Consider the following 279353-nt stretch of genomic DNA (forward strand, 5'->3'; position numbering starts at 1 on the left):
GAAGCCGGTCACATCTTTCCTCAGTTAAAGGCTTAACCGAGCAGTCGTTTAGCCCCGATGACCCCGGTGGGTTGATTAAGGCTGTTTGGCATTAAGGCTGGGTGCGCCTGCCAAGCACTGACCGCCCAGGAAGTGTGTTACAATAGCACCTACGTGAGCACTCGTGCTGAAATCGAATGACAATATTTCAAGAAGTTGACCGACAAAAAAATAAACGTCTAGTATTGGGAAATACTGCTAAAAGGGCAACCGCAGATTGTAGTGTGCCAGAGAGCCACGTCGATTCCAGTTATTCCAGATCAATTAGGTGCGTCATTCTGTTCTGCTGGCATTTCCTTCACTGTTCATGGGATTTCCGTGGGGCCAGTAGCATCTTGAGTAATTCCGCACCAATACAGAGTTGACCGGAGAGACTGCTGTATTCAACCACAGTGTCAAATATTCCACAGATGACTCCAGCCGAGGCGCTGCTGCCTTTACTAATGTTTCAGAAACACATTCCATTCCAGGAATCGCAAAACCCGGATAATTCCACATGGATATATTATTCATCCTCCCGGATCTTTTCATTTTTTGATCTCAGCGCGGTATTTTTGGCCACATTGGCCTTGATATTCTTTGCAAATCTGAGAATATTTGACCTGTCAGATGAGAGAAACCAGACAGCTGTGTTTAATAAGAACATCTGTCCACGGCTATCTGCACCTCTACCAAGGTGCCAAGTAGACGGTTCACCATTATTAAGTGGATGAGGAACAATATCTTTTATGGCACCACTTTCTATCACAGCAGTCTCTCTTGATAAACAAAAAATTTAATTGGGAATATTATTGAACTTTAGTCTCAAACACGGGTGTGGGTGTGGTTTTTTTTGGACGACCATACGAGCACACTCGTACAACACTAACACGTTTTGTGGAAAATGTTTGCTCATTATGACCTTGGAAGCACTTTGGAGATCAACAGCTTCAACGCATACGTGGGCATCAGACAGTAAAATCCTGCTTCTCGGTTCCAAAAAGTAACAGGTGGTGTTGACCGATGATTTCAGCTAATTAAATATTTATCCATAGATCCAGTCGTTATGAAAAACTGATGCCTGAACAGAGTGAGGGATGATGATGTCAATAAAATAAAACCCCACACAACACGGCTGCCGAGATGTTCCGTTTGTTTAGTAATCAAGCTATAAAGTAAACCAGAAGGTATCTGCACTAGCATACAAACAAACAAAACTAGAAAAAAAAATCTTAAGCCAAGGTTAACAAAGACGTTAAGCAACATAGGTCATAATATTTTCCAAAATTTCAAAAGCCTTTTAATTTAAGGTAAAATACAGGATATGACTAACAAAATAGCAAACGAATAGGTCACCACTGAGCTCATGCCTGTTTTCACTCATGCTGGCCTCATGGTGACGGTCTGCTCTCTGATTTGGACAGGAAACTGTGTCCACTAATACCACACGTAAGAACTTTGTCAGAGATGCACATGTGCATCTATGGACAACAGTGAAAACACGGGAGCACCGACACCCTCAACACCAACATCTCTGCTGCCTGCTTTTATCTTAACAGATTGTGAAAGACTGACCCAAAGCCTCATGCTTTGACACCATGTCCACACTGACGCTCGTGGTCCCCTCGGGTCCACAACAGTCCACCTGCCCAATATTCACACTTTCCCTTTTCTGCTCATTCTTCATTTAAGTGTTTATAATGAACATAAGACGATATAGCAAGTATCTAGTAGTAGACTTTGTCGAACCACATTCAGAATAAATGTCTGAATGATCCATGCATATAAGAGATGCTGCTCACTTTAAGTAGACATTTTAATACTATTTAACCTGCCTGGGTCAAATCCTGCAGGTGTATAAATGTAGCTCCCACTGGGAGTTTTTCTAAATGCTTAAGAGTGACACTTCAAACACACAAATGTGATTTTTTCTTCATTCATTGATCCAAGCGAATTTAACCGCCTTTGATAACACCATCGTATGTGTGTCAAGAGGTCTTGTGAGGCAGTGTTTGTGAGCGGACGACTCTGCCAAGAGACGACGATGAAACTGCTGGATATACAAACAGAGTTATCTCAAGTGCAACTAAGAGTTCAGAGGAGCTTCTTGATTCCTCTGTTTACATCAGTAAGTCACCATGTCCAGATGCTTTCCAGTAACTCTGGGTGATTAGATCTAAACAATGACAAAAATGGTCTTGAAACTATGGGTATAGTGGACCTGCCATCCGTCCTTCTTCATCACATGTGAGCCTGTGTTGGTTTAATTCAGTTACTTGTACTCTTCAGGCATTAATCCTTCTTCTGTTGCTGCAGTGTGAACTGCTGAGATCATTTTTATGACATGTTATGTGGTGTATCTACCAGACGCTGACCTCTTTTTGTCTGAGAAAAGGACAGCTCAGGACAAAGGAACTAGCCTAAAAGCTCATAAAAAACATTACATGAACACTTTTAAAAAGCGTGTTAGTGACAAATCCCATTCTGGATACTTTGATCAACTCTTGTGCAATGTCTGTCCATTGAGGACTCAATCCAGACCAACAAATGGCGTCACCCTGAATTTTACTTCTTAAGTAATCCATAGATAATATGGTAATCATAATTGGACCCTAACTCTAACTCTAACCCATCTCAGACTTCTAAGCCCAGTTCAGCCAACAAACAATTTTCTGCATGTTTCTGTCCCCTTTTCTCACTTATGCATCTATGGCTTGAGCCCTCTGCCCTGGCTCCTCCCACAACTGCTGCTGGCTGCTCTTTACAGCCTGATTAGAGCCTCATCCAGTGGGACTCATCAGTCAGTAATCGAGAGGGCACGGTCCAAACGATTTCATCACAGTTCATCCACGGGCTACCTCCTGGTAACAAGAGTTCATCCATTGATCCTTGGGTCACCAGCCCCAATCAACTTACAGTTTTCATTTAAATCCATGCCAAGTTGTTTATACATTAGGATAAATTAGGTTTTAAAAAATAAGTCACCCAGAAGCATGTGTCCAAAAACCAGATCCAGATTTGGAGATGATTAGGAATTTGGCACAATTGATTTTTGTCTCCTGATTTGTGCTTGAATTAAATCAAAAGAGAAAGTCACATGACCTTGTTGGGAGTAACGTGAGGTGAGTTACAAAGCGATACTGATGCAGCTTTCTGTAGTTAACTACACAGACCTGCCATATTCAGTAGAATTCGATAGAGTTTGACCAATATCACCCCGTTGATGATGCGATCACGGAGCTAACGTCAAGACCCACGGATTCACTGACTGGGAGTGGTTTGCATGTTGGTTGGTGACCCTGATGTGGGAGGAGATTTTGCCCAGAGGTTTTGTGGGGGCAATTACAGAGCTTTTCTTCAGTAATGACATCTCTTACTAGCATACCAATCGAATCTTCTGTCTGATGCATTCCTGTTGTGTATTGTAATCAGCCTTGAGGCCATCAACCAACTTTTACCTTCTTGCGTATGTATTCAGATTAGTCAGAGGGAACGCCCAGGGATCTCCAGGGTGTTGTAACTTTATATTTTTTTGGTGCACATGGTTTCTAAATATGGCTGTTTAGAAATATGACTTCATAAAAGAAGTGTTTATAATTGAGTAAAACCAATCATGACTGCAAATCCTTATCTTGCTGGTGGCAGCATTCGATGCAACCCTCGAATCCATGAAGCTATTGAGTGTGTATTCAACATGTATACATAGCTCAGCTCTGAATCAATGTACAAACAAAATGGAACGGCTTCATGAGGAGATCTATATTCAAGGGTAATTGGGTGGCACATAAGGTGGCATGTCCTGTAAGGAGATGCTGACAAGGGTACCAATTCCATCCATCAAAAGCAGGCTGAGGAGAACCTGAGTAATGCACACATGGCTTAAAACCTCTCGCGCTTCTAATGGCGCATCTCAGTGTCAACACCCTGGGCCTATTTCATTCCACCATATGGAAACCCTGTGTTGTGTTTGTGCTATAGTAGTGGCAGTACGTTTGCTTGCCCAGGTGGCGCACCTCTTCTAAAGCATTTAAAAAACTCACCCTGACTCATCATGCCCTCTTTACAAACATTTGTTTCTGGACTCCCTTCCCATCCCACACACACACATACACACCCCGCCCCAACTTGACAGCATTGTGTACATTGTTGTTTGCATTGTTGTCAGATAGATAGGGTTGATAAGCATACATGCATGACAGGATGACGACCAGGTGCCAGCTGTTCTGGGGTTCAAGGTTTTCATCTATGTTCAAGGTGGATTTAATATATTGCTGAAACTAACACCCATTACACAGTTTCCCCATTTGTTTAGCGCAGAAAAAAGCAGACAGTCCCAACACAAATTAGATTCAGTACAGAAACTGAATTTGACCAAGGTCAACCTCAATAACATCTCTAATGTACATTATAATCAGAGACTTTCTAGCATATTGTTTTTTTCTGTGGTCTTATAAAATGTTCTTGTTAAACCCTGAGGTTACAACTTTGAATTCTTTGCTGCACAAACATGTGAGAAACGCAGCCCCCCAGTGTCATAAATCTGGCTGCCATAGTGGCTGGGCAATTTTCTATAGAATCAAGGCTTTTTCCAAAGTTGTTGCTATTTTAGTTTTACAGGCTGAGCTAATGTATCATTTAGAACATTTTCCATGTGAATTTGAACTGGTGTCTAATCTGGACAAACTAGATTAACTGTCTTATGCACATCATTATTTGTTTCCTTGTTAAGTGTTAAGGGCACTTGTACTACACGAGGGAATCACTTTGACGACCAGGAAGAACAATGCACAAAATAACTGTGGATAATGGGCCCAAGGCAGGAGGCTGGGCGTGACTGGCCTGTCGAAGAGAGAGTAGCTGGATGGAAAAAGAGATAAAATGACTGGGTAGCTGTGGCAGCACCTCCTTTTCCTGGTCCCAAAATGTGTCAAAAAACAGCCCAAAAACCAGAGATCAAGGCCACAAACGTAAATGTATAGACTTCCCCAACAGCCCAACACCAAAATACCATGTGGATTCAACAATAAACTTCAGAATAACAGGGAGAAGGACCAGACCTTTATGCCTTTTTACCTTTGACTGATTGGTGTGGATGAGGGCCAGGTGAGCTGAACACAGAGGCAGAGCAGGTGGCCAATGACCAGGAAAACGAGGGGAGCCACGCCCACCCAGGGGAGCCCAAATGAAAGAGAGCAGAAGGAGGGAGCAAATAATGCCCATTTCTTTCCTAAAAAGCATTAATCGTTTTCAATTTGAAAATGTAAATGATAACTACATTATCACAAATCAAATGACACCTCGAGTAATTCCTGTAAGTGTCCTTTAGTTGTTTATTTATTTAACTTTATCTGTGAATTTAAAGGGAGGAAAGCGCTTCAAAATGAACAGATGGTTTTTATCTGCAGCAATAGTGCAAAACTGCTGCTAATGTATAAAATACTGAAGACTGTTTTTGACATGAATAAGTGCAGCTGGATAATGACACCAGGGAAAATGTGAGAGAGAGCAGATGACACACAGGATTTGCTTCTAATGCTTGTAGCCCCTTTGATTTCAAATCAATTTCAAGAGTTTCTTGGAAGGAGCGAAGAACAGTTATCTGTCGCCGCTCATATATTATATAATTCCGATTTTCACGAATGGACGGGGTGGTGTAATTAGGTTTTAAAGCGAATATTTGTTTTGCGTGAGAGCTCTTTGCCCAGGGGGGAAGAATTCTGACATGTGCTGGTTTAACGTGTGAGTCACAGACGGTTCACATTTGTGGAGAAAAGTGGAAATATTCTGTTATAGCTATACAACCAGTGTTTAAAGGAGGATATATTCCTGTAAATGTTCATGTGAAAAGATCTGAAGGAGATTTGTCAAAACTGGTGTGAATGGGCCATTGTTCTCTCGCCGCATTTGTAAGAATGGTTGACTTCATAATAAATTTTGATACATGGGTGAGGACACGAGCCAAGCGGTTTCATCTTGTATCTGGTTTTGGTTTTTTATCTCCATTCTCCAACATGAGAAATGTGCTCCACGCTATTCCATACATTCTGCCTTTCTCTCAGATTTATGTGATTTCACAAAAACCCGTGCTCCTTCCCTTTTATCAGGCTGAATGTGTCACATATTGTATGCACTCAAGAAGACTATGTAACTGCAACAATATGTTCGGAGGCCAAGATCTAAGCCTACACATCTAGGAGTTGTGAGCTGCACCCAGACCCTCAGGCCAGGGCTCCATTACAGGACACAATGCCCTCTGTGTGTGAGAAACAGCCTGCTAACAAAAAGAATCACCATAATGCTGACAGATATTTGTAATTTATTTTAACTTCTTTCATTTTTACAGAGACAGAGTCTTAAAATGGCTTCTTGGCCATGAAAATGCTTCTCATGTCTCAGTTTCTGACAAAAAAGTGAATTTTTAAGGAGTTGGCAATAACATGGAGCCCAGTTCAGATGCAGGACCCTAAAGCCTTCTCTCATCCTCTGGCTTTAACCTAAACCCATAAACCCTGTTGGAAAATGAACACAAGATGTTGTCAGATGCTACATTTTGCCAACATCTGTGGGAACTGGTCACAGTAGCAGTGGTCATGGAAACAATGGTGCGAGAGGCTAAAGGTTGATGGTGACTTACAGAGAGCAGAACCACAGCAACATACACGAGCGTGAGTAAACACACACGGGGAGATTGGGTTTAATGACGTGCATGGTTTCCACTGAGAGGAAATTGGAGGGCAAACTGTGGGAAAAACTGGCTAACCATCAGCAAACATATATTTATATATATATTTGGAATTGGGAATCCATCTGGAAATGTTGTACATGTGTACACAAGCATGTGTCTGACTGTTTGCTACACCATGCATTGGGACAATAGTAGGATTCTGCCTGGCCAGGCTGTGGGAGGAAGGGGACAGAAGAGTCAATGAGTGAAGAGGCTTCATGGATGCGTCAGCGCAAGGCCACCATGAGGGTGTAGGAGGACGGCCCCATAAACTCAACAATATGCCGAGGACCGGCCATTCAGCCGCCTCATGGGATGACACATACGCAGCCACATAGTCAACAAAAGCGCAGGTGAAATCAAGCCATTCAGGCACCTTCCTCACCTGTGACATACAGGTGACACTGGCAGGAAGTGTCCATCAGTGGCTGATTGTCTGGCTTAGCAGATAAAAAGTTGTTTTTTGGTTTCAAATTTAAAATCTAACTAATGGGAGCATCATAGAAACAATATTTAATGGTAAGGTAACGCCTCCATAGCTGAGGATTCTCTGTGCACGTGCACAAAGCCATTTCTTTGCTCAGAATTTTCTTTAAAATGCCGATGATAACTTAGCAACTCTTTTATTGTCATCCCCATATCATCTTTGAGTCAACAGCAAGCATCAGAAACGTAAATGCAGGCGCACAAAAACAGTCTAAAGAGGCATGACATCATTCTTGGAATAATTGAGATGAATGGGGAACACGCGCCTTGACACGAGCAGGGCTGTCTGTTTGAGCAGGCTTGTGTGCCAGGAAGGAACCCTTTAAACCACTTCTCTCAGATATAATTCAGATACATATCACATATGGCTCTGAATTGACCTCTTGTTAAATGCCTGGAAGTAAAGCACAGTGCATCCGGGTGGATCCTAAGGTAAACTGCCAAATCAGACGGAAAAATAAGAAAGGAAATAATGAGAACATTGTGTTGTTTCAGTGAATGCAATAAGGCATTTCTAACTGCTAGAGCACAACTTCAGATATTTGCAGACTTTAATTTCAATTTGAATTTAAATGCAGACACACTGACAACGCATAAACCCTCGTCCGGGGTAACAAGCTCATGCAGCAAGCTCCGCAAGAACGATTCAAGTCTGAAATTGTCTGAAATCTGAGTATATCGGTGCGCTCCTGACCTTCTCTCCACCTTCCCACCCCGAAGTGCTCTTCTCCTCAGCAGTTCTCACCCTTAACCAGCCACAGTGAGGGGTGCAAGTTCAAAGTTCAACTAAGGGGTTTCCCCTTTCAGACTGGGGCCTGTTAACAAGGGCAGAGGCAGTTCGGACAGGGAGAAAGAGAGAGAGAGAAAATGTCACATACAGAGCTCAGAAATGCTTTGGGGAAATGCCCGTTTTAGTCTGAATCCACCACTGGCGGTCAAAATTCTACAGCAGGAAGAGAGAGACCCTTCTCAGATTTTCACCTGCATTAGTTCTTCATTAGAAGCAACAAACCTCAGTGTTTCGGTTAGGAAAACAAATTTGCCCTTACGCAGGAGAAAACAAGGATGACACTGACACACAATCCTTCCTTTCACCAATTTTTCTCTTTCTTGCCACCCACCTCTCTTTTTCTGTCTGTCAGAACAGAAGGGCGGGATGGCCGTCTGCTCAGCGCCAGGGGCTCTGACAATGATACTGTTTAGGTCAGAAAAAAGACGAAAGAAATCCATAAAGGACAAAAGCAAAGGAGAATGAAGATGCATAATCAGGAGGAACATATCAGAGGGGCTGTTGTGATACTGAGGCCTTGGGGGGGGGCTCTGCTGAATGTAGGGCGTGGTTACTTTCTACCAGGTTGAAGGGATATGGCAGTTAGACGCAACAGACCATCAAAGCACTGTTCCTAAATGATTGTCACAGGATTGCAGTCTAAGATCTATATCAGACTTTTGAGAACTTTTCTGCGATGCTCTTGAATCGGTGGCTGCTGCTGATTCAAGCATGTGCACCAACCAAGGCCGTTTCCAAGGTGACGCGTGACGGAAAGCAGCGATTCTGTCAGTCCCAGCTTAAACCCTGACCCAACTGGGACCCCAACTGTAAAAATGAAAATGGAATTTGAGGATAAGTGACAACTATGTACAAATTACAAGCAGCTGTCCATAGTCTCAGGATGCAACCTGAATGGGAAGGCACTAGGACCCTGCCGGGTGCCACGCGGAAGGGAGGGAGCAGCATTGGGACTAAAGTTTTTGAACAATCCATTTCCCAAAGAGTGTGGGAGGGAGACAGACAGGCAGACAGACAGACAGGCAGGCAGACAGACAGACGTGAATGGCCTCAGACCTGGACTCACAGCTTTAAAAACCAGGAGCGGGATTTGGAGTTTAGGATCATCTCTGCTCTGACTGGCGTGGAGAGAGCAAGGGGGAATATAAAAGAGTTCATCTGGAAGTTGTCTCTCACTGGGAGGAGAGGAGAGAAGGAGTTTAATAGAGAGGTGAGTCCTGCCTTTGGTCTTTAACCAAACCTGTTCAATGTGTTTTTAATGCGTGCACCTCAGCAGCAGGAGAGCTCCTGCCTCTGGCCCGAAAGTTTAGCCCGTACCTGTCATTAAGTGAAAGTGGAGTCTCTGGTTTGTGGTGGAACTCAGCAGCAGTTCTCTGTTGAGGTGAACAATTCATGCTGAGTACCAAGAGAAATATGATTTTATTGATAAAGGAAGCGAGGGGCAGAACAGAGGTAAAGTTGGGGATAAAATGGGGTCCTCCAAACCTTAATGGGAACCAATTGAATGTTCATAAAACTCCAGGGACATCAGGTTACCTTCCCTCTCTCCCCTTCTCTCTCTCTCTCCCTTTTTTCTGTCAGTCTTTCTCCCCTTCTTTTTCTATTTGTCTTTCACTCTTCTCATGTTACACAACCCTTAAAGGACTTGTAGATTCTGATGAGCTCCAATGTCCAACTGGAAATATGTTGCAGAGGTTATCCTTGGAACTGGGCGGGGCCTGCTGCCTGTATGGGTGTGCAGCTGATCAATTGTTTTATCCAGTTATATTTGTATTCATGTGTAATCACGCATGTGTACAAGTGTGTCTTTGAAAGACCTCACGCCTGCCACTCCTACGAGGGAATTCCTTTTGGTGCTTCGGTAGCAGAGGAATGTCACAACAAGCCAATATTTGTGAACGCAAACACCCGCAGTCTCTCCTATAGGTGCAGCAAATGTCGGACACATTTGAATGTTTCTGATCCCTCTGGAATCTAAGGCAGATGGAGTAGATGAGCTGGCTGGACCAGGATGAAAAGAAACACACAGTACACAACATAAGTGACAAGTCCGCTCATATTTTCACCATCTGCACATTGTGTGCTCGTTGTGTACATCTGTGTTGGATCAGAAGAAATGCATCAAACCTTTAAGCGCAGGCCAGCGGGTGAAGCTCTCTCAGGAGGACAGCACTGCTTCCTGCGTGAAAATACATTTTCACTATTGTTTACGAGCTGTTTTTTGGGGGTATTTTTGCTGCCGCCGCAAGCCGGCTCTATTTTCATCACCTCTGTGTTGGTCCAAAGTGGAAAAGGAAGGAGGTTGGCGGTTTGGCTGTATATCATCAGTGACCTCTGTATGGGTACTGAAGTCCATGTAGACCCACCTGCGGCATTCAGAACCTGCTTTATAAATCTGCAACTGTGATAAAGAAACTGGTCATCAAATCATTTTTAAGGCTTTTGACTTTGAGGATGTTTTTTCTGGTCAAAGAGCAGCAAAGGGACACAAAAGTAGGAACCTCCTAATTACTTTATTTTTACTGTTTCTTCGGTTTAAAAACATTCACACGTCTGTCCAAGGAGAGTGGGTGCTAGATGTGATCCATGAATGAATTAGTCATCCGCACTCTGCTCCGATGTCAGCGGAGGATGGGGGTCACGATTTTTCAAGCACTCAATGTTTCTCAACGTTTTCTGCAAATAAATAAATAAAAACAATACTCAGATGTGACCATAGCTGTGTTTCTGCCAAGCAGAACAAACGACTGATTCCGAGCAGTCCACCTTTTGGTAATCTTCCAAATTCCATTATTGTTTACCAGGACATGTGTGAGAGAGGTTGAAAACTATAAAACTTCAGTGCTGCTCATGCGATCATCCTTTCCACAGTGCTTTTACTAATGTTAATCCAGGAGCTCCAAGAACTCCCTCGCTGTTCCCTTTACACACATTATTCACTGTGATGAGGTAACGCTAGGTTGCAGAGCTATGACATCACAGCGCGTCCAGGACGAGGCAGCTGTCACTTCAATGGCAATACAACTCATGTCATCAAATGGCATTCCCCTGGTAGACAGTGTGTTAAACCGAAGCCCAGTGTAGAGGGATGATTGGAGTCTTTATGTAATGACAGAACAACATTTCTGACGTTCCTCTAACCAACCACCTGGTTCTCTGCTCTGAATTCTGTGTTTGAGTTTGTGTAACGTGAATGTTTGGTTGACATTTAAACTGGAAATGATGCAATTCTCTGGACACATTCAACAGAGAGGAGAAAAGCCTGATCAGTAGATGTACACATATAGAGGGCAGATGGACAGTGCTGTTTTCCCCTGCGGACAAAGATGTCTGTGATTATTCATGACCTCTCAGGTTTCCCTTTGAAGCTGAATTACAGCTTTCGCTGTGTTGGCACCTGTGTGTGTGTGTGTGTGTGTGTGTGTGTGTGTGTGTGTGTGTGTGGTGTGTGTGTGTGTGTGTGTGTGTGTGTGTGTGTGTGTGTGTGTAAACTAAGTACAGAAATCTGCATTCTATGAGCAAAGAAGACATTTTGGTTGGTCCCCAGAACATCAAAGGATGTTTGAAGGTTAGGACATGGTTGTAAGGTAGAGGTTAGGTTGGGTTTAGGTTAGGGTTGTGGTCAGTGTTAGGGTGATGGGGTTGGTTAGGGTTAGGCTTAGGATCTGGGTAAAGCAATATGCCTCTGAAACTCCCCAGAACTTCAAAGTAATTTTTGAGGGTTAAGACAAGGTTTTAAGGTTGAGGATTGAATTTAGGCCAGGTTCAAGTGAGGGGGTTAGTTAGGATGGTTGAGATTAGGGAGATGAGTAGTATATGTCTATCAAAGTCCCTGCAATGTGTGAAATACAAGGGAGTGCATGTGTGTATGTGTATGGGTGCACAAGTTTAGATTATATAGACAAATCTGAGTTTATTTTTTCCCACCTTCCTTCAGGTGAGAAATGAAGCCATCCTGTCAACAGGCATTTAGGTCTATGGAATAATGCTCATCCATGTTATGATAGGAGGAAGATCCTCCCCTTTAAGATGTAAAGAAGCGAAAGTGTTTACCGTCTAGACTGCAGCGTTGTATAGGACACCTGGAAAGCACACCTGGACGCGTGAGTTTAACACGGCTTCGTAACCCGAGGGTTGGAAACCAACCACTGCTCTTCAAGACGAGAAACAGAAATGTCATAAAGACGAAAGGTCACCATGTTTGGTAAATAATAAAATCATTGTTAGTTAATGTCCGTATCAGTGCTGCTTGCTTTGCCTGCACAAAATTAGAGCATCGTTGTTGCCTTCATTTAGATAATTTATGCCATTTTGGACAAGAAAGAACTTCTCGAGGTCTGTGGGAAACAGACAATGTTTTGAAGTCTAAAACAAAGCTGTGGGCTTCACCGGTTTAACACAGAAAGATGTGGTTGCTTTGTGGTGTCTGGCTGTGTGGCACAGGTCAGAGCAGAGAATGTGAACCGGGTGAACTGTCGTCTGAATTCCGTAGGTAAAAGGTCAGGGTTCGAGGTCCGATGGAGGCCTGTGCTCTCCATTGAAAGGGGGGATCCAGAGGTCAGCGCAGTTCAGGCTCCTGAACGGCGTGGCGCAGGAGAGGACAGCACAGCGGGAAAGATTGGCAACATGACCACCTCCCGATTTTCGTTCTGCATTTATTCTCCTTGACTTCTCTTTTACAAACAACCACTCAAGATGTTTGGGAAATTTGACCTAATGTTGTTTGACATCTGAAACGTCACCGGGATGGAATTGTTGTCTGACGTGGATGGATTTCTTTTGTCCCAGCACCTTTCATCCCATATGGACCTGCTCGCCAGCCCCTTTGCACGGTGCAAAATCAAGAATAGCACACACCGCTGGGACTTTTCTTTATATTGACATCTGAATCCAGGTCTGCTGAGGCCTTTGAGGCTTTGTGTTTGGCTTCTGAAGATCTGATTTGGACAGGTGCTCCTTTAAAAGCGTTATGTTTGCCCGTGTCTGCCTGCTTGTTTATATTATGCTGGGAAAAGGACATCTCGGTGTGCAGACATGCCTGTTCATTCCCCATGAATACCTTTATGGCTTCCTGCAATAGCTCTACTCTGTCATGTGTGTGCATGCAGGCCAAAAACACGCAGCAGCTGATAAATCACTAAATCACTTGGATATTTGCGGCACTCTTTACTACTATGCTAACAGCACCGCAGCCTCTGTTGACTCACTGCAAGTCCGGTTTCGGAATTCTTGCTGCCCTTTTTTTCTCACTGTCTATCCCCTTAATCCTAATTATCTGGTTTTCTTTTCTAAAGATGAACTCTTCAAATTCACTTCAAACCCTCAAATAAACAAATCAAACATGCCTTGCTGTTTCGTATCATTAAGGTTGTACAAAAAGATTAACACAAAAAACACAGAGGTGAATACTAAAACTCTACCGGTGCTGGAGGAATGTGTTTGTACATGTGGCTACACGGCTATATGATAATTTATAGGCTCAAGTGTGTTTGCGTTGGATACACTATAATCACAGAGGTTAGCTCCAGCACAGAAAATAACTTGTTGTGCTCGATTTTGTGGACAAAACAGAACTCCTTATCTTAATAAATACAATGTTCAGTGCGAGGAAATTTACTACCTACACAAGGATTCATGGCATTTCACAAGGAGGTTTTTTTTAGTGTGCCGACGCCGTTGGAAGCCATCCCTCTTTTCTGGATTCTGTGTTAAGTCTGTGAGTTGAACATTAAAAAGTATTCATTTATCAACAACCCTGGTGCAGCTAGAAAGCAGACGCTCCATCTCTTTCACCGCGCCTGTGCTCTCGCTCTGGACACAGCAGGCCGCTAACAGACGGAGGACAGGCCTGGGAGGTCCCACGCAGACAGGTGGTTGACATCAGCCGGAGTGGGGAAGATGAGCAGGGGAGGGGTAAAGGAGGCACAAACAAAAAAGGAGAGAGAGCGATAGAGATGTAGAGACCACACAGAATGGAAAATGACCGGGTCAAGTCTTTAGTGAGATGGGTGAGTCTGCAATCAGACAAATGACAGGGGTGATGACATCTTTGCATTTTTACCCTCTTCTGAGGATTCAGGAGCTTTTAGAACAGAGAGGCTCACATGGAACACACCTAAACGGTAAAGGCTGGAAAGAATGGAAAGAAACTCGGGAAAGATGAAGAATAAACCCATAACTCCCCTTGATCGAAATAATGCAGTAGGATGTCATAAACAATGACCAATAATTGATGTGGTGTCTTTACAAAACCAAAATAAACATGAACGATACAAGCACATCCTGGTATCTGACGCAACATATATGCCAGTCTGCGCCTCCAGCTCACACCCCGATTACAGCGGCTGACACAACACATTGGTTCTCATGGAAAAGTTACGTGTCGCCCGAGAGTATCTGCCTTTTTTGCTCGTTTCCGCTGCAGATTCACCTGGGTGACTCGTCCTCCGGCTGTTCCGTTTGCAACCACATGCGGTCAAAGTGTTGCATGTAAACACGCTGTTAGATCTCAACAATATCAGATGTGAATCAAGTGAAGGTGAATACCAGGATGACTCTGATTCAATTTTCTTTGCTTTTCTTTTCTTTCAGAGAAATTGACACAGATGTTGAATAAAAGGGCTTGGTCAGGGCAACAGCGGCTACGATTTTGTCTGAGATAGGCATCGATGGAGTTGTTATTTACTTTCAGATGTGATGATTATTGTATCTTTTTAATTCATGGATGGGAAAACAGCTCTTACACTTTTTACTTTATGGAAAAGGAAGAAGGATGGGGGTCATAAAGGCAGACGTGTTGTTCTTATTTTTTGCTTAATCCGATTTGAATTGGAACACAATAGTAAAGGGCAATTAAAATGCAGCTATATTCGGGTCGCCTCTAAACGATTCCAAGGCCGAAACTTTCCTCTTTGTGTTCCAGACCTAATTCCACCTCCTACGCCATCCTTAAACTCCCCTTGGTCTCCGTTCCTGCTGCACTATCACATGCTCCATTATTTGCTAAATTCCCCTGCCATCTCATTGCCTATCTGTAGCCCACCCCTCCATAGCTTGCTGCCTCTCCCTCTTTCTCTTGCTGTTTCTGATTTGCTCCTCTCCGGGCTTTGTCCACGCATTTCTTCGAAGTATTCTTCCCTCTGGCTTCATCTAATGTGGGATCGTAGAGTTTCACCGGCAGTGGGGAGTTATTGGTGTGACCATGCCAAAAGTTTAAGCATTTTTCAGGGAATGATTGCTGAATGTCAAGGTCATATACACCTCTGGTCCCGAGAACATGGTAATCATTGTGTTCTCCCTGCTTTGGCGGCTCAGAGAACTGGCCTCCCACATACGGCTGTCCATCACAGGGAGAGGGTGTGTTGACCGGGGACCAGCACAAGTGTGAGGACGTGGCCAAACTGTAGAAAACCCTAAAACATTATGTTCTGACTCTGGATTAACCCGGTTGCCAAAAGAGCTGCGCGGTCCCAGATGGCAGCCAGGAGTTGATTAAAGGAGTATTAAGTAGGATTACATCATTGGCCATTTGAAAGTAAAATCAAGAGGTCTTAATGTGCGTTCACATTAGTCTTTTCTTTTTGTTAAAGCTTGTTGCCCAGCACTGCCTAAAATTTGAATGCAAACAATTTATTTATGCATTAACATCTGAGATCATATCTGGTCCAGGCACATCACTGCCCAAACTTGGCTGCTTGGAGAACAGATGGAGGACCAAACATTTACGGTATCTTTTCAAGAACAGAGTTGCATCTAAATTGTGTGCTCACCCTGGCTCACATGGAGTGTTGGGTGTGGGTCTGGTGAGGCAAACAAGCAGCACATGAAGCTTTTCCCCCCTCTGTAATTTGGCTATTTTATTAATAAGCATCAAACCACAGCTCATTATAAGAAATTCTTGCTGCTTGAATTTAATTGGATTTGCATTGCTCACTCAGGTTGCCCAATTTACACAAGCCTGCATAAAACATACGTGCAGCACAAAGAGCTGTATTGTTTCACTCTACAGTTTCCCCCGTTTTCAGAAATACAATTAGTGCTGGATTTCTCTCTCAGCTGAAACGCTGTTTACTTTGGATTGTCTTCACAAATGCCACAACAATTCCACACTTTGATTCAAATAAATCCACGTGTATCACAATCAAATGTGACATTGGAATCAAAGAATAAGTCACGCTGTCTTATTTCTGTTTTTTGAAGTGACATTTGAGAAAATGATTTCGAGTACATTTGATACATCTAATAATTGGTTATTTACATTAAGCTAATTCAAGCTGCACATAAAAACCTGCACATTGTGCTGAAATAATTACTTCTTTAATTGGTTGCATTCATGGAATGATTAAACTGGGGCCACATGCACACACAAGGCAAGCTTATTATCATTTTTTCCAAGACAAATTCCTTCCAATGGGAAGCGAAATCCTATTGTCTGTGTTCTTGCCATTTCTTCAGAGAAATTGCTCTGCAGCTCTCAAGGCAGTTGCCAATTATTCCAGCCCTCAGACTGAAAATAAACAAAACAAGCCAAAATGATTCCACATCAGGAAGGTCAAGCTGGAATTCAGATGAGGGAGTCTGAGCTCCAAGTGAATGAACGCAATGGTGTCGATTCAAAGGCAAATAAATGACAACAGGTCAACATCTGCAGCGGCACAGGTGCAGCTGACTGGTTTTGGACTCTGTTAATGCCGTTAAGATCCAGAACCGGCCTCCATGTGTCCCTGAAGTTTACCTTTGGCCCATAGCTGTGAGAGAAAAGAGGAACGTCGGCTCAGACTCCGGCAGAAATAAAGGTAGGAATTTAAAGATGTGACAGGCCGACTGACAGAGAGAAATTTGAGGAGAAGAAAGTCAGGAAACGGCAGGATGGAGCTGCTGGATCCTTGCCAAAGTCTTGCTCTTTTTAGTATCTGCACGTTGGCTCCCCGTTCAACTGATACTCTCAAGATACCCTGAACAGAGACGAAAAAAAAAGAGTTTATTTTACTACAGCTTATGAAAGGAAACACCTGTGAAAAGGGGCTGTGGTGGATATTAAATACTATACAGGCACCAAATGTCCAGATAGATGTTTACATATTAATCATGACAAGAAAGACGCAAACTGCAGAATTTCTTCGTAACAGTACGGAGTCAGGTCCACGTGTTAGTTTAGTCTTATTACATTTGTTTAAATTGTTTGCTTCTTTGCGGAGAAATTTCTGTAACGCTTTCGATTACAGCCCAGGATTTACCATGATTCACAGCAGGAGTATGTGGAATGATTTGTAGGACATATTTTAGGTACAGAGGGAAAAACCTGGAAAGTCTGTTGAGCTTTTTTCTGCTCCTCAGAATCAACAAGCTTAAACAAGGCAATGACAAATACAGCATGTGTGTGTTTTACATCATGTATGTAAGATGTTAAGAGATGATACAACAAATGTTCCTCATATCTGGCATCGCTTGTCACTGAGCAGATAAGTGCTTTAGCAGGTTGTCAGATTGATGCTGCCCCCCCCCCCCCCCCCCTGTCTGGGTCTGTCTCTCGCTCCCTGACCTGTTTAAAGTATCTCTGGCCAGCAGGTGGGCACCATCTTACCACATTTTACTGATAGCAGTTACTTTTTGAGAGTAAAAGAGCAATTAAACTACCTTTTTAAATTTCATTTGGCTAATAAAAGTGTTTTGGTTTTTTTTATTCTGTCACTGAGGATATCTTCGTACATTGATTGGTCACTATGGAAACCAAAAACATTAACAGGACCAACAAATATTTTATTGTTTATTCTTTTTATATATTTTATCCTATTTATTGCAGCAATGATGACCTGAGCTCCCCCACCCACCAAATGCTCATAGTCTCCCCCACAGCCTCTAAAGAAAGGAGGATGTAATTGGTCTTGTGATCTAATCTGTTTTGATTTGATCTGATCGGATCTGACCTGAACAGGGTAACAAGGGTGCTGGACCCATCTGGCAAGACGTAGAATTAGGCTCAGCAAGAGTAGTACACTGAACACAAATAGAACTGCAACACAAAGTTTCTTGAGGTAACCTCAAAGACCTAAGACTTTTTTATGTAAACATAAGTCCTATTTCTCTCAGAATCTGGCTTGACCACCAGTTGCCTCATGCAGCGAAACACATTTCTTTTGCATTGATGAGGTTGCTGATTGAGGCCTGTGGGATGTTGGTTCTCTTCACTGGCTGTGGGAAATTGCTGGATATTGGCAGGAACTGGAAGACGCTGTCATCTACCCTGATCCAAAGCATCCCAAACAAGCTCAATGGGAGACATTCAGTCTTCCAGCCTTGCAAGAACTGGGATGTTCTCGGTTTTCTGGAACTATGTAGAGGTCCTTGGAACACGGGGCTGCGCATCATGCTGCAACATGAGGTGACGGTTGTGGAACAATGGCACAACAATGGGCCTCAGGATCTGGTCATGGTCTCTGTGTCTTCATAATGCCATCAATAAGATGCGCCTGTGTTCGCTGCCTAAACCATAACCCTAACGCCACCATTAGCCACCCGATCCATCGGCAGACCGCCCACCCACCAGTGAAGAAACCCCCTCAAAGTGCCATCGGGTCTGCGTATTTGCCCGAGTCGGCTTCGACAACAAACTGCAGACAGGTCGAGACGAGCATGTGAATGAGCTTCTCTGGGATGGTGCATGCAGAAATTCTTTGGTTGTGCAAACCGAGGCTGTTGCAGGCTGGCCTGGTGGCACGTGGTCTACAGTTGTGAGGCCTCTTGGATGTACTGCCAAATTCTCTGAAACACCTTAGGAGACGGCGCCCTGATGGACATTCCTGCATCATGCCAACAGCACGCTCCGTCATAACGACACCTGAGGCTGTGCTTGTGTGTTAAACCTGCACATTTTAGAGTGGCCTATTACTGTTGGCAGCCTGAGGCTCACCTATGCAATAACCATTGTCTGAGCAGCATCTTGATGGATTCTCAGCAAAAGAAGAAATGCTCAGTAACACAGATTTGGACAGATTTGTGGACAATATTTGTGGACAAAGAGAAATAGTCCTTTTGTGTAGGCAGAAAAAGATCTTAGAAATTTGAGTTCTATGAAAACTGGGCACAAAAAACAAAGTTTGTTTTTTTTTGTTCAGTGTAAAATAATACTTTTCTAGCAAATTGTTTCCAACAAAAGAGACATATGTAAAATGTATTTATAATGAGAATTAGATAACTACTGCTGCTTTGGAGGATGTTTGCGGTGTATAAGTAGAAGGAGAGCGCCTCTCAGTAATTATTTCCAGTAGATGACAGCAGGAGGAACTGAACTGCACTGAACTGACAAGAGACACAGAGTAACGGTTTATTTTCCTCTGTTTTCCCTCCACGTCAACCCTTGTCACTCTTCTCTTTCACACACACACATGCACACATACACATACTCTCTATCTCGGCCACTGCCAGTTTCCTCTTCACACCCCTTCATAAGGCGAAGGTGTTGTCATCGCTCTGAGAGAGGAGCGTGTTTGCCGGAAAGAGCTGTTGACAAAACCCTCCCGCACGTCTTTTAACAGGGACTTGTATGTAATGACTAATGTAACACTGGAAGAGGGGGGAAACCTCAGACGAGGCTCCTGTGAGCACATCGCGGTCTGGCCCACCTGCTGAGTCGTCACCGTACCGTGCCATAACCGCACGCAGCCACTTTCACTGCCCAGTTTGGGTGGTTAAACATCTTGTCGGCTGGAAGAGTGAAATCAAATGTGTTGCAGGCTAACGCGACAGAATCAGTCATGGTAAACGTGTGGCTGGACTCCAACACTTCAGGCCATGTAATTAGTCTGCGTCTGAAATGGTTTATTCTGCTGCCTGCTGATTACCTTTCCATGTCAAAATGCAGCTGCAAGAACTGTGTCTTCCATTCCACTCCGTTGCTGCGAATATTGGCGGGGCTGCGCAGCCAGGGTGGAGGTTGTTGCTTCTTGTGAGCCTGCTTCGGCTACTTTTAGACATTTTTGCAGCAGCTGTGCAAAAACAAAAAAAATCTGATAGAAATGTGACCAACCTTGTTTGAGGATGGGTGACCCGACACAGATGTTGGGTTTTGAGAAGTGTGACTCAGTCTCTGTCACTTCTTTTCTTGGCTGCCCCCAGGAGGCAGTGCCATCTCTCTCTCCCTTTTCCATGTGTGTTTCCACATTTTTCTGGTGAATATCAAAGAGGTAATCATCCCCGTCATCCGAGTACGACGAGGTGCAGGGAGCCTCTAAGACTTCCAGTTTTATCCGTACCACATGGCTCACCTCTCGCCCCCACCATAGTGTGATAGAAGATTTTAGCACGTGTCATCCAGCATTTTCTGTTCCTGGCCTCGTAGATGCAAATGTGGCTGGAATGTCTGACTTTCCACTGACTCCATTACAGTCTCTGCAGGAGAGCTCCGCACAAACCAAACAACAACAAGCAGCAGGATCAAATTCAAGCCCCGAATACAGGAAACTTGCAGCAGAATCACACATGTTTGCAATCCCGTGTGTTTGCACGCGTGTGCGTGTATGTTTTGTGTTTGGTATTAGTTTGTGTGGGAAGTGCAATGGGATGTCCAGACAAATTCTGATGTTGCGGGAATAATTCTACAAATCTGAGGTGCTCTGTAACCCTTCTAACCTTTGACCTTTGTAATTCCACTGTCTTCCAATAGAATGACACTCAAACGTGCTCTTTTACATTAATCAGGTCATCCTGGGACTTGTTTTGTGCCACCAATCAGTGGTTCTTCATCACGTTAGTACCTGTCTGGCCACATCCTTAGAGCTTGTGTCATATATTGGCACATACTGTATATTCATGCACTAAAAGCTCTGCTTTATGGTGAAGTTAATGGTTTACAGATGCAATCCACAAATGGCAAGAAAATGTAAAAAACAGTGTGTAAACATCTCCTGTTACATGTTGGCCATTAATTTGAAATGTTCACTAAAAACCAGGATTTATAGATGTGAACTGACAGTTCGTTTTGTTATTTCATTACTGATAGTGATATAAATTAAGATAAGCAGCATTTCATCTAGTCACAATGTGCATTTGGTCCATTTAATCTGCAGCAAAGCCTTTTACTAAAAAGCTAATCTTGTACATTATAAAGATTGAATTTCAGATCAGGACAATCTGCAGAACCATGCTGCCTTGTGAACAGACCTATAAAACCGTCAAGAGAGCAGAAATCCCAAGAATTTTGTAACTTTAAATTGTGGGAAAATGTCTAAAAAGTCGCTTTCTCATGCAGTTATCTCTTCTGGGACGGGAGCCAGTGACATTTTTATATCTCAACTGCCTGAAGTGCTTTGAGAGCTGGCCCGTGGATGAATTACAGTCAACACTGACCTCTTCTGGTCGCTGGGATTCAAATATTTCAAGTAATTTATTTATCTGACCCGTCCGACTCGTAACATTAGATACGATCTGGCTCCTGCATTGCACGGGAATCCTAATCTGTTTCTAAACTGTGTGTGTGTGTGTGTGTGTGTGTGTGTGTGTGTGTGTGTGTGTGTGTGTGTGTGTGTGTTGCAAATACATCTCACCGCTTTGACCTTTGAGTCTTGCGTGGGAGAGCTTGTGTGTGTGTATCCCTGTACGCTGCAGCATTGCATTCCCTGCATTCACACACGTGCACGGCGTGTTAGTCTCAGTAAAAACTGATGCTCAACACCGTTGCAGTGTTGCACAAGGGGGAGATTTATGTTCATTGTGCATGTAGCATCTAATGAGGTGTGAAATGCAGCACATTCCGATGTATGGCGAGACTTAAACACGATGAGTGTGTGTGTACTCTTCACCAGATAAGGCCGTGTGGAGACTAACTGTGAGAGGGCGGCGGTGCAGTAGTCTCGAAAAAACATCATCTGCCCCTCCAAAGATGTTTGTGTTTGCTCACCTTTTCTTCCCGTTTTAGCGGAGAAAATTGTCGCTTCTTTTTCAAGTGTTTTCTTTATGCAATATGTGATTCCAGTTTTTAAAAATGACTTTAACCCCAGTAAATATTTTAAAAATGGAAATAATGGAAGTGTTAAGTGTGTCCTTGTGTGTTGTGCAGAGTGGTGGTTCAAGGGTCCAGATGGCAGGCAGGAGGGGCCTGGCCTGCATTGGAGTCTGGCTCTAGAGTCCACAGGGGCTCTCACTTCAGCAGGACACATTCCACAGGTATTCTAACACTTTAGAGGAGACATTCCTACTGGAGAAACAAAAGCCTGAGTTGATTTTCTAAAAATCCATTTGATCGCCACTGAAACAAGTCCAAAACTGTTGAACTTTGTTTTAGCCTTTTAAGCTTCGACATAAATGCCGTATGTGTTAATATTCATCCCATCTCTCTTGTGCTTGGCTCAGGAATTGTGCCCATGAGGTCGTCACCACTGGTCCTGCTCCTACTGATCGGCGTCCAGGCTGTACTGAACATGGGAGGTGGATTGGCCTGGAGCACCGGGGCAGCCAACCACAGCGTAGGACAGCAGACGGCAGCCAATCACAGAGCAGGACAGGAGCCGAGCACGACAAGGGACCACATTTCCGAGCACCGCAGGACCAGCCACCACAGGACCAAAAGAGCCCATCGGGCGACCTCTCATGCCCACGACAGGAACCCCGCCCTAACACACTCTCCGGACCTTTCCATTCCAGCGGTGGACCCCAAGCTCTTCTCCAAAAGGCGCTATCGCTCCTCACCCCGCGTCGTCTTCAGCGAGGAGCCCCCAACGCATGACGCCTTGGAATATGAGGGCTATGACGTCGAAGGAGCAAGGGGTGCTAGGGTGCGGCGAAAAGCAGGATCACGCACCATGCACCGGGGGGAGTATTCAGTGTGTGAAAGCATAAATACCTGGGTGGGCAACTTGACACAAGCTACGGACATCTCAGAGAACGAGGTGATGGTTCTGCCCAATGTTACAATCAACAACGTGGTGAAGAAGCAATTCTTCTATGAGACCACCTGCCGGTCCCCCACACACAGAGGCCCAGGGACTGCAAACGGGGGGAAGCCAGGGGGACGCAGTGGTAAGCAGGCCACCAAGGCGGGCAATTCAGGCTGTCTAGGCATCGACAGTCGCCACTGGAACTCCTACTGCACCAATACGCACATATATGTCAGTGCCCTGACCCTGTATCAGAAACGGACAGCATGGCGTTATATCCGCATCAATGCTGCATGCGTGTGTGTGCTTAGCCGGAAGTCTTGGGCAGGCCGATCGGGGCATTGACAGGGGAGGACAGTCCAGGCGACATGACCCAAGGACACACATTTCTACTTAACAGCCACTGCAGCTTAATTGCCAATACTGTAACCCTGTTTCCCAACTCCACACATACACACTGAGGACATTCAGTCTGCACACACTCGGACACACACACACACACCAACTTAGCTTTACCCACCCAACCCCGACCCCTTGACCCTACCTCAGTCCAACAATTCCTGGTTGTTTTAAATTATGAAGACTGCATGTCATATTTGTACAGTCAAAAATATGAAAATATATATGGTATGTGTATATACAAAATGAATTGAAGCTTTTAATGTTGTTATTATTGTTGTTGTTGTTGTGTTGATGCTGTTATTTATTAAACACCTCAGTACTTGTCTGGTGTCTTGCGTCAGATTAAAGTCAGTGCTCTCCTAGCATTTTGAAGCTGCATTTTCAACATTAATAATGATTTAGATAGAAGTCTTCATCAGTTCAGCACAAATGCAGCACTCGGAAGAAATTCCCAACTTCCTGAAGAAGCTCAGAAACATATCACAATTATAAAAAGACTGGATATCAAATCAGTATAAACAACGGCTTTTCAAAAGTTTTTACACCATTTTCTCTGTAGATTTTTCCAGGCGAATGTAGTAATGCACAGACTGGATTAATTATAGCCATGATGGAGACTTTGGGTCTTCCAGAGTGGAAACATGTTGGGCACATTTGCACAAGGTCTCTGCTTAAATGACAGGGGGTTTACTGCCCTCTAGCGGCTGAACTCTGACATATCTTTGTATCTCTCTTGGTCTCCCATCTCCTCTTAACTGTGTCCTTTTCAGAATAAAACAATAAATAAAGTGGGGAATACAGGGAGCTCAGCCAGTATAGAGCTATATTACCAGATATAATAACTAGTACCTCTTGCACATATCAGGTGGAATGACCTCTAACAAACATCTATTCAGTTCAAACAGTAACCTTTAAATTAAACCAAGTTTGAACTTATTTATAGTGTGATTTATCTCGGGATGATGTGAGACAACTGACCCTAGCAGCACTGACCTTATGACCTCAGCACCTAACCTAAACATGTGTAGCAAGGAAGAGGCAACGATGAAGGCGTAAACTGCTTTATTTTACCAAATAAGGTCAAAGTAACACTGCTTACTGGTTATATATCATCCTCGGCTGTAAAATGATCTTTTAAGCTGTATCTATTTTTGTGACAGTGTTGACCTGCACCCAGGCTGCCTTGTAGGAATGTTTGGAATCACATAGCTGCAGAGACATCAAGAGCTCCCTGATAAATAACAGTCGCAGTAACACAGTGGCCTCATCCCCATGAGATTGTCTGTCTTTCCTCTTTAGGCTCTGCTCATGTCAACATCCACTGCAGACTAAACTCTTTTCTTTCCCCTTGCAACTTTTTTGCCGCTGTTTGAAAACCAGCTGACTTTGAGTCATCTGTGCATGGAAAATTCATGTTTTTATTGTTATTAACCCATTATTATTATTATCACCATTTGTTTTTTTGCTGATGTCTGCTGCATCACAGACCAGTTTCATTGTTTTTATACGGTCGCCTGTTTCTCCTGGAAATAAAATCGACCTCACTTTGAATGTTTTGCTGCTTTCAGCAGGGGAAATATTTGTATTGAAGACGGTGTTATTGCTGCTACATGGCCGAACTACTTCCTGACTTTTATGAAAGAAATCCAGCAGAGGGACCCGTCTCTCTTTTCATCATATTTGTGATTCGTGTTTAATGCGCCACACAGGTTTTAATGTGCAGGAAGATTAAAGGGAAGTGGAGAATGGTGTCGAAAATCAATCAGTAAAAAAAAGACTTTTTTTCCAAAAATTAAATTACAATCTTTATTTCAAAGACATACCACATGTAACTAACGAAATAACTGAGGAAAAATTAGACTCTCATTTTGTTCGTAGATGCACAAACATCTGTTTAAAGTGCACAGCACTTGGGAAAAGCTGGTGTGGTGCTACAGGAAACCTCACCAACGCAGTTTATCTCGTAAAAGGAAATTGAGAAAACCCTGTCATGGCGTTCATGCAAAACAGAAATATGCCGTTTCCCCGCAGTTTTCATATCTCCTCAATCTAACCGTCCTAATGATTACAGCGAAAAAGAAGAAAAGGAAAAATAACAAATAATACTACTACGAATTGTTTATTATTATTATTATTATTATTATTATTATTATTATTATCATTATTATTATTATACGTGGGAAATAGACAATAACGAGGGCTCTCCGGGGGCTGTGAGCTTTTAACAATGTTAGAGGCACTTAAAGGAAATCAGTCATTTGTTGCCAGGGGCAACCATGCTTGAGCCAAACATTTGCCGTACAGTCTGGGCCCAACCTACACTCCCCACCCCCCGGCCACACACACACACACACACACACACACACACACACACACACACACACACACACGCACACACACACACACTCTAACCCCCACCTCCCGCCTCTGTATTATTGCAAGGGGCGGTCTGGAAAGAGTGGCCTATAAGCGGATCTGTGGTGTTTTGCGTGGGTACGCGCGTGCGTTGCAGTGCAAGTGTACGAAAGAGAGAGAGAGCGAGAGAGAGAGAGCGCGAGAGAGAGAGAGAGGAGAGAGAGAGAGAGAGAGAGAGAGGAGAGAGAGAGAGAGAGAGAGAGAGAGAGAGAGAGAGATGCTCAAGTGCTGCACCGTTATTGTCGCACAGCGCTTGGATCTCGTACAACCCTCAGAGGCTCTGCTGGGATAAAGACTAAAACACTCCAGTCCTGCAAAAATGGGGAAAGTGGAAGGAGGAATGAAGTGTGTGAAATATCTCCTCTTCATCTTCAACTTTATATTCTGGGTGAGTGCGCGTTTTGCTGATATCCAGCGCGGAGATGTGATGTGAGGCGCAAGTTGATGGAGCAAGTGCACGAGCGGATACGTCTCATCTTATCTCATCATATCTCATCTCACCTCCGTTTCACACGCACGCGGGTTTCATTTAGCACATCCAAACCTTGTTTTGTGGTTTAATCCTCTCTTTGGCGTGTCTTTATCTCCTTCGTTCCTTTTTGAGCCCGGTGTGCGTTAAACTGTGCGTGGCGCGGGAGTGGTAACGGCCGGAGGTTTGTAGTTTAGCTCACTGGGCTCAAATCAGATTTTCCACAGAGGGAAAAAAACGCCTTCTTTTTCCCGGGCAGCGTGTTTTTAAAAGGAAGACTGAATGAAAAGACAGAAACAGAGAGAGGCGAGACGGAAAACACAGTGAGCACTAGAAAGGATGAAGAATTTGGTGTCGTTTTTTAAATCATTTTGGTAAACAGGGGAAACACTTTAGGCCTACTTTAGTCACTCTGACAGGTGGATGTGAAGGGTGTGTAGGCGTGTGGGTGGGGGTGTGTTTGTCCTCCACACGTTTTTTACATGGGTCTTCATAAATCCTAGAGGTCTTGTCAGTGCCTGTAAATCTGCAGGAAGCAGGTGCATGGTCAGGCTGGTGTGTGTGGCTGATTATTAGAAGAAGTTTAATTGTTGTGTGATCATCTTCTGAGCTCTTGTGAATTATATTATGTCTGTTTATGTTTATATTTGCACCACTGTTCCCCCTCATCACTGGCACAGTTGCAGTCTATGTGTGGGTGTGTGTGTGTTTGTAAGAGAAAGAGGTTTTCCAAGCATGTGTGGAGTAGATGGAGCGTGTGAATGGATCCATTGTGACAGCAGGACAATGGCATAACTTCAGTCTGCTGCTCCTGGGTATAAGCAGAGCTCCAGTCCCACCACTCAACACTTCTCTCTGCATCTACGTGCATCCAGGATGGGTGGGGCTGTTTTACAAGACATATTAGCCCTGTCACAGAGCGGAGAAGATGAGGGTGATGACACCCCAGCAGAGAAAGAGGATGTGTGAAGTCAGGAAAGATGGAGAGAAAGGGGTCACTGGGAGATTGAGGGGATATTTGTGTGTGTGTGTGTGTGTGTGTGTGTGTGTGTGTGTGTGTGTGTGTGTGTGTGTGTGTGTGCGTTCTCTCACAAAAGAAGGACAGTTGGTATTAACTCGACCGGATAAAGAAAGAAATAGTTCACTGTAGGATCACGGGATATTTTGATGCGTGTGTATGTGTGTGTGTTCTTGTACACAAACAAAATGGGGACCAAAATATACATTTCACCTGCAAAGTGAGGACATTTTTTGGGGACATGTTTGGCTGACCCTGCGTACGTGTGCTAGGAGATTCAATAGTTACTAGTAACAAGTCCTGTACTGATAAAAACAGATGAGTTTTCTGTTATAACCAGCAGAGGTTACTGGTATTAGAGCTGATCGGATGTTGTTCTGATCATGTTGTTCTTGATTGGTTAGGGATATTTAAGTGGAGAGGGTTATTTCTCACATTTGGTGTGCTTTTATTTCAGTTAGCTAAGAGAAAAAGAAGGCGCTGTTTTAATTGTCACAGGGTTGCCCTGACCCTCTTTCTTCAGCAGGCTGGTTTTGGATCAATAGTCCATATCAGCTGATACCAAAAGCCCCAAATGTGTGTCAGCATCAGGACTAAAATGCTGGAACAGCCGTGTTACGTGTCACGCAGGACCAGAGTAACATCTTACCAGACCCTGGCGGTCATGAGTTCTGCAATCTTTGGAACATCCATAAATTGATTTTTCTCTTTTCTCTCATATCGGTGGACCAGCAGATAAAGAGAAGAGTGAAAAAAGATTGGAGGAAGAGTAGATGTCTCCCATCTGAGAGCGCAAAGTCAGACAGGCTGTGACGCACGAAGCACCGGAGCTGAGATTGAGTTTACGGGAGTTTGACTCTGTGTTTAAGCAAAACTCTGGTGGGCTCCAGGCCCAGCTTTTGTTTAAAGCACATCGATGCAACTCCAATAATGCGTTAGCAGCTTGTCTGGTGTGTGTGTGTGTTTGTGTGTTTGTGTGTCAGAGTTCACTGACTGCCCTATTTAGTCAAAAATTAAGCCTGCCTGGCAGACATTGCTCGCTGGTAATGGGAGGACAAGCTGCAGCTCAGAGAATCTTTCCCACAGGCAGGAGACGTTCTCTTCAAAACAAAAGCAGAGTCTTTGTGTGTTTATTTCTATAAAGAGTGGAAGCTTTTATTACCAACTGAACGTCACAAGGTTTTCACAAATATTTTGCTGCTTCGCACGCACCACATCTGTATTAAGTAGCTGGTAAAAATATTCCACAAACACGGACAGATGTTTGCATATATTCCATTACACACGCCCTCCCTCCCACCCCCCAGCCTGAGCACAAAAGGATTTACTCCACCCACAATTATCTTCCATTTGCACTCTCCTCCTGCCCATCTTTTCTTGATGTGGGACTGCCTTCATTTTTCATACATGTGTCAGGCGCCATTGTTTAATTTGGGTTTGTTTTTGTTTTTTTTAATGTTATTCCACAGTCTGTCTCGGTTCTCATGGAAATTCCCTTTACAAAAAAACACATTTAACAACACCATTAAAAAAGTAGACCTAACTTTGCAGTAGAATGAGGCCTGAGCCCACTCTTAGTCCTAAGACAACAAATTGGTCCCCTAACAACTCCCCTCGCTTGTGTTCAACTTCACTTTTTCTCTCATTCTATTTTTCATTGCGCCTGTGTTCCCTCCTTTTGTTTAGCAAAACAGGGAGACAGTGGGTCTTTGTCCTTTGGGTGAGGTTTCGGGGAGGATGAGGTGGAGGTCTGCAGGGGGTGTGTGCATGCATGGTAATAAGTCTCAGGCAGGGGTGGGAGGCAGAGACACTGGGGAAAAGGGAGGGGGGGGGTGTCTGGTGTCCGACTGGGTGATGACGGCACTCTAACTAGTTGTGGGAGGTTCAAGCAGGGAGGCGGTGTTTACAAGAAGTGGGTGTGGGTGTGTGGGGGGGTTGGGTGTTGGTATACTGCACTTGCAGGTGTTGGGACAGTTTCAGAGCACTTTTGAGGTGCCTTTGTGCAACGTACCAAACCTCCCAAAAATGCTATGAGTAACTCACTCACACCTCTATCTTAAGGGCTGCATGTGTATAATTATCATACATATATTTATACTGCCTGTATCTTGGGTATAACAATACATCCAATAAATCCTAATGAAGGATTCTTATTCTTCCACTAATGAGTGAGGATGCACGCTCTAATTAGCTTTACTCAATTGGTGCATTAGGAGGGATGAAGACAAACGCCAAACTGGATCACTAATCATTCTGTAGATGCATGGAGAGAGTTGAAATACATGCTGGTTCATTTATAATCACATCAAAATGCGTATTCATTATAAATCCACAAAGCCTGTGTGTGGGTAGCCAGCCAGTGTAGACCCTGTGCATTTATTTAGAAGCATAAGATAGACTTTGGTTTCAGTCAGAATTTCCACAGGTTGACTCCAATGCAGCTGGCGTGCAACATCAACACGTCAGGCAACTAACCTCAGCAGGGACCACCTACTGTGCTGTCCCCTGTTGCCTAGGTTGACCAAGAATGAACCAAGAGGCAATGACCACCAAAGGATTTACACACTGTCCAAACCAAGCAGAGGCTTTGGATTGGCTGAGTATGGATTAGTGAATCCTGGTAATGAATTGGTCTCTTAGATCTCAGTTTCAGACATCTCATCGATGAGATATAAAATTAAGCAACACGGTCTTAGGCAGAAGGAACCACTTTAACATCTATTAACCCTCAGATCCATTCAGAAACCCATCCATCGGCCTGCTGCGTAAAGGCCCTGAAATAAGTATTAAAGTGGGGAGAAATAGAGAAATAGAATTGCAATGTGTGTTTTATAGGACTGTAGTTCCACTCTATATAGACAAATATTCATGTTCACCTAAAGCCCCTCTCTGCAGCAATTAATCCTCAGCCTGGTGTCCAGTGCATCCCCACACATGACACTAAATCCACTGTTTGGGATGAAACAGATTTCCCAACACCTGTTCAGTTCCAATCCCTGACATTTCAGCTGTGTGCTTCAGTTAAGACTGTACAATCTGTACTTCCTGGAGCACCAGTGGTATTTGGGAACCAGTCTAGAAGTGACCAGAACCTTGAATACAAAAATCTACATGCTTACTGTATAAAACTGTACCCAGTAAATGCATATGATGCACTAAATGTACCTGTTTGCAACTTAGAATTTAAGGAAAGGGTGAAGAAAAAGGTAAAATAAGACCTGAAATGACAGAAACTAAAAGTAAAAAGATGAAAAGTAAAATCGTGACCTATGAGAAACAATTTTGCCCATTGAAAGGTGCCAGCTTTGAATAAACTCTCTTATATAGTGTAGAAATGTTTGTATCAGCCAAAGATCAACCACTATTCAGGGATCTGGGACAGATCCCACATGACAAGCACTCCAAAATGCTTTCCTTTTCTACAAATCATTTCATTTCGGTGTACACACACAGACGCTGGTGTTTTAAAGCTTGGCTCACAGGGTTTTTCAGCCGGGATTATCCACTTGGGGGAATGGGCGAAGTGATCATTAAAACCTCTCAGTATTGATCCGTCAGATTAGCACCAGCCACAGGCTCTGTCCTTGAAAGCATCGGGGCACTCAGTGGGGAACTTTTATGTCTTCTGTCCACTTAGAGAGAAAAAGGGCCCCAAAGAAGGAGCGCTGCAGAAAGCGTGCTTTCCGATGATTTATGACAGGCAGGAGATGAGCCACATCCGGTATTAGCACATTTATGAAGACACAGAAGGTTGTCAGTTAAGGCTGAAAGTGCTGGACTTGTTCCTACCTTTGGATGAATCAGTTACAATGAAGGCAGATATTCATGATGACTGCTGGGAAATAATAAAGATGGTTCATTTTGACCAGTTCATTTCACACTTGACGCTACATTTCCATTTTATCATACAAACCCTGAAATTTGGTTGAATAAGTGCAAAGGGTGGAGGGTCAGAGTGGAAACTCCACCGCACCATGTTCCTTATTTATGTGGAAAGTCACATTGAGGGAAAGACAGGAACAACCCGTCTGAAGGCCCAAGACCATATAAATTGTAGGAATCATAATAATTAACTGCTTTTTATCTAGATTTTTTCCACTTTTAATGTTCGTTCAAAAAGGTTCCCACATGCAGCAGATATTTATTAAAGGTCTGCTTTCTGTCCTGCAGCTGATGGGATCTTTTGTTCTGGCGGTGGGGCTTTGGCTGCGCTTCGACCCTGAGACTGTGACTCTGCTCAACGGTGAAAAAGCCCCAGACACATTTTTCATCGGTGAGTACCACACGCACGTGTGCTGCTGCTCAGAGATGCAACACTGCATTTGTTGACCGAAAATGCGGATAAAAACTCAAAAAGTCCGCCGGGAAGTTGGCGTCCTGAACACTCCAGAGATATGAGTGTGAATAACAGGAAATTACATCAGCACAGCATAAATGCATGAAGGGAAACCTCAACCCTGCTTAACTGCCTTTCAGTCACTCTGTGTGTTTGTGGAAAGAGAGTTCGGAGGAGGGGACAGACAGTAGAAACCATTAAGGTGGCACTTGGAAGAGGTCAATCATGACTACACAATAAGATTGACTAACAGAGTTAGTGAACAAAATGACAGTGGAGTTTAGAACAAAACGCCTACTTTCAAACCAGAGTAAACAGTGTTACACAATGTGGGTTATTTTTTGCCCTTTCCAGACTAAACTACTCTCCTCCTGATTGGTACTTTTGGAAACAGTTTGAAACAACACTTTGCAAATATGTACATTGGCTTATATGTGCTGTTCAACAAGTGTGTGTGGGTGTGTGGGTGTGCGTGTGTGTGTGTGTGTGTGTGTGTGTGTGTGTGTGTTGTGTGTGTGTGTGTGTGTGTGTGTGTGTGTGTGTGTGTGTGTGTGTTTTCTCTCCAGTAATGGCTGGCTTCTGTCAGCTTTTCTCCTGCACATGGCTCTGACATTAAGAGTGTTATTAACAGAGACGGGGCTGAGAGTGCTCTCCAGTTGCTATGCGTCGCTCCTGTGGTGTCAACCCCACACATAAACATCTTTCTTCCCTCCTTTTAAGTTCATGTGAGCACGAACAGAGTTCTGCCATAAGCCATGGAACAAGTCTACACGTCTGTGCATCTGCAGCGTCGCTTGGCAACATTGCAAAGCCAGGCTGAACGCCAAATTTAAAATATTTCTGAGGCAGATTTGTGAGATTTTCCCAACCAGGAAATAAATAACATTGCTAACTCAATTATCAAATTGCAGTTTATGGCATGAACTCTTGTCCCCACCTGAGCCCATGTCACTTGGGGGTTGATATGTCCCCTATAACCCTGTCCTCTGTGGGTCTGTCACCTAGCAACAGTCCCCAGATGTGCAAGCACTCTGAATGAACCTGTTGTCGAATTACTCCCAGCGGACCTCATCATCTTGTACCTTTGCTGATGTTGAGCTAATGGAGAACAAGACAATAAGGGACAGAATAGAATTAGCCCTCTAAAACGTGTTTCTCACAATGAATCTCAAACATGGGCACTGTTACTGTTCTTTTAAATGAAAGGAAATAGATCAAAACAACATTAAACAATGTTAAATGTTAAAAGTCCCATTACCCATTTACACATGTGGCTCTATGTTGCCCTCTACAGGTAGATTTTGAATTAGCACGTTCCTCAACCAGTAGTTGAGCTTAGATAGATAGATAGATAGATAGATAGATAGATAGATAGATAGATAGATAGATAGATAGATAGATAGATAGATAGATAGATAGATAGATAGATAGATGATAGATAGATAGATAGATAGATAGATAGATAGATAGATAGATAGATGATAGATAGATAGATAGATAGATAGATTGTCCCATATATCTGTAATGATGATATTCTTGTGTCATTTCTCCTCCAGGGGTGTATATTCTGATAGGAGCTGGCAGTCTGGTCATGCTGGTCGGGTTCTTCGGCTGCTGTGGAGCCGTTCGAGAGTCTCAGTGCCTGCTGGGATCAGTGAGTGTACATAAACAGAGGTTTTTTTCAATATTCTAAGATTACATTTTCACATCATCTGTGTTATTTTGTATTCCCATATCTGCAGTTTTTTGCATGTCTGCTGATCATTTTTGGCGCTGAGGTGGCAGCTGGGGTGTTTGGATTCTTGAACAAAGAGAAGGTAAATTTATTACCTCATCGTTACAGCTGTGTTTTTTTAGTTTGATGAACCTCGGTGACATGACATCCAACCTTCTTACAGATTATAGAAGACGTTCAGAACTTCTACTCATCGACCTATGACAAAAACAATAACAGCACGCTGATTATGTCATACCAGAAAATAGTAAGTTCTTTTATTGCAACAACACTCAATTGAGAAAAAAATAAAAATAAAAATCATGTTTCCCCCTGTACCACACTAATAGTTGAACTGCTGTGGAACCACCTCAAATCCCTGTACTGATGCCACAGCCACCAAGGTAGGTTTGGCATGTTAAACTATTCGTACCTCAGATTGTCCTTTATTTAGCAAATGGTCTTATATCCATCTCTGACTGCATGGCTCATTAACTTGGACTGTAGGACTGTGAATCAGAGATCAAGAACTTCTTTAATCACAAACTTTACATCATCGGGTATGTGGGCATCGGCATCGCTGGCGTCATGGTGAGTCAAATGCTGAAAAGACACTTTTTGGGGGGGAAGGGGTGATGACAAACGTCTGCTGTTGCCTGAGGGTGAGCTCTCCTCTCTGCAGATCATCGGGATGATCTTCAGCATGGTGCTCTGTTGTGCCATCCGCAACAGCAGAGAGGTCATCTAAGCTGGAGCCATGACGTCAGATCATATATCTCGCCATCTTCCACCCAGGGACCAGGAAAGTGACCATAATCAGAAAGTTCCTCCCTGTAACCAGCTCATCCTGCCTGAATTTCCATTCGTCAGAATTTTTTCTTTCTTCACAACATTCTGTTATGACTTATACCATCCAAGGGAGACAGTTTGATTTCTGGCACCAATGTGACAATCTTCCACATATATATGATTTTTTTTTATGGCTATTTGGACACCTCTACGAATTTTAACCCACACACCGTCTGAGTAGTGTCAGCGTCTTTTCACACAGCCTCGATATTGACCCTCCGGCTGTGGGAAACTTCAGCCTGCCAGGGGGAGCATGGTGAGGACAAATAGGTTGAGTTTTTTATTTTTTATATCTGCACACACAAACACACACACACACACACACACACAATTCTGTTAGTTAAAAATAGCATCAAGCGAGGAGGTTACTGGAGGACATCCACAGTGCTTCTTCACTCAACTTTTTAAACAATGCTACAGTCAGCTGAGGCTCTCTCAAAAAACTTGCATTCATCCTAAAATCATTTTCCAACTTCCTGGAAGTGTACCTCATTTTATGGTCCCAACATAGGGTTGATGAAACTGTGATGCCTGTGCAGTGGACACAAAAACTCCAGCAAAAGCTGTTCCAGGCTGAAAAACAGCTACCAAGCTCAGTCTTGTTCACTCAAAAGATGGATTTTCTATTCAACCACCGTGTCTGTTTCACATTTTCTGATAAACATCTGAAGAAAAAGTGCATCTTTTTTCTTTATAGCTGGTACTTGAAATTACAGAAATACTGCTACGGTACATATAAAGCTGATTGCTCAAAGCTGCATGGCAAAACCATTTGATTTCACCCCCTTGTTGTAAAGTTCCATAATGAACATGTGGCATACATAAAATGTAATGTATATGCGTTTACACAGTCTGTTGACTGTGTGCTCAGTTTAGCATGTTGACAAGCTGAGTATGTCATATTTGGATAACTTATGTCATATTTAGAGAACCAACTTTGGCATAGTAATATTCAATTATTTCATCATGTCTTGAATTCTTAGTTCTTCATCCTTTTTCTTCTTCTGTGCCTTAAAATGAATCAAACCCAAATTGTTTTTTTTAAATTTAGCTGATCAAAGAGTTGAAAAGAACACCAAGAACCAGGTTAAATCAGGCCATCGCTCATTATTTAATCGATCTGTCATTGCTCGGGTATGTAAATATGTGTGTTTTCTTTTAGCTGTATATTATTTGTGGCTGAAGTGTTACTGTTTAATATGCTGTGTGTAGACAGAGAATTGCATTAGTTGTATGTTGTAGTCATGACAGCTTTTAACGTGCCTTTTTTGTTTTACAGTGAGAGACCATAGAGAAAAGATCATCTTTGAAAAGGTGTAAATGTAGTTGGACTGCAAGTTAATTGTCTTATTTGCACCCTTGTTGCAGCCTGTTGAGCCCTGATTGTTCTGATGTGTTTTAAAATGTTGCACTTAACTGTCATCCTTGCTGAGAGAACCAAACTGGCATAAATAAATAATCCCTCTGATCACATTGAAATTTGCATTTAAGTTCTTGAACTATTCAAAACAAGCCCGTGTCAGCAGAGCAGGAGGAGACAATGTTCTGAAGCACCAGTGCAGCTCGTTTTACAAGGTTGTTGCTGTGTCCCTCACTTCTGTTTGTTAGACAAACTCTGGAAACGTGCATGTAGGTAAAGAGATGCTGTGCACAGTCGAGTCGGTTGTAGTTGATTGTGTGTTAATTTATTTTAATCCCACTCCAGGCTTCTCAGGAAGATACTGTAGATGTTTGAAGTTTATTAAAGCTTTTAAAGTTCCTGCTGTTGTGTCGTGTCTACGTTCTGATATTATAAGTTGTGGAAGTGCGAATTTAGTGGCGTATAAACTTAGTGGGATTTAGCTGAAAGCCAGTGGCTGTTTTCATTCCATTGTATTTGATATCCTGACCGATTAAATAGGTCTCTGGCTTTGGTTGCGTGAGTTTCATCTTTCAGCACTTGAGCGTGAAGGACAGCTGGATATTCGGCTGAGGAGAGAGTTATTCCCGCGACCAAGCCGAAGCTGGCCGGTGTGAAGTTACCTCCACACTGCAGCATGGGCACTTTCAAAGCCACAAACACGTCTGTGTCATACGGGGTCATATTCCTACAGCCTGTTTTGCCTTTGTTTACTCTTGTTTAAGAGTTGACAGTGAAACATAACAGAAAACACTGCCATGATACATATTTATTTAGCAATTTCCTTTTCCTCCAAATGAGCCCGGAACCTAAGTTGAAATTTTTGAATTTATCTGGCTCATTCTGGGGACTTGTGAACGCAGTCTGTGGGCCACTACAATTGCAAAGAACGAGAACGAAGCACGCAAATACTCAAACCGCACCTACATCATCGCCGAGCTGCTGTGATCAACACACCAGCTATGAGGTCGCGATACGAAAGGGAACAACGTCAAAATCTTAAACTTCAAAATCATGTCTTTTTCCAAGGAAAATGATGACAGACACTTTAGGAGCTTTGTTAACAAGTCATATTAACAAATCGCTTATATACAATATAGACATTAGTATCCATGGTTACGTTTCAAATGTAATCCTTTAAAACAGGATTAAACTATTTTCAAGTAACAGTTTCAGCATTATGCTCTTGTGATTACTTTTCTCATGCTGCCTGGTACACATTTACCAGCAGTTGCACTTCTGGGATGCACTGGTTTAGGTAACAAAAGGAGCATCTATAAATGCTGGAAACATTCATAGATGCGTTTGAAATCAGTGAAAATGGGGGAACGGCCGCACAGACCAGCACGTTTCCCTCAAAGAAACAGACTTCAAAAGAGCAGCTTTGAAATGAAATGGCATGTTTGCTTTTTTAAGCATTTTACTGAAGGTCTCTGAAAATTCAAGATGGTACACAGAGCTGGGCCCATGACAGTAGCTCAAAATGTGAGGTGGTGACAGAAATATTGGGATGTGGCTTTTTTTATGCAGAGTAGATGTTGTATGGAGTGTAACCTAGTAGGAATTCTCCAACTCCTACAAAGTACACAACCTGGGCAATACCGAAGAGTGGGGCAATGACCAGGGCACGGCAACCGGCCCCTTTGAGAAATGCTCCAGGACCCTCTTTTTTCAATATCTTCCTGCAGTGGGGGGAAAACACAGCTTTAACAAAGTAAAAACACATTGGATTAAAAAAACAAAAAAAACAAGAGTACTTTACCTGACACAGTCCACCACTCCATTGTAGGTTTCCTCATTAGCTCCTTTCTTGAGTGACTGCAGCCTTGTTTTTACCACTGACAAGACACATAGACATAGTGAGGTTGTGAAACGCACTAAGAATCTTAAGGTTATCAGTTAAAACACCGCAACTCCAAAAGACGCACATACAGCAGGGCAAAAAAGGGGGCTCACCATCACAAGGACTCACAGCTACAGCTGCCACACATCCAGCCAAGCATCCAGACATGAACGACCAATAAAATGGCACCGTTGGGTCCTCAGGCGAACGCTGACCGAGCTTGTGAAGATGTGCAAACAGAGGGAAGTACACAACGGAAAATGGGATGTCTCTGAAAAGTAAACAACCATGCTCGCCATGTCAGAAGACTGTCGACGACGAAGAGTGGATCCAAAACAAGAACAGGATCTTGTCTGACCTCATCAACGTGGCTCCGAGCCCACGGTACAGAGCTCTGACTCCCTTTGTCCTCAGCAGCTCCCTGGTGATCTGTGTAGCAGACACTCGCATGGCTTTAGACAGCGGGCTGGTGTTGTATGAACGACTGAGAACGGTGCTGGTTCCGCCCATCTTCAGCGTGGTTACAACGCTGGGCAGCACTCTCTGCTGAGCAGCTAGTTACCAAAGAGAACATATTGTTATTCCAGTGCCAAAAACCATCCCCAACTTGTGTTAAAATCATTTTTCTAAGTACCAAGTCTGCCAGCATCCTGCAGCTGGATCTTGAGCATCTCCATGGGTGTGGTGATGATGACCTGGCACATTCCTGCACAGCAACCGGCCAGCATCTCCCTGAAGACCGTCAGCCTACTGCTGGTGACACGGAGGCAGGGATTAAAACCCCACAGTGTCACTGCATAAGGGTGTGGTGCACCCCAAACAATAACGCTCACCCGTCTCTGCTCAACTGATGGCGGAAAAAGTCATTAGCGGCGAGTTTGATGGCCTTTTCAGGAGTGACCAGGGTAAGATTCACCGCTGCGCCTGCACAAACATTGATAATGACCAACATCAAGGTCTGTGTAAGAACTTGAGATTGTAATGGCCGACTGATCCAATTATTTGTAAGAAAACTGAGGTTCTACAGAACTTTAGTCAACTTAATGTCAGGTCACATGGTGAGCTGATAACCACTGTAGTAGGTCACTATGGGTGTGGATTCAATCTTACCTCTATACATGCCAAAGTAGCCTTCAGTTCTAACTGTCTTTATGAGGCAGTCCATCCTGAAAGACAATACCGATGTCAAAAAATGCTATAAACAAAATAAAATGACAAATATGAAAGAGGAGTTTAGGTCATTACAGCTAGATTTGATTACACCACTGTCACAGCTTGACACTTGTACTGTACATCACTGGGTCATTGTGAAGACTAAGACATATTTTGGACATCCGCAATCGCTCAGGTTCTCCAGTGTCAAAGATGATGATGAAAAGGACGACTTAGCCTTCATTTGTTCTTACATGTTCTTGTAGAGTTGCTGCCCACTACGCTGGTTCTGGAGGCGCGTCTTTGCCAGGTCAATTGGGAACACACAGGTGACTCCTACCATGCCTGCCACACCTCCATTGATCAGTTTGGCAGGCAGGCTGTTCAAGTTACAACACACAAAGGCATTAGTGGAGCATGTTCGGGCACCTGCTAACACTAAATTAAAGCAACACCGTATCAAGCAGGTTGGTACCTAATCTGTTGCTGCGGGGCCATCGTTCTCAGTTGAGGAGATAGTAAAAGCACAAAGACGGTGGCCACAGAGGAAGGGTCGGCTGAAAGTCCCTTAGAGACAAGACACAGAGAAGCCTAAGGTTATATATATAGAGGCAAGTCAAACCCTGCAGGGAAAGAGCAACACTACACTCCACCCACTCACTGTAGCACCAGCCAAGAACTGGAACCAGAATCCAGCAACAGTGGCCAGTGTCAATCTGCCCACTATGAGGGCGTTAAATCCAAGGCTAAAATATAATACCACATCAAATAGCTGCATAATTCCGAAGAATTTGGAAGTGCAATCGCTAAAATAAATGACTTAACTGAGGATTTACTGTTCTAAAAATGACGTTATTATTATTTTTAGTAGTAGTAGTAGTATGAGTAGTAGTAGTAGTATGAGTAGTAGTAGTAGTAGTAGTAGTAGTAGTAGTAGTAGTAGTATCTCTCTTTTTTTAATGGATGTTATTTACCCTGATTTACCCTGAGTTTTTGTTGGTATGTTTTATATGAAAATGTAGAATCAGATCTTAACAATTACTGACTTCCAGCACAAAAAAGGCAGATGATAGTACGTGAGTAATAAAAATTGCCAAAAAACACAATATTTCATCATATATCCTACGTCTTCACTATCGGCAGATATTTTACTGTCCTGCACGTTTTATGATAACAGAATCCTCAAACGTCCAACAGTTGAATGTTATACAATGCATGTATTTTCGAAATCTTAAAAAGAATTACCTTGAAATGAGTTAAAGGACTTCTGTAAGAAATAAGTTTTCACTTGCCACCCTCCTCCCGCGCCTCTGCAGCACACGGAAGCGCATGACAGCGTGCACCGCTCAAAATGCTGCACACCCACTGAGCAGGGTGCAGATGGACCAATCAAAGAGCTTGTCAACGGCTCAGGTTGCATGATGCAACATGCGAGCACTATTGTTTCATTAAATTCGATCTTGTTAATGGAGTCGAATCTATTTGCCTGCTTTTATGGAGATTATACCTCTAACTGCAATCTGCAAGTATTCTTACCATGAGGACAAAGGTAGATTCAGATTCAGATTCAGATCCTTTATTGTCCCACACGGGGAAATTTACAGTGCAACAACAGCAACAAGAGCACTCAGAGAAAAATAAGATAAAATCAAATAGAAATCAAATGGAATATACAAAGAGGATGTATATTTACAATAATCCAGATAAATGGATACTCGGCCTCTGTGTACCTGTACATAGTACAGAGGGTGAATACAATATACATATCAGAATATATAATATTCAGATTGTGTTAGCGGGTGTTCTGTTTATTGTGCAGTCTGACAGCAGCCGGCAGAAAAGATCTACGATACCTCTTCTTCACACAGCGAGGGTGGAGCAGCCGCTCACTGAAGGAGCTGCCCAGTGCTGCCAGGGTGTCCTGTAGGGGGTGGGACGTGTTGTTCAACATGGATGACAGCTTAGCCATCATCCTTCCATTTCCCACCACCTCCACTGAGTCCAGGGGACATCCCAGGACAGAGCTGGCCCTCCTTACCAGTCTGTCCATCCTCTTCCTGTCCCTGTCCGTGATGCTACTGGACCAGCAGACTATCCCGTAGAAGATGGCTGATCCCACCACAGAGTCATAGAAAGTCCTCAGGAGGGGTCCCTGCACTCCAAAAGACCTCAGCCTCCTGAGCAGGAACAGTCTGCTGTTGCCCTTCTTGACCAGGGCGTCTGTGTTGTGTGTCCAGTCCAGGTTACTAATTCGTGGGACAATTTCCGCTTCAGTACAATGAGGAAAGTTGATTGACAGTTTTAAAAAATTAATAGTGAACTGAAAAAGTGAGTGGAGAGTAGTCTGAATTGGGTTCTAGAGCAGTGCTCCACCTCACACATCGCACTCATTTGCCAGCCGCGAGCGATTCCAAGTCAGCGTGCGTCACATCCGCCGGCGGGGCTGAGAAACTGCCCCCACCGACTTCTCCTGTTAGAACTGCACGAGTTGACCCATATTTTCTGTTCACTCGCTCACCCGAATCAGGTGATGTCCTGCAAGGACAACTATTGGCTCTTGTCTCAGACCTTCCCCGAGATGATTGGTAGAGTGATGAACACTCAGCACGTGATCTCTACAATGAGCTTCCACTCACGGAAGTGAGACTGTACCCGACGTTTTAATATAGAGTCCGTTCCAGGCAAGCTGTTTCTATTGTGGTGTAACAATACAAGTAATCGTGCTTAAACGACATTTTCACCTGTCACTGAGAGCACTATGAGTGAAACTTGTGAAATAAATCTATTTTCGAATTGTTCGTTTTTACTATCTAGGAAAAGACGCGCGGTCCATGCCATGATGCATGCTGGGAAGGAGCGGTGTTGCTTCAGAAATATTTCTTTGTTATTTATTTTAAATCCCTAACCCCATTCAAAATCTCCTATAGGTTTGATGAAAGGGTTTATTCACAATTTTGAAAATGTAGCATGCTTTCTTGAAAATATCGTTTTTATTTTTTTTACTGCTAAATAGCAGCATCTCTCCTCCCTTTTTATAACCTCCAGCTCTGTATTTATCTTCTCTGTGCAATCTATAGTCTCAAATTAAATAAAACTCTGCGTTGACTGACACTATATCACATCCCTTCCGCATTCAACAACACATAAGGATACATTGTTTTAAATATGTGAGAAACAAACTAAAATGACTGTGAAAATATAATAATCTTGAAGAATCTATCAGCTATTGGTAACGCATGTATAGGAGTATTAGCTGGCTTAAATTAAAGTGGAGAGTAGTCAGTGTGCATCACATCCGCCCCCTGGAGCCTTCTGCTGGAACTGCACAATACGAAGTCTTGAATGCTTTATTCCAGTTTGTCCAATAGATGGCAGACAAACATTACCCCTCAGAAACGACTCTTGTTTGTTGCCTGGATGCTGTAAAAAGAATAATGGGCTCCAAAGTCTACTTCATATGCATAGCCCCCAACAACATCGTTGATTAACTCCGCACTGTTAAAGCCAGATGTGGCAGCTGTATAATGAAAATGGTCCTATGTCACAGAAATGCAAATTGCCTACAAAATGTTGTGTACTGGCTTTTTTATGAAAACGCCGCAGAGGAAACATTCTGTTTTTCCTTTTTTATTTTCTGTCCATAAAAATGTAATTGCCATGTACTATGGGTACAATGAATGCTGCAACACGCTGATCGTTTTTCAGCTGTGAGTTTACAGAGTCTGTAATAGTTGATATTCAGGATAGAAAACAATGAAGCAAGCAAAAGAGTACAAGATTTGCCTCTCGGTGTACTGAAGCACCACAGCTGTGTAGGCGTCAGTGAGTGGCTTCCTTGGTTTGGGCAAAGTCCTCTTCACGTTTCAATAAAGACGGAAAGAAGGTGAACATGCACATTAGGATTGAGGCACAGAGCCATCAAGCATTGATTAATTTTAATCCCAAGGTCGAATGTCAATTGTCTTGAGCGTTAACTTTTGGGCGTACTTGTTTTGAATAACCCTGGCGCCCCACAGGAGAGACGGTTTGGCCCACATCATCAGTGGTGCCCTTGACATGTCGCTCTTTTTTAATAACCTGAGGAATCAGGAGACTCCAGCATCCCTTCCCCTCCCTGATCTGAGAGCTCTCCTGTCCCAACTTTGGTTTCCGGTCCCTTTTTTTTTTTTTTTTTGAATTTCACTTGCACCTTCCCGTTCACTCACACATGCCCCCACAGGGCCAGCGGAATCAATCTTGCGGAGCTTAAAATAATCAACCCAGTTGTGGAAGAGGTTGCACCGCTAACATGTGCGGCTCACTTTCTCACACCTTCTGTTCGCTGTATCCTCCGAGTGCGAGGACTGCCACGTAGGTTTATTTTTATTACAACGCTTCCATGCATTTCCTTCGCCTGTGTTTGTCAGGGAGCGTCTGGGGAAAGTTCAAACCAAATTACATTTTTCAATAAGTGTTTAAAGTTCAACACTTGATAATTATTAACCCATTAAACAGAATTTGTGTGCCCAACCCACCAGTTGTCACCATTAAATACTGCCTAATTTAGAATATTAAGGTTAAGCCCCTACCCCTGCCCTTTGCTTCCAGCCGAGGCCTTACCTCCTTTGTCAGGGTCTTATTACACAGAAAGTTATGAGAGTGCAATTGCTCTGACATGTTTGCTGCCTTAGAATTCCTGTCAATGCCATCCTTAACGACCTCTGAGACGTGCACTGGTGGTCTGTGAAAACAGCTTAGTCGAGCTGGTGGTTTATAATTTCAAACAACATTGATATGTTGATGAAAATCCAGGCCTTAAACCTTAATTACATACATATTAGCATGTCTGTGTTCTTCTACAAGTGATGAAAGAGAACAACAAAACAACAACCAAGCATTAGCAGCAAATTAAATTTTAGAGCTCTATGTGCAATCACAATTTAAAGCCAAAATTAGGCCAGTAACTGAAAAACAAAGAAGATGAGGGATGCTGATGCTCCTCAGTGGGTAATCTCTGTCCATTATTCACACTCAAGAGGCATTAAAAACATCACTGATCAGCCGTGATGTGACCACAATCCAGGAAGAGCCCCTCAGACACCCCCAAAGACACCTTCGCTCTGGTTTGGGTAATATTAAAACTGCTCATAGTGTGGCATCCAGCTGAGACTTCCAACAATCCAATACTCCGCTCAGTTACGACCTTTAAAATAATGAGTTATGCCGCCACTCGCACTGCCAGCATGCCGGGAAAAAGATTTGGGGAAACGATTAACTTTTTATTCAAAACACATTTAATGAAACAGAGTCCACTGAAGTCACGGCTCCTTCCTCTTTGTTCTGCCTCCCCTCTCTTTCCCCTCCCTGACTTCTATTGATTTCAAAAGATATGCTAATATTTCCCAGTGTTAAAGTCAAGGAGGCAATGCCCGGCCTACATTACAGCTCAAATATAGCTGAGCCAATTAAGGCCACCACTCCGATGCTACGATAAGCATTTGGGAGACATTTTTCTGGATTATTTCTTTCTCAAACATTAGAGCTCAGACTATTGTGTTAGCCACATCAACCAGAGTCAAGCTGAGTGTATAAATCTCAGAGGGAGGGAACAGAATCAAGGTTTCAGACACAAATGCAGTGAAATAGATAAAACCCATAACCTTTATGCAACAAGGTGTTGGAAACAGGCAGAAAAAAAACAGGCGCGAGTGAGCGAACGAGGTAGAAAAAGGAAAGAGGAGAAGGTGGGTGAGGGGGATAGCGGTGGCAGAAGGGGAGGGCAAGCTTCCAAAAGAGGGAAGCGGGAAACGGTCCAGAAGATGCATGCGGACCGAGAACGTGTGTGTTTCCCTGTACAGGAATAATGTGGTAAGGGAGCGCAGGCAGTAGATGGTCACAGCGCTAATAGCATTACGTTATTGGTTGCCAAATTTAAAACTCGAAGGCTTGAATGTGAATGTCATAATCAGGATTTAATTTTTATATTAAGCCTGTGAGGAAGAACATTTGCATACCAATCTGTGTACAGAAGCGTATATGAAACAATTAAACATTCAAAACCGGGACTTAAAGTCACTGAACAAGGGCCACGGTGGCTCATGGAGACGAGCGCGAGAATTTGAGTCTGACGCGAGTTGACAATTATTCAAATTCACAAGCTAAGATTCATTATCTGCTTTGTGTTGAAGACACACACACACATACCACACACACACACACACACACACACACACAGGCCACCGTGAGGACATGTAAAAGCACGCATATCCTCTGAGAGCAGGCCGAGATTTGAGGAAGAAAAGTGCAGAACTGAAGAACAGTGAGGGTGAGTCTGGCCTGGTGACGGGAGTGAAGCAGAGCCAGAGCTCAGGCTTCCTTCTGCCGTGGCCTTGAAGCCTGCCGACTCCAAATGGCACGTTTGGAATGTTTGCTCTGACTCCTTGAAGCTGCACACGTTTTGCCGTTATCCTGACAGCTGCACCCCTGCTCTGGCGTCAGATTGGCAGTTTAGTTGACCTCTCCTCTCTGAGAGAACAGACTGGACGCAGCGGAGGAGTGTGTCCCCCAGCGTGTCTCTTGGCTCAGTTTGGACGTCCCAACGGCAGTGACGTTTGATGCTAATCGCTTTCAAAGAGCGATCAAGGATGGGGATGATACTTAAAATCGCTCCTCGGCTATTTTGGCTGTAACCTCCATCATGTTCTCCACTTAATGACCAAACTAATTAATAAATCTATAAAGAGGGGCTGAAAACAAAGCTATTCCATAATTCTGAATTCACCACTAAACAATGTAGCATTTACAATGTAGCCAGTAATTTCCCAACAAGTGGGAAATTTCCCAATGTAGGAAAATTCAGGCTGTAAATTGACATTAACTAGTGACCTATCAGCTTTTCTTGGGTGTTGTGACAACGGTGATCCTAATGTTCACTCAAATTATGACCTCAAATCAACAGTGAGTTGGTCTGACATGTGCCACCCCAGAGGCACCTGTCGCAGACTTTTAGACCTTCCTGCAAACAGGCAGAAATACCAAACAAATTACATATTTGGTTTAGGTTGTGTGCATGAGTCTCGGAGGACTAAACCATTAATGTTCCAGAATAAGCCAAACAGCTGATAACCTCGCAGACCCGTGGCAGCCAACCAAGAGAGCTGAACTTGTCCACAAATAGCCAAAGATGTGGTCTGAACTGAGTTTGTGGTGCTGTGCTGACATGGAGCCGCTAACACAATCAGATTAAACGTGCCGATAAACTGGTATAGCTGTGCTGGGACACAGGAAACCATCACTAATGAGACTTTATGCAAATTCTGTATTCTTATTATTTCAAGTACTCCTGACCCCCCCCCCCCCCCAAACAACCCCCCCATCCTCTGTCTCTCTCGCTCATGCACACACAAACACACACGCACACACCTTTGTATGATTGTATTCTCAGCAAATGGAACTGCAGCAGACTCAAGGTCTTTCATGAATAGAAGCCAACACACACACACACACACACACACACACACACACACACACACACACACACACACACAGCATACAGAATACAGGCATACAACCAAACTCAAAGACACAGAAAACCCAATAGTTCCTGCGTCATTACAGTGGCCATCTGTCAGTATGCAGGCACACACAGTCTTGGCTGTGTGCACGTATGTATCCACTACAAACACACACACACACAAACTCAGATCCTCTTGTCGATGCTACACCCACATCTATTAATTTCAGTTTCAGTCTGACCCAAACCTAAAGAGTCAATCCCAATTCACCCCGTCATTTCTGGTCTAAACCCAAATTTGGATGACAGTGTGTGGGGGACACCAAACCAGGGCCCAATGAGACCTAGACAACAATGCGTGCACGGACTGAGTTTTGCGTGAAACAGACTTACAAAACAGCCCTGCTCTCCCCGGTTCTCTCACTTCTTGTCCTGTCCTCTTTTCCTCTCCTCTTTCTCTCCATCTCTACCCACGTGAATCTGTCTTTTTGCCCGTGTCTGCCAAAGACTGATGTCATTGTCCACCAATGCGCGGCCACCGGCGCTCGGGATGAAATGATAAACGTTGAGTTATAATCCCGCGCTTTAATCCACACCCCTCCCAATCCGCCGCTTTACAGCATCCTAACATCTGGAGCGACCTTTCCACTTACGCACCATGCGTGCTCTCTCTTTTTAAAAAGCACACATACGTGCGGAGTTCTGGACGGAGGGGGCGGAGGAGGACACACACATTTTGGCCTTCGGTAATGATTTCACATTATTCAAAGATGCCCAACTGTGCGAGGCAGAGAGAGGGAGAGGGAGAGAGATGAAAGATTATTTATTTCTCTTGGGTGGGAGACTGCGAGTGAGTGAGAGTCAGTGGGAGGGAGGGCGGCAGTCAGAAACAAGCAAAGTAATTCCTCAGCGGAGAACAGACGCTGCCAGAGCACGAGCCTCGGTTACTGCACCTCTCTGACGCGCCTTTAACGCCAGCAAACAAACAAACAAACAAACCTGTTACATTTTTTTTTACCCCATTTTGACAAACCAACAGCGGCGACCGGGAGCAGAGTTCTGGGTCTGGATAGCGGGGGGTGGGGGCTGCAGACGCACGCACCTCCACTTCTCCAAGGCGCTACAAGTCAAGGTAAGGCTGGCAAACTCAAAGCCTGCGGGACTCTAGCACGCACACGGTCCACAGGAACGATTGCGCGGGTTAAATCAAATAGATTGGAAGATTTTTGGAGGAGAGGGAAAGACGCGTTCACGGGCGCGCTGCTGCTGGTGCTGCTGGTGCTGAGGCGCGCTGATGCCGCCGTGAAAAAGCTGCAGCGGAAATCTCCAAATGTCCCAGAAAAGATGTATAAAACTTCCCGGAAGGCTAAAACTGGGCTGCAATGGATGATATTGACAACTTACTTGTTGATTTTTTTTCAGAGGAGGATATTAACAAGTGATTGTGGGTTTTTTTGCCACTAACAACTAAACTTTAGTGTGGTTTTATTTATTTTTTATCCCTCCGCTAATTTTCTATTCCAAATATGCTTTCTATTCAATATTGGAGACAGGAATGATGTTTCTATGATAGCTACCACTCACTATGGAGGATCTGGCTTTCTTTGTTTGTTTCATTCATCACATGTTTTTAGCTGTCCTCCATCATCGCCCTCTTAATATGCTTTATGTTTGATCGGTGTCCAACATCCACATGTTAATCATCCATCAAATATGGTTGACAAGTCTCCATCGGTTGGCTTATGGGCAGCAGGCTGGCTTATGTTGGATCAACCTTAAGTATTTTGAAGCTGTTTGCTGGTAACGTATGGGTCATGCAGTCTACTTTAGTGGCAGAGCAGCCAGAAAGAGACAAGCGGAGTGAGCGATTTTACACAAGCGTGTCAGAACTCTGTTTCTTATGACGGCCGCAACAACTATATGACATTTCTGCAAGTCCAATCTACTGGCCTCATTAACTTGCTCTATATGAGTTCGTGATAAACGAGGGGAGCAGATGAGAGAAGAGGAAAAGATCAGAGGAAATGTGGGGTAGGCTACCCGAGCACTGCACCCCCAGAGAGACACTGGGAGGATGCTGAATCAAGAACGTGTCTGAGGAAAAGAGGCAGCGATGACAAAAAGAGGGCAAGATGGGGGTGGGAAAGGTGAGAAATGGGATGTTTGCATCACTTTGCTCATGAGATCTGCTTATTTTTTATGTATATATATATGTGTGTGTGTGTGTGTGTGTGTGTGTGTGTGTGTGTGTGTGTGTGTGTGTATTTTTTTTTGGTGGTGGGGGGGGGTCTTTAGTTGGGGAAAAAGCTTCTTGGATGATTCACCACACATTAGGTGACGTTTCAGGTGCCGCTCCCGGTTCACACCTGAACCGCGAGCTGCCTGTGTCACGTCATGACTTCAACCAGCTCTCGATGCTGCCGTTCACCTCCGCCTGCCTCTTCATAGCTGCTGTCCTTCCAGACAACCTGTAAGCTGCAGCATTTTGTCTGAGCTCCGGAGACCTTATCTAGACTTTGCTGACAGGGTGCACCCTAAAGGATAAAAGGCTTTCAAATCATTTGTGCGCTCTTTTTTTCCCCTTGTGGTTTATTCTTCATATGTCATAATCAAATTTCCTTTTACTCTTCCGCTTTGCTTTTCACTGGAAAACACCGACACTCCCTGCTTGTCCTTTTAAAGACCGAAACTCATTTTGGAGATTTTCAGATGGACGACCTTTGACTTGTTCGCATTTGGATGATGAAACATATTGAAAGCTGCATTTATTAATCATCAAACATGAAAAACGATACTGTAATACGCGAGTGGGTTTAAATTCGCGTCACGTGGAAAGCTGAAGAGTTGAGGGTCAGCACATTGTTGCCGATCGGGAGCTGATTTTTAAGGCAGCTTAAAAACTTCCTTAACATTTCAGAAAAAACAAATCTTATTGAAGGCGTTGGTCAGCGTCAATAGTTGCTTTACTTTCTGCTGACGTGCGTATTCAAAATGCATAGTTTAATTAACCAGTGGGATATATTCACTCAGTAAACGAGGAAGTGCTGACACAGGCTCAAGGTCGTGTAATTAAACATCTATATAGAAGCGGCGTATTTCTGTATCTTGAACTCAGCTAAATGGAACAGTGAGTTTTGACTGTTTACAAGCTCACGAGGGCGACCAAAACAGTTCATCGAGGTTAATTAACGTAGCTGTTACCACGTCGATAGAAGGGTTCTCCTGTCACGGCGAAGCAGACGTGGCCCAAAGGACGAGCGGTTCTCACGTGTACAGTAAGAAGGATCAGCCCACGTAGTTCATCAAGTGGACTCACAGCAGCCTGGATGGAGACAGAGGTAAATCTGCTCGTACAAAGGGTAAAATCTCGCAAGAACGGGACAAAAAAGAAACATTTCAATGTTACTTATTGATTGCCAGAGAGAAAGAGCGCCGCATGCACGAACTCTGCCCCAAAACACATAAGTCATTTTAACAGATTTACTGCTACACCAATGGGAAATCTAAAGCCGGCCTCGCGCGATGATGATGCTGCAATGCGGGCATCAATATCCCATTATATCACGATGGCATCCTGTAATGGCTGATAACAGAGGATGTAGTTAGGACCCTCTGATTTTTAACCGCTTCCTACTAAGACTGCGCTGCAATTCAGACCACTGCGTCCAAAGAGGTGCGTCCATCCGAAGACGCACTCGCTCCGTCACCGGTGTGGGTCAGGGTCATTTTCACATAAAAAACAGAGAATATTTAGGACGAAAACATTCCTCGCTTCTTTCCTCAGGACACACCACCTGTGTTGCACTTGGTGCATTTCGGGATAAACTGCACACACAGCATATGTTTGTTTCTTCCCCTTAACTGAGTTTGGTGCCAGGGGTTTCTCATGTCCTGCCCTTCCTCGCTCATCTTCTGCCTTCTTGCACTCACTCGCTCTCCTCCCATCTCATCTGCTCTCAGCCTCTTCCAGCTGAGCCCTCCACATGCATTATGTAGCCATCTATCATCCGGAGCTATTCGGTGTATTTTCGTGACACGTGGCAGTAATGCAAGAAAAATGTCCTTTCCCTTTTTATAATAAAAGGTGCTGTCAGAGGAGTATGACCTCTAAGTACATCCTGGGGCAGTTTAGTACGGAGACCACTCAAGTAAAAGAATATGCTACTTCTAGGATTCAACATTTCATGTCTTTATTGCTCTTCAGAATATAATAAGATTGATAATAAGAATTTCTTTGCTTTGAAATTCAAGAAATGGGGGAAGAAGAGCTGCATCCAGAGCTAAGGGACAGGACGGTGTCCAGGCACAGATCTGGGGAACTCCACAAACATTTAATCAAAGGTTCCCAAGCCCACAGTGGTCTGTATCGCACTGAAAGGGCGGTAGTTTAGAAGAAGCAGGACTCTTTCCAGAGATCACCACCAAACAAAACCGAGTAATTTGGGGATGAAATGTCTGTGGCTGAGCTTGCAAAGCAAATCCACAATTCTGAGCATCTGAAATATACATTAGGGTTAATGAGCTTAATACAGTAGATTCTGTCTGCAGGACACCTGATCATTACAGTAATAGCAGCTGTTATTACACAGAAGTCATAATGCTGGAAGTCTGTTTACCATACAGCAGTTTAAGTGGGTTTAATGGATCATGCTGACATCAGCCCCTTCATTCACAAAGCCAGAATGAGGCAACCAACGTCACCCAGTAATAATCAGCAACAAGCAGGGGAGTGTTTTGTGCATTGGTTGCATTGGTTTTCTAGTTAATAACATTTTAATTAGACAAGACATCAGAATTGTGACTCATGCAGGATGTTATCATGATGGAAAGTTTTCCATCAACCGCTTGGACTGGGCATTTTGCACAAGTGTTTAGCTAACTCTAAATGAGTCAATGACTCGTTTGATTCTGGCGGATTTATCAATGCTACAGTTAAGAGGAAGGAAAATAAACACAACACATCTCCGATGGCAGGAATCCCTCCTGGAAACCAAAATATTACCAAGTGATCCTGAGCCAGAAACTCCTTTTACAGAATTTCTAACATTTTGCAGATGGAGATAAAGATAGTAAAACAGGCGCACTGGCCAATACTCCCTGACAGAGGTAATACACGTTAATACACCGACACACGATGTCAGCCACAATACACACACACACACACACACACACACACACACACATGCAGGGTTATAACAATGAAATCTACAGTATACTGTTATTTCAAGCTGCGGCTCCTCTGTGGTCACGGTCTACGGCTTGTGCTCACCAGTTCCATTAGAGCTGACTGGAATGTAGAATCAGAAATTATGTTTTAAGGTGAGTCGGCGAGTTACACTGACCTTTAATAAACCCAGGAGGAGTTCAGGCTTTGAAATCTGACTGACAAATTCGAACGAAAGCCTGTTTTACAAAAATTCAACCATTAAATCCGTACTTTTGCTTCCATCAGCCATCAGTCACGTGGTTAAAAAGAGCTCTTTCACTTCACTGGGGTTCAGAGCCACCTTGATTGTGCAGATGAATGGGTGTGATTCTGCTCTTTGTTTTAAATTAGTGAGTTAACCAGTGTTCCGGTGCTTGTAATTATGTAGAGGGCTGAAACATAAAAGACCTCCTAATGTATTTCCCTCTCCCTGCGGCTCTGGAGGCAGGAAAGAGAGAAAGTGTGACAGCTAGACGGAAAGAAAAGATGGAGTATTTCCCAGTGGCCGTTTTTTTTAGAGAGGGATTAGAAGCACTGATAGGAGACCTTCCAGCCACTGTGACACACTTCTGTTCCCTCCAACTGAACAATTCTGTTCCCTCCAATTGTCCCTTTGGAGGCCAAGTAGGTGCTCTAACACACTCCACCCGTCCCAGACGTGCCCTCACCTGTTAATTGGGTTTTTCCGCCGGTGCCAAAAGCTGTGGTTGTTTTAAACATTCATCCATCCATCCATCCATCCATCATCCATCCATCCATCCATCCATCCATCCATCCATCCATCCTCTACCGCTTATCCAGGGTCAGGTCACGGGGGCAGCAGCCTAAGAGAGAAGCCCAGACTTCCCTCTCCCCAGCTACTTCTTCCAGCTCATCCGGAGGGATCCCCAGGCGTTCCCAGACCAGTCGAGAGACATAGTCTCTCCAACGTGTCCTGGGTCTTCCCGGGGGTCTCCTACAGGAGGGATATGCCCTGAACACGTCACCAGGGAGGCGTCCAGGGGGCATCCTAACTAGATGCCCAAGCCACCTCATCTGGCTCCTCTCAACGCGGAGGAGCAGCGGCTCTACTCCGAGCTCCTCCCGGATGGCAGAGCTTCTCACCCTATCTCTAAGGGAGAGCCCAGCCACCCTACGGAGGAAGCTCATTTCAGCCGCTTGTACCCGTGATCTTGTTCTTTCGGTCATTACCCAAAGCTCATGACCATAGGTGAGGGTAGGAACGAAGATCAACCGGTAAATCGAGAGCTTCGCCTTTCGGCTCAGCTCTCTCCTCTTCACCACTACGGACCGGTGCAGAGTCCGCATTACTGCGGACGCCGCACCGATCCGCCTGTCGACCTCCTGCTCCATTCTTCCCTCACTCGTGAACAAGACCCCAAGGTACTTGAACTCCTCCACTTGGGGCAGGATCTCCTCCTTGACCCGGAGAAGGCACTCCACCTTTTTCCAGCTGAGAACCATGGCCTCGGATTTGGAGGTGCTGATTTTCATTCCAGCTGCTTCACATGCGGCGACGAACCGATCCAGTGATCGTTGGAGGTCACGGGCCGATGACGCTAACAGGACCACATCATCTGCAAAAAGCAGTGACCCGATCCTGAGGTCACCCAACCGGACCCCCTCAACACCTAGACTGCACCTAGAAATTCTGTCCATAAAACAAACTTTGTTTTAAACAAAGTATCTAAACTGGTAATCTGGTTCTGCAGGAAATGCCCCGGACACAGCTGAGAAAATGACATAAAAGGCACAAATACAAATCTTGAAGTATGAATAACTGTATCCTGCCCTGTGTCAGATTTTAAAAAGGCACATACATAAAGCGCAGCAGTAATTATAAGTTAATATCAAGGCTGTCGCTCCGAGTTGCAGTCACTTATTGCCTGCTTTATTGGCCTTGGGACTAATGATGTGTTCTTCCTCCTCCAGCCTCGGCTACATCACCCCTTACATAACACCCCAAGCTGTTGTAAAGGCGGATCCAAATTGCCACTTCTGTATCAGTCCTTCAAATGTTTCTCCCCATCCAATAATAACACTGGCTGCCAAATTTAGTCACCCTCGTCCTCTGGTAGCTGTCCTCCTGAACGTAGATGACGGGCTTTAAGGTCTTTTCAAGTTGAAAAAAAAGGGCTTTATCGGAGAGAATGCAGAGAAAGAGAGAGACTGATTAGTGCATTTAAACACCCTTTTAAATTGGGGGGGTGGGGGTCATAGTCCCAGGCCTCACATTGTGTGATCCAGTTGAGCCGGAGCTACAGGTGGAGGAATGCTCTCCACACTTTGTGCATCCTCTCTCTCATCTGCCCCCTCCCTCCTCGGTCTCTGAGGATGGATGAGTTTAATACCGAGGCGCCCGAAAACAAAGGCATATTTCCTCCCCAACGCTCGCTCTTTGCCCAACACTTTGCGACCTTCCCTTTTCCTCACCTCCCTCCCGGGGGAACTGTTCACGTGGTGACTTGTATTGGCTTTCGTTGAGATGTGCTAATCGTTCCGTTAGCCAGATGCTCACAGGACATACCAATACTCTATTATAAATGTGCATCAGTACAGAATAATTGGACGTCTCCGTAGGACATTTAGCAGCCTTGGTGTGTGTGTGTGGGGGGGGGGGGGGGGGGTGGGGTGAGAAATGCAGAATCAAGAAAAACTAGGAGAAAGGCAGCTGAAGAGGAGAAAGCTCAAACATGCTCTGCCTTTGCTCTGACCTGGTTCCAGTTAATCCGCCTACTTTACACGACGAACATTACCTCCACACTGTATTTATAGAGCCTTTTGGTATCTGTCTTCGTGTGTGTGTCTATGGACGTTGTGGGTTTTTTTTCTTAAATGTACAGTCATGTTTGCAGTGTAAATGCACTTAGTCCTTGTCATGCAGAGGTAGGGGGTCTGACACTATGATGCCAGAACAAAGCTGATCCATTTTTAACCCCCAGCTTGCGATATGAAGGAATCGTTTGTGGGTTTATAAAATGGTGTCATACAGTTTCTCTGATACGTCTAAGAGCGCCGCACCAGGAAGGCTCTCAATTTCATTTGCTCCACGGCTCTGTCGACACGTCATCGGCCAATTCTCGTCTGCCTTGGCTGTTGCGTGCCGATGTCAGCATGCGAAACACATTTCCTGCCGTCCCGCCCTTCCTGATCTGCAGCGCTTAAACATATTCGTCATTAAGAATTGATCACACAACATTCCAGTCAACTGGCTAATCCACACAAACAGCAGGGCAGTCTGCTTCGCCTTCAAGTGTCTCTTCAGATTAGTCTTACCGCCCACTTTGTCGCCATGGGGAATCTTCCCATCTTCTGTCCTCAGTGTATTGTGTTTTCCTTTCTGCTGAATTATAAATTGTGTGCATGACAATGGACTGACTGACTTTTTTTTTGAGGAATGCAAATCTTGAATGGTGTCACATGGTTGTTGGGTCATCACCCGCATATTCTCTGATCCATTCTTTCTTTTTTTCCCATTCCTGTCTCACCAGACAAAGGAGAGTAGCATGTGTTTTAACTGTCAGCCACCTACTTGCATCAAAAAAAGAATGATCTTACTCCATGGCTTTTTTTCAAAGTTCTGCTCAGCATTTTAGTGAGAAACGAGTGAAGCCAGAGCTGCCGTACTGGTTTTAATCATTGACCAGGAACCGTGCCTGAGGAAACCTGCAAAGTACCTGAAGGGCTGCACACATGAACTGGGATTTTTTGGTAACTTTGTTTTGCTACAGTTAGGGAACGATTGGTATGGTTAAACTGGAAAAGAAACCAGTCTTGTTAGCATCAGTACTATAGCTGCATATATCTACATGAAGCTAATGGAAATATTGATATGACTGTTAGCAACTCCCACTAAAAATGGGTGTTAAAGTCAAAAATGTGATCATATGAAACAAATCATTGTCATCATTATGAAATAAATGGTAATAAACGGCTCCGCTTCCATCGGCCACTGAGAGGAGGGGAGGGGAAAGCTCTGTAAATATTGATAAGGGTGTGTTTTGTTCATCATCCGGTGCTGACCCCATTACCTTCTGCTGCCAAAAGTGCAGATGTTGGTTGTAATGGTCACTCCAGGAAGCCTTGGTTAGGGCCAGAAAGGCTTTTTTTTGCGGTTGGCAAAGGTTATAATTGACGCGTTTTCCATTTAATCACGTTGGTTGTTTTCTCAACAGTCAACACAAAACTCAAATTTGAATCAACAGCTCTATTCAGAAGCATAATTATGCACTTCTGAGGTCAATTTTTAGAAACAGAAATGTGCAGAATGGATCTCTCTTTGGAAGAGCGATGGTAAATGACTAGCTTGTGCACATGCTGCACAGGTATACTGCCCTCTATACGTGTGAACAATATACCCACATACTGCATAAAAATAGCAGCCAGCTTGTCCTACACGCAGCTCCATAGCCTTCATGGAGACCTCTCCTGCTTCATGACTCCAAAACTTCCCTCTCTTCTCCTCCTCTTCTAAGCCCCTCCCCACACTATCTCTCCAGGAGAGAGGATTTTACGCCTGTAGTCTTCTATCACACTGAATATTTCATATAAACACTGCATTTTTTTTCTCTTAACAGGCACTGCTGACTTTCTCACGGAAACGTTCTCACTTCCATGGCCCCATGCTCTTTATATCTGTCATCTTCCATGGTTTGGCTTCATTCTTCATGCTGCCACGTTCCCGTCCTCATCACCAGCTCATTTTCCTTATTTCAATATTGCCTTTTCCCTCCCTGGGACCAGCGCTCAGCTTTTCCTTGGTTTCACTTTTGATTTTCATTTAGTCTCATCCCACTGGTTTGCCTCTCTCTCTCAAACAAGTCCTTGTATTTTGTTTGTTTGTTTTTAATATTAATCATTTAAAGAATAATCTTTTAAAGAATAATCCCCAAGCACACTGAGAGAAACACTGATGTTACTTGATGTGACGCTGCTGGCAGAAACCTAAAAGATAAATTGTTCAAGTGTATGACTCTGATTAGCATGTCCTGACTACCCTTTTCATTTTTTAGTCTTCCAATTCAATGTTATTTTTTATTAGAATTCCTTAAAGTAAGCCCTCAAAAATGAATGTCTTATAGACAGATGGAGGCATTATGGGAATTTCAGGAGTGATTCTTATTAAAAGAGCTCCTGCATTTCAAAGTGATGCTTTAGCGTCAGATGTGTCATACAACCAGTGCATCGTTATCGGGTGATAGGTTGCGTTGTTTCATCGGGTATTTTCAGAATAAAAGTGAGGCCCTAAATTGTGTTGTATATTTTGAGCAAATCAAGATCAAAGCATTTATACTCGCCATTCTTAAAGCTGCTTCGTATGAAGGAAAGACGGAGCGTTTTGCTTGCCGTTATTTTCTCTGATAACCAGAATTTTTTAATGAGCTGCTCTTATTTTGTCATCACATTGGCCCGCCGGGTGGTTGGCGAGCATCACCGGTGAGTGATTATGAATATGGCATTGGTTTGTATGGGCTCCATCGTCCACACAGGAATTCCTCCTCTCTCCTCTTATTTACTGATCCCCCTTCGCCGTCTTTAGCATCATCTGCTCTCATAACCTTCCGTCTGTCTGCCGTTCCCACTCTAACTTTCCCCTGAGACCAAATGACCTGATTTTCATGTTAATACTCGCGCTATTGCTGATTTGTTCTCATCAGGCACAAACATGCACGGACGCGGAAGGTGTGCAGAAATAGCATAACTCCCAACAGCAGTGTGCACGCGCTGTCTCCAAATATTCCTAAAAAAACACAAACTGTTGCGCAGCACCTGTCATACACAATTTTACGAGACCGTGTGTGCGTGTCTGTGTGTGTGTCTGTGTGTGAGAGTAAAGCCTTCAGGCCTCAAACCACCGCCGATGTGAACAGGATCTCAGAAAAGCTCACAGGACTAAAACTCGTGCTGAACCGAAACAAACAGCTGTTTTGGAGGCTGTTTTGTCTTCAAACACTAAACTACCGAGCCTGTCTCCTTTAAACTCATTTGGAAGATAAACGCGGTGGATAATGACAAACAAACCCGTTAAAGTGGGGCCAATGTTTTGGCTCCACAAAAAGCTTCATATTAAGTGACTAAGTTAAGTTGCATTTGTTTATTTGCGCCACATTCTGATCAACCCCCTCAGACTTGCTGTGATTGGCCGTTAGTCTCTGCATTAGAAACGCTCCACATCCTGGTAGCAGACAGGCTTCTACTGGCGTGGAGAGTTCGTAAGCAGGCCACTGTTGTTGTCTACTGTTGTCCATCAGGTGTTACCATCCACATTTTTCTCAACATTTCTCAAAATTGGTCAGCAAAAGCCTAGGGAGGTTTCCAGAGTCCATCTTTTCTGTCAGCTAAGCTAGCAGGCATAATCCCTTCACCAGGATAGCCCCGGGGCACATCCTGCAGACACACATGCATTACAGATCTATACCATCTGTAATTCATACACTAAATGATGAACAGGGCGTGAGTCATTGGCGTTAACTAACTCCACCATGGAAACTAATCTTGTGCAAGTCTCAGAACCACCACAGATGGAGCAAAAAACCCCTCGTCTCTGAGATGGCGTCAAAACAAAAATCAATGCTGGGGATGAAAGTGAGCTAGGAAGAGAGTGATGGGAAAGAAGAAAAGGGATGGAGAGCGTTAATAATATATTATAAATCACCCGCATAAATCATGTACAAGCATTTACACATTGAGAGCATCTCTCTCATATAGTAAGAGGAGCACTGGAGAAATATTTATGAACACTGTCTCTTTTCTCTCCCCTGACACACACACACACACACACACACACACACACACACACACACACACACGCACGCACACACACATACATACATACATACATTTATTATAATGTGATGGCAAGCCTTCAACAAACAGATCAGAAGTGAAATAGGAGAATCAAGGTTACTTCCTATGAAAAATGAGCCACATCTGCACTATTCACATACATGACACTCATTTTAAACTCTAAATACCAAAATGCAAATGGGGCAGTTTTCTCCCCAAATGCAGCAGCTGTCGCCTGAGATTCACTTTTGTACAGTGACACCACATTAAGTGTCCACTGAAAACAAAGATGCTGAGACTCTACTTGGGTTTGGCTCTTCAACAGTTCTGCATCCCCAATGTCTGGACACACGTTGATAAGGAAGTGTTTGATTTGACACTTGATTTTTTGGGATTTTTAAAAAACATTTTTTGGGCAACCGCAATCATCCATCCATGCCCAAAGCCATCAACTCCAGCTAGAAGTGTGATTTTGGGAGGTTATTTAGGTTTGTGTCACCTTTTTTGCCAAGCTTCCACAGCTATCGACAAAGCAGTCAATCAAACCATCAGTGAAGTGCCAAAGAACTTTGAGGGATAAGAAAATTCTGATCTATTCATACTGCTGAAGCATCGGCACATCGAGCAGCGGTTTGTTTGAACCAGTGGCACAATGACATAAAGTAAATGTCTCACTTCATAAAACCACTGTGAGAATGCAACATATGTCACATCTTTACAGTATCTTGGACCAAACTCTACATTTGGGAGCATTCCCTAACAGTGATTCTTCATATTTGACCTTAATTTGGACATTCTGACACTGCAGATTTTGTGCTATAGTGCAGAATTTTCTGGTCAATGTTTCATTGAGCTTATAAACAGTAAAAAAAAGTGAAAATTAAAACCTCTCATCCAAATTCTTCCTTAGATCCAAAGAAACAGAAAGATCCATGAAGCAGTTGTACTTAACAGAGGAGAAAACAACAGCATCATGACATGAGGCTGCAACTTTCTGTTCTGCAAATAACAGCAGATTCAAATAGACTAATGATTGATGTCATGCCACAGATTGTTTTATTCACCACAACATTGTCAGGTGGATTTGGTTTTTTTCATTGAAAATGAGCTCAACTCAGCTTAAAATTACTCGCTGACTTGGTGGATGAGAGCTTTTCTGCAAGAGGTTTTAGTAAATGTCCATTTGGTCAGACATACAAAGCCATTTAGCATAAAAGCAGCCTACGCCGCTGATGCTCACACTTGTCCTGGGGCTTTTGAATCCCTGATTTCTGATGTTTTTTGGCATCTACATGCAGGACAAATATTGTAATAGTATGCTCTGACCTCAGTGCAGTTCCATTTTTCTGTTGCAAGTTGATTGGCAGATGTTTCACACTTCAGGTGTGTCAGGTAAAAACAGGAGGCGAAATACTTTTCATGCATCTATTTACATATTTATTGAAGTTTTGAAAACGTTTCAACAGCCTAGCTCCTCACTGCTTTGATGAGAAGAGAATATCGCTTGTCCTAATGACGAAGTGCATATATGTCACATTAAAATCACAAAAAAGGATCCAAATGTTTTCAGGCTAAAAGGCTAGCCAGTAGATATGTTCTGTGCATGAAGCTTTGCATAGGCCCTAAACTTAGAATTAGGTTGTTCATAGCAATAATAATAATATGAGGGTAAAGCTATCAGAACCATTCCATGCAGTCTGTTTACTGGAGGACGCTATCTGTTCTTCCTCTCACTTGCTGGTTTTTAGAAAGCAGAGTAATGCTGATAATTAGCTCCCATCTGGGTCTCCTCTTCATCTAGCTCGGCTCTTCTCTCCTGTGTACTCGGCCACATCCTCACAACTCTCTTATCTGCCCCACTTTTACGTCACAGCATCCTGATAAAGCCTGGGACCCGATCTCAGGCACCTCTCGAACACGTGCCCACGTCCGGCAACAAGCTCTAAACGATCCCTGCGTAATTCCATTATGGACTTGCTGGAAATGATTTTGTAGGCCTGAATGATATTCCTGACAAAGTGCTTTCAGCTGTATCCAGGCTATTGATTGTGTTATTATGTTCTAATTACACCCGCTGCAATTATTACGCAAGCGTTTGTGTCTAATTAAACTTTAAACTCCACTGATATTGAGAAAAAAGAGGCCATATCCCCCGCTGGGTTTTTTTTCTGTCAGCTCAAGCGACTCATCGATCACATCTTCGTCGATCGATGACACCCTGCTGAGGCCGTCATAACGTTTTATCCACGGTTGAGGAGACATGATGAGTCGCACTGGAAAAACAAACTAAAGCTGGGAAAAGGAAGCAAGGAGGCAAAATGTGGAAGATGTTATGGTAGTAAATATGCATATAAGCCCCAGCGATGAACTGGCGACTCATCCAGGGGTGGACCCTGCCCGTGTACCCTCCCCGTGACCCCGAAAGGGATAAAGCGGTTAAGAAGATAAGACAAGTGTTATTGTCAAATTTAGTGGTTGGAAACATAATGATACACCCTCTCCGTTACCCCCGTTAGCGTGTCAACCGTCAGACCTTGGTGGCTGCCGCAGCAGCCGTGGCCGCTGACGTTGCCGTGATTCAACCGAAAGAAGAAAAAAAAAGGTTTTGTTTTTTTCTTTTGAGGGTGAAAATGACATGATGAAACTCACCCAGAGGCAGGGAGAGGTGCAAAGAGAGGCTTGTGTGGGGTGGGACAAAGACAGAGAGGCTTCTAAACGAACAGGATAAAGACGTCACACCTGAATCGGTGCCGTCTTGAGACATGTCAGCCACTAATGAGGCACGCACGTTTGGTGTCTTTGTCCCCTTGACAGTTGCGCGAGCTGTGAAATGCTTGTGATGTATGGTTGTATGTTGCACACCTGGATGTACAGTGTGTGTGTGTGTGTGTGTGTGTGTTAATCAGGTGCTGGGTGCTCACATTGACATGCAAGGTCTGTCATCTCTTGTTCACACAGGCAGAAGTAAGCCAGGGTGGGTCACAGGCCCACCGCTGCTCCTACTCTTATCCTGAGGCGCACATTGACATACTTGTTAGGATATTCCACACGCACCGCCACACACACTCACACATCACAAATGCGCGTTTGCCGCTGATCTTTTTATTTTTTGTTTAACGATTTACTTTTGCTGTTAATCTGATCACAAATTGGCGTCGCTATCGCTTATTGGCAACGTGCAGATGTCCGGATTTGGGCCGCCGGGGACGTTTGTTGCAATGTCGCATCCGCATGAGAGCAGCGAGGACACGCGGACTCACCTGACCACTGCACTGATAACGCAGGAGGACAACAGCAAAGCGGCTTTGCGCCTGCAGTCGATGGGGTGTTTACATAACGCCAGGTTGCCATAAAACCTGCTTTCTATAAGCATAGATGGAGCCTTTCTTTAGGATTTGATGGTTCACACCGTAGGCAGGTGTCTCCAGAGTGAATTACATTTATAGAATCTTTGCTCTCTGCTCGATGGGTGGAGTGGGTGGAGCAAGAAGTGGATCACAGCTGAGCCCTGACTCCTTGGCCCATTTGATGCTCAACACCCCAGGTCATGTAGGTGTCAGGTGTAAAAATACAGCGATGTCACCAGCAGTGATGGTATCTTCTTATTTTTACTCTATTTCTGGAATGACTTTGAGGAATTGTAGCTTGATTATTTCAGTATTGATCATAATCATCTGCATGATATCTTTAGAGGCAAATGCAAATTGTTTCCCTGAATATAATAACAATTTTTAATGTTAATATCCGCTAACATTAGATCTCATCCTAGAGGCTGTTAGATGTTTGTCAGCACCATTCCCAACACAACTGCAAATGCAATTTCCAAAATATACTCTAATTAATCAGGTTTTCTTAAAAATTAACTTCACCTGGGGTTTTTGATTGATTTAGGTCACCAAAAATAAATTAAGAAACATCAAAACTAAGTTGAGTCAATGCGCGACATCCATTAATTTTAATTAATTAATAAACATTCAGCCAGTATCTGCAGATTGTAGGTGTAATTACTGTGCTCCAACAGAGGGGGCGCACTGTCTGATAGGGGAGAAATGACACGTGTGTGCTAAACGTGCAGTTTTGATAATTGCCAACAAATTACCTCATAAATGCTTTACAGTTAATATCATTTACTTAATGCTACCTTTATAACATTCAGATAACTGCAGTTTAATCTTTATAAACCTGATCATTGCTTTAGCGCTGCATGTAGATGGTGCATATCCCAAAATCTCTGTGATGCTTTCACACAGCTTAACTTCCCCAATTTGTGGGTATACTCATGACTCGCTCTGTGGTAAAGTACCAAAGTTCCATGTGGTACCACCTATTTTCCCAATTATTCTCTTTCAGACACACTGGTCCAAACCAGTCACGACACATCTCCAGTGACAGAGCGGCTTTGCAAATTGATTTTGGCTTGGAGCTGCAAAACATATTTTTTTTTTTTTTTTTTTTTTATTGTTCGCTGTTTAGCTGAACAGGGGACTGAATATCTCGGAAGGCTAAAGAGATGAGTGCAAGTGAATAGCTCTTTTTCTCAGAATAACCTTGACACTTGATTCGTTCCTTTGCTGCACAGCAGTAAAATTCAGAAAGTGCAAATAGGTGCGCAGAAACTGTCAGACACTGAGACACAAACAAGATCTGATTCAAGGTGCTAAACGTGAAGTGTAGGTTCTTGGCAGTGCCTGTTTTTATATATGAGTGTGCTTATGCTGATCTACTTCACTTATTTCACAGCATAATAAATCATTCTGAATTCTATTCACAAATAAACAAAGTAATAGAATATAACCGCCATTTTAACAGGCATGTGCAGCAGGATTATTCACTGCTGAGAGGGGGAAGAGGGGTCTCACAAACGTGGGTGCCAAATTCAGGAAGCTATTCACAGAGGCAGCAATTTTAACGACAGCCAAACATGACCTCACAAATGGTAGATGGTGTTTAGAGCATTGTGTTTATTGGCCTGGTTCTGGTAGCAGACCTTTCTGCCTACTCACTGGCAGTGCTGAATGAGTGCGTGTGCACAGGACACATTGAGCTCTCCATGCTATTCAGCTAAGAGCGATACTTGGAACTCACAAATGCACCTAGAGTCTCGAGAAAAAAATGTCTACTCTGGGTGAGTAATGTGCCATGGGATCAATAATCAGTGATCAATAATGTTTGTTAAGACAGATGACCCCAACAGGGGAACAATCTCACAGCCAGAACTGGTTTATCTCTTATTATTTCTCTGACTTTAGAGCCACTGCTCAGATAATTGCACTGGAAAGCTGCAGTGGAGGATGGTCGTGAGTGCCATTCCAGAAGATTTACAGTGGGACTAACAGGAAGAAGCGGCAGGTTTAATGTTCCCTCAGTCGGGTTTATATATGGTTAAAGGCCAATCTGGTGTAAAAAGGGTGCTGTTCTGACATACTTCAGCTTCTTATGGTCTGTCCACCTAAAATGAACAAGGTTGGTAGTTTTTCCTCCAGTCAGTGAATGCTTCCAACGTCGTAACTCCTTTCCTCTGCAGAAACTTTGCGCTGGCTCCTTTTTATACACTTTGTCCCCAAAGTGTATAAGTCATGGGGAGAAAATGGCCCCAAGTGCCAAGATCAGTTCCTATCAATCACAACAGCAGGAGATCCAGATCTGGGATCTGTCGGCTTCCTCAAGGAAGAAAAAATGTTTAAAACTTGACATAAGGTCATTTTATCGCTGACATTGTGCCAGCTTCACTTCTTTTATACCATTTCAACAGAACCTTTATCCTTACGGTTTGTCTTCAAGAGCTGACTGACGTTGGGGACAACCCTTCCCGGGCTCCTGACATCACACACAGCGTTATCGCACCCACACGCGCCCACACACAGAACATACCTGTGCACATACTCACATACACGGCGTGAAGCTGTGAGGTGAGGAGTCAACCTGCCTCTGCAGTTCTGCGTTTTACACTTTGTTCTCATGTACGCGCTCCACCTTTTCACTTAGTCACAGTGTACCTACCTGTTTCCCTTTCTGTTCCCCTCATTTCTCACCTCTCCCCCCAACTTTCAATCTTCCCTTCACATCTTCTTTCTTTTCATATTCTTCCACACCGCCTCCTACTCTCTGTCGGCTTCAGTGTGTATTGACTCAGTTCTGCAGGTGTGGAACCTGGTTATGGAACCTGGAGTTTTTAGTGTGACTTGTTACGTAAAGAATGACACTGTCACGATCCTGGAATTTTATCCCATTTGCAAACATGAAGGGCAGGTAAGACAGAGCCAGAGCGTTCCTCCACCGTTCTACAGGATGGACCCACAGAGTTTAAAGTTACTTTTGGGATGTACATACAGCAATGAACCAATAACTGGATGCATTTATGGGAAAAACCACAGTCATTGTAGACAGCAGGGTTGTCGGTTGTTTAATATACGATAAAACACCAAAGAAATCTCAGAATACAGATATAAATGTTAGTAGTAGCCAGAGTTTCTCCAACCTTTACTGACAATCTCTGGAAGTTAGTAGTCATGTATCGCTAAACACTCACTGCTCCCAACGAGACAGATGTGCTCCATTCACGTCAAGTCCTCCTTCACCTGTCCTGGAGCTTGTTATGAGCGTGGTGTTGTGCTTACATAACCTTCTAGTTTAGAGAAGAAGAAGGAAAAAAAAAAGCTGAACTTCCCTTGGCCTAACTGGTGCATTACACTTCCACGCAGATGCACAACCCTACACTCAAATTACATGTCACAAATCTGCATCGACCTTTGCATCTGTGCATGCGCACTCTCACACGTAACATGCACACTCCCAGATGCGTGCACGTATACAAGTCTATCCCGGCACCACTGGATTAGGGGTGCAGATTAAAGATTAGGGCCAACACTGGGATTACACTGTGCTTTCCGACCCAGCCTCTACCATAGATCAGAAGCTGACCCTATCATCTAGGGTGGTGGTGTTATACACTCACACACTCGTACAGGCACACAGACACACACCCACACACACACACAGAAAGATGAGAGACGGAGAAAGAGAAAGAGATAGCAAGGATTTGAAATCACTGATATCATTCCTGAATCTGGAATTAGTACGAAGAAATTGCCTTTGCCTCTTGAGGATTCCCATTTCTTCTCTGTTCTAAGTCCCCACATCACATTCAGAGTTTCCGCTCATACTTTTGTTATCTACTAAACACCCAGGCCTAAAGTCACACCATTACTTCCCCCAAATCATACCCATTAATCAGAATTCCCTCCGAAATGTCCCATTTTCTCTTATCCCATATTTCCCTCATCAGACAATTACTTGGAATTGGCTCCATCCTGAACCCCAACAAGAACAAAACAAGTGCCGATAGAGGTCTTTGAAAAGAATAAAATGTATTATTGGAAAAGCCGTCTGGTACAAGTGCAGGAAGAGAGGAAGGATCCTTATGATCGATGACTGAATCTTCCAGGGAATCTCTGTCCCTTACGGTCGATACAGCATTAGATGAGAGTGAACATCTAATGGTTACATGGTTGGATGTCTGTCTATATACTGTATATATATATAGATAGATAGATATATATATAGATATATATATAGATATAGATAGATAGATATATAGATAGATAGATAGATAGATAGATAGATAGATAGATAGATAGATAGATAGATAGATAGATAGATAGATAGATTGCTGATTCACTATTTATTTAGTACATCCTTGGTATTATGTGGCATCATAAGGTAATTTCGAGTGAGTTTTAACTTGACAGACATTGAGCAGAATCTGCAGACTTTAGTAGATAGAAGCTTAGTGGGTAGCTTAGTGTGTGTTGACGAGCCTGGCAAGGAACCAGGATCCTGGGCACATTAAAGCACACATTCTTTGAAAAGTTGACTCAGTTGTGTCTGTCCGGTATAGTCAATATTTTCAAAGCTCCCGGCGGTGGCGCTCCCTCAGTGTCTTTTGCTTCAACTACCGCAGGCTTTCATAGTGTTTCATCAGTACCTCTTTTCCTCTTTAACATGCTGGCCTTGCTGCTCAACAATCCCTTCACCTCATGTCTGTTACCCAAAAGGTTCCTCCTTGCATTGCCTCAAAAGAGTCTGTCTTACTTTTCAGGTGAATGCCGCCATGCCATTTGGGTGCCTTGCCCTGCGAGATGGGCGGACCTACGATAGCATCTCGGATGTCACAGACAAATATGAGTTTGGACAGGTCCTCCGAGCGTGAGTATCATAAAGATCCATCCGGAGAACCGTGCCTTTTCTGAGAGTCCGTGGCCATATGCTGCAATTCCCATATGGCCATCATTCTCCTCATGAACTCTTTTAATTGGAGCTGGGTATTTTTCCCCTGTGGATTTTGTTTGGCATTTTAAAGCGATTCACGGTGGAAATGGCAGAAAGTGATACAGCAAGAAAACAGCACTAAAAAAATCATTATCCCTAAAGATAGTCTTTGCTAATCTGTGATCGCTTATTTACACTGACACTTGAGCCTAAAAAAAAGTTAAACCTTTCTCCCGTGCTTTACAGAAAACACACACACAAACACACACCGCGTACATGCACACTAATCATTGTAAGAGGCCATATGTCAGCTTCTAGCCTCAGAGATTTCAGCTCATCTTTTATATAACAAACACACTGGCACACTTTAAATAGAGACACTTACTGCCTATCTACTCTCGTTGTTTGATTTTATTTTTATAAAATTACATGTAGTAATGTTGTGGCAGAGGTACAAGAAGAAAAATATTGTCTCATTCACTTTAATGCACCCTAACACCCAACATAGTTTGTTTGCTAATTTCTTCCTGCTTCCTGTTTCTCTCTCTCTCTTCTTCAATCCTATGTTGACTTTGCAGGAAGGAATTCTGTGAGTTGTGCCTGGCTAAAGACAGACAAAGGGACAAAGTGTTTTTCTGCAAGAAATTCCTCAAGAAGGACGGCAGGAAAGTCCGCAAGGCAGCCAAGAATGAAATCATGATCCTGAAATTGTACGCAGGCAGTTGGTGGACAGATGGATGAATGATTGACGGGCTCTGAGAGGCAGAGAGCTAGAGGAGAGACTGATTTGATTTTTTTGGTTTTTTATTTGAATAAAACATGCAATCATAAAGTCATTAATGTAAGGTATTGTTCATGTATCTCTGTCTTTAAGTGGAAGTTTAAGCTTATTGAGAAATGATTAAGAACTCTTTTAGCTTCTACCGTTTCAAAGTTACATTCTGTGAATATTTTTCAGACTAAACCACCCAAACATCCTTCAGCTGATCGACACATTCGAGACCCGCAAGGAATATTTCATCTTTCAGGACCTGTGAGTCTTTCTCTCCTCTAACCATGTGGGGCAATATGTACATAAATGTGTACTTCTGTGCAACTGTGAACCCCCCCTCCCACCCCAGCAGCCACAAAGGGAACGTGTTTGCTTTGATGAGATATTTTCTCTTAGTAACACTCGGCATTACTCAGGGCAACTGAAGTGCTGCTTTGCTGTAATGGAGTCTCTGCAGAGACTTCCGGATCAATACAGCAGAGCAGGTCAATTCCACGACACTTGTGTCTTGAGCAATTCCAACATTTGCAGCTTTATTGGAGGACAACACAAATTTACTGTGCTCACTGGGACTGCGGGCATCTGTCGGCACATATCAGTCAGTCTGCCTTTTTACGGCGTGAAACGTATTTCTGCAGAGAGCAAGAGTGTTTAGCCAATTCTTTTGGAGTAATGACCAATAGTCTAATTTTTAATTGCCCAGCTCTACCTTAAGGCCCAAGCAGATTGCCTCACTAATGGACAAACAAAAAACAGAGCAAAACAAGCCTACAGGGCCTTTTATAATGTTGTTATGTGAAGCCTTTAGTGAACTGTGGTGTAGAAACGTGTGTTTAACGAGTGGTTAGGGTTTTTTTATTGGAATATTCAGTAATTTGTCGGCACTAATTTCCGTGTGTTTGCGTGCAGCGCCACAGGAGGAGACGTGTTCGACTGGATATTGGACCAAGGGAATTACACGGAAAGAGATGCTTCCAATGTCATTAGGCAGGTCCTGGAGGCAGTGGCGTATTTACACTCCCTCAACATAGTTCACAGGAATTTGAAGGTGCGCAGTGATTTTCTTTCTCCTTTTTGTCATTATGATAAAAGAAACTAAATAAAAGCATTTACCAGGAGATTTTTTTTAAAAACTTCATCTGCTGCAGTTTACTTTGGTAAATATTCTCTGCAGGAATATTAACCACTGAGCACAGCGCCATTTCAGTTCAAAACTCGATTGATGTGCGCGTATACATCATCTCTGCAGCTTAATCCAATCTCAAGTGAAACACACTAAGGTCCACCAGCAGTGTGTCATATCTTTAGTCTTCATTATCAATCCATGAGGATGGATTTAAACCATGTGTTGGACTACATACTCCCCCTGCTGGTAAAAGATGGGTCTTCAGTCTGTGTCAACCGCGCATTGTTTAGCTTTTCTATAAATTTAAATATGAATTATGAACCCACATTTGGAGATGGCAATTATATCATCAAAAGAGGCACACATCAGATCAAAATCAAATCAAATCAAATCAATCTTTATTTATACAGCATCTTATACAATCCAAATTGTTTCTAGGCGCTTTCCATAATCCCAGGGCCTGACCCCAGACAAGCAACAGTGGCAAGGAAAAACTCCCCTTTAACAGGAAGAAACCTTAAGCAGGACCAGGCTCATGTAGGGGGACCCTCCTGCTGATGGCCGGCTGGGTAGAGAGAAGGGAGAGGGGGGAGGACAAGTAGAGGAGAGGAGAGGAGAGGAGAGGAGAGGAGAGGAGAGGAGAGGAGAGGAGAGGAGAGAGGAGAGGAGAGAGGAGAGGAGAGGAGAGGAGAGGAGAGGAGAGGAGAGGAAACCATGACCCAGTGGGGTGACAGAGGCCTGTCAGGTGATCATGTTTCTGGACCCCGGCAGCCTTGGCCTATAACAGCATAGCTAAGATGTGACCTAATGATTAGACGACCCCCTAAGTATGACAGTTTGTCTGTCTATGATAATAACTGGAACTACAGAATTAGTAAGAATAAGCTTTTTCAAAGAGGAAGGTTTTAAGTCTGATCTTAAAAAGAGAGTCAGCCTCCCGTACCTGGACAGGGAGCTGGTTCCATAGCAGGGGGGCCTGGTAGCTAAATTCTCGGCCCCCCATTCTACTCCTAGAAACTCTGGGAACCACAAATAGACCAGCATTCTGAGAGCGGAGCGGTCTATTGGGCTGGTAAGGTGTCACTAGCTCCTCCAGGTAGGATGGAGCTAGGCCTCTGAGGACCTCGTAGGTCAAAAGAAGGGTTTTAAAAATTATTCTAAATTTAACGGGCAGCCAATGAAGAGACGCCAGTACAGGAGTAATGTGATCTCTTTTGTCAATAGCTGTCAGAACTCTGGCTGCAGCATTTTGGATCAGCTGGAGGCTTCTTAAAGAGTTGTTTGGACACCGTGATAATAAAGAATTACAATAGTCCAGCCAGATCAGGTTAATTAAAACAAAGAATTTTGCCTTATAACACTTAAATAAATATGATATGGGCACCATGTGGCGGAAAATCACTATTGTCGTTGTTATTGTTATTGTCATGTGTAACAAATTACTGGAAATTTTGTTCTACAATGTTCCATTTTGTGATTTAAAGGTACAAATATTGAGGCATATTCAATATTGAAAACAACTGTTTTAGTAAGACCCCAGAGGGATTTTATAAAGCTTTGATTTTCCTTTTTCACAAAAGTAATAAATCTGCCTGCCTGATGATTTAAAATATATTACTAGTCTCCATAGTTTGAATCAGGCATGCCATGCTTTTAAAACCTGCAAACATCTGCTTATGATTACACATCATACATTTCTTTTTGTTCAGCTGGAAAACCTGATGTATTACGCCGAAAACAACCACAACAAAGTAGTTCTGCGAGATTTCTACCTGTCTACCTTTGAGAATGGACCCATTACGGAACCCTGTGGAACACCAGAGTACCTGGGTAGGATGCTGTTGTTGGTGCCAGTGTGTGTGCGTGTTTGTGTTTATGTGTGTGCTTGTGTTTATGTGTGTACATGCACATTGATGCATTAGCCAGGCATTCTCATCCCGGGTTGTTTATTTCTCTCAAACTTTGATGATATTATGTCAGAGGTGCTGTGAAACAGAATTTACTGCACTTAAGCCCTCTGCTTCTCCAACTCTTCTCTCTTTATGTTTGGTGTTATGCGTCCTGTCTCGTTCCCCTCTCTCTTTCTCTCTGGCTGGAGTTCATGTGAGGGCAGTCTGAAGTGCATGACTGTGCATTGGCCTCGGTCAGGATAGTTATTCATAAGAACAGATTGTGTATTCAAACACCTAAATAAGAGATGGAACCAAAGGCGCCGACAGGGAAGGAAGGCTGAACAGAGGACTTGGTCTTGGGACAGTTATAGAGAGTGTTGAGTTTATAAATAATACATGACAGGCAGTTTTAAGATCTCCTATGCTTTCCCTCAGCACCTGAAGTGGTCGCCCGTCACCGATACGGCCGTCCTGTGGACTGCTGGGCTGTGGGTGTCATTATGTTTATCCTGTGAGTTTCAATGAGTCATTAAAGTTCTCACGATAGATACAACAAATTCTAATTCCTCGTCCTCTTTTACAGCTTATCAGGTAACCCTCCGTTTTATGATGAGACAGAGGAGGAGAACACAGATCTGCATAATCGCATCATCTTCTGTCGCATCGTCGCCGGTGACTTTGAGTTTGACTCACCATACTGGGATGATATCTCCCCTGCAGGTACACGCCTCAGACGCATGCTGGCAATAATTTTATGATCACTGACTGATTGGGAAATATGATAAAGACATGATTTTTTTTCCTTTAACATGTTTCTCCCCGTGTTTTGTTTTCCCTGTCAGCTAAAGAGCTTGTCTGTCGACTAATGGAGGTAGATCAAATGCTGAGGATCACTGCGCAGGATGCACTTTGGCATGAGTGGTAGGCTAATTGTGAGCAAATGATCAAAGCTTTTTCTCATTCTGTACAAGATGTTGTAACTACTCGAATACCCATCTTGCCTCTTACTAGGATTGCAGGAAACGGCGCATCAGAGAAGAACTTGAAGGACGGCGTGTGTGCACAATTTGAGAAAAACTTTGCAAAAGCCAAATGGCGGGTATGAAATCACTTTTTCTTCTTTTATTGTGAATTTAGCTCATCTTTACAGAGCCTTCCAAGCAACGATGGGGGGGGGGGGGGGGGTAAAATAGAGGAAAGAGAATAAATGCGAGCTCCGTTAATAAAGGTGACCACAAAATGGCAGCAGTGATCATGATGATTTATCTGTAATGATGATTGCACATAATATGCTTTTAGCTCAATGTGCAACAGATATATAGTATGATTTTTCAAAAGTAATGGACATGATTATGACAATGTAGTGGGGGTTTAAATGCAGAGAACAACAAAAAGGATGTCCACTTGGCAGCACCGAGCTACCAGCGCAAGTAATCTTTATAACCTCTTCTCTCTTTCCCCATGTGGTTCCCAGGAGTTGAAGGTATTGTATCCCATTAATAGGGAGTGACTGCTAAGGTAACAGCATGGGTAGAAACTCACCTGTAGTCTGGCATGATTCAATAAGAAAACATCATTCTAACTGCTGTGTTCCTCTTGGTTTAAAAAGAGGTTCAAAATTCTTCAATTTCTTGGACGAGACGTATCGATCATGCATGGGCTGGTGAACCTCTCCTCATAAGTTCTGTTCCTGCACACTGTCACTCTGCCTATTCCAACAGAGACCCATCTACTCCGTCCTCCTTCACTTGAAATAATTCAGTCCTGGATGTTCAAAGTGGCCCACTCTGCTCCTTTCTTGCTCCTCATCTGCACTATATCAAACCCACGTAGTTTAAAAGAAGTTGTTTCAGTGTAGATAAGGAGAGGAAAACTCAGAAAGGATATAAGGAATATAGGCCACTGTGGACTGTTAAATTTAAGTGATCTGAATAAAATTGCCCTCAGCCAATCCTCTTAGTGAATCCTGGCTCACCGACTCATATTCTTTCTGTTACATTCAAGTCAACTGTCTCTACACAGAAGATCCTCAGTTCAACTGTATGTATTGTATGCAGCGACGTGTCTGTGTCCAAATGGGTTCTTACTTCCAGGAAATAATTTCCCTGGTTTATAAGCGCCGTCTGTGCTCACATATTCCCCTAACTCCTTTAGTTTTTGCAGCTAGAAAGGAATCGGAAAGGTGTGATGGAAAAACTAGCTCCTTTTGCGCTTATTTGTTCAGTCAGGGAAGGGGTGGTCTGGAATAAATGAGTCCTACAACGGAGTTAAACCAGGGTATATATTTCACCACCTCCTGGAAGTTAACTTGTGTTAATCTTACTGCACTTCTCACTTGGCATAAATCACAACTTAGTATGGTGACGCTGAATCACTATGCCTTGCTTATTCATCCCTGCTATAATGTTTTTCTTCTTCTTTGCAAACAACTGTATGGGAATTATTGATCAAACTGAAGTAAATGTAATTCTCTCTGCACCTCTTCCCTCCTTCTCTGTGTCCTTGTTACAGAAAGCAATTCGTGTCACCACGTTCATGCAGCGGTTGAAGAATTCAGAGGCGCTGATGGACAACTCAGCAGAGATTCAGGGTAGTGAAGAGGTGGGCGATGGCGAGGGGGGTCCCTCCCAGGCTACAAGTGATGAGGGAGACAAAGGGATAAGTGAAGGAGGGGTGACATCCAGTAGTGCGTCTTTGGAAGTTATTGTTGAAAGTATGCCACCAGGTATAGAGGAAGATGATAGGAAGCACAAGGCTGAGGAAAAACAGGATGGGGTAAATAAGACTATAGGCCCATCTGTGGGAATTTCCCCTTCAGAAGGTCCGGAGCCGTTCTGTCAGCAAAGCCAATCAAATGCAGAGACCACACCCCTGCAAGAAGACCCTGATAATTTTGGTGGAAAGCAATTTCCAGGTAATGGAACAAGAAAAATGGCAGCTAGTTTAGCTCAAAATGCAGTTGCTGCATGTTCCGTGTCCCCTGCCAGGACACGTGATTCGCCTAAACAGTCAGATGGTTCCCCCTGCACTTGTGTTGATAAAAAGCTTAGTTCTCCCTTACCTGATCCCCGCAGCAAAGGTAAGATGACTGCAGCACTTCATGGCACCCCATCCACAGGCTCCCAAGAGAACAGAGCAGCCCCGCACAGCAAAGAGCAGAAAGGTGAGGGCGACCGGAGCTGGTGTCAGACGCAAATACCTGACGCAGTGGCTGAGAAGTCAGTGCCAGCATCTGTTACTCCAGCACCTGGGGCAGGTGGAGATGTAGGAGTTAGGTTAAGGGGTAATGTTAGTCCTGCCAGTAGACGGGATGCCAGAAAAACTGACAGGCACAGCGCTGAAATTAGCATACCAAGGGTGGATCCCGCAACAGGGCAAGGCTGTTACGCAATAGGCAGCTCTGCTAGTTTGGGCCGTCACGCAACACCATATAACCCAGACATTGGGACGGTAGGGTTAGGGATACCAGGGAGCTATGGGAGTCCATATGGTTCCCTGTTTGCAAGCGGGATGTATGGGACTGGACTGCAGCATGGAGGTGGTGGAAGCAGTACTTCAAGTGACTGGCAAATGGACAGTGTGATTGAGCAGATTGAAAAGCAAATGGCGGCTGTGCTGGAGAAGATTGAGGGGGACATGCCCTCACTGCTAGAGCAAATCAGTGACTGCCCCGTCGAATCCCCTCGGACACGGAGCACCCATGCCTCACCTGCCACCTCTCGCGCTCACTCCTCACAGCACTCTTTAACTGGGACCTCGGCTACTCCTCCACCACTTCCGACCTCTCCCAGACCTGCCTTGCCGGCTCTCCCTCATCTTTCTATCCCTCCCCCCACCTATCCTCCACCCTCCCCACCCACACAGTCCTCCCCTCAGGCTGCTGGAGAGCAGGAAGACAGGGATGGACAGAGGGATGCTGCTCGTTTCAGACAATCCCCCAGGGCTGGTATGGGCAGGGGATTATAAAGCGACTGTGCATGATGCAATATACATCAGCAGGAACTTATGGGTGGAAAGGCTCTTTATCACCCAGAAAAAGCAACAATTTGTCCTCCAACCCAAAAAAACAAACAAAAACGAACCATTCTTTGTTATTTCCCCCACATTGGATATGTGTTCATATAAAAAAATACATTTAAAAAAATAAGCACAATAACCCTCTATATGCAAAGACCACAAAAGTTTAAAGTTGCCTCTTAAATCAAAACTGTGTGCATGAATAAATCTACTGATTCCAGATTCCAAGTACTCAACACAGTTGGCAAGAATGGAACATTTTGGTAAAATTCTTGATAAATAGTTAAGTGTTTTTATTTAGATTATGCCCTACAATTTGTAAATACAGATAGCTTAGTTCCTGTACTTGCTCTAGCCTCATATTTTATTTCACACCAAAACTGACATTTCCTATTTCAAATTGCTTTACATCACAATCATTTAGTTTTTATTTAAAGTAATTTACATTGTGTGATACAGCTTTGATCCAAAAAATACCTTGGTAGATGTTCTCAAATGCCTCTTAAATAAACTCATTTTATTGTTTTCATAATTTTATTCACTTTGCTATATTTATTTTTTAAAAGACTGAAGAAAATTGGATTTACAGTTCCATTGCTCTGAAAAAAGCAGATCAGATAGATTTGTTTTTCTACATAATATCTGAACATTTTCCTGCTTAAATCAAAGGATGTAAATTCATGATAAAGGCTTTACATTACAGACATGCATACAGTTGTTACTGTTATATACACAGTGTAGAAACATAGATTGGTCCTTTTTGTGTCGTTTTTTCTGTTCTGCTTTTAGATTGATGTAATCCCTTCTACACTTTTCCCATGAACAAGTCTTGAAATCCACCAGTCATTCCATATGTATTACCTGTGCTGTTTGCAAGACTTTCAATAAAACGAGCTCCCAAAGAAATAGCTCGTGCGTGGTGTTTGATATATCACATGCTGCATTTAAAGTTGTATTTGGTTTGTATATAGTTTCCCTATTATTTAAATAATTTAACTTATTATCCGTTGAGTTACATGTGGAGCTCCCTTTTCCCATTTTACCTACAACTACCAGCATGCACTGCATGAACTTTGGATCGGTCTACACGTCTAAAGATGGAGGGGTGGAAATTATAGTTTAAGTTTTAACAATTAATATGATCTATTTTGCTGTGAACTGTAACTCAAAACATTTCAGTAATTTATATAGAAAGTAAATATCAAAATGCGGTTAATAAGTGCACCATTTGTAGAATAAATTAAAACAACGGAAGAGTGAACCCCCACAAATCAAACAGATGGTTGCGTCCGTAACGTGCACATGTTGCTGCTTTGATTGCTTTTTGCTGAAATAGAGTGAGGGTAAGCGGTCGGGAAACAGCCGGGCAGGCAGTCGTCCAGCGGAAAAACTCACACGGAGCCCGCCACCCTGACACACTTTCCAGTGTGCAGTTAACGGCACTGTTGAGTTATCTTCTCACTTGTTAGGTTTTCGGCTTTTAAACAATCCGATTTTAACACTACAGATCAGGCCGAGTAATATCGGATGTGGTAAGTTTTCTACACTTGTATAAGCTCCCGTAACGTTAGCTCCAGCTAGATGGCTAACGTTAGCTAGTTGGCTAACACAGCAGTGGAAGTAGGAAAAAGTCGCTGGGTGGCTAGATAGCTGAAAAGCTAGCGCCTAGGAGCTAACAACTACGCAGTCGTTTGATCTGCGTTATTGATGGTCGTTTACGAGTGTTACCGTTAGCTATCACAGCCAATTCCACTGCTCCGATCGACTAACCATTGCTAACCAATCAACAACACACGTCCGTTCTCGTTAACATGCTTTTTACCTGCTGATGAAAAAGGCTGTTAACGTATGTTCAGTGATAAATAACCTCAATCGTACCCTGGAAGCTAGTGGCTATAAACACCAAGATGCGCGCAATGTTAGAAAGCTAAAGGTTGTGACAAACTTGCATCACAGAACTTTTGATCTAATATATTGTTTTACGGATCCTCTTGTTAGATGGGCTGTTGTGAATGTTCCGAAAGCGTCACAATTGGTATCAGCTCTAATGTATTTTTGTTCTGGCGTCTCTTCTCAGGAAGTAAGTGATAAGCCAATTAACAAGAATGGACTTCATTACCTTTGGCATGTGATATAATGGTGGAAATGACATTTTGTGATATTTTGTCATGGTGCAACTATAACATGACAATGGGGATCCCCCTCGACATGTGAGCCCGAGAATATGCGGCCCACTCTTTTCCAGGGCCTTTGTCACTTGCCACGTACCCCCTCCCCCAATATTCTTCTTTTGCAAGAAATTCTCCCCAAAGTCTTAATATGTGCGATTGTCCCGCTAGTGTGCACCATTATTAAGTACGTTTAATGATGCACCTGTTTCATCATTGCAGCTTTTGACTGCTGAAGGTTTTCGCTGAACTTAGGACAAGTGCAGCTTCATTAAATACGCACTCTGGGAATTGATATGTTCGGGTTTTAGTTTTAGGTATGTGGCTTCGTTTCATGCATGTCTACTGTAAGTTTTGAAAGCACATGCAAGCTGCAACACCTAACGCCTCCTTGCAGACCGGTGTTCGAAACAAAGGTAATGTTACTGGTGCGTTTTATGCAGCACCAATAGGCGGTTTTTAACTTTTAAAAGATCTCCAAGAAGCCCGCTCTGAAAACTGTGTAGGATTTGTCCACGCCGTGCCGCGTGCATGGGTAGAATGGCCAAAATCGCTAGTTAATGACTAGAAGTCTTGCTGTTTATTGTACAGTAACGTACATGGCATGCATTCTCTGGTAGCCGGGGCGGGACAACCGCGCCGTTGGCTCCGTTTATCAGCCAATGAGCTCACTTCCTGGCGAGGCCGCGTGCTCGTCGCCACCCTTTCCTGTTGCATGTTTGAGCTCGTGCGTCACAGCCTCCCCCGCCCCTTTCTCCCCATCTGCCATTTTGGTTTTGTTCCCGTCCGCAGTAGCAACGCAATTACACAGAAGAGACTCGGCACAGCGACATATTGACTCGACTATCTAGTGGAGACCACCCTAATCGCCCGACGTCTTTTTATTTCTACACTTCTCCGAATATATAACCATCGATATCACGGACATCTAAACACTGCGGGAGCGGAGCGGGTTCGCATTGGGAAGGGACCGAGAAGGATTATTGGTAAGAAAAGGGAGATCAATGGCGCACGAGTGTGATGGCTCGTCTTTCATTGGCAATTTTGCATTGATTGGCGGACAAAACGGGATGTTTTCTTCCTGTCAGACACAGGGGCTGTCTAAATTAATCGAGTGCACTGGTGTCTGGGGGAAGAGAGTGTAGCTACAGCTGCTATCCTGCAAAGTTGTGTTCCGCACTGGGAGAAACACAGGCCTCGGCCGAGTTGCTAATGGATCGTCTGCCTGGCTGGTGTTTTCTTGCTTTTGAGTTATTAATGTTCCCACTTTGGATAGTCGCCAAATCACTTAGCTGATTAGTGCCAGGTAACCTACTTAAACGGGTTCCTCTCGGGTTGGTCCATTTACCCTGTCCTTTATTTCCGAAAGCCTTTAAAAAGCTATGGTTAAAATTCATGTGTGTAGTTTTGTAAACGAGCTACGGTACCGATGCTAACCGGGTATCGGAGCTTTGCTGTATCATGCCGGATGCTTTCTTTTTTGACAAACTCGATAAAGGTTATATTAAGTGACGTCTTTCGATTTAGTGACTCACAGTTCGCTTTTAGGTGAACTCTGGCTCTAACGATTATAGTAAGAAAATGAAAGTAGGTTTTCCGAGCGGCTTACTTTCTCGACGTGGGCAGCAGCGATTTGGCTGCATCGGATGCGGAAATTATGGCCGGTGATAGTTTGCGTCGGGAAGGGTTTCGCCATTCGACCACCGTTTTCACTTCCTTTCGCGGTTGCTTTCGGTTAGTTAATGAATTACGTTTATTGAGTCGTTCTTAAAATCGCTTTTATCTTCATTGTCCCGGCGTCATTGTCCACCTGGTCTGCGAGGCGTTGTTCACTTTACCGCAGTGAAGTTTTAATGATTCAGCTCTTTTCGTTGACGAATGCTGTCCGTTACTGGTAAAATAAACAATGGAAGCACATAAACAAGGCTGCATTGATTCTGGCTGTGCAGAGGGGATAATGCAGTTATTCATGGCGTTTCCCGGGCAGTTAGTTTTCTACCAGATTTGTGTTTTTGGGTTGTGGCCAGCCCAGCTGTCCCTTTAGACTAGAAATCCTCTGACATCAAGAGATCTCCAGCATTTGGTCTGGCCTCTCCTCGTTATGAAACCAAAACCTTAAATTATTTTTAGCAGTCGCTGTTTATTTCGATTTATGCTTTATCAGTTTCGTTGAATCTTCACATGTATTTCTTATTTGAAATAAAATCGCTCTAAAGGAGTGTGTGTGTGTGTGTGTGTGTGGTGTGTGTGTGTGTGTGTGTGTGTGTGTGTGTGTGTGTGTGTGTGTGTGTGTGTGTGTGTGAGTGAATGCAGATTTTTTTCTCGACCGTGACGGCTCTAACAGACTGTCTCTCCGTCCACAGATGTCCAGCTCGCCGCTGTCCAAGAAGCGTCGCTTGTCAGGAACAGAGACGAAGACGGGATCCCACTGCTCCTCCTCAAACTCTGTCAAAACTGATCTGTCCCACACACCTGCCAACGTAAGCACCAAACACACTGTCGAATAATTGCATAAACTTAGAACATTGCACTAAGAAGCTCTTTTTTTCCTCTCTCTAGGGCATGGCTAAGAATGGCAATGATGCTGAGATTGATGAAGGCCTGTACTCCAGACAGCTGTAAGTTGAATATTAGGAATATTGTCATAAAAGACCACATATTCATTGTAAATTGTGTTGAAGGTTGTATGCAGTGCGGCTGTATTAATAGTGCTCTCTCTTTCTCACTCTCTTTGTAGTTACGTGTTGGGCCATGATGCGATGAAACGCATGCAGAACTCCAATGTCCTTATTTCTGGTATGAGAGGTCTTGGGGTGGAGATTGCCAAGAATGTCATCTTAGGAGGAGTTAAGAGTGTAACTGTACACGACCAAGGTGTTGCAGAATGGAGAGATCTCTCTTCTCAGGTTTGTAAAATCATATATTTCTGCTCTATAAATGCACCTTCCTCATATAGACATAACGGTAATCGATTGTTCTTTTATTGGTTCCATTATTCTGTTCTTTGTGTATAATTTCCACATGTAGTGTGGTTTTCTGCTATGGCTTAATGTTGCTATCCAAAAACAAAATCGCAGCCACCCCCACCCTAGGTACCATTGACTGACCCAGATTTATCAGTGGGTGGCCTGTGTTGTAATTACAGTGGAGGTGGTGACTGTTTTAGAACGTTGTTATCATCAAGTAACTGCTTGATCTTATGGGCCTCAGTCTATAAAATGTCACTAAATATCACACTAGCTTCACCAGTCTGGTTTAATTCTTTTACTAAAGGGAAAAATGTTAAGCACCTGTTTTTGCATGTTAATTTTATGCAAATATTTGGGTTTTTCTGCATGTTCTCTTTTTGATCTATATTAGAAATCTTTAAACGGGATGTCATAATTGCTAAATTTGTGCTTGTTCTTCCTTTTTAATTTTATTTCTGTATTTAGTTTTACCTTCGAGAGGAAGATTTGGGGAAAAACCGGGCAGAAGTGAGTCAAATCCGCCTGGCTGAGCTCAACAACTACGTCCCTGTGACAGCATACACTGGAGCCCTCACCGAAGACTACCTGACCAAGTTTCAGGTATAACTGATCGAAGTTGTCCCCTTGCTCTTCCAATGACTAACAAAATATCAGTTACAGTTGGCTTTATTCATGTGCTTATGTGTGTTGTAGGTAGTGGTGCTGACTACCTCTACATTGGATGAGCAGCAGCATCTGGGGGAGCTCTGCCACAGCAAAGGAATAAAGCTGATTATTGCAGATACCCGTGGTCTGTTCGGGTATGGTCCTATTTTAATTTTTAGTTCATCCCTGTGCCCCGCCATCAAATAACCATAAGTTTACATTCAATTGTTTTGCAGCCAGCTTTTCTGTGACTTTGGTGAGGAGATGATTGTTTATGACACAAATGGAGAGCAGCCATTAAGTGCCATGATTTCTATGATTACTAAGGTTAGTTCCTTCTTAAAATGATGTGGGATGTTCTGTGAAATTCTACTTCTACATTTAAGAATAGGAATCAGTGTGCTCCCACTAATTTGTTATGGTTTTTCCAGGACAATCCGGGGGTTGTAACGTGTCTGGATGAGGCTCGTCATGGTTTTGAGAGCGGAGATTATGTCACCTTCACAGAGATTCAGGGGATGACGGAGTTAAATGGCTGCCAGCCAGTGGAAATTAAAGTCCTGGGTAAGTATCTATTTTGAAAAAGGAGTTGATTTTTCTTTTGACTGTCATTAGTTGATGTCATTCCTCTTTTTTTTTTCAGGCCCCTACACCTTCAGCATTTGTGACACCACAGGTTTTACAGATTATGTCAGAGGTGGTATTGTCTCCCAAGTCAAGATCCCGAAGAAGATCAGTTTTGTAAGCATGAGTAGCTGTCATTTGATACCATTTCTATTCAAATTCTGTTTGCGTGTATATCTGCTATCCAGATGTTAGTGCCATATCTTTCCCTGATTGTCTAAAACTGCAGCATTAAAATACATCTTCCAACTGCCTTCTTTTTGTCCATACAGAAATCCTTTTCTTCGTCTATGGCCGACCCAGAGGTCCTGATGACAGACTTTGCTAAGTTTGATCGTCCAGCACACCTTCATGTGGGCTTCCAAGCAATCCATGCTTTCCAGAAGAAACACAGCCATCTTCCTACACCTTGGAGTCAGGTAAATTTCTCCGGAGCAATCTTTTCTTATTCTGGTAAAGGACTGTAAAGAACTTTCCATATAAAAAATGAATGCGTTGCTTCCAAAAATGTCCCTAAGTAATGCATTTATTTTTGAAGGTTCTAAAATGACAGAGGGAGAAATTTCTCTGCTCATTGAGACTGATGCACCGCAGCAAAGGTGCTTTATAAAGGTGGTATATCAACTCAGCTGTTGGTAAAATGCTGAGCTGTGTGTGTTCCAGGCTGATGGGGATGAATTTGTGGCACTGGCCAAAGAGTTAAATTCCAGCCTGACAGGATCAGCCAAAGTGGAAGAGTTGGATGAGGCACTTCTTAAAAAGTTGGCATATGTTTCTGCTGGGGACCTGGCACCCATCAATGCTTTCATTGGCGGTTTGGCTGCACAGGAAGTGATGAAGGTCAGTGCTGGGGGGTTTCTTTCTAAATTGTTAAATCTTAATTTGTTGCTTTGTAAGGGAAATAAGTGGCGTTATCAATATGTGCCTGTAATGCTGACTCTAGATAACCTCACACTGTGATAAATCCATTCTTCCTGGTTGTTTTTACATCTTCCTTATCCTCTTAGGCTTGCACTGGAAAATTTATGCCCATTACGCAATGGTTATATTTCGATTCCCTGGAGTGCCTGTCTGAAGAAGGTGATTTCATGCTCACAGAGGAAGAGTGTGCTCCTGTAAGTATTCTAAGTAAATCCTGCATAATTACCAAACATGGACATCCAATTGTGGTAGTAAATCCTTTTTTCCCCCTCTTCCTCAGAGAAACTGCCGATACGATGGTCAGATTGCAGTGTTTGGCAAAAACATGCAGGAAACACTTGCCAAACAGCGCTACTTCCTGGTGAGTAGACAATTCAAAATCCTTCCAATACCTCTTTAATCTGCAAATTATGCAGAGATTGCTAGTTTAAAAAATAAAATAAAATACAGAAATACTGTATTGGCTGAAAGTTGTCTTGTTAAAGGAAGAATTTATTGTGCCTTTATGATGATTTAAATGCTTGTTCCATCAATGCTGAAGCTTTGGTTATATAAGAATAGGCATGAGTAAAGACACTTCACTCATGCTTGACTCAAAAACTCTTTTAGGTTGGGGCTGGTGCCATCGGCTGTGAGTTGATGAAAAACTTTGCCATGATTGGACTGGCAGCTGGAGAGGGAGAGGTTATTGTGACAGACATGGACACTATAGAAAAGTCAAACCTCAACAGACAGTTTCTCTTTAGACCATCTGATGTTACGGTTAGTATGATCTTTACTCATGTATGCTCACTTGATTTTTGAGTTTTAAGCAGGTCCTGTTCATTACTACTGACTTGTGTGTCTCGTGCATTATAATTACATCGGAAACAGAAGACCTGGAGGTATAAAGTCTCGTTTTGTTACAGTAATGTAGGTGTCATGGCTGATTAAAGTGCACTGACGTGTAACAGAACATACTACCAGTATTAGTGCTACATGTAATTGTTTGCATGTATTCGGGGCTGTAATTAACTGCAGCCAAGCATTCAAGGACAAATATAATTGGAATTGTTGGCCTCTGTGTCTACATCAATCATGCTGTGCCTTTTTTTTCCCCACTAATCTTAAAAAAAATAACACTCTTTGCGCCTCTAATTTTCCATTTCTGTTGGCCATGATGTATTTTCAAGTACAAGGCCAGTAATGGCTTAAATCTTATGTGATAATAGAAAATGAAGAGCGACACCGCAGCTATGGCTGTAAAGCAGATGAATCCTTCCATGAAGATCACTCCTCACCAGAACAGGGTGGGTCCTGACACGGAGAGGGTCTACGACGATGACTTCTTTGAAAGCCTGGACGGAGTGACTAATGCACTTGACAATGTTGATGCACGTAAGATCAACAGAACCTCCTGCTATGACATTGTCTTAATGCATTTCTCATTAAAAAAAAATATCATAAAATGTACATGTGTCTTCCACATGTCTGTGCAGGTATGTACATGGATCGGAGATGTGTGTACTACCGTAAACCTTTACTGGAGTCTGGTACTCTTGGAACCAAAGGCAACGTCCAGGTGGTGATCCCCTTCCTCACAGAGTCGTATAGCTCCAGTCAAGACCCACCAGAAAAGTCCATCCCCATCTGTACCCTCAAGAACTTTCCTAATGCCATTGAACATACACTGCAGGTCAGTCTGCAGTCACAAGCATCGGTTGCAGCACAGTTCTGAAATGCTTAGGGCAACGCATCATGCTCTTCTTCTGATCTTTTTAATATTATTTTAGTTGTAGTGTCGATGACTTTAAACATGCCGTTTGCGTTTTCTCCCAGTGGGCTCGTGATGAGTTTGAAGGACTGTTCAAACAGCCACCAGAGAATTCCATGCAGTATCTCACGTGAGTAAAATACTTAAAGTTGCATATTCATTGATTCAATTCTGTTAATTCAGGGAAACTCGTATAAAAAAGATATAGTTATATTTAGTCAAACCAAATGCTTATTTGGGATGTCTTCATTGGTTTGTAACTAGTTTATTGTTCTTTATCAGAGACCCAAAGTTCATGGAACGCACTCTAAAACTTCCTGGAGCTCAGCCTGTAGAGGTGCTGGAGGCGGTCTACAAGAGTCTGGTCACAGACTGTCCACATAGCTGGGCCGACTGTGTTGCCTGGGCACGCAACCACTGGCAGTGCCAGTACAACAACAATATCCGTCAGCTGCTACATAACTTCCCCCCAGATCAGGTACATACTGTGCTCACTGCGGAGCCAATAACATATTTATGTGTTTTCTGGTTCCCTTAAGGGTGCAATTTTCATTCTTTTCTAACTAATGCTGTAAAACCGGTCATTCATTTTGATGTTACCTGAGACTTGTCCAGTTTGACAGTAGTTCACGTGGTCGTTGGCCTTTTGTCTAACTGCTAACTTCCAAAGTTGGTCTCTTTTGTGAAATGTCTTTGATACAAGGTCTTCGGTTTTATTTTAGCTATCGCATGAGGTTAAAATATACAGTTGCTTTCTAAGTTCGAGCAAAGGATAAAAGCTTTGCACTTGCACTTTTTGCTTCGTGTTTTTTGGTCACAATGCACAGAAGTGAGCCAAAAATTGATTCATTATGTTGCATTGCAATGTTCTTTGTTTTTCAGCTTACTAGCTCTGGCGCCCCCTTCTGGTCTGGGCCAAAGAGATGTCCTCACCCCCTAGAATTTAGCACTAGTAATGTAAGCATCTTTCTTTTTGTCTTCACAGGTGCTTGAATTGGTTCACTCTAATATCCAAAACACATTGTTTATCTTTTTGACTTTCTTTGGTAGGAGCTGCACATGGATTACGTCGTGGCAGCTGCCAACCTCTTTGCTCAGACATATGGTGTGCAAGGCAGCACAGATCGTGCAGGCGTAATCAAGATTTTGCAAGATGTCAAGGTGCCGGTCTTTACCCCTCGCTCAGGGGTCAAAATCCATGTGTCTGATCAGGAGCTACAGAATAGCCATGCCTCTGTTGGTAAGATGGAGAAAATGCTGAAATTGAGATTTGTACTTCTCCAAAGAAATATGTGAATTTTAATTGCTGGCTGTTTTGTTTAAAGATGACTCCAGACTCGAGGAGCTGAAGACTCAGCTGCCTTCCCCAGAGTCTTCCCAGTTCAAACTCTGTGCCATCGACTTTGAGAAGGTTCGTAAGCTTTTCTAGTCCCGGTCCTGTGCCGTTTGTGCTCTTTTATCGTGCTGTTCCTGTTTGTGTGACTGTGTCCTCTGTTTATAAAAGGATGATGACACCAACTTCCACATGGACTTCATTGTAGCAGCATCCAACTTAAGAGCAGAGAACTATGACATTCCACCAACAGACAGACACAAGGTTGGAATAAAAACCTGAATTTACTCCTAAAAGTTGGTTTCTTTAATCAAGTATTCACCATCTCTTCTTAATTTTCATCATCCAGAGCAAACTGATAGCTGGCAAGATCATTCCAGCCATTGCGACTACGACAGCTGCAGTGGTGGGCCTAGTGTGTCTGGAGCTCTTTAAAATTATCCAAGGACATAAGAAGCTGGAGTCATATAAGAACGGTTTCATGAACTTGGCCCTTCCTTTCTTCGGCTTCTCCGAACCAATCGCCGCTCCCAAACACAAGGTAGGCAGCTGCTGGCGTACAGCTGCATGTTTACAGGTCATTTTGCTGCCTCGTGCAACACATGCAGCATGTTTTCATAGTAGAAAATGATTTGAGCTCCAATGACGATCCAGCCATGCTAATACTGATGCACCAGGTAGGCTTTGCCTAGCTGGGTGCACGTGAGTTCATCTCACCTTCTCACGCTGACGTTTCAGTGTGTGCTGAGGAGAAATATGTCGCATTAAGCAATTTCAGCCCTGCTGCTCCGAGGGGGGAAACAAACAAACGTGCCTTTCATTTGGTTCTTCAATATGTTGCAGTACTATGAAATCGAGTGGACGTTGTGGGATCGATTCGAAGTCACAGGGTTGCAGCCAAGCGGCGAGGAGATGACACTCCGACAGTTCCTGGACCACTTTAAAGTACGTCCTAACACCTCCTCCCTTTGAGATGTGACATGGTCCACTTTCTTATGCCAAATCTTTGATTTGTTTGCAGAATGAACACAAGTTGGAGATCACCATGCTGTCTCAGGGAGTCTCCATGCTTTATTCATTCTTCATGCCTGCTGCCAAGCTCAAAGAGAGGCTTGATCTGCCGTGAGTATCTTTAATTACCGACCCTTTAAAGCACCGTTCATTGTTCTAAAGTGTTCCTCTGCATGCCGACAGGATGACTGAGATTGTGACAAAGGTGTCCAAAAAGAAGCTGGGCAAGCACGTGAAAGCGCTGGTGTTCGAGCTCTGCTGTAACGACCTGTCGGACGAGGATGTGGAAGTGCCCTACGTCAGATACACCATCCGCTGAGCCTCCACAGTGAAACCTCCCACTGGAGGGTGGGGGGTATCGGGTGGGAAGACCGGGGGGGGCGATTCTATGAAAGGAGATGTGGGGTGGGTGAGTTGATCCAGGTCAGCTTTACTGGATCAGTTTCTTTTAGGCCTGTGTTTTGTCTAAACCTGTGCCTGACTGTACATAGTCCCAGTAAGATGATATAAGGATACGTTGTGTGTTAGGGTTCCCAGTTGGTCCTGTTGGAGCAGGGATGTGATGGCAGGAAAGGAGCATGTATACTGGATTTCTGACTCGGTTGCAGAACGTTTCTGCTCAGTTTAATTTAATGCTTGGTGTTTTCTTGGCACTCCATAACACAGCTGCTGTCCCTCTGGATGATGCCTGGTCTTACTTGGCATTAAATGGGAGGCTACCAAACTCCTCCCATCACCTTTTTTGCTCTTTTCCCTCGTCAGACCTCTGTCCTATAGACCTATTTTTAAGTTTTAAAGATGGGCTTCAGCGATTTAAAAATGGTACAGCCAAGAAAATACATGACACAGGTCTGTTGGTAGGCAGACCTCCAAATTGAATCTGTAGAAGCACCTGAAGACACCTTAAACCCAAGTCAACATCTCCTGACTGGAATAATCAGAGTGGGAGCACTTAGTGTGATTTAGTGAATAAACATGTAAAAACAAGCCTGTTTGTGTCTGCCTGCTTATTTGCCTCTGTGGATGACCTATTTGTGTTGCAAAATTCTCATTTTTGATCCACCTTCAACTTTCACAACAATTAAAGTGCAGCGAGGGAGTAAACCCTGATTCAGCTTCTCATCAATGATAAACGCATAAATGGGTTCTAACATGACGCCGATCAGCCCGTTCTGCCTTCAGGGCAGCAAGGCTTCTATCATGGCAGCTCTGTAAGCAAAGTGTCAGTTTAAACCCTCCTCAGCGGATACATGAAAATGCAACTCGAAAGGATGTGGTTGAGTGAGAGATGAGGAAGAAAGTGAGGAGGAAGCGCTGCAAAGAGGCTGCAAGCTGCTCCATTTCTCAAGTGGAGACAACGACGTGTTCGGATTATATTCGGTAAAATCCTTATCTGATTTTGATACTTTGAAGATGCACTAGAATCAGAGATGGAAGTGGAGGAGAATGGTGACTCAACTTGCTGGTAGGATTCATTTTGGCCGGTAACTGGAAAGATAGATCATGTGTAGCAATAAGAGTTACGATCTTTTTAGGTCTGCACAGCCAGGTGGAACCCAATCTGTCCACTGTGATCACGCTGGGGTAAGTCCTCTCATTTCAGCTCCTCACCTCAGTTGAGACCTTCTGGAAGATTTTTTTTTAAAAAAAACATATTTTTACATAAAATTCTGCTTATAGAAGAAAAGAAAACAAGAACCCAGGCCAGAGTTTTTCATCGCAATCATAGAGGTATGAAAGACAGGAGCCATGAACCGTCTCTGTAACGGAAGTTAATCGGCTTTAGTTTCTGAACTACAAAACTGAGTCATATACGCTATGTGAAAATATATAAATACATGTTTAGATATGGCTCATTTTAGTTTGCCTGTGGCTCTACTTTCTGAGTAAGACATCTAAAATGCTGGTATTTGGATGAATCTCATTCTGCTGCTCCTCAGCGACAGCTGATGGTTCACCACAAAGAGACAACCTATTTTTTATTATTTTTTTTACTACACCTCAGCCTCAACCTTCTTCCTCTTTGAAAGTGTCTCACAGGAAATGAGAAAGCTGCAGCATGATCATACCCTCCCTGTGTGTCTCTCTTTTTGACCCTCTCCTTGTTATATCTGCTGCTCTGCAGGATGAGGAGGAGGAGGAGGATGAAGGTGAAATGATGTCAGACCACTTGAAGGATTCAGAGGTGAGGGGATGCCTTTAAATCTGGGTGATGGGCCTCTTGGTGCCAAGGAATTTTTATTTCCCATTTCTTCTGAATTTAGGAACCCAGCAATAAAAGGGTCAAACCTGTGATGAAGTCCAACAGCCTAACAGGTGTCATAACCCCCGTCAAGACCCCCGCCCTGAAGCGTATAGGACAGTCGATTTCGGTAACCCTTCGCCGAACACGCCTCTGTTTGCGCTCTCAGCTCCCGCGCGCTCACACACTCCCTTCCGTTCGCAGCGCTCCATCAGTTTTCGCACCGAGGCTCGACCTTTGCCCCCGGCGCACCTGCGCCAGCGCTCCAAGGCCTCGTCGTTTCCTCGCCGGCGGAACAGCCAGTGCTGGAGCGACACAGTGGAGAGCCACGACCTCACCGTGAAGGAGATCAAGCGCCAAGAGGTGAAGGGGTCTGCATGGGAAATGCTTAGCGGAATTCAGCACGCTGTTGTTTCTGGGTTAGTCGGTCGTCCCGCAGGCCTGTGGTTTGGGTGACGCGACCTTTGTCTTTAGTTCTGGGAAAGAGATCAACACCAAGATTACAAAAGAGGATGTGAGCTGGCACAAGCTCCACTTCCTTTGTTGAGCACTCATCTGTCAAAGCTGTACGTGCGCTTCTCGGGGCGTGAAAGGGTGTATTTGCATCCACGTGAGGGGTTCCAAGTTGTTGAGCTGTTGCTACTCTTGAACAGGTGATCTACGAGCTGACTGAGGGAGAGAGGCAACTCATCGACGACCTCAGTCTGGTCAAGAAGGTCATTCCCAGTCATCACCACCACCATTACCTTTGATATCAGAGCTCTCCTCTTTCGCCACTTTCAACGCACATTGTTTTCACCCGTGCTACCAGGTGTATTATGAGCCCATGCTGAAGCTGGACATCATGACAGAGAGCGAACTTGGACAGATCTTTGGTACCCTGGATTCTCTCATCCCCCTCCATCAAGGTAACCTCTCCCTCTGTCTCTCTCCCTCTCTCTCTCTCCCCTCTCTCTCTCTCTCTCCCTCTGTCTCTCTCCCTCTCTCTCTCTCCCTCTCTCTCTCTCTCTCTCCCCCTCTCTCTCTCTCCCTCTCTCTCTCCCCCCCTCTCTCTCTCTCTCTCCTCTCTCTCTCTCTCTCTCTCTCTCTCTCTCTAGAACACGTACATAGACTCATATCTGATAACTACATCCATGCATGTTTTTTTTTTTTAATTGTTAGATTGGTGATACAAATGTACATGCTTGCGATGGCGGCAGCGTGTTAATAAAGATGTAAAAACCTTTGTTAAGACTTTTCATACACTGCATGTGTACTTCTGCCGTCGTGGGTTTGGTTTGAACTCTGACCGAGCGTAACAGGAAGTGTGTTACAACACATAAGAATTCTTCTGTCAGGAACTTGAGGGTGTATTTATACATTTTATGTCAACATTGAGATTTTAACCCTCGTCTGATTCGCATCAGATCTCCTTAGTCGTCTGGAGCGGCTGAGAGGATCTGAGAAGACAGTTGGAGAGGTGGGGCCCACCCTGATAAACTGGGTGAGTATAACCCCTGAGAAAAAAATAACAGCTCTTGCCCTGCTCTCTAATCCTGTCTTATCACTTCTCTGCTTTCACTGGTTCCTTCTGCTCGTGGCCACAGTTTCCCTGCCTGGAGGCCTATGTCACATACTGCTGTAACCAAGTGGGGGCCAAAGCCTTGCTGGACCAGAAGAAAAACGAAAAAAGGGTGGAGCACTTCCTGCGCCTCTGTCAGGAGTCGTCATTCAGCAGGAAGCTGGACCTGTGGAACTTCCTGGATCTCCCACGGAGCCGTCTGGTCAAATACCCACTGTTGTTGAAGGAGATCCAGAAGTGCACGCCTCCGGAACACCCGGATGAGGACACGCTGCCCGACGCTGTGAGTCGACACCCCAGAATAGTTTTAAACAGGATCAGGCGTGCTAATTATATAGTTCTGCTCTAAGCCCATGAAATCATTTTAATTAAGTCTTTATTTTAATCTAAGTCTATTTAATGAAGAGAGGAGGTGGGAGGCTTTCTTTCGTTTCCATGGTGATGCATCTCGATTCATCTGTGCAGCTGGAGCTGATCCAGAGCATCGTGGCGGAGGTCAACAAGAAGACAGGAGAGGCGGAGTGTCAGTTTTACAGACGGGGCCTCATGTACCTCGAGGACGGTCAGAGGCTACCTGAGATCCAACAGTCCCGCTTCCTCTACTGCCACGGAGAACTGAAGAACAACAAGGGACAGGTGGAGACCTGCACTTCTCCTTCATTCAATGATTGCGCATTAGTTTATAACGTGATAAAACAGACTGTTGCGCTCATACTGGGGTGTTAATGTAAATTCCAAAAACCACCCATTTAATATAAATGTGTAATTTCTTGTAAATATACTGATGAAACCTTAATTGATGATTTCAGAGGCTCCACGTCTTCCTCTTCGAGCTGGCACTGGTCCTGAGCCGGCCGGGTGAGGACAGAGACGGGGGTCAGGTGTTCCATGTGTACCGGCAGCCTCTGCCAAACGCCTTGATAAACCTGGAGGAGATCCCAGACGGGGAGGCGGCCGGAGGAGGAACCTTCAGAGGAGCGTTCACGGGAGGAAACGATAAAGGTGATTGGTGCACAGCCGGATACAATCACACCTCTGGTATATTATCACTGTGTTAGGTTCACTTGTTCTCTGTATTCTTAAGTTTCCTCTCTTTTTTTCCCAGTAAAAAACTGTTTTCGTGTGAGCAGCAGGGGGCGCTCCAAAGCTCACTCATTTAGCCTACAGGCCAATGACTCCTTCAGCAAGCAGCAGTGGATCACCTGTCTGCGCCAGGCCATCGTCCAGTCCCGGGATAAGAAGGCCCAGACCAGCCAATCGCAGCTCCCCCCTCACCCCGATCCCGCCCTGTATCACATAGCAGAGCTCAGCCTGGGATCCAGCACGGACATGGTGGACCACACCAGTCGCTGACTGCAGAACTGACCAGAAGGGCCCACAGGAGGTGTACAGGGATGCTGGGAGAAGTGTGAAAGACTTTTTTTTTTCTTGGACACTTTAAAATTGGAGGGGATTTTTTCCTCCTTTGTGCCTGTAAAGTCTGTTATTGTAAAATACTGAAAGGCAACTATGAATGCTTGCTTTTTAAAAAAAAATAAAAATAAACAGAATTTGGAAAAGTTTGTGGATGTGATCGTGGCCAAGTAAAGAAAGACCCAAGGCCCAAGTATACCCAACAAGCTCCATAAAGAAAAGATTAGTGATGATTATCCCCTCCCCTCTCCCTCTCTCTCTCCCTCCCTCTCTTCTCTGTGACCCTGATGACAGAAGACAGAGGTAGACTTTCAGTTCTGGCCAACAGGCTCACAGTGAAACACTAGATGTCCTGTTATGCATTTTTAACAGCTCAGCAGGTGATGGGAACAGTTTGGTTGGAACAGTTTGTCCACAGATAGGACCAATGATCAGGTGAGTTGAAATCGCTCTGCTTCTTCCCTTTTCAACAGTATATTTAGGATAACTTTGCTTTGCTGGAGTTTAATCGTTAGTGAGGCGGTTACAGTGCCCATTAGAGAGCTATTAATGCCTTTAAAAAAAACAAAAAACCCATCATTCTCATAAATAGAGAGAAAGTCCTCAAGTCGTCCATCAAGGACGAAACTTTTTTCTTTTTCCCTCAGATGTGACTATTTTGTGTTGTCTTCGTGGAAAGTGGATATTTTTCATCGCTGACCTTTCATGTGAAGAAATCTGCCCAGTTGTGTGGCTGGAAACAGTTGTGTGTGGCCCTGTGACCTGTGCATCCTGGTAGACGTGTCGGGATGCCTGGAGCCAGTGGCGTTAACGGGGAGGGCTCCTGCGAGGCCCTGTGCCGGACCCTGGTGTCCCAGAAGGGCCTGCAGAGAGAGACGACCGACATCTCGCAGTCTGTCCTCTACACCTCTCTGATGGGCCTGCTCCTGGTGGCCGACAACGAGGTGTGGATTTAAGCAAATTTAAGCTAAAATTTGCCATGAAGTAAGAGGATTTGGTAAATGTAAAGCAGACAGGACAGGGAAGTGTGATTTCGTGGGGAGTGTACACACACTCACGTGTTTCAGCACCTGTCAGCACTCCTCCTCCTCTAATAGGATAAAAGGTTGATACTGACCTCCTTTTAGCCTCTCTTGTTATGTTAATGAGATAAGACGTCTAAATTTGTCCCACCAACACAATACACACACACACACACGAGGGGTGACATTGGGAGGGCATGCAGGTGTCAGATTGTGGGGCACGCAGACTTATGAGTGTGTTCAGAGTTACTGCATTTCCTGTTTATGATGAGGGATATAGCTACAAGGTCCTTGTAGAATCGCTGATGGTCCCTCAGCAGTTTAATTTCATAAACACAGTGGTCAGTTTAGCCATGTACGAGGATGTTGGGTGGTTTTTCCTGTATTTTAACTGCTGATGATAATAATTTGAGCATTGTGTTGCAGAAATGTGTAGAAAGTTGAGTTACACCTCTCCAGCTTTACTATATGAACTCATAAAACTTTTATTTCTTCATTGCAAGATGATGAAGGGTTTCACACCACTTTGTGGTAGCATTTGTAGTCCTGAAATGTAACCTTATATAACTAGATTTTTCCAGAAACTTAAAAAAAATGTTTTATATAAATTAAGGCGATAAACAATAATAATTAATAATTAAAAAGTGTTGGGGGGGGCAGTTTTTAAATTATTATGGCAACCACTTGGGGGAAAAGAAGATCAAGCTAGTTTCCCATGTTTTGCAGAAGGAGCAGCTGATCTTAGGAAGTGGAAGAATCGGCCTACGGAACATAGGAAACACAGTGAGTTTGTCACAATAAACTTCAAGTCGTCTTCAGTGGAAATGAAGCCGTTTCATTCTTCTTTGTCTCCCACTCAGTGTTTCCTGAATGCAATAGTGCAATGTTTGTCTCACACGTGTGGCCTGCGGGACTACGTCCTCCTGAAGCGATACAGACAGGAGAAGTGTGCCAAAGAGGATGCCAAACTGACAGAAGGTTCCTGCTCCTCTCCTGCATCTTCTTCTTTATCATCTCTTTCCTCCTTGATCACATCCTTTGCTTCCCTCGTCCCCTCCTATTTCACCTTCCTACTACTTCGTTCCTCCTCATGCTCCAGCTTTCTCTCAGGTGCTGACAGGTCTTTGGGAGGAAACTGAGGCAGTATCTGTTGTAAATCCGCGTCAGTTTTACAATGTTTTCAAAGAAGCGGTGCCATACTTCAGTGGGTACAGGTGAGAATATCTTTGGAACAGGTGGCACAGGTTTTCCCAAGTAGTTTTTTCCAAGTATATATTTTTTAAACACTCGTGTGATTTTTAAAAGAAAAATCTTTTTTACTCTATGTAAATATAAAATTGTAAAAATACAATTTGTGCCAGTAATAATAAACCATAAACTGGCAGAATTAACCTTAAAAAGTCTCCTTGGAACTTTAGAGGAAAATAAATTTCCATATTTACGAGAACTATTATATCATTTATAATATCACACAAATGCTATTTCTTTTATCGCCAGAAAATAACTTTTATTATCACCTCAGGAAGACAGGCAGTATTCTGATATTTAGTCTCATTAAAGTAATTTTTTATTAATAAACAGCCCAAAATCTCCTTGTTTTGCACAGTCAGCAGGATGCGCAGGAGTTCCTCAGGTTCTTATTGGACAAGCTGCATGTGGAGATCAACCGCAGACCCTATGTTCGCCGCACGGTGAAGGAGCCTACTCAGAAATACGCCAGATTTAGGTAAAGCCTGAACAGTATTTTTTATTTGGTGTGTGTGAAAGTGTTTGATTTTCATTTCTTTCCATAGGATATCAGAAGAGGCTGCTGTCATGTGGAAAAAGCACTTAGAGAGAGATGACAGCAGAATAGTAGGTAAGGAAGGGGCCTGCGCTCGGTCCCACGGGTCCCTTTAAGCATCTCACAGCTCCGGCCATTTTCCTCCCACAGACCTGTTCTCAGGACAGTTGCGCAGCTCGCTGCATTGCTCTGTGTGCTCCCACTACTCCAACACGTTCGACGTGTTCTGCGACCTGTCTCTGCCCATCCCCAAGAGGAGCTCTGGGAGGGAGGTGATGCTGAAGGACTGCCTGGACCTCTTCTCTCAGGAGGAGAAACTAGACAGGGAGAATTCACCAGTAAGTTTGTGTGAAGTGTCCATAAAAATGGGCAACAGAGCACCGGATTGTCTCAAAGAGAGTTAAAAAAAAAGCTGAACATTAAAACTTATTTAGGTATATTCAGCATCACTAATAGCTCAGATGCTGATCCATGCATCCATCCATCCATCCATGCATCCCTCCATTCATCCATCCATCCATGCATCCATGCATCCATCCATCCATGCATCCATCCATCCATCCATGCATCCATCCATCCATGCATCCATGCATCATCCATCATCCCTCCATGCATCCATCCATCCATGCATCCATGCATCCATCATCCCTCCATGCATCCATCCATCCATGCATCCATGCATCCATCATCCCTCCATCCATCCATCCATGCATCCATGCATCCATGCATCCATCATCCCTCCATCCATCCATCCATGCATCATCCATCCATCCATCCATCCATCCATGCATCCATGCATCCATGCATCCATCCATCCATGCATCCATGCATCCATCATCCCTCCATCCATCCATGCATCATCCATCCATCCATCCATCCATCCATGCATCATCATCCATCCATCCATGCATCCATCATCCCTCCATCCATCCATCCATCCATCCATCCATTCCTCCATCCATCCATCCATCCATCCATCCATCCATCCATCCATCCATCAGCATTCATACTTCTTTGTGGCCTTTGTTCTGTGTCTGTCAGATGTGTGAGAGGTGTACCCGGCACACAGAGTGCACCAAACGGCTCTCCATCCAGAGGTTTCCCCAGGTGATTGTGATCCGTATCCTTGGCAACGATATGTGTTTACTTGCGCGCTGGCTTCATCAAGGTTGTGTTTGCGCCATTCTTCTATGAGGATTCTTAACAATCTTCTCCAGACTTGAATCGTTTTACGATGTCTCGGTGGTCAATTAGTAAAAGCACCGTGTACGTTTCCTTCCCGCTCACTAACCTGGACCTCGGACCTTATGGACCTGTCGACTGTGGTAACAAATCAAACTCTTGTTTCAGACATCTGCTTCACACATCCATTTGTGATCATTTATTCACTGTACTCATTATATACTTTAACTTGTTGTAGGTATAGATCATTATTTTTATACCCAGAGACTACAGGAACACACAATCTATGGTATCATCAGCAACACAGCTAAAATAATGATTTACTTCGGGGGGATTTCCAGCTCATTTTTCCTTCACTTAACATGCTGTTGAATGTAAAGACATATACAGGTAGTTTTAGAGCTGCCATAACTAAGTCATGAAATACCAAATCTGACCACATTTCACCAATACCAATAGAAAGATATCGTGGATTTCCAGCAATTTCCCCTCATCAGCTTATCAGCCGTTGCAAACGGAAACAGGAAATAATTATCAGATAAGTTGAAGTTGAATAAGCTGTAGTTGATATAACACATTCATTGACTTGTGAGGACACAAAGCTTGTAAGAATTCAGTGATTTCTGTCATGCATTTATACACATTCAACTCACCAGAAAAAAATCAAGGGAGCATTTTTACACCTTTATAGGTAGTACATTTTATACACATGGAATTGTTTTGGTTATTCATAGACAGAGAACTATAACATCTTTTTCAAGACTGTAACTTGCTAAGTCATTATATTGTTATGTGATCCCACAGGTCCAGTTCTGTATGATTTATATGCAATATGTAACCATGTCGGGACTGTAAACATGGGCCATTACACAGCCTGCTGCTTAGATGAAAATGGCTGGTGTCTATACAATGACTCCAGGTGAGAAGTATGTTTAAATAATACATTTAAAATCTGGCTGTGTTTTGCCTTTTTCAATTGTGCCTTCCTCTAACCACCAACAGTGTGACTCCAGTATCTGAAAACCAGCTTCAGACCAACCAAGCATATGTACTGTTCTACCAACGCAGCAACAGCAGCGGTGGCAGCAGCAGCACCGCTACCAGCATCAGGAAATAGACCTGAGAATGGCTGCTGGCTCATCCTCAGCCAATCAGAGCCGCTGTACCTCCGGTGTCCATAGAAACAGAAAGATTCAGCAGTGCTGTAACTCTGGGGTCTATGAACTTCTCGAAGTGCTGAAATTAACTCTGCGATGCGATGCACAGTTTAGTGGGACTTGCAGATGACTTTCACCACCAGACTCATGAAGAGGAGAGTGTTAGCGTGACAACTCACGCACCACTAATTTCATGCTATACACAATGGACATTATATGACTCACTTATGTGATAAAAAAAACAACAAATTCTCTCACTGAAGTAGAAAGAACTGATTCAATTGTACAACCGAATGTATTGTAATCTATGAACTGTTCTTTGAAAACAATAAACACCATATTATTGTTGTTATTTTAGGAGCTGTTACTGCAGTAGTTGTGATGAGATCTATTCCCAGCATATGACCTGACTACTCTTTATTTTGAGATAATTGAAAGCTACTTTTGACAGTCATTCCTCTACACTGTGGCGGCAGATAATATAGCAACGTTTACGCAACAGCATTTACATTTAAGTGCACTTTTACGCATGCAGACAAAGTTTTGAGTGGGCGCTGGAAAAAAAACCATCCTCAAAACATCCAGTTCTTGTGCGCATGCGCCCCAGTGGTGGGCGGAGTTTTCCAGTCGGTCAGGAAGAGGAGAAAGGCGGACACAGAAACACCAAGCGGTAATTATTTTTCAGCGATAGCTATTAAACTGTAAGACGATTCTCATTTCCTCCTTAGGAGGGTCGCGGTAAAACGACGAAGTTTGTAGATTTGATTTTGGGTTGGGAAGAAAATGTAAGCGGCAGCTGTCAAAACTACAATAAGCAGCGTTAGCATTGTTGCTAACTAAGGTTAGCTGGTTTGACAGGCCCAGACTACATTGCACAGCCTCTCGGCAGCACAGCGCGGAAATGTTTTCTGTTTACACCCTCTGCCGCTAAGACACCTTCCTTGTCTGTTAACTGGGTCGTTTTTGTGTGTATATGCCCTTATATTTAAGGGAAACCTAATAAAAAAAATCCACCACACTATTCTACGAGCTGCTAGTTTTAGTCATGTAAACCCAGCTATTACTTTGTCATCATGTGAACTAAGTGAAACTGTTTTAATAACACAGGAAGCGTTTCATTTGTGCAATAAGGTTAAAAGTCTACTTATTTCTGTATGGCAAAACCGTTTTGGATTAGCTCCTGCATAATGCTGACATCTGTTTAACCTATCTGACGGTCTAACTTGAACTTTTTACAGATGGCTGCTATCAGGAAGAAGCTGGTGATAGTCGGGGATGGTGCCTGTGGGAAAACCTGTCTGCTCATCGTCTTCAGCAAGGACCAGTTCCCGGAGGTCTACGTCCCCACTGTGTTTGAGAACTATGTGGCAGACATTGAAGTGGACGGCAAACAGGTGAGAAATGAAGGCATGGCTTAAAAATGTGCTCTGGCAAGGAGGTAGAGGTGTCGCCAATTAGACATATAATCTTATTTTCATCATCAGGATTCTACCAGAAGAACTACAGGCTGTAAAATGCTTTTGTTAGAATCTGTAGCTTGAAGAGCGAAGTGAATAAATTAATAAATATGAACACCACAATCTTTAAATTCCTGAAAATTGTGATGAAAAGAATTGCTGTTTCAATTGAATGTCTTGGTTATTTTATTATTGTCCTTAAAATAACAACTCAATCAAATGTTTAGGCATAGTTTTATGAGACTACAGAGTGATAGCTGGGAATTACTTTCAAAGAATGCCATATTTAATTTTCAATGCTTGGCTCTGAACTATCAAGTATTAGAAATATGGATAGCAAAAAAACAAACTGTTGACTTCCCATTCTGTTGTAAGGAAGTAGCTACATGGTAGCACAAACCAACTTACAATCTTAGCATAAAACCCCAAAGCTGAGCAGAAGATCTTTCTAGTGTTTGTTCATTTACTTCAGAGTAACAGAGATATATATGTTATATTTAATTCTCCCCATCAGGTGCTACATTACTGTCGAATATAAATCAAAAACATTTCGTGACATTTGTTGAGATAAATAGCTTGGCTTTTTTTTTTTAAATACCTTTTTCAAAAACAATTTGATAGAAGCAGATAGCTAAAGCGTGCGGAAGTGTTGAGGTTATGCTGTTTTACTGTGGTGTGAAGGTGTTAAAGGTTATGGGTGTAATCAGCAAAATGCAGCGAGATAAGTTACCGGGAAGTGAAGATGCTTAGCTAATGTGATAATGAGATCATCATCTAGTTGTGTATATTATTGACTGTTTGTTCATATTTATCTTATATTTTTAAGGTGGAGCTAGCACTTTGGGACACAGCTGGTCAGGAAGACTATGACAGACTGAGGCCTCTCTCCTACCCTGACACTGACGTCATCCTCATGTGTTTTTCTGTAGACAGCCCTGACAGCTTAGGTAATTTTTTTTCCTTTTCTTCAAGTTAAACCTTGTTTATTAACCACCTTTTTTATGTATATATGTTGCTAACTACTCCACCCTTCCTCTGTTGCCTCTGTAGAGAATATTCCTGAAAAGTGGACACCTGAAGTTAAACACTTCTGTCCAAATGTTCCAATAATCCTGGTGGGGAATAAAAAGGACCTGCGCAACGATGAGCACACCAGACGAGAGCTTGCCAAAATGAAACAGGTCTTTTGAATAAAAATGTATCACTTGTTATTCTGTATATGTGACTTTAAAGCGTCATTATTAAAACCAGATCCCAATTACAAATGTGTCTGCAGGAACCAGTGAGATTTGAAGATGGCAAAGAGATGGCCAGTCGCATCAATGCCTCTGGCTACCAAGAGTGTTCTGCAAAAACCAAAGATGGTGTGAGGGAAGTCTTTGAGATGGCGACAAGGGCAGCGCTGCAGGCCAAGAAACGTGGAAAGAAGTCCAACTGCCTTCTGTTATAGGCATTGAGAGGCGAGGGAGCTGCCTTCAAGCACAGATTCCAAAGGCAGCTCCCAGTGATATTTGATAAAGGGGAAATTATAGGGGAGAGCCCTGAAACATTTTGCAGTTGCTCAATTTCTCATCAACCAGTTATCCTCAGCAATTTAAAATGGTCTGAAATTACTTGATAGACTTTTCATTGGTCTACACATTTAGATTCGGTACCATTTTGTCTTTGTCTATCAAAAAAAAACCCTTCAGACATGCAGGTCCATAAGGCAGACAGTGGCGGCGGGGTGATCTGAGGTTGAGCGACTGTAAATGGGTTGAAATGTGCCATGATTGGAATGAACACAGAAAAGGTCCTTACCAGACCAAAGACAATGGGAGTCTGAAGAGAGTCTGAAAATAGATATATTAAAAAAAAAAAAAAAGATGTTATGAATTACAACCGTGTCTAAGTGGATTTTACACAGTATCGCCTACATGTAGTGCCTTCAGAGCAGTTGTGGGACAGGGATTAATTACTTAAACGGGGTATTATTTCTATAATTTCTAGTATCCACACATACCACAGAATCGCTTTCCTCCCTCCCATTGGCTTCGCCAATTCAGGCCCATATTTTGACTCAGGCTCTCTGCAGGGGTATGCCCAAACTCGATTGTATGAGATACTTTCCCTTTCTGAATGACTTACCTGTACTTTAGAATGTGTGCGCGTGTGTGTGACTGGCACCTTGTTAACTTTTTCCTGTGCAGGTCTGCATGCATTTAAAATGTGCGAGTGTGTATTAACATATGTGTCTGTACTGTATGCATGGAAGGCCTTTCTGTTATAACCCTTTTGTCCATGCCAAAGTTACCCACCGATGGCCACATTTCATGGCTCAGGTGGGTAATGTAACCACAAACAGCCGCTCAGAGCGACATAGAAAACCTAACTTTACTGGAAGACGTCAGACTTGTAACTAAAGGCACAATCAGGTTAAAAACGATCATCTTATTTTTCCCGTGTACTAAGTTTCATTTGATTGTGTTAATCAGTGGGTCAAATCTTGAATGGTGTAGTTATGGTGATAAGTTAAATATTCCACATAGTAATAGACCTGTCATTACTATAATATCCATTATGTACTGTATGTCTTACAAAGCTTTGTAAGGATATGCTAGTGACGTGTATTTTAATTTTGCTTTTTACTGAACCTTCCTTGCAACTTCCCCTTCACCCATTTAATTATCTTGTCATTATTGTACTACAACTTTTTAATGGTGATGTCTCTAATTTTCTTAGCGTATTAATCATATTAATTAATCCTGCCTTTATGATCACCTTCTGTCAGTTAAATCATACAGCGTATCTGTATTACAGTTTAATTGAAGGTCAGCTTGGGGTGCAAGGCTGGAGCATTTTTGGGGGTGGGTTGCTAGACTTTTTATTTGTACTGTGACAGGATTTCTGGATTTTTTTTCCTCCCCCATATAAAGTTGATATTAGGGCTTTCTGTTGTAAGGTATTTATGTGTTCTTTGATTCATTTATTCATTAAAACTTGCAACAATGTTATCTATATTTCTGGCATTATTTCACACTTTTTTTAATCTCAAATAAAAAAAAATCATCTAAAAGTAAAATATATGGTGCTGGCTGTATCGTACAATGGCAAGAATATAAAAATAAAGCTTAAAGTTTAAGCCTTAAACGAAGATCAAGCGTGTTCTTCAGCCATGAGTTACAGTGGTGGGTGGGGCTGTTTGTATTGACCAATCAGTGTCGACTTCCACAGTTTTTCTGGCTCCCCAATAACCAATCACATATCAGCAATTGTTTTAAAGCCCTCCCTCTGAAATGGCTCTGCTGTGGCCATTTTACACTTGGTTGCTGTGAAAAACAAGTCCGCCTGGTGCATGCAATTGATTTAGAACGTTGACATTTAAGGAAAACACCTTTGGTAAATGTGGTATTGGTAAGTTTATGTGCAATTTTACACATTTCTATACTTAACGTGTGGAGGGTAGGAACCGTGCCTGTACTGGGACTTGCTAGCCAACCCCTTGCTAAAATTGTTAGCATGCCCGCTAACCGAGATGACCGCAACACGTCATTGTTGAATACTGGTTTATCGGTCGTGTTAACGAGAATTTGCATCGCGTCTTCCAGTCGTTTCCAGCTATGCGTGCTTGCTTTGCCTTTGGTGGAATGACTGTCGCTTCTGACGAGTTGTTCCCCGAGACTAAATTAATTCAAGTTGCTGAAGTCGCTGTTCAGAAGTGCAGCTAATTTATTGACAGACAATGTAATCCACACCTTGGAATTTGTCTAGTCTGTTAAATGGTCACGTGGTATTCAATTTCCTATTTCCATTTATAATGTCATGTGTAATGGTAATTAATTGCACTGACTGGTGACATCTCTTTTAAACGCTTATGTACTTTCAGGGTGTTCAGTACAGTAAACAAAAAGGTCAGAGGGCAGGAACAGATCCGGTGAGACATCATGGATTATGAGTCAAGGTGAGCTACACGTTCATTGTATCTCTGTTCCCTAGAGGTGTACCCAGGTCAGACCACTTAATGTCTTTTTTTGGTCAGCAGGAGCGGCCGAGGGGACCGCATAGGTCGCTATGGCAACACCAGTAATGACCACAACTTTCGTGACATGGACTACAGAGGTTACGACCAAGAGGATGAGGAGCCGGACCCGGACGGAGCTTTCGGCTGCGATGAGCAGTTGCCAGATGTTCGTGACTTTCAAGATCACCTTGGATTCCTCCAGCGAGGGGATGTGCGGAAAGACACCGGTGTTGAGCTGATGGGCACCCTGTGGCCTGCTTGCCCTCAGTCACACCCGGATTCCCCTTCTCACTCGACCCAAGCGGTTGAGAACCGAGCGAGGCGGGAATTCGAACAGTCGCACCCCGGCCCGCAGGACAGGGGTCGAGGGAAAGGGCTTTTTACTGATAATGCTGCCCCGCCTTCAGAGAGCATGGAGGGAAGCTGGGGTCATGGAAGTGCCCATTCGGAAAGGATGGAATATAATGCGGCAAGACAGAGAGAGGAAGACCGGTTCTCCCGGGAGCCAGTGAAAAGGAGGGTAAGCTGTCACATTATGGAGTGTTTTTATTTTGCTGTAGCCGTCGGTTGCTGATTCGGTTCTGTGCTGTGTACCGGTAGCCGTTTCCTTTAGGTGCAGAGGAGCACAGTCCAGATTTTTCACTTGAAGATTTGGATCAGAGAGACCAGGACTATCGGATTGATTCCGACCACAATCAGAGACCAAGCAACATCATAATGCTCCGCATGCTGCCACCTAATGCCACTGCCAATGAAGTGAGTATATTTTCTAAATAAATATAGTCATAGGGTTATTCTGTAAAGATCAACACACTTTTTGTCCTTTTTGAACATTTTATTTCTCTTTACTATAGTGTGATTTTAGAAGCGCTAACACTTTTCTTGACAGATCCGGGCACAGCTCCAGGAGCAGGGGATCCAGCCACGGGAGGTTCGCCTCATGAGGAACAAGTCTTCAGGTGAGAACTTGTCCATTGCACTGAACTCCTTGTCTGACCTTTGCTCTGGTTCTCATGCTCATGCGCATCTAGTGATTTCATTCGAACATTCAGGAGGCTTTCTACCATGCCCCAATTTTCTGTTAACACTCACTCCATTTCTCTCCTTATGTCATTGCTTTACTTCATTCTGGCTGTAGGATAGATGGCTAATCCATAATAATCAATGTGTACTTTTTGTTTAGTGATCTGGTTTGATGTTTTGGGCTGCTGATGTCAGTGATTCATTAAGACGGGTTTAATTAAACCACTCTTCATACTGGCCTTTAAAAGCCTTTTCCCACCCTGGCTTTTTCATCGTCTTTAGCTTTCATGATTCAGTTTCATTCTTCCCCTTATATTCGGAATCTGTCTGAATAGGTCAACGTTCTTCATGAACCAACACTATCAGCGACAAATGAGCACTTGATTCCAAATTAATTGTCCTTGTGTTTTCCCACTGTAGCAGTTGGAATGTGTGTAAATGTTGAAGCTTCATGCAAATTTTCCTCCGTTCCAATGTTGTGATTTTACAGACTGCTTCTTATAAAGCAACAATCCCATCTTATGTCAAAAGAACATTAGTGTTTGAATGTGCCGCTGACTGAATCCATCTCTGGTCAAGCTTCTGCTCTTCCGATTGTTTCAGCAGCTTTGGTCTTGAAGGTCCCCCCCTGGAAAGAGTGTGTGGGTCTGTCAATCTGTGTCCTGGAAGGACTGAATCTTCTACATAGTTGAAGCAATTGGGTCTGTGTTAAGGTGTAAATACTGCAGAAACAAATGTGGAATGGGGCTTTATTTCTCATGTACTTGGTTTTAACTGGTGCTGAGCTTTCTTTAGTTGATAGGGCATCTTTAGAGTAACTAAATAGGCTTATATTTCTCAATGGAAAAGCAGGGTGCAAGGCAATTACTGTAATCGGCATAATTCAAAAACATGTGCTGAAGAAAATTTAGATAATCTACATGTAATTCATTGTGCATGGAGAAGGTTGCAGGCTTCAGTTTGGTCTCTCAGTAGCGGAGAGATGTATGAATGTGCTTGTGTGTCTCTTCTGCTTGTGTGCTTCATTTTTCAAAGCAAAAGAACCCAGACTCAAACCCATGAGTGCGTAGGATTCCCCTCACTCCCTCTTTTCGTAACCCTGATGAGATGCATAACATTGCATCCTCCCCTCCTTGCAAAAGTTTTATAATGGCTTTTCAGCTGGGAGAGAGGACGCAATGATTTAATTAGTGCTGACACAGGGTCTCTCTTTCCTCTGGACATGAAGCACTAACCCCTCAATGCGTTGTTATTATGTTGTTGTTGTCATTGTTCGGTTACCACGGCGCTGGGTGGTGTCCAGGTCAGAGCCGAGGATTCGCCTTCGTCGAGTTTAATGTCATACAGGAGGCCACCCGCTGGATGGAGACCAACCAGGTCACTCTCCTCTACACAGACACACATATATATGTATATATTATACACATCCATAGAGTGGGACATATGGGCTAGGATCAGGGCAAATGTGCACCCACATATTGCCCTTTCTAGAATCATACAAAGTGGATAAAGTATATTCTCCACTAGGTAAGTCTTTTGTAATGTAAGCTTTTATAATAAAGGAAGTCATATTGTCTTTCGACTTTGGCAGAGATTCGAGTAAATTCTCTCACTTGTGTGCAACAAGATCCTATTTACTAGAGGATTCACCCTTCACTCAGTGCAGTCTACCACCTCAGGTTTAGCATATTTATTTTCCACACATTGTATTGTATACCTAATCAAAACCACTGTAGAATGTTCTTGTGCTTTTTTTTTTTAATCCTTCCATCTTTTTAGGATGAGATATTGTCTATTTTTGTTGTGGGTAAAGGGGTGTCAGTGGAGGTGGATGTGTGGAACACTGAAAAGATTTCCCCTTAACGGGGGAGGGATGACACCATTGACCAAAAGCCAGCGTGTCCTCGGATACCCACACACAACATACCACCTCAGTCCGTCCCAGTTTCCTAAAGCTGAAGGTTGCAATTCTCTGCTGTCCTCTTTCTTTCAGCTTCTTCTCAGCTCTTTCTCTCTTTCTGTGTCCCCCTCTCATCCCTCACTCTCATCTCATGTGAGATGAGGCCTTTCTCTGGCATTTCTGGCCTAATTATCATTGATAATCACTCCCTGTTCCCCTCCCCCCTCTCTCTTTTTCTTTCAGGGAGTGCTAGTGATTCTGGGCCAGAGAGTTTCGATGCACTACAGTGACCCCAAACCTCGTGCAAATGAGGACTGGCTTTGTAACAAGGTACTGTTTCTTGCGCATCTCCTGTATAGCAGTCCCGCCTCTAACAGCTGGTGTTTCTTTTTTGTGACAGTGCGGCGTGCAAAACTTTAAAAGGAGAGAGAAGTGTTTCAAATGCAGTGTCCCCAAATCAGGTGCTGTTCTGTAAAGACTAATTTACTCATTACAGGATATATTAAAATAATATGAAACTATTGTGTGAATATGTATTTTTCTCCTCAGAAGCTGAGCTGAAATTGCCCCTGTTGCAGAGAGATCTGTCACTGGGCCTTCAGAAGGAGGGAGCTCAAGGCTTGTTGCCCTTGCCGACACCGTTCCACTCTTGTGCCCCTGCAGTCATCTCAGGACAGTCAACACAGCAGACGGATACTGCCAATGACAGTAAACATCTCAGGCCTTTTAGCATCTCAGTTTAACACTTTTCCGGTTTGGATGGAATATTTGTAATAGATGACCTAAACATAACGCAACATATTCTTCGCTCTGTTCTTCCACTAGCTCTGATACTGCGAAACCTCGGCCCTCATACTTCCCTCGACTCCATCTTGTCTGCTTTGGCTCCGTTTGCCACTCTCTCTCCATCAAACATTCGCCTCATCAAGGACAAGCACACACATCTCAACAGGGGCTTTGCCTTTCTACAGCTGTCTACCATAGTGGTGAGGAGCATGAGACGGACACGTCTGAGACATGTGTTCCGTGTGTAAACAAATGAGAGAAATCATGCTTGAAGGCAGTGAGCAAATTAAACACAGTTGCACCAGGACTAATGCACAGATCTCAACAGGAGGCCTCTCAGTTGCTGCAGATTCTGCAGGCCCTTCAACCACCCCTCTCTATTGATGGAAAGACTATTATGGTGGAATTTGCCAAAGGCTCCAAACGGTAAACATAGATCAAATTTACCGTAGTTAAACGTTATCTTACCGCCTCTTTGTTTTTTTGGGGGGAAAAAATCTTATTTGCGTATTCTTGGAATAGGTTAATGGCTGTATCACATTGAAAGGTGTTTTGGAGGAAAACTAATCTGTGTCTGTCATCTTAGGGATGTGTTCCTGCCAGACAGCAACAGAGTGAGCGCGGCTACAGTTGCCAGCACAGCCATAGCTGCTGCCCAGTGGGCTGTCACACAGGTCTTAAAGAGCACTGTGGTTACAGTTATTTCCTTCCATTTCGTTAAAAAATGGAAAACAAGATTCACTTATTGCCTCTTGTTTCTTTTTAATGGTTTTATTCAGACTGCTCAGAATGGACCAAGTGGAGGTCAAGGAGTAGATACCGCTTTGTGTCAGCAGGTGGCAGCAGTAGCTTATAGTCAGGAAGGAAACACCTTTTCTGGGTTAGATGTGGCACCATTCAAACCCCAGACAGATGTCAGGGTTGCTGCCTTACCCGGAGCAGGAGCAGCCCAGATGGGAACGTTCCCTGCAGGTCAGTTTTAAGACTTCTACATTTGAATTTGAGCAGGAATTAAACAAGCATGCTGTGATCAAATATGCTTTTTCCATGTAGCTGCAGTTTCATCTGAGGCTGTAACACCTGGCTCGGCTGTGGTGCAGCTGCTTGTCCCTCCAGCACAGTCTGCTTTGCTCACCACACCTACAACCGCACCATCTCCACAGGTGCAGTTCTCTTTCTTATTTGTTTCTTCCGCTTATTATTTCATGCAATCACTTCCTTTGATTTCTCTACGGTCTCTGTCTTTAAACAGGTTGAAATAGTAGGAAAACCACAGCCAGCTACTCCCAGCCAGCCCGCTACACCAGGAACAGAACATGAGCTCCAACAATATCGTAAGTTATATCTGGTAAAATTTTAAAAAACAAACCAAAAAAACCACCTTAATGTCATTACCCCTGTTTCTGATTGCAGCTGTGCCGGATGTGTCCACATACCAGTATGATGACAGCTCTGGCTACTATTATGACCCGCTCACAGGACTGTACTATGACCCTAACTCACAGGTAAAGTCCAGTGGATGTCATGTTCTCTGAATGTTTTGGCAAGATTCTCAAGTTTGCTCACTTGCTTTGTGATTGTCGCAGTACTACTTTAACCCCCACACGCAGCAGTACATGTACTGGGATGGAGATAAAAAGATCTACATTCCTGCTGCTACTGAGCAGGCAAATGCAGAAGGTGCTCCCTCGAGTATAGTTGATCCAGATTCACCGTTTGCAGCCTCTGGCAAGGAGAAAAAAGATAAGCCCAAGAATAAAACGGCTCAACAGGTATTTACCAAGGTTTTTTCTTTCATTTGTTGGAAATTAGGCAAATGTTCATATGGAGAACAGTAACACATTTGCATTAGTGCAACACTAAACATTTGATTTCAGTTTTCCTGCTACACTATAACCGCTTTTATTTTATTTTTTAAATTATCAATAGATTGCCAAAGACATGGAGCGCTGGGCAAAGAGTCTGAACAGACAGAAGGAGAACATGCGCTCCGTCGCCTCCTCTTCTGCCTCCGGTTCCACAACTTTGCCGACTGGCTACATTAAAGCGCCTGGTCGCGTGGACGACAGGAGAGAGTCTGCCAGCGCTGACGCAGGCTATGCTGTCCTGGAGAAAAAAGTAAGTGACGGTTAAAACAAGTTTAGCTCTTGATGCCGCTTATCATGGTATCTGAATGTGTGTCAATAAAGAAATCTTACTAAGGCTTCTGTTATTTACATACCCTGCCCTGGTGCACATGGTTAAACATTACAGTGGGACCTCTACTTACGAAATTAATTGGTTCCAGAAGTTGTTTCGTAACCTGAAAATTACGTCAGTAGAGATGCGTTTTCCATGTAAATGCCATAATCCATTCCAAGCCCCAAAAAATTCAGACATAATTTTTTTTTTAGAAATCATCATAAAAATGCATCAAAACATGTAACAAATACATGTTACAATTAGATTACCGCACAATAAATGTAGGAATTCAGTGCAAGGCTTCTCCAGGAACAAAATGAACTTTATTACAGGCTAATCTTACATTAGCCGTCATTACTAGCAACAAACGTTAACACTTGTGGTAACACCGCCATCTAATGGACAAACATACGAACACCCACAATAAATCCCGAAGACGACGACGAAGACGCTGGGATACACACAAACTGTACGTATTGACATCCCTCCTAGCCAGTGGGATGACAGGACGATGCTAGGCGATAGCCAATGGCAGAGCAGCTACAAGCAAGTTTGCATTCGCTAGCGTATTTTTGCCTTTCGTATCCTGAAATTTCTTTCGTAACGAGAGGAAATATTTTCCCGTTGAGACGTTTCGTAACCTGAAAATTTCGCATGTAGAGACGTTCCCACTGTACGTGCCTGAGATGAGGCTTTGTGAGCTGATGTCCTCACAGTTTGTTTCTGTGTCTGTCATGCAGGGGGCGCTGTCTGAGCGGCCTCAGATGTTACTTGACCAAATCCGGCAAAGTGCAGAGGTAATACGTTCACTGTGACATTTGTGTTATTTTCAGCTGTATGATCTTTATCTTGGGGTTGATGTATTTCTTTTATTTTTGTCTGATTTCCTAGAGCTCTCCACCTCTTCAGCAGGGTCTGGTCCCTGCGTACAGCGCTGAAACTGATAGCGAAGAAGAAGGAGGTGAGAGAGATGAAAGGGAAGGGAGACTGACAGACTGGGTGAAACTGGCCTGTCTGCTGTGTAGAAGACAGTTCCCCAGTAAAGAGGCCCTCCTCAGACACCAGCAGCTCTCGGAGCTTCACAAGGTACACTTAAAGCACACTGAATGTCCTTTGTGCCATTTACACCCACTTGTAAACGTGCCTGATGTCAACCTTCTTATCTCTTTTCAGCAAAACTTGGAGCAGAGAAGACTCCAGCAGGAATCTGCAGGCAGAGAGGTTGTTCTGGGTGTCAAATACATGCATACATTATCCGTGCAAGTCATTGCAACTTAATGTGGATTTCACTTTTCTGTCTTTTGTAGAGACTCGCACGTGGCCCCGAACCTTCCGATCCAAAGAGGAGGAAGTTGAACCATGCGTAAGAAGCCTTCAAGACTCTTAAATGTTGACTTAATAGGTGTCGCGGGTTTACTCCTGGAAATGAGACATTTTGTCCTTCAGCTGTTTAAATTATTTTCATTTTAAAGACAGTAAAGCACCGCATGATCTCAACGTTGTGCTACCTTGTGTCCTGTCAGTGACGGTGTGATGGGCACGAGTCTGGGAGCCAGGATGCTGCAGGGAGGTGTGAAAAAGGGGCTCCTACTGCGCAACATGCAAGTGGAGTGAGTCGACGTCAAGTCCCAACATCCTGACCCAGAGATGACAGACACCATTAAACCCGTTTAGAGTACAGATAACACATTTCTACACCTCACATTTACCTCAGCAGTGCTCATCATTTTGAACTGACCCTGTAGCAGTAGGTATCAGGATATTGCACAGAATGCACTTTGATGCTTCTTTTTTTTTTCCTTTGGTAAGGACACATTTTGGCTTGTGTGGTTGTTAAATACTTTCTGTAATGTTCAGTTGATTTAAAAAGAAAAGAGTATCAAACTATGACAACTGGGAGTTTTTAATACAGTATTACGTCTATGCACCATATTTTTCGATCTTGTCATTCAGTGAATGACAGATCTTTTAATGAGTAATTCACACATTTAGGAAGAATCTTTAGAGTAAATCAATCTGCCTCATTGACTGGAGTGACTTTATAGCTTCTGTTATGTTTAAACAAAGAATTCATAATGTCTGAAGGGTGGTTTATTTGTTTTTATTTTTCAAATCATTTGTCTTGCTTTCATGTCTTAAGTCGAGCTCTTGTTATGGCTGCCATGCAGCAGTGAACAGGATGGATGTAAAATAATGCTGAGAAACACAAACGAAAGGGAGTATGGACTGTTTTGTCTGGACCAAAATAATCCCTGTAGGTGGAAATAAGTTAGATCACATGCATGCTTGTTTTATTCTTTTATCAGCGGTAGTCTAACTCAGCCTTGGCCGTGAGACATTTGGATCCTGTTGATCGAAATGTCCACACATCAGGTCTTCATAGGCTGGTAGTTCATAATTCCACTTAATCCTAATGTATTAAAGCACACAGACCATAATCATCTCAAGTTTAAATGCGTTTAAAGTGATTTCCTGTGTTTGCAAGCCTGGTGGATGCCTGATCCAGGTATTGATGCAGAGGTCTGATGCATTCAGGGATGGTGGTCCAGTAAAAAAAAAAAAAAAATTCTTACTGAGGTATGAGCTGCAAAAAAAGCAGGATTAAGGCTGTTATTTAAAAAAAAATATGGCGATAAGATTTGGTATTTTCTGTATTTATGAGGGGCTCTTGGTGTAAATATGCTGTCAAAAGCATGTTTGTCATCAAAGATATTTACTGATTAGATCAGAGTACTTTACAGGCAAATTGGGCAGCTGCTGAAATCAATGGAATGAGGACTTTGAAGAAAGTCACAGGAGATATCAAAGTTTGGTAAAACATGAGCATTTTATATATCTTAACTCATTAAAGTGTACTGCTATTTAAAGCACTTTGAGAGGACTAAAATTCCTACTTCTCGTGACCTTGAAACTGTTCACAAAGCCTTGTATTCATCTGTCGAGACTGCAGGCCACAAACAAAAGGGTGGAAAATTACTCTCTAGGTAGATGTGAGGTGTGTGTGTGTGTGTGTGTGTGTGTGTGTGTGTGTGTAACCCCTGTAGACAATGGCTGGGTTTAGGCCATTTTCATGACGTCATTGCCAAATTCAACAGTCATCATCCCCAGTCTGTTTTTATGATTTAATGTGGTTTTATTCTGTCTGAAGAAAGATTTCCTTGGCTGACATATTTTTAAATAAAATATGTAACATTAATCTAAAAGTTTGTTGTTATTTTTTTTTTTTTTAACCTTTCCACTAAATAAATACGCCATTAAACATAACCGACCTTAAAGAGAGAAAAGTTATTTATACAGACACACATCGATGTTCTAAAACAATTTTGCAAACATTGTGACAGTTGTGTTTTTGAGAAATGGTGGCTTGAAAAAGGGGAATGTATCGTAACAAGTGTTATGAAGTCTCTAACGCAACAACTCGACCGGGAAAGCCGCTGCGTCCGTCCCGTTGCCATAGCAACAAGAGCCAACACCGTTTTGGGGGTCGCAGCTATTCGGAAGCGTCGTAGACAATATTCGGAGTTTGCAACCACCGTGTCGAGCGACCTGCCGCTTTGACAGTAAGTGTCATCATCAATTTAATAATTTAATAGCCCAAACAATTCAAAATGACACCGTTTATAAAATCACATCACGTGATCTGGTCAAATTCAAAACAGCGCAAGTCGATGATGAAAGCAAGGAAGACACGTCATATATGAAATGATATCATGTTTATTAGCTGAAATGACAACATGTTTATTAGCTCTATATAGCGGATGGTGGTAAATACACAGATAAAATGCGTTAGCCGTGAGGAAGCTGTTGCACAGATATGAAATTTAAAAATACCACACGTCTCATGTGCCTCTACATGAAGTGCCAATCACACAGACTACAATCCCAGCAGCAGCTTCTGAGAATTTAGGGCCCACGGGAATAACAAAAAGTCACATTTGTCATCCCTCCCATACCACCCCTATAACCCCCCTACAACAAGCTCAAAGGATCTAAGAAGCTTTGGCATTTGACCTGCCAATGATGATCTGTTTAAATGTAAGGTGCACAAAACATGGTAATCAAACATGAGAGGCCAACATGGACACACACACACACACGGTGAGGGGGTGGCTTGAAGTTACTCCTAAACATATACGTTTGTTTAGGGAAAGTTCAAAACGATGTCAGCGTCTGATGAAGATGTGTCGGGTCCAGATGAACTGGAAGAAGAAGTGGAGATTGCAAAGGTAAAAAGAAAAATCATTGCGTGAGTCATTTGAAGGGATCCCAGCAAAAGCAGAAGAAAGAAAAAGACAAGAAAATTCCCCAATTACTCAATATTTCCTCAATTACATTTAATTTGATTAATTATAACACAACCAGGATTTTAATATTTATTTTCTCTGTTTGGGGGGGAGTAGAAGTCTTACCACTTGACCAAAGAAACCATAGGTCAGCAGCTGTCGTTACTGTGCAGAACGGGAAATGGACTTGCACATGCTTTTGTAAAAGTGGACCTACAGGACAAGTAAATCAGTCTTTTGCACTGTCTCCCCACTTTACTACCCCTTCATTAACCCCTTTATTATCCCTCTTCAGAAATCTGAGCAATATCTCTGCACTCAGCAGTTATATTCATCTATGTTATGTTGACATCTCCAACAATTGCCTCACTGACCTTTCTCCTCTGGCACCTCTGAACCAGCTGCTTTGGCTGAAGGTGAGGAAATAACATGTGCAAGCTCCTGTGCAAAAGTCCTCCTAAATAATGCATGTCACGTGTGATTCTCCCACCATAGGCTGATAATAACTCCGTGGCCTCCTTCAAGGGGCAACCCTTCGCACATCTGAGGTACCTGCAGTGGCTGAGCCTCGCCATGAACCATGTGACAGAGCTGGATGGCCTGATCGCACCTTCCCTCGAGACATTAATCCTTACAGGTCGGCTTGTCATTAAGATGGTGATATTGTGTGAATGGCCTTTTCGGAGGGACATTTTTAATAATGCGCCAAGGCCGAGTCCTAATGCTCACAGTGTTTCTAACAGGTAATTCTATCCAGAAAATCAAGCTCCAGCAAAGTGTGAGTTTCACCAACCTGGTAACTTTAGAGCTACGTAGAAACGGTTTGGAAACAATTGAGGACCTCAACCTCCCCCACTTGCGACATTTGTTTCTGGTAAAAAACAAAAAAACAAAACATGTAGTGTTTGTTTTTTTTAAACACCATATTCCCATTTTTTTCTTTTTTTCTGTCTGTCAGCATAAATACAAATTAACCTTCTTTTAAGGCCCAAAACAACATCAAGTGTCTTGAAGGTTTGGAGAAGTTAGAGCGTCTCATGACCCTTCACCTTCGAGACAATCAGATAGATAATCTGAAGGGACTCAGCGCCAACATGAAGGGTCTCCAGTACCTCAATATTAGGTACCCAGCCGTTTCACAGATAAGTCCATTTTATGAGATTATATACAACAATGATGATCAATTATTCTGTCTCTGTCAATTAGAGGTAATAAAATCTCCAATGAGAATGCACTGCAAAGTCTCCGGCTTGTATCACAAAGTATGCAGACATTGGTCGTATCGGAGAATCCCCTAGGAGAAACCACAGATTATCGGATATGCATTCTAGTTCATCTGCCACGTCTGGAGCGGATTGACAAAGACCCAGTTTCCCGAGAGGAGAGAGCTGATGCTCTGAGGAGAATCAGGGTAATGCTATCTTGTGACTAGTCACAAACCTTTGCACAGTTACTGATTGTTCTAATGACACGAATGTCATTTCAGGAGCTTGAAAGCATTTCGGATGAAGTGTTAAATGGACAGAATGAGGAAGCGTGAGTATGTTGAAAACCCAGGTCTGCAGCATATAACGCCATGGGCATAGTCAGAAGAGGCGTGGGATGTTGTATGTGGTGATGAAAGCACTGAGAAGTTCCAGGAATTCAGACTGTAAAATAAAATAAAATAGAGCTTTCCATTTTCCATCATCTGTATTTTGTACACTATTTGCATTGATGTGTGCAGTTGTGGGTGTGCAAACTGTTCAAAGGCAAACATAAAATGATTCCATACAACCACTTATTATTTACATGAGTTGCTTGTGTCACTTGCTTTACTGTCCCCTTTCTCCGAGTAAGGATGAGACAGCAAAATTGCCCACCATTTCCGTGTTGGCGGTGGTCCAGCTCGGGATTTAAAGCGAAAGCGTAGTGAATATGAACGAAACATAAATTTTAATTACTCCCCAGCAACGAAGCCGGGTATATTATGTGATTTGAAATATTTGGCAGAACAGCAATCCGAAATCTGATGTGTTCCACTCGGTCATGACCGACGTCGGGACCAGGAAGTGAAACGTCTGAGGAACAGTTAAAAGGTTGTGGTGTAACATGGATTTATTATTATTATTTTATTTTTGCGGCGGTATTTAATTATACTTTAGTTGAAACCACAGGTCTGAATCGTTCGTCAATTGAAAATAAAATTGAGAAATTGCCCTTTCTCCACCTGCGTGATCCGCCTCGCCACCTCAGTCGCCCGTATGATTGGATTAAGGGGGCGTGGCTGTTCTATGTGACATAAATCCTCCCCTCCTCCGGCGGGTTCTTCCTCCTCCCGTAGGTCTACAGGCGTCTGGAAGCAGCGTCAACTGCGCGATACTTTCAAGAATCAGCAGAACTTTCTGAAATTATCCCTTCTGTTTGACGCCGTTTCAAGCCCATCCAAAAAATATGGCCAACTACCACAAACCCGATGAGAAAACCCTGCAGGGACTGAGAGATATCGCCAACAAGCTCAGGATCAACTCCATCAAAGCAACATGTGCCTCCAACTCTGGGTAAGCCATTCAGAGTGCGAATTAGAAGCACATAAATTGGAATATAAAATATTTTGCAGATATGAGTGCTGGTACACGCCATTACAGTCAGTCCGCGAGGCCCGTCTGCACGTGCAAATAGTAGGGATAGCCTCCTGGTCGCACAATTATTTATACATACTTCAGCAACTGTACACGGAGAGACCCGAATAATGTCAATTTGGTGCGTTTTCGAGGACGTTGACCTGAAAATAACTGGAAACGTCACAATATCCGCTGCTAGCTACAGGATAGCGATTAGCTTGAATTGTAAGGTCTTATAGTGAAGTTTTCTGATTAGCCTCGACGCTAATGTCGTTTTGCTAGCAGAGACGCAAGCACGCGAAGTCTCGTGGCCACCTTCACGCTCCCATTTAAACTTTCGGCTTTGCGCTAAAGAGGAGATAAAAATGTGGGTACGCGTCAAATTAAAGATCGAAACAGACAGTTTGTTCCTCTATATAGCCTCGAATGAGGAGGCGGTTTGAATGATATAAGTAGGTCTAAATCTTTAAGCTTTATTAAGGCTACGCTAATGTTTGGATCTGTTGACTCGAAATGAAATTTAATTTTATATGTACAGCCAAATGCACATCGTTCAACACCTTTTTTTTAAGTAAATATTCATTGTTACCATATTGTTTGTGCAACACTGAAGTTGAGACTTCTCCAAACTGAATAGGGAAAGGGTTGGTAAACCTGTTTTGACGCAATCTCTGTCAACGGAGAAGGAAATGGGTGAACTTTGCTGTGCGTGTGCGCGTCCCCGCCATAAGGGCTCTGATGTGCCCATACTGCCTTTTGCACTCAACAAAGATGTCTTTGTCTTTATGACATCCAACTAATTCCTCATTTTACACATTTTATTGACTGTTTTGTTAAGCTTTCATGGATTTCCTTCACTTTATTTTCCAGCAGGTTATTGCTCATCAAAAGGACGAGGACAATCCAAGGCGCTGGGTTTTTTCAATCAAAATACCTGTTTAATGTATGCTTCTATTACATAACCGTTTCCAGCATGGTTTAAATGGTGCTGTTTGTAAGTTAACCTCCATAAGGAAGCTGTGGTGCTGTTGAGCAATGTTGGATTTCTAAATTGTTATTAACAGTACTCGAAACTATGCTGCAACTAATGGTTACACAAATAGTTTTCATTAAGTATGCGGTTATAACTGAGTGTAGATTAATAATCTATTGATGGTAATATCCCTAATCTTTGAGGCTAAATCAGCCTTGGAATGACTTGATGTGTCAGATGTAGCAGTTACATGCATGAATCTGCATGGTGTGTGGATTTAATTTTAAATTGCATTGTTGATGTGAGCTGTCAACTTCAGGATCTCTTTCTGTTCCCAGTCATCCCACATCATGCTGCAGTGCGGCGGAGATTATGTCCGTGCTCTTCTTCCACACCATGCGCTACAAGACGGAACAACCTCGCAACCAGTGTAACGACCGCTTTGTGCTCTCAAAGGTAGAACTCAATTCTGGAGTTATGATTTTATTTAGTCCATCTGGAGACTTTGACCTCTGACACCTTGTTTTTTGCCTGCTGTTTAGGGCCACGCTGCACCTGTCCTGTACGCAGCCTGGGCGGAGGCAGGTTTTGTGAAGGAGTCTGATCTTCTCAACTTGCGCAAGTTTGACTGCGACCTGGAGGGCCACCCCACACCCGTCAGTCCAGAACTCTTTACACGTTCTTCTTGTTCCTCATGCCAATTAAAATAACTCTAAGCCCTCTTCCTTTTCAGAAACTGGATTTTGTCGACGTTGCCACCGGTTCCCTGGGCCAGGGCCTTGGAGCCGCCTGTGGGATGGCTTATACCGGCAAAAACTTTGACAAATCCAGGTTAGAATCAGTGAATTTTAATTAACCATTAATTCACAGTCTAATGTGTAATGCACTCTACATCATGACTAAAACACTCAGGATTCATTCTGATTGTTGGTATTTAAAAAGCAAATTTCAAATTGTGATTCTTAAATTAAACTAACCTTTACTATTTTTGTTGAACTAGTTTAACCTGGACAGTATTGAATAATAGTCTAATGTCTTTAGTGGTAGATGGCCAATACCAGTGTTATCTCATTAAGTGATAAGCCTCTAGTAGTGTAGATGTAATTGTGTTACACTACACTGACAGAGCCTGGGATCAGGCCAATCAGTGGCTTCTCTGAAGTTTTTCTAAGATAACTTTTATAAAGAATCGGCTCAACATGTGTCGAGTGTGGTAATGTTGATTTTAGCTTCACTAATTTACTCTTTATCTGTAACGACATCCATCTGATTAGAGCCGTAAGTATCAAGAGATCAGCATGGTTTAGTGTGTCTGCCTCTGTTCTGGTAGTTACCGTGTGTACTGCCTGCTGGGTGACGGAGAGTGCTCGGAGGGCTCCGTGTGGGAGGCCATGGCCTTCGCTTCCCACTACAAGCTGGACAACATTGTGGCTATCATGGACGTCAATCGTCTGGGCCAGAGTGAGGCTGCACCCCTGAAGCATGACATGGAGACCTACCGCAAGCGCTGCGAAGCATTCGGGTCAGTGCCAAACGTCTTCCACTTGTATTGTTTGGTTTTGTATAAAACACTTGACTGTTGGCTAATATTGTCTGGAAACTAACTGCATATATGTGCAGCTTTGAATGTAAATGAGCACTTAAAAGTTGACTATTACAGTCTTGGGTTAAATGGTCAGACTCAATGATTGATCCTTCTGCCTCGTTCCTCCGTTACTCTCTGTTAAGTTTGGTTTTTAACATGTTTAAGTGACTGTCCTCTGTATTTGAGGGGGGTAGTTGTAATGTGCATTTATTTATTCTAATGTTGTGTATGCTCTTGTTTTTGAAGGTGGAACACTTATGTTGTAGATGGCCACAGTGTGGAGGAGCTGTGCAAAGCTTTCTGGCAAGCCCAGCAGGTTCAGGGCAAACCCACATGCATTGTTGCAAAGACATTCAAGGGCAAAGGACTCAAAAGTGGGTGTGGCATTTCTATATCTTGCAGACAGAAAAATAAACCTCAAATTGCTGAAAATGCTCTTATTCTGTGTCTCAAGATATTGAAGATCTTGACAACTGGCACGGTAAACCCATCCCCAAGGACAGGGTGGATGAGCTTTTGAAAGACCTGGCAGCTGAGATCCAAGTGCCCAACAAAACCCTGTGCCCTGAACTGCCTAAAGAGGACACTGCACCAGCAGACCTTAGCCCCATCTCCCTGCCCTCGCCTCCTGCATACAAAAAGGGAGATAAGGTACATTTTGAGAACATGTCCAGCATAGTTAATCATTCATATCAAGTTTAGCACTGTCATTTGGTGCACGTGTGCTCATGTAAGAGACTGGGGCTTTATTGATGTGTTCCATGTCCTTTCCCTCTCTCGCCAAGATGGCAACCAGGCGAGCGTATGGCGTGGCCCTGGCTAAACTGGGCCAGGCAAGCCAGAGAGTGGTGGCCCTCGATGGAGACACAAAGAACTCCACCTTCTCGGAGACTTTCAAGAAAGCCTTCCCCGATCGTTACATCGAGTGCTTCATCGCTGAACAGAACATGGTGCGTAGTATTTCTGTCTTCAGAGGCCTTTTTAAATACTCAGCCGCAGCTTGACTTATGAAATGCTGATAATCTGTGTTCACTGTCCTCTTTAGTTCCATAATCTGCTCCAAATGGGTCTAATCTGTTTCTATTCATTCTCCAGCATGTTAATCTGAGCCTTTGGGGACTGCTTGTCATTTGTGAGCAGTAATAAACTAAGAGCCTCTGTAGTTAAAATAAACTTATATTGCTGATGTCTTCCCTGCTGCTGTAGGTAGGAGTTGCCATCGGCTGCGCCACCCGTGACCGTACCGTTGCTTTTGCCAGCACATTCGCTGCTTTCTTCTCCAGAGCCTATGACCAGATCCGTATGGGAGCCATCTCCCAGACTAATGTCAACCTGGTGGGGTCCCACTGTGGGGTCTCCATTGGTAAGCTTTACACTTGACTGTCACTAGTTTTCTACAAGGGTGACTGGTGTCTCACCCATTATCTAACTGCTCCAACTACAGGAGAAGATGGCCCCTCCCAGATGGCCTTGGAGGACTTGGCCATGTTCCGTGCCATCCCAACATGCACTGTGTTTTATCCCAGTGACGCCGTGTCCACAGAAAGGGCTGTCGAGTTGTCTGCCAACACAAAGGTTTGTACTTGAATCGTATAAAACGTTTTTATAGTAATACAGAGGAAACATAATTCATATTGTTTATCTTTTACAGGGTATCTGTTTCATCCGCACCAGCAGACCAGACACTGCTGTCATCTACTCCCCAGATGAGAAGTTTGAAGTGGGCGTTGCCAAGGTACTGATGAGCTCCACGACCACTAATGCAAAACTAGGCTCCAGTGAATGAAAATGGTTATCCTTCACCAGGTGGTGCGTCAGTCTGACACTGACCGTGTGACTGTGGTGGGCGCTGGTGTTACTCTGCACGAGGCCCTGGCTGCTGCTGATATATTGGCCAGTGAAGGTAAATCCAACACCCCCCTCTAGTGGACAATTGTAAACACTTCATGACCTTACTTGCACAGTTGTCTTAATTTCCAAATGAATTCCCCAGGGACAAACATTCGCGTGGTTGACCCCTTCACCATCAAGCCCCTGGATGCAGCTACCATTGTGGCCAGTGCCAGAGCCACAGGAGGACTGATCATCACTGTGGAAGACCACTACAGGGAGGGTGGGTTCATTAGTTACTACTGGTTTGCACCAATGATGTTCTTTGGAACCAATTCCTGCTAACACTCGCCTGTCTTTGCCCAGGCGGACTTGGGGAAGCGGTGCTGTCAGCAGTGGGAAAGGAGCCTGGCATCGTCGTGACCCGGCTGGCTGTTGACGGCGTCCCTCGCAGTGGAAAGCCTCAGGAGCTGCTCGACTTCTTCGGCATCAGCGCCAAGCACATCGCCAATGCTGTGCGTCAGACCTTTGCAAACTAAGGACTGCCCGGGCTCGCTAACTCCTTCTGTTCTGTCTCATTCTGCGTTTGGAGATCTGTAAACATCTTGTAGGGATATCGGGGTGTAGCGTGAAGATCTAATCATGTGACTGCTGGAGGTGGAAATGAGTGCAGTGTTGAAACTTAATTCTCAGTGATTTACTGATGACTCAAATACTCATTCTTTGCTCCTGCCACGCTAAAACGTTCTGTCAGTGTGTCCTTAAATTTGACAAATGTTTGTTGCTAAAACCTAAGCTTCACTCAGACATTCCCTGCTTTATGTAAACCTTTTTTTCCCCCAATTTACTATTTTAAAAAAAGAGAAATCTTGTCTCTGGTATGAAACATGTGCGTTCCTCCTGATTCCTGCTCACCTGGACATTAGTCTCCACAGTACGGAAGTGTCCCATGTCTCAATTAAAGTAATTCACCTGTGACTGTTGTTTGTTTTACTGACTTCAATGATAAATAACATTTATGAAATGATATAAAAGGTCTCTTTTCCCCACGCCTTCAGAATTGACAGGTAAACATGTACATTATTTATTATTTGGAGGTACTCTGTTAATCTGTTCGTCACTATTGCATCAGTGCTGTTGCCTGGTGAAATGTCCCATTCTGCTGTTTATGTGATTGATTTGATTCTGGTAGCTCCAGAAAATGAAACGATTTTTACTTTCTTTAATGGGTCCATTGTCACTGTTCTGCACAACAACATGCTCCCTGTGCAGGGACAAATAGAGCCAGCCGGTGGTCAGTGAAGGCATCACCAAGACTTTATGTGCACAAATAAGGATGTGGAAAATGTCCCTCGGTAAAAATGACAACTCCCAATATTTATTTTCTGTTTTCATCCCCACCAGCGCTATTATGAGTGTTGATGCCATAGAAGGGCAGGACGTTAACTCACAGGATGTTGACATGAGGTTAAGGAAGGGTTGGACGTGGCTGGTGGTTCATTTTAGGCTTTTCTCACTGTCTAAATAAACTTTTGGAAAAATTTGGACCGTGGGATCCTCCATTTGGTGCACGTCTGCAGGGAAGCTGCGGATTGGACCTAATAATGATACAAATCATTATTCTGTGTGTGTGTGTGGTCACTGTACAAATAAAACGGGTCTGTCAGCAGGTTTTCACCCCAGTGAAAGGCTGATTTTTGACTTGGCTCATGGGTGAGAACCAAGGGCAGGCAGGAGCGTTGCAGCAGATGGGTGTGAAAGCGCACAGACGCGCTCCGTTGTTGTGTGTCCTTTCGTACATGGACGCCAGCGGAGCTTGGCCAAACAAGGTTGTCTCCAGCCTGACCCGTCTCCCACCTCTGCGGGCCACTCTGCTCGGCCTCATTGGTTTTGTTCCACGCACCCTCGCATGAACAGACTCTTGGGAGGGCTTGAGGGGCCACAGAGGTGCAGGGCGGGGCCGAGAATCCCACAGCACAAGGTTCCAGGACCTGCACCAACAATGCCAGGGTTGATCCACCTCTCTCTCCCTTGGGTATTCCTTCCCTCCCTCTTTTCTCTGTCCTTCATCCTGTCATCATTCCCTCAGAGGTCGTGGGCGAACATCAGCTCTCGCTGCTCTCTGACTTTTGTTGTTGGTGTTTTCCTGAGGATCTGGACATGGGGACCACAGGGATGTGCGTGCTGCTGGTCTGTCTGTGCACAGTTTTATCAGGACAGAGCAGGGACACATCAGAGGACGAGTACGTGGAACATTTGAGGGAGACAAATGGAGGTGAAGCAGCCGCTGGACACCCACCAGGAATCCCAGCGCCGAGCTTAAATACCGACGACTCCAGCCCATCTCTGTCTCCGGGTAAAATCAACTTTTCTTCCTTTATTTTATTTTTATCATCAAAAAAGTAAAAGAAAACTGAAGATGAATCCCTTGAACTCCATCTACAATTTTTTGTGTACATTATTCATATAATGTGCCTCAACCCGAGTTTGGCGACAAAGAAAAGTGCTTTTCAGGCAGAGACACTGTCTCCATCTCTCTGTACTTACTGCAGCAGGGAAAGAGCACAGACCTCATCAGGAAGAGAAGAATGAGCATCCAGGAGACCATGTCTGGAGGATGAGAAGAGGAAGAAGTAGAAGAATGAGCAGTTCTTGGGGAAGGAGGAGACATGCAGCTCCAGTGGAGTCCACAGCATACAGAATAGTAAGTGACAGTGATGTCCTTCGTTTTCACCTGCGGCTTCGGTCGTGGCCAGATGCTGAAAATCACACCTGTGTCTCCCTGCTGCTCGTCACAGGCCGGGTTAGGGCGCCCCCTGTTGGGATGGAGGAGCAGTGTGAGCAGAGAGGAGAGCAGCACTCTGATGGCAGCGCTCAGAGAACTTCATGCTGAGAAGCAACGACTCATGGGTCAGCAGAGAAGACGTGATGAAGATGATGAAGATGACGAAGACGACGATGACGATGATGACGACGACGATGAAGACGATGACGACGACGATGATGATGACGAGGAGGAGGAGGTACAATGTATAATATTTAGGATAATTACAAGTGTTAACTTGCTTCCTGACTTATAGATCATTTTCTTCTGTATCAGGAAGAAGAAGAGGAAGAAGAAGAGGAAGAAGAAGAATCTGATGGAGGAGAACAAGGAGAAGAAGGAGAAGGAGAAGAGGGAGAAGGAGGAGAGGGAGAGGGAGAAGAAGGGGAGGAAGGAGAGGGAGAAGCAGGAGAAGGAGAGGGAGGAGGAGGAGAGGGACAAGGAGAGGGACAAGGAGAGGGAGGAGGAGAGGTACAAGGAGAGGGACAAGGAGAGGGACAAGGAGAGGAGGAGGAGAGGGACAAGGAGAGGGAGGAGGGGAGGGACAAGGAGAGGGAGGAAGAGGAAGCGAGGAGGAGGAGGGAGAGAAGGAGGAGAAGGACAAGGAGAGGGAGGAGAGAGGCAGAGCCTCCCAGTAACCTAACAGAAGCTGCTCTCAGCCGATGTCAGGCTACAGACGGAGCCATCAGCTGCAGGGGCCTCAGCATGACTCACCTGCCAATCATTCACAATCTGGAGGCTACAAACCTCAACATGGCAGGTGTGTGTTCGTGTGTGCATGCACATGCATGTGTGTGTCCGGGATATCCCAGAATACCACGATCCTGTTCTACATCACCTGACTGTATCCACTCCCACAATGGTGAAACCACTGTATCTAACAACATCACCACCCCTTTTTATTTACATTGAAAGAGAACAACGTCACCATGGTGATGGCACAGGACTTCTCTGGTCTGCTCAACCTGGACACGCTGGACCTGAGTAAAAACAGCCTGAACGATGAGTCATTTGGCAGCAACAGCCTGTCGGTGAGTTAAGTTCTGCGTCAATTCTGTTCTAAATTTAAAAAAAGAACCATATTTAAAGATAAGCTTTTAAACCTGTTGCTCTTTATAGAGCGCTTGTGTGTTGCCTCAGATCTGATTCATCAATAAAATCTGGAGCCCGTTAAGCGTGTCGAGTTTTACAAGTCACCTTGCATTAAAATTGGAATAAAAACAGGTCCAATCCCACATGAGTGCAGCAAAAAAGAGGGCTGAAGAGCATTAGCTGATCTTTTCTAAGAATAATCTCCGCTCTAACCAAAAGACCGCAGGCTGAAACGTGGACCACGCTGAGGCAGCAATCCCAGTCTGACCGATCACTGCAGGCCACCAGTATACGCTCTGGCAGGGTTGGCTGGAGGAAGCAGTCAGCCAAGCACCGCTGAAGTATAATTGAGATTTATTCTCAGAGCGAGGTTTTTCCTCATTTGCTCCTGACTACAGTCCCAGCTCTCTCGCGGGGTGGTGTTACTAAAGCTCGGACCAGGCAGATGATTTAAAATAATGGCTCTGTTTTATCGTTCTAATCTGCTTCAGAGTCTGACCCTTCTGAAGAAGCTGGATCTGGATAGCAACAGGCTCAGCGGCGTTCCAGCACTTTCTCCATCTGTGGAAGTCCTCAAGATGAACAATAACAAGATCGGCACTCTCAGCCCTCACTGTTTCACAGGTAAAGCTCCATTTCTGTGGACGTGGTGGCTGAGCAACGTTCTGTGATGTGCTGACAGTAACTGTAGTGTGCTCCAAGGCCTGGTGAACCTGCTGAATCTGGAGCTGGTTGGGAACGCTCTCCATGAATCCACTGTGTCACCATTAGCATTTAGACCAGCAGAAACGCTCCTGAGCCTCCATGTGGACAAAAATCACTTCACCTCCATCCCCCTGGGCCTTCCTCGCTCTCTTCAGGTCTGCCAGTGTCATAATATCTGACTAAATGTGTTTCTGATATCAAAAGGAATGCTATAGCATTAACAAATATATAGAAAAATACAATAAAATTTACAGCTAAATACAGTTTATAAAGTCAAAAGAGTACTGTACTCAGGCCAGACTTCACCTTCACACCCTAAGACATCTCCATCTGCGTGTCTCAAATGTTTGCCGCAGACACTGAAGATGAGCGGGAACATGATTGACAGGGTGACAGAGGAGGCGCTGAAGGGCTGCAGCCACCTGAGGCTGTTGGATCTGAGTCACAATCAGCTGCATGATCAGAGCGTCCCTGCCAGCACCTGGAGCCACCTCAAGTATGTCCATCCATCCATCCATCCATCCATCCATCCATCCATCCATCCATCCATCCATCCATCCATCCATCCATCCATCCATCCATCCATCCATCCATCCATCCTTTAAAAACACGCAGTTCTTTTCTCGGCCACAAGAGGGCAGGCTGATGTAGTTTGGCCTTTCTGGGAGCTCTGGCTGCAAAAAAACAGGTCTGAGCTGTAATTAGTGAGTGTTTTTGGCACTTTAAAGATCACAAGATTCACCATTACACGCTTCCAGCATCAGCTGCAGGTTTTAGCAGATGTGATCATTAGTTTCATCATCAATATCACATAGAGCAGAAATTCAAAACCAAAAAGCCCCGTGCACAGGAACAGGCACAATCAAGCACCATCTCTACACACACTCACACATTTCACTGAGGTTTTGACAGCTGCTGCATGCGCACACGCATACATTTGTCTGCCTTTGATGGGGTGCGTGCGTGCATGCACACGCTTGTGTGTTGTGTTAAATATAGTGAATTCCAGTGGGGTTTTTTTCTTCTTTTCTCCCTGCGATCCGTGTAAACCGCAGTGGGAGCTTCAGGCTAACGAAGACCAAAGAGAAAACAAAGTCAGGGGATTTCAGATAGTAATTTATGAATGAGTCAGCACAGAAAATGAGATGAATTGTATTTTTAATATATGATTCTGATTAGAAGTGGAACACTGACAGGTCACTGAGCTGGTTATTGCAGAGCTGGCAGCTGCTGCAGCCTCCTCCATTTAAAAGGCGCAATGACCTCAGCCCCTCACAGCAGGGGACAGGGAGCAAATTTCATTAGCGAGACCTGATTGCCATAAAACTCAAAGGTTCCCTGTAGATGGAATCATTTACTCTGCAGACCTCCAATGACCAAACCCACGCTGAGCTGCTCCTGGATACATTACATCTGCAAAACGGGGAGAAGAAAAGTAAATTGGTTAAAGATTACATGCTGAAAACTGCAGTGTGTTGCACCTCTGCGCCACGGTGCTGCTGCTGTAGCCTCCCACAGGCCTGCAGGGAGTGGAGGCTGGGTTTTTCTTTGCACCTATTGTAGATTAAAGGAAGCGTTCCTGTCTTATATTTTTTTAATTGCTTTAATTAGCTTCGGTTTCGAAGTCTCTCTCTAAATGTGGCTGGCGTGCTGTGCCGCAACTCGCCCCGACGACGGCTCGTTTACCGATGCCGCGTAAGCAGGAAAACAAGCACGTGTGCGGAGGAAAACACGCCACTTGACACAGATGTCAAGTGAATGGCTTTAATTAGGTTCCTTTTCAGGGTGTGTTGTCGGTGGCAAACAGGTTATATTTAGGACGGCGGTGTTTTCATTGGAGAGGCCGTACACGCAACAAGTGCTACAAATGTTCACGGCTCTGCCACCTGACACGAGATTAAAAACAAACAACACAAAACAGAAAACCAACAATCCGAAATAAGTTATGGCCAGAATAACTCATCACCTGACGCATCTTCCCTCCATCGTTGGCTGATCAGTAGGAGTTTGGTTCCCCCCAAAAGGAGAACTGTGGAAGACCAGAGAAACTCATAATAGATGACACTTATGTCAAATTGCATAGTTCTTTATGCTTGTAAATTCTCGCCTCCTGGAAGATTAGTGAGGCGTCAGCATGGTAACCTCTGGCTTGTTCTCCCAAAAACCACATTTAAAAACTATAAATGTGCTGTGACGCTTATGACATCACCCCTACTGCAGTGATGTCATAGGCCCATTCACCTACAGGCCCATAACACTGATTATTATCTATAGATAATCATAATATAGTATATACTTGCATGCTCTCTCTCTCTCTGTCACACACACACACACACACACACACACACACACACACACGCGCGCGCGTGCGGTGTGTGTCAGTTTTGTACATGTGGGAGTCAGTGAGTTTGAAGGTACAGAACTGTGTGTCCCTTTGCTCATTAATACCAGGTGGAGCTGGTAGCAGTGGTGGATCGCTGCCCTGCTACTGGCAGCAGAACCAGTGGGTGAACTGGTCCAGCGCTACTTTATTACAATAAATAATTGAGTTAGTCCGTCTGTTTTAACGGGAATAAACCTGAACTTGTTTAAGCGAGCTCAGGGGAGGTGTGACATCAGCGGTGTCGAGGTAATTACAGCTCATCATTTTAATGCATCCTCTATCTCAGCCAAAGTCCCCCCCCCCACAAAGAAAGGGCACACAATATGTGGCTGTGCCTGTGAGGTACATCACCTCCCTCCTCCATAATGGGCCACATTAGGCTGTTCTGGACCCGCTGGCCGTCCTGTGGACAGCAGACAGACAGGAAATGAGGTTTCCCTCCTGCTGTGCCCTGTGCTGTAAACTCACAACAGCTGTGTGGGCTCATCCCGCGCCAACACTGAACCTCTGTACCACTCTTTTCCTTCAAAGCCTTTAAAAAAAACTGCACCCATGACCCTCCCCACAGCCTTTCAGTCTCTTTCTTGCACGTCAACCATTTTGGTGCCTCTCAGTCCCCCCCCCCCAGTGTGCTGTATATTATACCTGTGAGGGTCCTAAACGTCGTCTCTCCCGCTGCGTCCCGTTGCTCCACTGCCTGTATCCCACTCTGAGCTCTGCCCTTCCTGCCTCCCTAAAAGCGCCACGCAGGGCGACTATAAAACAGGAGCGCCGCAGTAAACATTACATTACTGGATCATTTAACCGTGATTATCTTGCAGCTTGGCAGCCACGCGTGTCTTCAAAGGCGATAATCAGAAGCTCTTGAGTTCTTTCTGCTCGCAACGATTTCCCGCAACTATAAGGAGAAGCTGTTGAAAGAGGAAAATTCCTCAACCTTCTGCGTCTCCTCTCAGGTCTCTGGAAGCGTTGGACCTGTCCTCCAACCAACTCACCTCTGTCCCCACAAATCTGCCCCGCCGCCTCCGTAAGCTGACCCTGCGGCACAACGACATCCTTCACGTCCCGGCCTTCTCCTTCCGCCACCTGCGGCCGGGCCTGCAGTCCCTCCAGCTGTCCCACAACCACCTGAGCGACGGCAGCGCGGACCGAGCCTCGTTTGTTGGAACGTACCGCTCAATGAGCGAGCTCCTGCTGGACAACAACCGTCTGGAGGAAGTCCCTCCATTCATCCGACAGTTTAAAAGCCTGAAAATGCTGAGGCTTGACAACAACCACATCAGGTAGAATCTCCTTTTTTAGAACCGGGATCTTTGGGAACCCATTTTGCAATTCCTGGACAAATGAAATTCATCTTAAAACCAGCTTTAGGTCAACGAAATCCCCACGCTTAAGGTTCAAAGTGGTACTTCTGATTATTTTAAGGTGGTTCCGCAATCGTGGTTAGTATGTAGTGGCATGTAGAATGTGTCTGAATGAAAGACGTGAGTGACATTATCCGTTTTCTATTCATCCCAACGACCTGTTTTTATGTCACCTGTGCAGGGCGGTGAGGCGGTGGGGCATCTGTCACCCCCGGAACCCCGGCTCCATGTTGGCCGCGGTCCACTTGGAAAATAACCGTCTTCAGGTGGACAGGATTCCTGCAGACACCTTCTCCTGCCTCATTGATGCTCAGGGACTGGTGCTCTACCCACAGCAGGGCCAGTCAAACAGTTAACAGAGCATCCACATGCATGCACATGCTAATAAACTAGCATTGTTGACCTAGCTTGCCTATTTTCCTCTGAAGTGGTGCCTTTCTTTTAGAAGATTCAGTGATTGATGTTTATAGTTTAAAAATGCTCTGTTTAGACTTGTATCCATTAATCTGTTAATTAATGTAGGAGGTAATGAATGAATGGATGTGAGAACATAAAAGCTGAAGGAGATTAATCCCTTCTGCTGATCCCTGGGGCAACATGGAGGGACATCTGCAGTATTCAGTGCTGCAGTATTTAGGTCCCTGATAAAAAGAGGGGAAATGTCTGCTGACACAGTGTGAACTCCAGGGGCTCATTAGGAAGGAAAATACAAACAGCACCCAGGTTCCATATCGCCCACATGACTTCCAGTGTAAACAGGCCAGCACCAGCCGCTCTGTAGAGGAACCCAGTCACTGCAGCTGAACCAGGGCCTCAGAGCGCGCCGGAGTGACGTCAGCTCAGGCTGCGCCAACGTGTGCATGAGAGGGGCAGAGCGGCCCATTAGCCGTGTTCTCAGTGGGGCCCGAAAATGAGGGAAATGTCAGCGGAGACACCAGCGACGGGACAATGTGGCGATTGTTGGTTTAAGTAAGCTGATCTGTGGAAGAGGAGGAGAGCAGCGGTGTGTGAACGCTCAGTTCCAACAAAATGGGGGGGGAGAGAAATTTAAAACAGCAAGGCGATGAGAGCAGACAGTGGTGCATTCAGAGCTGTGGGGAACTAAAGCCATCCGGAGGGCCTGCCAACCTCCTGGACTTCCCAGATCTCAGTGTTCCCTCCAGCCTGGTGGGGCCTCAGTGCTCTGAAGTGTTGTTCTGCTCTCCTTCATTTCTTTTCTTCCACTTTCCCCACAAAAAGTTCATGAAAACTGTTCTGGCTCCTTGCAGATCGAAGGTGTAGCACGTTTGAGATGCTCTGCAAGGGGAAGAAGAGCAACGCTCGCTCATGTTCCAGCCTCATCCGTGCAGCATTGTTAAAGAAATGTATTAAAATCATATCGCTTTGCCATCGTGGTTTCCATTATTTCTCTGAAAAGTGCGCTCACGCTCCCTTTTATTGAGCTCACGTCACAAATACGATGGTGAATTGAACGTGATCGCCGGTGTGGCGCAACAATGACGTCTCAAAAACAGCCACATCACATTCACTGGAGTTCTGATTGCAAACCTTGGGGGCAATTATGAATTTCACAGTCCGTGCATGCAGAGAAAATTTAAAAAAAAACACCCTGAGAGTAATGGGTGTAATTCGGATGATAAAATGTGCTGCTGTGCCCTGTTTGAGGTCATAATTAGCAGGCTGTGCACTTGCTGCGTGGACTCTAGGCATCTCCACAGGTACAGCTCTTCAGCGTGTTCCTGAGGCTGCAAATGAGGAACAGAAGGTTCCCTACAGATGCAGTGGAGGGGGGGGGCAGACTGTGGCGAGGACGGATCCACGGTTAATGAAAGAGAAAAGCCGGAGCCGGGGTATTAAGAGACATGCAGACGACAAAGCTAACGAGATTACGAGGGCAGAAAAAACACACACAGACACATATTCTCTTCAATCCGTCGACCCTGGGGTGTAATCACGCGTCGCTTGGCTGCTGCGGGTTCCGTGCATGTGGCACAGGCTCCATAATTGTACAGTCTTTTTTACAAACGGCACATTACCGCCTCGGAAGCGACGTGTTCACTTTTTATGCCCCCGTTCCTTGTGCACGAGCAGCGCCGCGCCTCTTTCTCTCGTCCGTCTACAGTTGTGAAGCTGGACGTTTGGCCTTTGACCTTAAAGCCTCCAGCCTGCCCTTGACCCAGAGTCCAGGGATGTGCTTTTGCGTTTATTTGATGGACTTCCCTCTAGAGTGAAAGTCATAACCAACCTGTTTAGATGTTCGGCGCCACGCTGGGCTCCAGAACCCAGTTTCTGGAGGAGGAGAAGTGGCGCAGAACTCCTCTGCTCTCATGCTCTGTCTGTTTTTCCCAGCGACGGCAGCTTCCTGTGTTTGTTATTGGAGGAGTGCACGTGTGTGTGTGTGCGTGCGTGTGTATGTGTGTGTGTGTGCGCCTGCCGGTGCTGAGCTGAGCTCAAGCAGCCAAAGAATTTCTTCTCCTGAGTCAGATTGACATCAGAAATAGATAAAGTGAGACGGAGCGCACAGATTCCTCCCGAGTTTGACTTCTGGGTGTTGAAAGTCATCGACTCTTCGGGGTCAACTGGGGTCACAGCCAACCGCTGTGACCCCCCCCCCCCCCCATTTAAAGAGAGAACCCAAAATAACTGTCTCATTCTCATTATTTGACATATACTCCCTCCTGTACTGTGAAAATAGAATAAGACAACATTCATTCATTCCCATGATGCTCCTCACAAGTATAGCTACGCATGGCTGTGACCCTGATGCAGCCCATCACCCACTGGTTAGAGGCCAGCAGCACCAGTCCTTGATCCGTTTGCTTGATCCAGTTAGTCCTGTTGGTCTTTGGTTTGGTTGTTTTATCCTGGCCTGCTGATGGTCGGGAGGCTTCCTTTTGGTGTTTGAATGGCTCTGGAAGGGTTGGCCTGCCCCCACATTGGTTTTTGTTGCTGGTGTCTCCGAGCTCTTTGTGGTTCCTTCAGATCTGCTTTGGGTATGTTTAATTTCCATTGGTTTAAGTCCTTTGTTGTTCACTGTTTCATATCTAATTTAATGTGGGAAGCAAAATATTTCAACCTTTTCCTTTGGTGGTGTCCTTTTATGCTGTGGCCTCCGCTCTGATTTTTGATTCACTTATCCTCTTTATTTTGAGACCCTAACAGATGGATGTCGTCTGGAAAAGCTTAGAATCCCTTTAAAATACACGGAGGCCCAAAGACTGATGAACTGTTTCGTTTTTCCTGAATCTGTTTACTCTGCTGCATTCATGAATTATCTTAAGCTTCTTTAGTTGTGCACAAATCAGCACTCTTGCTTTTCTAAAATAACCCACTGACACGGGGAGAAAAAACCTTTCGCTTTCTCCTGCACAGACGCTCATGCACACCTACACAGGAGCTAACAAGTGGGTGCGTTTATGCGTAGAGACACTTTAACTCAACACTGGCAGCAGAAAAACCAGTTTAATTTGGATGCCAAGCCCTGGAGCTCCAGCCCGACACCGTAATCAGCCGAACCGCAATGAGAGAGCCGCGGAAAGCAGAGGGAACGACAGAGTTTACAAACTGAGCTGGGAGGAATGTTATCTGCTACAGACCTTTATCAAAACTCTGCTTCCTGCCAGCGGCCCTGCAGGGCACTGAGCTGGCCCGCTGTGGATACTGGACCCTTCGGGCGGGGAAATAAAGACCTAAACACGCAGGAAAGTCGTCAGGCTCTTCTAATAATAATCTGGGCGATACAGAAGATTATCTGACACTCCTCAAGTGATGTGGAGATAACTGCTGTTCCCTGCTGCTTCGGTCCTGAGGAAATGAGGTCCAAGTGTTTCATAATCTGAGCCAAAATCTTGAGATGGGGAGGAGTTCCAAGTCTCACCTGGGAGACGTGGCAACCCCCAAATGTAAGGTGAATTTAAAAAAGGGCCTAAAGTTCATAGAATGAGCTTTCACGGCTGCAAGCGAGGAGGGTGTGAGCGGATTTGGATGGCGCTTCTAATAAGTTTCTCTTCTTAAATGTGCAAAGGGAGAGGACATTCTAGCCATCGGCATCGGCGTGAAATCACAAACGTTAACAACGTTGTGCAGAAAAACACCGCCCAAGATAAAAGCTCAGGATAAATATTTATTAAGTCTTCCCTGTGCGACGCCACGTTTTGAACTGGCGCAGAAAACCCTGATCCTTGGTTCCTTCCTCCTCCTCCTCCATCCGAACGGCAGAGAAAGGAGGCAGGCTTTTTGACTTTATGGGCGCACCCCCCCCCCCCCCTTCCCTCCCCACACATCAGTCATTTCCTCAGTTTTTGGATGGGATCGAGCGCACATTGCGCCCCGACACGGACCTCAGTGGCAAAAACGGTGGCGCAGGAGCAGAGGCTGGATGTCAGAGCGGAGCACCCCAGGGCAGCGACCCGTAAATGTGATGAGATTCTAGGGCAACACTTTCAGTCGAGTCTCCGGGACAATTTGGTGCACAGAGGAACAAAAACGCACAGCAGCACAAAAGTTGGGGGCCCGCAAATAATAACAACTTATTTCTGCCCGTAAGGTAGGGAGATGGTTTGATTTTACTTTCTGTCTTACAAAATGAAAACTTTTTTTCAGTAACAGGAAAAGTCACTGAGATTTAAATTCATGTTTAACTTTATAATTTTCGTTCAACTTTTTATTTCGTTAAAACTGTACGATATCTATTATTTCCTACTATTTCTTTCTCCTTGTAAATAACATATCAGGACTTAAACCAACCTGTTGCGTGCTTAAACTCCTTTGATTCTCCTTTTCCCATCTTCTAATACTGACGCTGAACAGCAGGGGGCGCAACAACACTCTCCTCAAAGGGAGCAACAAACCTTTTCTTTCTTCTCAGTTCATCTAAAAACGCATCCGCCAAGAAGCATCAGATTTGGGATGATTACTGCCAAATGTTGACCACGACAGCACCTTTGAGGACTTAAAACTGCTCTAATCTAAATCTAATCCAGCAGTTTTCTTTCTATAAAATGATACAAACACACAGTAAACAGTAAACTCACAATAATTTCTCATCCTTTTGGGATTCTTCTGTAGTTTTCTTTGCTTTAAATTGACCCAATCTGCTCATTTGTTCACGAACCTTTATTATTTTAATGTATTCCTCTGCCGATCTGTCTGTTCACCTGTTTCTCCATCACCTGTCTACGTATATGTTAATCACATTTTTTTTATAGTTTATTTTTTGCTCCTCTGTCCTTTCTGTCAGGAGCACCGAGCTTCTCGCCACCACATCCAAGCTTAAGAGCTATAGAGAAGCTGCCAGTTCCTTTTTTAGGGACAGAAGTCACCAAATTATAGCTGGCGAGGCAGTTAACTCCACCCGAAGGCCCTTATGGGACCCGCCTAGCGTTAACTTCTGCTGTCTGAAGAGTGTTGGCTTGTGCGTTTGTGTGTCCATCTGTGTGGACTGAAGGAGACATGTCGTGAGGAAATTGAAGGGAGGTCAAGGCACCAGATCATTTTAAAGGTAGACGTTAGATTACGAGATCAAAATAGACGGTTATCGTGCGTGCTCGTACTCACGCGCAAATAGTTCTGTGTTTGTGAGTGTGTTAAAAGTTTGGTGTTGGGATTTTATTGCCACAAAGCTCTCGGGACGTTTCCTGTTCAACTAGAGTGTGACACAGTTTAAAGGTTGGAGGTTTTGGTGCTGTCAGCACTCTGGCCATGTCCACTTAACATGAAGTAACTTCAGCCCTGAGTGTTGACGTGGCTGCTGTCAACACATGAACGCGGTGACAGTGGACACATGTAGTCAACCTGCTGTCCCCCCTTCCCCCCGGCCGTACACAGCCACCAAAGGACTGCTCGCAAATCCCTATTTTAGATCTTTTTTTAATGCTGGATCGAGTGTTAAGATGACCAGAACGAGGTCATCTTGAGGGTTGTGTGTACGTGGGAGGTGACAGCATTTGTCCTTCCTTCAGCTCCGCAGTTATAAAGAACAAACCCTCTTTCTTTCATTGTGAGGAGATGATTGTTCTTGGCAGCGCAGAGGGCGTTTGGATTAAATACGCTGCATATTTGTTTGGCCTGACAGGGATGTGGCCTTAAGGGAACTGATCTCCCATCAGAGTAATCCCAGGATGTGATTGCTGACAACTGTCCCAAAGTTGACAGACTGCTTCAGAATCTCTGTGGGAAACTCAAACTCAAGGACCTGAGACGGTGCATTCACTGACACTGACTGACATGTTTTCATATATTCTCCCCCTGCTTTTGTCCTCCCAGTGTCTCATTTTTATCATTTGACTCCATCAGAAAAGTTTTATAAAAACACCGTCGGGTAACTTCGCCAAGGCTGTGGCAAAGAAAAAGTAGATGTCTCAGCATTACACCTAAATATGACTATTGAGGCGATGCCATTAATCTGCTTCCAGGGCGACCTCGGCTGTTTTCAGACAGCTTTTAGCAAGAAGCACAAAGCAGGCGACAGGCTCTTCACACATTACACAGAGCACCCAGACAATGAGGCTCAGGGAGAATCTGTAGGATGATGCAGACATCTGCCGCAGCCCTGAGCAGAGGAAAAGAAGAATAGGACCTCCAGTGAGTGTTATTATTATCAGCAGAGGGCACCGTGAGGAAGGATCCTCCTCTGAGGACACACATTTGAACAGAGATGTGGTCTGCGAGTGTTGCTGAAGCTGCCACCTCTCAACAGAGGTGGTGCATTTAGACTACCTGCCACTTACAGCTCGGTCCTTGGACCCCTGCTCTGACCACTCAGGCCTCACTGACACCTCGTCAAAGGTGGCCCTAATGCGCACCTTGGTTCAGCGGGACAAGGGCTCACTCACAAGTCGCACCCAACCATTGTGATTGAAACCATGACTCTGGTTAACACCTCACAGAGCCAGTCCACCAAGAAGGACTTTACTGTGTCCTGGATGAGGACCAACACCAGCACTGGAGAATCAGTCCCCATCGTGACTGAATTACCGTTCAGTTATGGGTTGGATGTACACCCCAACACCACTGTCCACACGTCTCTGCAAATGGCTGATGGGCTAACAGAGATGAAGGACGGTTCCAAAGCTGATAACGCAGGGAGTCACGTTTAAAGATCTGCCATAAATACCCTTGGACTCCTCATTAAGTTGCAAAACACAGGCTGCAGAAATTGTAGGTGTTAAAATAAGCCCGGTTTTGTCCTCCCTCCGCGTGTATCCCCAGCTCGTTTGTGTGCTGAGTGTCATTGTGTGCCGTTGACCATATATGCCCTCATTGTGTCCTTTTGGCTGCATTCTTCTGGCTGAGGCCAAGGCCAATGCTGATTTTTCCCCCCCAAGCAAAATGGTATAATTTGGCAGCTATTTTTATTGCAAAGAGCAGACTGCAGAGGCCAGTTGTTCATGCTTTAAGGCCAGGTCCACAGACTTTTTCTTTCACAGATTTTAATGTCTTTTTAATGCAACTTTTTCCTAAGGTGAGCAAATTATACAATTGCAGCCATGTTGCATACGAAACTACTTGATTTTTCTTTTCTTTTGAGTGTTTTGTTTGGATGGGAATCAGTTTTGAAAGTGTTTGCAAGGCCTGTGGAATAAGAATTCCCCCTACATTGAAATAAAAGCTATAGAATTCCCCCCTCATTACTATTTCAAGATGCAAAAGGTTCTGGGGAGAAGAGTTAAAACAAGCAGGAATACAATTACAATAAATTTGGAGATCAAGTCGAAACATAGAACAGTAGTTATCACCAACCGAGCTGTCAAATCTTTAACAACACATGTTTTCTTGTTCATCTCCCTCCTTTTGTCCTGTTTCAGAGCTCTGTGCTGATATTAAACTGTTCAGATTCCAATGGTACCATCAAAGTTCCCGGGAAATTCCATTGGCATGCTAACCGTTGGCACCGGATCTTGCAGCTCTTGGATAACAGAGCAGGGGGGTGGAGCTCAGAGGGTTTAAGGGTCACCCAAGGGTGTGACACACCACTGGGATACATTTCACGGGATTAGCTTCAGGTTAAGGGTCCCTATTACCCATCCTGTGGATAAATTAGCCTGATGCTAAGTGGCTTTAACAGGAAGGGGGTTTTCGGTTGAGTACAAGGGGAGACGGTGTTGGGTCAGTGCAGACGGGATTAAGGAAGGAGACAACCACAGACACACATGTCTGCTGACCTCAATTAGAGGTGTGCACACATGTACACGCACAGCTATGACATCATGGAGCCTGTTTTGCATGACGTGTCTGCACACTCAAACACATGCGCGCCCGCACACACAGACATAGATACACACATGCCGTTGCTGCCCAGTTTCCCCTCTAACTGAATGGTAGCTTTGTTTGGCCGCTGGGTTGTCAGGAATAAAGTTTTCCACCACTGATGCACTCAAGGCTACCTGATTGGTCAGTGTGAACAGGCTCCAGGGAACAAACTCAGCTTCCAGGATGCGGACAGTGACGGCTTGTCAGTGTGGTTTAGGTAACTTTGGTGTTCCCAGAGTCGATTCTCAGGGAGCGAGCAAGTAGAAGAACTCCGTTTCTCCTCACCAGCCTGCAGCGCCTGCCCCGCCTGCGAGGTGTGGTTTGAAAACAGGAGGTTTGTAATTACGGATAAGTAGACCGTTTCATAATATTCCAGCTTGACTGTTGCCCTGAGCTGTGAATTTCAAGCACTGATGCCCCCCCCCCCCCCCCCACACACACACACCCACATATTTGCACTGCTATCTTTATAAGGACTTTCATTAACCTAATGCATTCTCTAGCTATCACATCAATTCCAACTTCAACCTTAAACCCAGGTCTTGAACAGGCCCTTTGTTGCTATAAGGACCAGCCCAAATGTCCTCACTTTGCACGGGAAATTTGAATTTTAATCCTGTTTGTATCGTGCACAAGAAGACAGGCACGTGCAAACCTACACATGCCTGTGCTGAGCATATTTTGCAAATCACTGACTGTAAATAAATATTTGATATCAGTTTGGAGCTCATACCTTAAATTTTCATGTTGTGTTATTGTACATTAAAAAGAAGGCTCCACAAAACACCTTTTCCCTAAAAACTTCTTAAACATTTTTTTCGTTCATCTGCTTTACGTCTGTACTGTAACTTTGAGCACCTCTACTGTCTTCAAATTCAGCTCCAATTGAAGCATTTTGAATCACGTACGTATTTAAGCACTTTGGAGTGCAACACAAACCATTTTCTCATCTATAAACTAATCCTTTCTTCTTGTGTGTCCTCAGTTAAGAAGATAAGCTAACGATGTGGCCACATTACCCCCTCCTGCTGTGGCTCTGTGCGGTCCGACTGCTCTCCCCGTCCTCGGCCCTGCCCTTCGAGCAGAGGGGCTTCTGGGACTTCACCATGGACAGCCTGGAAAAGGGAGAGATGATGACAATGATAAGGGACGAGGAAGAAGGCTCCACCCCGACAGAGCCCACCTCTGTACCCACCTTCGCCACCTGCCCCTTCGGCTGCCAATGTCACCTCAGGGTCGTCCAGTGCTCCGACCTCGGTCAGTGAGGGACTGTCGAACTATGCCGTTCTTGCTTTGTCATCATTTCTGTGTTTTTGTTGAGGTCCAGCAGGAAAAAAGACGGGGTGAATGACAGCGTGAGTGAGGGTGACACATCCGGCCTCGCATGACCATCTGAACCCCCCCCCCCCCCAACTGTGGTGTTTTATCAGAGAGGAATTTCTCCCTTGAAAAATAAATCTGGTGTGTTTTCACTCTGAAAGGCATGCCTTTGAGGGATTTTGTGTTCCAGACCTTCTGTGTCGGTCAGAACGGAAAAAGGAGATCAAGATGAAGAAGGAGGAAGAGAAAACAAAGAGGAGTTTGATTTTGGTGGAGGAAATTTAACTCAAAGACACTGTAACGCTTTAAAAACAAGCCTTGCGTTCATATTTACAGGGTTTTGTGCTGATGGAGTATGCATTAGCTGAATCCGACTCTAATTACTCTGTTACATCAGAGTGTGTGTTGTGGACAAAATGGTTTTGTCGAGTCATCGTTCTACAGGCTCCGTGTATTTACCGTCACTGCCGTGGGTAAATATGGAAGTATATAATTTCCAGGATGTCAAGTGCTTATTTAGAGCGGATTTATTCTGGCGTCTGTGCATCCCAGCAGGATGGTGGAATTTTGTGATGAGGGGAGCTGGAGTTTGGAGAAGGTGTTAGCTTTGTCACTCTGTGGTATGCTGAGAGGGTGAAGAATTCCTGGTAACTGAGGTGTTGTTTGGGCATTTTTGGGTGTTGACAGCAGACAAATTCAAAGTTTTCCAGTAGTCAGGATGCATTCAGGTGACTGGTAAATATTTCTTACCCCTTAAATCCATGTTTGTATAGTAATTAACTGTATATAGGGACTAGCGTGGTGACATAACTATCACATTGAGTTAAAATTACAGAGGCCGGCTCATTCAAACTTGGTCCAGAACTTTGATGGTCTTATCTTCCTGAAGGCAGAAATCCTTTAGATTCCTCCTAAGGCCCAGATTGTCAGTTGGAGCTGCTGGCGAATGTTTGATCCCTCACGGTTGACTTGGAGGGTGTGGCGCGCTGCGGCCAAAGCTGTCCGTCTAAACTTAACTCCAGAAGGACAGCTTTGGGTAGAGTCCAGTGGGTCAGATGTGGTCGGTGGCACACTGGATCCCAGTGGGACAGCTGGTGCTCTGTCACCAGCTCCATCGGTTGCATCATGGTCCAGATGAGGATGGCCTTAACCGGGAATTGGGAATGCGGCCAGTCTGGGACTGAACCCATCTGATCCGGTCATCCAAGTGATTCTGTGATGTGGTCTTGGTAATGATCACTGGTTGCTGTGTTTGTTAGTGTGTCATTTTTCCAGAGAGGTCCCTGAGGGGAATAGGGCAGGTGTGTGTTAAACACTGCCCCCTATGTACATTTGTACATACTGCAATCGTATCAGCGTAATGCTGTCAGTGTTCAAATGTCTCAGCATGCCCACAGTAACACACAGATTGTGGTTTTCTTTATGTAGCTACACCATACGTATCTCGTGATTTCAGCCGCCTGTATTATTTCATCCCTGATTTAGGTCATTGGACTTAAATCTCATCCTTTTTGACTTCTGTCAGATGGGAAGCAGATGACAAACATCTGGCATGTCCATCTGGTGCAAGATACGTATATTAGCATTTAAGTAGAGGAGAACCATTTTGTGTGTGTGTGTGTGTGTGTGTGCTTTTTTAACTACCAGACGAAGATCAACTATAATGAAGCTGACATTTGTAGCCCTATTATTGTCATTATTATTATTCATGATATGATTGTTATCTTTTTTATAGTTACCAAGTGAGGCCTGGACATTTGTGTAATAACCTCCATGGCTGTCTCCACCTCTTATTAAAACAATACAGGAGGAAGCCTAAAGTACTAATTTAACATTTTGGGAGTGTCCTCAGATGACTTTTGAGGTCCAATGGAATCTTTTAAGTAGACAGTGACTACTGTATTTATTTTTGTGTCTGAAAGGGACTTGCCAATTGAAAACTTACCAATTTTAGGGTGTTAACAGTTTTCCACAAATCTATTTATTGTAGCATGATATTTTTATTTTATATATATATTTGTCCTCAGGTCTGACTGAGGTGCCACAGAATATTCCTCTGGACACGAAGTTTTTGGATCTGCAGAACAACCGAATTCAAGAGATCAAAGAGAACGACTTCAAGGGCCTGACTAACTTATATGTAAGACACACAAGCTGGTGATACTCACAACACCCTGTCTGGTCTGTTGCACTGTAAAGTATCACCAAGACTCTGTAGTCCTGCCAGAGAGGTTCACATCCTTTGGTTTGGCCTTCTACTCCAGCGTTGAGAGGATGAGAATGGACCATTTTGGTCTCAACTTGGATTAAAGGGAATTTTTCCTTTGTTTGTCTCAACGACAACTTTGTCCAAATGATTTGCATCAGTTGTTTTACCCTGGTTTCATCTGAATTGAGCGTAATTGTCAAATAAAAGTCAAGTGAATGAAAGGGTTGGCATTTCAAGAGAAAGCCACTGCTGCCATAGTTAAAAGGTCACTTTTTGCTCCTGGCTGTCTGGATGAAAACCTTCACTTTACATTCCTTTTTTGTTTACATTTTATGTGAAGGGGCAACAGACAAGACAAAAAGGTTACACTTGTACAAAGTGCTCTCCCCAAGAGTTTACCAAGGCAGCAGCGGTAAAACCGCAAGCCTGCCAACTTTCTTTTCCCAGACACACCTAGTCACACCCATTCAAACTTTAATGGTGTTCTGTTGTGTGTTCTTCACGATAGTATTACTACCCCATTCATTCTCAGTGTTGCTCTACATTAAAGTTAAGCAAAGCTACTTGGAATGTCACCCGTCTTTGCTTCTCTCTGGGTTTTACTCACTCCTACTCTGTTTGCCAGAGCACTTACCAGAAGCAACATGAAGTCTGGCTGCAGAGGAAACATCATACAATAACATTTCTATGAAGGTCTATTGACATCACCCTACGTCTCCTTGCCAGCACAGGTGGAGACCGTCTGCTTAGAGACGGACCACAGCCGACTGTTTTTGTTCAGTTTTATTTCCCAGAAACGAAGTCGGGGAATTCGCACCGAGTTTGTGAATTTTAACCTAGGACAAAAACACAAAATCGTTGAGTTTTACCTTATGTTTATTGTTCTTTCTGTAGGCTCTCTCCCTGAGGAATAACCTTATCCAAAAAGTGCACCCCAAAGCATTTTTGCCCCTCAAGCACATGCAGAAACTTTATTTCTCCAAGAATCTGCTGCCTACTGTCCCCAAGAATCTGCCACCTTCCCTGGTTGAGTTAAGGATCCATGAAAACCGCATCAAGAAGGTGGCGGCCGGAGCCTTCTCGGGGCTGGGCAGCATGAACTGCATAGGTCAGAGTTACTGATGAATGATATTCAGAGGTGCTCCCTCCTGCCTGGGGTAGCTCTTGGGTGTAGATTAAAGAGGATGATGGATTTATTGATTTCATGCTAGAAATATTCACTTCATCTTGCAGAAATGGGAGCAAACCCCATCCACAACAGTGGTTTTGAGCCTGGAGCCTTCAAGGGACTAAAGCTGAATTATCTGCGCATATCAGAGGCTAAGCTGACCGGGGTGCCAAAAGGTAATAATGTACAGCACATGGCAGAGCAGAAGATCACTGATGATGAATGTTCACACTATTATGTCTTTGATGAATGAAGCAAATACAGTGTCTGCTTAAAATTACAGCCTTGGGCTGAGGAACACCAATCCCGCGTGGACTACTTGTAAAACCGCAGACTTTCTGTTTCACTGTTTTAGTTTTGTCTGACTTCAGCAAGATCAAACATGTTTATTTGTGATTCTTCGACAGTGTGGCAGCCAGTTTTTATCATGTTCCAACAGACCAAAGATCTTGTAACCCCCCCATTCCACTGTGTTACAGACTAAACACCATGTCTCACAGCATATCACTAAATGTACATCAACACACTGAAAATCACAGTTTGGTGTTTGGAAACATGTCGTTGGTGTTTAACTGAACAGAGGAAATAATCTCAAAAAAGAGGAGTGATTTAGTGGAAGATATAAGAAGATAAATTAAAATAGACTCATCAGTTTCTGTCATATTCTATCAAGTATCACATTAATATCCTGTCTGCTTCTCAGATCTTCCAGACAGTCTTCAAGAGCTTCACCTTGATCACAACGAGATCCAGGCTGTGGAACTGGAGGATTTGAGCCGCTACAAAAACCTCATTAGGTATCATTTGCACTACAGCCAACACATCAGCTGACATGGAGGCCCAGCGTACCTATCAGTACCTATGGTTTTTCATGCAAAAGCATCTACAAGAGTCATTTGATGTGTTGTTTTTTTTTTTTTTTTGTGGAAAAGGGTTTGCATAGCCTCCGTTTGGGTCTGCAGCTTGAAGCCTTCCATTGGTTTACACTGATGTATGAAAGCTGGCCTGATTTCTGCCTTTTCCCTCCATTTGTCTCCAGGTTGGGACTCGGCTTTAATCACATTCGTAACATTGAGAACGGCAGCCTGGATTACCTCCCCAGACTGAGAGAGCTCCATTTGGACAACAACCGGCTCACACGTGTCCCCACAGGCCTCCCAGATCTGAAATACCTACAGGTGAGTCTAGATCCGATTGCAGGCTTAAATATCAAGAGGTGCCAGCTTCACTCTCTGTGTTGTCATTCCTCTGTAGGTGGTGTACCTCCACTCCAACAACATCGACCAGGTGGGGGTGAATGACTTCTGCCCTCGCGGATTCGGGATGAAGAGGGTGTTCTACAATGGCATCAGCCTGTTCTCTAACCCCGTCAACTACTGGGAGGTGCAACCCGCCACTTTCCGCTGTGTCACAGACCGGCTGGCCATACAGTTTGGCAACTACAAAAAGTAGAGGGCAGGGTTGTCGGCAGGTGGATGGAGGAGCCGATGATTTAAATTAAAAACAAAAATATGAGGTTAAGAAATGAGGGGGGAGAAATGGAGGGGTGAAGAATCGGTTGTGAAGAGGAAGGTAATGACAGGACTTGAAGAGCAGAGAAAGCAAATGGTTTGCAGAGCTTTTTTTTTTTCTTGGTTGAGGTTTTGAAAGTTTTGCCATCACAAGCAAAGTCGCTGGTCTGAATGGAATGTTCTCCCCATCCTAAATCCATGAAAAGTAATAATGAATGAAAACCAGAGCAAATGTAAAGTGGTGCATACATATTTTATACCAAATAGTGCTTTTCATGATAGAAGTCATTTTTTGTTTAATTTTAACAATAACACATAACAGATAGTAAAGTAATGCTTTACAGGTTTTAAGTGGTGCTCCTTGACTTTCCTTGTGCCGTCTCGTGTAACATTCCTGTTTGGCTGCATGGTTTGATGGAATTTCTGTGATTAAATCAACAAAACCTATTTGGGCCTATTTTCCACAGTTGCACGAAATTATTATTTAAGTCAAACTATTTTCTTTTGTACATAAATAAGAGTTTTTGATTTATTTAGAAACCAAGCCATGCCTTTTTCACGTTCCTCTCATCAGTGCTTGAAGCCATTACTGAACAAATCTACCAAGCAGCCTTCTTTTATTATCAGTTCTGTACCTTTTATTATGCCGTCTGTACCATAAATGCAGTATTCTTTGACAGAATGCTGCGGTAGTCGGGGATTAACCCCTGTTAGGGAAAACACACATCCTCTTTGTTCTTAGTGAGACAATGATTAGGATTGCGTTTATTTAGTGCTACAACAAAGTTGTATTAATGCATTGTTTTGCACAGTTGTCTTTTATGCTTTATCTGCTTTGGGGGTCTTCGGAGGGTTAGTGGTTTATGCCGGTCGGCCCGCGTGGAACTGGCTGCCGACGTACTCTGCCCTGTCTCTTTTCTGTAATCTGACCAGCTGCCGTTGCATGTGAATAAAGACATTTGTAGTCCGCTGCATAAAGCCAGAGAACAACTGCTGTGCCTGTGTCGGAAAACCCTGTGAGAAATAAAGAGGAAATGTCACGTTGTCCGGAGAAATGTTGAGTGCACACACATGGAGATTCTGTAACTGGGCAGGATTTTTATGGTGGAGCTGGAGCCTCCATAATCCTGAAAGTATAAAAACACTAATAGTTCAGTCGAAAATTATGCAAATATCATTAACAGGCCGCATGAAAGTAGCACCAATCCCTTGGCTTAGATGAATTTATAATGTGTATATTGGTAATCAAGCAAAGTCTTGTAATCTAATCATTATAGACATAATATCTTAACTCAGCAGTAGTGTCATACAATTCAACACAAATTAAGAATAAGACGCCTTGAACAGACAGATCGGCTCTTTCTCTCCATCTTATTGTTTTTAAAAATGGCGCTGAGCGCGTCACCGCCGTGCGCCGCGGCCCCGACGCGCACTGATGCTGGAGCGCGGAGCGCAGAGCGCACTGGCGGCTGCTGCTGACGCGGGACTGGATATGCGGCGATGCTCTTGCGTGTCAGGGCGCTGGCAGCGGTCTCTGAGCAGACACGGAGAGATTTCGCTTCGGACGAGCGATTAAAAAAGGGAGGAGAAGGGGAAGAGGAAGACGAGCGGGGAAAGCAAACGGTCGCTCCGGTTCCTGGTTCGCGTCTCGCGTCCGCTCGGCGGCGGCGGCGGCCCGACGACTGTCATCTGAAACCCGGGGCGAGATTTGAAGCGTCGCAGAGATGCGCTGGTAGGTCGGCGGCTGCTGCACAGCTCGTAAAAGCGTCTTTGTTGGTGAAACGACAATAGGGAAGGGGAAGGGGAAGTGGGTCGACGGCGGAACGCTGTGATTCGTTTTATGTAAATAGTGCATGTGACGGGCTGCAAAGGCCTCGCAGAGGATGCTGATAAGCTAATCAGTCGGAGTGAAGGATAGCCCTGATAACCATGTCGCTGATGCTGCACTTGCCCCTGTCTGATTAATCATTCTTGTTTAATTCACTGATTGAGTCGGAGAAGGGGGGGGGGATCTCTTTGTAGAAAACAGAAGGGTTTGATTCGATCTGCCAGCACAACATGCACGCCCCTTCTGAAGTGGATCCGTTCCAAAGAAAGCAGCAAATGTGATATTGCAGCTGCACGGTGGGGTACCTTCTGTGCCGATGTTCACTGGTGTCTTTTTGCATCCAGAAAACTCAGCGATGAAAGGAGGACGGGATGAAGAAGTGTGGAGAGCGCTTGATCTGGTCCCGGAGAGCTTTTAGTTAGACTCAGATCCAGGTACTGCCAGGCTCAGTTACACCTGAGTGAAATACCTTTGTGATTTCCAGAGTGATGACTGCGTTATGTAATCGGTAAAGTAGCTATTGTTAAATGAATCTGTTATTTTTCTCGTCAGATTTTAGACATTATGTCCTTAAAACAAATTAACACATTTAAGGCAAGTTTTTGAAACCCCTGGAATCATGTCAGAATTGAATATAAATATATATATATATCATTTTAGCAGGAGGTTCCCTCTCGTCTGAGCCTGGTCCCGCTCAAGGTTTCTCCCTGTTAAAAGCTTTTTTCTGCTTCGTTGGGGGTCTGGCTTTGGGTTTCTGTCTATCATAGGCACTGTAAAGACACTGTATGAATGAAGTAGTGTTGACCTGATGGTGTTTTCTTCTCTTCTGGCAGTAAAGTCGGTGGTCAGGAGGTGATGGCAGTCTTCACTGAGCTTCACCACCACTGCTCCCCATTCCTACTGATGGAGCCCATCCTGGTGCACTCCTGAACCTAAAATCAGTGCTGCCCTCTCCCCCACCTTCACCCTCTGACCTCCCCCTTGATCGCCCCCCTCCCTGCGCCACTCTTGATCCATTCACCATTTGTTCCGCCCAGCTCTCCATCCGCTGGCCCTTTCACAGTGAGTCTCCACTGTATCCGTCTGATCTTCCCTGACTATGGCGTGCTGCGGCCGCTCTCTGGACTCCCCATGCACACTGGCCTTGTTAGTGGGCTTCCAGTTTGCATTTGTCCTCTATTTCTCCCTCGGGGGCTTCAAGGGCCTCGTGTCAGTCCTGGTGCACACCACGGAGCCAGAGTTCGACTACTCTCGGCCGCACGACGTCTACACCAACCTCAGTCATCTTGGAGCGCTGCCTCCCCCACCTCGGAACTCCAGCGTCGGAGCAACCGCTACTGGACTGCCCCTCAAAGACTGCCAGCTCCCCTCGCCGCTGCTGGGTAAGCTTGGAGACACGGAACACTCCCACAGGTCAGATTTACTCTTTTTCTCATGCCTCTTCCTTTCCCCAGTGGGACCCGTGTCCGTCCATCTCTCCTCGCCGCTGTCTCTGGAGGAGATCCGACAGAGAAACCCGCTGGTATTACCGGGGGGACGTTACAGGCCTCCAGACTGTGAGCCCCGCCACCACACTGCTATAGTGGTGCCATACCGGAACCGGCAGTCCCACCTCCGTGCTCTCCTTTATCACCTCCACCCTTTCCTGCAGAGACAGCAGATCCACTACAGCATCTATATAGTGCAGCAGGTCAGCTGATGGGAGCGATGCAATAAATCAGCACCACCGTCAATGACTTCTTATTCCTTTTACCCTCTATTTGCTGCTTTAGTGGGGGAACAGCACTTTTAACCGGGCGAAACTGCTGAACGTCGGAGTGCGGGAGGCCCTCAGAGACGAGGACTGGAGCTGCATCTTCCTGCACGACGTCGACCTGCTGCCTGAAAATGACCACAACATCTACACCTGCCACAAGCAGTTCCCCACGCATCTGTCAGTGGCCATGGACAAGTTCCGATACAGGTAGAAGGGCGGCGTGTTGGTGCGCGTGTGTCCTTCAGACACTGAAGCAATTGAGACTCTTTCGCTCACAGTTCATCGCTGGGAAAACCTCCCCTAATGATGTAAAAAAAAGTTCTTAAATGCCAGTGAAACGTTTGAAGTGAGGAAGGTTTACAGCCGTAGAGGCATCTCAGATAAAGATAAAACAAATATGCAGTGTTTGTAAAGCCGGTATTCATGCCAAGCCCATAATGGCCCACAAAGACAATAAACTATAAGAGGAGAACAAAAACACCACTTGGAATGCAGGAAAAGAGGCTAATTAAGATTTTGCTCAGCCAAGGTGTGGTTTCACACATGACTGGAGGGTCGACGGTCAGATTCCACGACGGGACGAAATGCACACATCTATTCTTTCATTGACACCTTCACTTCTCCCAACTTTTATAAACGTTTCTTTTCAAGAGGAGCTGATGAGTGTGCTTTGGTCATGTGACCCTCCCAGGTTGCCATACACTCAGTATTTTGGTGGAGTGTCTGCAGTCACCCCAGAACAGTACATGAAGATGAACGGCTTCCCTAATCACTACTGGGGTTGGGGTGGAGAAGACGATGACATTGCTGCCAGGTGAGGAAGGTCAAAGGTCAGCTGATCACGTAAGCCCCTTTCACACATGATCACGTGTTGACACATGCAGAGTCCAGCAATATGACAACACCGACAATGTCATCAGGTTAAAGGGCTGGGCTGGTTCTTCTCCAAGGCCTCTCTAGACTCTCACTGTAGAGCCAGTGGATCCAATCCAGTGCATGTGTGAAAGGGGCGATGGTGAACTCTGAAACGTGCATGCTGGCATCCCCAAGGCTGGGCCTCACATTTGCTTCTTCTCTGGTTCATGGTCTTTTCTTTGTGTCTTCTTTACTGACTCATTTCTGTCTCATCCCTCTACTTTCTGTTCTTTTGACATTATTTCCTCCCCTAACATCATGTCTCATCTCCACTCCTCTCACTGCTGTGGTTCTGCTGTCTGTCTCTCAGAGTGGGCTCAGTGAGTATGTTCATGGAGTTTCTGAACCTTTTTCCTCTCTCCTCTATTTTGGCCAATTAGATTTTAAATGGTTTTCGAAAATACGTGCGCACCCTTTGGCCTGTTCTAGGTGATATAGGAATAATATCAGATCCTCGGCATTCGTGACTTATACTTTGTTTCCGTCGACTTAAATAAAATGGGGGGTGCATAAACCACAGAGATGGAAAAGGCAAGCCACATTGTTTTGACATAAAAGCCACTTTCATTCGTCACCCACGCTTTTGTTTACTTCCCCGAGTCCAACCGAATCTCTGAGTGGATCTAGTTTAACCATTTAGATGAACTAATGCTGCCATCACGCTACAGGATATGTAGTTAGCGCAGAAAAAACAAAAGCTTTTGGGATGATCGTGACTCCAGCTCTGCGTCTGCACAGAGTCCGCCTGTCTGGCATGAAGATTATACGCCCCCCTGTGGCCATCGGTCATTACAAGATGATCAAGCATAAAGGAGACAGAGGCAACGAGCAGAACCCACGCAGGTAAGACCCCCGCAGAGACGCCCACATGATGTGGTTATGTTTTAGATCTAATAAAATGAACAAAATATACACTTTTAGTCTTTTATGTTCAGGATCTGGGGGAAAATAATGGTCCCATTTTCCATCCCGATGGACATCTCTACAGATTTTATTTTATTTTTTTATCGACAGGCCGTCTTGTAGTGTTGATATTTTCCTGTGATTGCTCTATCTAGCTGCCTGGGGCAGTAGAGCCATTTGTTTTTAATTAACCAGACTTTTTTTTTGTCAGTGTGATGTTTTCGGCGGATATTGTTCATTATAAAAACTGCCACTGTTTCACATTAGTGACATTCGCAGGGGAATACGTCTCAAACATAATTAAGACTGACCTTGTTCCGCCTGCCAGGAGTGCTTTATTAATTTTAAGCTTAGCCGTTTTGATATTTAAAGACTGCTGAAAGGTATTCAGCGACAACGTCTGTCAGTGGCTATACTTTTTCATCCTTTATTTTCAGTTTTATTAATGAGTAAAATTGAGCGTTTCCATCACGTGTGCTGTCACGAGCCTGGATGCTAAGCTAACCAAAGCAATGTCAAACTTTTGATGTGTTCGTCTTACTAGATTTGACCTTCTGAAAAGGACCAGGCTCAATTGGCGCTCCGACGGCCTAAACTCCCTCACCTACGAGCTCCTCTCCAAATCGCTGGAGCCTCTGTACACGAACATCACCGTCAACATTGGAGAAGACCCCCGCCTGCCTCATAAAGGACCCATCCCAGTGAAATCCCCAACCCCTGTTCAGCAACAAAACACCAGCAAGAGCGACTCCACAGTCAGTCTGGCCAAGAAGCGCCAGATCAAGGCGGCCGCGGCGGTGAATCTGACCGTGATCAAGGCGGGAGGCAAAAAACCAGAATCGCTTCAGCTGAAGGCGAATCGGACGGCGCGGGAGATGACGAATAGGGTGTAACGAACGGACAAAGTCACATCTAAAGCTGAAGCTGCGCGCTCCATTTAGATTTAGAAGTTAGATTTTTTGCAGGATATTAAGTACACCAGCTTTTTATGCTCACTGCAGGTTACAGCAGGCAGGAGGATTCCGGCGAGGAAGCCGCTCTCGCCTGCAAGGCTGCGTTCAGGAACCAGAATGAGTCACCTCGTCCGCTGAATGTGACTTTTGAAACGGGCTGCAGTCAACTCCACAGAGGTCCAAAAAAGTACTAAACGAGACAGCAAATAAGTGACTCTCTCCTGTTCTCCCAGACATTACAAGTCCTTACCAACCCATCTGCCGCCAGCAGACCTGCAGCTTCACTCCCCCCCCCCCCCCAAAAAAAGAAAAATACAAGGCTGCTGGTGTCGGGTCCCCCCCCCCCCACTCCTCTGTGGGTTTGTGTTTCTGTGCCTTCTCTATTTTTCTGCCCATTTTATAGACTGGTCATGCCTCCCGTGTTGGAGTAAATGCTGGAAACCGGTAAAAGTTTGCCCCCGATCAGAGGCAGCGAGGCGCTTCGGGACTGCCGTTTTATATCTGTGCGCATTGATCAAACACTGACCAACTCCGTAGTTATCAGACAATTCTAGAGTTTATATTTCTATAGAGAAACATCAGAATTTCTTTACAGATCTGATTTACTCGTCCTTCTGTACAGTCTGGTGCCTCTTTCTCTCTGATATTTAATTTCTAGACAATCAAGGTAACGATGTATAACAATGTATAACAACCAAGGACATATTATCAGGATTATCTTTAGCATTAAGTTAGCATGATAGCTGTTTAGATACTCTTGATGCGTGCATAGAACAGTGCTTCTGATCAATTTACTGTAGGCAGGCAACTGCACATTTGCCAGTTTTCCTACTGTTTTAATATCAAAGTCAGACCGGGATGGGACGAAGCACTGTGTAAAGATTTAGATCGTAATCTGCTGTCTTCAGAGAGTCTCTTAGTCGTCTCAAAGCCGCAGAAATGTGTTTACGCCTCACCATGTCTTTAGTTACAAATATGCTTTGCAACACGGGGAAGAAGAAGAAAATGGTACACTAGGTTCCAAATGACATTATTTTATTCTGGAGACATTGTTTTGCATCTCAGCTGGTTTGAATGTGTCATTTTCTCATCCTAATTTACCTTCCACAATGAGAGATTGTCAGATGATCTTGAATTCAAATCACACCTCTCATGCTGCTACTTAGATGGGGGAAAATGTTCAACACTCTTACTAATTCTCTTGGATACGTTGTCTACTGTCATTTTATTATACTGCACAGTAATGTATGACATATGCTGATTTGAATGTATTTTGTTTATTAACTTATTGAGTCAGAGATACATGCAGTGGGCTGTTACCCCCCCTCACAGAGCAGATGATTAACCCTTTACACCGCCTCCGTGTGTGTGTGTTGCATTAACGTTGTGCCTCATGAATTAAACCCACAGTGGCGCAACGCCACAGATGCGCCTCTGCGCTGCGCACTGGCGCCCCCAGGCGGCGCTGTCCGGTGGCGCCGAGCCCGTCTGCGGGATCTGAGGACTGAATGAAACAGCAGAGTTGTGACATGAATGTTAATCATTAACTCTCGCCATTCACACTGTTCAGCCAATCGCGTCTTTGGGTTGCGTCTTCTGCGTGTTGGTGTCACATGATCAATCTGGCGGTTTAAAGGTGTAGAGCTCCAAACTACTGAACCAAAACCTGGTGCAATGGGCATTTTATGAATGGATCTAGTTTTATAGAGGGAATCTGTGTTTATTTGTGCTTCAACATGATGATATAATAATGTTGTTTCCTAGCAGTTTTGTTACATATCAATAGAGGACATATCCTCCATCTATTATATTGCCTGGGATAATGCCTGTGTAACACACTGAAAGCTTTTAAGGATGTTATATAATCTCAGCAGATTAATCAGATGTGTGCTTACCTGGACATCATTCTATATTTAACAGATAGCTTAGTTTTTATAACATATGCTTTCTTTTGCGTGTTGGGCATATACTGTTTACTGTGTGTCGAATCCAAATTCCATAACCAGGTTCAAGGTTATTGAGATTTTTTTTTTTTTATTTGAAAAATTTGCATAACTGTGATTGCAGAGGATTGCCTCAGTTGTACGATGCGCTCATTGTGGCAAACGAGAGACAATTAACACTTGACATCACTTATAATAAATGATATTTCTATTGTTCAATCAGAGCTGCAGCCATGCTGAACGTGTCTTAGGGTAGAAAAAGAATTCAGAGAGAGTGCAGAGGTGTCAGCCAATAAAAACTCACAGTCAGAACGCGTCTCCCATCTCACCTCCCATTCTTCTACCTCCAATCCAATAAACACTATTACGGAACACCATTTATGCCGATTAGAGCTGAGCGCTGCGGATAAACACTTAAAGTGGCGCTTTACTGGCCCACAACAGTCGGCATCCTTCAGCAAACGCACACTTTTTTCTCTGTGCGTCGTCACAGCTTTAGTGCTGCAGAGAGTGCAGATTGATGAACGTCATGCATCGTTATCATGCGCCGCACAAACCTGTTACATCACCTCGTGTAGTGCAATTGCTGTGTTCTTCTATGTGGGTATAAAGAGCGGGATTAAAATATTGGATCTGAGCTCATCTCTAAAAATAGTCAGTATCCCCCCCAGTTCTGTATGTTCGATCTCTTTCATAACCTAAAATCTGGGATGACTCACCAGAAGAGGGCAAAACTCAAGCAACAAAAAAAAAAGCACCTACAAAACAAACCCCGAGTCACATCTGCTGAGCAGCAGCAGCACTGAAGCCACTGGGGTGAATCACGTCGTTTGTCTCATTACTACTACGCAAATCCTCCTGGAATTTGGACAGATGAGACCAAGCACGCCATCATCACACTGGTTGCCATGGCGATACCTGCTACCGCAAAGCAAAACTGCCCGGGGACGCTTAGCGGTGCGTCTGACTGGTTGTTCTATGGGTAATTGGTGAGCTGGGAAATTTTGAAAGCCTGGTCAAACTCTTCATGATTCTTTCCTAATTATCTTTTATGTGAGGTACATCACACGTCACAGGCACTGTAAATTGCTTTAATAATGCATCCAAACTTGCATGCTTCATTGTTTTCTTCTGGAACATAGCAGCATAATTGGTGCTGAACCGTCACAAATGTCTTCCAAGAGCTAACATTAGCCACCACAAGCTAGCAGAGTTTCCATTACACACTGTTTAGATGGAGGTATGTGAAACCTCATCCCACGAAGCCATCTTTTTTAGGTCATCATACGATATTTTTCTCCAGGATGTTCTAAGATGTCACTCCAGGAAGGCATCAGTGTCAGCCTAGCTTGCACTTTGGCTCCATAGAGTGACACACTGGCCTGCTGAAGTGAGCGTGGCATGCACATGTGGACGGCTGAGGCAGCCCTTAGTCACCTCCTGTTATTGTATAGCAACCAGGAGACACAGCTGACCTCTTCTCTCCTCACCAATAACACCCCGAGGACACACATGCAAAACAGAGTGATGCGGTTGCTTTACGTGGTTTCACAAATGAAAAGTAATTATACTTTATCCCCCAAAACATCACACACAATAAAGCCTTTTATCAAAGTAAGCTGAGGTGGAAGAACAAGGGCGGGAATCTGTTTTCCTGCACTCTTCTGGTGTGAATCGCTGCCAAGCATCAACCCAAATATCCATGATAGTAGGTCACAACATTTGGTTATATAACAGTTCTCTGCGTTCTGTTCTGAGAATCACCACATCATGGGATGCGAACCTAAAAGAAATGAGAGGCTGTATTAGGATCCCTGGGCGCCACGCGCACGGGGCCTAAATAATGAGGAGGAAACAAGATCAGCCTGTCAGGGTCGTCGGGGTTGGACCCTCATCCCACGGCAGCTCAGCTGCTCCTGTCATCCATTTGCAGCCTCAGTGGACAATTTCCTCGGCCGCAGGCCCTCTCAGAGCTTACAATAACACATAGATCAAGTGAATTAATTCTGCTATTGTGGCAGCACACTGGAGATCTAGGTCATACAGCCACGGCTCTGCTTCTCTTTTTTTTCTTCGCACAGCAGAGTGAAGTCGTGTCAACATCCTCCTTTCTTCATCCACGATCTGACCTTGACATTTCCCAGGTGATTTTCCACGGAGGTCTCCGTTTGTCTGTCCCTGAACCCCTGTCTTTATGAGGACATGTAAGCGAGTATGTGTGTGTCCACGTGTTTTATCTTTGGGCAGCACAGGTATGTATGACGAGATGTGTTATGAAAAAGAATGAGCCTGTCTATACTTAGGGCTCGCCTGCAGCTATGTGTGCATGGCAGAGAGGAGGAGAAGACAGAGAGTGCAAGAGTGGATGTGGGAGGGAGTGTGTGAAGAGAGAGAGGCAGAGGGAGGATGACAGAGGGGAGGGTGCAGTGAGGGGAGGGTGCAGTGAGGGGACTGTGACGCACGACCGCCGGCCCTGTTCCGTCTGCTGATTGGCCGCAGCGGATGCCAGTCAGGGGAGTCGGGCACTGCTAGGAGAGCAGATTATGAAGTGGAGCTCGACCAGCGGCAGTCTCCTTTCATTGTCTCAATGGCTGCACACGCATTCCTGCTCTGTTCCCTCGCCTTGCTGTCCGCTCTCAGCCGGCCTGGGCTCTCCTTCACTGAGGAAGAGCTGCGGCCGGGACTCACCTATGAGGAAGTGCCTGAAATCCTGGACAGAAGGTAAATCCGTCCTCTCTATAGAAATGAGCAGGGGAAAGGGAAGGGAGGGGGTGGTACTGGTGGTGGGGTGATGGGATGGAGGTCTACAAGGAGATGTATTCAGGGATCCTGGGATGTAATCTGTTATAGTCTTTGTTTCACCCCCCCCCCCAACCCCAGTCTCAACCTGCTAAATGGTGGCTGCAGCCCCTGCGGTCTCAGTGTCAGAGAGATCCGAGTTGCCCGGCTTTGTGTGTTCGTCTGAGTGTCGGGGACTGCATCAGACGCTGCTCATCGATCACGGACAGAGCTGTTGTCTGTACAGTAGCACTGGTCTGGGAACAGGAGGGGGTGACTAAGGTGGGGGCAGTGAGACTGCAAGAGAGGTACAAAGACAGAGTGGAGGTAAACAAGGATGGGACAGGGAGGAGAGGATGCACCAGGGTTGGAGGGGTTCACCGATGCAGTCCAGGGTAGAATACAAGTAAATCCCACCCAGTCTGTATAATGCACAGTCCTGCGTGTAGAAATCTGGGCACCATTCAAGCCTCGAACCTGGGGAAGGATGGGGAAGGGGGGGGGGTTGCACCTGCAATAGTGTGACAGAGAATGGAAGTCAGCCCGGCCTTTGTTATTACCAGTTCCTGCCTGGTTACACGGAGGCAGTTAAGTCTGTGCCAAAGCCATCTAAGGCTCTTGAAACTGTGCCATGCATGGAAGCTCTCACAATCCTCCCTCGCTCAAATGCTTAAAAACCAAACAAACGCGGCTGCTCCTGGCTCACCGTTCAAGGTATTGCTATTATTACTGCACTCCAGAATGAACGAATGTCAGGTTACCAGTGAGTTTATTGTTTATCACCCAAGTAATCTGTAAATTTGCAGCCGGGGAAGCTTGGATTTAATTTTAATTTAGCCGGCCTGAAGAGCTCGCTCTGGCTCCAACTCAGCGTCCTATTTGTGTAACCGTGGCAGATCTTTATCTTAACGTTTCAGCACAGTTGCTCTCGTCCTGACTCTATAGATTTCTCCCTGGAGGTTTTTGGAGATTATTCCTTGGGTCAAAACTCTGAACTCTGCAGTCACAGCTCCATTCTCATCTCTGACACACTACAAGATGCCATTATATAAGTGCCTCGTAGGATGCTTCACGTAGTGGAAAGAGAAGCGGAAGAAAAGGTGCCGAGTGAGCGACTTTGAGGGTTTTCTGTTGCTGAGGTTTTTGCCGTATCTGACTTGCCGTAGAGTGAGAGCCAGGAATATACTCAGAACTTACTTATCATTGTTAAAAAGTCTAACAGGAGACCTGTTGGAGGTGCAATAATAACACCCGGCCTGGTTAAAGGTGGTAAATTGCTGCCTGAAAGGTCATAATTAATTTGATTAAATACTGACTCATGTTTGGAAGTAGCTCTGTATGGATGGTTAATAAGGAACACAACAGATGAATATGACCACACCATAGATTCAGCTCAGTGGCTCAAAGAGTAGCTTTGTCTTATCCTGGAAGTTTATGCTAGTCTGATCATTTAACAGTGATTTTGCAGCCGCCTCTGACAGACGATCGCAAATTTAGAATTGAACTAAATGATACGGAGCGGGAGCTGTGCCACCAGCGACGTGCACGGCTCCTTCATTATCTGGATTTCTATTAAACGTGACCCGATTTTCTAAAACTTACAGGGATGCTCTCATATTCAATTTCATCGCCCACAATGTCAAATAAAACCAGATGAAGATCTAAAGCCCAAGAATGGTGGAAACCAGAGAGTCACCAAAACAAACCACATCTGGCCACATGTTATCTACCGTCAGCTATTTATATCACGCCACCGAATGAGGCTGGAATCGATGGGGTCAAAGGTGACCAAACTTGACTTCATTTGAAATGTATCAGCGTTTCAGACTGATGTGATGTGTTAAAGGCAAACCTGATACGTAGGGAAATGTGAAGCTGCGGTCATGGCAGATGTGAGCTGTGCTGCGCTAAACTCCAGACGATGAATCCGTGAAAAGCAAACCCAGTCCAGATCTGCTGGAACCATTTCCTCTGAATGAAACAGGAATGGCATTCTGACAGATCTGACTGGATCATTCCATTATTAGAACTTTCAAATTGGGCAGAAAGTGAAAAAGAGGGAGAGAGGATCGGAACTATAGCGGTGGGGCAGCGGTGGGACAGGCCCAAAATGGATTCCTGCATAATAAATGAAGCCCAGGTGTAGATTTACATCCAAGCTATTAAATTGTTAATTACTGTACTCAACGAAACTAAAAGCTCGCCATTACTTCACATAACTGTGTTCCTGTGATTGAAGATGGAGACGACAGAGACAAAAGAGATGTGTTCTGAAGAACGACCTCCTTCAAACTCACCTGGCCCCCATCCATCCATTCAGGGATGAGCGGGGAGTAACCCTGCCAGAGGTTTGATTACATAAAGGGCCTGTTCAGCACCCGGGCACCGTCTGACAGGCCGAGCCTGCGACGGGGTCGCAGCAGTCCTGGGTTGCTGACCTCGCGAAAACTGGCACAGGAACAGACGAGCGGGCTTGAGCTAGCGCTCACACAGGCTGCTGTGGCTCCACTCGGCCAGCTGAGGCCTTGATGGATGCTAAATGTGCTAATCGCGCACAGCAGCGATGGATGGACATGGACTCTAAACATGTAAGGTGACTGCGCGTACCGAGGTGTCACGCATCATCGCATGTGACGATCTAGTGTGTTTCTGACCTCATGGTGTTGCCCCCCCTGAAAGGATTAGGAAAGAATAGCTACTGGTTTCACAAGGAAAGATGAAACAGCAAACTACAGGTGCAGTGACACACGTGGACGGTATCTAGGTCGAGGAGCCGGTGCAGGAAACAAAGCCAATTTACCGACTCGGAATCATCGTCTCTGTCGTCCAATTTTCATTATCAGTTCAGCTGAGCTGCAATTTGATTCAGTCTCATTTGATTTATGGGGAAAAGAACTTGATCCGACAGACAGGTTGACACGATGCGAAGGCCAGAGCAGCGCAGGAGCGTGGGGAAGGTAATCCTTTGTTCATGCCAGCATCTGTTTCCTGTTACACTCTTTAGCTTGACTCTTATTATAATTATTATACTACTTATAATACTCAAATTTCCTAATTTTCCTGTGAAATAAGTGGTAAAATCAGTTGACGCTCGTAGCTGAAATCCACCAGATCGACATATGGAAGTCATGAATTTTTGAGGTCAGTTCAGATTTAAAAATTAGCACATAAAGCACACAGAGCGCTGTCAGCTGTGACATCGGGCCTTAATCTCTTCATCTCGTTCAGGGCCTACGTCCCTCCACATTTGGACTCCAGAGAAGCTGCCCTGAGCGCGCCGCTAATCCTAATCCATCTGGCACTAAACTACACAATATTGCCCAGGTGGAAACTGCACCAGATGGATCGCTAACTGCTCCAGTCTGCTGGTGCTGATATGTCTGGCATGAGACCGGAACCTGCCAGCGCCCTCTCCTTCGTTTGTGGGTGCCCCTGTCTGCCCCTCCCCTTCTTGCTCTTTGTTTGATTTGCACTATCCATCCAGATGGAACCCAACCTCACAAATGGGTGAGGGAGGGAGGCAGATTTTCCTGAAAAATCTCAATGGAAATGGAGCAGTGTTGCGTTTTTGGTCAGTTGCTTTGAACAACCGGACACGCTGGGACATGCGGGAGCTCTGCACGCGGCCAGTTACGCCACAAGAATTCTTAGCGCCGATGCTTTTTATCCCACGATGTCGGGATAATTTGAGAAATTTGCAGCTAAAATGTGATGGCCATTACTCATGCACTTTAAAGTCCAGTGAAACGTGAATGAAAGTAAGATTTAATGGCGCAGCTATTTCCTAAACTTTTCCTAGACGAGCCATCTTAAAAAAGGCTGACATCATTAGTCAGATAAGAACCTTTTTCCCCCCGTGTTTGAATCTGGATTCAACATTCCGGGTCACTCTCATCCTTCTAAAAAGGATTTCCTGCCAGAGCGGACCTCTTTTTCTCAACTAAAAATAACAGACATGATCTTTGTGCTGCGGTTTATTTAAAAAAATGCAAAATTCATACAGTCAGGGAGGAGATAAAGTAAAAAAAACAACAACAACAACAGACCCTTCTTGGTGTGTGTGCTCTCACGGGTCTTAGGAACTTATCTTTGACAAACCCATTATAAGTAGCTATTGTGCGGAGATTAGCAGCAAACCCTCAAGATCACTGCAGGCAGACGAGGCCTGGCCACACGCAGAGCGGCGACCGGGCCGCCACATCGGGCCGAAACTGGTCGCGTCAGCGCCGTTCACTAAGCCCGTCTTACGTCTTTGATTAGACACTTAAAAGGATCAGACTAATCTCGCAGAAGTCTAAGGCCTCACAAGTTCGTTACCCCGAGCACAACCGCTCCAGGACAACACGTGAGGGGGGAGAGGAAGCGCTTTCGCCGGTGTTGCTCATGCATTACGGATCAGACTCACACCACATAATTGAATGAAAGCCATAAATTAATTGGAATTAAAAGACGTGTTGCATAATGGTGCTCCGCAGCTGTTTGCAAATGGTGATGGGGAGTGTGTTGTATGTGTCATATTCCTCTGAACCATTCCTGAATGATATGGGCTGGAAAGACTCATCATCCCGCCGGCACCGACGCTTTGGCGTCACAGACTGGGCAAGTTCCTACCAAGATGGACAGGAAGAGATGTTGGTAACCTTTAGATGCCCAATCATCAGTCAGTATTAGTCTTAGCTACTAGCATTTAGCTGAGTAAATAGCGAGTTAGCTTTATTTGGGGTTTGAAAGGAGGCTGACGCTGGTCTATCACCTTTGGTTTGACTGCTGCGGCTACCGATGTTAGCTTTAGGGTCAACTGTTAACTGCTCACGCTGTGCCCTTCGAATAACGGAGTTCCCTTTGCTCATTATTGCATCTTCTGTGTTTTTTCCACAGCAAAGAAAACCCCCAGCAAGCAATGAGAGTCACAGCAAGTAAGTATCAAATCTGTCCTGACGCGAGGCCTGATTCCATCACACCTGCCACAGTTGGTTTGCTGAGGTGTCGGACAGACAGACAGTCCTATATTGTGATTTGACAGATTTTTCGTCACTATATTTAGGGGGAAGGGGGGGGGGGGGGCATTCCTTTAAATCACATTATATCCAATTATGTGTCGGAACGAGATTTGTATTTGTCAACACTCGGCAACATGACCGTAGCTGTGAAACTGGCTGCAGATGAGTCACTGTCATGACGCAAAACAGCTGCAAATAGATCGGAGAGTGCGTGCGGAGGTGTGCGCGGGAGCGCGTCGGGTCGGTTTGCGGAGCGCAGCGGAACTTTTTTTTTTTTTTTTTGGTTCTGCTGCAATCTGCAGCGCGGCCTTGCAATCAGCTTAATATGCGCGGTGACATAATCTGTCACGGCGCAATAATGCGTGCGTGTGTGTTTCCAGGTCACGATGGTGGCTACGGCCTGGAGAGCGAACAGGTTATTTTGGCGCCTGAAGATGAAAACCCGCTCAGGAGAATACTGCAGGTACACACTATCTCCACCATCCATCTCACTGTCTATTTTTATCGTCGCGCGCGCACACACGCGCGCACAGACACTGATATGCACATAAACAAAACAGAGTACACACTCAGGTCACTGTGTGCCCTTGAATGAATCCTCACCCCCTTCCACACTCACACACGCGCGCGCGCGCACACACACACACACACACAAGTTGTGGGGACCAGCCAAAATACCCCCCTTCCCGAAAATGTCCTCTCTTTCCTAGTAGCATGAGCATTGGTGCTTAATATGTAACAAGAATGAGAACACACACAAACACACACACACACACACACTTGCAAGACACTCGCTCTGCTGCATCAGCTGATTCATCCAAGCAGAGTTAACATCTGCTTCACAGCGAGGCTCTCCCTGCAGTAGCCTGCTAATAAAAGGCTACTGGACCTAACAGAAAATGTGGGATTGAACGCCTTTTCCTAAGATTTTCACCTCACGGGGACTTTGTATGTCTTAGAAAAGAGTGCTGGATTTGCCCAAATGCCCTTTAGTAAAGGGTTAAAGGATGTTAGATTCCTGCGCCCTGTACCAGGAGGGCATCGTTGAATGGTCATCCATCCTCGCAGAACCAAGGGGGCTAGTTTGATTAGCGGCATGATGGCGTTAAAGAAAAAGATGAAGCTGTGAGACGTAGCAGGAGGAGTCGCTGCTGTTCTGCTGCCATAATGAAATGTTCCGACAGCAGTGCTTCATTAAACAGATCACCACACATCTGTTTGTGACTCATCTTTTGGGAACCCATTTTAGCCATTTCTGACAAGCATGCCCACACATCCCTCCCCCATGATGCACTGGTAGGAACGCATTAGCATCCTAATCCATTTTTCTGTGCTCGCAGCCTTTTAACTGGCACCAGCCGGGGATGTCCCACAGCAAGAGGAAGCTGCTTCAGTCGCTGATGGGGCCCTATGGCCCGCTGAGTGTCTCCTATAATGGCAAGACCTGCATTCTGTTCAAGGCAAAGCGCCTGGCGATCCGCTACAGGAACCACACCTTCATCGACCTGACCGAGAGGGTCTTTAACCCCAGCTTGCCCGTCGACACGAAGGGCTCCATCTGCACCAAGGAGAAAGCCACGTAAGTCACGGACTCAGCCGGACACCTTTGCCGAGGGCTATTGTGCTAAATGCGACGTTGTTTACGTGTTTTTCTCCTGCGCTCAGACTTTCGTTAAGGTTCGGTGACGTCGAAGACCTGCGAGGCCTCGACATCAGGTAAAGTTTGCACCTTTTCTCTCGACGCCGTCTTTGAAGCTGAACTAAACCTAGCGGTGCCGTCCCTCCGGCCAGGCTTCAGATGTCCAACACCTTCTATGAGGCGGCCGGTCAGAACTGGTTCACGCTGGACAGTGTGCACATCCACTACAACTGGACCCAAGAGGCCACGTTCAACGCCAGCGAGGTCTACGCCCCCGCCACCTCCTCCTACCATTGCCAGCACGTCAGCAGCCTGCACAAATATGACACTCTGCTCGTGCCCAGCTCCCACACTGACACGTCCGCTAACTGGCACATCACTTTCACTGACTTCCAGGTACACGTCAGCACCACAGAGTTGGAGCTTTGTTTTTCTGTGCACAGTAACTCCCGTTTCCCGATATATCCCCTATCTTTTGCATGTGTGTGTACGGTTGCCAGCCATTTTCTTTCATGACCCACCTTTTTGGCTCTCGGTCAAACAGCCCGTTTGTTTACCGTCTGTTTGGCAGTCCGTCAGTCTGTCTGTTCACTGCCTTTATTAGCCATCTGCTCGGCTGTCTCAAGCCGTCCATCTGCCCTTTGTCTCTGTGCCTCGTAAGCCAGTTGTCCACTTTAGTTTAGGCTAATCTCGTCACTCTGCCTTCCTTGTGCGTGTCCCCAGATCCAGGCCTTCAATGTGCAGTCGGACAAGTTTGCGTCGGCCAGCGACTGCGCCACGTTCCTGACGCCGGCCATCCTGATGGGCTTGGTAACGTCTCTGATCCTGCTCCTCGTCTTGGCCTATGCCCTGCACATGGTGGTCCACCTCAAGCACATCGACCGCTACGAAGAACACAAAGCCACCGTTTACTTTCCCCGCAGTCCGGAGGCTGAGCTGCCGGACAAGAACAGCCTGTGAGGGAGGAGGAGAAACTGGAGGATTTAAGACCGGGAAGAGAGGAACATGCAAAGCTAAGGGCTGGGGCGCGAGTGAATAGCGTTAAAAAAGTATCCTCCGTGGAACATTTCTTCATCAAAACTTCAACTTTGCCTGCTCATATAAGAAAAAGAAAACATTTCAAGTCTTAACTACTTTACATAAATGCAGAACATGGTTGGATACTTTTACTTCTTTCCTCATTGACCTGCATCCGTGCTTTAAAAAAGGCCTTTGGATGCTCAGTCCTCTGAGGGAGTTCATTATCGGACAGGACAGACCCGAGGCCCTGAAGGGTAACATACAGACCTTAACCCCACTCAGCCATTAAAACAACAAAACAGTAACACAGACAAGAAAGGCTCGTACCTGTAGCTAATACAGCTAACATCAAATACTTCTGATCAGACGTGCAAAGACTCGCAAGCGTATTAATACATGTTTCAGTCACACACGTTGTCTTTTCTGCTTTCATTACAGTAAGCTATGTCAGATAATGCAAGAAATATATACTTCAAAACAACCAGTTTTATAGCTCAATTAGCCGTATTAGCTGCATGCCATACAAGCCTGGTCTATCTTAGCTAACTAGGGCAGCGTTTCCTAATAGCCAGGATTTCTGGGAATCCTGCATGAATTGCAGTTTAAATAAATCAACATGGCACAAAGTAAAAGTCTGAAAAGGGACATATTGGGAATCACTGGTCTAGCATCTGTCTGGAGCACGAGCGGCCCTTCAGAGCCTGTGGCGTCTCTTACCCCACCCCTAACAAAAAAGACTGCTGCTTGGGACTTAACTGTGAAATGGCCTTTTACAGACCAGCCAGACAAAGAGGGGTACGACACACTAGCACAACTTTGGTTAGCTGCGAAAGCTCTAACTACAACCTGTCAAAGACTATATGAGGAACTATGCTGCACAAGCCTGCCCGTTTGAGGGCATGACAGGAACGCGGGTCTTGCAATGTTTTGACCGAGAGTCAAACATTTGGACAAAGGAGGCCAGGCGGGGGTCCTCCCGACTGCCAAAGTGAAGCTACCAAGGAGTTGCCATACAATATGGTGAGACAGAGTTTGACAATGTGAAAAGCTGTGTACAAAGATTAGAACTCACGTGTACAGAAGTGTCACTGCAAAGGTCTTTTTCTTTTGTATACAGTGTAATCATGGAATACTATTAGGTACCGGCCGATTATGCTAATCCTCATAAACAAAAGGTGATAAAAAGCTGTAGATAAATTAAGGTTACTATTTGATCCAAGCTGTTCACTATCTCCAAATATTGCACAGCTGCAGTAAAAGGCATAGGGACATTTAAGACATTGTGCTACGAGGATTGGTGATTACCAACATGTATGATTTATTTTATTTTTTATTTTTTACAAAGTATTAAGTCATTACAGTCTATCGATTTCCTGTAAGCTGGGCAAGACTATGTGAAGGTCTGGTCTCGTCTGACTGTAAGTCACAGGACAGGTCCCGCCATTGACGGAGGATAAAATGGAACGCCGTCCACCCACCGGGACTTAGAGATGCCATTATTATGCCAGAAGCCACATTAGCAGCTGTAACAGCATCAGTAAATTAATATTACTGATTTAAAAAAATACAAAAAAACACTCAGCATGACAATAAATAGATATCTTAACATTTGATATGGCAGTTCTGTCAATCTGTATCAGTGTGAAATGTGTTCTTTGGTCATAAATGTATCTTACAATCTATGAAACGCGTGGAGACGGTTTGTCCAAGGTCCAACTGATGTAGATTAAACAATAAATGAAATTCAGAGGAAAAGCTGCCCAAGGAGTTGTGTTCTGAATTGATGCATTGCATGTTCTGCTAAGCTTTGTGTTAAAGTGAATACAATCAAACTGACATTCTTTCAGCCTCCAGATGGATTTACCACGTTGTTTGTTCAGTGACACCTAACCCACAGCTTTCATAGCCAGTGTCCAGTTCTTGTGCCAGCTCCATCTCCCCCTTCTGAGTGCCATCTGCTCCCTCTAACTTGTGTGACCTAAAGTGCCAGGATCCCAGATAGATTGGGACAGTGTGCTGACCAGAGTTTGTCCATTTCAACATTTTTACGCAAATACGATGTTGTATCCTCTTCAACATTCCCAAAGTTGGGAAGCGTGAAGAATTCAACCCAGTTAAATTCCGTATGACGCAGCGTTGCCTTGTGGGGATTTTTCTTTGACAGACAGCGACGCCAAGTGGCGATAAGCGGTACTGAATGCCGTCAGAAACAAGAGACCAGGAAACTATCTCAGCCTTTTGGGTTTCCTGCCAGTGTCAAGGCGTCTTCATAAGTATTGATAGCGTGCATTTATGTAATAGTAAACATAGATTTCAAACATATTTTTGTCTCATATCACTGGTTGTGAGCCTGACAGCCATGCCCCTACCGGCGAATGTGGGTAGTGCAGTGATCTAATCATTCCAGGTGTGAAGATTGTCCAGAAAGAAAAGCTGCAAACACGCTGAAGTCTGAGGGTGCAGCAGACACAAACCAACATTCTGTCAGAAAACATATCACGCAGGGAATTCATGGTAAGTTTGCGTAAAGGTGCTTTGCTTTACGCAGATCTGATTTACGATCGCACTGTTTTCATACCTCTTGTCCTGTCAGCCTATATTAGTGTAGTTACAGAGGTGATGAGAACGCACTTTGTTGCAGGAGGCGAGTTAATTTCCTCAAGGACTGAAGAAAACTATTAAATGCGTCATGACCAGAGGTACGGAAGGATTACATTTAAATTAAATAGATGAAAATCCTCCTATCAGCACATACGCCTAGCTACTAATTAAATATTGTGACATGCAGGCTATCTAATGCGAATAGATATATTTTTAATATATTTTGTACACTTGCAGCGTCTGCGCCCAATCTGTCATTTTACCAAATGTCCACTAGAGGTCAGAGCAGCTGCACTTTCTGTCACATGTTTGCGCCACGGAAAATCTAATCAATTATGTTGATTTTGAAGCGAATAAAATGTGATGCAACTCAGAGGGTTTGAGCTCAATTTCTTTTAATGTGTCACCATTTGTAGGGTGAAATTTTCGGTAATACCGTTGATGGAAAATTAGCTTCACTGGGAAATCTAGAGAGAGATAGAAGGGATTTAAACACCGAACCCTTCCGCATCTGGATAAAATGTTTTTCTCAACGATTTATTAAAATGTCCGCTGTGGATTGCGCCGGTCAGCCAGTTTGGCTGTGCTGTGAAATAATATGCTCTAGATGTCAGTGTTTGTCCTATTTACAACTGCTCAGACTCCTTCTGTAGTTGATAAATTAACTATAATTGGTTAAGATATGAAATGACTGTGGCAATGATGAAAGCCATAAATCTGATGCTTAAATTATTGCAAAAGAGGCTCCATCGCTTATCTTTAAACATGCTTGACACCCCCAATGGAATTGAATCAGCAGCAAATCCCCATTTTAAATTCAACCCATATCAAAAGAACAACTTTAATGGAGAGATAAAGAGGATTAAGGTTCCGCATCTTTGAGCAAAACTGCCAAACAAAAGATTCCTTTTCCTGACAAAGGTGGAGGAAACTTTTTGTCCAAAGCTTCCCTCAGTCGTCGCCTCTTCTTCTCCCAAGGCCTGAAGAGAGCAGCCATGTTTGCTGTTGTTTCTTAATCTCTTCCTGTGCAGAACTCCACAGCGAGGATCCTCGCGCTCCAAGCTGGGGATGCAGACTTTGTGGCGGCAGCCTGTGCCGAGACAGATAGGCCAGGGTGTTTTATATGTAAAGCTGAAAGCCGGGCGGCACAGGTCTGCAGGGCACTCCTTAAAAAACCTCCTTTTGTTGCAGCGAAACAGTGGCGGCGTTCCACCATCTGAGCTGCGCTGCACTCTCGGAGCAAAGGGGAAGGAGGGGGAACCACAAACGAAGGTAAAACCGGACCGAGTTTACGTGTTGATTCCGGTCTGGAGGGGACGGAACGCTGCCTCCTATCCTGTGGGAGGCGTCATTCGAGGCCAACGGAGACGGTTTCACTCAAGCCTCGTGTGTCCAGTGTCGTGTTGCGACGTCAATTACCGTTCGGTCCGGTGGGATCTGTCGATGGGACCGGTCGGAGGCGCGGCCACAGAATGGTGCCACAAATGAGCTGGTTATCGGCGAGCAAACAAACAGCGCGAGCGTGTTTCTGGGGAATTTCCCAGAGTACTCGTAGGTTTAATTAATTTATTCACAGAAGTGTCCTGTTTGGTTTGCAAATGTGCTTTTGGTCTTCCGGAGGTCTGCTTCCATAACAGGCTAGTTGAAAGCTGCTGCTGTCTGGTTCCAGATTTGGACGATGGTAGCGTTCACCACCTGGGCCGTACCTGTCACCAACACCGCCGCTCACCTGTGAGCCACATATCTCCTCCAGGTCGCTCTGTCATTTCCTGCTGGCAGCTGCTCTCAGGCCAGGCAGCTCCCTGATTTGAAAATATCCATTTTAATAAGGTGCACTGAGCCTCCCACCAAGACATCATAAAGGGGGGGATGAAAGATAACAAGGACATTGCATATTCTGAACTGAGCTGATGGAGGACGGGCTGGAAAGATGAAGGTGTTTTGGATTTTTTTTCTTTAATTGAAGCGGCTGTGGAATGTGAGATGGAACGGCTGCTTTGGGCAAATCGGCACCAACATGTTGTGAATGTAGAGCACTTAGCGCCATTTTAATATCCTCAAAAAAAGAAGCATATATCAAAGACATCTTTGTTATTCCTCCACACGATGAAGCCGCCTCCCCCATTATGTTTCTGCTTTCAGGCCGTCACGGAAACGTTTGAGTCGTCTTGGCAACATTTGTTTGAAGATCGAGAACGAAAGATGAGAAAACCGACAAGTTTGTTCCTCAATACAAAAGTTCGTTATTGCTGACGACCCCCTCCCCCCAACAGCTGCCATTAGCTCTCATTCTTCCATCTCATGTTTCTGTCTCCTCTTTTGGTCCTTTCTATAGCTGGAATGTCTTTAATTATGCATGTGTGTATGGGTGTGTGTGTGTGTGTTCTAACTGTTCTATTTGTATCATTTTCTTACCCTTCTGGCCTCATCGGTCTTTTCATCTCTTTTCTGACCATCTCCTTTTGATCGATTTCCTGATTATTCATCTAAACAAGGTTCTTGTCGCGGCCCATAACTTTGCTGGGGTGTTTATGTCCTTATCCCTGACTGAACGTGGACGTTGGACATGAGTGGACAGTGTTATATGGTCACAACGGCTTGAACGAGCCATTTGGAGCCCTTTCAGCTCCTACAACATGTCTAATTGTTGCTAATTCCATCCCTGAACATTGAGAATGCATAATTGCTTGAACACCGTTTGTAGATTCTCTGAAATGCAGATAATTTTCTTCTTTTATTGAGCACCTGGCATGTTTAAATACTCCACTGGTGCCAGCGGATGCTCTTCTTTCACAGCTAAATGGAATCTTCCATCCTGGGATTTTAAACAAAGATGTTGTTAATATATACGCTTGAAATATTAAATAAAGTCCTTTAAACAGCTGCTGTCCTGCACACGCCTGAGGCCTGATTGATGTATTTCTCCATTTTTCGACCAATCGGTGTGCTTTTCTGCCTCAATAACTTCTCTTCCTGCATGATACAAACAAGATGAAATGTTTATATAGGCCTCTCTTTCATTTTGGGGTGAAAACCTCAGATATTGGGTGCTTCAATGAGGCTGAATTGTACCTGCGGAGAAAAGCTGTTCGGCTTCTACATCTGTTTAAATGGCGTTTCAGATCCTACATGCGGCAATTTTCTGAAGAAAAGCCGCCAGTCTGGAAATGAGGCTACCTTTCACCAGCACCAGAGGAGCCGCTCGGTCTCCAGGCGTCGGCTTTTTAATCATTCATTCAAACTACTTTGCTGCATTCTGTCTGATTTCTCCCCAAAAGCTCCCGTCCGTCTTCCCTCTGCTGTAACACATCCTCTCACAGGCACGGTTCATTATTGCCAACCTCGCAGATCAAATGTTTGATTCAAGGACTCATTTTCCAGCCAGCAACCCCCCCCCCACAATGATCATCCGTCTTTCCCCTGTCCTCATTTCAGAGGTGGCACGCCAGGCTTTAACTTGGCACACCCCCCCCCCCCCCCCCCTGATGGTTGCAGCTTCTCCTTGCTTTCCTGACCCATGAATCCTGCAGACGGTAGATGTTTTGATCCGTGATGGTGCATTTTTCCGGACCATCTCGGCAGATACAGTCTGTTTTTCTGCCAGTGGAGCCTTTGGAGAGAGTTGGCACCTCATTACTAATTGAATTAATGGAAGTATTTCTGGAACAAGGTGAGTTCTGCGCCTGGAAACGGGGAATTATTTATGGTCTGCTTTGAAACTCCCGGACAGAGACCGGCACCGTCTGCACGGATCAGAACGCTGAGGCTCCACACATGCTTCCACCTTCATGTGTAAATACAAACCAGTCCAGGCAGAGAAGCTCTGGCTTAATCCCATCATACGTGTCCCAGGTGGGAAATTCCCTCAAAAAGATCCAGAGCTAAAAAATCGGCTTGTTAGGACAGCAAAGATCAGCATAGCCTGTGTGTTCTAGTTCTCATGACCTTTCCTCCCATGATGCTGATGATGCAGGATATTCCTGCGGTCACACGAGGGTCAAATGGGAGCGACATTTGGCCTCCATCCAGCCTCCATCTGGACGGCTTTTCTTCCACTGACACTCTCTTGAGTTGCTGAGTCAAAGTCCTGCTGAAGTGATGCGTGTTGAATAAGTTTCCAGCTGCACCCTGGCTCAAACACGGGACCTGGTTGATCCGATCCAACATCTGTATCGGCTTCCGATACCAACGTCTTTTACGATCTGTGAGTTGCGTCTTTGCTTCGACCTCGCGTCTTCTTCTGAAACGACTCAAGTGACTCCTGCCAGCCTGATTAAACACTTTATTATATTGCAGACGGGGCTACTTGAACTAGATAGCTGAGTGTCAAGCAAGTTAGTGGAGAAGAAAGAGTTCCAGCCTTGAGCTTTACAGCAGATATTTGGAGTTCTGATGTCTGCCAAATGTCGTGGATGAGCCTCACGGCATACTGGGATGTCCTGGATACGCAAGGCCTCTAGTCAGGTGCCTCAGGTAAGTGAAGGGGTTCACAATATTGTGGGTGAAAAAACAGAACTGTCTGGCAGCAGAGAAGCTCATATTCCTCAAAAAGTTAGTGTAAGTTAGTGGAGTTTGAAAGTTAGTGTAAAGATGTTTATCCTTTATTTCATCGTTGACGTTTTGTTGCTCTATCAGTGCTGTTGAGATTAAAATAGCAGGTAAACATCTCTTTTTTGATGGTGTAGAATGCATTAGTGTTTTAACACTGTCTTGGAATTTAATAGTGACAATCAATTCGAAACCACAGTTATAGCTGCATATTTGTCTTCTGGATGGAATATGTCCTGTTCAAACACGATTTCCTTTTTCCCCCTCCGACTTCCCTTTCTGACATCATACTTACCTTGAGTTGCCACTTGCATACGTATGTCCATGTAGAGATTACTACAATTAGGGGTTTGTATTGGAATTAAATTCATTTTGGCAAGATATTCAAATTCAAATACAGGGATCAGGTTGGAAGTCAAAAAAAGGTGGATTCCTAGCCGGAATACTTCAAGTGTGATCCACCAGTCAGTGTTCTTCAGTCAAGAACTCTTCCCTGTAGTATTCCGGGGAATCTGAAAAGTTCTAATCTAAACTAGCGACTCTATAACGGTAAAAAGTTTAGGGTAACTCTACTGGAAACATGTTGACTTTTTCAAGTTTCTGGATAAATGACAAAAGTTCCTGCAGTAGAAAAGGGGCTACAATCTCTCACCGTGTAGAGTCATGGGGAGTCGAGTCGGTGCTGACCGTGTAACTAGCTGCTGTTCTCCAGGCATGGCGCCGCCAAGATCAATATGATGCAAAACAATCGATATTCCTCAGAGGGACTTTGGCATGCGGATGATGGAGCAAAGGAACATCATTCCAGCGGCCAACAGCATTTTGGCTTCAGTCCTATGTGACAGATTTACAAGTAATAAGCCCACAATGTGTTTTTGAGTGAGCCTACTAACCAGTACCTCATCTGGGCCACAGACCAGCTTGAGTTAAAGCAAATCGTCCCGTATGGACTGTCCGATTATTTTCCTGCATTACTACCAGTAAAAGCTCCCAGAGTTTGGAACATCATTTGCAATTGGGGCGCCGAAGTGAAGATGGTCACTATGTTTCCATCCCGGTGTTTCAGAGCTCCGCAGCCATACAAACCACGGCCGTGAAGGCAGACCTGAATCAACTCCGTTGTGATTCTTGAGTAGCACCCCTTGTCTGCCAGAGGCTGGTTCTGGTCCATGTTGTTGTCCTGTCAACGCTCACTCCAGCTCTGTGTGAGGTCTGTCGGTCGCCTGAGGGCTCTCGGCCTCTCCCAGCACCCATATGCCCACCCACTGCCAGCCAGCGCCACATCCCTGCTGCAAAGTGCCTCCCACTGATGTGCATTCTATGCAGCGTAGCTGACTTAGCAACTTACTCTTTCGTTCCCATCTAAAGTCCTCTCCTTTGTTCTGCTCTTTCATTGGCTCTCCGTGCCTCACTGAGCTCGCCATAGAGTGGGTGACTTGATCTGATATGAAAGCTAAAAGCTAGCCATTATAGCCTGGTTATTAGAGCCCAAAGAGAAGGAGAGATAGAGAAGGGAGAAGTCATTCAGAAGCCACAATGACGGAGTCTTCCCTCACATCCTGTGAGGAGAGAAAGTGCGTGTAAGAGAGACGAGAGGGAGAAAGGGGGAGAGGGGTGAGGCAGAGGAGAGGAGAGGAGAGGAGAGGAGAGGAAGCCAGTCACATCACTCAGGAGGAGTAGGCGTGCTCTCCAGAGCGCTGCAACGTTTGATGTTCTCCCCTGGTTCCCCCCTCCGGACCTCCACTCTGCGCACCGTGCGCACTGAGCTCGGTCACATCCGAGCGTCTGAGCGGACTTTACCTGTCGGAGGAGCCGAGGCGTGAAGCTGCGTGCGCCGCACCGCGCCGTTCTGCGGGGCCACATCGCAGCACTTTGGATAACTCGCGCCGCTGAGGATCCCGCCCGCTCTGCCCGCCGAATCCTCCGCGTCCCGCAACAGCCGCGCACACTGCAATGAATCATTTGAACTGTCAGCATGGCTGACTGTCGATTTCCCCATTAAAAGAAAATAGATCTGATCGTTTCTCGGGATTCTCGGGGGGAGGATTCGCGGTGGCAGCATAAAGCCACAAAACTCGCAGGGAAGGAGGATGTTTCTGCTGAAGATGCAGGTGTGCAGGAGCGGCGAGGTCTCCGGTGCGTGGTGTGCGTGCCTGCTTTTACTTTTCTCAACTTTCAGCGTCAAGCTGGCCAAAGTGGGAGGAACGCACCAGAGCGTCCCTCCGTCCGTGTGAGTAGACGCTCTTTTACGCCGAGTTTCCGTGCAAAACTTTATCCAATATATGTGTATTCAGACAGGTCAAATTCGTTTTATGACCGTTTTAAAGTCAATACTGACAGTAAACGAATGTTTTAAGAAAATCAGAGTTCAATGAGCCCTGCACTATTTATTTATTTATTTATTCATTTGCTCAACGTTAATTTGCCTTTTCCAGGGTGAAGCTTTGGGCTTCAGCTTTTGGCGGCGAGATGAAGTCCATCTCGGCCAAGTACTCTGGGTCTCAGCTGCTTCAGAAGGTAAATGTCAAGGCTTCAAATCCAAACTCCAGCATCCGAACTCTTATTATCGTGCACCAACCCCCTGACCGATAATTTCCTGAATATTTTGCTGTCCAAATGTGCAAGCATAAAGGAGAGCGGCCTTTTGGAGACTTTTAAAAATGTCACTCAACCTGAAATGATTGGTGCTGAGCAACGCTGCAGTTAAGAGACATTTCACACTTCATCTCTTAAACAGCAGGATTGCTTTTAGCCGCCGTGGAATCATTAATGCATGCCGACTGGGTAAGCACAGACTTTAGAGCTTGTACTCAACACGTGCCTCTTTAATGACACTCTTTCAGCTCACACCTCCACATCCACAAGTACACACACACACACACACACACACACACACACACACACACACCACACACACACACACACACGGTAGATCCACTCTCTTGATTTTTTTCTCCCCCAATAAGCAACTAAATGTTCCGCACATTTCTTTTGCACTCTCCTCTGATGGCATTAATGTGAGATTTGAGTGTGATGAAATGCAAATCTCCCTAATGGAGGGTCCTCTGATGAAGTCAGGACTGGTTAATGGACAGCTGGTGGCTGAAGGGCCAGGCCGGGCCTAACCTTTCAGAGGAGGTGCAGACCCACCAGGGGGCAAGGGTCAGAAGGTCAGGGTCACGGTTGGAGACGCACCATGGTGTGTGTGTTTGTGTCTGCAGTGATAGGATGATAAGATTTAGGAGGGTTATTTTGTCACTCTCACATCTATATGTAAATGCACAGACACACAGGGGGGAAGGGGGGGGGGCGTCTATATAGTGTGGGTTTCATCAGCGGCTGAAAAGGCAGAGGAATGGCGTTATCTTTTTTTGGACAGGATAAAAAAACTCTTCCCCTTTTTTCATCTCTCGCTGCCTCCTAAAAAGGAGATAACCCTTCCACAAAGCTGCGACCTCTTTATGAAATGCAAATGAAGGCTGTGGAGGGGGGGGGGGGGGGGGGTTAATTGAAGAAATAAAAGACGGCAGACCTCCACGCGGGAAAGTGCAATTTTCACCCAAAAGCTGGTCTGTTGTTGTGGTTGGCAACAGTGTCGTCAGGGGAGCGTTATCGGTCGGCACGCACGAGCGTTCCTCCACCGTTCGAAGGGGACGTGCCCTTTGTGAGCGGCGTAGCGTGCGTTGTGTGCAGCTCTTGACCAGAAGAGTCGAGGAGGGCCACAGTTTCCCAGAGGGCACATATGCTTTTAAAATGGCAGAAAGAATGTGGGATGCAGATTGTTATACAAAGAGGAGAGAAAACGCCACAGCTTCTCTGAGTGTGTGTGTGTGTGTGTGTGTTTCCCCCAGGCAGGGACAGATGGACTCTCTTCAGTTATCGCTCTGACCCAAGCATAGTGAAACTCCTTTGGAGATAACTGTACGTCAGGTCTGTCTGTCTGTCTGTTTCATTCATTCAATCACTGGATTTAAATTCAAGCATATAAAGAGGTGCGGAAATAGAACGGACAGAAATAATAGGAAATATACTGAATAAACAGTTACATACAGAGAAGTTTAAATGCTTAAGAAACAACCAGTGTCCATTTTTAACCTTTTTTGCCTGGAAAAATAAATAAGATAAAACTCCACATCCTTTGCATAAAGTATTTGGGAATTAAGTTGATCTTTCGTATCGTTTGTTATCTTAAGTCCAATCTGTCTTGAGGATCAGCATGGATTTGATAGATAATATATTGATTAGAACTGATCACAAATGGACTCTTAAGTGCCCCCCCCCCCCACCCCCCGCTTTCATCCCGGTTCCCACGCCATGGCCTCCCCCCTGCATCCATGGAAAACAGCTCTTATTTCAAGGTTACGGCAGACAGCCAGGCAGTGCACGTGTGCGTTTGAGGAGCTGCATCTGTGCTGCAGGAATATCTTCAGAACAAAGATCCAGAATCCCTCTAATTTGTCACACAGATCAGATGTCTGCATTCAGTACTCATCACGATTATGTGTGATGCTGTGCTCAGCACACAACACACACACACAACACACACACACACACACACACACACACACACACACACACACAAAAGCGAAGGCGTGTGCTGGTAAACGTCTCCCTAATAGTCACAATCAGCTCTGTGTGTTTTCCCCTTTGCAGTTTTGCTGCTGAAATCTTTAATTTCATGTCTCATTAAGCAACCTGTCTATATCAGCCAGCCGAGCTGCGATATCGTGCGCGCGTGTGTGATTGTGTGTTTGTCTGGCGGACTGGGTCGCACTTCCCTGATGCTATGGCTGCCTGGAATTGAATCGACGCCCTGGCACATTGTGCTATGTTGAAGCGACTTCTAGCGCCTCAGTAATGAAAGATTCAATAGTCGGTCCTCCTGTGGAATCCCGCCTGACCGTTAGCCTAGCATGTCAGCCCTCCTAATTTTAGCGCCACCCGAGGGCGAGGGACAGGCAATAGATGTACAGAATACGCTAAGAGCATATGTGTTTCAGTCTGAAGCCCCTTCTCTCAGACTCCGAGGGTGATAAGAAGCACAATGATGTATGACAACAGCGTGTTGGAATCGATCTGGCCGTTGTCGAGGGTGAATGTGCACGTCTGACACACGGGGGCGACGCACCGTGCTCCTTTACTGCAGCCCGTCACATAAACGTGCACTGACAACGCATGCAAAAAAAACAGGATAAGAAGACAGAGCGGAAGAGTTACTTAAAAACAAGTGGCAGATGAGAAACGGCATCCCATAAAGCCGATTTAAAGTGATCCGGGGAGGTGGGAAAACATTTGGACAGAAGATCTTTTCCAGACTGGAGTGTTTTTGGATGAGAACATGACACAGGCGGCGACATGGTGTTGGCGTTTAACACAATCACCTCTTATCCTGAAGACTCTGGGTTTGATTCCAACATGGGGATTGATTGTATCCTGTTGCCAAAGACCCCCCAGCATTTTTTTTTGGGGGGGGGGGGGCTCTTGCTTCCTCAGTCCAAAAACATGCACATGAGCTAAAATGATGGTGGATTAAAACCTTTGCACCCCTTTTTAGAGGGGGAACAACAAATCCGAATCATTTTATAAAGTATTTGAGGCACAATTTCGTAAATTCTTGCTTTGTTGTTTCAGCAAGTTTAGAATAGATATTTGTCTCATTGTTCAGGAGAATGTGGATTTCCTACTAATTAACTATTCAACTTCAATTAGTTGCTTCTTCTCACCTGACTGACCTTGTCTGAGTTTCTGGAAATCAAAATGAGATACGCTATTTAGAAGGTTTCCTATCAGAAGTAGCTTCTATCTTTCAGATTGTCAGTAGAAAATGTAAGTTAATTATTAACTTAAATAGTTTTTACCCGCAATTAGACTTTCTCTTTGGTCCTGCGTCGACATCTTGCCCTGTGATGTATTTGCGTGAGTGCCCGGGGATGCGTGATGGTGCTGTCGAGCAGGTGATGGCCGAGGCGTTCCCACGCAACACTGTTGGTGACGGGGGAGACGGCCGCAGATTAGATTTAGCTTAGGGAAAATTGAATAGCTGTCACGTTCGGTTCAGCCCAGCCTGCGGCGGGGTGAGGGGAGGAGAGCACGGGGCGGCGAGTACCGATCACTGTCCCTCTTTTTCTCAACCTCCCCGTCACCTCCCCTGCTTCTCTCCGATGTGTGTGTGTGTGTGTGTGTGTGTCAGTAAGGTTAAAAACGAGCAGCGACAGGACTGTAGTGACAGTGGTAATTATGGCATTAGCAGACAGTGCACCCAGTGCCGTTATCCTTTGGTGTCCTAGCAGGCCAGCTTTAGCGCGCGCTGCCGCTCAATCCTGCTGTAATTAGCACTCTGTTGGTGAGAAAAGCAGGAGAAAATCCACCGTAAATCAAACATTCTCCCTTTTATTGGACAGAGTGCAGGATCAGGGAGTGCGGCCCCACGCTACCGGATTAAAGAACTTAAATTCTTAAAGAGCACAAGTGCTGACTCCGTGTTTTTGGTCTCAGACGATCCAGCATCCTTTGATGACTTGTTGTGCAGCCTCAACTTTGATTTATCCTCTAGTCTCTCCGACTAAGTACATTTTCCAGCGTGAAGAGAGTTTGATTTAGTAGTTCATTTGTGTTTCTAAGAAAGTTGATTTTTCTTCCCAGTTTCCCATCCCTGGAAAAACACACACACACACACACACACACACACACACACACACACACGCGCGCGCGCGCAGGAACTTGCACGTGTGCATACAGTTTGCTTCCAGTTTAGCACCTCCTGTGTCAGTCTGTTGGAGTGATAAATGTGGACGCTGAGGACAAATATCCACTGTAATCTGTCATCGGCTGTCCTCTTGCGCACACACCCGACAATAAACAACGAGCACACGCGCAAGCACCGCGTTTTCCTGACAGATTATTTATCCCGCCAGCTCTCGACTCGAATCTTCGCAACACGCGGTAATACTCGGTAAAAGGGGCGGGGCCTCCGTTATTAACCACATTAGCGTGTGCGTCGCTGCATGAAGGACTGTCTGCCACTTGGTGCTGTCAGCATCAGTCATCCAGTGGGCTGTTTGGGCCCAGCCGGTGCTGTAGGTAGACTGGACCACCACTGGACCGCAGCCCTGCAAAGTAGGCATCCATCAGAAACATCTGCTAATAAATGCGCACCTCTGCGTGATCAGACCATGTCCACGATGAGCTCTGATATAAGGAGAAATCAGCACCTGGTTTTGTTGTTGTCGTTTAACTCGTCTCACCTCTCCCTCTGTTTCTGTTCTTTCACTAATAGAGGTGATGAGAAACGTCTTTATTGTGATTGGGTAATACTTAGATCAACACATGATGTAAACGTCCGATTAATGCAATGCCATGACCTTTCTGTGCTCTTGGACAAGCTCAGGATGTGTCACTCTCTCTCTCTCTCTCTCTCTCTCTCTCTCACACACACACACACACACACACTTATTTTCTTTCTTCTCTCCACAGAACTCTGCTCTCCTCCCCATTCACACAACACTTCTCCTCGACTTGAGAGCGCTGCCAAATCTAGCACTGTGGGACAACAGCACCCCCCCCCCCCCCACTGCCCTTCATTTGAACTTGCTATTATCACAAACACACTGCTGGGTGGGGGTGTACTTATGCATAAACACCAACGTGAGAACGTCACACATACAGTAAATTAGTTACCGCATTTGCAACATTAACAGACGCTGTGTGCTGAATTTAGCGTTAGCGTTTTGTCCTGGCTAACGTGTCCATGACTGTGCGTTAATGCTGAGGACAGAACAGGTAAATATTGATTACAAAGGCAGGGGGATGGATCTTTCATCAGCTAGATTGGGTGTTATCGTGAATGGTAATAATAAACATAGCTGCATGTGTTAAAGGAATACCTGCTGTGGTTTTTAGCGCATAAACATCTTGTTACCATGGCAATTAACTGTTGGATTACTGAAGTTATTTTGGAACTGGCAAATATGCCAGCAAACTCTAGTATGTATGTATATACAGCACTGCACTGTATATGCTGAGAACACTTTATTATATAAGATGACAAAATGCTACCCCATGTGATGATGATCCTCTATATGCTGATGATACGTTGCTAATCTTATGTGTTTGGCTATTGTTTTGACTTTAATTTGCATTTTTTTAAAATTTGGGTTTAATTATTGAATCTTGAATCTGAATTGTCTAAATGTGCAACGAGTTGTGCAACTTAATTGCTACTTTGTTGGAAAATGACTTGTGAGTTGGAGCCAACCAAGTTATTTAAATACCAAGAAAGTGATAATGACCCCGAGTCAAGTTATCGTTATCAATGCTTTTTTTCCCTTTTTTTAATTGTTATTGGTTGTTATTTTGTCCCAAGTGTTTCGGAGTTCTCAATATTGTTCTCCTCTGCTGCAGATGGTGCTTTCAGTCTCTCAGCTTTGTCCTGACACCTTCAAATGGCAGCAAAGGAACTGCTGCTCAAAGCTGCAACTTCCCGTGATAAATCTCTGCTTTTAAAGGCACATATTGCTTTTGTATCAGCCACAATGTTTTGCTCTCTCTCCTTCCACTTTCACGCTGGCTGCCGCTAGAATCAATTTCAAACTGTGAGAATGCATGGTGAGGAATGGAAAGCAGCAGGTCACATTGTGCTCGCTGCTAAGCATGAAAAATGTTTTCCACGACTGCTGGAGTATATTGAACGCAGGCAAATGCAGACTGACTATGGACTATTAATCAGTTCCATGTGAGCTGATTAGATTTGCTTCTGGTGCCATGATGGTTTTTTAGTGAAGTGAATTATGACAGAGGGGCAAAGAAATGTCTGTTGAAGACATTATTTCCTGTATCCAAAAGCAGGCTCATCTTCAAACACGAATCATCCTAAACCTGATGTGTCCTCGTTTTGCCCTTGGCGCCTTCAGCCTCACCCGCGTTGGTTGTTTGTGGGTGTGTTGGTTGGTGTGGGTGAGGGACGTTGAGAGATGGTGGCCATTAAAGAGAGCAGGGATTTGGCACCGACTCTAAGGGGCAATGGTGCATACCCAACAGACGCTGTGCACACTGGAACAAACTCCCGAATATGTTGTGCCATGAGGCATTGTGAGTGCGTCCCTATAAGTCTACATCTGCTATTCTACACTTTCCCTCGTTGGCCCTCGGGCAGCTATTAAAACTCTGACTGCAGTAGGTACACACACACACACACACACACACATGCAGGAATGATGTTATAAAACCCGACAATCAGCAGAATTAGCTTAATTGTAACCAATCAGATGAATGAGATCTTAACAAGCGCCCTATCTTGCGTGCAAATTGCTATTACAGTTTTGCTTATGATTTTCTACATGCACAAGTGCGCACGGTCAGCGCTGCTGTAAAGGGACGCCTCCGATGCCAGTTGGAGTGCTGACGTCTGATCGAACTCCTCCGGTTCAAGCGCGTATCAACAGACAGGACCGAGCGCTGTCCTGCCTGGCTTCTCACGCTTCCCACGTGATTGAGTGGTCTGTCCGGGCTTCGCTCCCGCGCACGGCGCTCTTCATTTATCACACATTGATCTGACTTTGAGCTCTCCGCGCTGATCAATGATATCTTCAGACCGCTGATGGTGAATGAAGCGGCACTAAAAGTGCGGCCGCTCCGGCATTAAATGTTTGTCGGCCCTGTGTGTTACGTTGTGTCTTTGTTTCACGCGGTGTGATTCACCTTTGCTGTGTGTAGAGGTGTGTGTGTGTGTGAGAGATGGTGTGACTGTGCCACCAGACAGGGGACATGAACCAACACGCTTTTGAGGGAGGGAGGACAAGCGTGAAATGAGTCGTTCCAGTTGGTCTCCATCTAGCTCCCTTCTTGTAAGGGAACAATTTGTCGGCCGGCCTATGTGGGACGTACGCAGAGGTGCACGTGCAGCTGGATGGTGTCATCCAGTTGTGATCTCCAGCTTCGGCTGCTCTCTGCCCTGCTACAGGCCTGTAAGTGATTCACAGGATGCAAACAGCAGTGAATCACTTACAGTGTTCCCTCAACTGTTGCCTCCGTGTCTGCAGAGCGACACAGTCGCGCACGCTGTTTTGGTCCGGTGGCGCTGTGACAGGAGGGAAAATGAACTCCAGCAATGGGATGCCTCCGGGTTTCTACTTTGCTTCACCGTCTCTCTTGTTTGATTCTCTCCCCTCATTCCAGAGCCAGACTATCTTTTAATTACAAACCGTGTTTTAAAGAATCGGCCTCAGTAAAATGGTGATGTTAGAAGAAAACCGGCTTTCATCCCGCACACATGCTAACACAAAAGGGAGGCATCACATTCCTGCATTTGAGTTTGTGTTGTTATCCGCTCAAATTAATTGTTATCCGCTCAAATTGTCCATCACTGACGAACGTTCAGCTAATTTTCAAACACTCAATATTCAAATGATGTTTTAGCAAAGTTATGGGTTGAATCTGGAATCTGTTCTGTGTGGCAGATGATGCATAAGACGACCTGTTTCTTCAAATTCCTGGTGGGTGAACACGACCACAGACACCAGGAATAACCAGATAATTTGGTTATAAAGGCAAAAACAGTCACATTGGGCTCACGGAAAATGTGCCACCTCGATCTCGTACATTAAACAATTATATGATTATGCAAAATTAATTCATGTCATGCTGGTTAAATTCTAAAATCCTAGTTACTATATCGGGTTTGCTGTTATTACCGGCATGGTGTGAACACAATTCATCAAATTAAACCTAGTCTCCTATCTCTCTCTAACAACAACCAGTAAACCACCAAAATCATTTGCATGACAAACCCAATCCCAGTGCCTTTGAAATGAGGATCAGAACACCATTTACAGATGATGAATGGATGATATAATAAACTTTCCCCTACAAAATATCCCCTTCCTTTTTAAGGATTAGCACATATAAGTGGAAATAGTTGACTCTGCTCTCTCTCTCTCTCTCTCTCTCTCTCTCACACACACACACACACACACACACACACACACACACACTCCTTGGCTTCTCTGAGCTGTGCTCTTCTTTTGTTCATGAAACCAGGCTCATGTATTTGAAGTCAGATGTGTAAAATAAACAAGGCTGTTTTTTTCTTTTTCTTTTTGTGAATCCAAACCAAAAGGAGCACTTGAATGTGATGGGCTATTGTAACACACAGACTTGTTATTCACACTTCCATTCTTTGCGCATTGGCTCAGATGTCTGCCTCCATTTGCGGCGAGCGGGCGGGAACTCGGCAGCTATAGTGACGGCTAAGACGCTGAGACAGCATCTTTTATTCAATTTTAAGTGTGTCTGATTAATTCCGCGTGCACGTTCATACCTGGCATTCAAATGTGCTCACTTTTTCCTCATCATAATGCTTCCCTTTATTTTCTTGCATTGTCTGCGGCAGCGCTACGGCGCTTCCACCTCTTTCTTGCCGGTGTCAGCATCAAACAGGTAGATTACGCTACATCCAAAAGCTCCCACATGGCCGACCAAAACAAGGCTGCTGCCTGAAGCTCCGACTCCGGGCTCCCTTTTGTGTTTTCCACAGAAAATGACACGAGTCGTCTGCAGTGAGAGGAGCAAACAGAATGAACTGTTCAGATTTTAGTTTGAGGGAGGGGCGGTTGGGGGGGGGGGGGGTGCATTCAAACAGATGTGAGTGTGTGACAGTGGGCCAGGGTAAAATGGGCTCCTGTGACGCGTAAAATGAGCTGGGATTTGGGGGATTGGGGCTCAGTCTTGGTGTGAAATGAAGTTTTTCTCCTCCATTAAACATTATTATTATGAACCCCCGAAGAAAGCGACGTCCGGTACAAAGATCCAAACCAAAGGATAGCGCACCTGTAGGCTTCACACATTGCCAGCGACCATAGGACCATTCAGGAATTATTTCTCAGATTTAATACACTTGTTACCGTCTGTGCTAAAATACCAACCGGGTTTGTACATTCTGGCCCGTGGTTGTTGCCGCGCTCCCAGAGTACCCTCTGCAGGGAGATTAGCAGCATCAGCTCATTCATGTGATGCGGCACACCAGAGGGGGGGTGGGATTGAGTTACCTCCCGACTATATTTGTTCCTCCAGTGCTCGTGTCTCCTCCTTTTTGTACTGAGATTGTGCAGTCTTGACATTGCAAGACCTTTCTTCAATGCACAAACTAGACAACAAATGCTTTTAGACAGGGAAATGAGGTTGTGTATCCATACAGCAGCAGCATCTATCAGGACATATTGGCAGAGTATGTAAATTATTGTTTAGATGCTAACGAATATTCTGCAATGGGATGGATTTGCAGTGAAGGTGCTGACCTGGTCCGCAGACCCAACCTTCATCCATTCTAAACAGGCTGTGTAGCACAAAACTTGATGTGACTTGCAAAACAAACCTGAACTTGCAGCTGAAAATCCACCATCAAGCAATAATAGGAAGCATTTGCTCTCCTCAATCTGACGGATGCTGCACCGGCATGGTAAACATTTCCCCGTTCCATTCTAAAAGAGTCCAAATTATTCAGAACCAAGACGTTTCTTGGCTTTTCTGCGTTTCTCCAGAACAGCTTTCAGATGGGTGGATTCAGCGTTTTGCACACCATTAAGCTGGGTTTCCAATTCTGAACACCTTTGCTCTTCCTTTTTGTCATGAAATAATACAAATATTCCAGCAGACGGTACTTCCTTCACCTCGAGCCCACCTACACTCCTCCAGATACAAATAGCTTCCCACACCTACAATATTACCTCCCACATCACCTGTTTGTGTGCTTCCTGTTCATCCCTCCTCCATTACTCGGCACTTTTTGCCCTCCCTTGCCTCATCAACCTCCCCTACTTTGCATCTCTGCAATCCCTTTATTCCCATAAGGCACTCGTTCTTTCATCCCTCTCTCCTCTCCTTTTGTTTTCCGTTATCTCGCCTTGCCCTTCCTTGTCTGTTTGTCTGTCTGGCTCTGTTTTTCTCCCTCGGGAGGAGGAGCGGAGAGTGTAGCGTATCCATCCTAACCCGCATTGATCACATCCGCTGTCCCCTCTCGGTGTCGGTCTTTGGGCCCGATTGATTCCACCGAAGGATTTTTCTTGTAGCGCCGCTCTACCATAAACTCACTTGTCATTGTTCAGTCAAAGGGCTAAATAGTTTTCTCAGGCTCTCTGCTTTCAGCTACAGAAAGTGAAGCAGGAAAAAACATGTCTGGTGATGCCCTGCAGTTTTTCACTTGATTGCTCAAATCCGTAAGCTTCTACTGGCCTCGTTCATCCTGCGAGTCCCTCTTTCTGCCCCTTCGCCTCGCCTCTTCTGGAGCAGCTCAGTGTCTATATAAGCAGGTTGGCATAGCATTAGAAAGGACACGCTATTTAATATTGTTGGAATTTTCCACTAACCCCCCCCGGACTAAAACATTGCTGCATGGCCTCCCTCAGCTTTGCACAGATCTCAATAAAACATTTTCCCTTTATTTCTTTATCCCTTTTTCCATTCATACTCTTGCTTAGATTATCTGTGTGTGTGTATGTGTGTGTTTTGGGAGCTTGTACTGATGCGGAATTAGTGAAATATTGTCACTGTCCCCCTCCCAGTTTAGGCATTGGTGAGTAACTTAATATAGGTTCCTTCATGGTAATGCGATTTAGCACAGTATGGACCAGGCTGCTGAGCCTGTGCTCGGTAAAACCTGAAAGTGGATCATATTTCTCTTGGCTGAGCATCATTTCTGGGAGTATCTTTCATAACTTCAGAATGGCTAATAATATATTTTACCCGCCTATTTGTGTACTCCTGTTTGTGCAGGAGCAGAGATAATCCTTTTAAAAAAGTTCAGAGAAGGTCCAGGCGTGACCACCCAGAGGACCTGCATGAGAAAGGTTACTATGAATTGGCTAAAATCCTGCTAATCCAAGGGTGTATTTTTATTGTTTTTCTGCAGAAGTACAAGGAGTTTGAGCGGGCAGTGCGAGTGGAGGAGATCGACGGACTGAGGCTGGTGAAGCAGCTGGCAGAAGATATGGAGGAGATGTTCCACAAGAAAGCCCAGGCGATGAAGGTACCGCCCCGCCGAGGCTAGCCTACACCGCATCTGATCACACAACCAAGAGCAACAAGCATCTGTCAGAGGGCGGCTGTAGTGTCACACTGCTGCTGTGAAGTCGCGCATCTTACGCTTACCCGGCCGACGTGCCCGGGAGATACGTGACCGAGCGAACGGCGCGGGTGAAGCGAGAGACAGCGGCAGGGCGCTGATTCGTTCATCGGTGTCCGCGTCATTTTAGCGATCACCTCGGGTCTGACGTCCGTGTCGTCCACAGGAGGTCAGCGCGGAGCAGGACTCCGCGTTCGCGATGGTGTTTGCAGAATTAAACGTGCAAATGGCATGTTTGTGAAGAAAATATCATTTAAGGAATCCTAATGTGCAAAATGGCTGCAGAACTGTGGGGCGGTGGTCTGTTGGGGACTGGGCTGAGGGGTGGTGGGTTCCAGCCCCAGTGAGGACAAAATATGGAGGGTGTTCTAGTAGTAGGGGAAGGTGCCAGAACACCTTCAGAGCACTGCTGAGATACCCTTGAGCAAGGTACCGAACACACAAAGGCTCACATAAGGCCCTGAGTTGAACTGGTGACACTAGATCCTGACTTTGCCCATATGTGCACCCTCCCTGTGAGGGATAAAGTGGTCAAGAAGATGAAACGAAAACCGCAACTGTGATCGGAATAACCGTTTTTGGGAATTGTGCATTTCACCACACCACTGCATTGTCAAAGCTTAGACAGGGTGTTTTGAAACAATAGCAATTACAGTTCTTTAATAAAGGATCTGAAGAGGTTCACTTCTGCCCTACAGTAGCTGCACGTGAGTGTGAGTGTGTGTGTGTGATACGGGGCTTTTCAATGAAGGGTGTGTGTATGAGTCTATGTCGTAACAGGTGCATCTGAGAAAGTGTGCGTGTCTGTCTGGCTTTTGGCTCCAGGTGATAGATCCTATCAGGGCAACATAGTGCTGTTAACAGAAATTGGATTTCTCTCCGAGAGTCTGGCCCTCGAATACGAGCTGAAAGCAAAGCTGGAGAGAGCGGAGGGGGCAGATAGTGACACACCATTTCCATGCTTTAGCTCTGCTTCAGCCTCTTTTGTTGTTGCCCTGGACGACACCTTCGGCTGGTTGGATTATGAGACCGCGCCTGTTTCCCAGTATTGTAGAGCATTCTGAGAGCATTCTCATCTCCAGTCACGTGCGCGGGGCCGCCGTCCATCCCAAACCTTAAATGTATCGAACTTGACGGTTTTCTAGGCCGATAAATCCACCTGTCCACATTTAGGATTAAGTGCATGACAACATAGCTGAGATGAAATTATTCTTGGACATTTAATCTCTGATAGGTGTGAAATCTCAGAAATCCACATTTAGGGAAAAAGAGAACAGAGAGAAAGAGAGAAGTGGAGCACTTACAACCGTGGACAACTGTAGACTAATCCATTACAGCTGCTATTCCAGAATAAGGATTCTCCACAGCAGTTCCATTCCTTTACCCTCATTTCCTGTCTCCTCTCTGGTTGGGGTCTGGCCTGGCCCGCACTCCTCCCTCCGTCCTCTCCTCGGTTCTCTCCATCCTTCTGCCTTCTGCTGAGAAATATGTAGCGCTCCAGCGATTCAATTTCCGCACAGGCTCGCTCCGCCGTCTGTCAACACGCCGCTATCTGACCGTCTCCGTGTCAATCCCCCCTCGTTATCGCTGGCCACCACCTGCTGCGGGAGCGGGCAGCAGAGCTGCGACGGCTCACCTGTAAATATGCGGATATTTGGCAGGAAGGAGCCGAAACGCGTCTATGAGCTTAATATTTAACCTTCATCCACTGTCTGTGTGTAATTAGGAGCAGCGTGCCGTCTATGACGAGGGTAATTGCATTTAAAATTCATGATTGATGGGGTCTAAATGATGGTGGTCGTGTCTCTGCCCCCCCCGCCTCATAATCTCCACATTATGAAAGCAATCAGCTGCTTGTCTGTCTGAAAGAAAAGGAAGATTTGGAGCTTCTTCTGCACCAGCCTTTTTAAAATGTAGAAAAGACTAAAACACACGCGAGCACAGTAACTTCATATCTCAGGCGGTGCTCATGCACACATGTGTGTTTGTTGATGCTCCGGGAGAGGGGATTGCCTCGTCAGCCTAACTTTTTCAAAATAACTTGATGGGATTTTATCACCATCTTGCAGACAGCAGCAACACCCCCCAACGCCCCCCCACAACCACCATGTAGCCACGTCAGACGGCGAAATAAAAAGTGAATGTGTTATTATCAGGGTTGACAAGCGTTGAGCCATTGTAATTCCCTCTTTGAAGTCAAGCGTGGTTGTGTTTCATGTGACAAATGTACTTCAAAGTGGAGTGGATGCCTCGCTGCTGGAGGCTGTTTTATTCTTTTTCTTTATTCCTCCTTCTTCCTGTAATGGTGTTGGGTCTTCTCGTGCTCCGTACCTGCTGATATTTCTTACCTGTGGCGCCTTTTTCTCTGTAGTCCTCTGAATTATTACAGAGGTGTGGAGTTCTGCACGCTACACAGCACTGTTTTTCTTTTTAAAATTAATCTTTAAAGGAATTTTAAATCTTTGTGCATTCAAGGCAACATCTGTGTAGAAGTGCTACTTGAATCCCTTCTTTTTCAGAGGAGTTCACATTCTTACCTTCAGAAGAGAAAACAATGTCAAATTTGATGATTATAACGCATAGAAAAGTGTTAAAGCGCAGAATTCTCCACACCGTATATACTGGCGCAACAGATTACAGCTTATTAACACAACTGGATTACTTCCAACTTTACATCATTCACACAAATGATGTAATTGCTCCCCATCTTTTCAACATCAAGGCTTTTTAATTATGTTGATAAAATCATTCAGCATCCATCTGTCATCCAGTTTTCCTTCTCTGCTGGGTCGTGGGCCACGCAGGACCTGCGTAGCAGTCGTGCTAAAGCCACATTAGCATCTGTGGCAATCCTCCAGTCGAGATAATTTCCATGTTTTTGGACTGTGAGAGGAGGAACTGGTATCCATGGAGAGAACCCACATGGGAATTCCACATTGGAATTGGGCTCAGGACCCCCTGTCTCCGAGGTAGCTGTGCGAGCCCCTAGATCACCGCGTTGCCCATAATTCATCATCAGACACGGATGCGAAGTTCAGCACACGCTCCCAAATGTTGGCGGAAGCAGTGTGAAACACACGCGCGTCGCCACAAACTGTCAGGAATTCTTCAAGCGTGATAAATGATGCTCTGGGAGTACCTGTGTTTGGTGCGTTAGCGTCACGCCGAGCTCCATTATTGCACCACGACGTTCCATTTGGAGCGATTTCATCAGCCTGGCCTGTAGTTTAGTGCTGCCCTTTGCTTCTGCCTTGCTATCATACTGAGCCCAGCGCTGCTGTCCTCATTTTCCCCGCTTTCATCAGCTGCTCTCGGTTTGTTGCCGCGCGCTCGTGTATGTGCGAGCGTGTGTGTTTCTGTCAGTCGGTCCGAGTGTCTGGTGAGAGTGTCTGGTGCTAATTACAACCCGGAGCCAGTCAGTGACACCGTTCCAGGGAAATCACAAAAGTCCCGTTTTGAATGATGGTTGGAAAGGCAGGAGGGAGAGATGATGCTGCAGCCGACGATGAGGTGAGGTAGAGTGTCACGGAGGTCGTTTCTGTTTCGTTGGTGCTGCAGGTTTTCTCTTGTTGGCTTAGCAATATTATTTGTTGTCCTCGGTACTATTGGCAGGACCTGGGCTGATTCTGCACAGGTCTGCATGGATGAGGTCTCTGGCACCATTAAGACTGTTACATTTCCATTTACTAGTTTATCAGTCGTGTGTGTGTGTGTCCGTGTCCGTTCAACTTTGTCCTCCACAACATCTGAATGATATTTTCCCTCCATGCTGTCCTGGTGCACCCTGGCATCCTCAAACCAGTCACGTGCTCAGTTCCCAGCAGACTTGAAGAAAACATTATCAGCAACTCTCTGAGGTCAGATAACCTTCTGGGAGGATCAAAAGTGCCATCCTGATGGAGCTGACCGAGCCAGGAGAGGACTGTTTGGTGGAGGTTCATGAAAGCAAGATTATTAGGACCAGAAGGCAGGACGCAGGCCTGCCAAAGGGGGCTGTAGAGGATTTGTTGACCGCTCAGTGGGCATCAGAGGTGGAGATAGCTGCAGAGAACCCCTCAGAAGAAGCTGAGAAAGCCTCAAGATGTCCCTGGATCTGGAGAGAAGATCCACGGGGGCCATCTAATCCCAACTGAACATGTGTTCTGGCCTCATCAATGGTTGTGGGGGTCACCTGGGAAACTGGGAGCGATGTTGAAGACCAAAGGTCACCGTTATCCTCGGAGCACAAAGCGCCCAACATTAATCCATGTTAGCAGGGGAATGAATTGAAGTGAGCAATTTATAGGAGGAAAAAAGTCTCAGTTTGACCTAAAGCTTTACATGCAAGAAGAAAAACAACACAAACAACCCTCTGGACATCATCCAAGTACAGTTTACGGCGAACTGTCTCCTCTTTAGCCCTGCCGTCGGCTCGGATACCTCAGGAGAGCTTTCATATTCAGGTCACTGCCCGCACCTACCGTTGGTGGAGGGAGGGATCTTAAAAAAGATTTCCATTACCAGTCATCCGTCCACCCACTCTGCCCCCCACCTCCCTGACAGGAGCACTCGCAGCTTTATGAGACAGCTTCCTGCTAACTTTTGCAGCTTTAGCGCCGTATTCATAATGGATGGGCATTTGTTGAGGTCAGTGGCTTCGACCTTCAGGAAAACCAAATGGAGTCGCCGCCAGCGCAGCGCCACAATAAGCCAATCATGTTGACAGTGAAATGGGGGGGGGGGGGTTTATGAACTTTTGAAAGGGTAAACAAGCAGAGACCTTTGTCAGGCGCTTCATAATCACAGGATGTCAGATAATGAAGGGGGGGGGGGGTGCAAATGGGCGGGGTTGACTAAATCCCTGGAAATGTTTAATTTGAGGGGAGCGTGTGTCCATAGAAAACGGGCTGGGTCACATCCGATCTGCTTCATTGGGTCTACAAATCAGAAGCCCCGCGGGGAAATCGCGGCGTGGGACAGATCCGTGCGCCTCACGCCAGACGAGGCTCATGCAGCCACCACGGTGGCCTTGTTAGCCCCGCGTTGTCCCTGTCAGCCAACAGCGAGGGCTGGTGAATGTGCCGGTCTGTGTGTGGTGGGGGGGCTTCAGGAACACAACAGGTCCCGTCTCTCCACCTGCATTAGTTTAATTACTGCTGTCATCTCATAGTGAGCCCGAGTCCTGGAAGAGAGACTTTAAAAGGAACAAAAACACTCTTTAACTGTCTTTCACAACAAAAAGACAAAACTCTTTCTGATAAATGTGATGCGCTGGGGTTGATCTCTGCGATCCCACCTACTGGCTTTCTTCACTCCTTTGTAATCACAAAAAGATCTGCTTTTATTTTAAGTCACGTGTTCCTGCACAAGCTATATAATGTCATTATGCTCGAGCTTATATAGGGAGAGATTATGATGATGTCGTATAACAGAAGCAATCTTTAATTAATCGCTGAGTTTTTAATTATTTCATCACTGATTCAGTTTGAGACAATTCCGTCATATTTCCCTCCAGGCCGCACTTACACGATTCATACATTTATTAAAATTCAGTTTCAGAGTAGGTGAAGCTAATTAGCTAGCTTAGTGAGTGTACTCTTACGTTTGGTGATTTGCTGACATTTATACATATATTTTTTAACATTTCTTAGCTTAAAACGTCGTGCACAAACATGCAAACACACAATCAGTCACTTACAAATGCTGAAAAGTACAGTTCAGGCCACAGCGACTTCACAGGCTGCGCCTGACATTTTGCCGGGTGTGTGAGGTTGAGTGTTCAGACCTTTGGAGAATTTTACTCTCTCGCTGCTTTTCTACCTCGCTTTAGTCCCACTTCCCTGAATCGATGTGGATGTGCGGTACAAACCACACTCTCAGGCGGGTCTTCTTTCTCAAAAAGATGCAATAAAGTCCAGGCTAGAAAGGTCGGCCGTCCCGTGTGCTGGTCTCCATCAGGCCAGTGGAGTAGATTTACAGATGAACCGATCAATACCTGAGTGGAGCTCAGCCGGACGATATTCGATGATATGGAACGGCCAGGTGCGTTGCTATGGTGAAGAGAGGGATTGGCCGGGCTCCTGATTACAGCGTTTGTTTCCTAAAACAGCTCGCTTGCACAGACAGTCCTGGCAGAACACACACACACACACACACACACACACACACACACACACACACTTGGCTCAGCTGGAATGAGCTGGCTGATTGCAGTAGTTTTATGGGTGAAGCTATTTAAATGGAAATGCAAAGCGCAAGTGCATCACCAAAACGCTCAGACCTCTGAACTCGCTGTGAGGCAGAGAAATAGCTGATGTAGCGCACAGCACGTCACACCGTGCACCCCACATCTGGAGCTCGGATGAAGCGCGCCCTGCGAGCGTGTGTGTGTGATCTAACCTCAGGTTCTTGCTCTGCAGCAGTATTTGTGTTTGTGATTGGCAGATTTAATTTAAATCCAGCGGTACGTCGCCCTTTTTCTCAGATGCAGAGATGCTTTGATGAGAGATGTGAGACAACAGCCACGTTTGAATCTTTACATCAAACACAAGCTAAATTTGCTAACCCATAATGCTAATATACCAAAATATAGTAATATTAAGATGTGTCTGTTTATTGGGGATAAAAAGGGCTGTTTGGGTGTGTTTTGTGTAGATAGAGACAGTGAAATTACAGGAAGTAGTAAAATCATTTGATTAATTGTTCATTATTTGCTCTCTTAAATATCTAAATCAGTCCAAATATGTTGCATTACTGCCCCTTAAACTTTCAGTCCGGCCCCTCCTCAGTGTGGCCTGATCAGGACGTGCACGAAGGCACAGATGGGTGCAAGTATATTAATGTGCAATGTGGGCGCGGGTGAGAAAATGACAGCTGGGTAAAAGCTGGAATGACGCTCGGAAAAGCTGGAATGACGCTCACGCGGCGCTGCTGAGCGCGAGCTGGGATTCAAAAGGGTTTCTGTGAGAGAAAGGGCGCAGCGAGCATAACGCACAGGCACCCGCATCACTCCACAGGTTACCAGCGTGAGGACGTGCACGTGAAGCTGGCTCTGCCGTGGTACTGTTAAAAGGAAACCAGGCAAAGTTCACCTGGATATTTCCCCCCAGCTTCATTCTCACGTGTTCTGGGCGTCAAAAAAGTGAAAAACTCATTTCTAAACCATTTGATTTTGCACTGACTCAGCAATAATGTATCGCTCCTCCTCTTCCAGAGACTGGTGGAAGCAGCCGAGGACGCCCATCAACAGCACGTGGAGGATCCAGACCTACAGGTGTGTGTTTGTGTGTGCGCCGGTGTGAGTGAGCGTGCGACGTGTTCCCACCACACACGCTGTATTGTAATCAATGTGCTCCCGTTATTCTAAGCTGATTAATTAAATCATGCTGGAAATAATTCGCAGCAGTCGGCGCTTTGGAGATTACTGAGAGAGACGCCCAGCAAGTGACAATGGCCCGTGTACACAACAGAGGACGGGACAACAGAGGACGGAAGGCGTCGGGATGCGAAGTTGGTTAGCAAGGCTGCGTGAATAAGATAAATGACGTTATTTTGACAGTGTCTTCTGCATCCTTAATCATCTCTAGAGCGAATCTGAACTTTAGAACGTGTAAATATGCCTCCGAAGTTAAATTCATTTGTCTTTGAGCTCTCCAGGAACAGTCAGTCCCACTGTGGCTGTCTCGTATTTGCATGTGTCCACATTAATGGCCTATTGTTGCAAAAGACACTTTCATAATGCCATAAATATTTCAGGATGACAGCCTGCATCCCATAATCGGCATTTTATGTCAGCATTCACTGTGCAACAGCTCTGTTTCCGGCCTGTAACATGAGTCACCAGTAACTTGTGGTGTTTCAGATCCATCCAGAAAATGGATCCATTCAGCTAATCAGTTTATAATGCGCGCGTGTGTGTGTGTGTGTGTGTATTACAGACACAGTGAGAGTTTCCTGATAAAGTTGGGAAGATAAATGGTCGAAACTTGAGGTTTACATGTGAACTATGATGCAGAGGTGACTGGGAACAATCTGCTGTTAACGTGTGTGTGATTTAGCTGTGGTGTGTACCACCTGTGTACACACTGTTGAAACAGAGCTTCCCTGAACCAGACACAAGGACCCGTCACCAGCATGTAGTGATGGCTCTAAAGGCGTCTGAGGGGTCAGAGATGTTTAGTCACCTGTTGCATATTCACATCGTAGGCGACGCATAGAAATTCAATGTAAGCGTTAGATAAATATTCGCGTAACTGCTTAAAAGTGTGTTTTTTCCCTCCCCCGTATGTTTATAAAAAGAGCAACGCTACAGGGCTCATTTTTAGCCATAAAAATGAATCATTTGTGCCGTTAATTTCAATAAGCAATCACCGCTGGCTCCGAAGGGGCGAGGAAATCAATCCCAAGGTGGCCGGCTCGCCGTCGTTTCCCCGCTCTCACCCCCAGATGAATCCCTCCTCCACTTCAGGGAGAAAACCACGACAATGGAAGCAGATATTCACGTGTTTGTTTGTGTGCATAATAATGCGAAGATAGAGCGTTCTTGCCGCTCTTCACGAGCTGCTCATCAGCGCCAGCTTGTTGGTTGTTTACGTGCACACAGATTTCCGAGCATCATACACAAACGTGTGTTAGAGAGGGAGAGAGAACACATCTCCGATGGTGGCATTTCTAATAGTAGTATTTACTGCAGAACATGGTGAATAGGCTGTAATTATCACCAGCTGTGCTAAAAATACCACATCTGCGCTGTAGGGTGAAACCTCCTCCATCACTATTTGGGGATTTATTCTAAAGTGTTTGTGTCTTTTTTCCCCCCTCCCTCCCCTTTAATTTCCCTTATATATTTGGCTGGCAGCCGTTTGATAGGAATTTCCTTATCTATCCATTCCAGAGCTCTTCTGCTTCCACGTGAAACTGGCACAGTAATCTGCTGCGATTTTCCTCCCTCACTCTTCTACCCGCAGCGCTCATGTGTGGTAAACAGAAACGCAGAGAGCTCGCCTGCCGTGCCCTTTGCCACTAGCGATATCCTTCCTCGGTGATTGGAGACAAACAAGCATTAGCCAAACCTGGTTGGAATCAGTCGAGCCCGGTTACTGAATCACTTTCCTTTTTAATTCTTCCTAGGGGGCAAAGCTGGTCGTGTCGTTGATCGGCCTTTAAATCGGCAGGGTGGCCCGTGTGTCCAGAGTCTTAACTCGACCAAATAAGCTAGCTGTTAGCACGGCGATGGTGAGCTAATACAAGATGAAGTGCGTTTTGAAACGTGGGCGGCTTGACTCATACAGGATAAGTTTTCAAGATTTATATCATGGTCAAACCATGGAGAGTGCCCTCATGCTAGCTGTGGTTGGTAGGCATATTTTAGCACCAAAACTAGGTTCTTTCAGCCACGTGAGGGCTCCTGTACACCTGCGAAGAGGCACTTCAGCGCAGCCCATTTGTACACACTCCATTCCGCTGGCACATAATCAATACGATTGTTGCTCTGAACAACCAATTAACGATTCAGAATGTAGGATGTATCGATTAACACTTGAAAGTATGCGCTGTCTGCCATCTCCATGATTGAGCGTCCTCATAAAGACAATCGTTTAAAGCCATAAGTCTTCTGTACATCCACCGTGACATTCCCCAACTTAAACCTGAAATTCCTGAAAAGTGCCACACGCAACTCGGTCGTTCATCAGTTTAATTTTGCACGTTTGCAGCGACCTGTGCAAGCGCCAGATTTCAGTTTGTTCGTTTTTTCCTTAGAAAAGGTTTAAAGTGGAGAGCAGAACTCCTGCTCGGCCTTTTCCTGCCAGTTATTTACCCGGCCTGCTCTCTCATTTAGGGTCTGATTACCTGTATCCGTGCCCCCGGGTTGTTTTTGCATCTCCGCACTGGCAGGGATGTTTTCTATCCCCCCGACCATGGAGAATGAGGGTTAGTGGGTGGGCGAGGGAAAGAGAGAGAGAGCTGAACTAAAGATGAGAGTTGTGAGCGATTACCCCAGGGTTGAGCACCAGGTGTCAACTCCATCTTCACATGTGGTCTCTCTCCATCTCACGCCCTCTCTGTCCCCGGAGGCTGTTGACGCTCTGATGTGTGGCGAGCATTTGCCAGTTTTACCACCAAAATCCTCAGTCTCTTACAGGAAGAGTGATTGCCTTGTTTTAGGTGACGAATGTCGCCATGAGTTGACTTTACCAAGACCCTGACCCGTTTATTTATTGGTCTGATCTTTAGTCCAGACCATCAGTGCATCCTTTGTCCTCGAGGGAAGCCCCGTCCTCTGATATGGTGCATTTGCTGTACAGATATATGTCAGACACTTCAACAGAAAGCAGTCATCTCTTCAGATAAACACTCGGTTTACACATGAATACAGGATGAGTGATGACTCAGCAGTCCTCCTCCTCCTCTCCAGTCACCTGTATTCCCATCCGGTGTTCCCTTTAACATCCTTTTAATGTATGCAAAACAAGCCCAGCAACATTCTCCTTCAGTGGCTGTTTGTTTTGGTTTTATGTTCATCTCAAACATCAAATGTACATCATAGTGGTTGCTGGTTGTCATGGTGGTTTAGCACCGAACAGGTTGGCAACATTGGAAAAATCCCAGGGAGCAGGAACCCAGTTAATCCAGTTGAGCGCACATTTATACAAAACAGTGGCTAAAATGTCGATGTTTGAGTCAAAGTGTAGAAGAACAGCTACATTTATGCAAAAGAAAGCGTGGGAGCTTCTTTTTTCATCATCTGGGCCTATCTGATCGAATGGCTGACTAAAGTTTCGCGTTCCTTCTCTTCTTCGTCTGCGGCGCCGAGCGAGTGGGTGCCGTTGGAGCAGGCGTGATCTCTCAGCATAATGCAGCGCGGCGTTAAAGATCAGGCTGTTAACACCGTGATCAGGGACTGCATTAGTGGCAGCAGGCACTTCTTCGCTGCTGGAAAAGCATAATTGACTTACCCAACACGGACGCCCACGCGGGGACACATCTCAACGTTCACCGCGGGCGCGCCGCCACGCACGCATCCAGCAGCGGTTCTGGCCCTTCCTCTGTGCTCTGGCACTCCGCTCCCACTCCACAGACACACTAAAGCTGATGTGTGCGAGTTTTGTCAATATTAAAGCTGCCACGCTGTGGATTTAAACAAGCCTATTAGCGCACTCGTTGTTTGCGTAACTTTGACGAACAGCGTGCACCTTTGCTAGCACTTCTCTTTGATTGTTGAAATCCTGGAACTTCAGCTGGAATCTTGGAAATACCTGGACACAAATCAACCGTTTCTCTGTTAGCTTGTTTTTGTTTTTGGTTTGACTCTAAAACGACAGCGTTTTTTTATTCATTTAATGGCTGTGTGACTAACAAGTTGTAGCCGCATTAGAGCTCTTTGCTTTTGTTTTGCGACCATAAACGAGTGATGGTTTCACAGAGAGAGGGATCGGGAAGGGATGATGCTGCGGCGGCGACGTTGCAGATAGAACGGAGACCAGACAGATCACAAACAGATAGCTGCAGCTGCAGAAGGGACCTTCAACAAAGTTTACTGAGGAGGAACACAATTAGGCTCCTTCCTTTCAGCCAGTTGTTGACGAAAATGGGCCAAGCCAGAACAAAAGGGTCACTGAAGGCCGGTATTGACAGTGATGGAGCAGGTTCTAATGAGACAATGGCAGAACCAGGACAGACACAGTCGGGCTGCTCTTGGAGCTCTTTAATTGCCGAGTAAACGACAATGCTTTAATAACACTTTTTAAGTCCTTTTACACTGACAGGTATTAAATTAATGATTAATTGTGAAAAAAATCATTACTGTGAGTCTTGACATGACCTGAAGTTCCCAAGTTCCAACGATGGATTCCTTCACAAAGCTTTTATTTCTAAATGCAGGTTTCAGATAAATGAGAAAACAGTCCTCACAGCAAAGTTCCATTACCTTGAAATGATGGATCGGCCCCCCGTCCTCTACTGATCTTACTCATAACGGGGTCGCAAACCCCCCCACTGAGAATGTGAACCCAGGATCCTCTTGCTGTGAGGCGATGGTGCTATCCACCACACCGCCGCCCTCACCTTCATCTGCCCCAAATAATTAGAGCGATCAGCATGACGTTACTGAGGAGGAGGAGGAGGAGGAGGAGGAGGGTTTGGGCTGAAACGAAGGTCAAAGGTTCAACAGGCAGAAGGCGGAGGGGTTAATGCTGCATAACGAGGAAAAACCCAGCGGCCATTTTAGCTAAAACAAGTCTGGCGCCAGGTATCGTGATGGTCGCTGTGTCCCTCCGTAATGGTTCATCCTGTAATTGAACCCACACTCGTGGCAGTTTCTCATTTAAAACAATCACGGTGCTCAGATCGGCTGCTCTTTGTCCTGGAATCATGGCAGTCAAATCACAGAACCTGCCTTTGAAAATGTTTTTTTTTTCTTTATTAAAAATCAATGAGGGTAAATGTACACCCCCTGCTGGGATGCCTTCAGGGGACTGAGCTGACAGCTGACTTGGAAGGTAGAAAAAAAGTAGCTGCTTTCAGTGAGTGTACTCATAATGTCACATCTATTTTGAATAAGAAAATGCTTTAAAAACTCTGTAGTTTGACAGAAGTGAACTCTTTCTTCATCTGCAGTAGCGTGTTGTGACCACAGGGGTCTCTTCAACTCAACAGATATGATTTGGAAGATTGTTTTGCTCTCCTCGCTGGTGGGGTGCTGCTGGTTCTGCGTGGGCTACAGCTTCCACCATCTGCCCTGCTGTGGCATCTCCGAACTGAACGGATGGCGTGCCGGCAGAAATGTCCTCTATATTTATCTGCTTCTATGATTTATTAATACCCCTTCAGTATGCGCAGCTCTAAAAATAAAGTGAAAGCAGAGCAGTTCACCAGGCACCAGGCTGCAGTTGCAGGGGGGAAAAAGTCAAGTCTGCAGCTTTATGCTGCAAAAAACATGCGCACGTGACGATCTTCTTCACCTTAGTGTCCACTAGACTTGTGTCTGACTCAGCATCGCAGTGACTCGAACGCATCGCAACACAGTTGAGCAGGTCGAACTTATGGACGCAGCCGCCGCCACGTTTCCGGGTGAAAGGGTCCCCTGCGTGTGTTTACGTCCCTCTTCTTCCTTTCTAGTACGAATACTTCAACGCAGTGCTGATCAATGAGGTGGACGAGGTGGGGAACAGCGTGGAGCTGGGGGGGGAATTCATCCTGCAGCCCAACGACCACTTCAACAACCTGTCGGTCAACCTGAGCCTCAGCGTGGTGCAGGTGCCCACCAACATGTACAACAAAGGTAGGAAGGAGCAGACACGCACACATTCGCAACGCTAATTACACAAGCGGTGAACTGAAGCGTGACCTTTCTGCCGCTGATGGTGGGCCGAGGTGCATTGTGGGATACCTAGATGTCTACACACGTCATGTCTGATGCATCCTTGATCAAATGGGCGGAGCATGTACACACCTGTGCACTGGGAGCGTACTTGGCAGTTTTAAGGTACTTTTGCACTGACAGGATGCGCACGTACACGTGCACGGACTGACCCAGGAAAGCAATTTATCCAAGCGCCGATAAAAATGATCCAGACTAACTGTGGCGACATGTGCTGGTGCACATGGATGTCCACGCGTGCCAGGAGATGGACTCGTCTTCATTATCTCTGACTCCCTGGATCATTCCGGACACAAATTAACTTAATTAGCAGTTAAATAATCACAATTTTCCCCTCTCCGCCATCGCGACTTCGAGCAGCGCTCAGCGGACGGAACGGATGTCGTGTCGGCTGAACCGGGACGGCAGAGGAGCAGAAATTACACGGCCGACGAGAAAGAAAGGGGGGGAAGTAAATGAGAAAGAAAGTAGGTTAAGTCAGACCGATGGAAGGTCTGAGCAACAGATTAATTACTGCTAGGTGGGGATGAGAAAATGCAAGCGGTGAAGAAAGAAATAGAATGAAAGCTCATTGCAAAGAAGACTGACAGAACAATAAAGGGAGAGTGATTCCAATTCACAGGCCCAGAGCTGTAAGAGGTTTAGATCTGTACGCTCCCAGTGCACAGGTGTGTACATGCGCCTCTGGTTTTTCTTTTTTTTTAAATGAAAGTCACTCCGTTGATGTGCTGGAGCTGATTGGTTGGCAGGAATGAGAGTGGAAAAGATGAGTTAGAGGGAAGGAAGAGTTTATGGAAATGCTTATTGAATAGCTCCTCTCTGGAATGAACTCACAAAGGTTTGTATTACAGGAATATAAAAAGCATTTCCCCTTTTTTGATGATAACAACAATAATATATTTTCATTTGCCGGTGAAAGGGCTTTATCAGATATTAGATTATTTCATTTTAATGGAAACATAAAACCGAGAATAAAATGAAAAAAGGGAGATAAGGATAAGTCTGCGTACAATACACTATCATCCAAACACACAAAGTCAGGCCTTTGGCACCAAAGATAACATCCACAAGTCATTAAAAATGATGCACAAAGACAGAAATTTGATCTGTAATCATGGATTTATCATAAAATGCTAAAGTCAGCTAAGAGCTGCTGTAATCGTTGCACTTCTTAAGCTAAACTTGACACTTTTTGTGCAAAAGGCCATGAGATTTGTCCCAATCAGACTGTCTTTCAAGCTATTCCACGGGGACAGCATGTGTTGAATGACCTTATTGGTCCAAACTACAGAAAATAGAGGTCCCCCCCCCCCCCCCCAACCATGCTCCTGAGGAGCGCACACACACTTTGTCAGTGGTTTGTTGGCAGAGTTGATGGATTGGAGGTCGCGTCCATGACGGCAGAGAGCCTTGTGCTGCCTCCAGATTTATCACGGGAAGAACCTGCTGCATCAAATATCCATCTTCTAAAACCAACCAAACACGACCCGGACGCCATTCTTCACGGAGGCTCCATGAAAATAACCAATACGGTGGACGTGGCGCAGCACATTTTCAGCAGGTCGATAGTCTCTCCAGTCCACACGCTCGTGCGCTCTCCTGCTCATTCTTCCCTGTCCTTCCTAATGGAATCCTTACAATAATCACAGCAGTGAGAATATTTAATCCGACGACAGGGAGGAACCTCAGGAGTGCCTTTGATCAGATTATAGGAAGGAGAAAATTAGCTGAGATGAATTTAAATGGCGGCTTAAGGGCGAAGGGGGGGGGGGGGAGTAGAGCCTGTAAACCTCTGGTTGATTATGTGGGGTTCAGACACTCCAGCTGCAGAAGTCACTGTATTGTTGTGTAAATGGAACCTGGATCAAACCCCCCCCTCCAGTGTTTATGCTGGAGAGATGACATCAATATGCTAATTCAATCATGTCTCCCTGGCATGACTGGTGACAGCAGAACAATACTGCCAGCACGGGAGACGATAGGAAATCAGCTTTTCTCGTTGGATTTCAGCCGCGTCTGCTACACGCTGGTCCCTCCCTGTTCGCTCTGCGGGTCCATTCCCCTTCCCTGCTCAAGCTTTCTGGACTGTTCTCTTCTCTTCCGCCTGCATGCTCCCATCCAGCCTCCCAACCAAGCGGAACTGTTATGTTGAGCGGCGAAAATAATCTGGGTTTTGTGTTGGGATCTGTCACGGCCGGAAAGAAGAGAAGCTCGGCTGTTATTGTTGTCAAAAACACTGGAAATGCTAGAAAAAAAAATTCAGCGACACATGAGAAAATTAAAAGGGTTGGGTTTACTAACCCTAAAATGAATGTTCATTAATTCCTCCACATGTCTCTCTTCAGACTCTGCGATTGTCAACGGGGTGTTCTGGTCCGAGGCTTTAAATAAAGTGTTTGTGGATAATTTTGAGCGAGACCCTTCGCTGATATGGCAGTACTTCGGCAGTGCTAAAGGCTTTTTCAGACAGTACCCAGGTAAGGAGAACGTGGGGCAGGTGTCCAGAGACCAGGGGAAGAGGTGTAGAGGGGAGGGAGTATTTCTGGTGAGTTTAGGAAGGTGAATGAATAAGTTGGTGTGAGAAAGTCAATAGAAAGGCTTCCACACTTCATTAGTTCTTATTTTCTTCAACCTACATTCAAACCCCTGTGAGGCCTCCTCTCACGGCCTGAGGAACTGAGGAGCCTCCTCATCAGAAGAAAGAATAAACTGCACCGCGCAGGAAGAGTTTCTAGAAGTCATATTGGTGGCAGTTTGATCTTTAGAGCTGCCATATTTACCATAGTTACTGACTTTCCATCTTGATCATTATAAACATTGAACAATGTTTTATCATATTTTAACCGTGCAACTTCTGCAAACTTGCTGCGCTGATGTGTGACGCAGATTCTGTTTCTTAAAGGAATCAAATGGAAGCCTGATGAAAACGGCGTCATAGCCTTTGACTGCCGTAACAGGAAGTGGTACATCCAGGCGGCCACCTCTCCGAAGGACGTGGTCATCCTGGTGGACGTGAGCGGAAGCATGAAAGGCCTCAGGCTGACCATCGCCAGGCAGACGGTGTCCTCCATACTGGACACTCTGGGAGACGATGACTTCTTTAACATCATTGCTGTGAGTTCACCCACAATGTGTGTGTGTCTGTGTGTGTGTGTTCAGAGTGGGCGCACACATAAAATATACATTATCCATAAAAGCTTAAGCAGGAGCCCGTAGCGTCTGCTCCTCAGGTTAGAGGAACCAGTCAGTTCTCTCAGGCTGACAGCCAACGAGCTGCAGAAGAGACAGTTTTCTTTGGGACCAGCAACATCAGCCTCCTCTTACTGTCAGAATGCTGAAATGTGCTTTAGAATTTGATATCTTAATTATGTGATTTTGAAAATCATTCTTTATGAAAAATAAAAGAAAAAAAGGATTTGGAACATCAAGTGGAAAGTGAAGTGGGTTAATGCATTTGTTCAAATGCACATGTGTGTGTTTGTGTGTGTGTGTGTGTCTGTGAATGTTTGGCATCAAAATATTTGGGACTTAAATGATGAGGTTTCTATTCACACTCGAGCATTAAATGTAGAGTTTTATCACAGAGCTGCAGGAAGTTCTGCTCTCCGTGAGCCGTCCATCAAAATGAGTCAAGCATTTATATTCTGCTGTTTTAACTATTAGACGAAAAACAATAACTTCATGAAAACACTTTTGTTGGCGCTGAACAATGCCATCAATGAGGCTTTTGGTCTTCTTTCAGTACAACGAGGAGCTGCACTACGTGGAGCCCTGCCTGAACGGAACGCTGGTCCAAGCAGACGTCACCAACAAAGATGTGAGGAGATGTTGTCAGCGTCTTCTGTCTCACTTTAGCCCCCTTTCATGTTTTTAGCTTAAAATCTGGGTTTCCACAAGGAAATAGATGGATGGATGAATGGATGGATGGATGGATGGATGGATGATGGATGGATGGATGGATGGATGGATGGATGGATGGATGGATGGATGGATGGATGGATGGATGGATAGATAGATAGATAGATAGATAGATAGATAGATAGATAGATAGATAGATAGATAGATAGATAGATAGATAGATATAGATAGATAGATAGATAGATAGATAGATAGATAGATAGATAGATATAGATAGATAGATAGATAGATAGATAGATAGGACTCTCTCTAACCCTCTCTCGACCACTCTACAAGCTCCATCTCGAGTCGCCTGCTCAAAAATTCCATCTCTTCTAAATTATTCAGTCTAAGTAGAAAATCGATTTACAGACAGATTTAAATTCACTAACCTCTGGACCTGTAGTCCGGGACTAAACTGCTGTTTATTTGCATTTGGATCACCCGCGATCTCCGTCCACATCCAGCTGAGTTCTGACCGCCCCGTGTTAATGTGAACTCAGGTTTACTTGTGCAGACGGATTAGCATCGTGCCTTTGATTCCAGATGGTAGTTTAATGTGCTGTGAGTCAGCCGGCTAAGAGGGGGAGACGTTCTGAGCCAGTTGATAAGGCTAATGTGTTTAGCTGTAGCTTCAGGCTGGAAATGGCTGCCACACCGCTGAGCTAAACCTCCTGATCTGTATTCCCCAAAGCTGTTTTTCTTTTCTGGTAATACCCAAACTTCTGGCTTCTGGATGCGACTAAATTAAAAATATTTGTCTGAGTCGACGTGATTAGACAGAAACAAATCAGGCGTAATTATTCCTCCATGCTGGGTGCAGATCGATATTTAAAGCCTCGATTGGACTCGTGATGGTCATTTAGGGTTGCAGTTGTTTTCGCTGGAATGTTGCAGAAGTTCTTAAGTTTTGGCGTAGATGAGTGTGTCGCTGATGTTTGTCCCTGCGAGTGCTCGGGTGAATGTTGAGACTACTGATTATTATCTGTTTATTAGTTAAATACCTCACTTAGTCAACACAGGTGTGGTTTGTGGGGGATTTGTATGTTTTCCCTGCAGGTGTGGGTTTATTCTGTGGGTGATGTTTGTCCCTGCGAGTGCTCGGGTGAATGTTGAGACTACTGATTATTATCTGTTTATTAGTTAAATACCTCACTTAGTCAACACAGGTGTGGTTTGTGGGGGATTTGTATGTTTTCCCTGCAGGTGTGGGTTTATTCTGTGGGTGATGGAGCTCCTTTACTTCTGGCCTTCTATTGTTTGCAGAGCATCACTGTGTTTTTATGTTATGGAGCAACTTATAGTTGCTTTTATATGAGCAGCAGCTAGCCTTAGCATTTAGATTTAGCTGAATAAATGACTTCTTTCATAAATAGGGTAAATACAAATAACCTGTAACACACCAGCCCTAACCCTGACACAAACCCAATTCTAACCTACATATCTGAACTGAACACTCAACAGCCCTTTGAACTTGTGAGAAGTGGACAAAATGTCCTCACTTTGCTAGCAGAAAGCATATTTTGGTGCTAAATAGATGATGTGTTCATGAACACACACACACACACACACACACGCACACGCACACGCACACACACACTCTGTGGGTGGCTCGCTGTGCCCCAGGGTACAGTCTATTGTTAGCTCCGATTAACCTTTTTAACCATATTAAAGGAAAGGTTGTGTCGTTTTGCCAGTCACCAATGTCGCCAGGAATGCTGCAGGGGTTTTGTTGACGTGTTGCTGGTGATTACACTCTGTGCACGTGGCTGCGTAGGTGTCTGTTGCAAACGTTTTGCCCTCAAGTGTGCAAGTTTCGATTCAGCCTCGCAGCTGCCTGGGCCCACCTTCCGCGCTGAGCGATTTCCTCCTCCCTGACGGTGAGGAGCGGGAGATCGCCAAGATGAAAACAGACAAGGGGAAAAAATGTGAGGCCCAGATGATGTTATAGGTCAGAACCATTCATCTATTGTTCAGGAAGTTACCTTTTCAGAAAGCTACCGGTCTGAGGGCCAAACACTTTCCCCGAAAATCAGACCGGTGTGAAACATTGCTGTGGCGTTTATTCCACACAACAGCGGGTCGTCACCTTCGCCCTGTGAGAGCGAGGCTGCTGACGGAGGCAGCATATTGTTAGCGTTAGCTGGAGCCGGAGCTAAGCAGGCTCCAGAGAACATGTCAGGCTTTCGCCTATTTTAGCCAACTCTAAATGTTAAAATTCCATCAAATGAGTTGTCTGTAAATTACTTCAGCTGGAATCTGGAGAGTTTTTCACTCTTGCACATAACAAGACTTGCTAATAAGATTTGTTAAGTTGCTGACAACATTAAGCTCATTATTTGTGATGGACATAATGAACCAATTATAGCAAAATCATATTATGAAGCACACACACACACACACACACAACACACACACACACACACACACAGATTGGACAGCTGTCTAAAAGAAAGAGGAGGCAGAACACCTTTTAATCTCAGTGTGAGACATTTCACTCTAAAAAATATTGTGGCAGTTTGACAAAACCAACTAAAGGCTCAGTTAAAGTTTATTTCATTAGGCTATTGATGCAGCCTCCACGATCCGAGGGCGTTCTGTTTATCTCTGTTTGAGGCCCATAAAATCACTGGCCACCTTCCTAAATCTGCGTTGCTCATTTTGTTTTTTCACTTCACACAAATCAATAACCGCCCCTCTTTTCATTCTGTTGCAGCACTTCCGAGAACACCTGGATAAGCTGTTCGCTCAGGGCATCGGCATGTTAGATGTAGCTTTGACCGAGGCCTTCAGTCTTCTCAGGGACGTGAGTAACCCTCTGACCTTTGCTGACAGAACTCACCTCATTCCGGTCGCATGTATGTAGGCCTGCATCTCTATGATAATTGATAGGGAATCCAGCCAATCATTGAAAACATGGTAAACACGCCGCTCGATGAGTCAGGCCGTTAATTCGACATGCCCTCATTACACATGCAATTAATCACACACACAAACACACAAACACACTCACGCTTTATTTTATTTTTACCTGCATCCTCTCTCTCTCTGTCTTTCTGTCTCTCTCTCTCTGTTTCCAGTTCAATGAGACTGGGAGGGGCAGCGACTGCAGCCAAGCCATTATGTTGGTGACAGACGGGGCAGTGGACACATACGACGCCATCTTTGCCAAGTATAACTGGCCAGACAGGAAGGTAGTGTAAAAAAGCACAGCACATCCCATTACTATCCAATGGTGGTTTGGCGGCTATTGTAAAGCGAGGTTCCCGTTCTCATCGCACCTCCTTCACAACGATGCGGAGCTTCAATTCACTGTTGTGATGGATGATCAGAAGAGGAAAACGAGGGGCCGCTGACCCTTTGCCTCCACACGGCGCCGTCGCAACAGGTCCTCGATGGTTCGTGCTGTGATATTTGAGAACACTGGCCAACAAAGACCCTTGCAGCCCAACAGATTTGTGATGCAGATGTGATTAAAGTAGTAAGAACATGATTGTTTTTATGTTTTTGGGGGTTTTACTATCAAATAAGACCTTTAAAGACATGGTCTTGTGAACTTCTGAAGTACCTGAAGTGCACACTTTCTGCTATTTGCTGCTGCTGTCGCTGGCTGAGGTGAAATGGATTGTGGGATACCTAGCTGTCGCTAGTCCACACAAGTCATCACATGCATACTTGATAAAATAGGCAAATTCACTTCTGGGACACAGCTTGGGGACTTAGACTTGGAACAGTACTTGAGAGGTGGCTGATGATGTTTCACAAGTATACGAGAAAAACAAGGACAAGTATGCATATTCAGAAACGTGTCCCCCTCCTGAAACTTTCCCCTTTTCACCCTTGAGGGACATGCTGTGTTTTATGCTGCACAGAATGTAACCGTACACAAATAACACTAATATTTCCGTATAATTGAACAGAACATTCTGCTTTTATTCTTCATTTTGGGCTCTTGAAGAGTCCAATCAAAAGACGGATCTAGTGAACATTAGTTACAAAATAGCACTGCTATGCTAATGCTAATACATCTCTCCCTAAGTCTCAGCGTCTCACCACAGAAGTGAAGCTCCCCACACCCTCCTGCTCCAGTCATTTATTTTGCCTTTCTGGCTTTTTAAACTAAAACTTGAGCCACTTACTGCAGCTGTAAAACTGAACTATTGTTCATGCGTTTGATGAAGATAAAACCTTCGTCCTTTGCATTTTCTTCCTTGCAGCCATACGTACGGCGTTTTCCTTGTTTTCTTTGGAATCACACTTCTTAATCTTTTGTGAAGGTTTGGTCTTAAAACCACAGCAAAAGAACGCCTGTCTCCTCCTCCGAACCATCAACCCGCTGTCCTCCGAGGTAATTTTGGTGCTCTTCTGATGGACCATGAAATGAAATGGGAGGAGAAAGGAGATGGAAGGGGGAGAAGGAGGGTTATTCACAGGTAATTTTCGTCTGTAAAAGACAGCCCGAAGGCTTTTTCATCCTTACAAGGTTGGGGATAGACGTACTCAGGCAGACGGCGTAAATACACGCCGAAGCCACAGGCGTAGTAATCTCACTGCGGGGCTACACGCCACAAACTGCGGCGCCTCCGCTACGACTCGGGATACATGTTAATAAGAATCTTCTGCGTCGGGGTGGTGCTTTAATGCTTTCCACAAAAGTGCCGGCGTCGGGCGTGTGGTTGTTTGTCCGTGGTGGTCTCTGTTTGAAGCCAGCCCCTCCTTCTCCTGCCTCAAGGCTGAACATCAGCGAGTGGAGAGAGGACAAGGCTGCCAGATAGTTCCATTTAGATGATGCCCTGCTGATAATAGAAGTCTTCAGTCTCTGTCACTCTGCTCTCCTTCGCTCTCCCTCTCTGCCTCGGTGTTAATGGCTTCCACCCGGCAGCCTCGGAGCTTCGCCGCCATATAATGTAGAATCACGCTGAGAATCTGGGCACGCTCCGGGAAAACTCGACGCAGACAAGTAGCTGAACGTCTGCGCGTAAATGCCGTCATTTTAGAGAAAAACAGACCATAACGTTATTTTTGCACCGCTATTAAGGTTTTTAGGAAGCCATTGTTAATCTTATCCTTTGTTTAAATATTACGCGCCGTTAAGTCAGCAGAGTTGGTAACGTTCCGTCTAATCGAAGTAAAATTACTTCTATTTTCACATCAGGAGCGATATTGAGTCACATGTCAGAGCGAGGGTGGGGGTGGGGTGGGGTGGGGGGGAAGGGGGGGGCGTAGAGGCTGTGGCATCAAAACTCACGAGTATCGATCATGGTTCTTCTCTTTGCTCCATCCAGACTCCTGACAGGTTGTCTGGGTGATAGGTGGCCCATCCTTGGGCTACAAACAGGGTCTCTTTAGCTGAATAGGAATCACAACTAGTTTCTAGGTACTTATAGGAATCACAACTAGTTTCTAGGTCCTTATAGGAATCACAACTAGTTTCTAGGTACTTATAGGAATCACAACTAGTTTCTAGGTCCTTATAGGAATCACAACTCGTTTCTAGGTCCTTATAGGAATCACAACTAGTTTCTAGGTCCTTATAGGAATCACAACTAGTTTCTAGGTACTTATAGGAATCACAACTAGTTTCTAGGTCCTTATAGGAATCACAACTAATTTCTAGGGGTACTTATAGGAATCACAACTAGTTTCTAGGTACTTATAGGAATCACAACTCGTTTCTAGGTCCTTATATAAAACAACTAGTTTCTAGGTCCTTATAGCAATCACAACTACTTTCTAGGTCCTTATAGGAATCACAACTAGTTTCTAGGTACTTATAGGAATCACAACTAGTTTCTAGGTCCTTATAGGAATCACAACTAGTTTCTAGGTCCTTATAGGAATCACAACTAGTTTCTAGGTACCTATAGGAATCACAACTAGTTTCTAGGTACTTATAGAAATCACAACTAGTTTCTAGGTACCTATAGGAATCACAACTAGTTTCTAGGTACTTATAGGAATCACAACTAGTTTCTAGGTACCTATAGGAATCACAACTAGTTTCTAGGTACTTATAGAAATCACAACTAGTTTCTAGGTACTATAGGAATCACAACTAGTTTCTAGGTACTTATAGGAATCACAACTAGTTTCTAGGTCCTTATATAAATTACAACTAGTTTCTAGGTCCTTATAGCAATCACAACTACTTTCTAGGTCCTTATAGGAATCACAACTAGTTTCTAGGTCCTTATAGGAATCACAACTAGTTTCTAGGTACTTAGAGGAATCACAACTAGTTTCTAGGTCCTTATAGGAATCACAACTAGTTTCTAGGTACTATAGGAATCACAACTCGTTTCTAGGTCCTTATAGGAATCACAACTAGTTTCTAGGTACTTATAGGAATCACAACTCGTTTCTAGGTCCTTATAGGAATCACAACTAGTTTCTAGGTCCTTATAGGAATCACAACTAGTTTCTAGGTCCTTATAGGAATCACAACTAGTTTCTAGGTACTTATAGGAATCACAACTAGTTTCTAGGTACCTATAGGAATCACAACTCGTTTCTAGGTCCTTATAGGAATCACAACTAGTTTCTAGGTACCTATAGGAATCACAACTAGTTTCTAGGTCCTTATAGGAATCACAACTAGTTTCTAGGTCCTTATAGGAATCACAACTAGTTTCTAGGTACCTGTAGGAATCACAACTAGTTTCTAGGTCCTTACAGGAATCACAACTAGTTTCTAGGTCCTTATAGGAATCACAACTAGTTTCTAGGTACTTATAGGAATCACAACTAGTTTCTAGGTACTTATAGGAATGACATTGATGCACACAGTGGGTTATTAACAAGCTTCCACAACAGTTGTGACTGTTGGAAGCTTGTGCCGCTCAGCTGCTGGTTCAGGTCATTTTGCAGAGGGAGGGAGAAGCTGGCCAAAGCCCTGCCAGCTGAAAAATGATCTCTGCTGTCTGTCCTTTTCGCTGCCCTTGGAAGAGGCGCTGGAAGTTTTGGAAGTCAGCAAAATGTTCCCTCAGTGTGAAAAATCAACACATTATGTACAGAAACCCTGACCAGCGTGCTTACAGCCTGTCCTTCGTGCAGTGCCCGCACCTTATCTGTCATTTTTACGCTGTATCCTCGGGTTCCAGCGCCCTTCCTCTGCCAGCATTGTTTCCATTTCCGCAGCAGCAGACTGATCAATGTGCCAGGAGACCAGACTCGCTTCTGCCGCCGATCAGCTGACCACCCATTGAAATGACACTTCTGGATTCCACGAATACAGAACGAATACGGAACGAGTGATCAGTGCCTGAGTCACGGTGTTTTAACGGTGTTCACCTGGATAATCATCGTAGCTGTTGTATCACCCCCGAATCTGTGGAATGGTTCAGTCCACCTCAGCTGTTCTAGTCTACTGTAACTCTGCTGTCACGCCAACGATGGAGGTTTGCATGAATAGAAGTAGATTATAGACATGATAATTACTGAAGGGGTTCAAATTAGAGCCTGACAGCCGTACTTACCGAGATTGACACTGTAGTCGACAAAAAAGAAACAAGAACATCGACTAACAGCCTGTATTTCACACTAATATTGGAAATTGTAGTTGTATCTGACTGTGACACCATGGGATGACAATGAAAACAATTTTCCCTCGTGAAGCAAAAGCTATTCATATTATTTTCATCATTTTTTCAGGCCCTTTGGAGCCCCTTCTGGCAAATTACCTATAACACACACGTACACACAAAGAACGGGCACACGCTGACGGACTTGGGGAGGGTGGTGAGAAATTCACAGATGGATCTATGACAGCTGTGCCCCCGGAGGCTTACATCTGGCCCAGTCTGGCAACCTGTGTTTCCAACATACACGCACGTACACACACACACACGCACGCCTGTACACAGCAGCCAAAATTACCTGCTGCTCCAGCCAACTTAGTTCCGCTGGACAGAAACTAGCTTGGCAGCAAACAGTTTGGATGATTCTCAAGGTTGACCACTTTTAGCTGGAATTTGGCTGTTTCAGATCAAAATATTTACTTTTTCTCTTTAATACTGAGATGTTAAGTTTCTTAGGTTAACAAAACACATTAAGAGTGCATTATAATTTACAAGCAGCGAGTGGAAACCCAAGTTAATAACTCATTAAAGACGGGATTACATCGCCTTTCTGGCTTTGTGAATGGAAGGAAACGTGCAAGGAACGTGTTTTAAATCATTACTGCTCGCGAACCAGACAGGTCGAGATGCTGGAAGTGTGATGATTCCCAGTGTGTTCCCAATATGTTCTGAGCAGCGTATCCTGGGTCCATAATCAACTCCATTAAAGTCTCAGATAGGGTCTTTTAATCACTGGGAGATGAGGAACGGGCCCCGTCCCTGCTCTCACACTGTTATCTTCTGCAGTGTGTGGTGATGGTGGGCTCTATCAATATGTGATTAAAATGACTGACAGAAGTTATCTCCTCTCTCTCCAGGTCCGCATATTCCCTTACCTGATTGGTCGGGAGTCGGCCTTTGCAGAGAATCTGAAATGGATGGCGTGTGCTAATAAAGGTGGGGTCTCCAATACATGCATGGACCACTGGAACATGCTGTTCTTTATAATCGCTCTTGCACTGTGTGTGTGTGTGTGTGTGTGTGTGTGTGTGTGTGTGTGTGTGGTCATAGATGTCACAGTGCACAGAACACTTTCTATTTTTATCTGTGGTGGGTGATGGAGACAGTCTGGCTCCATGTCCTCATGCTGCTGTAGATAAGACAAATGAGCTAAGCACGGTATCTGTGTGTGTGTGTGTGTGTGTGTGTGTGTGTGTGTGGTGTGTGTGTGTGTGTGTGTGTGTGTGCGTGCGTGCGTGCGTGCGTGCGCGCGCTTGGCCTCTATTTTGTTGCTATTGTGAAGTGATATCATCCAGTGTATTCGTGGTGACGATAAGACCTTTTTGGGTACAAGTGTGTGATGATTTAGCATTATCTTTGCACACAATGTTCGCTCTTCTCCCAAGTACATCGTTTTTCTTTAATGTTGAATTTTTTTACCTTCTAAAGTAAAGAAAATGTAGTTTTTCACCCTCATCGATGCGTCAGAGTCTCGCTTAGCTGCCATAAACCTGTCTTAATGTGTCGTTACATATATCATTTAGCCACATGTAAAATAGCTTTTGCTGCTAAGGTGAGTCCAGCATTCTTCCTCTGTCCACTCGCTTCCTCCCTGTAACTTAGTTGGTCCAGTAAGATCCAGTGGATCCAGTGGATCCAACAATACGATAGCAGGGATGAAGAGTGTGAGACCAAAAACATGGAAAAAGACAAATACTGGACTTTAACCCCCCCCCAAAAAAACCCCAACAAAAAAAACCCGATCATACGACCAGACTCTCCGTGGAAAGTGAAGCTTTTCACCGGTATGTTGACGTCCGGCTGTGATTTTCTCCTTCGTTGCCTCGGAGACGGTATTTTATTTTCCTTTGGTACAGATGGATGGAAACACGGGGTCCCTGCCGTTCCCCTCATTCTATGTGTCACATCCGGTCACCCATCAGTCTTGCCCCCCCCCATGCTGAGATAACAATAGTTCCCCTCCTGCACGTGCACATTAGCATCATAATGGCCACATTTCCATTGTAGAAATCGGCGCCGTTTCTGTTGCATTTACACGACCCTCATGCATCCGCAGACCTGCGCTGGTTTACTCTCACTTCCCTCCCAGTCCGGGCGTCGTCTCCCAGATGGAATTTAAGTGGAAGCGCTGCTCCGGAAGCGCGTCCATCCTGGAGGACCCTGGTTCCTGCTACGCGGGGCTGTTGATGGGACTTTGTTAGCGTCTGAGTGAAAGGATTTATCTTCCCTGTCTCTCTCCACCCCACAGGCTACTTCACTCAGATTTCCACATTAGCAGACGTGCAGGAGAACGTAATGGAATATCTCCACGTGCTGAGTCGTCCTAAGGTGATTGACCAGGAACATGACACGGTGTGGACCGAGGCCTACATCGACAGCACCGTGAGTCCGCCACACCATCCCTCCCCAACCTCCCTCAACCCTCCTGAATGTAATCAACTACAGCTCTGCAACGATGCCTCAATTAACAAGTATTCTAATTATAGAGCACTCAGAATTAGTGAATTAAATTATTGAGAGGATAATGGCGGCGGAAAATCCCGGAAGAGGCAGTAACAATGTGCACTACCTGGAAATGTTGCACGCATCATCTGAGCCTCTCGAGTCCCCCAACAATTCATCTTAATACTCGAATGACAACACCAGTCATTAGTCTTTGTATTTCTACAACGTGGGGAGGAAAAAGCAGGAGCGCCTCAGGGCCGGAACGCCATCCGTGCAGAGTCACGCATGAACAAAGACACTTTTCAATTAAATCCGACCTTGTTTCACCTCAATGTGGGAATATGGTGGATTTAAATCACACTGTCAAGTATCAACAGGGCGATCCCCTCGATCCTCTTTCCGCCTCCCACTTATTCCTTCTCTCCATCCTGCCATCGCGGTGACTCAACAGCTGCAGGTCTGTGGCTCTCTGCCTCCTCCGAGCCCCCCCGAGCCCCCCCGAGCCCCCCCGGCTCCTGACAGAGCCGCCGTGGTTTGACATAAAAGCCCGCAACAGCAGAAAACAGACTGCTGGTGCGATCCCGTTCAGCGGAAAATAACCCTTTCCCGCATTTATCCACAAATGCATTGACCCCCCCTCCCTCCTCCCTCCCCCCTCCCCCTCCCCCCTCTCTCTCACCCCCCCTCCTCACCGCTCTCCTCAGCTCCCCCAAGCACAGAAGGTAAAAACAAGAAAAAACAAGCATCCTAAATCCAGGTCATTGCTGTTTCGTGCTTGTTGTATTTCCAGTGTGTCTTCGTGTGCGTGCCATGTGCATGTGAGCTCTGACCTCCGACATCCCCCCCCCCCACCCCCCCGCTGTCTGTGACGCTACAGCGTAAAAGGGTGTAGTAGCGACCGTGGCGACCCGTGACATTTCTCTTCTGTGTCCTTGTTGTTGCTCCCGGGCCCCTGAGCCGTGCACCGTGTCTGTTGTTTGGTCCAGCCGGCCGCCACCCCCCCACCCCCCCCCTTCCTGCACGCCCGATGACGCACACTCACCTGTGCACACTCATCGCTCACCTGTGGTGCTGCCGCCGTGGCTGGAGATGTAAACGTTTGTGTGTGAATGTGCAGTTGTGCTCTTTTGTTCCTGTGATTATCTGGGAAAAAAAGAAACGTTCTGAAGAAACTTCTGGCTGCAGATTCAGTCGGTGTGATCGGGCGGGACGACGTGTCCAGATCTCTTTGAACAAAACCCAGTTTTAATTTTGCCCTCTGTGTCGTATGTGGGCTGCGATAAGCAGCTCTGCAATCATAACAATAATAATGGCGGCTAGATTAGCGCGCTGCCCCCACATTAGCATGAGCCGAGCAGAGAGCGCTCCCATTAGGCAGCTGCTGGGCCATATGTCTGACACAGAGCTGCGAGTGTGAGAGACTCTGGCTGGCTGTTGACATCCAAGCAGCTCAGCAGAAAATGAAATAGACACCACGCTGGTAGACGCGATCGTTGGGATTAACAGGAAATGTGCGGCGCTTCTCATTGCAGCCTGTCGTCATCCCAGCTGAGCTCAGGTTTAGGAGAGCGAGTGGCTCTATTGGACGTGCGGTTTACGAGGACCCTTTATCCTCTCCATCGTCTCCGCTTTACCTTGACCCCACTCTTTTGTTCTCAACCTCTTTCCCACCACTGTGTTGTCCATCGCTCTGGTTTGGGGACGATCGGGCGGGGGGACGCAGCAGGAAGAGGAGTGTGTCAGGAGGACAAACTGGGAGAGATTTCAGTAAACGTGAGGCAAAGATCAGAGATGTAAAGAGAAAGCTGAAGATGAGGCGGATTTGTCCGGAAGGTTGATGACTGGCAGAGCAGGTGGGACGGAAATGGAACATTTAGGAGTTGTCCTGACGACTCAGGAAGAAATTACAGGTAAGATCCAGCTGCAAGTGTTTTACAAGCAGAGAGACAAGGAAGCAGGAAGTTCCAGAGGCCGGCCTGAGAGGGTCAGGACATGTCCAGAGGAGGGACAGTGAACGGAAGGATTCTGTCGGGAGACCCAGAGGAAGACGAGACATATGGACGCAGTCAGAGAGGACAGGAAGGTAGAGAGAGGGGAGGATGTAGAGGATAGGGGAAGATGGGGAGGAGGATTCCGATGGGGAACGGCCCGAGAAGAATGTTATCCACGTGGCGCTAACCCTGCTAGCAAACTTGCGCTTTGTTAACGCTACAGATATTAGCAGCAGCCTGGACTAATGATTCCCCTTTTCATCAGTCCAAGATGGAGGGACACATTAGCAAGAACTGTTGTTTTGCCTCTTTTTTGGGGTTTCATGAAGCTGTTACTCACGGCAACCTAAACAGGCAGGTCCGGCACGAGTAGACCCTGTTTTCTGAGCAGCGACAAAGCCTCCCTTCAGTATTTTCATCGTAAGCTTTCATCTCACACGGATCGACGTCAGACACCCTCTGCAAAGATAAATATCCAAATTCCTAAACCAGTCTTCAGGGAGGGGAAATACCCAGATCCGGAGCAGAGGCTCTGCTGTTGGATCAGCTTATTTAGCCCGAGATCAAAGGGGGGCTACGACTGTACGCGTTTAAAGGCAAATAATGAGCATGAATAAAAGATGAAGAAGAAGACAGAGTGAGTGTCGGCTGCAGGATTTCAGAACGGAACACGTGTTAAATGTCACCAAACAGGATGATTCACGCGGCGCGGCGCGGCGTCGCGCCACGCCGCGCCGCTCCTCTCTCTCATTCTCCTCCTCCTCTCCTCTTCTCCCTCCTCCAACGCTGACCGCTCTCCTGGGGTCCGGCTCAGTTGGACGACGGCCAGGGTCCGGTTCTGATGACCACCGTGGCGATGCCGGTGTTCAGCACCAAGAACGAAACCGTGAGCGCGCACACGGCCACATCCCCATTCCCCTCACAACTTTGCTGTTAGAGTAAATCACCCAGAGGGGATTAAGTTTCCCGATACTGCCGACACGTCGTCAAATAATGACTCACTCCGCTCCAATTAGACACGTGCCAGATCCCTTTTGATCAGTTCTGCATCACTAATTGAATAGACAATAGATTTTTTTTAAAGGATTTAAAACACTGGATCCATGAGTTGCATAAGAGGGTTTTCAATTGAAGTGTTCTTATGCGTCTAGAGGAACCACGGGATCCTGCTGGGGGTGGTGGGAACAGACGTGCCCGTCTCCGAGCTGCTCAAGACCATCCCCAAGCATAAGGTAGGGCGCCCACAGACCCGGGGACTTCTGCCAGGTCGCCTCAGCTAATTAAAGGTCCGCGGGTGTCCGCCGAACAATTCCATGAAGACAAACGTCATCACAAACGATCTGTCCTTCTGTTTCGTCAGATTTCCTGCACGGGGGAATCGAGTCTTTACTAACAATCATTGTGTTTGTTCGTGAAAGTTGTTTCTTCAGCGACCTCAGCTTGGGCCTTATCTCTAACAAACCTTAACCTCCATCTTCTGGTTATCAGCCACAAAGTCACATCCGTGTGTGTGTGTGTGTGTGTGTGTGTGTGTGTGTGTGTGTCTCCCCCCAGCTGGGCATTCATGGATACGCCTTTGCCATCACCAACAACGGCTACATCCTCACCCACCCAGACCTGCGACCACTTGTGAGTACCCCCATCACCAACATGAGCCACGTCATCGTAACCATCGGCGATTGGGCCAAAGGTTCAGATCTCTTCATTATTATTCTGGACACTTGGCCCGAAGAAAACGAAATCCTGAGTTCTTGTCAACTCTATTATGGATTCCATTGTCCTGCTGCGGTAGTGAGTGATGGTGTATATTTGAGGGCACTCTCCACACCCCACGGTGAGCCTGTGTTGGCTAGCATGACGATATGCAGATTAGCTGAGCGCGTTCCACTATGCCTCTGCTGTGCTGTGAATAGACAGAGATAGATCTCCTGAATGGCTGTGATTAACTCTATTGTGTTCACTCGCTCCTCTCACAAGAGGATGAGGTAAGAGAGAGGAAAGAAAGGAGCGGGGACGCAACGCCGGGCGAAACCCAAACAGCTTCCAGCATTAAAAGCAGCGCCGGATTAGAGGCGAAGCGCTGCAGGTAGAGGAACAGGTGGATCAGCAGTGGCGTGTCAATTAAATGTCCAGTTCATTGGCGAATCACAGCGGTCCCTGCTGTGAGGTCACGCCAGCGCCCAGCCTGCGCATCTCCCGGTGGAAACAGGAGCATATCGACTAAACGGCGTCCTGCTGAAGGCTCCAGAGGGAGCAGACAGATGGACAGGTAGTTTAATAGTGTCCTAATTAAAGGAGCTAATGGAAAGGGTTGGGATGAGGCGAAGGGAGGCATGCTGTAGCGGCAGATACACACAAAGACATAATTCACAAAGGCTGATATAGCCTCTATATCCTCCGTGGTCAGGCGTTTAGCATGAAACATTCACGCTAGCTGCTGATGCCCATCCACAGGCTCAGCTAGTAGCAGGAGGTAATTAGCAGGCTCGCTATAATAGCGTGTTGTTTGATGTTGAAATGTCACAATGATGACACAGTGAATGGTTGACTAATATATAATTATCACCAGTTTTTGTGTTCCGATTTTGTCAGTATCTTTGTTCGTGCATGCCTGTGTGCAGTACGGTGACGGCAAGAAGCGCAGGAAGCCCAACTACAGCAGCGTGGATCTGTCTGAGGTGGAATGGGAGGATAAGGATGACATGGTGAGGCGCTCGCGGTTGAACATTCGGCACGCGCTGACGCCGCCCGATGCTTTCATTTGCATTTTGTGTCTGCTAGCTACGAAACGCCATGGTGAACAGGAAGACCGGGACCTTCTCCATGGAGGTGAAGAAGAGTGTCGATAAAGGGGTGAGGGATCCGGGGCCTCTGATGCCGATGCACAAAGCGCACAAATAGGCACTTTTCCCCCGATGGCCTCAAAGGCGGCGCTCCGCGGGGAGAAATCCACTCAGCCGAGGGGTTGTTACACTTGGCACAGTGATGTTCAGAGTTGACTCGGGGATTTTGTTTCAGATTTTGTTTGCTCTGCATGCAGGGGTGTGTGTCTGTCTGTCTGTGTGAGCCCCTTATCTCCACCGTGCACATGGTGCTAAACACAGGAGAGAAAGCAGCCGGATGATTCCCCTTTTACTACTTGCCTGCTTCAGTCACAGAGAGAGATAGTCTGCACGAGTGTGTGCGCGCGTGCAACCTCATTATTCGGATTCAGTATGTAAATTAAGGCACACGCACACATGCATGTTTACTGCTCGAATATTCTACACAAGCATCTGCAGTGTTAGTGCCCGTGGAGCCGCAGCATGTTCCCCCCGGTGCCACTAGATGGAGCCAGAGTTGTGCCCACAGACGTCTTTGCTCCTCTTCGCGGTGTAATAATGGAACTCATTGAGCTCTTCCCGCAGAAACGGGTGCTGGAGTTGCATAACGATTACTACTACACGGATATTAAAGGGACTCCGTTCAGGTAGGGAAGCTTAACTAAAATGGCCAATGCTCAGTTTTCTTTGATCAGGCTTTGATGCTGTTTTTGCTGGTTTCAGTCTAGGTGTTGCTCTTTCCAAAGGCCACGGAAAGTTTTTCTTCAGAGGGAACGTTACTGTGGAGGAAGGTAGGAAATTCTCCTTTTCCTCTCTCTGCTTTGCTGAGGGGATATTAAACCCTGACTCACCACCCACTGAAGACGTTTGAGACAGTATGATTAATCAAATCTGTCGGAATCTTCCTTCAAGAAAGATTCATGTTAACCAACCCTGGATCCTGACAGTGTTATTTAAAGGGATGATGCAGCAGATTGGTCTTTAAAATGTCTGAAAAACGGAGTCACAGACGTCCACCAACCGCCTGGCCCATGCTGTCATCACCAGCAGGTGTCGCTGTGCAGCATTCGACCTGTTCTGTTGAACAGTTCAGCGGTTATTAAATAAAGTTAGACTTTATTATCAGCATCCAGACATCAAAATAATCGTGACTTATTGAATGTCGCAGTATTTTTATGTATAAATATAAATCTAGGAATTCAATACATCAGATTTTTTCCCAACTGGTTTAGTTTGAAAACTGCTCTTGTCTTTCAAACCTGGAACAAAAAAAGAAAACAACAATTCTTTTACTTTTGAAATATGTTTCCTTTGCTCCATTAAAGTCTGCCGACCAGAATCTAATCACACAGAATAAATCGTTTCAGTTGTGTATTGATGGAGTCCAGCTGTGCTGATCAAAGCTTTTTAAAAAAAAGTTAAAAACTCTGCTAATAGTTGGCAGCAGATAATAAATCACACACACACACACACCCACACCCACACACACACACACACACACGATTGTAATGAGGTGATAATGACATTAACGTTGCAGTAGCTGGATTCGCTCGCTGACGTCCCGCCGGCGTCTCCGTCAGCCCCCGTGTGCTTCTGTGTGTCCGGCCTCATGCATGTTAATATTCATGCAGGGACAGCGCCGCAGCGCCTGCATGCGCGCTTGTGTGCTTCCCCAAAAACACGTCCATCATTTGGAGCGCTCGGAGCATGACTTGGCGCTTCCTGATCTAATCAGGCCTGTCACGTCCCTCTAAAAAACACATTTTTCAACCGCGGCGTGCATTTAAGGGCGTGTGCGACAGGGGTGTAAATGCCTCCCCCCATTATTCTGAGTTCATATTGAGTGCTTTCAGTCTTCCAGTTTGAGAAGAATAATTCTGGTTTCCTTCCAGGGCTTCACGACTTGGAGCATCCTGATGTAGCCCTGGCGGACGAATGGTGAGAATAAACCGACGCTGAGCTCTGAGTGACGGCGCCGTTGGGCCAAATCCATGGCAACATTTTAATTATGAAGCAGAAACAAATCCCCCGGTCTTATTCCAATAATTGTACAAACGCTTTGGCATGTGCCGCAGCAGGAGTTGATGGTTTGTGTCACTCGATGACTTGTGGTGGTAACGACTGGGAACCGTTATCTGGAGAAATGACCGCCGGGGCTTCTCAAACTGTTGCTTGTAAGCTGGAACGCGTCCATTGTTTTATTCATGGCTCAGGACGGGCCTCGCGGCGTGAGGTGAACCAGAAGCACCTGGTCGGCGTCACGACCGCGCGTCTCATTTTAATCACCGTCACATTTTTAGGCATTTGACACCGATGACGGAGCGACAGATCTGGGTTCAGCGTCGGGCCTGTAGCTTCCTGTGTGGGCTGCGTGTCAGGAATCAGTCGCTAATACTCTAACTTGTTTGTTCTTGATATATCCCAGGACCTACTGTAACACGGACGAGCACCCGGAGCATCGCTACCTGACCCAGATGGAGGCCATCAAACTCTACCTGAACGGATACGAGCCCCACCTTCGCTGTCAGTGACGGCGCCGCCCTCACATGCTCCTTATTCTCTCTGCTGATGGACTTACAGACCCGGTGCCTTTTACCTTCTTAGGCGACAAAGTGCTGATTCAGGAGGTCCTTTTCGACGCTGTGGTGACGGCACCTTTGGAGGCCTACTGGACCAGTCTCGTGCTCAACAAGTCCGAGTTCGTCTTTTTTTTCCCCCGCGATTGAACGCATTAAGAGTCAGATGCTTCGTTCCAATTGAACCCTTGGTTTTGTGTCTTTGGGAAACCACACAGGAACTCGGATAAAGGGGTGGAGATCGCCTACCTCGGCACCAGGACGGGCCTGTCCAGGATTAACCTGTTTGTGGTTCCCGATGAGCTCACAAACCAGTAAGTGCGCCGAAAGCTCACGCAGCAGTAACGCTTGTGTCTGCGTCATGGCTGCTTCTGTTTCCTCCTCACATTAAGAGACTTCCTGACGGCGGAGGACAAGGAGGGCGTGTTCAACGCCGACCACTTCCCGCTGTGGTACAAGAGAGCGGCGGAGCAGGTCCCCGGAACCTTCGTCTACTCGCTGCCTTTCAACACAGGTTAGCCTGAAAACATGCTGGGTACGCAGCGTCAGGGACACGTGAGGTGTGAGATCATGCAAGAAGCACCACGTTTGAGGGGCACTGATCCTGGCGGATAAGTTACGAGACCCACCGTCAAGGCAGATCTTTTGTGGACGCACAACTATCGTTTTTATCAAGTTTCCACGGGTCCTTCTTTTATATTTGCGCTTGTTTTTGGAGGTGTGTGCCTCCACCTCCTCTTCCTGGATTATGAATTTAGCCTGTGGTTTTGTGGCTTTGCTACGGGTCGAAAGAAGATACGTTAGAAAGATCCTTTTCCATAGTAACTTGGAGAGAACACACACTGACCAAAAGCGACAGACACAAACACACATACACATGCACCTAGATTGACTTTACCAGACTGTGAGAAATAGTTTTCCCTCCAAAGGGAGAGTGTGTTCTCATCTGTCCTCGGCCTCAGGCTTTCCATTAGTGCTCACACAAGTGATCCGAGAGGCTCATGTTTACTCGCTGGACTTTTCCTCTGGACTGTAGTCATGGAACAGTCCACAGTGGTGTCAAGGGTTCTCCGGCCGTCATGCGGATGCATAATTATGACACGTGACTCTAGTGTGACCTCTAACCTGTGTGTTTCTAACTCAGTGTCAGAGAACAGGAGTGTGGTGTTGGCCAGCACTGCCATTCAGCTTCTGGACGAGAGGAAATCCCCCATAGCTGCGGGTAGGTGGCTCTCGCTTTCTCACACTCTTAAACTTTTCCTTTGCATGCCGCTCATGTGGACTGTTTCCAGCCCGAGGATGTTTACAAAAGCCCCTTTTTTTTAACCAATATTCCCAAGAACTTTTATTATCAGGGGTTTATGTACCCAGGTAAGACAAAAAAGCCTGATAATCTGTGTGTTTCTACTCCACCTCATCGCCTGTCCACTTCTCTTGGCTTCCCATCTTCTGCCCCATTTAAAGTGAAGCTTGTAGAATTGATGTGGACAAACTTGCAGCCGCTGACTGGCTCAAACATGGCAGAGTGGGATGCTGCATGGATTTAAGGGATCCTGATGAGTCCGTTCCTCCCTTTGAGGTACTTTTTCCAGGGAAAATTTAGGGCTGGGGAAAAGTTTGTTTTCCCCCCAGTAATTTCAGTGGAAACGCGTCAATGTTTTTCAAAATTCCAGGTAAATTCTAAACATTCCTGTTGGAGCTATAGACCATATCCTTCTTGATATGGCTAAGTGTTTCAAAATGGTGAAGGCAATGTGAAATAATTCCTGGTTTTACAGAGGAAGAACCCGTTCTAAAAGCGCCTCTATTTCTGATTTATATGGATCATCTTAAAGCCTTTTGGGGGTTTGCGTGCGTTTTTAGTGATTACATAAATGAATATGTTTCATTTCATTCCCCAAAATATATGATTTACAGCAGTTTGGGGATTATCGTAATCCTTTCCTCTGCACATCACACTAAGTGACTAACTTGCATTTTGCCTCATCCAAAAGCTCTTTGATTGATGAAAGTCAGCTGTCATCTGAATGGGATCTTTATGAGAGTAGGACCGGTAAAAATAAAAACTGTCTAAAATGAGATGGGAAGAAAAAGATTGTTTCAAATGCATTGGGAAGATATGACAAGGAGAAGAGAAAAAAGAGAGAAAAGAAATGGTGCCTGAATGTGTTGACATGGAAGCAGTGCATTTTGGGTACTGTTGGCCTGGGGTTAACCACTGGAGCAGAAGGACAGAGATGGGTGAGTCTGTGCAGTGTCACAGCACACGTGCACGCTCAGAATGGATCATAGTATTTCCTGCAAACAACTGGACTGGATTATCGACGGATAATCCCATTTCCTTGAACACTGTTTTTCCTTTAGCAGACGTCTCTCGATGGTTAACGGCTAATCACTGTTAGGGATCCTTGAAAACCCCAGTTTTGCACATGATGCTGCTCCACACTGATGACGGTCGTGCTTGTCAGGTCAGGGGAATGTCTGCTTGTAGGATTTTATATAATAGAGTCAGATGGGAGGAGAAATGTAGGCTAGGATGCAAATGGAGCCTGGGCCGGTTAGGGCCAGTTCGCGCTGGCCTGCGCTTCACTGAGCTGCAGACTTGTGAATAAGCTAAAACACGCTAACGTAACAGGACAGGCTGATGACATCATGTTCCATGAGCCCTACAGACATTGCCCCAGTAAGAGTGCCACACACACACACACACAAAGACACACACGTGTCTGTGGTCATCTTTTTCCACGTGCAGTGAATCAGCTGCATGAACCCAGGTCAGGTATTAGCTCAGACAAACATTCACAGCCATATTAGCTCACAGCAAGTGAGTCATGATAATGATGATTACAACCATAAAAAGACTGACGATTATAATACTAATGCTAATAATAGTACTAATAATATTGTAAAGGAATCCTCACATTCACACAATTTTGCAGCTCTGCCCCATTGAATATGTATATATTTTCTATGTAAATTATAGTTAAATAAATCTGGTAAAATGAGAATCTTTATTTTAAATTTAATAGCATTATAATAAAATGTATCAAATGGACAACATGGCCTAGTTAGCTTTTGCAACCAATCAAAGCCTCAGCAATATGTGTAGGATTTGGCGGCATCTAGTGGGGAGAAGTTAGTAGTATTAACAAATAAGTGCTGAGACCTTCTATATTATTATGGGATTAAAATTTTACACGCTGCACCTAATGGTCTAAATAATTACACATGTGGACTGTTGACAGCTCGATTGCACTATTAACCTGTAAGAAAATAAATAAAGAATTACAGAGTCGAGGTTTTGTTTTTTTCATTTCAGTTTGTTTCATTATTGCTTCAAAGATTTCCCGATTTTTCTTCAGTCATCAGAAAAATATGCTTTAAGGAAACATATTTCGTGGTTTAGGCACAAACTCAGTAATCTAAATCTATGCGTAACATATACGTCCCTCACACACTCTCACACTCATCCTGGACATCCTCTCAGACCGGGGACACGACAGAACGTCACTAACAGCAGCTGCCTATTGAGTTTTTTTGTTTTTCCAAATCACTTCAAAAACTCAACAAAATATCCATTTGACGACAACCGAACGACAACCAAGGTTCGAAATCTGTTTTAAAACTACCAGAGGTTTACTATCGTACCTAAAAATACACAATTATAAATATAGAGCCATTTGTCGATATTTGTATCACACAGACAAAATAGAGTCAATTCCTTTGGGATTCTTTGGCCTGGCCCTTGAACCCGTATACAGTAAACGATACTCTGCTCATCAGTGCATAGTCAAATCCCTGGTGAATTTCGCTACCCGAGTTTCAGGACACACACACACACACACACACACATATGTACACACACACGGGCACATGAATATCTCCCTCAGTTTTTTCTTTTTTTTCCACAACTACACATGTACTAATATGCAGACCCTGTTCTCAGACAGGTTAAAGGGTTGAGGTCCGAGTATCAAATCGAGTTCTTTCTCAGGCAATGGCGTTCTCCAGAGGTTCCTTCTCATCCCCTGTGGTGTGATCTGCCTTCCGCGCTGCCGCCAGTTCCTCGTTCTTTTTGAGCTCGCGTTGATATTTGGCCATGATGGCAGCGTAGGCGCAGCCATACACGGCGGCGGCCAACATCATCAGACATACGATCCCACACACCACTCCTGTGATCACCACCGTGGCGATGGCGTGGCGCAGGTTGACGGGCCGGTGCCTTTGCTTCGGTTCACACTCTGGCAGGCTCCCTCCTCCTCCTCCTCCACCTCCTCCTGTTCCACCGCCTAAGCCTTCCCCGATGGGGATATGGAGAGCGTGGCTCGAGGGATGAGCGTGGTTGCCGTGGGCATGGCTTCGCAGTAGTCTTTCAGTCTCCAGGTGGTGTATGTTAGCAAACAGATAGTGGTAGCTCGTGGTCATGCAGACATGGAAGACTTGGTAAGGGACTTTCTGCAGGTCTCTGTCCCTCATTTCTTCTGGATGTGAGCAAATGACCTCATCAACCACTCCACCTAGGACCAAAGGCAAAGTTAGATCAATGCAGGCACTAAAAAACTCTGAGTAAAGAAACGATAAAAAGGTTTGGAACAGAAGGCTCACATATCTTGATGTTTCTCCTGGATCTCTTTATTGTGTATCTTTCTATTCCTGCTTAATGTGCTCAGTAAACCACTTGTTTCCGCCTGCCTGATGTACCCCTGGATCACTATTAACCATGTATCCTTCTATCTTGGCCCATTGTTCTCTTTTGTGGTAATTAGAATTTTCAGCCTTCCAGCTGAAAGCCTTGTCAGAACAACGTGCATGTGGGTGGGCCAGAGTGCTCCAAGTGAGCCTAGCTTTCACCCCGCAGTGGTTATTTTGTTATCTAATACACGCTAGCGTTGGTCTAGCGTGGAAAATAATGGACTCTAACTCTTAATCATACGCTCTCACTGTCTCTGACTGTAAAGACCACAGTTGTAGGCTCTGGTGTAAAGGGTACCAATGTTCCTTAAATTTAGCAGAAAAAAAATGTCACTTAGTCTTAATCAATCAATCAACAAACAATTAAAAAATGTATCCGCCACTCCACCTCTGATAATTGGAGGGAGCTCTTATCCTGGTTTTAACACATTGCGGCTGTTGGGGATCAGTGCATTTTAATCTTTGGAAGAGGCTCCCCAATTAAACTGTAGCTCGACCGTAGTTTTAAACCATTAGCGGATTAAGCACGGTTCCCCATGGTGAAAAACAGCCCTCTGATTGGTTGTCGAATGAGAAACGAAAAGGGCCAAATGAGAAAGAAGCGGATGCCCAGGCCGGTTCGGAAGAAATCTGTCGAATGCACATTCTTTCCAGTCTTGCAACCTGATTGTTTTTGTAAGATCAAAGCCAAAATTAGGGTTGATTGAACCTTCCACTGGTTAAATCACAGAGATATATTTGTAGACCAGATTTAAGGCAAAAAATGTTGTGAATGCTGAACAGGAACATGTTCGATTATTCAAACAGAGGTGAAAGAAAAGAGACTAATCTTTGTAGCAAGGGCTGGAGACAGCTTGGTGTGAACCTGCCTTTAGGAAGGTTCTGGCATTGAAGGTTAGCATTATCATGAAGTCTTACCAGAACAAAACCCAGCAACACAAGTTCCAGCTAGCTGGGGGTATCTAACCTTTAAAGAGGTAGGTCTCCAGCCAGAGTTTAAGGCCTATGATCTGGCAGTCGCATCTCCACGGGTTGCCTCGAAGCGTGAGGCTGTCCAGGCGGGTCAAAGCCTCCAGTAGGGAGCGGTCCAGTCGTGTTATTCTGTTGTGTGCCAGACCTAGATGGCTGAGATTCCTCAGATTGTCACCCATAGCTCCAGAGAGTCCCCACAGGCTGGACGAACAAACACAAGAGGAATTATAAAATTAAATATGCAGGATCATGACATAGTAGAAGGTAACTTGCTCCAGTGTTGAGGAGGAACCTGTTGTGTGAGAGATCGAGGTGTGACAGCGTGCGGATTGGTCCAAACAACCGCTTATCGAGCTCCCTCAGGTTGTTGTAGGCTAGTCCGAGGTGCTGCAGATTTCTCAGGCCCAGCAGAGCAGTCGGCGAAACAGATGTTATGGAGTTATTAGATAGATCAAGGACGCGGACAATGGGGATTTCTCGGAAAGCCATTGATCCCAACCCCCTGATTCGGTTATCCTGGAGATACAGCTCTTGGGTGTCCGGATGCAGTGGGTGGGGGATGTCGTATAGGCCTCGTCCCCGGCAGTCCACCACTTTGGCATTGCCATTGCAGCTGCACTCCTTTGGACAGGCGTGTGAAAAAGGAAGGAGGGATAGGAGGATACACAGCAGCACTGCTGTGGAGAAAGCAGGACATTATGTTGGTCCCAAACTGTTCTGTCTGTGCAACTGAGTCTCAAATATCTACATGTATCACAGGTTCAAACACAAAATGAAATTGAAGTTTGTAGAAATGATATTTCCCTCAGATATTTATGTTCCTTTCCCACAAAAACAAAAAAGTAAACTTGCGCAGACTCCTACCATCTCTGAGACAGTGGCCCTTAGTGACTTCAACAAAGCTCGGTAACCCTTTACCCACACTCCACCCACACGTAAATCCATACGCAGCACATACTGAGTGTCCGATTCCCTTTGAGAGAACTTGAATGTCCATTTCTTGTGGAACATGGACTCCTATTTATAGAGCCTGCTGGATTGCTGGAGGCTCGATGAAATGACTACAGCTTGGACATCTAGCTCTGATTTGTATCCCAAACTCCCATCATCTCTCAAAGCGAACCTATCCAATTTTGTCAAATTATTACATTTTTCAATTACAATCTTTGCATATGTATTGCTTTATAATATACACATCTGATTTATTATGGCCAAAGCATAGTGGTGAAACATTATGTGAAGAATAAAACATTCAGCCATCAACTGGCGCATCGTTCGGAAAGGGCTTATCCCATTGTTGGGAAAGGCTGATCCCATCATTCCACGGCATTGTTCGAATAAAATACTGTCTGTCTTGTTTGGTTTGGGATCATCGTGCTTTTGGCATTTAGTGTGTTCCAGTCGCAGCACAATTCCCTGCAAGATGGCAGCGTGCATGAGCACAGCGCTCCAGTACTGGGTATTACACACATGGGATGTGTGTGTGTTTTGTGCAATAGGAAGGCATAACATTCAAATCTATTCCGTCATGTGGCTGCATGTAATTCAACATAATTAATTGCAGTGAAGCGTGTTCATGCAAGGATCCATTCTGTTTCTTATGCATTAAATCTATATGCAAAAATCAACGAAATCCCTCTATAGATTGCAAATGTGGGCATGTAAACAGTGTCAGCTCACTGGAGTGTGGTAGCAGCATCTCAGGAATGAGGTCAACAGGGGAATCTCTGTGAGCTCCGATGTGTTCCTCTAACTCAACGCACGCCCGTCAAGGCATGCATAGATGACCTAGAACGAGTATCGTTTACCGTCACCTCGGTGTCAAAGCCAACACTTGTAACACTGGGGGGGAGCCATAAGCAAGCGTGAACATTATGGTCCCACGTGGCTCCAACCACACAGTTACACAACAGTTTACACAATGCAAGTTCGAGCAGCTGCCCACCTTAATGTATGCACACATATACACACACACACACACACACAGAAACAAATGTGCAGACCTGTGTGTCTATTTAGCTTCTACTCGGTGATGGAACCTTTCATATCTTCGTACCTCTCATATCTGCCAGCTGTCTCATGGCCGCTTGCATCTGATCTTCTTTTAGATCCTGTTTTGATCGTCGTTGCCTGTCATTGGTGATCCATTAGCCACCGCTGAGGTTGAGATAAGCTGTCCCGACTAGTCTCATCTGTCTAGGATGATACGGCAAGCAGGAAGAGAAAAGCTGGAAAAGCAAAGATCAGTGGAGGAAAAAAACGAGTTACCCTCAGGATCCCCCAATGCTGTCTGCACGGGCATGAAACCCCATCAGACCAAGCAGATCAGAGCCCAGAGCTTACTGCCAGCCAGGCAGCCTTGGAATCTCTCCCTCTCTCTTGCTCTGTCACTCTCTCTCTCCCTCTCTCTCTCTTTCCCTTTGCATTACATTTCATGGTGTTTTTCATCCTGCCTTATCTTGATTTGATGTTATTACCACCCCCCCACCCCCCTTTTCCTTAAATCAACAACCCTGATGTGTGCGTGTGGTTAATTTCCGCTCGATTCTTGCCTCCGTCCCCAGTGGTGACTGTCATATCATGTCAAAACAGACAGCTGGACCTCTTAAATCAGCTTGCATGCTCACATTCTTATTGCCTTCTCCTGCTCTGGTGAGAGCCGAGCGGGACGGAAATAGAGGGGCACCGGTTTTTCTGCACAAAACACCCCAACACATGCACATGCAGCAGGCGCTGTCAGAGGGTGCCCATTGCTGTGGCATGCTCTGATGATATTATGCATGAGCCATGGGCAGAAGGGCTGGCAGAACACGCCCCCAGCATGGCAGCATAAAATGCATGACTAACCACACACACACACACACACACACACACACACACACACACACACACACACACACACACACACACACACACACACACACACACAAAGAGGGAGAACAGGATTCTAAGCGGGAGTAAATGTACCTGCAGCTAAATAGATTGAATGTTGAGCTTGCAAGAGCACACGGGTCACTTGAAGGAGACGCAAAATGAACAAAGGAGATAAGAAGAGATTAATGATCGAATCATTTCAACAATGAATGCGATGATGTGATATAAGCTGACCTTGTGATGTACCACCACCCCCACCCCTCTGTCCATCTATATTTATATCTTTCTTTCTGCTGAAGGGCACGGCAATTATTTTCATCCTGTCATATATATTAAACTAGGGATTTACCTTCTATCACCACCTACATAGAGTATCTATCTGTCTGTCTGTCCGTCCGTCCCCCAGAGCCAAAGTTCATAGGTCATACCAGTATTCTTTTCTGTTTTTAAAACAAATTACTGTACACACATTTAAAAAAAAATTGTTGTCATTCTTGAGTGTAGATTTGATGAGCAAGGTTTTTTGTTTTTTTTCTCGATCTTCCTACATCAGTGGGTGAGAGAATCTACTCTGAAATTGGTCATTGTTAATATCTGGAAATGTCCCAGTGGAGGAGACGTTTGTGCTGCAGTCGTGGCAGCTTTCTTGACGCCACCACTCATCTCGATGCGATTCGCCCCTGCACTGCGTAGTACCGCTGAGCTTAGATAGCGCCACCTCTCTCGTGCAGCTCTGTGTTTGCCGCACGTCTGTAGGATTTGTGTCATTTTTTTTTTCCTTTTGACGGGATCTAAGATCCAGATGTATACGCGCACAGAGAGACCCATGCCTGCTCTCGTTGCCCCTGCTGCCGTGCACATGCCCACACAAATGCTCTTCTGCGGCTTTACACACACTTGAATCCCAAATACCTGTAGGATTTAAGGCGGCTGTCATCTTTCTCTGCCCAGCTGATGGGAGATTGGTGATGGGTGGATTTGTACAGGATTTGATGTCTCTTTATCTTTGGACTTTTAAACCCAGCTCAGGGCATAAACAGCCCCAAGTTCTTAAATCATACCTAGGGAAATTAAACGTGCCCTCGTATGACAGAAAATTCCTTAGCATTAGTGAGACAGATTTAGGTGTTTTGTTTTAAACCCACTTCCTGGATGAAGCAGACAGAACTGCAGTGTTTTCCTTTAATGCACTTTTAGCAAAAGTCGTGTTGGACTTGAAATTTGCTGAATACCACTTAAAATCCTTCATCATTACGGTAAATGCTCAAAATCATGTAATCTGGTTTTCAAATTCTTTTCACCTCTGAGGTGATCTTGGCTTTGCGAAAAACACTTGCTTTGGATTTTTGCACCACGTGTGTTTCCACTGCTGGTGCCCAACATCTTAAATTAGCCTCTCTGCATGGCTTTTCCATGTGGGTGTAGAAATGGTGGGCTGCTGAAGGGATCTGGCAAAGCTTATGATGAGATGATCTGCACCTGTTCCACTGGGCAGAGGGCTAAAAGAGGCCAGAGCAGCGGCCCACCGCACTTAAACAATCACGCAGACACTCCGGGAGACGTGCGAAGCTGTGGAATCTTTTTCTGGGATGACGTTCTTTTCACTCTTCAAACATGAACGGCTAAACAGGGGTAGAACATTTGTTTTGTTGTAGATGGTAATGGAAAAATATGGATTTATAATTCCTGGGTGACCTGATGGTTTGAACTAATATACTGTATAGCACAGTGCAGTATTGTATATTGCAGTCATATTGTGCTGTACAATAAATAAAACTCTCCAAACATTTAAACTTATGCCTCATATATTAAATATTTAATGGTCAACCTTCATCAAAGTATGAATTGTTTTTTAAGCACATGTAAACGGTAAAAACAGTTAAATGTATGAGTGACTTGTATGAGTATGATGTATTATTCTGTGGATGCCGAGCAAATTCAGTCAGCCAGCTTTGCTGTTTTTTAGCATCCCCAGCTGTTGAAGTCATCCAAACACCACATTCCCTTCCATTTAATTTACTACCTGCTGCTCTCTTTGTGTTTGAAGGAAGCTCTAAATATTGCAGACAGCTCCAGAAAGCACGGTCGAGTTTTAGAGGAATCTGGGCTGCTCTTGGAAAGCAAGAGAGACTCACTTCAGTCAACTCCACACAAGCAAAAAAGTCCATGCCATTTCTGAATGTTTACTAAATTTAGTTGGAATTGAATGAAAGATCTCACTTTTTCAGCACAATGACAATAAACATCATCATATTGCTGTGTTTCTCTCTTTCAGCTGTGGGTATTCAGATGAAACTGGATTTTTTTCAGAGGAAATTCTGGACAGCCAGCAAACAGGTAAACAGATCCTCAACAAACACCCAGAAGCATGAAAACAAGAACTGTTGCTGTCAGTGTCTGTGGTAGCCAGTGGAACATAGCAATGTCCTTTGTTGTTCCATTTCAGTGTGCAGCATTGGATGGCAAATGCTCCATAAGTTGTGAAGATGAGGTTTGCGTTTTTATCTTTATTAATCAACAATCAAGAATATGATTAATTTAACTTTTAGAGCTGCATTAATGCTTTGATTTTACAGAATATTAACTGCTACCTGATTGACAACAATGGCTTTATTCTAGTAGCAGAGGACTACACTCTGGTAAGACACACACACACACACACACCTACATTCCAACCTGGTCTTAATGCAAATCAGAGTATTAAGGAGCACTGAGATGATTTTTACTTTAATGAAATATAACGTGTTTTCACCTTTGCGCTACAAAGAGTGCTGTGACAAATAAAAGCACCAAGGCAAGAATTTTCAATATCTAGTTGCAGAAACATTTGTTACTACTTTTATGTTTGTGCATACGTTTTAGAATGTGAGCTGAATCAAGCATTTAGTTCCCATCCATGCTTTCCCCATCAACTTGGTTTATCTCTCTTATCCAGAACATGACCCATGCATTAACAGCACCCTCCTCTGAGATACTGTTTGTAGTCACTGCTAATTGTTCCTTTTTTCTTGCAAAATTCAGACAGAAGTAGACGTGCCAATGCCAAGGCAGATATTACTCCCTTAGCTATCACCAGTCCTGTCACACCAGTTTTGCGTCATTGAGTGTAGCCAGTCCGCTGGCCGTCATCGTCCTGCCTTCGCTCTGCGTGTGCTTCCAGGACTCTACTTGTCATGACATTTCGTGGCGCTGTTGTAATGGAATGAAAATTGAAAACCTTAGCAGATAACCTTAATGCGGTCCAACAAAACATTTTGCGGGTTTTGTAGACTGGAACATCTGCCAAGAATAGCAGCTATTTTCAGTTCAAACTTAATGAGGTCCGTTGTCACAAAAATGCTGAGGTGGAATTTTTTTTGCCTCCATTGTGCGGAAACAAACAAAAAAAAAAAAAACACTGTTAATGCTCACAGTGATGGATTGGAAATAGATGGCCAGCAGTTTCATTTAATGATCATTCAATTGGGGAAATATTACAATCTGTCCATAACTATAATTGACTGGTGCTAAATGATGTCATTTACAAATATCAGCTTTTCTTTTTGAAAGTTGCTGTAGTTTTTTTGTGCTCAATCGAGGGTCCCTGCATGGAGTTTGTCCTAGTTTCAGGAGCTGCTCTCGAAGGCAAGGGGAGTCCTTTGGTTCTCCCATTGTGTTTGAAAGTTGAGCTGATACTCATAATGCTGACCTCTTCACTTTTCTATGTCATTTATTCTAAATGGCAAGAATGTGGTTTGTCAGAAAAAAGGGAGAGTTTTACATTTTAAAATAAATAATTATTATTTGGAGAGAGGAATAAAACAGTGCAGCACAATGCTAGAGATCTTTTTAAGGGCAGGCTTCCTGATTCAAAAATACCTAATTGTCTTAAATCCATGCCAGCATGTCTCAACATTCCCTGTGAGAGTTTGCTTGAATTTACTTTATATCATTATGTTTTACTTTCTTATGTCCACTGTCTTCCTTAGACAGGGAAGTTTTTTGGAGAGCCAGAAGGAGCTGTAATGAGTAAGCTTCTACAGATGGGCTCCTTCAAGAGGTGAGTCTGTCTAACTGCACGTGTGTGTGGGCGTATGAGTGTGCCGGTATGGGTTAGCCGGTAGAATTCCACCGGTATGCATACATAAATGTATGCGCATAACATGTGGCTGGCCGCAGAGTGAGAGCACATTGTGCTGACAGCCCTTAAGTTGACCAATCATGTTGAGCTATCCGCCGCTGAACTCCGACCCTTCGCTCAGCAACTCTCTCCGTTCGGGGATTACAGCAAATCTTTTCCTGAAGCGAAGGAATTAGCAAAACCTGAAGTCCCGCGCGTAGGAACGCAGCCGCGTTCATGCGTATGGGAGTCACACCTCCGTGGAAAACACTGGCAGCGGTGGGCAGTGAGGTCCTGTGAACGGTTTAGAAATCCGACCCCTGAGGAAAATGTTTGAAAAGTCCTGGAGATCAGCAGTGCAAAATAACAGACGCGCTGTAGTTTGACTTGGCTCGCCGTCGCATTTGTGACATCTTTTGTTGCTTGGCTAAACTTTAAATTTACATTCGCTAGCATATTTCCAGTGTTGCATCAGGACTCGGCACTGGGCTGCACCTCTAGGATGTGGGTGAGGAGCTCCCTATAGTGCTGTCTCTCTGCTGAAAAATCAGCGTAACAAATTATTGGCCGAGCAGCCCCATGTTTATCAGGAGAATGAACCTCCACAATCTGACAGCAAATGGTTTACAGGCCCACTCAGAAATACAGATGCCTGCAAGTTCTTTCAATGAATCTTTAATGTGGGATGATGAGGGATTGTTCAAACTTTAGTCTGACGTCTGATGAATGAATATTAAAATTTGCGTCGGTGAAGCACGAGCATGATGAGTATTAGGGCTTATAGACTTTAGCAGGAGTGAATTCGGCCGGATTTTTCCTAAACCTCGCGCAGTCTGCAGACAATTAACGTTCTAAGTCACCACACTACTCTCTAAATTATGAAACATTAAAGACTTTTAAAATTGCAGCACTTAAAGCTGACACCACCTGCCAGCATAGATTAATTTGTCAGCGTCAAGGCCGCCGATGAAGACGAGCGTTGGGTTTTCTCGGATTTAATGAGCAGCCAAGTTCCCGCAATCGCGCTAACGTTGGTTTGTTATGTGATCGATGAGTTGTTGTTCCTCCTGCCCCCGGAGGATCATGTGTCAAAGAACGGGCTGCCTCTTGTGGCGGTGTGTCAGAATAAACACGTGTTCAAAGCAAACTAAAAGCTGCCAGGAAATCTGTGACCACATTAACTGGAACTGCTCACACTGTCGGGCTGATCATTAGGCTGCTTCCCTGCAGTGTACTCCGCTAAAATTGTTTGAAAATTGTAATTATACCGTAACGTTTGCCCAAGTCGGTAAAGAGGTTTCACCATTTGACTTTTTTTTTTTTTGCGTCTAAAGGAACCTTTGGATGTTACACAATTTCCACTTCCTCAAAACAAACTGATAGCATTTTTGTTTTTGCTTCAGGCTATTTTTGCGTTCATCATCGAACTGCTATTCTCACATTACGGGCTCAAATACTGGCTAAATTCTGCGGAGTTTTAATTTCCGAGCCCATCTGACAGTTAATACAAACCGTCTGCAGGCTCAGTTTGGGCCTGTAATGACACATCTATACAAACACACACTCATACGTAGCTATTACATTAGTCCGTGTTTCGCTGCTAATGCTATTATGTGGCCCAGCTTAGTGTTAATTGGTTCCTGACCGTGTTCTGGAGCCTTGTGTCACCAACGCTGTGACAGAGGGTTGAAAATCCCCCCGGGGGCTGCGGAAAGAGCGGACCCACTCGTACATGACACACATGCTTTCACACATGTTCCTAAAAGTATTGTGAGGTTTGTAGGAATTCCTCTGCTGACTCTGAGTGTGTATCCAGTGTGCGTGTGTGTGTGTGTGAGGAACCTCTTCAATAACCTCTCTTGGATAGACCTAGACCTCACACCCTCAGGGCATGCTAAGTCCTTAAATCCTCTGATATCCCCCAATATCCTCAAATCATGCACACACACACACACACACACACACACACACTTACCTTCCTACATCACTTTAAAGAACCTCTCGGGAAGCTCTCAGCTTTCAGTTGCTTTCTTTCTCCCATTCCTGCCATATCTAATGTACAACCTGTAGCTAAAGCTGCAGTTCTCGCACCCCCCACCCCCACTTCCCCCCACCCCACCTCGCTCCCACGCAACAGTCCACCGGAGCCTGCAGGCATGTAATAGGAGATATAATTTGTGAATTAGGGCTTGTGTGACCTTACGTGGGTTACGTCTTCCGGACAAATGCATTAGTTATTAAATTCAAATCTGTCATAACATTGTGTTGGCCTGTAAGTGATTGTATCTGCGTTACAGTCTGGCCTTCCTTATCTCCGCAGGGTCACGCTGTATGACTACCAGGCTCTGTGCTGGGTGTACTCAGAGAGCAGCGGCAGTGGACACATGCTGTTGGATGTGAGTACTGCACCTTTTCACGCTTTGGTGCTGTCAGAATTTACATTTTCTCTTTTTTCCCCTCTTCATTTTTAGCCTTACTTTGCAGTCCTGTCAGCCATGAAGTGGATCTTGACTGAACTGGTCATGTAAGACATTTAGTGTGTGTGTGTGTGTGTGTGTGAGATGGTACATCCACTTTGTTTACACGCACCTCCGCATGCATGTTGACGCGATGATCAGCGATCAGGGGCAGTAATGGCTACCTGATGTTTCCTGCAGTGGGGGCATTCCAGTGGTGCCATATTGCGGCTGCAGGGTCTCCCTGGGTGGTCTGTTGTCGCCACAGTGCATCATGGGAATGTTGATTTTCCATCCCCGCCGATTTTACACTGCAGGGAATCATTCGAGCGTCTTTCTTTCTGATTCACGCCTTTCATTTTTCAGACACGCCTCACTTGATCAGACAATGTTCAAAACGACAGTTGTTTAAAAAAAAATGAAACTATGTTATTGTCACTCAATCGGACAGCTGGATTCAAACTGTTTTGGAAAGAATTCAAATGTGGTGGAGGAAAAAATGTCCTGCACAGTTTAGAACATTTCCATATGATAGCTGTCGAATATAAATGTCTAATCCGAACGATGTCTTTTGCACGTGTAGATTCCTGGTGGAGTTTAACTTGTACAGCTGGTGGTACTCTGACCTCACAGCCAAAGGTAAGAAGACACTATCAAACTGTTTGTTTTGTCTGTAACACATAGACACACACACACACACACACACACACTTGAGACGGTACAGTAATTATAAAATAATATGTATGTAGAACAATCTTAAAAATGCTTTTCATGTCTGTGGAAATAACAAACCAATATTAAGATAAATACAAAACATTTTCTCAGGTTGGTAATATAATAGAATTAGGACGATCGTTATTCTTACGTCTTATGTGATTTAAACATGGCTGGGTTTTGATGGCAAGTTGTTAGGATTTATTGATTTTCTTTTAAAGTTTTTTCTTTCACTTTTCGTTTATAGTGTGAACAGTATTCTAACCTGTAAAGATTCTGCATATTTATTTATTTAAACAGTAAGAACTGAATTTAAAAGCAAAACCACATTTCTAAAAAGAAAAACATTAATGGAACCTATTAACGGCATCAGTACCAACCTTAAAAAAATACTGTAGATCTTGAATATTTATTATCTGCTGTAAATATGCTGTTATTCCACCATCCCTCTTCTCTTTTATGACTCTTTTTTCCATTGCTCCTTTTTGATATTTTTGCCTCGCACCGACATATTTTCATACCAACATGGTTCACAAAAGACAGAGTTCACTGCACACAATAAACAACGTCCTTTCCTCAACACTGACCTTCTGTCTCCGTCTTCACTCCATTTCCTCTTGGACCGACTGCGTGTGACCACTGGAAAAAATGAATAAATACGTGAAATCCAAACCAGAAAAATAAAATTGTCGGGACATGAGATTACCTTACCTGACCTCAGTGTTTGTGTGTGTGTGTGTGTGTGTGATTCTGTCTGCACATTTATGTTTGTGTGTCCAGATGGGTCATATTTGAGGCTTTTATGATTTTGGAGGATGTGCGTTATATTGGTAGAGGTGAAAAGCAATATCCGCTTGGTAACAGCAGCAAAAAAGAGATGTCAGTTTCGCTCCTTTTTCCCATCTTTTCTTTAGTTTCTTTCTCTATTTCATTTTATGTTTCTGTCTCACTTACAGTAGACCAAGGCACGCCAAGCAGTGATCGCCGTGATGCCTTATATTTTATGGAGTGTTGAATGCCGTCTGCCTGTCTGAAATAAAAACCTCGCTAATTGGCATCGTGTTGTAGCGCTAAGTCCAGCCAAAGCTAATATTTTATAAAAATATTTAGTTCCGTACATAAACACAAGAAGGAGAGAGAACCACAAAATGAGAGTCTATGGCGATGCTTTCCCTGCACGGTGAAACGAAGTCGGGCATCGGCGCTCACCGAGCAGTTGAGACAATTTCACAGCTGGCTAGCCTCAGGTCTTAGCAGTGCGTTCTATATCTCTTTACAAAGAGAAACACACAGCTGAAACACCACAGTTTAGCAGGCCGCAACCTAATCTACACAGCCTCTCAACCTCAACTAATCCCTGACATTTAAACCTGTAGCTGACCTTTTTTGGACATTATTTATACCCACAATAGTAGTATTAGAACCACTTTGCTCATGTCACACATATAGCCAAATTTATTTGAGATTATTTAAAAAAAAATCACCCAAATTAATTAAAATGTAGAAATTCTTTGCTTTGATAGAACACAAATTGGCTGCCATCCTGCGTAATTGTTGCAAACCTCTGGGTGGCAGGAGAGTTCAACCTATGTTAGCATAAACGGCTCTCCTACGTCTCCACTCCAGGACAAAACGCACCTCTGCTAATCTCCAAGAAACGTATATATCTTTGATTTTGTCTCTCCTCCAGCTCAGAGAATGGGTCGCACCATGCAGGTACCCTGCGACACGGAGTTCCCGGCCTTCATCTCCGAGAGAACCATCAAAGAGAACACTGGCAACGTGGACTGTGACGGCTGCATCAAGTACGAGACACCTGCGCAAATCCAAACGCACGCTAACGGTCTGATGATCCCAAACACATTTTTTATTGCTCAACTGGCTTCAAAAAAGGAAGCTAACTGTGAAGAGTCACGCTGTTGAATTTTATCTTGGAAAAATATTTTTATCTGCGTATCCCTCCACCTCCCTAATGATGAGGGGCATGTTTAAATCATTTGTTGTCTGTTGAACACAATTTTATCCAGACAATCCATCAGGGACACTCGCTCCTCTCCAGCAGTTTGAAATACGAGGCATTTGTAGATGAGGCAGAGAGGTGGAAAAAAGGCTTCCTTTAAAAATGGGAAAATGAGTGTGGTCCCCATTAACAATTTGGGCTTTTCTGTCAGGCAATTGCGGGGTGTTTTCTGGATCTCTCCAATGGGTCCTTCATTGCTCCCAGCTGTGGAACTGCAAAGGAAGCTTGTGTGTGTGTGTGCGTGTGTGTGTGTGTGTGCGCGCGCGTGCGTTTGTGTTGGTATAACCCTATAGGTCAGCAGGGTAACCACTACTCTGGCTGCAAGAAGAAAAATGCAGTTAAGGATTCACTCAGACTCCCAAACACACACACACACACACACACACACACACACACACACACACACACACACACACACACACACAGGAGACTCTCTCACACCCATCTGCTCATCCACACGCAGATCAGGAACAGGCATTCAAAAAAAAAAGATGTGGGTTCATCTCCATAATGACAGAAGAGCAGGGATTATCAGACAGACCAGTGTGTGTGTGTGTGTGTGTGTGTGTGTGTGTGCACCTTTAAATAAATCAGATTTAAAGCGCAATGAATTTGACAAAGTCAGATGGAGTTTTTATTTCAGTTTGTAGATTTTGTAGTTCATATTAGGATATTGAATATGTTCGTGATAAACATCTGTTTCATGTTAGAGCCTCAGACCTTTCTCAAAATTTCTCCGTGTGTGTGTACGTGTGTGATGTCTCTGTGTATTTGTCTTTTGTGCATTAATTCTTAGGCAGACTGTCGGGAGAAACAATGAAATCCAGGGAACGTAGGCGATGATGTCATGTCTTAAGTGGCTCGTCTCCGTTAGTGCATCAGCAGCTTTTCTGCAGAGACGAAGGACAAAAGTCTTTCTTATCTTTAAAGTCAAGATCGGACGCTGTCATATACATAAAATATGACCTTCCCTAATTACTTTTAGCTTTTCCTCTCTTCGTTGTTACTTTGTGGATTTTTGATTCCTTTTTGACTGGGACATTTATTATTTGTTTGATTTTTTTCAACATTCTTTAGGGAAATTAATTTCTTTTTCTGTGTTTACTTTGCAGCCAGTGATTTAAATTTGTGTTACTAACGGAACCCCTTGATATTATAACTTAATGATAATTAAATCTTCATAAAATAGACTTGATATTTATTCAGCTATGTATATATTAGAATTTATACCTATATATGAGCTGTTGCTCTGTTTTATGTTATTTAACCCAGGAAGATTGCTGCAGCAGCCTCTGGGTGGGATATTTCTACCCCAAACTGACTTAATGCTTTCATACAATGAATACATGGTGTGAGGTGCCAGTTTTCCCGAAAGCCATAAAAAATAACTCAAATGACAGCTTTGGGCTAAAAAGGCAGCAGTCTGTTTGTTGAGGTTTTATTGGAATTAATCTCCATGAATTAGTGATTGTTAAATGACACCATAATTAGTGCTCAGCGCTCCCAAAGGCGATGACACACAGCGCTCTGGTGGTTACGGCTGGTTACGCAACCACGGAATTAAGGGAGAGAAAAGGAGTTCAGGACACTGGAACATGAGGAAAAGCTCGGGAGACAGAGCTGCCCGTCCGGGCGACACCGGGAAGATGAAACGCCTTCCTCAGGGATCAAACGCCGTCGATGAGACGTTTTAATAGTGCTCCGCTCCGGCTTCAGAGCGTGTGGTGTGTGTTTGTGAGAACTCTGCACAGACGCCCTGTCAACACTTGCTCGTGTGTGTTTTTTATGTTTTCCTTTACATCAAATTTTCCATGACATCCTCCACTTTGCTCAGCTCCTCACTCTCGAGCCCAGCGCGCCGCCTCCGTATCGTCTGCCCTCGTTGACCTTTTCTCCTTCCGGTCAGAATAGAAAACCTCGGAGAGCACGTCGAGAAGACGCGCGACGAGGCGTCGGTGCGCGCCGCCCGGTGTGTTCTGTGTTGGAATGCGTAAACATCCGCCCCCCCCCGACCGTATTGTGCACATCTTCGGCTGTTTGTTGGTAAGCGGCGCGGCGCTCCACTTCCCAGCGCTTGCTCCGTTCAAGGCCAGCAGCTGTGCTGTCAGGACGTGTTTAAGTCTCCTCTTGCTCTGCTTTCTATCAGTGCGAGCTGGACCAGCTCAGCACCGCGCTCGGGTAAGCACAGATTATTAAACATCAGCAGGTCCTAATTCACCCTGATTGAAACTGGCTTGCCTGTTCTCTGCTGGCCTTGTTTGGTCGGGTTTGGTCGGTCGCAGTGGGATAACTGCATTAAAGTGCGGTGGACTGGCGCTACTCAGGGACTAGAGCCTGTTTGTGGCCAGATTAAATTGATCATAGGATTGAATTAGTGGAGAGATATTCCTGATACGAGCTCTGTCAGTTCTCTTTACGTTAGCCGGAGAGAGGAGCGCCGTGTTTGGGTGTATTCGGTCGGGCCTGCTGGTTCACTGGGTTTTTATTCATATGCGTCTGATAAGCTGCTCACAGTGAACTTGATAAATCCTCCAGCTGCAGTAAACTGAGAGGAGGGCAGAAGCACCGGGGAAAGAGAGAAAGGAACGCTCAAAGAAAGACGGGAGTGCCTCTATGAACTCTTTGCTTCGCGAAGTTCAGCCGCCGTCGTAAATCACCGGCCAGGAAGCCGACGCTCGGACCTGATCTCTCAGGCCAGTGAAGCGCAGCCATGGAGTGTGGTTTCCATTTGTCTCCCTTTGGTGTGTTTTATATTTGGCTACGCATCATTGGATGGGGTATGTAAAAAAAAAAAAGCAGGAAGGGATGAGAGCGAGGAAGAGGAGGGGATGGAGCGAGTTATAGAAATACGCGTTTGTGTGACGTCAGTCGCCGCGTGTTTGCTGACAGCCAGCGGCGACATGAGCCCGGTTGTCGAGATTCTGACACTTATCATGTTTGCCTCTGTGGTTCTCTCTCCGACAGGTCCTTTGTGATCCAGCAGATCCCCAGCAGCAACCTCTTCATGGTGGTGGTGGACAACAAGTGTGACTGCAGCATGTTCGAGCCCATTACCATGAACCCCATCGAGATCATGTATATCCTTGACCGGCATAAACGAGCGTGCACTGCACACGTGACCCTGTAGCGTAATCATCCAGCAATGTGGCAGCTGAGCTTCGGCCTCTTCCACTTCTGCTGACTCTGACCTTTTTAGCAGTCTGTTGTTTGAGTGCTATCCACATGCTCCTCTGCTGTTACACACTGTCCCCCTGTAAATATACCAGAGAATAGCTCCAAAACATGGATAAAGTCAGCCGTTACTGGACAGAATGGTGCTCTGGGGTCTGCGCTAAAAAAGTCAGAGAACGTTACCTGCAGGACTCCTTTATTTCCCCTGTCGGTGTCATCAGTCATGAGCGGTGTGTCTCGCAACATTACAAGGACGTAAATATAACATTTGTGATAAGGCTGCAGAGCGTTAGCTTAACCTCCGACTCACTGCTGGATGGAAGAGATGCGACTGATGAGCTTAAACAGCCTTCTGCTATATCCTCCTCTCTCTCTCTCCCTCTCTCTCTCTCTCTGTTATACAATAGCCCACTTGATGATGGGCTACTGATCAATAACAGACATGTCGAGGTGCAGTCAGACTGAAATATCTCAGCCTGCCACCACAGAGCCAAACTGGGTTTTCCTACACTATGCATTTTTCTATGCAGCATACGGTCACGCTGTATATACGCGTCCACCGCTGTTTATTTTGTTGCACGGTTCCTACTGTAGCATAAAGCCTGTTATTTTGTTGCTACGCAACGGACAAAAACTCCTCAAACACGGGTGAGTTTGGTTTCTCTGCTTTTTTTCCCGTCCTTTTTCAATGCTCGACCCCCCCCCCCCCCCAAAAAAAAAAGCCCACCACAGCACTTTTCCTGAGCAGATGAATTTGTTTCCGTGGCCAAATTGAAACAGAACCGCTCCGGAGGGTCCACATGGTCAGTTGTTGCCTTAGCTTCAGCTTCACATAACGAATCCCTTAAGTGCGAGAGGCTGAAGATGCAGAAGCACAGGAGGCGTCCGGATACCTGCCACCCTTTCCACCCAGAGGTCTCGCTCACGCACACACGCACGTGCGCACGCTAACCGGGCTTTTGTGCTGTATTCTGACACTTCCTGTATGCATTTTCCCACTCCTCTCCAGGAAAACGCGATGGAGTGTGGAGGAGCCGCGTGTCTCGTCCCTTCCGCCGTGGCGACGCTGTTCGCCGTCCTTCTCGTTCTTCTCTACAGGTGACCCGAGCTGGCCACCCTTACGACGTTGACCCGGATCGGCTTGGCTCAGCATGCGAAAATAGGAGAAAAAAAATCACAAAAAAGAATCGAGCAGGAACAAACTCTTGCCCCTATGAAATTATGCCCAATTCCAAGTGACCGCCTGCAAAGCCCCCACCTCTGAAGGTACAGCACCTCCTTCCAGCACACCTGTTATTAAAAGATTGATCATAGATCGCGTTGAAACTGTTAATTGTTGTCATGGTGCTCTAGCTGCAGGGAGGGGTAACAAAACACTTAGAAATAACGCTTACACTGTAGCTCTAAAACCTGCACAAGCTGTCCCACTGGTGCGCACGCCGCCGCAATTAGTCCTTTCAGGTAGCAGCCGGAGGGCTGGGCTCTGCAGCTGGGTTTGGATCTGGGCATTAGAGCCAAGAACCATCCGAACCAACCTGCCGTGAGAACGACAGGTGTGACCGTTCATGCACAGTATTGATTCTGCAACAAAAAAAAATTAGTTCTGTGTGGGTGGAGTTGAAATGTTTGTCAACAACATTGTTGTTTTTTTAAAAAAAATGAAAGATGGTTATTGTCTATATATGAGGAGGGGGGAAAAAGATTTATTTATGGTTTAAAAGTGGTACCCATAAACTGTGACTATGAGATTTTGAGTCATCTGACGTGAGTGGTTTGCCTTATCGAACAACATCAGTCCTGTTTGTGTACTTTTGAAATAAAACGTTGAAAACCTGAGAACTTTTGTCTTTTAAACATTGCAAATGATTAGAGACGTGTAAATAAAAACCATTTTGGCCACGGTTTACCCCCATCACCCTAAAAAAAATCATTGTCGACCATAAAGTATTTTAAGTCAATATAATGAAAAGTGGATAAGAGAAATCTTCTTTGTACAAAGAAACTGGAAAATTGAATTTAAAAAGACTGAAGAAGTCCAGAACATCTTACGTATTTGTCCATAAACACATCTGATGAATATTTTTGCCATAAACTTAAAAAAGGAAATAAAAAAAACAAGAGTTTTCTAAACAGAGGCCAGGAGATTTGTTTGAGTCAATGGCTAAACAATATTTCAATAAATAAAGTCTGGATAAATTAAGTAATGTCATGTTCAGAAACAAGAGCCATGCTTATTATATTATTCTATTTGTGTTTTGGAACTTTTTCTAATCAGATAAGCTAAAACGGGAACAACGTATTGTGACTATATGTGCATTCTTCTCGCTGCTACACACACACACACACACGCTTGTACTCCTATCTTTGTTAGTACTTTCTTTAAAATAATCCTTTCCCCCAGCTAACCATCCCAACTAACCCACTAACTCTGACCTTCTAACCTGAACCTTCTAACCAAGTGGCAACTAAACATCCCTTTGAAGTTGCGAGGACCATCCAAAATGTCCTCACTTTGAAATTTAAGTTTTGATCCTCGCTATGACACATATACAAGAACACACACACACACACAGAGTATATTTAATATAACACAGGCTGATTATTTGCAGTGCCATTGATATAAAACATCAGCTCACATCAATGTAGCTCATTTTATTGTTGTTGGCATGTCTGACTGATTAATTCAGTATCTGTTCTTCGGGCTTAACTGTAATGTAAGGAAATGTTTGGCGTCCACATGGGCACAGATGTTACCGACTTATGCATCCACTGTACCCATGTGTGTCCATCTGGTGTTTCCTTCATCCAGCTAAGCCCCACAGGCTGACATCCCCCCCCACACACAAGGAGACACAACCGAGACCGTGACACTGTGATCGAAGGCCGACTGCAACAAACATCTGTATTAGTTTAGTGAAAAAGACACAAACAATCCTTTGACAAACGTACACATGCATGCAAGAATGGGTTTTATGTGACACACCAGGCCAGCTTTAATGTGTTAGCGTGTGCGCACAGCTTGGAAGTCATTCCTGCTCGGGCCTCCGTGTCAACGCCAAAGTCCCGGCAGCGTATCGGAGGATGCTGACCTCCTCCTCAGCTGACCTGATTTAAGAAGCACCACTTCCTGCCCCACTGACAAGGTAATTCTCGCCATGCTAGTGGCCACATTTGATCTCTAATGTTGCACTGATCTGGTCCCTAGAGCAAAAATGTGTGACTCCATAATCATTTCCAGTCGATCCTGCTCTTCCTTTTTTTCTACGGTCCAAAGACTTCATGACTTGCTGCTGGGTAATTTATCACTACATAATGGGAGCGGGGCTGTTTGGGGTCACGTATCCAATCTGGCATTTTGATTCCTTCCTGTTTGTCGGTCATGGGAAAAGAACATACAATATGTGTACAAAAGGCAGCCCAAGGAGTTAAAACGGCAGCCGCGCTGCCACCCCGAGGCCCTGAGAATGATAAATGCTCATCTCTGATTTCTCAAAGCTCTCAATCCACACACACACACACACACACACACGCACGCATATACATCTTTTTTAGAACTTTCTTTATACATATATCATGACTTACTTTCAGGCTGGGCTGGACACTGACTTCTGACCCCACTGACCTACTCAGCGAGGTTTATCTGTGTCCGACAGGTATCGGACCCCTGATCTTCTGCTGCACATCTGTTTGACTGCTTGGATTTTTCCTTACCTGTAGAAACACGACCGTCTCAACAAGGTTCCACCAAAGGTGCGCGCGGAATTTGTAACTATATTTTACAGCTGACGTGTTGTGATTTATATGAATGTTACCGCTAATTTCCTGTCTTTCCTTGTTGTGCGAACATTAAAAGACTCAGGAAGCAACCCCCCAACACCATCTCTGTTTTTATGGAACGTGTTTTTACAGGTTCGAAGTACATGTAAACACACGGGTTCATCCCGGTAACCCCAGTTTGTCAAAGGCGATGCATTCAAAGAAACATCGGGAACCATCACTAAAGGTATTTTATGAGGGAGCATCCGCATTCCTTCCCAATGAGCCGACCTAAGCTGCTGTTTGTGGTAGGAAGGAACCCCTGAGAGAAGAGTCACTGATCACCAGGACACAAAGACCCGCAGGGGCCCTGCAGTTCCAAACACTCCCATCCATCAGCACTCATACAATTTAAACCCTGTTTGCTTGCCATTACCTCGGCTGTAAGAACAAAAAACTTTGCTAATACGCCAGAGGACACATCGCTATAAATCGCACACGTATTCATTAACACAGGAGGTCACGCGAAGGATAAGAGTTTGGTGTTAGCTCAAAAAAAAAAAAAGCGGATAGCATTAGCGGTTTTTCAGTGAGAACCACAGATATGTTTAAATGGGAATGATTCTGAGCAGCTGAACCACACCAGGACCACACACAGGCCCGGTGACCACAACACACCAAGCTGGGAAAACACGACTGGCACACGGTCGACGTTTCACAGAGTGACCAATCTCTACCCTGCAACCCACGCCACGCACGTATTCTGCTGTTAGCGTAGGCGGACGCTAGCGGACATCGGCCGTCTATATTTTCGCAGCCCTGATCCTATTTGCTCAGATGCGCATCACTGTTTGGTTGAACATGGGGTCAGTGTTTTTTTTTCTCCCCTGCACATTAGTGTTCTCAGCTGTCCTCGCTTCCCTCTCCGCCCGCCTCCACCTTCTTTCCTGTGGCCTCCGCTCACTGTTGGCGGCAGCAGTGATAATCACCAGGCCGCTGCAGTACGCGCAGACACACATCAGAGGCTGAGGCTGAGCTGGACCCAGAGAGAAATTTGTTCCCGTACGTGCCAGGAGACCCTCTGCTGCTAAGGCTGAGAGGTGCCAGCTGCAAACATACACTCAGAGCGCTAAGTCGGTGCGGGACCCCATGCTGCGATGGGAAGAAAAGTCCCCAGTACTTACGGACCACTCTGAGCAGTAGAGGACTTGTCAGCCAGCTGCACTAATAGTGTGTGTGCTTATGGATCAGTGTGTGTACAAGAGAGAGAGAGAGAGAGAGAGAGGACCTCTGCGTTAGAACCACATAAAGATGGAGGATGTGTATCCAGGTGCTTCCATAGAAAAGTGGAGTGCAGATGGGGGCGCTGTCATTTCACCGTGGTAACATTGTGGTATCAGTAACCAATCGGGACCTGTCAATCATTGTGTTTAAAGTAGAAAACATCTTTGGGACAGATTTATTAAAATCTGTGTTCCATGAGACTTTCTCCTGGATCACAGTTCATTTGAAAATTGTTCCATCACTCATCACCTCAGGCCTGCTGAACTAAATGCTTTTTCTTTTTATAAGCCAGCATTTTCTGTTATTCATCCGAGCTCCTCTTTCATTTGACCATGTAGGAATGGACGGCGGGAGGAAACTTTGGTACCTGGGGGAACATGCCAACTCCGCAGGGAAGGAGCCAGAATCAAACCCAGAACCAGCGACTGGGCCCACCACAGAGGCTGCGGTGACGCCTCTTTCTCTTCACCCTATCTCTATCAGCCAGCACAGAAAGGTGCGTCTGAACAGAACTGCTTTGACTTTGGTGTATTAAGTGAAGTGACGACTTTATTCCATTCCTTTTTTTGGTGAAGCGCATTTTGTCAAACATGCTTTATTGTTGAAGAAAAAGAAGAAAAAAGATTAAATATATGTGAGAATTTTTCGAAACGCTGACTTGGCCTCAGTGAATGCCCAGACCTTCACATTGTTTTAATAAAGAATGCATTGGAATAAAATGTAAAATATTTCAAAAACATCAAGACAGAGATAACAGTAATAAAAAAAACCCAAAACACTCTTGATTAATGGCTACTTGCAAACGAAGACAATACACTGATCCCAGTTTTCATCATGAGGTCATGACCCACAGATCTCAATGCTATGAAATGTTATGCCCAAACTTTATAGCTTGATCCCGACTGAGTGCCTGTGTACAAAGCAGGAGTAATAAAAAAAAGAACTTCACCAGAAAATGTTTCTTGACTCAAAAAGAGTTAAGTCATTAGGTGGAGAAGGTCCAACGCTGCAGTAGAAACCACAAGGAATACAAAAAAATCCTAACCCTCCTATTAGTCACAGAAATATGATAGCATAATAGCGATAAAAAAAATACAATAGAAATGGCGGCCCACTTGAGAAACAAAGAAAAACAAACTCTAAATCAAAGTTCTTGTCTGATTATGATTAGTGCTCGGAATACCGTCTAAAAACGACACATAACTCATCGGCATCATCACTTTTTCTCCAGACAGAAGTTTACTCTCTTTATCCAAATCCTAAATCACAAGCATACATTTAGCGCCGGTTTCTGTGCAAACATTTCTTTCCCCCCGCATTAACATATTAGAGTCTTTGTAGCTGCGATCTGATCTCTGCCATCACGTCAACTCCGCAGGAAGCCTCATTTGGTTCCACATGGCATGCTTAGCAGTGGCCTGGAGGGACGTATACATATTGGCTCCCTCAAACAGGATGTGGCTAAATGAAGACTGAGGAGCCCCCCTGCCTCGCCTCTGCCACTCAAACATACTGGGGGCTGTTTTTAGGCTTCAGAAATAGCAGATTGGACAGTTGGGGGATGTATATGAGGCGGGGAAGGGCAGCTAGACTGGAGTCCATGGAAGCAATGGAGCAAAGGCCCACAAGGTGTCCTGATATTACGTCCCATATGAGCAGCCCCGCTAGCTTCCATAGCTCTGCTCTCAGCGCTACGTTGGGACTGAAATGCACCGTAAGCATAGTTTACATTTTAGATTTCCCTTGGATCACAGTTCATCAGTGTCAGCATGTTTGTTTTGGACGGCGGGCCAATCACCGGGCCTGAACCTACTGGCTCCCCTCGCGCTCGCCATAAATTCTGCCGTTCAGATGGAGTCTGGATGTTGATGTGATTATTAATGCAATATTGTTTTTCTGGCATCTATATGGACGTGGGATGGTTGCTGTGAAGCCATTACAGAAATCTTTTCCCTCTTTCTTCTCCCTCTGTCGATGTGTGTGAGTGAGACATACAGTACTGTCATGTTTGATTTGGATCTGCTAACAAAGCCAGCGAGCTATAGTTGTGTGTACGTCTGCGTGCGTGCACATCCGCCCTCCCTCGGCCATCACCACAGTGTTATGGGTCGAATCCCTACACATCTCCGTCTTATCTGCATGCACTTGCTGTGCGAACACCGTTCCCCTGCTTGCTTACTGCGCTCCCGTCCTCCCTCGCCCTCGCCGCAGCCGTCTGGAGCGTTTAGAACAACATGATATCACAGTTGGGTAATGCTGGGCGCAGACGTGTGTTTTGCGGTGCAGGCGAACCGGGGCTGCGACGCCATCTGTTTCTGGACATCTGAAATTTGGGCCATTTGAGAAGCTTGTTGATTGGGGCTTTCGTTTCAGTTTCAGTAAAAGGCTGCGTGGTAATTAGAGATAATCAGAGCTGAAATACATTATAGATGCTCTGATCTCCTCAGAGTTCAGAAAGGAACTCAGCGGTCTTCGGAAGAATATATACGAGTGTTCCTGAAACGTGGAGTTGGGGACTCTGCAGATGATGTTTTGTTAATTTCTTAAGAGGAATGGCTGCAAACGCCCCCCCGTCCTCTGGTTGGTCTCCCAAGACCAGGATGATGTTTGGAGAGAAAGAGCAATTCCTTCATGATGGTTGGCAATAACTGGTGCACAAATCAAAACCTTCGGTGTCTACGCACATCTGTGAATTCCTTATTTCACCCATACATTGAGAAATGAGAGATAAATGTGAAGCCTTGATGGAGTTTCTCCGTGTCCTTGGCTTGTTTCTTCTTATTGTCAGTTCTCTTATTACTGGACGTGGATGTGCAGAGAGCAGCCAGTTCACATAAAAGCAGGCCCATCATTTTTCATTTCTACGAGCATCAGTCCAAAAAGCGATGCCAGTATTCGGGGAAAAATGCACAACACACAACTCCCGAACTCTCTGTTGGTGTGCCCGCCTCACTGCCAGCATCAGACCCTGGTTACGGACACGGGGTGCAGATCTCTCTGGAGCCTTCCAAGCGATTCAAAGAGGCCCGGAGCTGTTTATCTGAGAATATAATCTCATTATAAACCATTGAAACCAGGTCATCTCCATCCCACCGTACAAATACCGTTTCTTTGTGTTGGTGGAGAACAAATACAGTGTAAACAACGTGTGTGGTTTGTGTGTGGAATGAAAGAACACGACAAACGAGCATAACGTGGTGCATGTGTTAAAGTTAACCTGATACTGGACATGGGGAATGATCATCTTTGAACACATATTTAAATGAATGAAATTTTGGGGAAGCCCAGGGATGAAGTCCTCATCCTGTGTCTTTTGTGATTATTGCCATAATTTGAGGAATCATTTGAGAAGGTGCTGCACCTATGCTTGCCACCATTTTGGAAAATGATAATTCAATAATTATCATCCTTATTCCTGTCGTTCTCCCTTCCTGTACCCCGCTACCCAACATACGTTTATTTACATAATTTAACAAAAATAAGACAGTTTTACATGGAAAAAGAAGGAGGAAATGGAATTTTTAGCATCACTAGCACTCTTTCTGTTTCAATTTCCTTCTAAGATCATATCTGATTTGATTTACAACCGAGGTCTGTCTTTTATTTCCTGTGCAGTTTTGTCACACACATCTTCCATTCCCCATTTTAAAGAAAAATCCTTCCGGCATACAAACTCATCCCTTCAATGGTACAGTTGAAATAAGGTACCCTACAGATAAAACAAAGCAGTATAATCTGCATTCTAAACTGTGCAAAGTTGTGTAAAAAATAGCAGGAGTACACTGTAAAAGGAATTTAGTGTATGTGGTGGAACAAATGAGTTACTGAATTCTTGACAAAAAAAAAAAAACGCTTTGAATTGGATATGGATTCCTCTTTCACTGCTCTACTCCAGAGATGTCTCGCTGATTATTCTCAGAAAATGTTTTCAGTTTAGTTTTCTTATATCACTCAGAATTATAAAAACTGACCTGCAGACGCACTGTTTTCACGGCGCTCTGAGGCCCGGTAGGGGGGAATATCTGCTGTATGTACAGTTCAAACTTTTGTCAAAATTGTTTAACGTCACACACTGCGGGATGACCTCGTTCAGAGAAAACCGCCCCAAAAATGAGTCGGAAGCAGCAGAGTCCAGTGGCACCGACGGGGCTCCTCATCACCCATCAGGTATCCCTCCACCATCTCAAAGCCCAAGGAACAGCACTTTGCCCTTTAAAACCTCTCCAGATATCCAAAACAAATGTGTGAAAGTTCTTCCACAATGTGTGTCATAAACACGAGCCTGGATCGGATTTTTGACTCCAAGTCCCAAATGTTTCCCTCAAACTTGTGGAAACTGCGACCCCAACTGAAGACCCCCCCCACCCCCCCTCATGACGTGTGTGTCTGTACCTGGTGTATGTTCTGCTCCACACGCCTGTTTGCATGTATGTTCTGTTTGAGGCTGCTGGAGCAGGCTGAGTTCATCCGCCACCTTTGGTTACCTCTGCTTCCATTACTGAGTCGTCTCTGATGCCGTAGGAACGTTTTCAGAGAAGAGCTAAACGTTTATGCCCGACAAGTGCAGGATAGAAAGTGCCCACGTTGGGTGACGGGATAATGCTAAACACGCCATACACCAATGGGGAGTCATCCAAAGGTCTGGAGATAGCGCCACCAACCTGATAACTGGAGACAAAGCTTCAGCTTTCGGTGCAACTTCATACCCACAGAGTGCCCGAGCGCTGTGGGTCTGGATCCCAGCGAAGTGCTGCGGAGGGGACGGGAACTCTGCAGAAACAGACGCGGCCACAACCATGATGTGAATGGATTACTTTAGCGTCGGGCTTTCAGGAAAACTCTTCAAAGTGTCTCCCCCATAATGAGCAAATTGCGAGATGATGAGGCCGGTTTTACTAACCCCAAGCATCAGATGGAAAACCATATGGCTTGATGACCCGGGAATGACAATGAAGGATTGAAGCCTTTCAAATAAATCAAACTAATAACAGGAAGAACACGAAGAAATGTCCTTTCTCATATAAGAGCGAATGTCACAGTAAAAACACAGGCAAAGGAGCAGCATGTTTAGAACAAGTAATGGCGTACTGTCAGCCCAGCTGAAACCAGCTTAGCTGTGCAACTGAACACCGCTGACGTAATGTTTTTATACGGCGGAGTCCACCGATAAAAATCCATCAAAGTTTATTTCTGCAAAACTCTCCTAATGAACTCCCGCTCTCCTCATCCGTCTAGCAGCCATAAGCAGAAGGAAGTAACAGCTCTCCAGACTTGGCAGATAAGTCAGGACTTCCCCGGTCGTCCTCTCCCTGTGCAGTCTGGACTTGTCTCTGTCGCTACCACCCCCCCCCCCCCCCCCCCCCTCCAAATAATTTATTTCATGCAGGAAAAAGACATTGTGGCTGAAATCAAAAGCACTTTATATAAATTGAAATGAAAGCCGCCTGCATATGGGATGGTTTAGCTCACATTCTTAGCAATTTGACATGTAATAAAAGAAATATGGCATTTTCACCTCAGGCCTCGATCAATAAAGAAGGGGGGGGGTGGGGTTGGGGGGGGGGGGGGGGCAGTTGCTGGATATGACTGCACCAACAGCGCCTGGTGACATTTAACTTGATTTGTAAGCCGCAGACGTGCACGGCTGCGATGTTAATGCAAACAGAGTGCATGAGCGGCAACGCTGAGCCTGATCTACGGCCGTGCACAGATGATTCTTATCGTGGCAGATATACGGCGGAGGGCCCTTTGATGACCAGGTTTCCCAGGACACTCAAAAATGTCCACGGACAGGTTTATACCTCGGATTAAATATCGCGCCTTCATCTTCTGCCTCGGACGTTTTATTGCGTCTGAGTTTTCATCTCTCCAACCTGAAAAATGCCACTAAAGTATACTTTCATCATCAGTACCACCGTCTGTCAGTCACCCGTTTGGCTTAAAAGGCAGCAACACTGCGTGATGTCCTCACAAGGTCTGGCTTAAACTGTTCAGCAGTCCTCCCCTGTCTTATCTGGGCACCGTAGGTGGCAGCTGCCTTTTCGCTCTCGCTCCCCTCTGTCAGCGTTTCACTTGATTTATAGTGTAATTGCCGGTCTGCTGAAGCCAGCGCTGATCACTTTAATCTGCACGGCTGTTTGTGGCTTTTAAATGATCAGGTTCTAGGAGGCAGCAGTGATTTCCTCCACAGAGACATCGTGTGGCTGCGGAACACCGCCGGCTTCTTGTGCTCATTTATTATTTGATGGAGCAATAGTTTAAGGGTACTATTGCTACAACTACTACAAAAACTACTACGACTAATACTAATTATGGTAATAGGTGTTTTTCTTGTCTCTTCCATTCATGTGTAAGTGCAACATGACTGGTTGAAGACACACATTAGTGGGAGGCTTAAGTCTAGCCTAGCCTAAAGGCATTGCTTAAGTCAGTGGGTAAAGTTGTGTTAAGTTGCACAATGAATGCAGAGTCAGTGAAAAGGAAAGCAGAAGCCGTACAAAGATAGCTGAACAGGAAGATGTGAGTTTCTTTTCTTGTACATGCTAGTGCCAAAATCTACATTCTAGAAAAATGGGGACATTTTTGCAATTTGTGGACTCACAACTTTAAAAGGTCTGTTTGAGAGTGAGGATTTTTTACGGGGAGGTTAGAATTATGTTTAGGTTCTGGTTAGGCCTTTAGTTGTAAGGGTTAAGGTTAAGGTTAGGGGGTTAGGGTTGTGTGTTATGAGTTCTTGAACTTGGTACATATTAAGGACTTTTTGGGAGGTGAGGACATTTTGGTTGGTCCTTCCAAATAGGGACTGTCTGTGGGTTAAGACTTGGTTTTAAAGTTGATCTGGGTTTTGGTTAAGCTTAGGGCTGGGGTTAGGCATTGAGGTAAGGAGCTGAGAAACACATCTACAAGAGTCCTCACAAAGATAGTAAATAGATAGAAAGTGCATGTTTTGGGTGTGTGTCCATGTACACAGGCTCTTCCACATACAAATATATGAGTCGTGCAGAATCCTCCATTCCCAGGGGAAGGCTCGGATTCTATATTACCATAGTGGAACGGACAAGCGTGTCATCCTCTGTTACCTTTGACCTTTGTCCTCTTACAACATAACTCCACAGCAGCAAAATATGCGCTTCAAATCTGCACAATATTTAACGTCATGACAGCTGCAGCTACATGTACAGCCTAGTTCTGCGGTGGCCCCGAAATCCTCGCCTCCTCCGTGAACGAACAGTACGCGGCGGCTCGAGGTTAGCTTGGTGCACGGCTTCCTCGGGGCACGGAGGAGGGACACGTTTGGAAGGAATGTCAGTCTCTTGAAAACCCTGTGGGTAAAGACCGAGGAACCACGGTCTGACTGAAAACACCTGCGCTTTATGGAGCCGAGTGTGCCGAGTCCGCCGCCATCCCATCCAACATACACATTCTTAATCATATGCTTACATGGCTGAACACAAACACGGCGAGTATGCAGGAAGCGAGAGCCGCCTGTGCTGGATGTTGTGTCATCCTTTCCCCCTTCACCTGCATTTCTACTATCAGGGAAAAAGGTTTTCTCCAGAAAAAGGAAAAATGCGATGAACTTCCCTGCGTTGCTGAGGCGTTAAAGCGATGGAGCCGACCCAAAAATGCTTTATGCCGCCAGAGAAACTTCCCCTCTGCTGCTTGTCAGACGTTCAGGAGGGGGGGGAAGTCACTTCGGTAGACAGGGAGTTATTTGTACAGCTCTGCAGGCTTGCAGTGGACTGTCGCATTGATGCGTGACTGGTTTTACTGGTCTGACTCGGCTCCTCTCTGAGGGACACTGAGTTGAGCGCCGAGGTCTGGGCGTAGCAACGGAAAGACTGTTTTTTCCTGGGCAGCATTTTATTCCATCATTAGTGCGGCTTAGCAAAAATTGCATTGTTTGCACAGAAAGGCTGGGTTCAAATTCATGACGTCCAAGACTATGATACAATGTACAGAAGCACGCGAGGCCTTTTATATACATTTAGAACGCAACACCTGGTATATTTCAGATTTCCATCTCCCAGTTGAGACTTTGAGCCAAGACTAGGGATACGTCAAATTTGTGTACCTTGGCTCTTTGCCATGTAATCTCCTCCCTTTCAAGCTGTGTTAGAATCGGTGGCACGGCGGGATCCTTTTATAATCTGATCATTTCTAATTAGCTTCGCCTCAGGGCTGATAGCAGCCGGCACTTTACATCAGGTTAGCATGCCGCCTTCGTTAGCATCTGTTTTGCTAGGCAAGCGGCACACACAGTGCGAGCGATAAGCTAAAGGCTAAATTGGACACATGCCAGGCATCAGCATGCTAAAAACAACACACGCTCAGCAGTGATGACCGGGTTTTATCATAACATGAGCCAACAACATCACAGCATTTCACGTTGTTGCGTGTGAAGCACATGAGGGCACGATGAGACTGAAGGCGTGCTTTGTTTGTGTGGAGGGGGAAAAAAACCTCTCCTGCTTTCTTTTAGGGCCGACTTTTGTATAAACAGGAAATCTCATTTCTCCTTGCTGACATCCGATTGAAAATATGGGAGAGTGTGTGAGAGTGAAGCAAATTAAGAATGAAGGAAGATAACGAGACAAATGCAGAGCAGATATTACATCTGTTCTGCCGCAGGGCTGAAGGCTTTTTTTAAATTCATTTTTGTTCCGGGCTTTGGTGTCAAAGAGCTCATTATTGCATTATCCGCTGGCAGTTATGCTACAAAAATAGCACCTGATACCAGAATTATTATTATTATTATGCATTGAATGCAGAGGGAATGTATTTTCTCTTTTTGACAGTTGTTGTTGGTAACAGCCAGTCAAGTCGTGCTGTGAGAAAAAGGAAAACAGACTCCTGACATGAACAGCAGAATGTGTAAAACACCAATGTTCGGATGACCAGACGATGACAATGTGCATGCTAACGTTAGCATATGAAGGTCAGGGCTGAGGGCTAATGCAGCAGTCACCAGGTGAGGGTCAGGAGTCCAGAGACGGCATTCACTCACCTGTAGAGTCATGTGTGTGACTCCCCCCGCAGGCACTATTAAACCCAGAGCCATCTTGCTCAGAGGCGACGCCACCAACTGTGTCACCGGGCCTTTGGAACCACTTAATTGTCTGCAATTGTTGAACATTTTGCTCCAGCTAACCTGCAATAAAATGGTACCTGGTTGAAAACACCAAAAGTTCCCTCAGAAAAGTGATAAAAGTGAGCACACACAGGTCAATCCTGGCAGAGGTGCACTGGAAACCGTTGTCATAATCCGGTGTATGCGTTATTATAATAATTGTTCTTCATGTCAGTGCTGGGTAATGTTTTCCATGGGTTAAAGATGAGGTTTCGGGAGAATTTTATGTGGAAGTATATGTGTTCTGTGCGCTGTCAGTTGAAGCCAATTATTGGGTATAAACAGACCTAAAGCTGCTCGTCTCATTTCGCTCGTCACTGTGGCCAACAGTAACCTTTCCTTTGGTTCCTCCTGTAACTCAGATCAAGCTGAAGGGGGCCCTGAAAGACACCCTGTGTGTACGCACGCACACACACACACACCCACCCACATGCGCGCACACACACATGCGCATGCAAAGTCGCTGGTGCAGTGCCAGAACCCATTCATCAGGCCCTCAAAGCCAGCCCCTTGTCAGCCTCCAGCCTTAGGCCTGTAGGTCCGAAGCCAGGGGCTCGAGTTCCGGGCTCCCCGCCAGCCTGTCATGGTGCTGGGCCGCGGGCCAGGCTTCCATCATCTTTGATGCGAGCTGCTTAACAAAATGGCTGAAGAGGGTTGGCCCCCTCAGCAGAGGAGTTAAACAGCTCGCTGAGTGGGTCAGCGCGCTACCATAAGCGTTCAGTCTGCGTTTACACACACGTTCCCACCAACTGTCAACTGCAGCTTTGAAATAAAGTTTCCACCCCACAAAACACGTTATTACGGAGTGAAATGAACATTTTGGACCTATATTCTTAAGTGGTCTTAATTGTTTGATTTGGAGGCTTTATTAGTGTGTAATTAAGGTAGTAATAAATACTTTTATTGCTCCACATGCTGAGCAATAATCTGCCCCACTTTCACCCAGGTGAATAATGAAATACTGTTTTGTGGCAGCGTTGCAGGACAGGATTGGGCTGGAGGTAAGCGGGCAAAGGCAAGGAGCTACAGTAAGTGCCAGTCCCCCCCACCCCCCCACCCAGAGCCCCCCACAGGTACCAGAAAATGTGCTGGAAGCAACAGTCCTGCGGTGAGAACAACAGCTGTTGATAAATATCTCGGCTCCGGCCGATGCTGCTGCTGGGTTCCAGCGCGATAAGAATTATTGATGGAAAGAAACGTGTCATTTTCCTTCTCTCCATTGTTTGGCCCGACATGTAAACGCTGAAGCAGCAGCGCATCTTCGCTGTTTAGGTTTTATCTCGCTCTCTTTTTTTGGTTTCTCTGCTTCTCATCAGGAGGGATGTTTTCGGAGCGGCTCCGTCTGCCAGCGCGTCAGGCGGAATCAACCAAAGGTGGCGAGAAATCAGATCCACGTTTGCGCGGGGTCAGCGGGGGCCAGAGAGAAAGGCCCCCCCCCCCACGCCCAGAAAAACGTGAGCCGCCGTTTACGTGTCGAGGCCTGACCGGCTTCTCATCTTTAGGTGAGGTTCTTCACATAAAAGCCATTATCAATGTGTAATGTTCAGAAATGTCTCCCTCCTGCCAAATATGACAAATAAACACGAAAGGCAATGTGTGGGAAAACACAGCTGACCCCCCCCACCCCGCTTGCTCACCGCCAGTGAGGAACACGAATGTTCCACAGGCAGAAACGGCTCCTCATAGACGGATATTCACCTTTAAAAGGGTGTGAGGTTTATTAGATCTTGCGGGACATTACCTGCGTATCCAGCTATGCTAGTTTCCATCCGCGCTGTTGATTCATTAACCACAAAGGCCTCAGTGTAAAGACTCTCTTTAAACACCTTCTTTCGTTAAGTGCTTTTTAATGAGAGCGCTAACTAGTTCGGGTGTCAGTCATCAGGGCAGAGATGGCCAAAGTTTGGGGGAAAATGTGCCCTTTTCTATTGCCCCTGTGGCGTGGCGCAACGTTTGCGGCGCTGGTGCGTGTAGACAGTTCGGGCCTGCATGACGGCCCAAGTGCATCCTGGGTGACCTGGGTTGGCCCTTTAAACTGGGTCTCACCTACAGTCAAACCCAAGAAAATGTCTGGGCAATTTAGGAAACAAGGCAACAATATTCCTGTGTTTAAATGTTTAAAGCTGTGCCTATCACCCTCCTACGTACACGATAATCCATCATTCCGTTTCTTTAACATTTATGACTCATCCTTTTTCCTTTTTTTTCCCATAAAAATGTAATATCTTACATTTTCCTGATAGAAGCGATGTGCCTGCAGCGGCCAACTCGTGGGGATCCCTCTTAAATCCAGGTTTCAACGCCTCACCTCGAGTTTTATTGGCATTAAAGCAAATGACTGGGGAGATCTCAGAAGAGGAGCTCATCAGACGTTCCCCGGCGGCTCCTTCGCTTCTGTAGTTTTCCTTTTTTCACATTTTCACTCCTCGGTAGGACGAGTGTGTGTCATAGACACGAGCCCCAGCGGAGGAATAAATGGATGAAGCCTTATGTAACTGGTCAGGTGTCGGCTTCACTTATCTTTAGTTTGCTCGAATGAAGATCCGTCTCACAAAACTCTTTTTATCGGCATCAGCAGCAGCGGCGAGAGTCGCTTCATACGTCAATAATATTAATTCCACACTTATTGCTTCGAGAGCAGAACCGCAGATTAATCAGCTCTCCCTCCTGTCCGGTTCCACCTCCGGCACGTTCCCCATCTCCCGCTCACTTCTGCCGCTGTGAAGGATCCATCATGCACTGGGTGCTGCTGCAGAATCTATAGATCATCTGGAATCCAGACCAACACTTACGGCTGCCGTTGTGGTCCCGTCTTCTGAGAGAGTCATTATGACGGGAAGATAAATGCATGGGTGAAAACCTGACCCGCTTGGCCGCAGTTTATGTGCAGAACCGACTGAAATCTTCATTTGACTCTCTGAGAAAGGAACAGATTGTTTTAGGAAGTGCTTTTCCACTCGGGACATTTGGGTTGATTTTAAAGAAAACATTTGCCAGCTAATACTCTGAGGTCTCTCCTCTCAGCCTACCAGCTCTGACTTCAGAGGGCGGCTGAGGGTCCTGTTTCCTCACATCTGCGAGGCCCTATCGGGATCTACGGCAGGAGAAACTGGAAATCATTGTGTGCGCTTTGATTCTGACCAACGGCCGGATGATCAGATTGCTTCTGTCGTGTTTTGCAAAACTGAGACGGCGCTCTGAAGCTAGCCTCTCCTTCCCCTTAAAAGTTGTCTTTATTTCCTTCAGCCTTGAGTTTTTTTTATTGCCAGGTACTTTATTTTTAAACCACAAAACAAAAGCTTGGAGCACGTTGGACCGCAGGGCAGCGACATGAGTATCACGCGTGGTCCGTGACTATATTAATTATGACAGGGTTTTTTTCTTATCCCAAGGCTTCTCGCGGTGCTAAAATCTTAATAGCTCCTTTTCTTTTTGTCCTTTTACTTACCTTGTATCCTTTTATTGTTTTGCTTCTTCATCGTTTTTATCAAAAACACACTTTTATTTACAGCAAACTGGCCCTTATGTGATCAAACTGGCCCTGCAGCTTCACTGTTGGGGTGCAGATATTAGTGTCCTCAACACCAGCAGCATGTGGGAATAGTTCATACACACAGGCAGAGGGCGGCCTCCACGTCCGTGGACAACGCACAACAGTTCATTCACTAAAAGTGGGGATTTTTTAGATGGAAGATTTTAGCTGCAACAAAGCAAAGCAACACATGCTAATGCAGCATGCTAACTAACCCAGTTCAGTCTACATAAGCACCTTGGAGCCAAATGTAAAGGTAAGAAACACCAATGATCCTCTTGCCGTTCCTGCAGACATCGCTTTAACTCCCTCGCTGCCTCGTCTCTGTCCACTCCTCCGTCCTTCAGGAGCCGACTGTCTCTCTTGCTGTCTTCACTTTGTGGACCAAGAGGGCCTGAATGCATGAAGTTTCCTACTGGCCGGAGCCGTTTGGCAGCATGGCTCCTTATTCCTGCAGGTTGCAATAATTGTTTACCCTGGAATTTTTATGGAAGCCATGAAAGCGAATTTACTTGTGCACATAAATAATAGCCTGCGCTCCCTGAGGTTCTCTCAGCCCTGCCAGCGTTTCTGTGCAAACCTGGCGCGTGTGTGCGAAAATGATTTCCTTCAGTCGTTTGATGGATGCGTTTGACCAGCGCTTGCAGAGGGCGTCGCCGTCAAGCATCAGAAACTGGAGGCAGCGCGTGAAGATGAAGATGGAGGAGGAGGAGGAGGAGGAAAGTGCTGGTATTTGCGCTGCAAGTTGCGCCGATATCAGAACAACCCCAGGGGCCCACTTTAATGTAATCCACAAAAAGCTTAGTAGGCTGACAGAATCACTCAGCTACTGGCTCTGACCTGGCACTGCAGTCCCCGGGGTGGGAACACACACACACACACACACACACACACACACACACACACATGGCTGCCATCGTCAGAGAAAAGTAGAGACACAGAATCTCATGGCAAACCACAAATAAGTACATTTGTTCCGGGCTCATAAACATGTCTCCTTGTTTAACCTATCGCATGTTTTCTTTGGGGAAGCCGTAATGTAAAGATGTGACGATAGCAAGTGTTTATGTAAGATAAACCGGGGTAAAAACGGAGAAGTGTGAGAGCATGGGTGCACATAATAACAGCATATCAAATGTTGGAGTGGAATACTCCGGCTCGGCGTGTTTACCTTTTCGGTGACAGGCCTGTGAAATCGATTAAAGTGGAAATTGTCTAAAATGAAGGGAAACTTCATTTGGCAAACGCGGCCCACGTCTGCGTGATGCTCAAGACAGAATAATACGGTGGAGTGAAATCTTTTACTGCCCCATGAAGGTGGATATGTTTCCACATCTGTGAGCAATAAAGCCAGATGAGATGCAGTGCACTGTTTCAGCGCCGCGCAGCCATTCTGCTGTGTTTACATTTCCAATTGCAATTATATCCTCTCCTCTTGCTGCCTTGCAAATGTATTATGGATGAAAATCCCTAATAGATGACTGTGGCTGGTTCAAGCCCGTGTCAGGGCTTAATAACGGCGTAAACATTGTCAAGATGAAAACAATTGAACTTAAAGGCAAAGGCGTCCTTATGCGCCGGGAAACTTTGACCTGTTTGCACCGTCTAACCTTTCTATTTTCAGCCTGCTGAAACAACTTGTGGTGTGGGTGGTTTCTTGGAGGGGGTGGGGGGCTGGGACAGGACTGGCAATGGGAGAAGGGGGAGTTGGTAAGTGTGCAGTTCAGACCCGTCTCTCTGATCCAGTCCAGACTGCGCGTGACGTCACGGCGCGGCGTCCTGCCCTCTTCCACTAAAGGCGCGTAACCGCAGTCCCAAATAGCTCCGAGGGCAGCTCCGCTCTCACGTTGGCCCTGACGCTTTATGAGAATTTTACAGTTAGAGTTGGGGGGAATGGAACAACTCCATTTTTTTTGTATTTTTGCGGGCTGAGCTTTGCCAGAGCTGCTGCGCTGACAGCCCCGTGCGTCCTGCCTTCGGAAGCTTTGGGGCATAAAACCGACCAACACTGATTAAAGGAGGATTTGCATTTTTATTTCACTGTTTTTCTTTTCCTGTTATGACAGTTTTATGATGCTAAAAGGTCACGGTTGTGCCGATATATTCCCCAGCCGTGGTGTGGTTTCAAAAAGGCGAACAGGCCAAAGTTGACGCTGAGGTTTTGCTGAGGTTTCGATTCGCCGACGATAAAAGAAAGTGGTGTAAATGTATGACATCAGCATGTGCAGGCTGGTATCGTGCATTAGCAGGACGCCTTTTCCAGCGGCAGGAATGGAGCGGTCAAAATATTTACCAATCTCCCAAGTTGCGGTCAGGAGGGGGTGGGGGGGTGGTCTCCTATCAACCAGCTGCCTGGTTTTAGGGAAAGAACGACTTCTCGCCTAATTATCCTGAAGAACCTCCGAGGAATTTCAATTCAGTGAAAGAAAATAGAGTAAAAACCTCTCGATAGGCGGAGCGGGCCCCGGTTCCATTCATCATCCTAATTATCGCCTCTGTATGAGCGCACGCACCGCACGCACACGCGTTCAGCGCGCAGAGGTTCGCTTTCCCCGAGTTCCTTAAACTCCTCTGAAATTAGAAAATGTGCGTTTAAAAAGGTTTGGACAGGCTTTTGTTCCCTTGGATAAACTGTGAGGAACAGATGAACAGGTTGGAAGGAAACAACGCCTCCTGACTGGATGCGCGCCGCACATTTGCGGCGGAGGCTTAATATTGTGTGCAAAACCCTGAAACGACCGCTCTGCGGCCGCGGTTCCAGGGGAGACTGTTGTTTCGCGCAGAACAGGTACGTAAATATTTACGCACTTGCTTTTTCCCGTCAGACTCTCCGAAAGGGGAAACTGTGAGGAGACGAAAACGTCCAAATAGTTCACGTTAACGCCCAAAATCCATGATTTCCCTGAATCCGAGGGGGGCGGAGACCCTGCTTGTGCTCCACCGTGGGATTGTTGTAATACTTCATTTTGGAACATCTTCTTTCGATTATGAACTTGAATTTGTTCCGTCGTTCATTTTGTGGTTAGTTGAGCTGAAAGCAACGGGGTTTGTTTAAAATGTTAAAGACGTTTCAACACTCGACCCCTGGGGGCTCCTGCAGATCCAAATCTAATGATGCCGTGTTAAACTCACAACACGATGGTTAATTGGTGATTGATTGGCAAATCTAACGTAGGCTTGTGCCATGTTGTGTTTAAGAGAATCTCTGGATCCTGCAGGTCGGAAACCCGACACCAGCCCATCAACACCACGCACTTTAGCTGAATGGCCATTTCTTTACAGTTTTAAAAACAATGATTCCACCCCCACCAAACTTTTTACTCGCACCTCGTAGCTCTTCTGATTGACCTCCTTTACACCAACCACAAAGGTAAACAGTTGCCATGATGCAATGCCTTCTGTGAAAGTGGGCGCATATGTGACTGTGCAGACATGCAGGGGGTGGTGGGTGGGCCGGGGGCGTTAATGCAGGGGGGGGGGGGGGGGGGGGTCACATGTGGGATGCGCTTCTAGAGTCGCTCTTGATTTACTGATGCAAGCATCAGTGGATGTCAGCAGCGTTGATGTGGTAATGGCAGTCTCTCTGCCCTACTCAGCGTCCCTCCCTCGCTCCTGCAGCCCTGGTGGAATCCCCAGCCTTTCCTCCCGTTCTCGGCATCACCTCCTGGACTCCAGCGGTCTCTGACAAGGCCCAGTCATCTTCCAGACGGCCCCATTCCAATGGAGAAAATCCCCCTCTTCCCGTTCTCCTGACATGCTATGATTAATCATCTCTCCTCTCAACCTTCCACAGTTGCTGGATAGTTAAGGGGCGCCTCGACAGTCAACCATCCTTGCGAGACACCCAATCTTCGGGCCATCTTCCAAAGCACTCAGGCGAACTCTCGTCGCCTTTGTTCACTGCAGGCGCAAAAACAGCTGTCAACCAACGGGGATCCAACTGTCACCAGAACTGCACAAAGGTGGAGACAAATGGCACCTGGATCAGAAAGACCCCTGAAAAATATGTCAAGTCTCACCATCTGGATGGAAACGGTTGGATTTCTTCGTGTCGTCAGAAGAGCAGAGCAAAAAAAAAGGACCCGCCAGACGAAACGGAATGATTTCGACACGAGGCTCATTAAAATTCAGCTCATTTTTGCACCACTCTGCCAACAAAAACAGCGAGAAACGACTTTCCTCAAGTGTCGGCCTCGTCTACGCGCATCCGTCAGTCGTGCCTCGCCCCCTTTTAAAGCACCAAATGATTTGCTAACGTGATCCTGCCTTTCAAAGACCACCTTTGGGGGAGGGGGGCGCCTTCCATCCATCATCACTACACACAAGATGACGTAAACCTTTTGGAGGTAATGACGACGTTAGTCCTGAATAAAAACTGATTTTACATTTGATATTTATTGAAACAAAGAGCATCGAGCCAATTTGTAAAAAGTAACAAAATATCAGCTATAACACATTTAAGTTTAAGAAACCTCAAGTTCATTGAGAAGCTTATAAATATACATAGTTGGATTGGTAGAAATTGTTTATGTCTATTAAGAATCATCACAGGGATAGTGAGCAGTTAACTGGAAGTGGTACTGGAAGTCTGTGGCAATGATCAAATCTCAACATCTAACATACATATATATAGATAAAGGCGTGCGTGTGTGTGTGTGTGTGTCTGAGTGACAAAGCTGAACATGAGTGACCCGAAAGAATGTGTGTTCAAACAATAAGGTGCATTTCCCTTTACAAAAACTGTGAAGAGCCGCATTAGTAAGAACAAAAGTGACCAAAAGAAATTTAAAAAAAAAAAAAGTTGGGAATGTTCGGCTAAGCATCGATCTTCTGCGTTTCAGGCTTAAAAGGAGCAAAAACAAAACAATAAATACAATTTACTGATTGGCTGCAAAGTTGTACTATATATACGGAGAGCGGAACGCCTCATCCAACCGTGTGGAGTACTGTAGGCTAATGTTAAATGATTACTCTGACATTAATATGGAAAGGAATGTTGGCTATAATATTGGATACTTGCAGATGAACTGTAGTAAAACAAAGGAGAAAACAGCTGAACAGACGTGTACAGGTTCAAGCCTCTGTATCAAAGTGCATAATGGAGGGCTTGTTGCAGCTCCTGGGGAACTCTAAGGCTTCTGGACAGCTTTTAAATAAGGCCCAATCCCCCAAACAGCCCTCTGCTTGTACCTATTGTCCTGACCATGAGTGTTCCCTACTCTGCCTGTGGTTGGAGTAGACTTCAGGGAGGAGGTGAAGGCTGCTTTGGGTCTGGGGACGTCATACAGGACCACAAACAGGTGTTCTCTTCTCCAGTCACTCAGCGACAACCGGCCCATTTCTTTCTATCTCTAAAACAGTCCAATTATGCGACGTAGGAACCATCCGATCGGGGGGAAAAAACCAAAGAGTCGTCTGGACTTTTTGTGGCAGGAAGGAGGGGGGGGGGGGGGTGTCCCAGCCAGGTTTGGGCTTTCAAAGGGGTTAAAAATCTGGCTGGTCGGCCAAAATAAAACAATCTCAAAATAAATATTTCATGATACTCTCGGAAGACATAAGATTTTTTTGTTTTGTTTTGTTTTTTTAAAAAGAGTCAGTCTTTTTGCAATGGCATATTTGTTTAACTCTATAAATATAATTTATATAGTTTCTTCCATTCTTTCTCTGTTCCACTCCTTCGCTCTTGAGCTCATCGATACACAGACACGTGCCCTCCGCCTTACGGCCGACACGCAGGTAATCCTCGTCTTACTTGCAGACAAACTGGTCTACGATTTTGGTGCAGCGCTTGCACTTGACGTAGCAGCACCAGTGGAACTTGCAGTGGCAGCGCTCCACGATCTGGGCCTTGTACTGGTCGTAACCGCGGCCGCAGCACATCAGCTCGCATCCGTCCATCCCCTCCGAGGTCTTGTTGCACAGGCGGCCTACGGTGCCCAGGGATCCCGTGGTTTGGTTTCGCACGCAGTAGTCCGGACTGGGCTCGATGTACACCAGGTCGTGGCTGGTGGGCGCGTTGAACTTGCTGTGCATCTGCACCATCTTCCCGCGCGTGTTGAGCTTCATGGCGGCGGCACTGTCGTACTTTTCCTTCAGCGCGTCTCCCACCTTGCGGAAGTCGGCCAGCTGCAGCCAGCAGGTCTTGAGGCTGCAGGAGCCCGACACGCCGTGGCATTTGCAAGACACGTGGGCGAGGTCTGACACCATCTGAGGGGGACAGAACGCAACCAGATGAAGATCTGCTCAAAAACATTTCTTCTTATGCGGCAACAGGCAGATAAATACGTTTCGGGACGGGATCAAAGCGATCCGTTGGGATAAACGGCGAAACAATGTGTTGTTCATCATCCCATGCAGCCTAAATTTGTTGAACGAGACTGACTGATCCCTTCCCATGTCTGCAGTGGTGCGTTGAATGAAATTTGTCCACTTATTTATCCCACTTGAAAGAGAGCAGCCAAGCAGCACATATCTGTCACTGCAGTTCCAGAGAGGCCTGTTTCAAGATGTTTGAAGCACAAACCGTCTCGGGCGCCACCTACTCGGCTCAGATCTCTGATTTTCGCACTCTTACCCTCCGTCCAGCCTCATTGTTGTGTAGATTCATCATCAGACGGGCGCTCTCGTACGAGCCCTTGGGGTAGCTCTTCTCCCTCTCGCGCGCGTCCACAAACTCCTTGGAGAACCTGTAGCCGTAGTTGAGGTTATCGCCGCAGCCACCCCACAGCCAATCCCGCGGGAGGTCTTTTGGGCGAGCGGCGCGGCTGCACCCGCAGCTGGAGAGCTCGCCCTCCCTGCAAGCGCGGCTCACGGCGTTCACCACCCCGGCCGCGCTGATGGCGTAGGTGAACGCGGTTTCCCGGCTGCCTGCGAACACAGAAACAGCAGCGCCGCTTTAGTTTGATGCAAGTTGAGGACAAATTTAAAGACCACTGCTATAATTCTGCAAATCAATCTTCCACAGAAAAGATTTACTGGTCTTTTTATTTTAATTTCTGTATTGTGATGTGAAATGTGGCATCTTCTAAAATCATCTGTCCTGAATCCAGAGTCAACGATTTCAGCCAAGAGCTGCAGGCTCCTCATCACCACGGTGGAAACCGCTTTGCATTTATTTGGCTCAAGCCAGAGACGAGACAGCGCCCCCCAGTGGCAGACTCGTCTTTGCCAGCAACTTGTGAGTGTAATTTTAAAAAGGGCAGCACACGTCACCTGTCACGACTGTGCGATCTAAAAAATGCTCATTTGTGTCCACAATTCGACCACTATAGAAAACAAACAAAAAAAAGGATTCTTTTGGAGAAATTCGAACCCAGGAGAAGAATTTGTAACAACACAGAGGCTGCAAAAAAAAAAAAAAGTCAGCCTATATGAATCCTGAGCCAAACCTTCAGTGTGCTGTAATGACAATAACAGAGGAACACAGGAACGCATGATGACAGACGAGGGAGGAAAGAGATTTGATAAGTCGATAAAAAGACATTTAGGAACGACGATAGAACAATGGAAAAGGAAGCATGCGCGCACACACGCACAGCAGTGACAGAAAGGTTTGATGAAAGACATTTAAGCGGGGGCTCTGATAGGATGTGGAGGCCTTATTAGCACAGCCTCTAATCCTGCCTGAGGATATTGGCGTAATAGTGGAGCTGCGGATGGACAAACTGTCATCTCCCACACTGCTGCCTCCACCCCCAGAGAGCCGAGCTAGACAGGGGAGAGGGTCTGAGTCCAGCACCCCCTGGAGCGCAGCCTCAAATCACCCGCAGTTCCCGAGCCAGCGGACAGACGGAGACCGGGACAGGCTCTTGGACAGATGGATGCAGCGGAGGACGTCTTTGCTTGGCAAGGAAAGGTCTACGACAGGAGCGAGGGACGGGAAAATGGGGCTTCTGTAAGGACCGATGGATGAAGAGGGGAAGTCGGGGGATGCGGTCGCAAAAAGTGGTGCAAGAGCGAAGCTGCACGCACATTTATGTGGGATAATCCTCTGAAAACCAAGAGGTCGAAATATATGGTATCACATTTTGGACACATAAATTGACACTTTTGCAACTCTAAGAATTTAAGTTGAAGTCGGAGCCATCAGGATATTTGCGGCATCGTTCATAGACGTTGCCGTAATCAGTGTTTATTTTGAATTACTTACAGTAATGGGGAAAAAAATATTCCCACCGTTTCGGTTCTTAGCCGAAACTCTTTCATTTGTAATGTGGCCCCAGAAAAGCAGAAACGCACAAAATGAGCCATCTAAGGAAATCCAAAAATAACAGGGAATAATTAACTAATGGTAATAATCCAAAAACAAAAAGAAACTTGTTTACATGACTCTTTGCACAAGAGCATGATGTAAAGCTCGGAGTATGTTGTGTGTTTACATGACCGCTACAGCAACCAGGTAATTCAAGATAATGATTACATTATTGGTGCCTTTGCAGCAGATATATCGGAATTCCAGTTATTATTCCGTAATGGCACAGACGATCGGAGCTAATGTGCAATCTAAGAAGGTGAGGAGAGTTCCATGAGGACTGTGAAAAGGAAGTTCGAAGAGGGGAAAATGGCCCTTTTCTGTACTGGATCCATCGGGAACCTTTGGAGGAACTGTGCTTTCGCTGAGAGGCAGATTTTCCTGTTCAGCTGCTTCCAGAAACTTTGGGCCAGGGGCCGGAGGTTTCTGTCGGGGCCCCATGTGCTGATGGTCTGCAGTTATGGTCTCCAGTATCTAAGTTTTGATTTGATTCCTCGTCTTTTAAAGATGAATCGATGTGACGGTATCACACGGGGCAGGTAACAGTACAAAGATCTAAAGCCGGATCAGAGGGGAGGCCTCATCTCCGGCCTGACCGTCTGCAGACACCAGGATGTGCTCCAGGAACCAAAGGTGACAGGAAGAACCTTATACTTCCCAGCCTCTGATAGGCAACATAATGGGGTTATAATACTTTTGTAAAAGAGCACCTACAGCGTGTCGAATTGGGTTAATCTGGCTCCCACCTGCTCAGAGCTGGGAGCTGGCACATAAAGTCCAAAAGCTACGTGTGATTTATCCACCAACTTGACCTACCAACTATTCCCGTTACACAGCTGCTGCGAATCAGCAGAGTCAGACACGCAGAAGCGCCGCTGAAGTTCCAGAGAGGGGAGACGAGAGCAGAGAATGTGCAGGAAAAACCATGCAAGTGCTCGGTGGCTCCATCCTCCCCTCCCCTCCCCTCCCCTCCCCGGATAAGTGCGGTTTTAAACATCCCTGGTTCTTTTTTTTTTTTACCTATTTGCATGACCCGTCCAAAAACAGAGGAGTTGTCCACTGTGCTGCAGTTCCAGCGACGGTTCCTGAACTGGTACTGGCACTCCTGGATGCCCATCTTGGCGCCTTCGCCGATGTAATGGATGTGGTCCTGGTAGAGCTGACACAGCTTCTTCTGGCCCTGCGACAGGCCCACCAGCTGGCTGCACAGCGGCTGTGCGCCGATGATGTAAGCCTCCGGGATGAGCAGAGGGTTCATGGCCAGAGACCTGGAGAGGCAGGCGGGACACACATCACGCTTGTTTTCACCACTCTTGTCATCACGAGCCAGATGAAGAAAGCCCGAACGAACAATTAACAACCCCGATCAGATGTTTTACTCCAGTAGTAGAAACAATGACCATGTAGGCAACATCATGCTTACTAAAACTATGTTTTACTGTTTGTGGCAACAAACAAATGGAAAACAATGAGGGACAAACACGAATGTTTGGTTATATGAATAAATACCCCATTGTTGTAATTAAGGGGACATGAGTGACTTTAGATGGATGTCAGAACAATCAAATAAAATAGTGGCATTTTATATAAAAAAAACCCTCGAGCTAGACTTCATTAACTGAAACATTGTAAAAATACAAGTTAATCCTTGTGTTTTAGCTGGTTGTGAGATTTTTCCCATCTAAAAGTGTTTCAAAATGACAACGATGCCTCGTGCGTTTAAAATAATTTTAATTGAAATTTGAGTTTAGGGATCAATTGGGAAAACTTGGAGAGAAGATGCGGGAGCAGAACCAGGCTGAGAACGGGAGCATCTGGTTCCAGTGCCGCAGGACAATTAGAGCAGTTCATCCCAGTGCCCTAAAAGAAAGACTACTGGTCTCCACTGTAACCTGATCAAGTCGAGTCTAGGCAGCAAAAGAGCTCAGAATGCACGCGTCCACACACACACACACACGCTCACACACAACCTCATACATAGTCTGTGTGTGAGTGACAGCCACACACACATCCAGATTGTCAGTCGACTCGCTGCTCTGACACTTTAAATCACTCACACCTGTGTCCTCTAACGTAAGCGGACACACACACACACACACACACACACACACACCACACACACACACACACACACACACACACACACACACACACACACACACACACACACACACTCTGACAGTATGGCTGTAATGTGCGAGTCCTTGGTACAATAATCCGTCTCTTTGAACTTTAATGTCCGGAGCCGAGCCCCGTTAAAGTCTGTTTATCTTCAGAAATCCCCTTTAAATGATTTGTTTAGTGTGTTTTTAGAAAACTGGATGCGTCGCCACATCATTTCAACGCCGACTTTGATCTGCTCTTTAGACGCCATCCATTTTTGTTTGTTTTTTGGTGAAAAGCTCTGCCCGGAAAGCGCAGGTTTTCCTGTAAACGCTTTGCTCTTCTCTCAAATTGGGACACAGCAGCGCGCAGATGGACCAAAAAACACATGGAGGCACAGGATGTGAAAAGTGGTCATTTGCTTTAAGTAGTGCCTCTATGGAGACTGGTAAACAGTATGGGCGCACACAAACGCATAAGCGCAGTCACACACAGTGTTTGTGTTTGCGCATATTTGGACGCCGACTCATCCGCCACAGCATTCTATTTTTTTTTTCTATATTATTCCTAATTTTGGTTTGGCAATATGTGCAGAAAGAAAGTCAGGGAGAAAAAAAAGGTCCTCAAGCTAATGTGCTGCAGTCAGCATCTTCGCCTATTTCATATGTGGCGCAACCGAACCTGACGAGCGAACGTGCGCGCACGCTGTCGGGGCCAAAACCGACGCTTAAACGAAATAAAAGCTAAACAAACACTAAAATGTTACGAGATATGAGCATTACTTTAAATATCCGGCTGCTCCTGAAAGGAGTCTTTTCAGGAAGTGCTACTACACTCAGGAAAGTGACTCATCTGGAAATTCCTGCCAATCTTTACAGGCTGTATCACTTGTAAACACGCGGGAGTTAAATAAACGGAAAGAAAACTCAAGCATACCACCACGAGTTGGTCGTCACCACCACCTGCGTGAAGAGTGTGAGAAGTGTGAGGGCGACAACACAGTGCCTGGAGTTCAACACGTCGCCACGGGGCCCGCAGAGCGGCCGACACACGCAGCCCAGTCCCAGCTTCATACCGCCGCCGATCTGAGGGGGGAGAGAAACAGAAACAGATGCACGTCAGTCCGTCTGGAGGTCCGTCCGGCGCGCGGCGGCACAGAGGGGGCACACATCGCGGAGCGTCAATGCAGCAGGAAAACGCAGGGAAAGAATTCCTTTTTTAAAAAAAAAGGCTTTGTCGTGCTGTTGCACAGGCGCTGCGGTGGTTGTTCTGCGTGTGGAGATTGGCGCTCGCAGATTTGGCAGCGGGTCTGAGGGCGAAGCGCCCAAGTGACTCCGCGTAGACGCGCTCCCAGCAGTTCACACGCAGAGGCAGGAGGAGAAGCAGTCAGACCGGCGTGCCTGAGCCGCCGCTTGGATTCCTTTTTGGCCCCTCTGCTGCTGACAGGAGTCAAAACTAAACTGTTTACATTTTACCAGCCAATTATATTTGCCTGTGCCATGCAAAGGTTATTAATGAGAGCATTAAATTACACTCTAAACGACAGGCTTGGGTTAAACTATTTTATTTTAATTGTTGGATAATTTGTTGATTGTGTAAAATTAAATTGTTACAATTTTTTTTTTTTTTTTTACAAAATAAAGGGAATTAACAAAAGATAGACCATTTCATTAGATGTAATTTGAGGCTTAAATGTAACTGGACAGGTCCTTTATTATTTTCAGTTTAGGTCAGTTTTAGATGCATTAGGTAAGAAAGGAGCCAGATCAGACAAAGATGAACTGTGGCCCCAAAATCCAACTTTAAAAAATTAAATTACCTAAATATTCTTAAGAAATCCGGCATTCAGGTGGGCCGTGTACTAATCTGATGAACCAGAAAATCCTCCCCCCACCGAACCGTTTTCCACCTGGATCCAGACAGAACTTGACTTCTGCAGCTCAAGGAAGAAGAGGCCAAGTTCACTGTCACTCACCCAACACGCATGCACGCACGCACACGCACGTACGAGCATGTGCTTTCATTTTAGTGCGCCGCCTCAATAAAAAAAGGGAAAAAAAACACTTTTAGGTTGTGTTTCTTTGCTGCTCATTAACTGAAGCAGCGGCCCCTCTGAGGACCGCGGTTTTACACTCATTCCACGGCGGCTAATTGGCGCAGATAAAGCCGCAAGAACGCAGAGTTCATGTACGGATAATTGAGTTCCACAATTGAATTACTATGGTGCCAGACGCGCGCTTAATCGGGTGGGACCCGTTGAGGTGTGACCCGGGTTCCATTCTGCATTATTTATATATTTTAGCGTTGCTGTCCCACAGGTGCGCGCAATTATCGGACACAACCTCAGCCATTCATCAAAAGGAGACTAATCACCGGCAGAAAAGCAACGGGCTTCGATTTTAATCATTCGGTCTCTGCTGCTGTTCATCAAATTAACATTAAATTCCACTGGTTTTATTTATTGTTTTATTCGTTTAAACCGCATTCCTCCCTTTGGAGCGCGGGTTGCGCAAAGTCTGCGCATATTTGGCCTTTCCTTTTAAACCTGACCGGTGAATGACTCAAATAAGGCCCATTCTAGTAAGGAATAAATCCAATAAATAACCTTAACGGGATATTTAAAAATAATAATAATAATAAGAGTTCTGTTGGACCATTTTTAAAATATATATATAAAAAGTGTTCCAAGGGCCGAAATGGTTTTAAAGCAAACGACACGGAAAAGCCTGGTGCATTTACGGCCTACTTTAAAATCAGAACATACTTTTGAAACTACCAAAACGCTTTAAGGTAACGGCTGAATAAACTTAATGGTGTGAAAACGCAAACATAAAGTGGCACCGAGCACAATCATCCTCCGTTTCTGTTGATTTGAGGTGTGCAACCGAGAGGTCGATCCGTGGAGCAAATTCAGAAAATAGTGCGATCGTTCCGCAAAGTGCAGGGCACCGTTACGCACCGGCTAATGGGTGAAATATTATCTGCGTTTAATAGCGATGTGGGAAGTCCGTTTTCCTGCCCACACTGATGTTTCAAAAACCAGGAGAGGGAGCCAGGTACAAAGGATTTGATGAGCAGGAGCGGCCCAAAGAGCAGCGCCTGAGTAATAAGAGTGCTCTAGAATGAGAGGAAGATGACCTTGACCGACTCATTTAAATTGTTTAAAAAGTTAGAATTTGTGAGGATTTTTTTTCTGGTCCATTCATGTCAAATCCTGACGAGTGTCAGAGCTGGCCATGGTGGTGACAAAAAGCATGTTTCACACATCACATCTGTCAAGGACTTTTATGAAGGTCCAAGAATTAGTCAAAACATTGTTGAGCTTCTGCTCATTCGTTCAATAAACCGCTTTCGGGGAAAAGTGAGTGGAGACGAGGATACTCACCAGCGTGCACAAGCCTCCTGAAATTTTAATCCACTTTTTCTTTGCAGAGGATCGCCGACCAGTAATCCCAAGTCAGGTCAGGTGGAGAGTTCTTCTGCACAGGCGGCTTGATCTGGATTCTTCTCAAAGTGCTGCTACAGCTCTGAGTTGTTCAGGTCGGCCGTCTTGGCGAACGCGAACATCCAACAATCATTGAACGCGCTCCGTGCGCCAAACAGATTTGAGGGCTGGCCGGAAGCAACGAGATGGATGAATTGTCCAAAGATTTTTTTTTTATGGAATCAATCAGTGTGTGACTGTAAACACCCAGAAGTAACCAAAAACTATCAACGGCAACCCAGTTCCACCGGTGGAAGCGTCCGATATTGAACTTGGCCCTATTCGCTATCCACGTAAATAAAAAGTTCCAGAACACAGCCAAACTATGCAAAACAAGGCGATCTTGTCGTGAACATTAGCTCCAGCCGCGAACACGCCGAGGTCATAGCGCGTTTTTACCTGCGGAAAGATCCACACGGTGATCCTCTCCACAAACGACTTGTCAATTTACCCTCCATTCTCAGCAGGAAAAAACCAAAACAAACCCACCAAAAAAGCACAGTTCCCTCCACGCCGACCAAAAGTCCACACAATCACACAATAGTGAATCACCGGCCGCGCTCGCACACAGAAAAACAGATGCCACAATTAATCGGCTCCAGACAGTAGATCCAAAAAAACTTTCCGCGCGGATCTATCTCCAAACAGTGCGGCTTGGCGAGGGCGAGCGGTGCCGCGGGGAGGAAGAGAGCGCGGCGTGTGAACGGCCGCGGCTGTGCTGGGACTCCAAGTCTGTCGTCCTCTTACACCGTGCGTGCGTGTGTGTGTGTGTCTCAGTGTGTTTGAAGTGCAGAAAAGTCTCTCTCTCTCTCCCTCTCTCACCTGCTGCAGACGCCTCCTCTCCCAAACTCCAGCCCGGAACGCTGCAGCGTGGATGCGCAGCGGTGAGCCTTCAGATGGCGCATGCGCTTCACCTTTCTGCTCAAATACCCCTCCATTTTTCCCTTCTCCTTCCTCTGGTCACCAGCTCTGGAGAAAAGTAGAAATTTGAGCGTAGGTAAAACTGGCAAGAGGGAGAGAAGGGCAGAACAGACTGTAACAAAACAAGCGTCTCTATTACCTAAAATAAACTTATAACGCACCCGAGGCTATTACTCCATCCTCACTGGCCCTACACGAGCGGGGTGACGGTTTTTCCCTGACAGCAGATCGAGTTTCCTCTCAGCCAAATCAAGACAAGCAGGTCGAGATTGTGAGCTTACACGGGCGGCTCTCATCACCCGAAGGCCGGTGAATCTTGGAGAGGTGATTATTTAATGGTGCATCTCAAAACAGGGACCGGGAGAGTGTCAGAGGACAAGTGCGGTTAATGGGGTGATGTTGATGATGATTATTAATATTTAACACGTAAGGCATTTAACAGTGGAAGTCTTGGGAACTGTGAAAGTTCACTGGGACTGAGGAAATAGGGAATAATGGGGGGAATGCAAAATCAGAAAAGTGGAGTCATCAGAATGTCAGAATGCCCCAGGGAAAAAAGAAAGAAAGCTCATCGACTTGAATATTTTATTAGGATAGACCTACTTTTAAAATAAATCATAAATGAATGACATAATGTGATCTGGCTGAAGACGGCACATCAACTGAAGAAAACGCCTTAAAAAGGCCATAAAAGAATTGACAGCAACCATAAATAATTTGCTGAAATGCACTTAAAAAGACTGGACACGGCTGCCGTGTCTTAATGTCTGAAATGCTGCTGTTTTTAATGCTGTGATGGCAGGAGCCAGATATTAGGCAGCATATATCTGGGGCCATCCTAACCTTTGGATTCGGTTTGACCGGCCTGTCAGCTCAAGTCAGAGCATGACAGAACCATCACACCATGATGAGAAACGCTTGAGTTTATCCTCCCGACTAATGTCGGATATCACTGGCCCCAAGACGCCTGTCACAGGGAAATATCATTGTCATCTGGGCTTGTTTGGCCCCGCTCTATGCGGTTGCAGCGTGTTCGTTGGACGTTGTCAGACCTTTTGCAGTCCAACTGTTGTGAGTATTCCAGCATAGTTGGGATTCGGTCCTAAATTCTTTTCTGAAAAAAAAATAATAAAAAGATGTTCACCAGACCTGAGTGACTGATCCGTTCGCCACACACGTGCTGGTCTCCGTGAGGAGGCGAACTCTCCGCCCGGCTGTGAATTGAGTGCAAAGTGCCCTGCGAGTCCCGCTGATCTTCCCTTTCCAGCTAACGTTACGTCGGTGGATGCTACGGGGCGGCCACTGCGTCAAAGTGCACTTAAAACATTCTCAGCCACATTACTGATCCCTCACCACGTCCCCCACCCCCCCAACATTCCCTTAGGGAAAAAAAACTGGGCAACATCTGGCTGAGTTTATGAGAGAGAGAATTGGTAGACCATGAAAACTGGAGAAAATTCTTTCTTGTTCAGTGCAAGAACTCTATTGTTTTAGTTGCCATTAGAGCAGGGTGGGGTGGGGGACTTTATTCTCATGAAAATGTGCATTGTTGCGTTTATATTTATCAATAGCTCGGTAAATTTCATTGTCCGTTTTATTGTCTGAATAAAAACACAGACACATACACGCACTTCTTTCGCAAGTTTTATTCAAACAGAAAACAGAAAAAACCCAACAAGCTGACCACTGCAAAGACTGTTAGAACAAGTCATGGGTGAATAGTGTTTACCCCCCCACCCCAAACCCCCCCCAGCCCTCACAGTCATGGAACCCCACAAACATGCACACACGGTGCAGAAAAAAAAAAGTATAATAGGTAGAGCCTGAATGGAAACTGGTAATTCAAAACACAAGACCATGTCCATTATGGTCACCAGTGGGGTTCCAGTACAGTGGAAACCAGTGCAGTCCACTCAGATCCACTGCATCAATACAAAATAAAAGAATCGAATCAATCAGCGTATAAAGATACAAAACAAAAAAGAAAAGAAAAGTGGCACTCAAAAGTCTTTTAGGTGTAGAAAAGCAAACAGAAGATCAAGCGAATGCACAGCAGGTTACAAGAACACGAGGAGCGACGTATAAACACAATGTTCTTCCAGTGAAGCTGGCCGTTTCCAGGCCATCAGCGTTTCCCTTTCCTGTCAACGAGCCGCACGGGCCGATGGGCGCGCTGCGTTCGGGGGCGTCCGCCGTCACACCTTCAGCTCTTCCGCGTGATGCGCGGGATGCTCAAGCAGACGAGGAACCGGAGCGGTTTCTGCTTCAGAAGCCTTCAGTAATCTGTCCCAGCAGGCGGGGCTGTCTCCTTTGGCACGGCACGTCGAGAAGGTCTCTGCGGGTTGTGGATTCTGAGGTCCATGTTGTGACATTTACAACAGAAGTCTAAACACAGGCGTGGCATTAGAAAGCGGTCCATGGCTGGCATGGGTCTGCGGAGAGATCCGCCCGGCTCGGCTCAGCCACACCGGTAGTCGACAGTGGCGGAGTGATTGTCGGTTGATGGGAAGCCAGAACTCCGTTTGGCCCAGCTAACTCGAAAACAGCCGGGGAAATGAAGGCAGCGGACCATTTGCCAATACTTTGAAGCTGGGCACTGATGACTGATGATGGAGGGGCGGCGGGACGTCGCTTTCGCCAGCAAAGGTCGGTTGACATTCCTAAATAACTCGCTGACAGTCGGAGGCGGAGTTTAGCCCACGGCGCTCGTCCCAGGCCGGCCCTGGTTACCTGCTGTTGCTGCCGGCATCTGTGGAGACGTGGAGAAAGAGTGATCAGAACGAGAGATCAACGCAGATCGAAAACAAATGCCAGCGTCTACTGTAAAACAGCGATAGGAAGTTGCATCACATGGCCCAGGATCCTCAGCTTGTTTTCAATTTCCTGCAGCGACTCCAGTAACTCAGACCAGCTCCAGATAGCTTGGTTTTTATCTCAGATTTAAGTTGACCATTTCTTCTCCTCCCAACTGCTCGGCGAGGCTCCAGACCTCTTTAAGAATGCCCTAAATGCAGCTGGCAGCGCTCCAAACATCAAGTGCTCATTAATAATAAGACCCCGGGAAAAAAACAGGCATGTGTCTGTTACACAGGCTGCACAGCCGTCAGCAACCACTTCTTTCCTGAGGTTTAGGCCGTGCGAAGAAAAAAGAGAAAGAAAACAATGATATATGTCTAACTTGTTCGGGGCGCCTCATTGGCTGAGCAAACAGGCCCTCGAATAACGGCCAATCACTGAAGATGCTACCATCAGTCACCCGGAGAGGCTCTAATGGAGGGAACCAGAGATGCTCACAGAGGTCGACTTAACTCTAATCACCTGGAAATTTTCACCAGAAGAGACTCCAAGTGTTCGACGGCGGCGTCGCTCCTCAAAAGATGAACGTGGGTTAGCGTGTCCTGTTGTGCAGGGCTGCTTACAATCTTTCTGTCCCTCTCTGATTGGCTGCCAGGCCGGGAAGGCCCATCCATTACAGCCAGAAATAAATAAACATGCCCCGCAATTTAAGTGCCATCATTTGTTATGCAACAGGGCCTGCTTGTGTGCGTGTGTGTACACACAAGGCTCCTCGCGCGTACGGGTGATCTCATGCGCGTCAGCACACGCAGATGCTCGCGTGTGAATTTGTGCATGCGTGTCATGCGCTGGTCTCGGGTTTCGCTTGCTGTCGTCTGCCTTGAAATTAATGATTCGGGGGCCAGAAAACCAACAAATACGGCCCTCGGCGAGGCATAATGGAGAGGCCGACCTGCCCCTGGACCTGTTTGAAGACCGCTCCTCTTTCTTCTCTGTCAGCACCTCGCTGCCTCCACACACAGACGCATTTACAACGCAAACTCGCGTGTGACGCCTGCTCTCACGCCGCTAATGAAGAAGCGTGTACGGCTTTGTGTTGCGAACGCGCGCACGCCTACTTTACACGGCACAAACGCGCCAAACATCGTGCCCTCGAGCTCAAAGGCCGATTTTGGGTTGTGGATGAGCATATTAGGCAGGCTGGAGTCGCCCTTCACACAACTGAGCGTAGATTTCTTTCAGGTCTCGACTTTTCTGCATCATCGGCCGTAAATGGCAGCGAGATGGATTTCAGCACATACGGCGCCGTTCAAAAGAAAAGAGAGCACAAAACGTCACTAAAACCTGCAGGTTTCGCTCCAAACTCAGCTGAGGATAATCATTTAGATACAGACAAAAGTGTTCTGAGGTTTCAGGTTCTTTGGAAGTAACGCGGGAGAAATAACATCTGAAAGTGGTAAACAGGATTCCGTTTCTCCAGCAAACAACAGATGATGTCCAGAGGTCTGGCAGCCTGAGGAATGTGATAAATCGGTGCGTTAATATCCAGAGTGTGAAACGGCCATTAATGGGAGCAGCTACTGATAAAACTATTAACACTTGACGCGCGCCCAGGAGATCAGGAGCAAAGCCTCCCGCCATCATGCTGAAGTGTTTAATGTAGCTTTCAGGATGGGGGAAATCGCACAAAGATACATGTTTCTGCTTCTGATTTGAGGTTTGTGTGGAATTGCGGTGCTGCAGCAAGCTCTGAAATGGGAAACGAGATCCGAAAAAAGGCTGTCAGGTTTTCCTGTTGATCGCATAACATCTTTTCTAAATTGAATTCTTAATCAAGTATTCCGGTTATTCCCTGCATACCACTTAACTGTCGGAATAAATCTTCCCTCTTCCTCTTGCAGCATTCAGCTCAAATCAGCAAATTCCTATCTTCTCCCTGCACAACCCTCGTCCTCCTCGCCACTCCTCCACTCACTGCATGGTGGATGGCGGAACCCGACAGGGTGAACACTTTCTCATATTAATCCTGGTCCACTCACGGTCTGGAGGCAGGAAAATGATTGATTTATTACACTTTGCTCTCTAAAACAGAGCACTACTGGAGGTAAAAAGCCACCTATACATTGGTCTGCATTAGTTAGTCAAAATGCCACATTTGTGGTGACGTATCATATGCTGGTATGTGCAGGATTAAAACACTCGGAAAAAAATGCTAAAAGATTCAAGCTCAAATTGTGGTGGCAAAGGTTCCTGACCCAACAAGTGCTACGGGTCAGGTGTCCCTTGAAACATCCCACAACACCATCCTGGATGAGGCCGCGCTTGTTAACCACATTAGCGGGTGGGGGGGGGATGAAATGGCAGCACCTGCTGCTGCTAACGCTGCTATTCCTATTAGCAAGTTTATGAACGTCGGTGTTATAAATTCCTCTGATGGACCAGGCCAGCTAGTGTCGTCATTCCGCTTCCCTAAAATCTCAAATGTACAAATTTATTTCACAATAAATGGGCCCGGTGTCTCAAAGATGACGTGAATTATTGCCCCTTACACTATTTGCTCAAAAGTACTTTTACTGTGCCTGTGCTTAAATTTCCCAAAGTCAAAGTTCATTCCTAAGTAGTGCATAAAACAAGTACCTCTGGGTTCAGCCCAGCTTATCTTACTTACACAAATATAAAGTACTTTTACTGCAACATTTTTAAATAGCAAGAGGTCAAAGTTCATCAGAATAGGCATTTTCCTTTAACTTTGTAGAATAATAAATCAGCTCTTCCATATGCACTCCATTAAACCAATGTTTCTGGACTCCCTGCCTCTGAGTCTTCTCACACAAACACTTATAAATACTCTTTGACATATTTTTGAAATAATGCAAGGTTTAGATTTTATTGGATTTCTCCATATTTGGTCAAAAACGGACAAAAGAAAATACCCAGCAAATAACCTTGTCATTTATGTTTTTATACAACACTATTTTCTTTTTTTTCAAAGACAGGCACTTTGAACAGAACCCCCCCCCCAAAAATGTCAGTGGACAATGAAGTCTTTATTTTAGTCATGGAAATTTGCTGAAAGGTTATGGAGAAGTCATGGAAAAGTCATTAAAAGTTAGTGAACGAGGACATACTGTATGAAGCCTCGATATTTAACTCAGCATTTAAATCGGTGTAAAAATGCTAAAAAACTTCTACAGAATCCGCGTTGCGTGTTTGAGGATGTGTACAAGTCTCGTTTTTCTTAGCAGCTGTCCATCACTGTCCCCAGCATCGGGCTTGAAAGCTGAGCTGACGGGTCCTTGTGAAAGCTTTTTGTTAAAGACTCCTTGCAGATTTTTGAGGCTACCAGTGCTAAAGTGTTGCTCTTTACATTTACTAGAACCCTGTGATAGCTGCCCTCTGACTCCAGCATAAATCATATCACAGTTTAAAGGGTCAGAGTTTGGGGGTCAAATTCAGGATGTGGCAAATAGCAGCATAACATTTGGCTAACAATGAAAAAAGCTAACCGCGCAACTTGAAATTCTTTGTACGCTGCTGGATAACGGAACGCTGGTTTAAGATTTTTTGTTAAAATTACATTTCAATCATTGGAACGAATGTAATAAAACAGCAACTAAAACTTATTGGCGAGTTATGAAATAAAAACTCAGATTGTGGAGCAGCCAGTACGTAAAGAAATAAGAGGTTTCTCATGCGTGCTGACATCATCCTAGAATATGTGGTCGACGAAAGAGTGAACATCTTCTGGAACAATTACTCCAATAGCTCACTTCAATGGCCTATATTTCTCAATCACCCCCCCCCCCCTCCCATTCGCTCTCTTTTTTCTTTTCTGCCTGACTTTTACAACTTCCTCCTGGTTGGGGCTGCAGTTCTAACCCAAACAAGACTCCATTTTTTCGTTATTGGCCCTCATGGCATGTAATGGAGAATCAAGCTAATTATCCCTACAGCTGTTTTCACTTGCTTTTTATGTAAGCAATACCTGGCTGATCCAGAGAGCAACAGTGAGGCCCTTCTTAGTGCTCCAGGCCTCCAGGCCGACTGGAATTAGAGAGTAAAATGCCAGGTTTTCCTCCCCCTCGGTACCGCTCGTGTATACCCCAGCACCCATCTACCAGCTTTTGACCTAACCAGTAAAGCCCAACACCACTCCTGTGCACCCAGCGGTTCCATTTACACTCGTCCCTCATCTACCCCCTCAGAACTCTCTCTTTCACCCCTACAAAAAGCAGTTAATGAGGGAAAAATCGACATGGGCGTGGCTAAATGACTGCCATCTCTTGCTGCCACTGGATGGAAAGAGATGGAGTGCAAAAACGAAAGGAGGGGGGGTGTCAGAGAGTAACGGTGGGAGAGTCTGCGGGTAAAGAGTCAAAGAAAACAATCCCTCAAAGGCTAATTACATAATTTCCTTCATCTGAGCAAACACACGCTGGGTGAAATCAAGTGTGAAGCAGCCACAGAGGTGCCCAGCGGAGAGGTGCAGAGGAGACCTGCTCACGCAGTCACATGGGCCCCGCCGCCGCTCGGCCTCATCCCAGAGACAACATTATCTGCACTCTTTTTAAAGTTTGCATGATTCGGACGTAGAGCCTTGGAAGCTACGCCGTCCCTGGCTATCCCAAAGTAAACCCACTGTGTCGACAAACACTTTCCTCACCACAGGTCCTCATCTGCTCAATGCAAACATTGGCATGTGGAGTTGGCTGTTTAATTAAAAAAGTCACCGGTAAAAGAAATATCTATCAAAACGACCACGGAGAGTCAGGCTTCACTCACTGATTGTGCAACAACTTCCCGATTAAACTACCAGCGAAGGAGAAAGACCACAGATTCTGCCAGCTACAAAAAGAGAGGGAGCGATCCCTCCCCTTGAACTTTCTCCCTCTCTCCGTCTCTCGTCTTTGTCTCTAATCCTGTGAGGAATGATGGAGAGCTCTCTGTGGAATGGTGGTGAGTTTCCTGAGACAGGCAAAGGTGTGCCAATGAACAAATGATATGGGCGGACTGCAGGACTCGCTCCCTAGTGCTCCCTAGGTTGTTTTGGGCATATTTCTGTCCACATGAACTCAGAACTGCCTCCTGCTCGCACACATATGCACAGAATCTGCAGAGATTTAGGTGAATAAAAAGAAAGCTTCCATGTGGCTTCACGCAGGGTAGTGCAACAACAATTAAAGGTCGGTGGAATTTTTTTCTCCTCTCAGACATCTCCCTCCTCCTCCTATTGCAGCCAATCACTCACACAAGCTCCTCCAACCAATTGCACTCATTTACTCCTTGAGGCTCTTTTGTCGCTTCACAAAAATGTTCCCTCTTTCTTCCTCCCCTTCACATTGAGGTGCATATGAGTGGCGGTGCTTATGCCGCTGAGAGAAATGTCAAGAGCCCGACTGGGGGCCAGCTGCGGGTACCTGCACTGCAATTTTTTTCTTTCAAAGTGAGAACACTGTTGGCACCCCGGTGAGCTCGTCTCCCATAACATTACCTTGACCCAGAGCTACACTTCGAAGTGGAGGGGAGGCAGCCAATCGGATCCCAGGCCTCAACCCGCCTGCATCCTGAAACCGGTGCAGGCCCAGCCAGACGGGGGAGACGAGTGAAACCTGAGCCCACATTAAAGCACCTCCATCAGGTAGGAGATCAGGGGAGGCCTCCATGCGCTCAGTGTCTGTGGGGGTCCGGGCCTCTGAGGCCCTATCTCACCTCCATCTGGAAAGAGAATCTGAGGGTAGCCTGATGGTCCGATAAGGGGCCATGCCGAATGACATGGTAACGGCCTCTCACCCCCATTAAAAAAGAAAAAAAAACGGGTGTGGGTGCTGTGGAGCACCTCATGTGGGTAGGGGAAGGAGGGGGAGCACGGTGGCATTAACTTTGCTTTGAAGCTTTGACTCATGGCCTACCTTAGCGGAAACAGGAACACTTTTATAGCATAATGCTAAAAAATTATGACCGCTCTGCACTTCAAACACTGAGACACGACATCACAGGCGTACGAAAAAAATCTGCACAATGACAGATGTTATATTTCTTCCATTTATAGTATTTACAGAGAGCAGACTGATCCCCGCAGGAGCGTGGACCAATGTCTTCAAGACCTCTATGTAGCAGAGAGCCAGACAACTGGTGAACAGGCCTTCATGAAAGCATGCAAACAGATGGTGTGCTTCCTCTTTAATCTTCTCTATTTGGGTTTGTGTCACAATAACACCCTTGTGTCCATGCTATGCTAAAGTTGTTGCTAATGTTGTCACAGTTAGAGGTCCTCAACAGTTATATTTCAGGTGGGGGGGGGGGACTACATTCTCCAAGAGTTGAGACTGTTGTAAAGCTAATACCTATGCAAGGAATCCTGGGAGTTTGATGGGTGCGAGCACTCGCTATAAATGGGCATGGAGACAATGAAGCCAGAGCTGGATTACAAATGGTTGGGCTTTGTCATCTCAGATCTATTTAGGATTACTTGAACCAGTTAAGCAAATAAATGAGATCCTTTAGATCTCAATCTGCTCCGGAGGAAAACCTGGCTCACCTTTACCGATGTGTGCGCCGCTGTGTGTGTGGATGTGTGTGCGTGGGACACTTGTGTCAACAAATCCAGTAATAATGTCTATTCAGTATCTACAAGTATTTGAGGTAGACAGGTTCAGACAGAGATTTACACAGTCAGCAAAGATTTTTGTTTGGTCATCAAACACTCAAGTCCCTGCCCATCCAGTGCTAACAATGCCTTCATTTATCCATCCATCACATGTGAGCGGAATTTGTTTTGTGGCTTATTGTCTAGTTTTTGGCACAAATACGCCGTGGCCGGGTTGGGAAAAAGCCCGAGCCTGCGTGACAAAGTGGAGGTTGATGTCGAGTCAAGTGAATATGTTTGTGCTAGCACAGCTGCACTTGGGTGCTTAATGCTATTTAAGTCTGGTCTCAGGAAGAGCCAATCATGTTGCTGGCAAAGTCAGTTTAGTGCTCCTGGGGTCAGCGTAGCCCCCGGACATGAAACACATTGGATATACGCTTGGGATAAAGACGGAGGCATTCACAAAGCCTGGTGGTCTGCTAGTGATACCATACCTCAGCCTGACCTGGGCAATGGTGGATGAGAGAAAAAAAAGTGAAGAAAAGATGCAAGGCGGCGAGTTTAATAGGCGAGTT

The 279353-nt window shown here is 45.2% G+C and overlaps 19 protein-coding genes, 3 long non-coding RNA genes and 1 other non-coding gene across 38 annotated transcripts in view; 17 read left to right on the forward strand and 6 right to left on the reverse strand.

Moving 5' to 3' along the window:
• The first annotated feature begins 9007 nt into the window (after window positions 1-9007).
• LOC130530603 (nerve growth factor-like) lies at window positions 9008-23613 on the forward strand. 2 transcript variants are annotated; one of them, XM_057041920.1, is made up of 3 exons: window positions 9008-9228; window positions 22072-22178; window positions 22365-23613. In XM_057041920.1, the coding sequence occupies exon 3, from the start codon at window positions 22376-22378 to the stop codon at window positions 23231-23233; it is 858 nt and encodes a 285-aa protein (XP_056897900.1). In that variant the 5' UTR covers window positions 9008-9228; window positions 22072-22178; window positions 22365-22375; the 3' UTR covers window positions 23234-23613. The 2 variants fall into 2 exon arrangements, with proteins under 2 accessions (XP_056897900.1, XP_056897901.1); XM_057041921.1 differs by lacking the exon at window positions 22072-22178.
• A 2272-nt stretch (window positions 23614-25885) lies between these two features.
• On the forward strand, window positions 25886-35570 carry tspan2b (tetraspanin 2b). The gene is made up of 8 exons (XM_057041944.1): window positions 25886-26093; window positions 31363-31465; window positions 33085-33182; window positions 33271-33345; window positions 33427-33510; window positions 33593-33646; window positions 33750-33833; window positions 33925-35570. The coding sequence occupies exons 1-8, from the start codon at window positions 26025-26027 to the stop codon at window positions 33988-33990; spliced, it is 633 nt and encodes a 210-aa protein (XP_056897924.1). The 5' UTR covers window positions 25886-26024; the 3' UTR covers window positions 33991-35570.
• A 1322-nt stretch (window positions 35571-36892) lies between these two features.
• On the reverse strand, window positions 36893-39888 carry slc25a55b (solute carrier family 25 member 55b). Of its 2 annotated transcripts, XM_057041919.1 has the most exons (10): window positions 39731-39888; window positions 38961-39052; window positions 38740-38865; window positions 38444-38499; window positions 38167-38257; window positions 37968-38086; window positions 37692-37887; window positions 37447-37604; window positions 37253-37328; window positions 36893-37172 (listed from the first exon to the last, which is right to left on the reverse strand). In XM_057041919.1, exons 2-10 carry the CDS (start codon window positions 38981-38983, stop codon window positions 37013-37015), a joined length of 1005 nt encoding a protein of 334 aa, XP_056897899.1. In that variant the 5' UTR covers window positions 38984-39052; window positions 39731-39888; the 3' UTR covers window positions 36893-37012. The 2 variants fall into 2 exon arrangements, with proteins under 2 accessions (XP_056897899.1, XP_056897898.1); XM_057041918.1 differs by lacking the exon at window positions 39731-39888 and having other exon boundaries at window positions 37968-38083.
• Window positions 39889-46737: 6849 nt separating this feature from the next.
• LOC130530587 (caM kinase-like vesicle-associated protein) lies at window positions 46738-74950 on the forward strand. Of its 2 annotated transcripts, none has more exons than XM_057041893.1 (11): window positions 46738-47109; window positions 66068-66174; window positions 66816-66947; window positions 67196-67270; window positions 67919-68057; window positions 69845-69965; window positions 70463-70538; window positions 70611-70747; window positions 70870-70948; window positions 71039-71126; window positions 71502-72530. In XM_057041893.1, the coding sequence occupies exons 2-11, from the start codon at window positions 66080-66082 to the stop codon at window positions 71535-71537; spliced, it is 978 nt and encodes a 325-aa protein (XP_056897873.1). In that variant the 5' UTR covers window positions 46738-47109; window positions 66068-66079; the 3' UTR covers window positions 71538-72530. The 2 variants fall into 2 exon arrangements, with proteins under 2 accessions (XP_056897873.1, XP_056897872.1); XM_057041892.1 differs by lacking the exon at window positions 71502-72530 and adding an exon at window positions 72539-74950 and having other exon boundaries at window positions 46745-47109.
• Window positions 74951-75358: 408 nt separating this feature from the next.
• On the forward strand, window positions 75359-86455 carry uba1 (ubiquitin-like modifier activating enzyme 1). Of its 2 annotated transcripts, none has more exons than XM_057041887.1 (26): window positions 75359-75576; window positions 78576-78692; window positions 78772-78830; window positions 78950-79118; window positions 79647-79781; window positions 79875-79981; window positions 80063-80153; window positions 80258-80390; window positions 80470-80567; window positions 80723-80869; window positions 81114-81290; window positions 81458-81565; window positions 81652-81732; window positions 81981-82133; window positions 82583-82748; window positions 82850-83046; window positions 83190-83254; window positions 83407-83602; window positions 84007-84081; window positions 84175-84364; window positions 84450-84535; window positions 84629-84721; window positions 84807-84998; window positions 85301-85402; window positions 85479-85579; window positions 85652-86455. In XM_057041887.1, the coding sequence occupies exons 2-26, from the start codon at window positions 78576-78578 to the stop codon at window positions 85785-85787; spliced, it is 3174 nt and encodes a 1057-aa protein (XP_056897867.1). In that variant the 5' UTR covers window positions 75359-75576; the 3' UTR covers window positions 85788-86455. The 2 variants fall into 2 exon arrangements, with proteins under 2 accessions (XP_056897867.1, XP_056897866.1); XM_057041886.1 differs by lacking the exon at window positions 75359-75576 and adding an exon at window positions 76792-77198.
• LOC130530756 (small nucleolar RNA U6-53/MBII-28) lies at window positions 85095-85210 on the forward strand. Its single transcript, XR_008951920.1, has one exon. It is a non-coding gene; the product is annotated as a small nucleolar RNA U6-53/MBII-28 (small nucleolar RNA).
• A 194-nt stretch (window positions 86456-86649) lies between the features above and the next one.
• Window positions 86650-90833, forward strand: arhgef3l (Rho guanine nucleotide exchange factor (GEF) 3, like). 3 transcript variants are annotated; one of them, XM_057041905.1, is made up of 13 exons: window positions 86650-86933; window positions 87004-87052; window positions 87149-87199; window positions 87594-87653; window positions 87733-87840; window positions 87915-88073; window positions 88364-88426; window positions 88522-88618; window positions 89117-89193; window positions 89297-89554; window positions 89737-89907; window positions 90081-90273; window positions 90377-90833. In XM_057041905.1, exons 1-13 carry the CDS (start codon window positions 86899-86901, stop codon window positions 90622-90624), a joined length of 1569 nt encoding a protein of 522 aa, XP_056897885.1. In that variant the 5' UTR covers window positions 86650-86898; the 3' UTR covers window positions 90625-90833. The 3 variants fall into 3 exon arrangements, with proteins under 3 accessions (XP_056897885.1, XP_056897886.1, XP_056897887.1); XM_057041906.1 differs by having other exon boundaries at window positions 87152-87199; XM_057041907.1 differs by lacking the exon at window positions 87149-87199.
• A 95-nt stretch (window positions 90834-90928) lies between these two features.
• usp21 (ubiquitin specific peptidase 21) lies at window positions 90929-96188 on the forward strand. Of its 2 annotated transcripts, XM_057041913.1 has the most exons (12): window positions 90929-91119; window positions 91332-91628; window positions 92433-92489; window positions 92567-92684; window positions 92806-92920; window positions 93313-93432; window positions 93500-93564; window positions 93640-93827; window positions 94531-94609; window positions 94707-94814; window positions 95476-95590; window positions 95674-96188. In XM_057041913.1, the coding sequence occupies exons 2-12, from the start codon at window positions 91473-91475 to the stop codon at window positions 95786-95788; spliced, it is 1236 nt and encodes a 411-aa protein (XP_056897893.1). In that variant the 5' UTR covers window positions 90929-91119; window positions 91332-91472; the 3' UTR covers window positions 95789-96188. The 2 variants fall into 2 exon arrangements, with proteins under 2 accessions (XP_056897893.1, XP_056897895.1); XM_057041915.1 differs by lacking the exon at window positions 90929-91119 and having other exon boundaries at window positions 91146-91628.
• Window positions 96189-96359: 171 nt separating this feature from the next.
• LOC130530615 (rho-related GTP-binding protein RhoA-C-like) lies at window positions 96360-100282 on the forward strand. The gene is made up of 5 exons (XM_057041948.1): window positions 96360-96498; window positions 97067-97222; window positions 98112-98232; window positions 98336-98466; window positions 98562-100282. Exons 2-5 carry the CDS (start codon window positions 97067-97069, stop codon window positions 98733-98735), a joined length of 582 nt encoding a protein of 193 aa, XP_056897928.1. The 5' UTR covers window positions 96360-96498; the 3' UTR covers window positions 98736-100282.
• Window positions 100283-100543: 261 nt separating this feature from the next.
• Window positions 100544-110378, forward strand: rbm10 (RNA binding motif protein 10). The gene is made up of 23 exons (XM_057040120.1): window positions 100544-100678; window positions 101151-101225; window positions 101307-101805; window positions 101886-102041; window positions 102175-102244; window positions 103612-103685; window positions 104452-104538; window positions 104609-104669; window positions 104758-104916; window positions 105034-105194; window positions 105323-105420; window positions 105581-105668; window positions 105774-105966; window positions 106048-106157; window positions 106247-106328; window positions 106408-106499; window positions 106581-106766; window positions 106924-107112; window positions 107916-107972; window positions 108067-108261; window positions 108349-108396; window positions 108483-108538; window positions 108699-110378. Exons 2-23 carry the CDS (start codon window positions 101209-101211, stop codon window positions 108787-108789), a joined length of 2769 nt encoding a protein of 922 aa, XP_056896100.1. The 5' UTR covers window positions 100544-100678; window positions 101151-101208; the 3' UTR covers window positions 108790-110378.
• A 199-nt stretch (window positions 110379-110577) lies between these two features.
• lrrc23 (leucine rich repeat containing 23) lies at window positions 110578-113239 on the forward strand. Of its 2 annotated transcripts, XM_057040122.1 has the most exons (9): window positions 110578-110735; window positions 111321-111401; window positions 111576-111682; window positions 111754-111874; window positions 111954-112095; window positions 112202-112332; window positions 112445-112581; window positions 112665-112869; window positions 112945-113239. In XM_057040122.1, exons 2-9 carry the CDS (start codon window positions 111336-111338, stop codon window positions 112996-112998), a joined length of 963 nt encoding a protein of 320 aa, XP_056896102.1. In that variant the 5' UTR covers window positions 110578-110735; window positions 111321-111335; the 3' UTR covers window positions 112999-113239. The 2 variants fall into 2 exon arrangements, with proteins under 2 accessions (XP_056896102.1, XP_056896103.1); XM_057040123.1 differs by lacking the exons at window positions 110578-110735; window positions 111576-111682 and having other exon boundaries at window positions 111311-111401.
• Window positions 111241-114735, reverse strand: LOC130529672 (uncharacterized). The gene is made up of 3 exons (XR_008951630.1): window positions 114651-114735; window positions 112252-112329; window positions 111241-111374 (listed from the first exon to the last, which is right to left on the reverse strand). It is a non-coding gene; the product is annotated as an uncharacterized LOC130529672 (long non-coding RNA).
• tktb (transketolase b) lies at window positions 113757-119427 on the forward strand. The gene is made up of 14 exons (XM_057040121.1): window positions 113757-113998; window positions 115373-115490; window positions 115577-115690; window positions 115768-115865; window positions 116365-116556; window positions 116866-116993; window positions 117074-117270; window positions 117405-117569; window positions 117826-117982; window positions 118064-118194; window positions 118271-118354; window positions 118426-118522; window positions 118613-118732; window positions 118816-119427. The coding sequence occupies exons 1-14, from the start codon at window positions 113892-113894 to the stop codon at window positions 118986-118988; spliced, it is 1881 nt and encodes a 626-aa protein (XP_056896101.1). The 5' UTR covers window positions 113757-113891; the 3' UTR covers window positions 118989-119427.
• An 860-nt stretch (window positions 119428-120287) lies between these two features.
• On the forward strand, window positions 120288-127223 carry si:dkey-32e6.6 (extracellular matrix protein 2). Its single transcript, XM_057040170.1, has 11 exons — window positions 120288-120805; window positions 121002-121153; window positions 121248-121472; window positions 121550-121744; window positions 121895-122033; window positions 122189-122304; window positions 122857-122989; window positions 123068-123225; window positions 123427-123566; window positions 126410-126736; window positions 126999-127223. The coding sequence occupies exons 1-11, from the start codon at window positions 120610-120612 to the stop codon at window positions 127171-127173; spliced, it is 1956 nt and encodes a 651-aa protein (XP_056896150.1). The 5' UTR covers window positions 120288-120609; the 3' UTR covers window positions 127174-127223.
• Window positions 124154-131611, reverse strand: LOC130529699 (uncharacterized). Its single transcript, XR_008951634.1, has 4 exons — window positions 131564-131611; window positions 126991-127142; window positions 125037-125099; window positions 124154-124483 (listed from the first exon to the last, which is right to left on the reverse strand). It is a non-coding gene; the product is annotated as an uncharacterized LOC130529699 (long non-coding RNA).
• Window positions 131104-142320, forward strand: bgnb (biglycan b). Its single transcript, XM_057040173.1, has 8 exons — window positions 131104-131363; window positions 136053-136324; window positions 138415-138527; window positions 139491-139704; window positions 139830-139940; window positions 140468-140561; window positions 140804-140942; window positions 141019-142320. The coding sequence occupies exons 2-8, from the start codon at window positions 136072-136074 to the stop codon at window positions 141214-141216; spliced, it is 1122 nt and encodes a 373-aa protein (XP_056896153.1). The 5' UTR covers window positions 131104-131363; window positions 136053-136071; the 3' UTR covers window positions 141217-142320.
• Window positions 142321-142641: 321 nt separating this feature from the next.
• On the forward strand, window positions 142642-149889 carry b4galt3 (UDP-Gal:betaGlcNAc beta 1,4- galactosyltransferase, polypeptide 3). Of its 2 annotated transcripts, XM_057040171.1 has the most exons (8): window positions 142642-143007; window positions 143448-143537; window positions 143937-144485; window positions 144558-144793; window positions 144876-145066; window positions 145551-145673; window positions 146513-146617; window positions 147222-149889. In XM_057040171.1, exons 3-8 carry the CDS (start codon window positions 144203-144205, stop codon window positions 147568-147570), a joined length of 1287 nt encoding a protein of 428 aa, XP_056896151.1. In that variant the 5' UTR covers window positions 142642-143007; window positions 143448-143537; window positions 143937-144202; the 3' UTR covers window positions 147571-149889. The 2 variants fall into 2 exon arrangements, with proteins under 2 accessions (XP_056896151.1, XP_056896152.1); XM_057040172.1 differs by lacking the exon at window positions 143448-143537.
• Window positions 149890-152074: 2185 nt separating this feature from the next.
• atp6ap1lb (ATPase H+ transporting accessory protein 1 like b) lies at window positions 152075-161769 on the forward strand. The gene is made up of 7 exons (XM_057040174.1): window positions 152075-152294; window positions 157230-157267; window positions 157732-157814; window positions 158692-158930; window positions 159017-159067; window positions 159143-159386; window positions 159714-161769. The coding sequence occupies exons 1-7, from the start codon at window positions 152161-152163 to the stop codon at window positions 159948-159950; spliced, it is 1026 nt and encodes a 341-aa protein (XP_056896154.1). The 5' UTR covers window positions 152075-152160; the 3' UTR covers window positions 159951-161769.
• A 6084-nt stretch (window positions 161770-167853) lies between these two features.
• On the forward strand, window positions 167854-238774 carry cacna2d3a (calcium channel, voltage-dependent, alpha 2/delta subunit 3a). Of its 3 annotated transcripts, XM_057040743.1 has the most exons (37): window positions 167855-169389; window positions 169595-169676; window positions 181060-181176; window positions 188465-188524; window positions 194368-194530; window positions 196975-197106; window positions 197532-197743; window positions 198372-198446; window positions 201243-201332; window positions 201607-201720; window positions 206961-207039; window positions 208352-208485; window positions 209253-209270; window positions 211354-211425; window positions 211691-211771; window positions 212094-212168; window positions 213161-213244; window positions 213321-213392; window positions 213947-214008; window positions 214085-214152; window positions 215254-215299; window positions 215787-215884; window positions 215966-216059; window positions 216156-216251; window positions 216330-216451; window positions 217082-217159; window positions 226751-226812; window positions 226922-226966; window positions 227052-227114; window positions 228444-228514; window positions 230895-230970; window positions 231046-231098; window positions 231614-231669; window positions 233435-233549; window positions 236729-236846; window positions 237773-237850; window positions 237945-238774. In XM_057040743.1, the coding sequence occupies exons 1-37, from the start codon at window positions 169250-169252 to the stop codon at window positions 238035-238037; spliced, it is 3294 nt and encodes a 1097-aa protein (XP_056896723.1). In that variant the 5' UTR covers window positions 167855-169249; the 3' UTR covers window positions 238038-238774. The 3 variants fall into 3 exon arrangements, with proteins under 3 accessions (XP_056896725.1, XP_056896723.1, XP_056896724.1); XM_057040744.1 differs by lacking the exon at window positions 209253-209270 and having other exon boundaries at window positions 167857-169389; XM_057040745.1 differs by lacking the exons at window positions 209253-209270; window positions 211354-211425 and having other exon boundaries at window positions 167854-169389.
• On the reverse strand, window positions 219237-224315 carry LOC130529983 (leucine-rich repeat and transmembrane domain-containing protein 1). 4 transcript variants are annotated; one of them, XM_057040749.1, is made up of 5 exons: window positions 223658-224315; window positions 223282-223389; window positions 221894-222275; window positions 221597-221802; window positions 219237-220454 (listed from the first exon to the last, which is right to left on the reverse strand). In XM_057040749.1, exons 2-5 carry the CDS (start codon window positions 223298-223300, stop codon window positions 219928-219930), a joined length of 1134 nt encoding a protein of 377 aa, XP_056896729.1. In that variant the 5' UTR covers window positions 223301-223389; window positions 223658-224315; the 3' UTR covers window positions 219237-219927. The 4 variants fall into 4 exon arrangements, with proteins under 4 accessions (XP_056896729.1, XP_056896728.1, XP_056896727.1 ...); XM_057040748.1 differs by having other exon boundaries at window positions 221894-222278; XM_057040747.1 differs by lacking the exon at window positions 223282-223389.
• An 18455-nt stretch (window positions 238775-257229) lies between the features above and the next one.
• LOC130530545 (uncharacterized) lies at window positions 257230-259185 on the forward strand. The gene is made up of 2 exons (XR_008951866.1): window positions 257230-257425; window positions 258431-259185. It is a non-coding gene; the product is annotated as an uncharacterized LOC130530545 (long non-coding RNA).
• wnt5a (wingless-type MMTV integration site family, member 5a) lies at window positions 259017-269333 on the reverse strand. The gene is made up of 5 exons (XM_057041797.1): window positions 268377-269333; window positions 265928-266076; window positions 263909-264156; window positions 261212-261504; window positions 259017-260844 (listed from the first exon to the last, which is right to left on the reverse strand). The coding sequence occupies exons 2-5, from the start codon at window positions 266062-266064 to the stop codon at window positions 260386-260388; spliced, it is 1137 nt and encodes a 378-aa protein (XP_056897777.1). The 5' UTR covers window positions 266065-266076; window positions 268377-269333; the 3' UTR covers window positions 259017-260385.
• A 1817-nt stretch (window positions 269334-271150) lies between these two features.
• LOC130530543 (ERC protein 2-like) overlaps window positions 271151-279353 on the reverse strand; it is a 109065-nt gene continuing 100862 nt past the window's right edge. For both annotated transcript variants that reach the window (XM_057041795.1, XM_057041796.1), the window contains one exon: window positions 271151-272145. The gene's annotated coding sequence lies outside the window, so the exon portion shown is untranslated. The remainder of the gene's footprint in view (window positions 272146-279353) is intronic.

This window comes from Takifugu flavidus, chromosome 8 (assembly GCF_003711565.1).
Source record: "Takifugu flavidus isolate HTHZ2018 chromosome 8, ASM371156v2, whole genome shotgun sequence".
NCBI classification, from domain to species: Eukaryota; Metazoa; Chordata; class Actinopteri; order Tetraodontiformes; family Tetraodontidae; genus Takifugu; species Takifugu flavidus.

Excerpts from the sequence above, each read along its gene's own strand:
- arhgef3l (XM_057041905.1), top strand. The coding sequence starts at position 86,899 with ATGGAAGTGGAGGAGAATGGTGACTCAACTTGCTG. Across the intron at positions 86,934-87,003 it reads AATGGTGACTCAACTTGCTG|GTCTGCACAGCCAGGTGGAA; the intron begins GTAGGATTCATT and ends CGATCTTTTTAG. Across the intron at positions 87,053-87,148 it reads TCCACTGTGATCACGCTGGG|AAGAAAAGAAAACAAGAACC; the intron begins GTAAGTCCTCTC and ends TTCTGCTTATAG.
- LOC130530603 (XM_057041920.1), top strand. The coding sequence starts at position 22,376 with ATGAGGTCGTCACCACTGGTCCTGCTCCTACTGATCGGCGTCCAGGCT.
- usp21 (XM_057041913.1), top strand. The coding sequence starts at position 91,473 with ATGCCTGGAGCCAGTGGCGTTAACGGGGAGGGCTCCTGCGAGGCCCTG. Across the intron at positions 91,629-92,432 it reads TCCTGGTGGCCGACAACGAG|AAGGAGCAGCTGATCTTAGG; the intron begins GTGTGGATTTAA and ends CATGTTTTGCAG. Across the intron at positions 95,591-95,673 it reads TGTCTATACAATGACTCCAG|TGTGACTCCAGTATCTGAAA; the intron begins GTGAGAAGTATG and ends AACCACCAACAG.
- uba1 (XM_057041887.1), top strand. The coding sequence starts at position 78,576 with ATGTCCAGCTCGCCGCTGTCCAAGAAGCGTCGCTTGTCAGGAACAGAG. Across the intron at positions 83,047-83,189 it reads CCATTGAACATACACTGCAG|TGGGCTCGTGATGAGTTTGA; the intron begins GTCAGTCTGCAG and ends GTTTTCTCCCAG. Across the intron at positions 84,722-84,806 it reads CACCAACAGACAGACACAAG|AGCAAACTGATAGCTGGCAA; the intron begins GTTGGAATAAAA and ends TTCATCATCCAG.
- slc25a55b (XM_057041919.1), bottom strand. The coding sequence starts at position 38,983 with ATGGCCCCGCAGCAACAGATTAG. Across the intron at positions 38,500-38,739 it reads CAGCAACTCTACAAGAACAT|GATGGACTGCCTCATAAAGA; the intron begins GTAAGAACAAAT and ends ATTGTCTTTCAG. Across the intron at positions 38,258-38,443 it reads CTACTTTGGCATGTATAGAG|GCGCAGCGGTGAATCTTACC; the intron begins GTAAGATTGAAT and ends ATGTTTGTGCAG.
- atp6ap1lb (XM_057040174.1), top strand. The coding sequence starts at position 152,161 with ATGGCTGCACACGCATTCCTGCTCTGTTCCCTCGCCTTGCTGTCCGCT. Across the intron at positions 157,815-158,691 it reads CGCTCAGGAGAATACTGCAG|CCTTTTAACTGGCACCAGCC; the intron begins GTACACACTATC and ends CTGTGCTCGCAG. Across the intron at positions 158,931-159,016 it reads TGCACCAAGGAGAAAGCCAC|ACTTTCGTTAAGGTTCGGTG; the intron begins GTAAGTCACGGA and ends TCCTGCGCTCAG.
- lrrc23 (XM_057040122.1), top strand. The coding sequence starts at position 111,336 with ATGTCAGCGTCTGATGAAGATGTGTCGGGTCCAGATGAACTGGAAGAA. Across the intron at positions 111,402-111,575 it reads AAGAAGTGGAGATTGCAAAG|AAGTCTTACCACTTGACCAA; the intron begins GTAAAAAGAAAA and ends GGGGGGGAGTAG. Across the intron at positions 111,875-111,953 it reads ACCAGCTGCTTTGGCTGAAG|GCTGATAATAACTCCGTGGC; the intron begins GTGAGGAAATAA and ends CTCCCACCATAG.
- LOC130530615 (XM_057041948.1), top strand. The coding sequence starts at position 97,067 with ATGGCTGCTATCAGGAAGAAGCTGGTGATAGTCGGGGATGGTGCCTGT. Across the intron at positions 98,233-98,335 it reads AGACAGCCCTGACAGCTTAG|AGAATATTCCTGAAAAGTGG; the intron begins GTAATTTTTTTT and ends TTGCCTCTGTAG. Across the intron at positions 98,467-98,561 it reads AGCTTGCCAAAATGAAACAG|GAACCAGTGAGATTTGAAGA; the intron begins GTCTTTTGAATA and ends ATGTGTCTGCAG.
- rbm10 (XM_057040120.1), top strand. Across the intron at positions 106,158-106,246 it reads CAACCGCACCATCTCCACAG|GTTGAAATAGTAGGAAAACC; the intron begins GTGCAGTTCTCT and ends GTCTTTAAACAG. Across the intron at positions 108,539-108,698 it reads AGGAGGAAGTTGAACCATGC|TGACGGTGTGATGGGCACGA; the intron begins GTAAGAAGCCTT and ends GTGTCCTGTCAG.
- bgnb (XM_057040173.1), top strand. The coding sequence starts at position 136,072 with ATGTGGCCACATTACCCCCTCCTGCTGTGGCTCTGTGCGGTCCGACTG. Across the intron at positions 139,941-140,467 it reads GCTGACCGGGGTGCCAAAAG|ATCTTCCAGACAGTCTTCAA; the intron begins GTAATAATGTAC and ends TCTGCTTCTCAG. Across the intron at positions 140,562-140,803 it reads CGCTACAAAAACCTCATTAG|GTTGGGACTCGGCTTTAATC; the intron begins GTATCATTTGCA and ends ATTTGTCTCCAG.
- LOC130530587 (XM_057041892.1), top strand. The coding sequence starts at position 66,080 with ATGCCATTTGGGTGCCTTGCCCTGCGAGATGGGCGGACCTACGATAGC. Across the intron at positions 66,948-67,195 it reads GAAATCATGATCCTGAAATT|ACTAAACCACCCAAACATCC; the intron begins GTACGCAGGCAG and ends AATATTTTTCAG. Across the intron at positions 70,539-70,610 it reads GGTGTCATTATGTTTATCCT|CTTATCAGGTAACCCTCCGT; the intron begins GTGAGTTTCAAT and ends CCTCTTTTACAG.
- si:dkey-32e6.6 (XM_057040170.1), top strand. The coding sequence starts at position 120,610 with ATGGGGACCACAGGGATGTGCGTGCTGCTGGTCTGTCTGTGCACAGTT. Across the intron at positions 121,473-121,549 it reads ATGATGACGAGGAGGAGGAG|GAAGAAGAAGAGGAAGAAGA; the intron begins GTACAATGTATA and ends CTTCTGTATCAG. Across the intron at positions 126,737-126,998 it reads CTTGACAACAACCACATCAG|GGCGGTGAGGCGGTGGGGCA; the intron begins GTAGAATCTCCT and ends TCACCTGTGCAG.
- wnt5a (XM_057041797.1), bottom strand. The coding sequence starts at position 266,064 with ATGAAGCTGGGACTGGGCTGCGTGTGTCGGCCGCTCTGCGGGCCCCGT. Across the intron at positions 264,157-265,927 it reads GTGACGACCAACTCGTGGTG|GTCTCTGGCCATGAACCCTC; the intron begins GTATGCTTGAGT and ends CTGCCTCTCCAG. Across the intron at positions 260,845-261,211 it reads ACAATGAGGCTGGACGGAGG|ATGGTGTCAGACCTCGCCCA; the intron begins GTAAGAGTGCGA and ends TGTCCCCCTCAG.
- LOC130529983 (XM_057040746.1), bottom strand. The coding sequence starts at position 223,694 with ATGCAAGCGGCCATGAGACAGCTGGCAGATATGAGAG. Across the intron at positions 222,279-223,657 it reads ACAGCTGGCAGATATGAGAG|CAGTGCTGCTGTGTATCCTC; the intron begins GTACGAAGATAT and ends CTTTCTCCACAG. Across the intron at positions 221,803-221,893 it reads CTCGATCTCTCACACAACAG|CCTGTGGGGACTCTCTGGAG; the intron begins GTTCCTCCTCAA and ends TTGTTCGTCCAG.
- tktb (XM_057040121.1), top strand. The coding sequence starts at position 113,892 with ATGGCCAACTACCACAAACCCGATGAGAAAACCCTGCAGGGACTGAGA. Across the intron at positions 115,491-115,576 it reads ACCGCTTTGTGCTCTCAAAG|GGCCACGCTGCACCTGTCCT; the intron begins GTAGAACTCAAT and ends CCTGCTGTTTAG. Across the intron at positions 118,733-118,815 it reads GGAAGACCACTACAGGGAGG|GCGGACTTGGGGAAGCGGTG; the intron begins GTGGGTTCATTA and ends GTCTTTGCCCAG.
- cacna2d3a (XM_057040743.1), top strand. The coding sequence starts at position 169,250 with ATGTTTCTGCTGAAGATGCAGGTGTGCAGGAGCGGCGAGGTCTCCGGT. Across the intron at positions 227,115-228,443 it reads TAGCAGAGGACTACACTCTG|ACAGGGAAGTTTTTTGGAGA; the intron begins GTAAGACACACA and ends TGTCTTCCTTAG. Across the intron at positions 237,851-237,944 it reads GCCACCCTTTCCACCCAGAG|GAAAACGCGATGGAGTGTGG; the intron begins GTCTCGCTCACG and ends ACTCCTCTCCAG.
- tspan2b (XM_057041944.1), top strand. The coding sequence starts at position 26,025 with ATGGGGAAAGTGGAAGGAGGAATGAAGTGTGTGAAATATCTCCTCTTC. Across the intron at positions 33,647-33,749 it reads CTGATGCCACAGCCACCAAG|GACTGTGAATCAGAGATCAA; the intron begins GTAGGTTTGGCA and ends CTTGGACTGTAG. Across the intron at positions 33,834-33,924 it reads TCGGCATCGCTGGCGTCATG|ATCATCGGGATGATCTTCAG; the intron begins GTGAGTCAAATG and ends TCCTCTCTGCAG.
- b4galt3 (XM_057040171.1), top strand. The coding sequence starts at position 144,203 with ATGGCGTGCTGCGGCCGCTCTCTGGACTCCCCATGCACACTGGCCTTG. Across the intron at positions 145,067-145,550 it reads ATGGACAAGTTCCGATACAG|GTTGCCATACACTCAGTATT; the intron begins GTAGAAGGGCGG and ends TGACCCTCCCAG. Across the intron at positions 146,618-147,221 it reads AACGAGCAGAACCCACGCAG|ATTTGACCTTCTGAAAAGGA; the intron begins GTAAGACCCCCG and ends TCGTCTTACTAG.